The following is a 288,358-nucleotide window of genomic DNA, read 5'->3' on the forward strand; positions in this document are numbered from 1 at the left end:
AACTTCACCTCCCAGAAGTGTTTGCGACCGAGTCGGAAATGAAACCGGAAACGAATTGAACGCTCCATAATCAAATTTATCACAAAATATATTATTGTTTATTTAAAATCGTGTTTTTTAAAGTAAATTATTTAATTTTACTACTCACGCCAATAAAATGTGTTTTACTTGTATTTTAAGATGGTCCTTTCGCTAAATACCGGATGCGACACAAATTCCTATTTTATTTTGAAGGACAAATACACCCGGAACTCATCACAGTGGTTTTGATGTCCCTCCTGACTTCACGCCGGTAGAAGAAGCACGGAGCAATGGAAGCGGCCAAACACCGCTAATTTCGTGTTTGTTGTCCGATTATGCGGAACAACAACCGACTATGATAATAAATTACAAGAATTACAACAACAGTTAGCTAGCTAGCACGCTAACAGGAAGTGTTTGGGGTCAAAAGCCCAAACTAACGTTACGACACTAACGGTTAAACGGTCCGGTTAACTTCAGCTGACGCCAACAGGTTCGTTAGGTGAGTAGAAATAGCTGTTAAATAAATAAACCGGCCCGGTAACGAGTCAACAGAAACCGGAGCCGCTCAGACTAACGTTAGTCAAATGGCTAATTAGCTTGAGTTGTTAGCAGCTGTGTGAAGCGGGTTACCTGTCGCGATTAACGGTCGAATATTACAGCTAACATGACAGTGGAGGTGACTGTTTTTACGGTTTCATCAAAAACTCCTTTAACAAAACACTCAAACAAACAGATGTAGCATCAGTTTAAACTTTATCCACCTTGTGTACCAGCTAACGTGAGCCTGGCTTTGCATTTCTTGTCCCAAAACACCTTCAAACCACGAGAATGTATCATAATATTTGATGCAGTACCTACATGTTTTTGAAAGAGTTTCAAGGAGGCATGAGCAGCTAATGTTTAAAACAGATTAGGGGATTGACAGATTATTATTATGGGACCGATATTTTGCATTTTTAAGATTATCTGTGTAGGCGTTTTATTTTAATGATCGTAGATGAAAATAATTACTGAAAAAGTGTGCCTGTTACACTCAAACAACACCAGGGAAGGCAGTCTGCAACACATGCAAAGACCGTGTCATCATTTGATGAATATTTACTTTATAAAACCTCAGTGAGATATTTTTATTTATTTATTTTTTATTTAAATTTTCACTCGACTTTATAAACAAACAACTTGCTGTAATATCATGTTGAAAGTTTCAGTTTTGAGTTAACATTTGCTAAAAGCATTTAAACAAAGTTTTGTGTCGGAGTTTGTTATCTTCCAAATTCCAGATTTGGAAAGAAATATTTTATTTTTTATCGTAAATCTGTTTTAAATATTGTTTGTCATACTCATAAACTTCTAATGATCGGTATAGGTATGGGCCCTGAAAAACCAATATCAGTTGACCCTTAAACAGATGTTTTATTAAATGGCCTCAATATAAAGAATAACAAATATAATTTTTTTTGCAGCTTCTCGATACAGACATTTTTAAAACATTAACTGAAAATCAATCTCTACTTTACTATAACAATTATTTAGTCAGCAGTGAGCTCAATTAATTGTATTTCAAAATATTGCACTTTATATATCCAACAAATAATCTCTCTGAATCCTATGTATTTTGTAACACTGGCACAGAAACAATTTATCATTTTTTTCCTATGAATTCACATATTTTTAAATATCATGGATTGATGTTGAACATCATACGGAGCCAGGATTAATTTACAGAGAAATTATTTGATCAGAGATCAAATTTTTGTTTTGAATCTTTCATTTTATACTGAAAGTTTTTCCATGAATGCAAATGGTCTGAAAACCAGGAAACCCAATATCCACCACTTCAAACATGAACAGAAACTGTACTTTGGGACACTAAAGGGACTGACAAATCCAAAAGTCTCCAAGAATATTGGTATTTACAATGCCTTAAAAACCTCCTTTTCATTTTTATTTACATTTCATGTACTCCTTTTGTTCTTTGTTACTCTATCTACTATCCTTTTGCAATGTTTTATGAAAATTAAATTAAGGAACCCCATCAAACAACTGTAAATTTGGGTCACCTGTAGCATAGTCTGAACTAATTTGACTGTTTAAGACTGTGCAGGACACATGTAGGCTGTTAACATGACAAAATGTCATCTGCTTTTAAGATCAGTGTCAGGAAGTTTATCCTCACTTCAAGTCAATAATACATTAAGCAACAGCTGTTACCTGGCAACGACATCGACTGTCAGTGCACTCCCTTATGAATAAACACGCAAATGCTTTATACAACTTTAAGTTAATGTTTAGCCTTGGAATTGCAAAGAAATGCTTAATGTCTTTCATGCTGTTTGCTTTCTCTGTGTTGACACACAGTAAACAGCCAGTTTTACCTCTGTCACTGAAGTCCCTTGATTCTTTTCACTGCCTGGCTGCTTCCCTCTTATTCTCTCCAGACAGAGCAAAGCCATGTCAGCACTCTGCGTGGGGCCGGTGTTTTGTTGCACTCCCAGGAGAGAGGAGGCAATTCATTCACCTCTTTACTTTGTCTCTTTGTCGCAGAATTTGACATTTCCCCACTGCATGGCACAGTGAGGCCTGTCAGGGTCAGCTCAGTTGCAACAGATTATTTAAAAATGCCAAATCATTATTTCAGTGTACAGATTTCATAGTCTATTAATATCTCATTAAGTATTCCAGAGGAAAAAAAAATAGATTTGTTTGCCATGAGTGAAGAAAGGCCAAAATTTGCTGAATCCTTGAAATAATAAGGCCAAAAGCTGGAGCTAACAGTCAGGCTGCAGTCTGCTTAGTTTGCACTTTTGGCACTTAGTGTGCAGTTTTTCATGATTATTCTTTAGGCCTTTTACCACATGTTGTTCTTCCTGAGACATGTGATTTTAAGCTTTCTCGGGTCATAAAGTTTTTATTTAAGGAACTCGATTCATACGTGTTCGGGATGGGAATCATCAGAGGCCCCATGATGCAATACCACCACAATACGCAAGTCATGATACCACATTGTTGCCTTTTTAAACCTGTTATGATATGCAGAGAATTGTGATAAAATACATTCAAAGTTATTATTTTATCATTACTGTAAATTATGTCAACATCTGTTTTAGATGAATAGACAAAGTTTTCAGTCTGTTCATCTCACTATAATCAGCAGTGGACTAAAAGAGCTTCTACTTGTATTGTTGTAGTAGGCTACCCAAAGTTTGATTTCTATTTGCAATTTTAATATTTTTAGTAATAGAAGAATTTTAGAAATAGAAAATCGATACTTTGCTTCATTTAATTAAACAATTTTACCACACACAATATTGCATAAGATTAAAGATTAAACTTAATTTATCCCCTGGGCATTGCCGTGCAGCAGTCGCAATTCAAAGCTAGAATAGTGCAGATACAAAGTTTGCAATATACAAGGACTAGATTAACATAGTAGTAAAAGGAAATGTATAGTAAATATAAAATACAATATATATCAAATACAATCTAAATATAAACCAGATATTAGTAAGGCACCAAATATAAGAACAAACTATCTAACAGTGAGGTGCAAAATATAACAAAATAGGTCAAATTAAGGTGCAAACAGTATAGTAAAAAATTGTGCAGTACCATTATATACAATATATACTATGTCACAACTTAGTATGGTTGCTTATGAATATGTTGACTGATCTGAGGTGCTTTGTGTACATGCCACCTAATGTCTCCAGTTTGGGGAAAAAATAACCAAAACTGACATCTGAGTTCAGCTTCTAACAACAATAATTTGTGTGTTTCACATCAGGAGCTGTTCCCGTCATCTCTTCTGATCTGAAACGCCATCATCACATCTACCGAGCTCCCAGCATGGCTAACACAGACTCTGTCAATGTTCGGGTCCTCTCTCTGAACTGCTGGTCAGTGTCTGTAGTTTGTCGCGTTTCCTAACGCATTAGAATTTTGTTTTGACACATGTACACAAAAACACAGTGTCCTTACTGGCTCTGTTTCATTTTTCAGGGGAATCCGGTACCTCAGCAAACACTGTCTTCAGCGCTATGCCATGATTGGAGACATGTTGTGCAAGGAAGAGCACGATATTGTCTTACTGCAAGAGGTTGGTGGAAGTCATCTTGCAAAGTTATTGAGTTGTCAAAGTTATTAAGAGTCACTAATCTGATCTGTGCTCAGTGAATTTTTTTCTGCTATGAAGACCAACCTTGAGTCATAAATCTTCTTGTAAACTTGTATGAACAATATTAATAATGCAGAGATGGTTCTAATTTTAAAGTGACGTTATGATTTTTCTTTCAGGTGTGGAGTGAGAAAGATTACCTCTCATTGAAAAAGAAACTTGCCTGCAGTCATCCTCACTCTCATTACTTCAAAAGGTAACGTTTTCACTCTCACCCCAAGTTTGCTGAGCAATCTTTTCTGAACCTTTTACCTTCGGACGTCTTTCAGTCTGTGATTAATATTCATGAGTAAGTTGTCATATTTTCAAAAGGCTCCTGAAGTGCCCTTCTGTCTAAAAAATGTACTTGCATGGCATTGATCCAAAGACCCCTTAACTGAATCCTCAGCACCACCTAAAGGATTAACTTTTGCAGCTTAATTCTGTGTTGACCTCCATACCAAAGCATAAGACTGAGATTAATCAAAGGCCCTACCTTTCTAATCCCCACTGCAGCTCACAAAAATGTCAACTCTTGTAGATAAGTTCTCACATCTACTACAGATAATACATGCTTACTAAAGAATAATGTAGATCTACATTGAAACCAGGGGCGTGACTTCTTTTCTTCAGACAGTTGGGTACCGCTGAACGTTGTGTGAAGTGTGAAGTTTCTGCTCATGACTGTTTTTCTTCTCATTCTTCAGCGGAGTCATAGGCAGCGGACTGGCCCTTTTCTCCAAACACAGAATCCATGATACATTTCTTTTTCGCTACTCACTGAACGGTTATCCATACATGGTAAGTCTGGAGAGTCTGACACACAGAGAGTTTTGTACTGTGTTTTAAATATGACCTGAGGAAACTGAAGAACAGTAAACAGTAGGAGATAATCTCACTGTTTTTGTATACACAGCTTTATTCTGCACTTTTACACGAGTTACAGCTGCTTCACCAAAGACATAAAACCAAGAGTGGGATTGTCTAATAAAATGTAAATGAGATTAAAATAAAGAGCCATTGAACAGATACAACAAAGGCAGTAAAAGAAAGGAATGAAAACTTTTTTTTATAGGTCTGTACCAAATGTCAGTTCTTTTTCAACAGAAGCTCAAGGTCTTCAAATGAAGCTTCGAATGTGGTTTGTCATATTTTATGACATCATCCAAAAATAACAAACAAAGCCCTCAATTTGAATAGAGTGAATCATGTGATAGAATCATTTAATACTTCTCTTTTTATTAAACCAGCTTTCTTTCAGGAATAAATGTAATTTATGGTGCTGCTACATTGTTATACATTGTTATTGTTATATTCCAAATTCTAAATATTAACATTTTAATTTTTATTGTAAATGCATCACGGTTCCAAACTAGTAATAATCAATATCTGTATCAGCACTAAAAATACAATATCGGATGACCAATACTTCAAACTATTCAGTGAAGCCCTAGTTCTTCAAAGAGTTTTAAACAAATATTAAGAGCGAGTTAGCCCAATCTCCTCCAGCAGTTGGTTCTGGAGTCGTGAGGTAGTGACCACAAAGGCCAGATGTCCTCCTCAGGAAACCTCAGGCTGCGTTTAGGCTGTCATGGTGATAGTGAGTCAGTAATATAGTGAGGAGAAAGCACCACACGTCGTCCAGGCTAACGTTAATCTCAAAATGCAGATTCACCAACCAGTGTAAAGATGGACTGACAGTTAGACATCATCCCTTATATGCAATTCTTTAAGTGTTACAACCTTTCTCTGCAGAACGGCATTCCTCATTTCTGTCTTATTGTATTTTTCTTAATATTAAGGCTCACCATGGAGACTGGTTTGGAGGTAAAGCTGTCGGGATGGCCGTCTTAAACATTGGCAACTTGACTGCTAACGTCTACGTGACTCATGTAAGTTTTCCTAACACCACCTCTCAGCCCTTGTGCATATTATATTCAGGTATTGATCACTGTGCTGTTGTCTCTGTGTATTGATTTCAGCTGCATGCAGAGTACTGCAGAGACAAGGACTCTTATCTACCTCACAGAGTGGTTCAGGCCTGGGAGCTGACGCAGTTCATTCGGTATGGTGTCTTTGTTATTTCTGCACAGAGTGTGAGCCTCTGTGTGTTTACTCTGGTGTTTATTTGCATATTTATCACAGGTGAACCTCGCCTGTTTGTATTTGGAGTTGCTGAAGTGTCAAAGCAACACTACAGTGCCTGACAATATTCCTAATTAGTAGTTATTTTTTAATGAAGTTTCATTTTGTTACCTGACGTTGGTAATAATGTATTTTTCTGTGCCTGTTAGCCACACATCAGCTGGAGCAGATGTGGTGATCCTAGGTGGTGACCTCAACATGCACCCTCAGGACCTCGGCAACAGACTACTGAGGTCTTACACTGGACTCCAAGACTCTTATTTAGAGACCACTAAATTTGATGTAGGTAGTGACTAAGCTATCAGAATGACTTTGTTTGCTAAAATACAGCCAGGAAATTACTGTTTTTTTATCAGGGATTTTATCCCTGTAAATTTGGCCATAAGTCATATTTGTTAAGACAACTTTTTACATTAAAAATATATATATATATATTTTTATTTTTTTTATTTTATAAGGTCTGTGGTAAAATATGGGCAACACACTCTAACTCCCAATTTGTCAACTAGAGCAGCTTGCTCAGTGGTCCTATGCCTCAAACTATGATGCTCTAGCAACACCTCTAACATTAGTTCTGGACATATTAGTTTCTGTGTCAGTTTCACTCGTTACACACTACAGTGTCTTGAAAATAACCTTTAGTCTTTTCAGGAACTGTAGGTATTGCCACCAAAACTACTTTAGGTTTAGAAAAATGATCATGGGCTAAAATAAGTATGTTTCTCACAGTAACTTGACAAGTATGTGACTTGATGACCTTGTCACGTGATGATTTTGTCTTGTGTAACGTTGTTGAATTAACTCAAGTTGGTTTGACACAAACAGCAGTGAAAGTCCAAGTTTGACCCATCCAACACCCCTTCCTCACACACTACCCAGACTTTCACACTCTTTTTACTACGTTATTGACGCGGATAGTATTTAATTGGAGTTGAAAGCCCACTGCGTCTCATACATACATATTTTACCTAAAAACAGTCTGTCACAAACAACTTCTGTAAGTACACTTGTCCAGAAAACTGTAATTCAGCCGAGTCATTGTGGCCACTTATCTTAAGAAGTGAGCTCGTAAATAAAATGTCATCGTAATGGTTTGAAATAATGGTCAAAATTATGAAAACAAGAGCCTTGCTGTAGATATTTTTTAAAGGAATTTTCCTTTTCAATTGTTATATTATTTTATAAATGTTAGAAATTATTTTCCTGTTGCAGGGATGTGAGGATGGTATGACCCTCATAGCCGACAACCCTTTTATCAACAAAAAGGAGCTTTGTCCTTTTGACAAGGGAATTCGAATCGACTACATCCTGTTCAAGGTGTGTGGAAGCTTTGTATTGTCACACCTGCTGTATTTATATCCCCTCGTGCTGACAGCACGATGTCAGAGACTCACAAAGTGTACCAACACCCCCCCGTTTGTTTGTTTGTTTTTTAATTCCCAGGGTTCTTCCAAAACAGACATGTATTGTGATTTCATGTCCACCACCAAAGGCTCCGTCCCTGACCACCCATTCCCGTACTCCGACCACGAGGCTCTGACGGCTGGATTTAGGATGGAGACACACACTCCAACTGAGACAGGAAGTGACAGGCAACCAAAGAATCAGGACTGTGCTGCAGGTATGTTTACTGAACATGTTAGCTGGGCGACTCTGGGGATTCCAGTGTCAGCAGATTTTTGTTGGTCAATGGCGCAATTGCAGTGCGACAACACTGCGCCTGACCTAGAGCTTAGATTGGGCCCAAAAAATCTGTCACGACCTTATATGAACGACCCGAGCTCAACCCACGGTAGCAGTTTTAGGCCCAAGCCGGTTTTAAAACTCAAATTTGTATTGTAAAAATAGGCCTATCATATATTGCATTGCATTGCATTATAATTTTTTTTTATATGAAAACTTGTATAATGAGCTGAGGGCTGGCATGTTTCTTTGCACTACTACTAGTATGTAGTAAAACTCTTGCCAAATTGTCATTTAAGCACGAGACAGTTCACAACAGTTTCATAAAAATAAATACAGAAGTAAAAATTAATCTGGCGAGAACCCAACCCAATTCAAACCTGAGAAAATAGTGAGAAATTACAGTCCAGCCCTGCAAAAAAACTGCAAAAACTGCATCAGTTGGAATCTAGCAAAAACAGATGCACTGTGCTGTGCACCGCTGTGCGCTGGGTGTAAGACAGGGCTGTCGCATTGTCAGCTACAGGTAGGTGCTGTCATTCTCTTCTGTCTGGTCCAAGTGAATGTCCACGTCTCTCACAAACCACATCCATTAACTTTTTCACGGTTAAAATGCCGTCAAGAACTATGAGTTAAATTAACAAGGGATTCAGTGAAAATTTAATATTATTTTGTCATTTTAATCCCAGTTGATTGGAGCTGATAGCTGCTACTAGAGCCTCCCTTTTTCACACTTCACCACTCAACTTGTATTGAACGCACCCTTATTGCTCGTGTTTAAGTTAAACATTGATCAACTCTTGCAACATTATTGACTCTCTGTCTCATCGGTTTCACGGCATCAGGGAAGGTGGCCGAGTTGGTGGACATCGTGACGGAGGCTCGTACCGAAGTCAAAGTGGGCCTGCACTGTGCTGAGAGGATGCGCTACACGGCAACACGCACAGGAGTGATGGGGTTGGCTCTGCTGTTTCTGGAGCTGGCCATCGCCGCCGTGCCCTGGTTGGCTCTGGGAGCAGAGCAACCTTTCCCTCGTACCTCCTTCTACCTGCTGGCTGCATTGTGCTTCGCCATCCTGCTGACCACCGCCATGCTGTACATCTTCTACACCATGGAGCTGAAATCTCTTCAGGGGGCTGAAGACCAGATGAGGCTGGCTATCGGAAGTCTGCAGGAGAAGCTCAGGGGTTTTCCTTTGGCTCAGCCGCATAACGCCCAGCGGAGGCCCCCAGAGGGTCACGAGCCCAGCGCCTTTGACCCAGAGGAATAATGCCGGAGCCAACTGGGTGAAAGTGGGCTCACTGGAGAGAAGCCTGTGAAGCGAGCTTTAAGATGAATGTTTGAAGGAGACTTCCTCCTCTGAATGTGTTTTATGCTCTTGAGATTTAGTACTGCAGAATGACGGAGGACGTTTCTGAAAGTAGTGCAGGACACATGCTTTGACCTTTTTTTATACTTTTTATATACTCATCTTTTAGCCTTTTTTTACCCCTAGATTTCCCTCTATGGACCTCAGCAAACACACTTCCTCTTACACAGTCTGATACTTCTGTGCTGCTGCTGTTCTCAAACGTCTTAAACTTGACCGTTTTCTTAAACTTGACCGTGTTTCTTAAACGTAAAGCCCGACCTGCATTCCTTCCACCTATAGTTACAGCGGGACCAGTTTGTGTTTTAAATTTCATCACTCCCCCTTTTGTGATTTGGCGAGTCCACCAAATAATCAGAGACGACCCAGACACCTTATTGTTTTACCTAAAGTTCCAGTGTGTAGGATTTAGAGGGATATATTGGCAGAAATTGAATATAATAAGTATGTTTTCTGTATTCGATGATCACCTGAAAAGAAGGTGGTTGTGTTTTTGTCACCTTTAGAGTGAGGTGTTTATATCTACATAGGGAGCAGGTTGTCATCCACAGAGTCCACCATGTTGCAATGCCGTGTTTCTACAGTAGCCTAGAGTGGACAAACCAAGCACTTTTGAATCGGCCTCTGCTCCGCGACAAGCTGAACAGCATTGGAGAAACACTGATTTTTAACCCGAAACTGCTTTATTCAGTGTTTTTACTGGTTTAAATCAGCAGGTCCGATGTTTTGGAGAGAGGGAGACCTCTGTGGATAATTCAGCTCCCAGTAAAAAGCTCCGCAACATCTGCTTCTTAAGATATCAGAGAAAAAAGGTGAGCACATTATAGCAGGTGCTGTGTTAGCGGCCTGTCTTTGACGAGCCGAACTGCTTCTGAGAAACATTGATTTGTAACGTGACACTGCTGTATTCAGTGTTTTTATGGGTTTTAATCTCCTGGTCAATCTGAGTGTTTCCCGCAGAATTAGAATCTATGCGTGGCGGTCGCTGACTAAATCCTACACATTTCTCCTTTATAGAAAAAAAACACACTTATGTGTCCACTGCATGGAAGATACAGACACTCTGGATTTTGCAAGTTTACACTTTTGGTTCATAGCATTTTTTTCTCTGCAGGTCAGATTGTTTAAAGCTTTCAGAAGCACTTAAAACATTTTTTTAGAATACTGTAGAAAAGGGACAAACTTTATCCACGTGTCTCATGTTAACCATCTTTCACTGGAAATTTTTTTTTGTTAGAGGCAGTCAACACTCCTATTTCCCAAAGCGTAGCAATGATAATACACTGAAGATATTGTGTCATTTAAACGTATAACTTTGACCCGACTCTATCATATGAATCACTTTAAAATGAAACACCATGTACTGTAGAAACTTAAAAATCCTTAATATATACTTAGTGTGCAGTGCACTTAGTTCACTAACCAGATGAACCACTTTCTATTATGTAAGATAAGAAATTACCTAATGATCCATATCGCTGTGAAACAGTGTGATGACTCAGCAAACAATGACTGATTATTTTTACACTTCTTTCACTGTGATGGTAGAATACTTGTAAATTTTATGAAATAGGATTTAAATTTAAACCTGATGTTCATTTCAATAGAAAATTGTGATGGGCATGACTCTGAAAGCAATAATAAAGACTTTTTACTCACGCTTCCCTTTGGCTCGGGATAAATGTGACAATTCTCACTTGTTCACAACAAATCCACCTGTTCACCACTAGAGAGCAACATAAGTACGCATGTCAGACAAACTCTCAAGTGCCATCACTGAACACCAAAGTGGATCTTCACTAGCGACTATAAAACAAAGGTGACAGAGTGTGTAAGGGGAGGTGGCAGCCAAATTTCCCAGATCATACCTGCTAGATGACACAGGTACATGGGCGTGGTACTTTAAAAAATTTGATCTGTTCCCATGGCAAACACCAATGGGTTTAACTCACAGCAGGAACAATTTTTACCATTATATTTAGTGCCATTACCTGCAACAAAATCAACACCAGTAAGATGGTAGAGTTACAGACACAATGAATACGTATGCTGTATGTAAATCAGGCCACACTACACCAAATGCAAATAAGCCTAAAGCTATAAGTGGGGTTTTTTTTTCAGACACCAAAATCAAGCATTGAATTTTTACAAAAGATTAAGTGTTTTTGCTGGAAGGTGAGAATAATGAAATTGTGCAGTTTTACTAAACAGGACTGAATTGAGGACTTGTTTGGAGTGTCCCGGTGACATATTCGGTGGATGACCCAAGCAGCTCCTTCTGCACACCCCGCCCCTTCTTTGTGACAATATCAGTAAGTATGTCACTTTTCTGTCTACTTAGTAAGCTGCTTTTGAATTTTTCATTAAGCATTCTCAACAAAAGTCATGTATTCATTACTTACACAATATTTAAGTCAAGTTATAGTAGGTGTAATGAACTCGTCCTTGCAAATATTTTACCTGCATCCTGTCCTTTTATATGTTTCAGCGTTGTTACGAAATAATTGAATGAAGCTAATTGCCTTTTTTTTTCTTGCAGCATTAAGTGATGATGTCATTTTCCAGTTCTTGCACCACTGGCAGGTAAGCAGGTGAACATGCACAGTGAACAGGTCTGAACTCTGATCTAGTGGAGGGTATAACTCACTTTTACTTGTCACTTCACTGGTGTATTTGCAATCTATATTTCCACCTCTCGTGTTAGTTTTTTCCTTATTTGTCCCAAAATATTCTATTCTGTGTGTTGATTTTGCAACATTTTGTTTGATCAGTGGTAGTTAAAATCCTTAATGATGACAAAGCTGTCATAAATGACTTCAGTATCTCTACGTGACTTGAAAACATGATGAAATGGAGACCTCTCCTACACCGATCCTTTATCTTCCTCAAAGTCAAACAATATTGTGTTTTCATTTAAAACTAAAAGTTCTGCATTCAAGGGACGCCCCGTAGGTTCAGTGTGCACCACACGTACAAAAGGCTGAGTCCTCACCGCCGCGGCTCGGGTTAAATTCAGACTCATGATCCTTTGCTGCATGCTGTCCTCGCTCCTTCCTCCCTTTCCTACCTTTAATTGTCCTATCAAATAAAGGCAAGGAAACCAAAAAACATTTTCAAAAAAGGTTATGCATTCAAAATAATACAGTTTAGAACATAAAAAGCAGAAGTACTCAGTATGCAAATTCACACTCAGAGCTTAAGCACTGGTACTTATACTTACATTTTCAGCTGTTTTACTTGTACTCAACTATAAACCAGAGGATAATAATTCACTTTTTTACCGCACTACATTAATTTTACAGCTATATTTTACAGATTGAGCTTTTATATTAAATAACATTTGATAACCATGTAAATGCATTGTTTAAAAATTTAAGTGCAAGTCCCAACCTTCTTGGCTTGTGACACTTTACAAAATGAGGAAAGTGTTTAGTTGGGGCCTTGACATGTTTCTGGTGTCTATAAGCTGTTTTATTTCAATATTTGTTTAATGATGTTCAAGTACTGAAATGCTAAAATCATCCAATATATATTATATATAATATTTGATGTTATTTTAACAAAAAGAGGGACAAGTCTTTGATTTTTGGGGGGGATTTCTTTTTTTTTTTTTTTTTCAAAAACATGGAACAAAAGGCAAAAAGCAATTTAAGAAGGGATTAGCAAAAAAAAAAATCTTTTACTCTTTCCCTAGCTTTTTAAAAAAATATTTTCCAAATCTACAAGTTTCTTGCAATTTGCAGAGCAGCTGTTTATGTAGCTAAAGGAGCAAACTAGTCTATATAGGCTGCAGTTTAAATAATGCATTATGTTTTAGAAGGTCATCCTGGCTTTGGATAAATGTTTTTTTTATCTGATCTGTACCTTTTAGTGGGATAAAATAAAAACACTCAAGTAAAGTATGACAGAAACTTTTTATTACTTCCATGAACGTTTTGCCAGTGGGGAGTACTCTAACCAGTTGCACATGTCCACCAGCACATAATGGAGTGGTATTTGTCAAGACAAGTGAGTGCAGAGTGGTGCAGGTCCATTGTTGCTGTCTGGGCGCGGTCTCGTGTTGCAGGGCAGGGCAAGGTGCGCTTTTATTACCTCTGACAGCAGCGACGCTCCTCAGCTGACTCCCTTCTGTAGAGTCTGCTCTGGATGTTGTCGGGCCACCCGCACAGTTTCAGAAAAAATGACTCTGGATCCGCTCAAATCGGTCATTTCCATCGGGAATGTGGACGACACGTCGCTGGCGCTGCCGTCCGGTAACCAGAGCCGGTCCGCCCAGCAGCGCGTCCTGGAACAGGTGCAGATTCTCCGGAGGACCAAGTCGAGACAGTCCAGCAGCAGGAGCGGATCCGCGTCTTTATCTCCAACATGTAAGAGCACGCAACACACACCGGGGCCACACACGCGACGCAGCACTATGATAAGAGTTTTAGTCTACAGTTAAAACTTAAGTAATAACGCAGGTTTAATGTGGGCTGATCGTAGGGTTTTTCCAGGATTCAGCATTTCTCTCACAGAATACTTTACAGCTAGGAGAGAGGGTTATCAAACATTATTTAGGCCTTTTTTGTTGGAAACAAACACGAAAACTATTGATAATTTCCCCAGAAAATGTATTTATTTCTGTGTTTATTTTTTGAAGGAATGATCTAATGTAGTACTAATTACAGTAAATAGAAAATGGAAAGTTTTTGTTGCAGTTGTTGACTTTAAGATAGATTCCCTTTAACGTGCTGCTCAATTTAAATTTATAATCAGTAGAAAATATAACAGTATCTTGGAAGAGTCCAAATAAGTAGCAAAATTTGCCATGCTTAATTTTTTTTAAAAACTTCTGGTTTGGGATTGTGGGGATTACAACTCATTGATTCATTATATCTAAAACCCTGAAGGACACAGATATTGTCCATCAGTTGTATCTCTTTTATTTATGTTAATTGTTAACTTGGGTTTGTGTGTTTTAGCAGCTTGTAGAAAGTGTAACAGTGAGCTGAATATATAAAATGGAGCAAATTATTATAAAACATAATAATCAACAATTTCAGGGGTTTGGGGTCAGTTTTTTAACATAGCGAGGGGGTCATTTGGGGACATGAGGTCTCATTATTGCTTAAATTTTGGCTATAGCCCTGGCCTATACATCTTTAAATCTTTTTTTCACACCAATGCATATAGATCCAGAGTGATTTACAGAAAAAAATAAGCTTTTATCAAAGAAATAAAAATAAATGTATAGAAGATTCTCTTGAAGCATTAAATTTTCTGCTGTATCAAATACAGGATAAAACATTTTAAAATCAGAATAGAAAATATATTTTTTTTAATTAAAAAAGTGTTCCAAGTAAGTATACGCAGCTGATTGAGTAGAAATGTCAACAGAACAGGCCATGTCCTCCAGCTGTATCTGTTTGTTCATGTATCATTGTTAATTTACTTTGAGTGTTTTTACTTTGACATTAGAGGAGGTGCAACTAAACAGTGAGCTGTTCACTCCAAAATCAAATAAGAATTTATCAAAGAAAAAAAAAAAGACTCTCTCAAAACCTGAGATGTGTCTGCAAATGAAATTTTGGATGAAACATTTTAAGTATTAAAAAATACTTTTTAATTAAACAGGGTTCTATTGAAATATGTACAAGTGATTATTGCCAGAGCAGTTACAGCAGACGGTGCTGATTATCACAATAAGATTTGTGACCTGTAAAGGCTTTTTTAAGCAATAATCGCTACAGAATTTCAATTATTCAACTTAACATTATTGTGCCTGTGTTTTATGCTTTCTATCATTTTACAGTGTTGGCTAATTTCATGTTATACTGTTTTAGACCTGAGTTTTTGCTTTTAATATGCACACTAAAGTAATAAAAATATTATAAAGCAGAGATCAGACTTGCTGCTCACTAAGTAGGTAACAGATTTTTATTTTTCCTTAAACAAAGTTAATAAATGTATGAGACTGAGCTCATGTACTGTCCATATGATAACAGCTGATGAGGCTCCATATTTCTCCTCAGCTCCTTCGTATGAGCCCGTGTTCGCAGAAGTGTCAAAGTCACAGTCCAGCATATCTAATGGAGGAGTCTTCTTTGGGAATGGCTTGTCTAGAACTGTGAGTTATCCAAAACTCTTTATGTATATTGCACACACATTTACTGGCAAGAGACTCTTTTGGGGGTTTTATAATCACAGTGTTGTCACAGAGGAGATGATGTGATGTGAGGCAGGGCCGGAGCTGCCATTCGGGACTGTATTTTATTGTATGTTAGAGTTTCATTTTACAACTGCATAAACTATGCATGGTGTTTCGTAAGCATATTTTGGTCTTATTTATCATTTTTGAATCAGTGTTTTTTATAGTGCACATAATTATTTAAAACACCTCATCTTTTAGAATGACTACTTTTATATTATTGATTAATCTGCCACATATATTCCTAAGTAATTAATTAATTGTATTGTGAAAAATGGCCCTTATAGCATCCCAGAGGCATCTACAAATTTGCTATTTTTTTCTGGCTTACTCTCCAGAATCCAAATATATTTAATTTATTTTCATATAAGACTGTTGCAAATCCTTGCTTTTGAAAAACAGGAACCAGCTAGTATATAGCATTTTTGCTTTAAAAGGGCCTAAAAATAAATAAATAAAAAAGCAATAATAATAATAATAAATTTAAATATAATTTAACTAAAACTGAATAATCAATTAATTGTCTAATTTTTGAAAATTTAAATTACATAAATTAAATGTGACAAAAAATAAAATGATCTGAAAATACAGTAATATTTTTGGGTGGCTAGTCAAAAATTTCTTGCAGCAGTGAGTTGCATAGGGGGAGTTTTTACTCCAGACATCAGTATTTCTTAAACCGTGCCGTGGTCTGAAGTACTGAGAACTGACTCATAACTCACGGTTAATCCCAGTGAAAGTGTTGTATTTTTCCACCATTTGTTGCAATATTGTTGCAGAAATAACACAAGAAACATGATGATGGCACAGTTTGTTTTGCAGTTCAGCATATGACGTATTGTGGGGCCCTGATACCAATGATTAGCAACAGGTTTAAAGATTTGCTGTCCTCGGTTGACCTCTCTCTCATTCCTTCCCCAAAAACCCGTTTTCAAATCCTTCCAGAGCCGTTCTGTCTCCTCACACAAAGATCTGTTTACCAGCCTCTCCCCTACATGCTGTCAGCCTTTAATTTAACCAGCAGGGCTGCACACCAAAAAGTTTCACAATTTGATTTGGCATTGCCAGCTTCATGTCAGTCACTCTTTCTCTCCGATCTGACGATGATGATGTTTCATTACAAACACATGTATCCTTTGGCTCTGCAGATCAGCTTCGAGAAAAACAACCGAAACCTCGTCAACAGCTTTAAGGGAACCAGCATGAAGAGGAACACAGCAGCTTCTACCTATCACTATGAGAGGGGTTACGCCCCCCGCGGCTCCATGGCGGTCGGTCCAAACAACACCAGCCGCAGCGAGCCAGATATGGCCCGGCATCTCTCCATGATAAAACGCTCTGTTCCCCCGCAGAGATTCCTGTCCACCAGAAACACCTACAGGTCTACCAATCAGTTTATAGCAAGCCCGACATTGCAGCCTCAGTGTCCGCCGCAGTACATCATGAACGGCAATGTTCATACCGAAACAAACGGACCCGTCGTGTACAGCCAAGTTGGCGTAAGCAAACCACTCTCAAAGCCTGATGTTACTGACAGTGCAGCAAAGGGCACAGGAGACTCTACGTGAGTGGGACTGCCACATTTTTTGAATTTCAAATGATCAGTGTATGCTCTCGGTGTGTTTTTAATAGTGTTTATGTTGTATTTCTTTCTCTCTCTGGTCTAATGATACAGGGCCTTTGCTGTTCAAACCATGGAGGAGGCTGTGGAGTGTCTTTCTGTCGAGGATGAGTCATATCAGCACTGTGGCGCTTCCTACATACAGCACAACACCTTCATTGATGACAAGGCCAAAGAGGAGGTGGTTGGCCTGTCTTTCTATCACGCTGACAGACAGTTTATGATTTCCGTCTGAGTGTGGGAAAATCTTTAAAAATGGCAGTTGACCATGGTGGAGGAAATATATTAAATAAGTTGTTTAATCTCCCCATGTAAGTCAAAACGTACTGAAAGTGACTGAATATTTAGCAGTAACTTAATACAGCTTTGGTTTGGTGCAAAATGTGAGATTTCATGTGAGTCCCTCATGCTTGAATCTGTAATTTGAATCCTGTGCAGGAATGGCTGACCTAACCACTAACAGTTAAAATGACTATATTGACTGGATAAAATTACATTATAAGGGCCATCTTTATTTTCAACCTGGATCCTATTTTCCGATGGATCATCATTACAGATTTAGTTGACTGAATGAGTAAGAGAAATAAAAAAGAAGTAACCACCGTCACCGTCACCGTCACCACCGTTTATTTGGTTGAAATAAATCCTTAATTCACCCAGTTAGAGGCAAAAATATGCTGGATCTATACACAAGAGTCTGGTGGTTTCGGCGATTTCAGGGCTGATTCTAGTTGAATAAAAAGGATTTTACTCTTTAACTTTAAATAGGTCGACCCCTGTGGTGGTCTGTTCCATAATGTTGTCAGACACTTATAATAACAATCTGAGCCTGTCAGGGAAAAAACAAGCACTGTTAGTCGACATAAAATGACGGTGCACAAATGTCCCGAGTGATTACATTGCAGCCTGTTTTGCTGCCGCCGGCTGCAGTCCTCTCGCTCATTAACTTCAGAAACTCAGAAACCCACAGCAACCGCGGGTTCGATTCCAGCTTCGGCCCTTTGTTGCATGTAACCCCTCATCTCTCTCCCCCTTTCACGCTCACACTGTCCTGTCAAATAAAGGCAATAAAAACCGGAAAAAAATCTTAAAAAACACAAAATGTCATTCATATTGGTCACTTAGGCACAAAACAAAGGAGAATAAGGTCCAGGTTGAAAAACATCAAAAATGCCTTTTAAGGGCTATTGTCTGGGGGTCTTGGGCCACTTGGCAGCTGCTCCACTCCCAGTTTGTATTGCAGCCTTGCTGCTAACATTTTTTTTTTACCTGCCATTTCTCAAAGAGAAGTATTGTGTTGTGTATTGTTGTCTGTCATAGAAAATACAGGCTTCATATGGAGGAAATCTCTAGCATTTGGATGGTGGTAAAATTGATACTGTGCTAACTCCTAAAGGCCTTTTGTCTTGCAGGTGTTGAAGTTCAAAGGGATCCAGCCCTTAATTAGTCTGCTGCAAAGCCCCAATTCACAAGTGAGCCAGACAGCGTCGGCTGCCCTGCGTAACTTGTCCTTTAAAAACAACAGTAACAAGGTGGAGATACAGCGCTGTGGTGGCATCACGGAGGCTGTGGCTCTGCTCAAAGATACAGACTCTGAGGACACACAGAAACAGCTGACAGGTACCAGTTAGCTCTCAAATATGCAACACTATACATATGTGTACATACACACCTATGCAAACAAGTCAGACAGAGAGCCACTTGTGTGTAGTTTAACTTAATCTTCTTTACATCTTACTGTCAATCATTAAGCTATTCTTGAGTGCTGTGAAGCATAAAATCACCTCGCTGCTGTTCTGGTGATAAAGCTAAATGCTGATTCATATTGAAATGTGTTAAAAGGTTAAACTATGATTGCATCTGAACATTACAAACACCATAAACCTATATCATCAACATGATTATTTGATGTTTGCACTTCAGGCAGTGAATGAACATTTGATTGATGTGCTGCTTAAACATCTGCGGTTTTCATTTTCCTTCCAGGTCTTCTGTGGAATTTGTCCACTGCAGACAGCCTGAAGCCAGACCTGCTGAAGAGCGCCGTGCCTGTCTTAGTGGAGCGTGTGCTTCTGCCTTACACAACAGGTCCTGACCGGACCAGCAAAAACAGCCAAGACCCCGAGGTCTTCTTCAATGCCACGGGATGTTTAAGGTAAGACAGCTGTTTCTAGTATTTGATCTGCCTTCTGTGACATACATTATATTCTTTTTGTACATAGCTTGACTTTATTATCTTTCCTCACATTTCTTACAAGCCTACCTGCACCCATATTAATTGTAATTATTGTTCTGATTGTAATTTTTAAATGTAGATGTTAAAATTGCTTCTTTGCTGCAACATCTTTCCATAATTAGTCAAAATATTTACCTGCTGTTGTTATATTTCCACGATCAAAGTAGCAGCAATGATCACAAAACACATGTATGCATTTGCCAAGAATAATAACTCATACATCAGTGTGTCTGTATACTTTGACATATCAAAACATTGTTTAACATGTCATATCTCTTTTTCCACAGAAACCTCAGCAGTGCACAGCAAAACAACAGACAAGCGATGAGAAAAAATCGTGGTTTGATTGACTCTTTGGTCAGCTATGTTAAAGACTGTGTGGATGCAGGAAAACCAGATGATAAGGTAAGAGGAAGAAAACGTTTATTTATACTGTTCGTTAATCTGCACTCTGCCTCTCTGTCTGTTTCTCACTCTTTTGCTATTGTTTTCTCCTTCACTCACATGCCACACCTTCAAGAGCAACGTGAACAAAAGAACATTAATCACCATAGTGAGGAGCAGCAGTTTGAAGTTAACTAGAGTTTGTAGTTTGCAGAAAGCAGTTCTGCTGCAACAAAAGGCACAGATGAGTCATAATGTGCTCAGCTATTACCTGTTATTTTGCCCAGTTTGTGTAATTACCTATTTCTTGTGGCAAAAAATTGGATATTGACATTATTCAGTGCTCTGCAGAAAGTAAAATATTTTTTACAATTTAATTCTCAAATAAATTTAAAGTGACAGGTCAACCCCAAATTAAAAACATGTATTGTGTCTTTTAACTGTTCTATTTATCAGTCTAAATTGTTTTGGTTTGAGTTAGAGAGTGTTGGAGATATTGGCTGTAGAGATGTCTGCCTTTTTCCAGTATAATAAAGAATATATAGAACTACAATGGATTTATAATGGAACTAGATAAAAAAGGAAATGTGTAGCAACACATGGACAAGAGGCTGCTGCTCATTACAACACAAGATATAAACATTAATGGCATCCTTCTCGGCTGAGCTGTAACGTTAGCTAGCTCAGTGTGCTAGGTGGGCTAGCCGAAGATATGCACATTTTTCTGCACTGTGGTACGGTTGGCAAATGCAGTTCTGCAGATAGAAAAAAGTTCCTTTGTGAAACTGCTCACAACAAGATCTGTGGATTATCTTGAGTAACCGGTCATGATTTCCGGAAAAAGGCATCGCTGTTTAATTTTCCAAATGTTTTTTTTTTTTTGGTTCTTTGAGCATCACAAGCCGAGTGCCATGTAGTTTCATTACATTGGCTGGAAGGCAAACAACCAATATCTCCAACACTCAGCAACTCTAACAAAACAATCTGGACTGATAAACAACACCACAGGTAAAAGACAAAATATGTATTTTTTGATTTGGGGTTGAGCCGTCCCTTTAATATAACAAATTACTGTATTAAAGTGTGATTAATGGCTAAATATTATAATGTACAATACGCTGTGACCCTTTTAATTTTTACTCAGCAGTTGAACCACAGAGAGGGGACAACAGCAAAACCTGCACAATGCGTCACAGTGAACATGTTAAAGCAATGGCACAAGTGTTGCTATTTCTGTGTGTGAGTCTTAACTGTGCCCTGATGTTGTGCATTGTTCTACCTGTCTGAACAGTCTATAGAAAACTGTGTGTGCATCCTGCACAACCTGACGTTCCAGCTGGAGGCCGAGGCACCAGCTCTCTTCAGCAGGATTACAGCTTTGGCCAAGACTGTCAACAGGAACGACATCCAGGGTGACACCGGCCCCATCGGCTGCTTCAGTTCTCAGAGCAAACCATCAGAGCATAAGGTAATTCTGACAGCACATCAGAAACACTCGTTGTGTTTACCTACAAATGCCTGTCAGCTGTCTAGACTTCATCTGTCAGTGTGAGTCTCTCATTAATCCTGTTCCCTCAGTGTGAATTGTTCATTGAATGTACCAAGATTATGCAGGTTATCCCTGTAATTACATTCTAGCTCTTCAAAGTGACAGTGACAACTCCTGAGGTGTTAATTGTGTTAAAAAAATATACACAAGGTAAAACATGTCTGGCTTCAGTGTGATGTAAGTTTGCATCTTGCACCTTGACACCAGATTGTTTTAGATTTATCTTGTGTTTCCAAAAATATTACTGTGCATTTATTTAAAAGCAAATTCTCTTGTATGTTGATGATGATTTATCCTCTTTCTTGTCCAGCAACACTTTGACTTTCCAGTCGTTGAGGATCCACAAGCTACTGGTGCTGGTCACCTGATCCACTCCAAAACTCTGCAGAATTACCTGTCTTTGCTTGCCACTAGCCAGCAAGAAGAAACACAGGAAGCCTGTGTTGGAGCCCTGCAGAACCTCACTGCAAATGAAGGCATTGTAAGAAAAAAATATGTTGTGCTATTTCACATTGATCGCAACAAAAAAAAACTACATTTGATTTTTATATGTGCAGCTGTAGTCCATGGAGACTAGTGTACATGTAACGGTCCTGTGTGTAGGATTTGAGTAATTACTATGTAATTTAAGTAATTACTATGTTTTCATATATCTATAATTATCTGAGACTGAGAGTTGTTGTGGTTTTGTTACTCAAACATGAGTTGGTTATATCTGCATATGCTCTTCCCTGCAGTTCACCACACTGTTTTTACAGCAGCACAGAGTGGACAAACCCAACACTAGTTCTAGATACGGCCATTAGCATTTTTGATTCAGCTCCCATAGTCATTCTAAATGTTTGGCACATGGGAGAAGTTTCAATTTTGCAACCTCACTGCTAGATGTGATTAACTCTTACTAGATTTTTAAATTGTCATCTTTTTCTACTGGTAAATTTTTTTTTTTAATAACTACATTCACTCAACCTGGTATTTTCTGAGTTTATATGCTTTTTCTGTCTCCACAGGTCTCCGGTGTAATGAGTCAGACCATTGTGCAGAAATTGAATGGCATGCAAGTTATCAAATCTCTTTTAAGATCAAAGAAAGTGAACGTGCAGAGGAACGCTATGGCTTTGTTAGTAAATCTGACCAAGCACCCAAACCTACACAATGCCTTAGGTAAGACGCAGGTGCAAGACGAAACTCAGTATTTTCTTTTTCTCTTCATCTGCAAAAAAAAAAAAAAAACAACAGAAAAAACAGACTGCTTGTTTTAAACATACATATAATTTATCATATACATATTTGGATATATAAAATAAGGAAATCCATTTTAGAATGTGCTTAGAATCTAGTAATTTTTGCTTCGTCAGATTTGAGTCATGTCCTTGAGATGCATCATCTTAAACAATCATTTATGCTTTTACAAGTGTTTACTCATGTTAAACAACTTGCTTTTAACACAAGTTGCTTTTGTTTGCCTTGTTACTGAAGCTCGTAAAGCCCTCCCAGAGCTGCTGGGCATCCTCAGCGCAGGCACTCAGGAAGGCAACGAGTCTGATGACACATTGGCCATGGCCTGTCAGACCGCCAACCTCCTGCTCATGAACGGACCTGAGATGGGCCAACACCTGTTAAACAACAACCTGATTAACTCACTGAGTAATCTCAGTAAGAACGAGTAAGTTTGCGTGTGAGCAGAGAGAGAATGTGCCTGCTTGTGTGTTTAGATCTGAGTTTTAAAGATACTTAGATTACCTGTGACTCATTGGGGATAATAATTTGTGTGCATGTCAGATTTCCACAAGTCCAAACTGATCTTTAACAATTGTCTTCCCTCCATGAAGATATTTCCCCAAATCCAGCAAAGCTGCAGCAGTGCTCCTGCACAACTGTACAAAGATTTGCAAAGCTTCCTGAAAAAGGTGAGTTGAAGCTTAACCCCGTGTGCCAAGATCTGTCACAGGGTGGGCTGTGGTCTCTGTTTCCTACTATGATCTCAAGTGTCCACACCTCTCTCAGGTATTTGTGAGAAAGAGGGAGAGAAATGTTGAGGCGTTAGGCATCGTTATCAGGAAATGCACGGTAAATGTGAATGATACCTCAGTGATCCGACTGAGGAATCTAGCAGCTCAGGTTCAAGGGAACTTTGTTTCCACATGTACAGCAAATTAGCTCGATGCATTATAACTCATGTTTCAACACCAACTCATATCATAGAAAAATCAGTATGTCACCTACTGTAAGTTCACTGTGGTTACTGAGGTGGTGCACTGATTTATATTTCACTATTTGTCCCGCAGCAAAGGATGTGCAAGTCGAAACGCAGCAGATTAAATGGACGTCTGAGAATTATTTACCAGAGACTCAGCTGCACATCCACAGAGGCTGAGCAGCGTCCTTTCTCATTTCACCAAGACTTGCATATTGTTTTAAAACATGTTTCCATGTAATGTTTCCATCGACATAAAGTAGCCCTGATCATGCTGTAAGGTTTCCTTTGCAGGAAAAAAGGTGAAGGTTTAGATTTAACATGATGGCAACCAGGGTGTCATCGTTTGCTTTCAAATGTCTTTTACACTGACAGTTCACCCCAATATCAACAATACATATTGTTCGTCTTACCTGCAGTGCTACTTATCAATCTTCATTGTTTTGGTGTAAGCACAAAGTACAAGGTAGATTTATTAGTCATTTTTTAAACATAGTTTGGACTGAATACAGCAGACCACAAGCGAATCTCCACCCATGGCATATGTAGAGCAGCCAGTCAGACCAGTTTAAAAACTGAACATAGTTTAAAAAATTACATTAAAATTTGTCCTTGATCCTGCTACATGTTTGGAGTTGAAGGATGAGTTGATTAAAATCACCATCTATGAAAATTCCATCCAGTTGCTCAGGCATGTTGCTGCTGATGGCATCATACAATTTCTGCAGTCCATTTTTTGAATTTGCATCAGAGTTTTGTGTCCCATCCAGGGTGATAGCTTAATCTGGGATGTTAGGGGTTAACCATGTCTCTGTGAAGATGTGTGCAGAGCAGTCTCTGATTTCCCGTTGCTGAGTGAGCCTCAATTGCATCTCATCCACTTCATTCTCCTGTGACCAGACATTAGCCAGAAACAGGCTTGGTAGAGGAACAGTTCTTAGTCCAAGTCAGGTCAGCCTCGCCCTGATGCCAGCTCTCCTCCCTTTCTTCGCCCGAGTTTTCAGTTTTGTTTCTCCCCTCTGCATGTGCTGCATTCAGTCCAAATCCCACACAACTTTCCCTGATGTTTGCAAGTGCTTCTCTAGTGTAGAAAAGTCATCTTACAGCAGACAGGGCCATGGAGTCAAAAAAAAAGAAAAATATATCTTATCTTATCTTGAGCAAGCAGGTCATGATTTCTGGAAAGAGACATTGCTGTTGAGTTTTTCAAATGTAGTATTTTGTAACTTTGAAGAAGTTTCATCGAATTCCATTATATTGAAGAGAGGGCACACATTTCTATAGCTGATATCTACTACACTCAACAACTTACCAAAACAATCTATATTAATGAATAGTATGACAAGTAAGAGGAAAAATGTGTGTTTTTGATTTTGGGGTGAACTGTCCCATTAATGTAAAGTTTGTGTCTGTGCCTCAATCTACTCCCATCAGCTGACTTTAATAGGTAGTAACATAAGGGTTAAGATTTTTATTTTTGCAGTGAGATTGCTGTTTTGATATCATAACATTTTAAAAAAAATAATTTTGATGTTTTAAAATGAGCATAGAGAACAGAGAACATTTTCTGTTGGAGTTTGTGATTTTTATAGAAACAGTGACAGTCTTAAGCAGTGACACGTTTACATTTCGTAAACACAACTTTTGTTGGTTGGTGTATCCATCTTTTTTTTCAGATGTATGTGTGTGATTTTGAAATGTTTGTATTGTCCCAAAAAGTGTAATAAAAAAAAAAACATTTCAGAGATTTAAAGGTGACAAATTATTAAATCCCAAATCTGGGAATTTGAGATCATTACCAGCCATCTGTCATAAGTCACTGGTGCAGAAGAAAGTTTCGTTAAACCTCCCTCACGTTTTGTCACACCCTTCTAGGTTTTTGGCTGTGTAGTTTGAAATGCTTCTGGGCAAATTAAGAACTCGTCTTTCAAATGCTGTTTACTCCACCCTTATAATTTATTTTCCTAGGCTTAAGAGCGAGTTCTTAGAGCCAAACACTGCAGCTGTTGTGCTTGGTGCATTATGTAATTGTTGACCAGATTTGAACTTTGGTACTCTGCAGTTTAAACCACATTATCCAACCAGCAGTCGAGAGGGAATTTGGGGTTCATGCTTAGATTTACGACGCCTCGTAATTGTTTCATCTTACACTGGTAGACTTATGTGCTGATATGTCATTTATAGAAGGCTGGTAATACTGTGGGCACACACCAAGGCTGCCTGGATTTGTCAAAGACAGTTTGACCTTATTAAAGAAGGTGTGGCTTTTTCTGATTAAGTTGATGCTCGTCTTAAAGTTCCCACAAGCGAACGAACCAAGGTCTTAAAGGGATAGTTCAGACTTTTGAAGTGGAGTAGTATGGGGTTCTTATACGTGGACAGTGTATTACATGTAGTAGATGTCTCTCAGCACACTGCCTGTTTGGAGAAGCCTATTGCACTAGAGGAAAAATTCCACCCTAAAAAAAGAGCAATATATTTAGAATATACTTATTGTTCTACCTTGATGTTTCCAACAGGAAAATAACGCTTTTTTATTGCTCCCTGCAAGGCCAGACTCCATTGAGAAAAACACTTATTTAACACCTCTGAGTACAGGAGCTGCTCATCTACTGCTGCCTTGATCAGTTGTTTGTGTGTGTGTGTGTGTGTGTGTTATTGTGTGTGTTTGGCATTAAAAATGGGGTTATTTTGGATTCACCAAAGACCAGCAATAACAGAAATGTAGTAACTGATTGCAGCAGTGGTAGGCCATCAGACTCCATTGAGAAAAACAGTAATTTCAGCTCAGTGGAAATACGACCCGGCTTCAAAAAATCCAAACTATCCCTTTAAGAGAAAAAAATACATTATTTCTGGTTTGTTAAAAAGTTTTTTTTATTCAGTGCAACCACAAACTAGTACACACAAGAACCAGATAATTAGTCTCACCTGCACTTTTTAGTATTCTAGAAATGACAGGTTTAGTGGTAGGACATAAAACTGGGATCACATTTTAAATGTTTTATTCTTTTAAGTCACGTTTACTCACTGCCAAATCCCTGTGTAATGAACAAGCTGCAACACATCAGCCTACAACCACTATACTGCTACATGAACTCAGCATGCACTTTGTTCACAGATAAAATATTTAAGAGCATTTGTAATTTTGTTCTTGTGTGTTCAAGTATTTAGAAAACATCATTAGGCCACGTTTGTTTGTCAGTAAATGCCAGGTGTTGCCAGTTCCTTTCAGGTTGACTTCAGGTGTTACTTCCTCAGGCCACGCTTGCTTCTTCTACCCTTTGAACTAAGAATAAAATTAAAGTCAGCAGAGATCAGCCAGCACACAACCCACCTAACCTGTAATGCATACTTAACGTTATTTATTACCCTCCATAGAAAAGTTCTTTGTGTGTTAAAACCTGTCATTTGTGTGTCACTGATCTTTTGATTCCGATGATTTTCAGAAATTTAATTTGTTCTGCTGATGCAAATAAGGCACGCTCTGTAGCTGCATTTGAAATGTAAATGATTTCAGGGAAATTCTTGACACAGGAAGGAAATTTCAGACATCAGCTCGCCTTTCTATGAGAACACAAACAACCCTCCACTTAACAGTCTCAGTAACCTTTGGAAATCCTTTATTTGCAGAAATGTATTCTCATAGTTCAGAATTTGTCCATTAAATGTTTTGTTGCGCTTGATCAATTGCAGACGAGAATCTCTTTGATCAGGCACCCTGCAACTTTTTGGTTTTTTTACAATCTCATCAGGTCGGTGTAAAGTCTGGTCCCAATGCAGTTCGTGTCTCTACAGCAGTGGACCCACAAACAATATTTACTTGTTGTGACCCGTCATGACAAGCTGCATCTTAATGAGTTGTGCAAAATTCAACCAAATGTGATTTTCCTTTGACATTTTTCCTAGAAAATAGCAAAGATTTGAGAAAAATATGAATAATTTTGTGCTTTTTGTTTTTTTGTACCTCAGTAATCACCTAATGACTCCTTTCAGGCGTCCCGACCCCCAGGTTGGGAACCGCTGCTGCTGGCCTCAGATTTGTTCTGAGAGCTTTTCATAGCTGTCTGCTGTTGTAAGGGGATTTGCTACCAAATAGTCGACTGCTATCTTTATCTGTTGTTGCTACCGAGGTACTTGAGCCCTGCAGCTTCCCTATTAATAAACTTTGTCAATTGAAGGTGTGAAAAATTATAACAGTCTCATAGGAATAGAAAAAATGGACATGACCTCTTAACAATGCATCACTTGGTGGTGGGCATAAAATGTGTGATTGTGTCAATGCAAAATCTAAGGGCGGAGTGCATTTTGGTTACATGTAGGGAAAGAAAAATACTTAAGTTCAGCAAACAATAAAACTACTTGGTCAAGTTTAGGAAAAGATTGTGGTTTTGGTTAAAATAACTAAGTGTGGGACATAAGTGATGTAGACACTTAGAAAGTCACATACCTATGTTGACTTTTGCTTTCACATGACACACAAACAGGTCCCCAGGAAGTTTGCAAGGCCTTGAAACCAATTTTCAAAGTGGCCAAACCATGCAACTACAACCTCCGTTTCCGTCATGTGATGCTATAGGGCCCAAAAAGACTTTTTCTCATTGACTTACTTTGGGAAAGAGATCAGTGGATACATTTTTTGAGTGTCACAACACCTACGAAATAAGCCTTCCACTATTGGGTTTTGATCCATTTGGTCCAATAACATTTTGAAAGAAAAGCCACAGAAATAAATTATTTTAGTTAGCGGAGGGCTCAACCAAACAGTAGCTGCTCGGCTCATAAAAGTCTCTTTTGAGCGTCATCGATGGGCCTCACGATGCAGACGTTCCAGGTAATTTTATACCAGCAAAGTCAAACATTTTTGGATTCATACGCCAGTGAGTACCTTTCATAACAATAAACAGTGCCCCGCTTCAAACGCTGTATCCAGTTCTCTTTATAAATCCATGGACACAAACACAAGTCTCCTTGTTGAAAGTCCAAGTTTGTTTGAAACATTCAGCACCCCTCTCACACAGCCTGGGTGGACTTGCTCTTTATATGTAATTTCTTGTGTCCACCACGTTGAAAGACCCTTGTTGACTGTACACTGGCATTGTTTATGTGTTGCCAGCATGTAATTTGAAAGGTATTTTGTGCCCACCACTATGTATTTTATTGTCGAGACTTTGTGTCCATTTTATGTATTTCAATGAAACCGAGCTGCAAGTAATGTTTCTAAAAAAAGATATATTTATATGTATGTTTGACCGTTTCTGAAAAAAGTAACTGTTTTACCTTATAAATAAATAAATAAATAAATAAATGAAATATATATAATATATGCAATTTGGTCTCATATTCTGCAGAAAGCCAGGATCATAACTGTGTTAAAGCTTTATTTAAAGCCAGAGCCCTCATAGTATCACAGCCTCTGTGAGATCAGGAGGAAGCATCCACATGATTTGGATGGCAGCAGGACCTGGTCACTGTTTTATTATGAGCTACATTCACACAAACAATATCACATAGCAGATATAAGATCTCTCAGCTGTTGTACCTCCATTACAACACCATCTCTCCTTCGAGACTGAGAGTATATACAGTATTTTGTTTGATTGCCCCAGCTTGCCCTTTGTAGAAACACCCCTCGTGTGCTTGTCCATTCTTGTTTTGCCAGTCCTGTACTCAGGAAACTTTAGTCCTGCTGTTGGCCAGCTGGCACAAACTGCTGCAACTAACACCGCTTCAAACAAATGGAGATCAGTGTAGCGAGAGGAGCGTAGGGGAAGTTGAAATAGGAGGAGGTGGGAACTTGATGAGGTCACTAGGTGAACGTTTACATCAGGGCAGACTTACGAGTCTCAGCAGGGGATTATTGATTATAGCTTGCTTGAATGTTCCTTTCTGCCCTTTCGAACCTGCTTATTTAGTATTTTGTATTTCTGTCTTGATGAAACATTACCAAACACTGGTGTCAGATGACTGTTTGTAAAAGAGGCCATGGTAAAAGTACTGACATCTTTTACTTCAGTAAAAAAACACCACAGTGCAGAAATGCTCTGTTACATATGTAAGTCCTGCATATAAAATTTTCCCGAAGTAAAAGGACAAAAGTATTAGCATCAAAATATACTTAAGGCAGAACGGCCAATTTCAGAATAATGTTTACTGTATGACTGGATTGTAATTATTAATGCATGAATATATAGCAATTAATTTGCCAATTATATTTTGTACTAATCTAAATATGCAGTGAAACTAGAAGCCTAACTTAACTTGTTTGGTAAATAAAGTAGGCTAACATTTGTTTTTGAATTGTTGTGGTGTAGGCTACAAGTAGCCTACTTTAAAAAGAGGTCTTGAGTAAAGGGTAAATATTGTGCACAGAAGTGACATTTAGCGTATGTTACAGGCCTACACAATACAGGAAAAATGCATTACATTACTGCAGCACTTTGTCTTGCTTGCATGCAGTCCCTGTGTTAGGAGGCAGTGAATAAAATCGTAATGTGTGAACGTCCATGAGCAATACTTACACTTTCTGATGATCACTGACCCGGTTTCTCAATACGGTGACCTGTGAAAAAGATGTGCATTGACATCTACTGAAGCTTAAATACAGTAAATATTTGAAAACATTTTTTATTAGGCCTATGCCAGAAAAAGGTGTCTGAAATAACAGCAAGTAAAATCTGCAAACTGCTGTTACTGCACTCAGGTTTGGTTTTAAAGCTAGCTGGTGAGATAGCCACAGCTAGTGTTAGCTTAAGCTAAATATATCAACTTTTTTAAACCTGTTCCCTTTAATTAAAAAAAACTACTTTCATGATTTTACATGTCAGTAACTCATTTGACATCCAACATACTTGCTCAGTTTAATAGGTGAACCCCATCATGATGGAGGAAAATAGTCAGCTAACACTTTCTAAACTTGCTAGTCTTGGTAAAACTAGCCTAACGTCAGAGAGCAGTAAGCTAAGGGGAATCCCTGTGATTTGATGTGTTGCAAATCACATATTTAAATGTGTTAAATAAAAGATTAATTAATTAATTTGTTTATTAGTTCAAGGTAGAGTACAAATTGAAGTGTGCCAATAATTAATCTAGCTAATTAGCCTCAAAACATAGCTCTCTTTTGTCTTTAATGTGTATTGCTGCAAAAGTGTCCTCTTTTTTGATGTCACTTTGGTTGATAAATCATGATCATGAGTGCCCTCTAAGGTGGCCTTTAACTATAGAAACGTTATGCAGAGTCATAGAGGCTTTTTTCTGCGCTGGTGCTCTTTTTATTTATTTTCTCCTCTCAATCTGCCATTGCTGCTCTTTGCTTTTGTTAAATATGAATGTATTGATACTCTAATGCACGTTGTCCTCATTTATTTCCACATGATATTTGGCTGAGTTATGGTCTTGGTCTGTTTATAGTTTGGCTTGTTGCTCAGCGTCATTGGTGATGTTTACATGATTATGATGCTACCACAAGAATGTAGGTGCAGCTGTGGCTCAGGACGAAGAGGCTGGTTGTCTAGCAATCGGAAGATCAATTGTTCGGTGTGTGAGTTTGTGTTTATCTTATCACTGACACCAGTGTGAGAATGGGTGAATGTTGTTGTAAAGCACTTTGAGCGGTCACCAAAACCAGAAAAGAACAATAAATGTACCATGTCTTACCTCATACTTTTGCTTAGCGTGCTTATCCTGAAGGTCAAATTTCTCGGCCTCCAGCTGGCGAATCCACTCCCACAGTTCCTTGGCTTTTTCCCTGTATCGGCACAGACAGGAAAATGATTGATCATGAAACGTATTTGAAGTAAATCCAGAGAATTTTTTGTTTTTTATTTTTACCTGAGTTTGTCCTCTTTCATGTGTTCAATATTTAACTCTTTGCGTCGATCACTCAGGATCTTCTTCTTCTTTTCTCTTTCCGTTTGTTTCTTCTGGCCAGGTTGTGCCTGCTGGTCACGAGGAGGGAACATGGGACGATGTCTTTCAGTCAGTTACGCTTGTGTGCATCTAATCTAGTCTATGACATATTTTAAAGATTAAGGAAATCTTCACCTTGTACCCAGTAAAACTCAAGTTGGCCAGAATCAGCTTCTTCCTGGCATCTTCGTCTGCTTTCTTCTTCGCCTCTTCCTCTTCTTTTCGAGCTTTCTCTTCCTGTCATAGTACATTTAATCATTTAGTATTTTGATGAGTAACATTGTCTGATGTTGGTTTAATTGAATGTAAGAATGCTTTAAATGTTATTTTAAAGTCTTTGAAGGTCCAGTGGGGTTTAAGGGGATATACACCCTGCAGGGTTTAGGAAGCTTGTCTGTCTTGCAGTTATGGTTTTGGTGTACGTACAGCAATCTTGTTCTGGCGCTCTTTTTCTCTCTCTGCCCTGATTTTCATCTGCTCTGCTCTCTCTGACCTGCGTGTCTCCTGAAGTAGGAAAGAAAAGACATTTTAAAGACCAAAACGATATCCTGTAAACTAAATACTGTAAAAAAACAACACTGATATCCAGAATTAGAGACTAAAGGTGTTATATTGGAGTAGAAGAGTTAGATATGAACATACGATGCGATCTGTGAGGCTAAGAAGCTCCTCTTCCTCTTTCTTACGCTTCTCAAAGTGAGCGTCGATCAGAGTGTGGAGCTCGTTCAGGTCCTTCTCCATTCGTTTTCGATGAATATCCTAAAATCATAGCAAGAAATGTGAGCTTATCCAACAATCTGCCCCCCACCTCCAAAAAAAGAGACAGCTTGCAGGTATAACTTTGATCAGTGCTGAAATGAACTCACATCAAAGTCCACTTTTTCTCCATCTGGGATTTTGGGAGCTGTCAAGCCGGGCACGAAACCAGGCCTGAGGAGGAGGATGGAAAAATCGTTTTATCTAAATATCTGTCTCACAGAGACTTGTGTTTCAATTTGAGTTATAGGAATATATTTAACTTCTGTTCTTACTTTTTACGCTTTGCGTCCTCTGTGCATGAAAAAGGAGCAGAAAAGTAAAGTCTTTAGTTTGTGAGGCAACTTATTAAAAGAAAAGCGAAACACTTTCTGCATGAAAAATCCCACAGAGCAACATTTTCCCGCTGTTGAAAACACATAACCTTTGTATTGTCTACATAACCTTTCCATACCTCCTTCGTTTTCCCCTGCAGCATCTGCTGAAAGATGAGAGGGTCAGTGCAAAGTCAGCGTTGAGGAAAGATGAAGAGGTGCAGTTCAGACTGACGTGTGGTGACATATGACACAGTTGAATGGGGTGAAAGGTGACTTAGAAAGATATTTTAAAAAGTATAGTTGTAAGTAAGTACAGTTGTAAAAATGTGTTTTAAGTAGGATTTAAGTAATTATTGTTGGCCAATATCTTCTATTTATTACAGTTTTGATTCTATGTTGATATAAAAATAAGAAAAAAACACTTTCATTCCTAACTCTCTTAATTTTTCCGGAGCCTTTTCTGTTGAAGCAGGTCGTAACACAAGTAAATCAAGTGTCTTTGTTGACTGACACTCTCTGGCCTCCAGCTGGTCTGTAATTATGCAGGGATCGCTGTCAGTAACGATGGAGCTGGAATGACACAGCCATCGACTGAGGCAACTTAGCTGACCACTTCCTGTCAGTGCTGATGGAGTCAGTCAGAGAGGAATGCAGGTGTGTTTTCTCTCTGAGAGTTTAGAGGAGGCAGCTTTAGATTAGAAACACAGATAACTCGTATTGTCTCCACGAGTCCCTACCTGTCCAGTTACAAACAGGCAGAAACTTTCTCACTTCGTCGCATTTTTCTTTTAGTCATCAATTATGCGTGTATTGTTTAGCCAGTAGAGTAATAAATAACATTTCCTTATCTTTGTGATTTTTAGAGTTATATTCACTCTTCAAATACCGACACTTTGTCAGTGGCCTTCGGGGTCAGGTACCAAGGTACAGAAGCACTCTTTAGCAGTGGTATGAGATACACTGAGCAGAGCATTTTTTTATGCTTCAGGCAGCTACCTTAGCATAAAGAGCAAGAAAGTCAGCATAGGGTGGGTGATTGGTCAAACAAACCCTTGACTTTCACCCAGGACCCTGCTGTGTGTGTCCCTTGTGAAACCAAATGGCAATCAAGTTATGTTAATGCTAGTATGTGTAGCTTACTACTCTAGTAGCATGTGACGCAATGTATCTCCTGGTCATTTGGAGTGTGTGTATATGAAGCTAAAAAAACATCTAAAATTGGATCAAATGAAAAATGCATTAACATTAAGCTAAAAACAGGGCTCTTTTGGAGAAACATGTTTTTCCTTAAACAGTGACAATATATTGCACATGTAGGCTACATTAGTAGATTACATGGTTGCCAACAGTGTGTTAAGAACAGACATATCTATTAACAGTTAGCATGCAAACAGCATTAGCAGAAGTAATACTACCTTCTTCTACCTCCTCCTCCTCCTCTACTACCTCCTGCACCTCTTCCTGCTCTTCCACCTCCTCCTCCTCCTCCTCCTCCTCTGCTACCTCTTCCTCCTCCTCCTCCTCCTCCTCCTCTGTGCAAAGCAAGCATGTAGAGTTAGCAAGCAAACAATGTCAAAATCTCATACAGCATTTCGATCAACATTATTTCTATGTGTATTTTTGACAGTGCCTTCAAAACCAAGAAAATACTTTAACTGACAGACATTTAGAATTTTTTTATAGTCTTACTTTTCCTATTTAATTAGTCCTGTAGTCTACAAACTGCCAATTCCAGGATTCCTATTGGTCCTTGAAATCTTGAAAAAAAATAAAGGCAAAAAAAACAAAAAACAAAAAACAAATTGGGTCCTTGAATTTTAGGGAAGTGGCTCTATAGAGAAACCTTAAAAAGTCCTTAAAGTTGATGTAGGTGTGAGAACTTGTTATTAATTTTAACCCTTAATTAAAGGTATTTTTCAATTTCTGATTCCCTAAATATGCAGTAATTGGCAATGGAGGATGGGGGACACTTTTACATTTTAAATGTTTTTTTTTTTTTATAAAACTGTGGAGAAAGAGACTTTCTTGTTACCAACTTAAATTTTAAAGTTCAAAGTTTAAAGTTTAAAGCTATAAACAGGGAAATCATTTCTGCAATTTTGCCACCAGCGTAGTTGCATTCAGCTGTTGCAAAGTAACTTAAGTGCTGTGTTTTTGTTCCTAACATTTCTCTCCTCATCGAGCCTCTGTGGGAAAAAGTGACACCAGGCTTTTAGTCAGAGTCCCTTTAGCCACAGAGGGTAACTTAACCTCTCTCCACTGCAAAGCAGGTAAGCCAACCTGCATTTAGAGGACCTCTAACAGGCACAAAAATGAAAGTAGGTATTGTACTTGTGCCCCTATCTTTCCAAACGTCCTCTATTGAGAACGTAAGCTGACCTACATTGCTCTCTAACAGCGACACTACTCCACTTGGAGGGGGACAGGTGCTGCTTAGTTTCAGGGACAGCCGGGCTTGTACAGTGGCTCACATAGACAGCCTCACAAAGGAGACAGAAATAGAGGTACAAGCTTTTGTCTCTTTGATGGCGACCCATTGCCCCATTTGAACTGAAAGGACAGATCCGCTGGGATGTGTATACAAGGTGAACTGGCTTCAGCCTCAGACAGAGAGGACTGACTCAGAGGACAAAGGTCAATCTGGCCAGAGGAGCTCAAGGACAGCAGCTGCCTCTACAGTGGCACCAGCACGCCAAAAATACAGTATGCTGTATGGTGAAGCCAGCAGCTTAGCAAATGCAGTGTGTTAACTAAACATGAATGTGAGGCTCAAGTGTGTAAAGCAGGAAACAAAGTAGCAAAAAAAAATAACCAAACTGTAAAGAATGAAGCTTTTAGAAGCCAACATTGTTTTTTAAGAGATATTGTTTGTATGAAAGTGCATACCAAAACAGCCCAGCCACCAGAGGAAAATGTTGGCATTGTACATTTCTGCAAACCACAGATTTGTTACATTTGTAAGTTTTATATGTATCATATCAATGTTTCTACAGTGACATACTTCTGATAAACTGTATAAGAGCTTTGTCATCAGGAGGTTGAGGGGATGGCTGCCAAGCTGCAGACCACTATTTGAGACCAACATACAAAAATGAATTTTACCACGACATTGACAGCTTTTCCAGTCGGGATTGTGCCACTAAAACTGTTTGCGTTTTAGCTAGAGATTGACAGCATCTCCAGCAGGGATTGTGCCACCAATACAGTTAATTTTGGCGAGATACTGGCGGATTTCCAGCAGTGACTGTGCTACCAAAACTGGTTGTTTTTTGTCAGACATGGGCAGCATTGCCAGCAGCATTTTCTGATGACTATACAACCAACAACAGCAGGTGTTTTTCTGCAAGACAATGATGTATTTCCAGCAGTGACTGTGCCCCCAAAATCGTTTTTACCAAGATACAAGCAGATATGCAGTGGCTGCTGCGCTGCTAAAACTGTTTCTATTTTAGCAAGAGATTGACAACATTTCCAGCTGCAACTTTGCACCCAAATCCAGCTGTATTTTAGCGAGAGATCGACAACAGCAGCTGTGCCACCGAAACTGGTCGTTTTTTAAGCATTACATTGGCGGATTTCCAGCAGCGACTGTGCCACCAAAAGTAATGTTTTAAGCCAAAATCTGATCTTTTCACAACCATAAGCAAGTGACGTTTTGTCCATAAACATCACCACATGTTAAACATAGTGTTGTAGAAATTAATAGTTTCAACATATCGGCTACAAAAACGTACAAATGTTACATATGTGTGGTTTGCCAAAACCTATTTGCCAACATTTCATTGGACGAATGGGTTGACCAACAATATCCTCATCTCCTTCAAAGTGTACACACAGAGATGTTAAGAGCAGAAGTCAGCTTGGAAATCTACCTCACAATGATATAAAACATGGGCATGGTCATAAACATATTTCTGATGTTTACATGCAGCATAATCACAGTAGTCATGCGTTTTTTTTTCACGTGAAGCAGCTGTGTAGCATCCAGCCAGGCTGAATCATTTCTTACTGACAAGAAACAGCTGTCTGAATCTGCAGCCTATGAACTACACTTCAGCTGTGAAGACTTATCTCGAACTGCAAACTGTGACTTACGTTGCCCCCTGAAAGAAGAAACAACACCAAAAATATTTTGTCACAATTGATTCCATCTGTGCCTCCATCACTTTGTTATTCTCTATTTGTCAGAAAAAGTCAATTTACTCACTCGCATGTGGCATCTTCTGTGTCTGACATGTTTAGGATGCAGCACCTGCACAAGTCCAATTCAAAGTAGGATAGTGAGTGATTCTCTGCCGGCAACAGCCAGAGGTGATATACTTAAAAAACTTAACTCACGTCCCCAGTTACTGTTCAAAAGCACATGAGAACAACACTTACCCAGATAGTGCGATGTGCTCTTCAGACTGGGATCAATGGGGAATTGTATACTGTGCCCTTCTCTGCGGGCCATAAGCTTTTAAACCCAGTAGTGGATCACATGGCGGCAAGCTGCCCATGTCTACAATGGGTGGGCACATACCTGCAAACAGATGGCAGATGGCATTAACTAGAATGGGAAACACACATTCTCTATGGACTTGCGTTGTCTATTTTTACACGGCAAAACCTACATCGAACAGCATGGGATTATTGCTCTCAAAAGGTTTCAGTAACTCCAACCTGGCAGACAAGAGGAAGGATAGAAATAATCCTCCTCTTGTGTGCAGACAAATGTATACAGGGACAGCTCAAGCTCCTCTGATTTACAGCAAAGAAGCACTTTTTTTCTTTTTATAATTCTACAGACAATTGCCTTGACAAGCTAAGGTAAATATATATAATCTTACTTTATGTTTACCTTATATTTAATTGTTAATTTTATTTGAAATTTAGCTGTATTTATCTAATTTTGTGAAATTGGTGCAACTTAAAAATGACAAGTAGAATTACCTTGTTTTGTTTTAAGTTTTGGCAACATCAGTAAACCAAGTCAGTCTGACTTAACTTGATCATGACAAAGAGGATTTTGCCAATGATGAAATTAAAAGAGCTGCAATTTCTGTTTTCTTAACATGTTTAAGAATATACAAATATGACTGACTTCTTTGCAACCAGCAGAATATAGATATATGTGAAGGTGCTAAAACTGATTAAAGTCATTTTTAAGCTGCAACAACTTCACAAAATTAAGTAAATATGACCAAAATTTTAAATAAACTTAACAATTTGATATAAAGTAAACATAAATTAAGGCTAATAGTTATATTTACATGTATTTTCTAAGGCAATTGTTTCCTAGATTTTTTACATAAAATGAACTTTTCAGATTTTACAGTGCAATGACACATTAATCTTGCAACAGCGTCACAAAGCAGCAACAGTTTATTCTCGAAATTGGATGTGTTATATAATCGTATCATTGAGTATTATTCCCATAGCGGGTTGCCAAGGGGGTGAGTAAAACAAGATCCGCTCCCTTCAGTGGCTTCATCTCCCTGCACCTCGCCTTTAATCTTGAATCTCTGCCCTCACATGCAATAACATGCTATCAGAAACACCCTTCGTGACCATGCCAAGTCTTTTGATACTCCCAGTGTTTGCTTTTAATAATGGATCTGACCCCACCGTCAGGATTATGAGTCATCGGATGGTCGAGCCAGAGCCAAAATGTAACTCTGATTGAATGGAGGCCCCCCTCAACCTCATCCAGGGCTTTGTTTACAGATTGTTGGATGCTGTTTTGAAGTCTTCTGTGGTGAGTTCAAATGTCAAGTCAAATCTCAGATCTTGCTGAAGCATGCCGCAGGGTGTCTCAAGTGCTCAGGGGCTAATTAAAGTCAGGTCATGTCAGTAAAGTCATCAGAATCAAAAGGCAAGTCAAAGACAAGTGTTTCAGGTCTCTGAAGTATTTTCCATTGAAAACCATGCCATTAGTTTCTTTCCATTATTGAAACTAAGCCCATATAAAAGGCCTAATGCGTAAATTAACTATTTTAGATGTGTAGATATATTTTTCTATATTGGGGGATTTAATACCATTAAAGTAGACTGGTCTCAAGTATGAAATTATTAAATTCTTTCAAGTGTAGCCCTTAGAAATGTGCCGTTGATATTTTATCCATGTGCATGCATTATGATAGTCTTTAGTTTTGTTTATTAGGTGCAACAAGACATACTGTAAAAAAAAGAAACTAATTGCTTTAACTGAAAAAGCTTGTGCCCAGGCTGCCTTAAAATTACAAGTTGACTGAATGTATGAAGACATGTTGAGGTAATTCTGCAATAATTCAACCTGTTTCACCGAATTCAGTCAACCTAAAATTTTATTGCAGCACTGACACAAGGAAGCCAGCTGGAGTCCACATGATGGTACTGATCTGGCACCACTGTGCACTGTTGATGTGTGTTGCCAGCTCCTTCACAAAGGCTGTTTGAGTCTCTAATTGAGATTTGACAAGATGATTTGAGCGACAGAGAGAAGCTCCAGGAATTTTACAAGTTTGACATTTTTATTTGCTGATTATTATTATGAATTTCATTATTGTGAGCATGTGTGTGAATCTGTGTTTAGTCTGTTGAATGATTTAATGTTGATGTCATTACACAATAGGCTCAATGATGCAACTGAAGATCCTGGGTAAGTATCTGATTCACATGTTGTGCAATATGTTTGTAATTAGGACCTTTTATATGATGTAATTTCATGGATGGATGACTGAACGGGCCTACTGGGCACAGGTCTAGTGGCCCAAAGTATCGGGGGCCCATCAAACCTGCAAAATGTTACTCAAATAAACATGTACTGACCAGGGAGAGACAAAAAGAACACAAATAGAATAGAATAGAATAGAATAGAATAGAATAGAATAGAATAGAATAGAATAGAATAGAATAGAAATACTGTATAATCCCATGAGGGGAATTGTTTTGATACAGCAGCAAATAAGAGAGCAGCAACTGAATAAAATATTTGTTGAAGAGGCAAAATAACACAAAACAAAGGAAGGCACTTAACATAGAATAAAATAAAATAAAATGACAATAATTATAATGATAATAAAGATATGTACACTATGTACAGAGAACAAACAAACAAAATTAAAAAGAGCAATAAAAAAGAAAAAAAATTCAAATAAGTGTGCAAAAAGTGAAGATGGATGTGTGAATAGATGCAAAGGAACTGAAAATTGACACAAAATGAGTACAATGTAACACAAAGCAACCAAAAAAAAAAAAAAAATGAATTAATTCAAAGGGACACAAAATGACCTGAGAAAGACATAAAAGCACTTAAAAGTGACCCATAGGACTGTACAGAAAGACACAAAACAACCACAAGGAGATACAAAATAATATTATATAGATGAATATTACCTCAAAGAGACACAAAATGATCGGGTAATGGGGCTGTTAGCATGCCTGTGCCCAGGGGCCCACTATGCTATAATCCACCCATGGTAAGTCTGACCAAGGTGTGTCATTCGGGATAAATATTGTCTGAGCTAAACATAGCTTTATACATTGATATATGACTAAGCAATTCAAAAAAATTATATTAAAAAAATACTAAAGTTTCTCTTTCTTGTGAAAATACTATTTCTGTGTTGCCTTTGGGGGATTTTTTTACTCAAATATTTGAATTGTTGTTTTGTCCCGGGGATGTTAACCTGTAAGAGAAAACAGAAATATGTGTTTGCTTCATAAAGCCCTGGGTGTTTGAACAAAAGTAGTAAACTGACCTGTTTTCTTTGTGTTTCATCACGTTTCCATTGCATGTAAGACTGACCAAGTGACGTGTGTTTATAGCACAAAGCAGATCAAATCAAATCATTTGGCTCACAGCAAGAGGACATAAACATAAAAATACTCCACGGATAATCATTCAAAAGCAGGAAATCATCAATATGTGATGCAGAGATTCCTCTATGACTTGCATACATGCATATTTTGTGCTTATTTTGTTCAGTTTTTTATTTTTGCATATAACAAACCAAAAAAGAAATCATAAACAATTTATACAATTTTGTATTTTATAAAATAAAATCATACTATGTGATATATTTTTAATCCCTCGATAAAACACCTTCAAGAAAGAAGTTTGTGTGTGAATTTTGTGTTAGTGTGTGATTTAGTGTTACTTCACAAATATCCGTTGAGGGAAGTAAAAAAAGAAAAAAAGAAAAAAAGAAAAGCATTAGGAAGCCAAACAATCACAGCGTTGATCTCTAACTACTTTCCTTTTATTGAAACTTTCTCCTGCTGATTGTATTCCTGCAAACTCCACCCGTCTGGCACCTGAGTCACCTTAAACAAACAACCAACAGAAAGCACTTCAGGCTAATGCTGGTTAACCCTGACATGACACCAGTCCTGACAGGGATCTTCAGCTCAAACAAGCCTCACTACTGTTAAGATCTGTCATTATTAATTATAGCTACCCCTTTTAAAAAATGACACAAAGGTTACTTTTGCATTTTTTCATCTCTAGGTTCCTGAAACTTGCTGCCCGGAAAATCTGTCACTCAGTAAACTGACTGTGTGCTAATACTGACACCTTGTGGTGGAGATGAAAACTATCTGTGAACTATTTGCAGGCCTGTGTCAACTTTTATGATCCAAAATAGATTAGAAGTACTGAATATATTAGACTAAAAATCTCAGTCATGCATTACATGTTCTACCTTTGTTGTTGTTATTGTTGTTGTTTTGTCTTTCTCTTTTGTTTTTATTTCTGTTTGTCTGCTTGGTCTTTAGTCTGCTCCTCCCCGTTTTTGTCTTGTGCAGTGATATGTAAAGGCTACATATGTCCTTTTGTTGAGCACATAATGTATAGCACAACAAAACTATAAAGTAGATAGATAGATAGATAGATAGATAGAAAAAAAGTGTAAAAAAAAAAAACCCAACCCAAAATGATAAAATAAATAAATGATACAAATTAAAAAACAATAAATAAATATATACAGTAGACTTTTTTTTCAAAAAAGAAAAAAATATTGGGCACCCCCTGCCATGGATGTATTAATAAAACGTCTGCTCCAGAGCCCTTTAAAAGATTTTATGTTTTTATTGTTTATTCTAGTGCACTAGTCTGCTCTAAAGAATGGAACATGAAATCTCGCGGGAGTTTTCGAGAATATGTGGTTACCATTGCGACGCCACAGACTCCACTGGCTGCAGCGTAAATCAAACGCACCTCTCAGCACAGCGGGACATTTAAACTGCGTATGTCCTGTCAGCTGTTTAGCCACAGTCTCCGCCGGTCATTTAGCATTTAATGATGAAGCTAACAGGCCAGTCATGTTGTTCCAGGGCTTATTTTTGGAGATAATAACGTTATATCGGCTAGTCGGTGCTTCCTCTGAATCTGGAGTTCCTCGTCCTGCTGTTGTCGTTTGCAAACTCTTCCTAAAGGTTTTACTCCGCGTCGAAATGAAAGCTACATTTCTCCAAACTACAGCAGGTAAGTGCTGCTCGTGTTGGCTTTAGTGAAAGTGACTCTCCTGAAGGTCTGCTGGTTTGTGTGTTAGCTGCTTGTTGCTAATTTCTGTACATGTGCTGCTGTTGATCTGCTTTGCTGCGTTGGTTGTAACTGTGAAATTAATTGTTTGCACTGGCTGAGCTTGTGGTTTGGTACATGCATTTTGAGTTTTCGTGCTGTTTGGTGAATTGTGGCTTCAGTTGTTGCTGTTATTTTGTGTGTTTTTGTTAAAAGTCTCTCTGCATGTTATTCCACTGATTGCAGTTTTAACAGATTTTCAGTTGTCTGACTTAGATTTATTTTTACATTTTGAATGTACTGTAAAATTTCAGTCAATAGCCTGAGCTATTTTTTTTTAAATCACTGAACTCAACAGACTTATATTTGAGACAGACTTCTATATGGGACAAGATTTTAATTCCTTTCACAAAAAACTGCTCAGTTAAAGAAGGAAACACAGTCAAATTATTTATTTAACCATTTGAAACCTGGGTAAATTGACTGATTTTACTCAAAATCACTGAAAGAAGGTAATGCACAACAAAAGAAGAAATGACACAGAGGTACGAGATAACACAAAAGAGAGAAAGTAAAACAAAATATCCAATGCAAGAAATGACCTGAAAAAATGCTTAAAATGTATAGTAAATCTATAAAATAATTTTAAATATATAATTATGGACATTTTTTCCAAGCTTTCTTAAAAATAATCTCCTCCATCTCTACTGTTAATCTGTACTATTAATCATAATAAGGGCAAGTATTGCAGGAAATTTGTGTAAAATGTGCAAATCGGTACTTGTGAGCAGATTACACAGTTTTATTCAGTTTTGTTCACAGAATTTAATGACATGCTGATATATAAGCCTAATATGTAAAATTATTTGAAAAGTTTTCTTCCACCCCTTAAAATCAGGCAGGCCTGGTAATTCCTGTGAAGCTTTTATAACCCATTGTAGTACCTCAAGTTGATAAGATATAATCTCAAAACAAAATCTGTGTTTCTGCATCTTTACTTAAACTGTGTGTGTGTGTGTGTGTGTGTGTGTGTGTGTGTGTGTGTATGTGTGTTTGTGTGTGGTTGACAAGTAATCCATAAAACTACACATGCATGAAACCAATTAAAACCGATTTCCTCTGACATTTCATCACAGCAGCCGATTGATGAGTGTGAATGCAAAGCTTTCTTTGTTTTAAGTATTCAAAGAATTATGTACTGTACAACCAAAGAGACACACAAAGAGAGACTGCATATGCTGCGTTTATTTCAGTGAAAATGAAACAAATCACACAGAAAATGTCCTGATCATAAAATAGCAAAAGATTATCTGTGAACGTGTGATGTCCTCCAGAGCTGATGCATGTATATTTTGTGCTGTATTCTGATTTTTTTGGTTTAAAAGTGACAGTATTCGGTGTAAATTAAAAAGCCAGATGGGACTTTAGTAGCACCTCCTCACTGGTTTTGACCTTTAGCTGCATCAAACATCTTCTTGCGGCCCTCCATGCCCGACATGGCCTCCACATTCTTCCTCCAGTCACTCACCTCCACCGTCTTCTCCTGCACACAGACGACCACAGAGACGCACTTTTGTTAATTCTGTTGTGTTTGGCTGAAGTTGTGCACATGTAACGGTTTAAAATGATTCCATCAGGTGCTTGATGAAGCCTTTCTATTTAACAGAAACACTCGTGGGATAAAGGAAATCCTTGTTTAACATAATATGATATTTTCATCCATGCACCGGTGGTTTTAATTTTGTTTTGGCAAGCTGAGAGAGCTGATAAATCAGTTTCACACTCCGCTGATATGGACATCAGCCAAAGGCTTAAAGAGCAAATATGCTTCGTAATGGTCACCATGGGAAAACATCTCTGCCAAAGCTGCACATTGTGTGCTGTATGAATATATCAGGATTATGTCACTGACTTTTGGCCGAAAGCGTCTCTGAATCTTTGTATTTTTCCCAAACCCACCTTTTCTGTGTCCTCCTTCTTGACTGATTTAAGATTAGCTCGCAGATCCAAAGACACTTTGTGTTTGGAGCCCAGCAGGGAGCGCAGGATGGCATCAGCAGACACCCTCACCCTCCTCAGGCTGGGTCTCTTAAACTTCCCTCGCAGGTCCAGTACCTTGATGTTTAGGTCTTTGATCTGTGGAGAAAGTAGAGAGGAAGTTAATCTAGGTCACAGACATAGACAGATATTCAACTTTAAGACAGAGCGTCACAGTTGGTTGATTTAAAGCTAAACTTTCATGGTTTTTCATCATAAAGTGCTTGTTGGACAACTGTTTTTCAGCTTTGAGTGAGGTGTCTGTTTGTCCTTTTGTTCTTCATGTTGACATGATTAAAGGTGTTTATTGTAATCTTTATTTAAAAATTACTTTAAATCTCAAATGACCATTTGTATATCAGTTATTCATCCTGTGTTACGTTGAATACAGAAAGAAAACTTTTCCCAAAACTGAGAAGATTCTTGAAGTATGAAAGTGACTATATTTTAAAGCAAAACTATATCAAATTTTCTGTTCATAAACTCTCACACAACTCGTTCCGTCTAATCCAATTTTCATTCATCAGTCATACGCTTAGTGCTTCCCAAACAGACAGCTTTTGCCAACAGGGAGATGCACTGAAAGTGAAACTGATCTATCTCTATCTCCTTCAAAGCCAGACTACATTGACTGAAGCAGTAATTTTACCTCGCTGAACACAGTAGCTGCTGGTCTACTGCTGCCTCTATCTGTTAGTTTGTCTGTTATTATGTGACTTTGGTGCTTTTAAGGTTTACTTTGTATTCACCAAAGTCACACAGACAAACTGGCTTAGGCAGCCATAAGCCAGCAGCTCCCACGTTTAGCGAGGCAGAATGACTGTTTTTCCCAGAGGAGTCTGGTTTTGAAGAGAGCACAGATAAGTTTCACTTTTAATTAAGTTCCCTGCAGAAACAGCTGTCTGTTTGGGTACTGAACATATGACTGGATATTTTACTTGGATTATACTGCAAGAGTTGTGTGAGAGTTTGTAGGTTTTTGATGTAGTTTCGCTGATGTTAAACGTGGTTGCCTGTGACTTGAGTGGACCCTTCGCTAAGCCCTGGCCCCTCATGATGGTCTGTCAAGCTGTTGGAGCTAACATGGACCGCACACTGTTACTAACTGAAATAATCCTATCAAATTTCTGGCAAAAATGAACAAACAATTACAGAGAAGCACACAGAAGGGTCTACAATATGTGTTTGAGGGATATATTCAGGATGCCAACCTAATAAAATGAAGAAAACCTGAAGCGACTGCATGAAAGTCTAGTAAATCTGTGACGCTGTTGGGCCCTTGGAGCCTGCCGCTGCACACTATGATTGGCCAGTCTGCGTTCAGGGGCAGGACTTAGCAGATTCATTAAGAATTTTCTCAGTTTTTGGATTCTTCTTTCACAAGAGGCATGTGAGAAAAACATTTTTTTTCCCCCAAATTTCAGCGTAATGCAGGGTGAATAATTGATATACAAACGGTCTTTTGGGGCGAAGTGTTTCTTTGACTGGTGTTCAGTTACCTCTCTGGTGTTGTGCAAGACTTTGGCTTCAATATCGTACCGCTCCTCATCCACCACGTCTATTTTGGCATGCAGCTCTTCACATAAAGTCTTTAAAAGAAAATAAGAGAAAGCGAATGCTAAATATTTTCACCTCCTGAATGAAATAACAGATCTTTAGCAACATTATTTCAGAGTTTTAGTTTGTGGATATGAACAACTCTGCGGTGAATGTGAAATTCTACCTGTAGCTCTGCTAACGACATGCCAGCGGTGTGTATCGGAGGAGACTTTTCTTCAAGGTACTTTGCCTTCTGTTCCTCTTTTTCCTCCATCTCCTGCTCCAGCTCCTCCTTGGCCTTGGCGACCATCAAGCTCTTAAAAAACACACATAAAAGTAAATTTTACTGTCTGATTTAGTGTGAAGATGCAGATTGTGCAATTTGCAGAGGACTCACCTTCAGCATGAGCTTGCGAGAAGCTGAGATTTTAGATTTCCTCTGCAAAAAGAAAATAGATTTAAAATTAATGTGACATTATAGTATCCCAGCCTATTATATTATTAAATGTTTTTTTTAGTGAGTATCGTCTTGTGAAAGCTTACCTCCGGTCTGTTGGTTTGAAATAAAGAAAGGACACAGCACAGAAAAAATATAGATTTAGCATTCAGTTCGACATTGCAAAAACTTTTAAATATTTGTATCGGGGAGTTTCCATATTACACTCTATGATGTGTTTCTATAGATAAATCCCATTTGTCTGCAAAGGCTGTCTGATTTGGAAATGGAAACAATAACAGAAACACAATACACTTACGCTCTCTCTGGCATCTTGGCTATTTCAATTCCCCCTGGAAGACAAAAATAAAACCTTTTGCCTCTGAAGTGCTCATCAGTGAGGACCACTTGGGTCAAGTGCCCCAGTGGGTCTTAACCATGGATACCCTTTAGATCCACTATAGATACATTCCACTGCAGCCGAGCGTATAGTGTTACAAGAATTGGATAGATACAGTATATATGTGCTCTATATATAGCTCAATCTATCTCTATAATAGCTTTAAAGGCTGGTATGTATATTTTTTCTCCATTGGTTATATTATTCCTTAGCAGAGACAGGACGTGACTTTTCACACTGCCAGCCTTGTTGATTTTGTTTATCGGCCATTGTTATGTTTTACTCGTAGAAAGGCCTGCTGGACAGAATCATGCAGTCACCTCTCAGTGCTGATAGCACACTCATCTGCCAGGAAGCAAAGTGATGGCAGACGGAGAAGCATGCAAGGCCCCAACATGTCAGCTATTCCAGTTAGATAACATTTCCTGCATTCACCCCCTTTTTTTCCACTCGATAAAGACACAAATATAGACCGGGCCCCCACTTCTCAGAACAGAAGTGACCCAAAGTTTTTAAGAGCACCCAGCTGACTTTACCAAAGGTAGGGCTGGGCAACGTGGAGAAAATCAAATATCATGATATTTTTACCAAATACCTCGATATTAACATTGCAGTGATTTTGTAGGGTTAACTATTGGTGCTTTCACAAAATATTTATCCAATGAAATTTGTGATGACTAATCATCAGTAATGTGGATATAATGACTTAGTGGGTAAAGGCGAATAATAGACCAGCTAGAACAGAGAAATTACACAACTTTATTGTAAAGCAGACTTTAGGAAAACATTCCCGATATATATCATATCCAAAATCTAAGATGATATCTAGTCTCAAATCACAATATTGATATAATATTTTTAAATTGCACAGCCCCACCAATACAAGACCAATTAATAAATATTATATATATATATGATTAAAATATACAGAATAAAGAGAGAAAAAAAAAGGGATTTAAAAAAGTGCATTTTGGGTAATAAACACTTCAGGACTATATATATTTGAGATATCATCGGGCTGCAACTAACTCACTTTTATTATTGATTGATCATGTGATCCGTAAGAGATCAAATTGCATGTATTTTCTAACACATTTTAAAACCTGAAGATATTCCATGTACTACCATAAGACAATGAAAAGCAGCACAACCTCACAAATTAAAAGCTAGAATTAGGAAATATTTGACTTTTTACAAAAAAAAAAAACCCAAACTGTGGTACTCCATTGATTGTCCTTCTGTCCTGAACATGATCAGACATTTCTGTGTTGTTATTTTAGCTGTCAACATTTATTAATGTCTTTTGGAGATTTTGCAGTCATTGCAATATCAGCACTGCGAGATGATTTTATTCATAACCCCCCTTGTTGGAGTAAAATTAATTTGATGATCACATGATATTAAATCCAATTAACAGTGATTCAGAGAGAGTTTGTGTTGTAGTTGTTGCAATGTGATTTACATTTAAACCTTTTTTAATGTAGCCTAGTTGGAACTGAAATGAGTATTACGTTTGATAATTGACAGAATTTTTGAAGCAAATAGCCAAAAATAGAAGTCTCATTGCCTCATTGCCATTGTCACTTGAAAGAATATTGCTGTTTTTTTTCATTTTCTGTGATAGTAATCTACATATTTTTGGGAGTTTTGACTGTTGGTTTCACAAAACAAGACATTTTAAGACATCACTACTCTTTTTTTTTTTTTTACTATCAGTGACATTCTGTACACTCTTTAATACCACATTCATCCAAAATGAAAATAATTGTTAGTTGCAACCCTAAATTTAAGATTGGTCAGAAACTTCCTCAGATTATATTTTATATACTTTAATTCCTAATTGTCAAATCTTAATTGAATAAAGTAAAATTAAGATCTCAGATCAAATCACCACAATTAACTCTGACTGGAAGAAAAAGAAATAACTATCAGTTCAACTGATTTAGTGTGGCAGAGATTCATGGTCTTACCTGCCTGTGTTGATGCTGTGGATGCAGACAAAGTGATGGAGAGAAGAAAGACCCAGAATATTTATCTCCTGCTCCCCTTTGTCCCTCCTCTCGATCACAAGGAGACCTAAATAGAAACACACACACACACACACACACACACACACACACACACACACACACACACACACACACACACACACACACACACACACAGAGATACACCCCTGATGAGAGGGGGTGGTGTCAGGATAACAGTGATCATGATGCTCGTGTTGTGTTGACAGATCACTGCTCTCTGCTTCTTTATAATAATGTGTGTGAACTTTTCTGCGTGCCCAGACGGGATAAACGACTTTCACTTCAGCAGCTTTCAGTCAGTTGTTAATCTGTGTGTGTAAAGTGTTTAAAGCTCTAGGTGGGATCTTGTCTCTGCTCTTGTACCCCAGCTTTGTTCGTCCTAACAGACAGCTGCTGTGTAAAGTTCAAGTTACACTTTTTTTCTTCTTATATTGAAGCTAAGTTCAAGCAGCCGTAGCCAGTTTATCATGTCGCTGCTGATCATTGTCTGAGATTTTTTTGGCTACTGAGAGTGATGTTGGAGACATGCCGTGTCCCCTCCGGAGACCGCAAGGCCCCCTTGGTCTGATTAGGATAATAGCTGCAGACAATGCTAAGCCGAGGTTTTAAGGCAGGAATGCAGTTTCCAGTATACATTTGGCTAAGGCCGACAACTAAACATAGACAAATTGCAGCACCATGTGATGCTGCCACTCTTTGATTCTGGGTCCCTGCTTTCATACTGTATGTGTGTGTACGCTCTGTGTTTGTAGTTTGTGTGTGTGGAGCAAAATGTGAACACAGATGATTGTCTTGTCTGTGTGGACACACTTCTAAACGCTCAGTTCACTCAAGGACATTAAGTCTCTAAATTAATCCACAAAAGCACTTGTGTCTGGGTTGTGTTTGTGTTGGAAATTTAATTGTCTTCAGCTCAGACAGAGGTGAGTTTTTCCAGAGAGTACAGAGAACAGAGAGTTTGTTATATTCCGATATTTTCATTGTTATTGATATCGCATATAGATCACAAATATCTTGTATCGGTTGCATTAAGTACTAATAATTGGTGTGGAGAAGGCAGTTGAGAAAGAGTGTAGTGGTCTCATTAATAATTGGTCCATGCTTGCTTTTGGGATAAAAACAAAAAAAAAAGTTGGCAGTTAATTTGCCATCTTGCTACTTCTGATTACTTCCATTTTGAATTGGATGTCCTTCGTTAATGACATCTGTAATTTACAATGGGTCCACATAAAACTGGTGGAAACATGGACTGGTTCACTAGATGGCACCAAGGCTTCAAGTGTCCTGAATGGAATCAGTTCAACCATTGTGTATTTGGTAGAAAAGCAGTAACACAGGCTTGGCACAGAAGAAATTTCAGTTCTGCAATCTCACTGCTACTTACCACCAAATCCCACATAATGGACCTTTGAAAATTTTTTAAGGACATCTTTGCATTTTTGAACACATTAAAAAGTCCTAAGCTCTTTGCAAGTGAAGGCAGAACAGCTTAAAGGCTCCATGGTAAAGATTATTCTCTCTACTGTAGGGATAAACACCATTCTTCCAAAACATATCCGTTCATTTGGTGTTTCAGTGATGGTGTCCAAAATCTGTTAAAGAATTTGATTTACATCATTTTCATACTCATCAAAACAGCCGAAGAACAAAACAGATGCTTCGAAATGAGGTCAGTTTCTTCTTATTCAGGTTTTTCCTTTAACTAGAAGCCGCTCCACATATTGCTTGATAAATGACAGTATTATTAAAAACAGCATTTTAATCCTCTGCACTTGTGCTGAACACATGCTTTACATTTGTGGTAACGTGTGTGGCTGCTGCATTGTCTCCTGCTTACAGTGGAGCAGCAGGCGTTCAGTGGGATAACTGGCGAGCTGTCAGCCTCCTGAGGCCGCAGTGACTGTGACCTGCTGGGCCAACCGCCCTGCTATTTATTACAGTTTCATCATATGTTCAAGCTCACATCGAGAATCAGACACCATGGGAAATTCCTCCAGTCTCTTTAGTGGAATTAATCTGTGGATGAAGATAATTTCATTTGCAGTGTCTGTAACTGTATCCTCTCATATATATATTAATATTTTTTTGTGGAGTTTTTCTAATTTGCAGGACTGTTCTTTCGCTCTCGCTGAGTCAGGACTTTAAGTCCCTGATGCTGATTTGATTTATGACAGTGAGATCCAGGCTGTTGGCTCGTGGCAGCTGATTATAATTCCACAGTATATATGGCAGCAGGATTAACAAAGTGCTGTGTGTGTTTGCTGGACCGTCTCTAGGAAACTGAACACTGACTCATATATTCAGATGCCCAGTGGATTATATAGAAGTTTACAGTACAGTAGTTTTCACGTGTTGTAAAGTAGGCTCTGTTGTCTAAGTCTCTGTACAACAGAATTTATAATGGTCTCTGCAGCTGTGTCGTACAGGTGATATTAGGATAGGAATGAGGATATACAGTATGTGTGTATCACGTTATGTAAATGTGCAATATGAGCATTCATTTCTTATTCAAAACTTAGTATTGATGTAAAGTCTGATATGAAAGGAAATTTTTGTTTGCTAAGACTCGCCTAATTAGTTACTAGAGGTGGGAACCACAGGGTAACTCACGATATGATATTATCTCAATACTTGACCCACAATGTGCCGAGCGTTGTGTGTAGTCCCTCTGGTGGGTAACAGGCTAAAGGGAAATGGAATCAAATATTGAATCACATGATCATGGTGTTTCCATACTTACAGCAGGTGATTAGAGCAAAGGAATACCAATTTTAAGATGTCTGCAATGTCAAACAGTATATGTTTACAGGCACAGTTAAGTCGAGCTAAGGTTATAGCTCAATTAGGTCATTTAATTGGACTTCTGTTCTTGTTCTAGTAAACAAGCACTAACAGTTGACAAACTTGTATTTCAAAAGTCTAGTTTTTGTCTGACCAACACAATAATTCGACTCTAGATCGACTCTGATCTTTGTATGAATTTCAGAGTTAGTTTGGCTGTTTATGTGACTCACACATGTTGTAGTCAGAACCAAAACAAACAGCTGCCGCCCCCGCCGCCGCCGCCACTACAGCTGCCTGACACTCCGGTCAGTGTGCCAGCTCCTCGGCGCAGGCGGAGACGGGGCTGAGCACTACGACTCTGTTGTTCACCACAACAGCTGGCATTTTTCTCTGTTTGATGATGATCAGAAGGAATAACAAGCACACCCGAGACCACATCAATGAACACGCTGATTTCATCAGAGCAGAATCACAGAAAGAACAATGACAGTCGTGTAGGGCATGCCAGATTTTGCATCATGCAGAATAAGAAAAATAATCTCTTGTTTTGTGTGTTTTTTTTGATTGATATTTATTGTGTCAGCAACAAAGCATATCTTAAGACAGTATGTACAACATTTGACATGTAAGACAGAAAAAACTTAATCGTTAGTGCAACTTAAGCATGATGTGAGCTTCATTTTTTCTCAGCTGTCAGTCTTGAAACATGTTTTGTTCTCGCTCAGATGCCAAACTCAGTTTTTTTGTTACAGTGGAAGTGTTTCTTAGTGCATTTAATTTTTCTTTCTGTTAAAAAATCAGTTTGAACACACACAATGTGCACATCCAATCACAGTTCAAAATTAGTGTTTTAAATATTTAGCATGATATCTTTTTTTAAGCAGTCAAGAGTTGGGGCTTAAAATGTCACTGAGCAAAATCTACTGGTTGAACTTGTACAAAAAGCTGTGTGTCGAGTGCCTCTCTCACTTGTCTCCTTCAGCTGGAGTGAACAGGCAGAGTGAAATAGTCTGGATATCGACTGAAGGATCTTGAAAGCGGTGATATCAGAGCGCTCTATTCAGTCTAAGGTGGGCCGAAGCTTCAGGCTTTACTGGGAATGAGCCAGAGCTCCTGCACCCTGACCAAAGCCGAATCCTTTGGGACCGAAGTTCTTTGCATAGCAACCTGTGAATGAAATGACAAAGACTGAGCAACACAGACAAAAACCTACTGACGCTCAAATTACACAAACTGATGGTTTATTAAACCTCAGTTTGCAGAGCCACAGAATCAGAACCTCAGCTGGCTCCTTTACACTAAATATCAAACGTAAAGTCTCGTTCGAATATGAATAAAAATGTACTTGATGGCAAAAGATCAGAGGGTCTTCTGACCCGTTGGGCTTCTGTCGTAACAAATTTAGAGCAACTGCTTCTGTGCTGTAGGTTAAGGTTCAACCAGTTGTGGCTGTTGGTGGTTTAACTGGACCAGTAACATCTAAAGTAACTGTTATATGGTTTGAAATAAAAGGACTGCATCTACTCTAATGCCTGGAACACATTTCCTGCATGAGCACTGCCGAACCTGTTGTTTTTCGGGGGTTTTTGGTGCCTGTGTGAACAAGTCAGAGCAGCCACACTGCCTGTGTGAGCAGCGCCTAGAGAAACGGTGGTCCGCTGTTTTTTTTCTGCTTGCTGTTGTCAGCAGAAATACACAGTGAAAATGGCGTTTTAATAATAATATTGACTCAGTACCACCTTTTATTACATTTCGAATGTCTCCATCTTTCACAGATATGAGGAAATACAAACATATCTGTTTTACTCAAACTTTCCTGCTTCCTTTTCAAAATAAAAGTCCTTTGACAATGTGTCTGGCAACAAAATCCCATCAGTTGTTGACACAAGGCATTTTATTGTTAAACATTTGCAGGGCCATGTTGTTGACAATGCAGGAGCTTGCATGACTTCATAAATAAGTGGAATTTGTGCTTATAAAAGTGTAAATACTGAACTCATATCAGCAGGCAGCCCTGCAGAATCGTCACAGCAACAACACTGCCTGTGTGAACACCGTGAGCGTGCAATACGCTGCATTTTGTCGAGGATGCCGTCACATGCTGCTCATGCATGCAGTGTGTTCCAGGCGTAATGCAGTACTTGGCGTTTTTGGGGCAAACAGTCCTCAGGACTCCCTGTGTTGTACCACTTGTTGTTTATCTTTCAGATCCACTTTGGTTGTCCTGCTCTTTCATTTTCTTTTGTAATCCTGTGTCAGCGTCCTGGTTTTATACTTGCATTGCTTTGCTGTGTGGCAGATGCCTAAGTTAGCAAGTTCAGAGGAAATGCTATTCAATATTCTTATATTTTGTTTTGACAAGTCAGTCGCATTAAATTTCCCCCATTACATGCAGTATATGCTGAGTAAAGCCTTTTTTTGTTTCAAGTGGTTGTTTTCTGGTGGTTGCCAGTGCTGCAGATGGATGTGTTCAACCAATCACAGTGCACTTTGGTCGCTCAAGGTTCTTCCTGTGCTGAGAGGATCTACTCTGAAACAGAACCTAAAAAAAGCCCCTCAAAATGGCACTCGATGAACTACAATCTCTATTTTTGCAGTGTGGACATAATAAAAAAGGGGTGCTCAGAGCTATGAAAAAGTGCCTCCGGTACAAAAATGCCTGATTAATTCATGCAATATTTCTCCCAGTTTGCATTTGATTTATGAAGAAATTATTTTTCATGAATGGCATCTGTTTTGTGTAGTTTTGATGTGGGGAATGAAAGTGTAACGAGCTGACCAACAAACCAAAACCCAAAGATGTGCAATTTAATTTCACATATAAGAAAGAGTGGACCAAGAGAATGTTTGGTATTTTTGCTGGAAAAAATGAATAATTATCAGAATCTTAGCTATTTACTTTGCTGCCTTTTCTACCTGAATTAGTTGATACACACAGACCTTTACAGAAGATCTCCCCGTCTCGATCAGCGAGGGTCGTAGACTCGAGTCCTTTGCCACACTTGGCACAGCGAAAGCAGGTGCCTTTATGCCAAGACTGATGAGAAAGCAGAGCTGGTTAATTTAATAACATACAGAGAACTACCAAAACATCCACTTTTATTCTTAATTTAGAGCACAGATTTTTAAATTGTTTGTGTACTAATTAATTGTTATTCATGTCGATCTTTCTTACATTGCCTGCTCCGACAACCTTCTCAGCTGCGTACACTCGCTTTCCACATCGAGGACACACATCTGAGCCCTCGGCTTTCTGGGCAAACTTTGAGGCGTTGGGGTTGTTTGTAGGACGAAAAGGAGCTTGTCTGTCAGAGAAAACAGAGCTTTATTAAATATCTGATGTGCCTTGAATCCTTCTTATGTTGTTAATAGTAGTTTTGTTTGTGCACTTTTTATGCCTTCTCAAGCAATAATTATAGCTGGAGGCATTATGTTTTCGGGTTTTCCATCTGTCTGTCCCATTCTCATGAGCACGATATCACAAGATCACATAGGGGGATTTTCTTAAAATTTTGCACAAACATTCACTTGGACTCTATGGTGAACAGATCAGAATTTAGTGGTCAGAGGTCACTGTGACCTTGTGTTTTTGGCCATAACTCAAGATTTTTTATTCTAATCATGGCAAAATTTCACACAGATGTCTAATTGGGTATAATGATGAAGTGATGACATTTTATATCCAAAAGTTCAACTTAACTGTGACATCATAATGTCCTGCACAACACACTTTTCTGTCTATTATTCGACGGAATAACTCGAGAACAGAAGGGGAGACATTTGGTCGGATTTGAATTGGTGACACTAATTTTGGGTGCCCACCTTGAAACTCAGCTGATTGTATAGATGTTTTGAAAGACATGGATGTACTGTAAGTGCAACTTTACTAGTGCATGAAGGGAATACAACCGCAAGGTGGTAATTCTTGTCTTTTATATGAAATGCACTTTGTCCTTTTATGATCTGAATATACAATATATTGTTTCACACTACGGGTCAACAGACCTGGACAATTACTGGGGCTGATTTTTGGCATTTTGCCGATTATCTGTATCAATAGTAATTATAACGATCGCTGATAAAATTATATAAAAAGTGAAAAGAAATTGTTGGCATGGGAGGAACCTCCAGTTTGTAAAACCTGAGGGAGCTGTTTTCATTTCTTCTTTTTTTTTAAATTTACGTTTTCACTTGACTTTCTAAAATATTGCTGGGAACTTGCTGTGTATGATGAAAGTTTCAGTTTTGACTGAACATTTGGTAAAGGCATTTAAACAGTTTTGCATTTGAGTTTATTATATTCCAAATTCTACATATTGACAGAAAGATTTTCATTTTTATTGTAAATGCAAATTGGTTCCAAATATCAGTTATCGGTCTTATTAACTACTAATAATCGGTTTTGGTATTGGCCCTAAAAACCAATATCGGTCAAGCCCTGCTTTACACTGTTTTCAGTATGATAACAGGAAGAAATGCTGTTTGGCTCACACTTCAGGCTTGATTCCCAGTCCTTCTCCTGTGTCCATACTCAGAGTGCCGGCTCCACCTCCAAACCCGTAGCCTTTTGGCCCATATTTCTTGCCATAGCATGATTTGCAATAGATCTCATCCACATGGACGGCCACTGTTGTGCTGTCCAAGTTCTTCTTACAGACCACTTACAGCAAAGAAAAGGGGGAAATTCACAGATGTCTTGACATTTCCACAAACTATGCATGTCATTTTAAAAAGGAAATCCACTCTGTGCTTAGCTGGCTTTGATGAATACTGCTCTGTGCTGGAGGGGGAGCATGTGTACCTTCCTCTGCCATTTAAGGAAGACCAAACCTTTTGTCACATTTCCAGTGGATCCATATAAGGATCGAGATGCCTGAGCGAAAACCTGCAGATGCTCACTTTCACACCCTGATGCCAAATAGTCTGCGTTCCATCCTGGCACTTCTTGTGATTTCTGAGTCAGACGGAGAATAAAGCAGATTACCTTAAATACTTACTGCATAGAAAACAGGATTTATGCCAGCTCTTCCCCTCGCACTGCACTTCCTCAGCGAAGTAGACTGTTTTCTGGCAGCAGCCGCACTTGTTTCCTCCTCCGAAAGGCATTCTGTGAGGACGCAGGGAGATTGTGTTGTGTACATTTTTAATTCACTGTATATATAACATCTCTCCTCTGGAGTACAGATCAGTGTTGCTCTGCAGACGGAAGCCATCTGCAACACTTGAGGCTGGATGCAACAATACCTATAAAAGGAGAGGCAGCAGTGTGCTTTGACATGCTTCTCTCCCTTTTCCTCATCTTGTTTCAGTGTGCTGGCACAAGCATACAGTTTTGTAGGACTGTTCATACTTGGTCGTAAAATGCAAAATACCTGCTGACGTTGCTCAGATAGCCACAAAACCACCCCATGAAAGATGAAATGATGTCAGAATACACTGCATTAACACCACACCAGTGTTGGCTCTGAGTTTCAGAAGTTAATGTCTTTTTATGGCGATGACCTCGTGTAGTGAGGGTCGCCATCTACAGAGAAAAACCGCAATCTGCTAGATCTCTGTGTGTAAACAGGAAATTCCTCTAGCTACTTCTTTTGTAATCACACGTTTTGACCTCAAACAACCCAACAAACCGCAGATTTTATTACTCAAACCATGTTTTAGAAAATAATAATTAAAAAGCTATAAAAGAAGCTGGCTCAGTGAACATTTTTAAATGACAGCTGAAAACCTGATTATTTAATGTGGCTTTTAACTCATGTAATTCTAGCAATTGTTATTTTATATCCGTTCTTTCATTTTTACTACTACTACATTTTTTTTTTATCACTGTCTGTCCTTTGATTGCTAATATTGTCATCTTTTTGCTTTTGTGTTGCATTTTTTATTGTGTGGATCACTTTGATCACTTGCATCAGCTGCATCACTTGCATGAAAAGAGCTCAATATATAAAGTTTGTTATTATTATTAAAAAGAAAACACTGTTAAGGGATAATTTCATAGTAGTCTCTAGATACTAATGAAAGTTTTGCATATTTTTACAGCGGCACTGGCCTTTTTTCAAGGTTGTTTTTAATCTGATGGCTTTCCTGCTGATGCTCAGGACACATAAACCCAGTCTTATCTAAGATGTAAAGACGAAATTTTCAATTTTAAGGTTTCTTAGCTTTATGTAAACCATCCGCTTTATAGTTATTTGATGAAAAGTAACTTTGTCTTTAAATTGGAAATCTCATAATTTACAAAAAAAGGTGCTGTTATTACATGTCTTTCTCGACTTGACCATTTTGATCATGGTTTTAAAAAAAAAAGAAAAGTTTTACGTTGCTAAATTCTAACATCAAGAATTGAATTATTTCTGTATACTTTAAATTTATATCTTAAACTGACGTACCTGCAGTGAGGTGAAAGGTCGAAAGGTCCTCTCTGTGGTTGTTCGGTGATGTTAAGTGATGCCTGAGTAGAGGAGAGACACTGGTCTGATGAGAGGACGCAGAGGGAGGCTGTGAGGACACCAGGCTGAACTGAGGGAGGAGTCAGGACAAAGAGACAAGACGGAGGAAGAGAGATGTAGGGAGGAGAAGACGGAGGAAGAGAGTGAGAGTAGTTATTGATGGATTGGAGAGGATGGAAAACTAAAGGAGAGAGATGTCCATCATCTCCATGTATGAAAAACTGTCCTCAGGTGAAAGCGCACACTGTGCTCCCAGAAAACTTAAATTTTAGAAGAAACAGAAGGTAACTTGTTTATAAAGAAACCCTCACTGTCGAGGCTCACATTAATTCTGCACATTAGCGACCCCAAATGGAAGGAAGAAGTAACTGTTTTAAGGACTGGAAAACCCAAACGAAATGTAGAAAGATCTCCATAAATGTAAAGCTGATTAATGCAAATTTCTCTCTTCAAGTGAATTTTAAAAAAATTACTTTTTTATTAATTTACTTTTTGCTCTGAAAGCTCAGATCCTCACTAGCAGTGCATTTTGTAGTGTCGGTTTGCAGGTGACAGAGATATAATTTGTCTGTAATCACTCATCAGACATCATTAAGCACATTAGATTTAAAATGTATCATTATGTTAAAGTGCTGAGTTTCAGCTTATATTGTCTACATGAACAGAAACTAACTCTGCTAGCTTCTTTTTCACTTTCTGTATGATATTCCATCTGTTGTTCAATCTAAGGGAAAAATGTATCCCTGATAACTGCAATAACCTGTTAAAATTCACGGCCTCTATGTTCAACAGACTATTTGAAGTAGTTTGCCTGGTCCAGCAGAGGGCGTCCTTAAGACTCACTGTCAGTTTGAGATGTTGCTGCCAGACAAACTGAGTTAAATTAAAATGGAGAACAGTAGGGGGATGGGTGATGTTCAGATAAAGTCTAACAAATTACTTGTTTTCTAAAAACTAATTTAGACTTTCCTCTCTTAACTGTTTAAGTGACAGCCCTATTCTTTAACCTACTTGTGGCCTTTTGTGATGAACCCACAGAGAAATCTTATCCATCTCTGCAGTCCCTCTCAGCTCTATACAGTGTCTTATCAGGGTTGTTCGAGATGAACTGCGCCTCGACTTGAAAGGAGATGAAATCAGCAGCAGCACAAGGCTGTCTCAAAAAGCTGCTGTCAATCAGACAGTTTTCCTCAAAGATATTCGGTTTTTAGTAGTCTTAAAATAATGTACAGGAGTTCACAGAAATATTTACATCCTGCTAGATAGGCTACCTGTTTGCAGACTGTGTATTATATAATCAACCACAAAAGATGTTTATTAAAGCGATAAAACCTTCATTGCAAAACATGAAACTAATACCCTAAACTCTAGCATTAAGTATTACAGTTACACAGATAATGATGATTTCCTGGTTGATTTCCTGACGTCCATTTGCTGGTGGGCCATCACAATGAGAATATGCATGATATGATGTGAAGTTAGAGACTTAAGAGGGGAAAAAAGTTGATATGTTAATATCTGTATCAGTCAGATGGATTGTTATATATCTTCATACTGAATATCAAAAAATCCAATACCATGTATCCCTAATGTTCACTACCTTCCCAGTAGTGAGCAGTAGACAGACATAATTAGTGACCAGCTGTTGAACGTAGTGCAGCATTTAGTAGCTAAAAAGCCAGATATTTCCCTCAGGAGTTGGTGGAGACCCAAACAGAGCTAAACTGAGAGTGGATATTGGAATTACAGCCATCAGAAAGCCAGAAACGAATGCTTAATGCTTCTGTCGACCTGTGTCTATGTCTGCTCGATGTCTGCATTGGTTGCTTTCAAGGTCACCATATCAGTTTAAAGGTTGAAAGAATGCCAATGTTGTGTTTAAAGTTTGTTACTGCTGCTGCCAAGTGGCCATAAAATACTTCATTTGCAAGCAGCAGGCACCCCGGTGATGCTCTGCCAGTCCAGTACTGCGGCCGCTTCCCTTGCTTGTTTCAGGGATTTTTTCTTTTTCTTTTTTCCATCTGTCTGGTATTTAGCAAAAGAAACACATGATCTGTGGGATTGAGGTCAGATGTCTGATTTGGCAAAGCAAAAGCATTCCTCTGTTTGGCATTTAAAACCTCCTTGGTTGCTTTGTACATCAGTTCAGTATCATTGTCTCAAAATCAAGGAAGAAAGTAAAAAGTGTATAAAACAGTAATTGGATGTGAGAATACAGAAGATGAAGTAACGCGTTTTGTTAAGCTAGAAGGCAATCAACCTTTTATTTCGTGATAACAGCTGTATGTATTTGAAATTGTTGCTCTTAACAACATCTGACATTTTCCCATGTCAGCTCCTGCGGTGGATTTGACTGCAGGGTCATTCCTGTGTTGTCATGAAATACTCTGTGACTTGTGTGTTGGATGCGTGTACGTGCTGATGCCTTTTGTGTGTCTGACAAGCATTGATTAAGGTGAAAGCATGATGAGCAACAAAGATATCTCAAGTGGATGTCCCACAAATCTGTCAAATATAAGACGAAATACCTTACATGGTGTTTATGCTGAGAACAGGGGACGTCCCGTCTCGCTCAGTGGATTATTCAGTGGATTACTCACCGTCTCCAGAGACATGCTAGATGAGTTTAACCGAGCCGTGTGACTCAGGGAGGCAATAGGTCAGTCAGACGTTTCTCTCTAGCAATGTTAACTTGGCACATATTTTGCATGTGTCTGACCTAATAACACATATAAACACTCGCAGATAAAGTGAATTATCTTTTGTATATTTGAAATTAGCATTTTGTTGTCATTATCATAGATAGTTAGTCCAAACCTAAATTCAGAACATATTTGCTAATGTGTGAACATAATGTTTAGGTACACTACTATTAGCTCAGTTAATTATATTTCATATGGATGCGGAATCTCAAGGCAATGGGACAAGATTTCGATGGCGGTGTTGTTTCTATTTGTAGTTTGAGTAGTATTGAGCAATCAGGTTTAACCCTTTGTAACCATGGCAAACTTGCTTAATTTCCTCCAAAAACATTGGAAGAAGTCACTGTGCAATAAAATAGTAAAAAGTACCAAAACAATTACACGAAAATTAGCACAAAAAACACAACAAAAAACATTGACAGAAACCAAAAAATGGGCAAGTGAAAAAAAACAATAAAAGACCTAAAAACACTGCTCAATACTTGTGTACAAAAATTGTAAATGTAAAAATATGATAATTTTTTTTTTTAATTTTTTTAAATTTTTTTTTATCTACTAATTTCATGCAATTCTTTGCCAAGTTGCCTTTTGTCTAATGCTTTCGAAAGAAATCAAACCAATTTTCTCATCTGAATGCAACCAAGGAAAGTGATGTCAATCCAGGTTTTAAAGGGTTAAGTTAGCTTTGGTTGCACGCAGGTAAACAGTGTTGAGAGCAAAAGAGGCAGAAGGCATTGGCCAAAATGCAGTCTTTGAACCTATCGGCTATCAGCTGATGATGATTTAGCGTGAATAGAGATCAGCCAAAACTCCATTCTCACATCACAAGTTGCTAATGGGGCTGTGAACAGTGACAACCACATGAAGTCCTGGCCCGTATATCCGTGACCCGGATATCCGCTGGCTACTCCAGAACCCACAAAACATTAGCTGTTATCCAGAAGCTAAATCATCGTCTGATAGTCGATTGGTTCCCAGTTTGCATGAAACGTTAAACTTTTGTTGGGGTTTGGCTTTTGATTCGCACGACAACAGCGTTTTTGTGGGCCTCAAAATGCAAACTTTTGAAAGCAGGTTCCAGAGTGTAATCTTTTGAAAACGCCACTCCATATGCCACCGTGAAAACTGGCAACATGCAATCTTGATAGAACGGTGACATCACGGCCGCATTTCACACATGTGCATTGCTGCACCTTCACCTACTGGCATGGCATGCACACAACTGTGTTTTCGGTCGGTTTTGTGGATCCCTGTACACAAGGATCGTTCTTAAAAATATGTCTCTGAAGACATTTTAGGTGAGTAATAGGCAAGACAGTAACAGAATTTGGTTTTATATTTGATTTGCAGTGGATAGTTTTGTTGTTTATTCCAAGTTTGGTCCGCTTCTGTACTCTTTGTGTCTGCAGTGGTGGCCATACAAAAATGACAAAGAACAATCTTTAGTTCGTGCAACACTCCCAGAGCCAGCAAAAATCTTTCACTGGCAAATAAGCAGGGAGATCTCTGAGCGCTGGCAAGATGGAGGGAAATTTAACACCATTCATGCATTCATTCTACAATACAAAGCTGGATAGAAATCTGAGAAGTATCTATTTCTGTCTTCCACATTAATTTTTAAAAATGGCCAGTTATGGAGATTTTGAGTTGCATGGACATCAGTGGACAGCACCACTGCAACAGTATTTTGGCATTTTCTAAGTGCGTGTGGACTTGTGCATAACACAATAACAACAGCTACTACATCAAGAGGATCGTTGACATTTCACTGGTGATCTTTTACACTGTGACATTCAACCATTGTGCAGGAAGGGGTTCACTGTTTCTCAAACATTATTAGAGACATTCACACATGTGACCTTTACAGTGTGATAAATGGCTGTATGGTGATTTTAGCTTTTAAGTCATTCTGTACTCTGGAGCATACATTTCCTATTTTCGTTCATCATTCGGTAAAAACCCTCATGTATGTTGGCTCCTCCAGCACGGCTCGCATATCTCTCTTCAGAAGAGGAGAATCAGGAAGGTGAATCTGATAGGGAGACTGAAGTCGATAAACGGAGGGAAGTAAAAGCCAGAGGAGAGTGATGGTGCACGCTTGGTGTGCCCTCCTCCCTCTCTCTCCGAGCCCTCTAGGCTCTTCACCATCATAGGAAGAGACAATGATGAACTCAAGAAGCCTATTTATAGCCTCGCGATTGGCCAACACTAGCCCTCTGTTTCTGCTCCGTGGACATCCGCCCTGGCTTGTTGTGTAGTATGTGCACATGTGATTATGCTCATGACAGAGAGGGAAAAGAGAGGAGGAGAGAGTGACAGAGACTCAATGGATTTAATCCAGAGGAAGAGGAGAGGATAAGAGGCAGGGACGAGGCTGGGCTGTGGTCCATCAGAGTACAGAGGAGTGCTGATTTCTTATTGGACTCTCATGGAGGAATTCAGCATTTTTAGTTTTGCATTTTTTTTGCATTTGACCTGACGTGAAGCCAGGAATCTTCTCCTGGTAATGGTCTCTCTTTTGGCAGCATTTTTTTCACAGAGGCTTTGCCAAGTTGTCAGGTGAGGAGAAGGAGCTGGAGGAGGTGAGTTGACTTCATGCTAAGAATGTGTTTGCATGGCAACTAGCTGTCAGTGTGTAAGTGTATTTGGCTTTGTGCACGGCGGCATTAAGTGTTAAATCCACGGCGGCTGATTGACGGTCCCTGCTTTGAATCATGTGGTGTGTAATTCCTGCCAGAATAATCATGAAGCCGTATTTTGCCGTTTTATAGTGCATGTTTTTGCATATGTTTTAACTTTACTGCAGAGCTGAAACAATTAGTTGATAAATGGACTGTCAGAAGACTAATCAGCAAGTATTTTGATAATCTATTGAGATCATAAAAAGTTAAATATTTTCAGGCTCCAGCTTCTCGAATGTGAATATTTACAGCTCTTCTTGGTCTTCTGGGATATTTAAACACGTGTTGTAGTGTTTTAGACTCATGGTTAGGGCTGCAACTAGTGATTAACTGATTAATCATTTAGTCTATGAAATGTCAAAAAAGTATGAAAAAAGCTCATCACAGTTTCCCAGAGCCCCAAGTGATGTCCTCAAAATGCTTCTTTTGTCTTAAATCCAAAGACTCGTCTTTTACTATCACTATTTACTACCAAAAATTATTTAAAAATCAGCAAATTCTCAAATGTAAAATGCTAGAATCAGCTAATGTTTGACGTCATTGCTTGAGAAAGGACTGAAATGATCAACTAATTATCAAAATAGTTGGCTTTTTTTTTTTCGATCGAATAATCGTCGCAGCTCTAACCCATCAGACAAAATAAGACCTTTAAATATGGCAATTTTGATTTAAGAAGGTAAAACCACCAAATTTTTGATATATTTGCTGGAATAATGTCTAAAACAATTAATCCATTATAAAAATAAAGTTGGTGATTCATTTTTCTGAACTGATTAATCAACCAGTCGTTGCACTTCTACTCACGGTCGGACAGAACGAGACCTTTTAAATAAGTCAACTTGTGCTTTGAGCGATTGTAAAGGGTACTTTTTGTTGACCTTTTTCTGACCTTTTTGTGGCCCTATCGATAGGAGAAAATTATCAGCAAATAAATCAACAATGAAAACTGTTTGCTGGCAGTCCGACTTTGCTGGCTTATTATTTGAATATTGTATTATGTGGAAAACAATGACATTAATCACACTCATTAAACTAAATGCCCTTTCTCTCCGCAGTGTTCAGGGACGTCAGTAATCAAAGTCTCTAATCCGCCTAAATTTAACTTCAGAGCAATCAAGCTCTTGTTCTTTCTGGAGTCCGAGCTTGCGCAAGAAAACAAAAGCAAGCTGTTTAAACATAACAAATGGTTGTAGTGTTTTACATAATGTCATTTAAATGAATGAAGACATGAAAACATAACCCTTTTACTCATCTGATAAACACTGATCCATTTCAGGAGATGATTGTGTTTTGGGGGCAGAGGGAGTTTGAGCTTCACAGAGTCTAATGTGCTGACTCCTGCTCTGCGGCATGCACTGATGAGAGGTGAAGAGATGCAGTTTCATAAATTAGTCAGTAGAGGTCGCATCCAGGCAGAGATAATGTTTGAGAGATGTTGAGACACACCCTGGTTTTCTCTCTTTCTGGCTGTCGTCTGGCGTGTGCTTCTTGCTGTCAGCCGCACTGATGCTAAAGGTGACAAGGTTTATGAAGTGAAGCAGAACGTGCAGAACGCATCCAAGTGTGAAGTGCTGAATTAATAAGCTGTGAGACTCAGGTGAAGGACTTTGCTATCAGATCAATCCACTCGGGCTGTTTGTACCTGCCTGTGAACCCACTGATTCTTTATCTTGGCACCTTTAATTAAGCTGCGATTATGTTCAGCCCCGTGCAGGAGATGTAATAACACAGATAGCAATTTGTTTCTCTCAAGGTCAGATGGGGTGTGTGTACAGTATGTGTGTGCGTACAGATTAATTACACATTTCCGAGTATTTCTGTGTCCAGCCAGTGCACATCTTTGACTGTAATCCTCACTTATCTCCTGTCTGCGACTCAACGCAGCTCTAATTTCCAAACTGCCTCTAGTCTATAATCTCTCCTCATGAACTTTAGTCATCCTGCAGAGCGATTTAACTTCAAGCAGAGGCAATTTGCGAGGGGAGAGGGGAATGTAGCATGCATAACCCAGCATCACACCACCCGTTGCCTTGTATCTTCACACCAGCGTGCGTGTCGTTTCATTGCTCTGGGCACACGCTAAATTTGGTCATGTTCCACCACATGTCCTTGGCCTGCACATATTCCGCCTTGTAAATTGATTGTGTGTGTCATTTTTTGCAATATTTGGTCTCACAACACACACACGGGGATGTCTTAGTCACAGTTTGTAATCCCCGCTTGAGAGATTATGTGTGGAAAAAGTGTATTTGAGCCCATGCTGTCACCATATCATCACTCCTGTCATTCTTTTATTCCTGAGCTGACACCTCTGAGTCGGCTTCCTTTGGCCCAGATTCCCCAACTGAGGGAGCTTGTGCCCTGTAGGCGGCCGACTACAAACATGCAGTGACAATTCAAATCAGTCCAGTTCACTGGCTCTGGCTGTGACTCAGGACACTGAGCGCCAGGCGCAAAAGATGCATACGCAACCCGCCAAGCTGAACCGTGACGGATAGAAAGAGAGGAGAGAATCAGGTTTTTTTTAGGGGTGTTTCACCAGGTATATGGCCCAGTTTTAGCTCAGCACTTTTCTTCAGAGAGACTTGTGCTGGAACAGCGCCAGGTCCATTTGCAAGTCAGAGAGAGCGCCTGCCTGCCGGCTAAGTAGTCTGATCCACAAGCACCAACTGCAGCAGAGGATCTGTCTAGAGTATTGTTATGCAAGCAGGAAGGGAGCAGTCCCACTTTGATCCAGGCGTCGGACGGAGGATGGGATGCTTCGTACCTCGATGCTGTTTGAGCTGGAGGCTGCTGTTGGCCGTCCCGTCTGAGAATTAGCAGATCGGACAGTGCTGTGTCGGCACAGGGCTCAGAGAAACTGCTCTGCACTGTTAGATCAGAGGAGGGACAGATTGATGGACACCTGCTCATCACTCAGCTTCACCTGCACTTGTTCTCGCATCACAAAGTTTTGTCATTTTAGGTAAGTTTCTTGTTGAATGCTGAGGATGAATGACTTCTATGAGAGTGTATTAGACGAAAATGTGACTGTGAGAGGCATGCAGCTGCACAGTTTTAGTTAACCCTTTGAAACCTGCATCAGCATCAGTTTTCTTGTGCTGCAGTCCGAGTTCTTTGGCAAGTTATTGAACCCTCTGAAACCTGAGCAAATTCGTTTCCTTTCTTTTGAAAACATGGGGAAGAAAACAATACTTGGTCAGATGAGTTGTAATGAATTGATAAATTGTTAAAGGGGACAAGAAAATGACCTGAAAACTAGTTTTTAAAATGGGGGGGGGTTATTAGAAAAGTGTCCAAAAATATGTAGAAAAAATGTTCAAAAAACTATATTTAAAATTATTAAGAATTAAAAAGATTAAATGTTAAAGCTAGAATTATGCTGCAGTACAAAAAATCTGTCTGTTCAGAGATATAAATAAGAGATATATTTTTACTATTTGATTTTACTTTTCTTGTTTGTTTTTTTTTTCTGCTTATTTTTTTTCTTGTAACTTTTTACTCATTTTTGTTGTTAATTTTTGGGTAATACATTGTTTTGTTGCTCATTCCCTTTTCCACCATGTTTTTGAAAGTAAACAAACCCAAGGTTTCAAAGCATTAAAGCGAATTTAAAATCATTTTATTGATCTGAACTTCCCCTTAAATGACCTTGTTTTCCAAAACAGCTCAGACAAACAACACGGTGGTGTTGTATAGTTGGCAGTCCTACATCAATATAGTATCCTGCGGTTGAGATATTTCTGTCGTGTGTGACAGCAGGCAGAACAACACAGAGGCCTGCAGGAAATGGGACATAGTCAGGCTGCTGAACTAATTCCTGCAAAGACTATGCGGTCCCGTGCTGGACTTTTATCGTCCTGCTGGGGACGGGGAGTCATGTGCCCAGTAATTGTCTGGGATGTACTGCTGACTCATACCAGTGTGTGTGCTACAGGCTGCCACTGCGTCACACTTCACACTACTCCTCTCTCCTTAGTTTACAGGGAGATACAGTAGACAGCGATTATTCATGCGTCGCAGTTTGATCAAAGAGTGAATCAACACGAGCTGTTCTGTCAGTGCCAGAAGCAGTTTCTTTGAAATTCTGTATGAGGCTTAGTGATTTTTTTCAATGTTGGTTTAAAAAAGAAAAAGTAAACACACAGGCATTGTATAATATACAATAGTATGCATGCGCCACGGGTGTTGTTAGGTATTGTATTGAAAATTGTAGTAAAAATTTCCCAGTACTGTTACCAAAATAATACTTTTTTTTGCCCGACTTAAGGGAAAATAAACATGCATCTTTTGTATTTATCTGCCTGCACTATAAGCAATGTTTACATATAAAATATTGATCAGATGACTAAAAAATGTGTGTCACAGAGAATTATCACCTGAATCTGCAGCTCCTCTCAGCTCTATGGAGCATTTGAGTGTTTTTCAGCTAATTGTTTTGGTTTTCAAACATGCAACTGTTTTAGTTCACACTCAGGCAACTGTTTTCAAAGTAAAAGCTTCAACAACTGACTGCATTTGACGTGCAGAGCACCAGATGGCAGACAAACAAAGTTTGCTACTAGCTGTGGAAAATTGTGGAGTTTCTAGCAATTAAAGATCAAGACATGTTCTTTAAAAGTTGGTGGGGACAAGATCTTTAAGAAGTGTGAACATTGTATTTAATTTCAATGGGTGGCCAAAAACACTACTCCAAATAAATGCCCATTTTGCTGTAAAGCTGCAGTTGTTTATGTTTGCCATGGCGACTTTAAAGAGAAACAGTATGCTTACATGTTGTTTACAGCTTGTTCTTTCTGCTGCCCTCAGGTTGCCAAAAAATGAACTACTGCAGCTTTAACAAAAGATTACAGACTAATCCAATGTAAAATGTTGTGTTAACACAAGAAACCTACTGAAGAAAAAAAGTAAAAATCAGAAACTGTCTTTTTAAACAACAATAACACCTTTTTCAAACTGGATGGAATGCAAACAAAACTGATCTCATTGGTTCTATTTTTGAAACTTTTGTACCTAAATGAGCTTGTGGAGGTACAGAAGGAGTTTTAGAGGGATGCTCCACAAGATATCTACCATTATATAAGACATTTAATGAAGCATTTGATTTTTAGCTTTAGGTACATGGCAGTTTTCGATATCTTTGCTTCACTACGACGCATTCTGGTTAATACCAAAAAATGTTAAAGTTCCATACCCAGCCCGAGGATCCATCCACTAATGCACAGAATACAGACCATAAAGTAATTAAATTCTAGATATGGAGTCTATGCATGGCTCTGGGAATACCGCTAATGGCGGGTGATGTCATCGCCAATAAAGCAGATCTGTTGTGTGTGCAACTTCCTGCACTTTTGAACTTAACTAACTTCACTGTCACTCTGTATTATGGTATGACAACACAGAAATAGTGTCCTGTGGTGAGACAACAACTATTATGGCAGTAAGAATTGCTGCTTAGGGCATAATTTTCTCTCTTCTCAACAGCCTGCATCATGTCCAAGACACTTTGAGAAGCTCTGCACATATAAGTAAAGCAGATGCTGTGCAGCCTCCTTCTCATCAGAGGAGTACTGCTGCAAGCTTTGTGGTCGCTTCGGGCTACTGCGCAGAAAATCCACAACTGATTTCAAATTACACATATCATCAAAATAATTATGATGATTATAATAATATTATAGCACACGCATGCACAGTGATGTTATGATGGGATGTTTTCAGATGCCGGAGAGCATCATGTTCAAAGGACAATTTTTGTTCCCTCGTAAATGCCACGTCTCAGTGTGTCCTGTCCAACGGTCTCCCTGTGTGTGTGTGTGTGTGTGTGTGTGTGTGTGTGTGTGTGTGTGTGTGTGTGTGTGTGTGTGTGTGTGTGTGTGTGTGTGTGTGTGTGTGTGTGTGTGTGTGTGTGTGTGTGGTTTGTCTGGTTTGGAAAGTCTCGTTCGCAGACATGCTCCAGTGGCAGACATGTTCCACCTTGGCTAACCCAAAATGACGGCCTCGGAAAACCTGATACATATTTTATGCGTTCCATATAAAGCTGTTATTCAATATTTGAGTGTTAGGAACAGAGATTTGTCAAAGATGCGATATGACGTGAAGACGACTCCTTCGCTGTTGAGTAGAGGTGCGGCTCTAGCGTCACCTTCGTTTGGATGTTTAGAGTTTGTGATGGCTGCCGGAGGCGAGGATGTCACACATGAACAGTTTAGGGCTGAAAATGTTGGAGGTGATCTTTACGCTGCAGTTTATTTCTCAACTAGTTGTCTGTTGGTGGGAAAACAAATTTAAATATTAACATGTGTAAAATGTTTGTCTTGCTGTCTTTTATATAGATAATGTAATTGAATGTTTTGATTTTGTTAATATTAAGTCTGATTCATTTGCTTGATTTCAATGTAGCAAAAAAAGTGAAAAAAACAAACAACAAAAAAGGAATAAAAGCTAAATTAGTTAATAATAATGATCATAATTACTGTTAGAAAAGACATCTTCCCTGATTCCTATTATTATTATTGTTATTATTATTATTAATTATTTATTTTTTAACTTCCAATAATCTCTCCCTCCCTTTCTTTCAAAACTTTTTTCAGGTCGTTTTCTTTGCGCAATTTCTGGTGCATCTCTTGCCAAGTTGCTCGTTGCCTTTTTAGCCATGTTTTCAAAAGAAATCAAAGCAGTCTGCTCAGGTTTCAAAGGTTTAAATGCACATTCAAGGTGTCTGAATGCCGCACAATGTGTTGTTCCAGGTTTTAAAGGGCTGATAAATATACGGTGATACTTTCTTTTGCTTGAAGTGTAGTCAGATACAAACACATCATTTAGCTTGTACTTAAGAAACCTAATTAAGCGTAGTTCTTCAGTCTTCAGGTTACAGCTAATGTGACTGTAAACATCCTGACAGCTGTTGAGTAACACGTCGAAGGCACTGCGTCTTCCTGCAGAAGTGACATTTCAGTGCAGCTCTGCCCTCCAGGACTGAAGCTGGAGTTGAACCAGACATTGACGGAAGGACACATGAGGCTGATAACGCTGTTAAGATTAATTTCTAAGGGATATTTCCCTCAAGGACAGAGACTTTCCCTTCGGAAGTCTGTCCTCAAGCTGTGCAGCACCTGATTTGGCTGCATGCTGTTGGATGATGTACAGGGAACCTTGTACCACTGACCAGCTGTCGGTATTTGACGAGTTGGGGGTAAGAATGTTTTTTCCTTCTTTAGTCAGACAAGCAAAGCTGGTTGATATATGTTGATGTATGTATGTTGTTTGCCATATTGACAACTAAAGGGCTGGAAAGCATTTCTGCCATCATTCACTATTGCATTCACTATCTGTGCCTGACTGCATTTCAGGGTACAGTTTACTTTATTATTCTGGTTGGAAATGGGTTATTTGTCTTGTGTAGCAACATTTCTGTCCCCATGAATTACTTCTTTAACAGTGGCAAATCGAAGTGCTTTACAGATTTAATAGTATAAGAAAGAAAGGGCGAGAAACAAGACAATAAAAGTGTAGACAAAGTGAAATTACAGTGGCGAGGTTTTCAAGTTTAGATTGAAACGTTTCGGACACATGATCGGGGAGGTTGTCTATGTAGCAGATATAACATGTGGGGCTGTTTGTGATCCAGTTTCCTTTTAAGACGCTTTTTGTGTGCGTTTCACTTTAAAAAAAATTCCAACTTAAAACGGCTCAACTAGGATTCCTGTGCCTCCTAAAAGGCGGTGTGATGTAGAGAATACTGACAGATGGAGAGCGTCAGCATTTGGTCAGTATTGGTGGTTCTGCAGTGTTAAAGACCAAGCTCAGTGGTGCCACTGAGAGCCATATGTATGCAGGTTTTCACTCCAAACATTTAAACTGTTTCCTCTAATTAGTTCCTCCCCTTCTGGCTAAAGGTGTGTTAATAGTTCAGTGAATATGAGTGGAAACCTCCGCACATGTCTGCTCAGCATATTGTTGTACTAGAGCACCCTGGCATACGATACCATTTTCCACAATACCATTTTTCCATTTTGTGCCCCAAGTGCTAAATGTAAAAAGGAAAAGCTGTGTGTTGTTTCCTCGACTGGATCTTGAGATGAGCTGACAGCAGCGACAGCTTTCAGGAACGAGAGCAGCAGATGCTCAATAGGTCATAAAAACTGTGACTTTGACTGCAGAAACTGAAGGAAGGACTTTTGTCGTTCTGACTTTGACATGATAGAAAATGTGTGCATGTGTTCGCACATACAGTTGTAGTGTGATCATTTGGGTTATTAAGCATTACGGATGCATAATATATATCTGACCGTTAATTTATCAGCCGTTAATGGGAAATTTCTTTTATTTTGTCTTATTCCAATAGGCGGGTTTCCATTACAGATTTGCGCAAAACTGAAGTGATATTTTTGAAATGTTGATAAAACTCAATTACGGATGACTACATTTCCATTGAGTGATGATTATCGATTATTGTTATTGACTTCCCTATCAAGTATGTATCATCTGTGCTGTTGGGTGAAATACTGCCAAACATCAATTTCAATATGTTTTACTTTTAAATAGCGCATAGGGGAGTCCTGTTTTATGAAAATAAAAGAAAAAGAAAAACAGCGACTGAAAAGCATAGTGCTGATGCTAAAAATAACAATCTCCATGAAAGGATAGCATTTTTGGAGATATTAAGTGTAACATCACAGCCAAAAGTATGGCCTAAAAAGCAATAATAAAATATTTAAGTGGCACTTTAAAATAGGTGAATACTGGGAGTTTATATGTAGGTGTAAAGGCTTTATAAGGGCAACATTTCTGGACACAAATGACATAAATGTGTGGTATATTTTATTCGTTTGTAATTAATACACGTGCAGTTTTGGCCTCAACTTTAACATGTCTGATGTTGTTTTGAATATTTAAATATTAAAACAGTTTTTGTCAGGCCTTTGCTGATAAAAGCTGTACATTTGATATTAACTAATGATGATTCACCTGAAAATGTATAACTTTACGTTCAGGAATTAACTCCTTTTTCACACAGTGTTGAATTATTTCAGTGCACCTCGTATGTCACCATTCATATGTTTCCAACAGGATCGAGAGAGAAGCAGAAAGCTGCACACATTTTTACTTGCTGCAGTCTTTATTCAGAAGCCTCAAGGATGAAAGCGAAAAGTCGTGTTTTATTTGCTTATGCATGAACTGAATCACTTGTACTATTTTAGGTGCCGTTGCTGCAGAGTTTGGAGAGTTTTCAAATGTATTTCCAATGCTCTTCTCTTCGCCTACCTGTTCTAATGACCCAGTTCGCAAAGACTGATGGTCCACCACAGACAACTGCCCACACTTTGACTCATCACAGCGCTGCAGTATGCTGTGCAGACCGCCTTCCTGTTCCGACATGAGCTTCAGTTCACTTCAGAGAACTGTGTCAGTTGCATAACTGCAGCATAACTGCAGAGGCAGGTTGTTTCAGTGTGCAGAAGGGATTTCACAGTACAACATCCTGTGCTGCTTATGATCCCTTTTCTGATCCTTCTGGGGCAATGTCTACTTTTGTTTCAGGTTAAGAGAAATAATTTATGTCAGAGCAGCAACCTGGGATATATTACATATGGAAAGGCCTCATTGACCCTGCTCAGCTTTAAGGCTGCAGGCATTGCTAGTTTACAGTGACTTGTGATGAATTTAAATTGAAGTTTTGTCTTTTATGTGTGTTTTTTAAAATGAGAAATCCAGCTCCCCTAGGCTAGTGGGGTTTTTTTTTATTATTATTTTTAAGAAAACCAGGTCACTGCATGATTGAAACAGTATGTGCATTAGCTTGGAGCAAAATGACGGAAGTCCTCAAAACAACTATACCAAATAATGCAAATAGTCACACACAGTGGCTTGCTTATTGATTTAACATTGAGGGAACAGGTAGACAGTAGACAGCAGCAGGAACAGAGGTCTTGGTTTCCTCACTTTATATATCTCTTACTTATTCAGTCTCTCTTTCAAACTCTGTGCAGATGTATTTAGATCTGTGTTATACTGCCATTTTGGGAGAGTCGGGCGGTAATTAGTGATGCCGTGTCATTGCATCTTGCTGGTTAAGGAGCTGAAATAACCGCGTTCACCCGGGTGTTGTTTACTCATCAATGCTGATCTGAGCTGGAGGCGAAGAAAACTTGTGTCTACTGCAGAGTCATTTGACTGGTTGTGAATGCCGATAGTACACATTCTCATTGCATTAAATAGCCAGATGTTAGCAGGTGTTAGCATTGTTTTTTTGTGCAGTGGGAATGAGGCTCTGGACTCAACGATGAACTGATTAGATTTTGGTTGTCAAAAGACAAGGTCACTGCGACCTAGAATCCGTCCTAATCTTGTGAATGCATTATCTCGAGAACACCTCATTTTCACCAAATTTCTTCAAATTTGACACAAACATTCACCGGATCTTAACAAAAGAATGATCAAAAGTCCGTCTCATTCTCGTGAACACAATATCTCAAGATGGCCTCGAGAGACTTTTCCCAAATTCAGCACATAGGTCTACTTAGATTTAAGAATGAACTGATTAAAATTTTGTGGTCAAACGCAAAGTTCAAGGTCACTGTGACCTCTCAAAACATGATTTTGGTTATTACTCTGATTTATACAATGAGTTTGACCAAATTTCTAACAAAAGTCTTTTTGGATATACAGTGAACCCTCGTTTATCGCGGGAGTTGCGTTCCAAAAATAACCCGCGATAGGTGAAATCCGTGAAGTAGTCAGCTTTATCTTTTACTATTATTTTACAATGCAATACTGTACTGTAGAATGAAACCAAAAATCAAAACCTGTTTTCAGGCCCAAAATTTGTTTAAGAAATAAAAATATTAACGTTTTCTTACAAATAACTATGATAGTTTAAAGAACGGTATTGTAAAACAATAATTTGAATACAGTACAGTATAGTAATGAATACAAGGTTGGAAACATTGTCACTCACGCGTATTTCACAGTCCCTCCAGCTGTGCCTCTCCGTCCTCTATCCGCTGCGCTGTAGCGTGTGTTTCAACTGCAGGCTGCGCAGGAGTCTTTCTCCGAGAGAAGAACATTGTTATAAATGCACTGTAAAAAAAATCCGCGAAGTAGCGAAGCTGCGAAAGGTGAACCGCGTTATAGCGAGGGTTCACTGTAATGATGAAGTGATGGCATTTTAGGTCCCTGAGTTCGGCCTCACTGTGGCATCAGACTGTTCTGCAAAAACACTTTTCTGTCCATTACTCAAGGTCACATCTCAGAAACAGAGAGGAAGACATTTGGTCAGATACTGAACTGGGGACACTAATCTCGGCTGTCCACCTTTAAACTGTGCTGATTGTGTAGATCTTCTGTGCTGTCAGGGGAAGATGTGTGAAGCATCCATGTTTTCACAGACATGGATATAAACTGTAAGCGCAGCTTGATTGGTTCATGGAGGCAAGCAAATGCAATGCAGTAATTCTAGTTTTAAAACTTATTTTGTAGGGGACTGTTAATTACTTAGTCTACCTAAATTGCCCATTTTGCCTGTCTTTGTTTGCAAAAATGGAACGAAATATTTTCAGTTTCTGTTCAGGAAGTTTTAGTTTTCTTTTGTTATTGTCTTGTGTTCATTGAAAAAACCTGGGGGCCCTAAGCTAGTGTCTTTATTGCTATATGTTGGCTATGATGCACCCCATCAGTACCTCATGGAGTGCATTAAGACAAAAATCAAGATTGCAGTCTTGTTTCTCAGATAACTTAGTTCTTCGATCATGACTGGAGGACTGATCAGCTAATCTATATAAACTTATGTTTGATGACTCTGCTTTTATTTTGAAGAAAGTGAAAGCAAGAAAGTGGGAAACTAGCAGACATGGCCACCTGTTTTGCAGAGATAGGAAACCCAATTACTGTCACACTGCCATGGCTTATTATGACTCTTATATAAAACAGAAGCAGTATCTTTGTCAGTGATACCCGTAGTTACTCCAGTGATGAATAACTTGCTGTGCGTCACTAATTTGGATTTGGCCGGAAGTATTTAACCTAATCCAATAAGGACCTTTTCCCTTAAAGATGAAACGAGTTTGAGTGAATTTTGTTTTTAGTGTTTACAAACAGCTGCCTGAAGCTGAAGCATTATTCAGGGTGTCGATGATGTCATGGCATTACTGACCATGGTTAATCACTTAAAGTGACTTATAAAGGATAAATCCCTGTAATGGGCCAACAGATTAACTCGCCCGCCTAAATGCCCACTCTAATCTCTCGTGCCACAAAAAGTACAGTGGGCTTTAACAGAGGAGACAATATGTCAGTATTTAATGGTTTTATGGTAATCTTTGACTAACTGATGTTCAGTAAACATGACAACAAATATTTAGTGGCATATTTGTAGGTGAAGAAGAGACAGAAAAACATTGCTGAAGCACACTGCAGGGGAGTGATGCTGCAGTCTGCTCTAATGTTATTACAGCGTTTGACGGATGAGAAGGAAGACTGTGACTATTATTGATGTTGGAGAGACAATGTGATTATGAAAGAAAATGATTCTACATTCCAAGCGCTTCCTTAAAACATCTTGCATATTACATTATTGTCTGGCATGGCGTTGTTGCAAAAGGTCTGCTAGCTGTCTACTAGCATATATTTCTGGAAATTTTCTGATGGGAGTGAAACTCAGAAATTTGGGAATTTTTGCACTTTTTGGTCTCATGGCATGTTTTGGTTAATAGCATGCCCCTTAAATTGGATTGCAACTATACATCTTTATAAATTATGTTTTCACTTTAAACCCTAAGTTTCACACAGCCCACATTGTCGGCACCGATGTAGCTTTCAGTCGCCACGAACAATAGAAACACAAAATCTGGACTGGTGTCACCTAACAGAGTGCCTTCAGCCAAATGTAACAAGAGCCATACTTTACTTCTGTCCACTTGCATGTTCATCTGTGCATGTGAATGTGTCTTTTGTGTGCTTTTTGTGTCCACCTTTTTTTGATACATTATGAGCTGACCTCAGTTCATGTTTGCCCCCAACAGAATTCCTCTCCGACAAAGCTAGGACACAGAAGGAAGCAGAGAAAATCAGGAATCTGGGACTTGGTGCTATATATAAAAATTAGATTAGGTCTCTTGTAAAACTAGATAGTGCGACAGTCTTGAGAAAATTGAATTATGTAGATAATGATGCACTCGTTCAACTCTATTATCTATTGGTGCTCAGCTCGAATGGAGAGAAACTGGAGCACAAAGAGACTGAAACAGCAGGGCCAAAATCAGCTCCGAAGAGTATTTGCAAGTGAAAGGAAACAGTTACTGTTTTATAAGGTGACAATTCACAAGATCCGTCCCAATCGCCAACATAAATGTTGGCATTGTACAGTTCTGCAAACCAAAAATAAATTACATTTGTACTTTATTGGTAATAGATATGATTAACCTTTACAATCCAAATATGTTTTGGCTACTTTGTGGTTACATTTAGGCATAAAAACCACATGGTTATGGTTAGGAAAAGACAATTTGGCTTAAAATACCTGTTCTTGGGGGCACAATCCCACCAGAGGAAACAGTGATGTCTTTGTTTGAAACAACTGCTTTGCCACTGACGGGTCGTTCCAAAAACTCCCAGGTTTAGAGCCTTGAGGCCAGTGGAAACACACAGTTTGCTACAAAACACCCATGATTCGAGACTTAAAAGTTGATGGAAAAACACAGACGGGTTGCTCCCAAACACCCACAACTGGAGCCAAGATGTCAATGAAAACCCATCAACAGGTTGCTACACTGACAGTTCGCTACAAAACACCTGTGAATGACACCTAAAAAGCTTGAAAAGATTGAAAAACTCAGACAGGTTGTTACAGAACATCATTTTGTGCCTAAAAAGCCAATAGAAAAATACAGGAAGTTCACTAAAAACATCTACTAAGGGAGCCGACAGGTCACTATTAAACACAAGGGGTGGACAGATTATAAGCGATTATCAGGTTTGATATTTGGGATTTTGCAGATTATCTGTATCTGCATTTCATTTTAATGATTGCCGATACAATTGATAAATGAGAAGTGTGTTTATTACACTCAACCAACAACAGGGAAGGCAGTCTGCAATATATGCAAAAAAAAAAGTGTCAGCATGGGAGGAACTTTTACTTTGTAAAGTTTTGATGAAACATTTGCTAAAGGCATTTAAATAAAGTTTGTAATATCCCAAACTCTAAATTTTGACAGAAATATTTTCACATTTATTGTTAATCAGTTCCAAATATCAGTTAACAGTCTCATTAACTACCAATAATCGGTACAGGTATCGGCCCTGAAAACCAACATCGGGCGACCCCTACAAAACACCCACAACAAAGGTCTTAGGAGCAGATTGAAGACACAGGTTGCTCCTAAACACCAACGTTTGGAGCCTAAAAGTGGATGGAAACACAGAAATGGGTAGCTACAAAACACTTGCGAATGAAGCCTAAAAAATCGAAGGAAACCCACCAATGGGTTGCCACTAAACATGCACAACTGGAGCATAAAAAGCTGATTGAAAATCACAGATGGGCTGCCACAAAACATCCATGTTTGGTGCCTAAAAAGATGATGGAAACACAGCAGTGACTCACTAAAACACAACTGTTATTCTTGTTCGTTGGTCTCAAGCAGTGGTCTGCTAGTGTGCAGATTGGCAGCTGTTTTACCTATGTGGCACACCAACCAGCGTCTCCTGCATAATGACAATGTCAGCTCACATATTTACTGTAACAGAATCCGAATAAGAAATACTTTATTGATCCCCGGAGGTTCATTACAGTCACTCTGATGCCAGCAGAGAGAATTAAAGCTAGTAGAAATAAGTACCAGCACAAGTATATAAAAATAGAAAATAGGAATACCGTAATAGTAAACAATGAAAATGAAATAAAATAAAATATATATGTAAAGAATGAAAATAAAGTATTAATGTAAAGAAATACAGTAATAGACAATTAGCACTAGTATGTGGATATTTAAGTTATAATATGGATATTGTGCTGAGTGTATAAAGTGTATAAAAATATAAAACTGTGCTTTATGCTACAATTTAATGTATAAAACTAATATGCAAGTTAAAATATAAAAAAAAGTGCAATGCATACATATACACGAGTAATAATATGCAGAATATGCAAAATGTCATTAAGTTAAAATTTAGTATGAATTTTTAGTTGGAATAATTTTAATAACTGCACAGAGGACAGCTGTGACTGAAATACTGCAACAAATAGTGCAGTGAAGGCAGTTAGACACATTTATGATATAGCCTGTGTGAAACTTGCAAATGTAACGTATTCATGGTTAGCAGAAATGTACAATACCAACATTTTCCTCTAACGACTGGGCTGCAAGACGACATTTGACAAGACAGTAATTACAGAAAGCATCATGAGCCCTAAAACGATCCACTGAATGAGGATGATTTCCAGATTTGCTTAACCATATTTTAAGACAGTCATTTATTTTCGTCCAAAATGATTGATAGCATTTAGGAAATAGAATCTTCTGGTGTGTTATGAGTGCATTATCAGACCTTTTGGGACTGTAGTGAGGAATCTTCACCAGCGAAAAGTGATCCTGCGTCGACATGTTGTTGGTCTGTTGGAGTATCTTTAGTCTGGCCCTCGGGCTGATTATAGGTTTGGAGGTCTGGGGCAGTTTTAGCTCTTTGCTCTGCTGGTTTCACTGGATGCTTTGATTATACATGCTGAAAGACTGGCATTTCAAAAGGGAGCTCAATGTCACATTCAAACATGAGCCCCCGAGGGAGAAACAAAGCATGATGTCACCAGAGAAAGATCGAAATATGAGTCACTAATACATCTGTTCATAATGGTGAAATGTGTCTGTGTGTGTGTGTGTGTGTCTGTGTGTGTGTTTGAGAGTGACACTAGAGAAGAAAGTGTGGACGTGAAGACATGTAGTTTCCCTTCAGCTCTCGGGCTTATTGTCATCCACCATCGATTTGCCCACACTCATTTTAAGGCAGCACAGGGGTCTAAATTGTATTACTGTAAACTGCATCATACTGTTAAGTGTTGCTCGTCTCCGTGGAGAGCAAGTTCGTCTGCACCGCACCGTGCTGGTGTCTTCTTAGTGTGTCTGTGCTGAGGACTTATAAAGTTGGACAGGTATTTACTCAGATAAGATGAAACGTCCTGTCTCACTTAGCCCTGACAATTCAGATCCAAAGAACATGTATTTAAAAAAAGAAAAAAAAATACACATCATTTATATTGGAGGTTGTCATCAATGTATTATCATTTATCCACTATCAATAAAATTGCATCAAAATATTATTACTTATTATTACTTTTGTCGTTTTACAAAATTGTCTTAATAAATGATTCAAAGCAAACAATATTTAAAAGATAGCAGAGTGGGGTGTTAACATGAAATTGCAAGCATTTCTGTATCGCAATATAGTCTACCAAGAATTAGTGATCGACAGATTATCGGCCTGGCTGATTATCGGCTGATATTTTTGCTGATTATCTGTATTGGTTTTTTTTTTTTTTTTACAAAGATTGCCAATACAATTAATTACTGAAAAAGCGTGCATATTACACTGAAACACCACCAGGGAAGGCTGTCTGCAATACATGAAAGTATCAAGCAAGTATCAGCATAGGAGAAACTTTTACTTTGTAAAACGTCAGGGAGCTATTTTTATTTATTCATTTTTTAATGTAATTTTTCACACAACTTGAAAAAAGTTTCAGTTTTAATCAAATATTTGCTAAAGGCATTTAAACAATGTTTGTGATGGAGTTTGTGATAAATCAAATTCCAAATTTTGACAGAAATATTTCATTTTATTGTAAATGCATATTGGTTGCAAGTAGCAGTTATCTGTCTCATTAATTACATATAATCAATTAATTATTATTATTATTATATTAATGTCGTCACACAAGTTTCAGTCATATTGCCTTGAATAGAAAATGCCATTTCCTTCTCTGCTCCATGCACATGCTTGTGTTGTTTACATGTGTGCACCTATGACTCATTATTTGCACATCAGGTTGTTTCAAAGCTTCACTTCACTTTAAAAATAAGTTGTGAGGAGGCGAGATGTTTAAAAAAAAATGCAGAAGAGGAGGAATCCTCCCTCAGCAGTGACACATGAACAGAGTAAACAGAAATAGAAATAACATTTTTATCATGCTAAGGGCTTACATTATGATATTAATTTCAAGTATATGTTTTTGGTGATTCAGACAGTTTTTTTATAGACTATCTGCATGATAAGAATCCTTCACCATCTTTTCCATCTCCAGTTTTTTCGTTCTTATTGCATAACAGATCATAATTAGGTAATAACTTAATTTTAGTGCTCCTCAGAATGTGGGACAAGCTGTGCATTTTCTCTGTGTGTTTTTAACCTCATTCTGCTGTAGCCTTTCCATTAATCTATCTAATGTTATTTTTATTATTGATTCATCTGACAATAATTTTCCTGATTAATCGTTATTGGTCTCAAAGTGGTGGTCCAAAAGCCAGTGTTAATTACAAATACATAAAGCAGTGAAAATCAGCAAATATTCACACTTTTTGTAAACAGTATCATCAGTGACAGTTAAAGCCAACAATGGAGTCATTCTCATTCTCTATATCTGCAGTTTTTCAGCACAGTGTCTGTGTAGCTTCCTGTTGGATGTGTGCTGTTAAATGTCTGACTGCTCGCTACCTTTTTATAAAGCTCCATTTTCTGTTGCTTTGCACCAGAATGTCCCGAAATTACAAAAAATAATAATTAAATAATATAATTATAAAAATAACAAAATGCAGACAGATGGCAGATTTTCTGCAGAAAAATACACCGCTACACACTTCTCATGGTCCATAAGTGATGATTGAGAGGGATTAATTTTGTATATGTCTGTGGATTCTTTTTGGCAAATCCTGCATTGTATACATTTTAAGAGATCAGAACCAGAAACTCTTTTTTCCCTTTAAAATGACTCATATTAGGGGCGCCCAGAAGTTGGCAGAGCACACACCCCCATGCACAGAGGCCACATCCTCACTGCAGCGGCTGCGGGTTCGATTCTGGCCTCGGCCCTATGCTGTCATCCCCTCTCTTAAGCTGTCCTACTTGTAATTAAGCCAAAAAGCCCAAATAATAATACAAAAAGACTTGAATTAATAATCAGTTATCCAAAGATTGTAATTATTTCTTGATTGGTCAATCCACTAATCTTTCAGCTCGACGTGTTAACAAAAATGCTACAGTAGGTCAGACCAAGTAACATTTCTCTCATGACCAACACAAGACCAACATGTCAAACTTCCATCATAATTTTGTAGCAGTTTAGATATTTAAAAGGAAAGTGGCTATATTTATTGAATATTTTGAGTATTAAACTGAGGATTTAACACTAATTATGTAAAGAATGACAAAAGGATGGAGGAGTAAATCTTAATCCCTGGTAGATTTTTTTTTCCACAGAAAATCTCTTGCAAAATGGTAATTACACATTGAAGGAGAGGGTGGTATTTGTTGAGTAGTGACTAAGTTCTGATATTATTATGAATACTACAGTTTCTGGTCATCTTGAACTGTTATCAGTTATCAGCTGCAGGATGGGGGTGGACTGATGAAGCCCCCACCCCCTGTGTCTTTGGAGGAGAGGTGCAGTCTGCAGGGCTGTCCGTGGTGGGGACAGCCGGTGTTGGCACGGCCTGAAAGGAGCCGTTTTCCTGCTGCATGTGCCAAGTGGTGTCAGTCTGCCCCTTGCTTTCACAGCAGGCCTCACACTGGAGGTTGTGGACAGAGGACCAGGAATACATTAGGAAAAGCTGTTGAAACATATGGTGTCTTTTTTTTGGACGCAGCTGATGGCTTTGATTGATTTTCGGTGGCGTTTGGTTAATTTTAATCTTATTTTAAATACAACATTATTCAAATTTTGGTTTCTTTTTATTCTTAATTAACCTTTTGATTTGTTCTTTTTTCTTTTTGACTTAGATTAGCTGTTTGAGAGGGCAGCTAAACAGCGTTTGACTGTAGTTTCATTCACTTTCTCAGTGTTTCTCCCAGCTGAAGAATCTGACTCGTCTGGTTCTCAGACCTTTAGGCTACTTTGATGATGTAATTGATACATAATGCTATAATGGTCCTTCCCCTCAAACCATCCTCTCCTCTTTCTTCTTTCCCACTCGCTCAGAGTCACATTTGGTCAGTACCTCTGTGGTTAGAAACCTTCTCTCTGTGAAGCAGACGCCCTGGAATGCACAGCTGTTTTACAGTATTTTCTACAGTATAAATATTCAATGAAAGCTTGTTATCCATCATGCAGTACACAGCGAGGATCAAGGTTGACAGACTCCCACTGACAAGTGCTGCACACCACAATTCAGATTTAGGTTCAGATTCAGAAAACTTTGTCTGTTGTGACCAAAAATCGTCTTAGAAGAAGAAACATACAGCGCAAAACAAACTCTGACAATAAACATACAGCATGTGCTACTAAAAAAAAAAAACAAAAACCCAAAACAGAATAAATACCTAATACAATAAACATACATAAAAATCACAATATACTACAGTGTGCTTAGTGTTTAGGTAGATGTGTGGATCATGACCTTTTATTTAAGATGTTTATGGTGGTTGGAATGAAGGAGTTTAATCACACTTATTTAACTACTGAACATAAAGTAAACTGAAGCATTTTTGACTAAGAGATTAAGTTTAAAAGCTTTGTTATTTTTATAATCAGCCTGTTATTTTATGCAATTTGGGGAAATTTGATATTTTCAGTTGGCAATAGCTCAGACATCCACTTAAATTTAAGAGCTAACTTCAAACAATGATGCAGGGCTCAAAGGAAAGGTTTGACATTTTTGGAAGTAGACAGTCTTTTTCCTGCCAAAAATTAGATAAGAAGTTTGACACTGCTCTGATGTTTGAGAGTGAATCATCTCATCTAACTTTTGGCAAAAAATAAAAGAATAAGTCTATTAACAGAAATATCAAACTTTTCTTTTAGAGGGGCAGGTCACCCCCAAATTAGAAATACATATTTTTCCTCTTACCTGTTGTGCAGTTTATTAGTCTGCATTTTTTGTGAGCAGTTTCATGTTGGAACTAATTCTCTCTACTGAACTACACCCGCCAACCGTATCACTGCGCAGAAGGAAGCGTGCATCTGCACCTAGTACCACTAAACTAGCTAACGTTACGACTCAGCTGAGGAGGACGCTGTTAATGCTTACGTCTCACGCTGTCATGAGCTCGAGCCTCTACTCCAGCAGTAGATGCATGTTTCCTTACTTTGACATCAGAGTGAACAGTCTCTTTAACTTTAAAACCATCATTTGTAGATGATAGAGGATTTGCCGTTAGTGAAAAGAACCAAAGTTGAACCGTCTATGTTTCTTAAAAATAATCAAACTTTGTGGGTAGAGGACCAGGAATACATTTCCACTGAGTGATGTTATGTGACATTCCAAGAAGCATGACAATGCAAAGCAGGCGACGTAGGCGTGTTATGTGGTTGATAATGGAAAGTCCCTTATACGTGGGAGCGGCCACTTATGAGGGATTTCTGGGAGGTGAAAGTCTACTATTTCACAGAGGAATTGTGGAGTAAAAACCTCCAGATTATCCGCTCAACTTCTGAAGAGTTTTGTAGGTGCAATAACACCTCTTGTAGCGTCATCATGCACGAGGCAGCCAGTTACTACTGACAAGCGCATAGCCATAACATCATGTGACCTATGAAAAGCATTTTCAGCGCAGTTTTGTGAAACATGGCTTTTTCCAGTCGCCTGAAATACCATCTCACGCAAGCATAAAAACTGTTTGGCAATAAATGGGAGTTTTTTTGTCGTGTTGTGTTTTTTTTTTCTTGTTTCCATTATGCATGTTTTATATTTGCAATTTCCATTTTGCACAGTTTAAGGGTTAATGGAAACCAGCCTAGTGTTTGGTGTATTTTATAAATCTGGATGTTGCTTTTGAAAAAATTAGTCATTACTTATATTGCAGGTGTGGTTTTGTTCTGCTGCATTTACTTTTTAGGCTTCTACTCTGAATTATACAAGTAAAACTGCTGTGGTGCAATTTCTCTGATACTGCCTGCTGTTAAAATGATAAATCACATTTTCAGTTTAAGAAATGTGTACTCTTAAGATTTTGTTTTAAATTAGATTTCCTTTATTTCTCCTCCAGACCTGAGCTCAGTGACTGTCAGCATCCATGAGCGGCGGAGTGAATATCAAAGTCATATCTCAGAGTCAGAGCGACGCAGGTGTCAGCTCCACTCTGCCTTTACCTCGAAGCATGATGCCTCTCTCCAAGATGGATCCCAAACAGCAGTACAGCGGCCCCCCCAATCCCACGCTGCAGTATCAGCACGCAGCCAAACGGCGGCCTTCCTACTCTTCATCTTCAGTGTCCTCGGGTCCTGCGGAGCTGCTGAGAGGTGCAGCTTTAAAGAACCACCTGCTGCAGCAGAAAGCTGGCATGATTTCTCACAGAAGCCCGGCGGCTACAGAGCGGACTGATGGGACGTGCTCGGCGTACAGCAGCCCTCAGATACCAAAGAGGGAAGTCCGACGCTCGAAAGACACACTGGACCTCCGTGCCAGCACGATGACCCAGAAAGCTTTGCGAGACCTCCAGTTAAGACGAAGCACCAACAAGAACTGGACATTTGGGAAATATCGTCTGAGGAGTGTGGATAACGCAGATGAGGACTACATGAGCCGGCTCTCTGCTAACGTCCAGGTAGGCCAGGGAAGAGGACGTCTCCTTTACAATAAAGGTGCAAATGGGAATGAGATATCAGGGGTGTCCTCAGCTGGAATGGGAAACATTCAGAAAGAGACAAGGAGCATCCTAAACCAGCACGTGAGAGCTTCTGAAAGAGACGGCAACAAATCAAAGTCTTCTCCTCACACATACAACATGCCACGCAGAATGAGTGAGCCAGGGCGAGTCAACATGGCCGCTGTTGCACCCTTCAGGTTCAGGTGAGGGCAGTGTTTCACCTTTTTCAGACGGAGACAAAGATGAGCAACATTTGCACATGGCAGGTTATTTTTAGGACATGTAGAATATGATGTAATATGTAAGCACTTTTTTGTATGTTTCTTTTCTTTTCCTGCAGGTTTCAGGTCCACGAGGACACAGATCCAACCCTGGATGATCTTAGTGACTGTTCTTCGGACTCCATGGAGGTCTGCTGTGACGATCTCGGTGAGTGTTTTTGAATCTCCTCACACTGATCTTTTCTAACATGGAGTAAAGACACACCTGATGCTCTAAACCAGTGATTGCTTGCGTCCGGACTAATCAAAAGGGATCATAAGATCATTGAATAGACATGAAAGAAAAAAAAATTGACTTTTTAAGCATGAAATAGTGTGAATTTCTCTTCTTTGGGCCAACACAAAATTATACAAATGAATAAAAATCACAACAAAAAAAAAATTTGGTTAAAATATTTATAGCTTGGTGGCTTTAAGACTCAGACTCACCAAACCAATATCGAAGAACTATTGGTGACTAAAGCCGACTGTTCTCAGCCAAAACAATAACACCTGAACACACCGCAAAGACAGCAGCCAATGGCCAACTAGTGCATACACTCTGCACCTAAGTGGGAGGAAATAACTCCTCACAAGCACGCTACAGTTGTCTGTATGCATCATTTAAAAAGGGAAACACTAAGACCAACAGGACAGATTCAAGGGCTCATTTATGCTTACTGATAGATACATTTATGGAGACAGATGGAGTTTTCTGTCTGTATTCTGCATTAATTTTGTCGGTATTGTGCACGTTTTCTGAAAGCTGACTGATATGGGCTAAACAAAGCAGTCTGGAGGTCATGGGCACAGTGTAGCATTTTTCAAGTGAGATGCGACAGTAGGACACGACAAAGACATTGACAAAATGGCAGAACAGAACAAATCAGTGATGTCATACATGTTGTGATGTATTTAATGGCCTCACAGACCACCACAGGCCAGCACCGCCTCCAACAAAAGGTTCATTAATCTGTCCTCCTCCTGTCGCCTTGTTTGTTGTCCTCTGAAACTTTTGACTCTGACCTCTAGTGCCATCTATTGGTCTTGTTTCTACCATCATAAAGGATGGATAGAAGTTTGAGGGCAGTGACGTTTACAACGTTTGAAACAGACAAATCTTTAATTTGTTTCACTCGCATCAGAGGTAGTAATCTCAGTGTGACGTCCTACTTAAATAAAGGTTGTATATGTATATATATATATAAATATATGTACATAACAGGATTACAATAACACAACCCGCTGTTGACAGAAAAAAGGATATTTTCTGTGCCAAGCGAACAATAACAATTATGAACTGTTTCTGCTAAAGAGCTAAATGGCAAAAAAAACTTACCTCATGACACATTTATTTTGATCTCACGCCCTCTTGACTTTAGTTGTTTGTTTGCTTTCCTCACTTCCTTTTCTCTTTTTGTGCACTGAGCTGCTCCATCAGCTTTGATGAAGATTCAACAAGCTCAATTGATGGCTTGGTGTTTTGAGGCCCTTAAGAGTCACAGCGCAGATCATAGAAAACAATGTCCCCAGTTTTTCTTCCGCCGGGGATGTTTTTTGCACCAGATTCCCATTACTCTCCTCTTGTTTCCTGTCACGTCTTCACTGTCTGCGATCCATCCATGAAATCCCCCCAAAATACATATAAAAACAAAATGCCTGCAGCTTAGACATGTGCAGCCTGTGACAAGGCGTTGCAGAAGTATTCTAAGGCGTTACTAGCCAAAGAAGTTGGGAACCACTGCTGTAAAACTACCAATGAGCAGAAACTCTGATGCTCACTAATAAAACAGGGTGATATCTGATCTCAAAACAGCAAGCTGTCCTTAAAGTTTAATCACTTTATCGACTTACAATTGAATTCACCCTCTGTCCTTTATAAGTATTGGTCCTTCTGTTGTGTCAGAATGAGTTTTTAAACTTTTTTTCACACAGGTCACAGAGTTCATCCAGTTAGTTATGCAAAACCATTTCTTTCCAATTGTATTATATTGCATCCTGTAACACCCAAGCTCTAATACGGCTGAATGTTGACACTGGACTCTGTTCAGCGTGGCAGTTGTTCTCACCAGAGCTGCTGCCAACTCCCAACGAAAGCTTCATGCTGTATGTACCACCTGTTATGTGTATCAGGATTTCCTGAAGTGCCTTAATTCTTTCTTTATGTGCATGTGGGAAAACAAAAATTCTTGGCAGAAAAAGCTTCTCTCAAATCACACAGAGCTTCTAATGCGGCTCTGTATCCTCAGTGTTTCTCTGTCTCCGCTGCGCCATCGTGATTAGATCGTCATTTCTGTCAGAGCTGCGTTTGACATTAAAAGTGGAGGGTTGTTTGTTCCGTCCTGCTGCATCAACTCTGCAGCTCACAAATCATGTTGCTTAGAGACTCGCATACAAACATGACGACATGTGTACACAAGCACACACGCTGTACTTGCTCGGTCAATATTTCATTATTTTAAGAGACTGAATATCTTGCAGGGTGAAGGTAATTCACCATTAGCAGATTCAACCACAACAATGCAATCAATTAGTTCCAATTAGAGAGAGATTATATAATTAAAGATCTGCTGTAAATAAGTGATATTGATTTAAGTAAGTAAGCAGATACTATCGGCTCAGGGGTTTAACAGCTGTGACCACGAAACAGAATTAATACTTAAACATGTCTGTCGTGTGAGTTCACATTAATGGATTGGTAGATATTTTTTTCAGAAGCCTCATCATGTTAAAACTTGCTGTGACTCGCTGTTTGAGGAAAAACAAGTTATTTCCAGACCTCAGACCAAATAAGTGAAATGCACCTGTCAAACACCAGTTAATCAAGTCCACAGCAGGGGACCACAGCTATTGTTTTTTTTTGACAGCTCACCCAAAATTTAAGCACAATACTGGCTGGCAGCATGGCTAAAAAGATAATATAAAAAAGAAAGTATAGCGGGATATGAAGAGAAATATAGAAATTAACTGGCATTATTATCAACTGTTTTTTTAAACTGCAACTTGTCAGTACGTACTACAATGTACTGATAAGCAATTAGCATTTGTCATTTTAAATTTGGGAAATTATCTTCCAGTTCTCTTTTATCTTAGTAGTCAAACTAAATAAAGGGCAGCAGAGTGATGTACAAATCCTAAATTACCAGCCTGAGTTTCTTTACAGCAAGTTATTTTGGCTCACACGTCTGATATATTTGTTGCTCCCTATCAACCAACATACATAATCTTTAGGAAATGACCTCATATAAATGCTCTGGGCAATTATAAACCCCTCTAACTGTCTTTTTAATTAGCTTAATGACTTTGAGGGGTGAGAGCCTCCAGCCAGCCTCCTCTGGGAGAGACGAGAGACGGAGTGGTCCTCAGCTGAGTCTGGACAGATGCTGACTGAGAGATTGAGTGGTTTGATGGGAGGATCAGTTTTCACCTCCTGTCTGGGAGTTCCTCTCGTCCCAACTGGACAGACCTGAGGGACGCTTAAATTCTGTTTTTTTGACTGTAGAGCAGAGAGATGTGTCTTTGTAAGCTGTCATCCGGCCTCAGCTACAAGTTAGTTGGAAGATGAAAAATAGGGTTTGTTTTTAATGATGGTTCCATTCGGTAGGAAACATCTGCAGAAACTGGAGCTCGGTTTGGATCTCTGGTGAGAAATCTTACTTTAAAACAGCTAAAGTTTCACAGTAGGGAGAGCCACTGCTCCAGGATTCATACAAAACAGCAAATTAATCACTCAGTGTTTAAACAAGATGGTTTTACCTTTTCTGCCATCTACATCAGTTAATCATGAATTGACTGTTTGCTCGGCACATGAAGAAACACTCATAAGTGTTCGGGTCTGTCCTCATCCCTCAGGCTGCTGACATTCCAGCAAGCGCTGTCATTTTATTAGATCTTTTGTTTTTTGTACAGCAATAATTACCCCATGACATAACACCATGCACAACCTTTTAAATGTAATTTTAACACCATGCTTCAATCGTCATGTGACTCTGTGCGCATTTAAATTTATGTTCTCTGTGGTTTTCCCCTTTGAGCACATGTGGAGGTTCTTGAATCCATCGCATTATCCCAGCTGAGCAGCCCCAAAATGATTACACGTGCTATCCAGGGGAACATATACGTAATAGACAGCTGTGCAACTGTGCTGTCATACCATGCACACACATAAACACACACACAATTACTCAGATGGCCGGCTGCAGAGTGAGAATCGGACCCAGATGTGAAAGAGACCAACTGAAAGATGCAGCTCCGCCCTTCATCTCTCCTGAGAAGCGGTGGCGATTAAAGGTTTTTGTGTTTTATCAACAAAAGTTTGTCCGACAGTTGCCGGGACATTTCATCAAAACTCAGCTTCATAGTGATGATAGACAAAAACTAGTTACCGTCACTAGAGCAACTAAAATCTGGATATTTAAATATGAGCTTAAAGGGACAGTTCACCCCAAATCACCCACTTTTTGTAGAATTGAATAACTAACTTAAAACCTAACATCATAAAAACAAACACTTGAACAAACATATCTTCAGTGACAGAAACCATCTTTGGGAAAACAATTATTTGGGGTGTATTTTGAGTTTTTAATCTATATCCCATTCAATAGCATGGGGGGCGGGCTATATGACCTATATTGCAGGCAGACACCAGACCCAAAAGTTACACTTTTAGGAAACTGTCAAGTCATTTATCTTTAAATACATCTTATGGATACAGGGTGTTGGAGATATTGGCCCTAATGATATCTGCCTTCTCTCTAATATAATAGCTTAAGGTGGCACACGGCATGTTGTGCTCAGAGCATGAAAAAATACATATAAAAAACTCAGTTTCTTTCCAGAAATCATGACCCAGTTAATTAAAATCATCCACAAACCTTTGTTGTGAGCAGTTTCATGAAGGAACTGTTTTCTTTATGACGAACTTTATGAGGAGCTCATGCATCTGAAAGCAAAAGATGTAAACATTACTGTTATTCTCCTCGGCTAAACTGTAACATTAGCTAGCTCAGCAATGCTAGATGAGCTAGCAGGAGATGCACGCTTCCTTCTTTGTGGTGATACGATTTGTGTAATTCAGTAAATAGAAAATAGATCCTACATGAAACTGCTCACAACAAAGGTTATTTTGAGTAACCGGGTCACGATTTCTGGAAAGAAGCAATGCTGTTGAGCTTTCAATTTTTTTGGTGCTTTTGAGCACCTCAAGCCGAGCGCCAACTAGTTCCATTATATTGGAGAGAAGGCAGATATCTCTACAGCCGATATCTCCAACACTTGGCAACTAACAACAAAACAATCTAGATTGATAAATAACTCTGCAGGTAAGAGTTAAAATGTGCACTTTTGATTTGGGGGCTAACTATCCCTTTAAATGAATAGTTCACCTAAAAACACTTTAAATTGTTTGCAAAAATAAAGGCTTATCAGTGCAAACAGAGTTTGAGGTCTGAATGAAATATAGTAAATATAAATCATTAAACATATGAAAAAGTTGTGTACGAATTCCAGTTTGGGAGGTGCTTTGTTTAGGAATAGCTTAATAAAAATAGTTGGGGTTAGTGTCCGATTTCCATTAACCCATAAAGTTATACAAGAACACTTTGATAATGCTGCACAGGGATTTTCAGGAAGTTTTTTAACGTTTTATAACCTTTTAGGTGTCTAGGGAGGTGAGTACTATGTATAGATTATATTGTTTGGGGGTGAAATATTCCTTTAACTCCTCATAAAAGGTGTTGATTTTGTTTCTCTCTGATTTATGTCCCACGATAAACATCTAAGGCTTGGAGTAAATTTGGCACGTCATACTTTCCCATGATTCTTTAAAAAAATTCTCACTCCCCAAAAGAAATAAGCTATTCAATGCATCATGGGAGTGAAGTCACAGCCGGTGGTCTGGAGTCAGCAGGAACTCGTGATGAGGAGGAACAAGACGTGACATTGTTTCCAGAAACTAATTGCCAGATCAAAAGACCTCACTGGTCTGTGAGCCGCCCCAGGTGCCCTGAAAGCCAAATAAAAAAAGCAGCCAAGTGTGGTGCAAAGCCATTGTGAGAATTCGAGCGGTGTCCTCTGGGCTTTGTGGCTAACAGGTCAATCATATCCAGAGGATCAGCACCGTGTAGCATGCTTGTATTCAGAGCTGTGTTATGGAAAAGAGCAACTCGTTCACTTAATAAGAACAGAAATCACCAGCATCGGATTAGTTAAAGAAGAAATGTTGTTTGATGAGCTAATAACAACATGAGGGTTGCATCACAGCAGTTTATGGAAAAAGGTAAACGTTTCATTGGCAGCTGTTTGTGCAGAGGTCGGGTGCAGATGACATGCAGACGATAAGAGAGGCTGGTTTCCATGGAGCAGCGCTGTATGTGAGCCCTGCAGAGCCTCCTCAATCCTCCAGAGAGACGGCTGTGTGGAATATCTTAAAAAGATGATTACACTCATATGTTTGCAAAAAAAAAAAACCCTGAGTGAAAACAATGTGACTGGATTTTCAATTTAACATAATCGTGTGAGTGTGTGTGTACGTGTCTTACACTGACTTGTTCCACAGTGTGGTTTTGGGCGTGTTTCTTGCTTACACTGGCACATCTTGTCGCTCGCTCAGTCTGCTGAAGTGAAGTCATTTGGCCGATAGACTTTTTGGATTTCAAGCCAAGTTTTCTCTGTTGTTTTTTGTCAGGCTGTGGACAAAAACTGCCCGATCATTTTTTGTCAGTTCAACAGTTTGCATTAACATCCCACGATGCATATTAGTCTTTAAAGGGTAACTTGACCATATTCTCACATGTTTTTGCATTGAAGTGACAAATGGGAACAATATTTTTTAAATTGGTCCAGTACTGAGCGTGAGGGCAACCACCAGGGGCAATTGTGCATTGTCATTGTATATCCTCCAAAAGTGTTTTTTTTTTGCTTCTGACAGGATCACATTTTTATTACAAGTGTCTGACAACATTATTCAACTTATTATTATCAAATTATTCCTGCAGATAATGATCTTTTTAATAAAGATTAAAATCTTTTTTATCTAACCAGAAATAGCTTGGAAATCCCCATTGCCAACCATGCCAGACCCCATTTAAATAAACTCTAATTTTACACATATGCCCCCAGTGGTTACTTTGCAGCCTGTTTCAGGGATGAGGGCTGAGAAGCTTTCACTAATCACTGGACATATTTTAAATAAAAATGTTGTTTCCATTAGTCACATGCAAAAAAAAGTGGGAAAATGTGGTCCAGGTTGAAAAATAGGCTACCAGTTCTTCTTTTAAATTAATATTGTCATTGTTGATTTTTTACGACAAGAATCTATTTAAAGCAGGACACTCTGATTTTTAACATATGATTTATGCAGATGGTAATCTGGAATTGATATCGTAAGGAAGCTCAGACTGGATCAAGAGATAATCTGGATGCTCCAGTTGTTACATTGTGTGGGATTTTTACAGTGATGATAATTTATGCCATGCTCTGTAATTACATATGTAAATGTGCATTCATTCAAATTAATAACACGTCCACTAACACCACAAATCATGCATCATGTTGAGTGTATTGAGCAGGGACACTGGAGGTGAGGGAGGGGGAGGGGAAGAACAAAGGAATCAGAGGAGATGGTGGGAAAACATGTGTTACGAGGAGAATGATGCCCGGGTTTAAAAGCCACACATGATCGTTTCCCATCACTCTCTTCCATTTCACGTATTCAGCCAAGACTCGGCAAAGCATCTTTTTAAATGAAGGGAAAAAAGGTAGGAGGAGGAAGGATGGGAGGGGAGTCGGAGGCGAGGGAGAGGCAGCAGAAGGGGGAGGAGGGAGCGTTTTTTTGCGTCTGCTGCCGCTGTCATTCCGCTGCTGCGCGGTTCAGCGGCAGGAGGGTGTACTGAAGGGAGGAGTGTGGAAAAAAAATCGGAGGAAAGGAGGACGGGAGGGAAGGAAGGAGAGAAAGGGAGTGCCTGGGCAGCACTGCAACAGCTGCAACTGCAGCAGCCTGTCAGGAGGAAAGAGGGAGAGAAGGAGACGGAGGGAAGGAAGAGGAGGCTGCAGGACTGCCTTAGAGGAAGCATTTTTGATGTGTTTTGCACAAGAAAAAGGGACTGATACGGAAGCCGTTTTCTCCCTTTGCTGATGCTTTTCTATATGGTCTCATGCAGGAGGCATGCTTGGAAATAGTGTGAAAGGCAGAGAAGGAGATTTGAAGATGGAAAGGACGGATAGCACAAAGGCATACGGCCAAGCAGATGGCAAAGGAGTTGGTATGGCAGCTAAGAGAGCCAAGTCTGGAGTGCCCCAGAGCACACAGAGAGGGGAGCTGAAGGTGTACCGGGCGGGGAGCTCTGAGGGCAGGCTGCCTGTGCCCTCCAATCTCCGTAAGCAGAGATCTATGACAAACCTGGCTGTGCTCACTGACGCTGAGAAGAAGTTGCACCTTTATGAGCCCAAGTGGTGCGATGACATGGCCAAGCCCGGAGCTGGGCAGACCAAGACAGGCAAGCCAAAGACAGCAGGAGGTGGCAGCAGTGCCGGAGGGGGTGCCCCGCTTTCCCGAAACCTTTCCAAATCTGAACACTCGCTGTTCCAGGGCAAACCCAAGCCCTTCAGCCCTCTGGCTGCTCCATCTGCTCTGGGCAAGCAGAGCCGCATACCTCGTGCTCCTTTCGCTGAGGTGAAGCCCCTGAGCAAGGCGCCTGAGGATGGCAAGTCAGACGACGAGATCCTCTCCAGCAAGGCCAAGGCTAAGAAGCAGGGCGCCGGAGCCGGAGGGGAGTCCGGCTCCAAAGGGCAGGGGGAGGAAGGGGCAGACAAGCCCTTCCTGAAGGTGGACCCAGAGCTGGTGGTGACAGTGCTGGGCGACCTGGAGCAGCTGCTCTTCAGTCAGATGTTAGGTGAGTACAGTAGAGCAAGCTCGATGCCGCTACCACCCCAGGGCCCCTACAGTAGGTGTGGTGGCCATGTGCTACAAACGCCTCGCTTGTACGATCTCAGTACTACTCAGCAGCACGCCCCCTTAGATACAGTCACCACACGGCACCTGCTCGCTGCTGCAGACCCACATTCCCCCTCAGTGGATTTTATGCAGCTCATCGACTCAGAAAAAAAGAGACATCCTTGTTATGCTTGCAGGGCATGCTGCTCTTCCTATGATTTCATTGAATGCTGCATCAGTTTTCTTTTAACCTTTCAGCTACAGTGATGCTCTATTGTTCCTCCTCCTCCTCCTCCTCCTCCTCCTCCTCCTCCTCCTCCTCCAGCATGTTGCTCAGGTGTCTGAGGCTCGGTGCCATTGATTACGTGAAATATTCCTGCTTCCTATCATAGCATTGCCAGCTGATTGCATGAAAAAAGCCTGAGGGGTTGGGGATTATTACCAGCACACTGATCTCCTTTAAAAAGCTCTCGTTTGCTGCAACATGTGCCGATGCACTCGAGGGTCCATCCGCTGCTCCATGTACACGTACATAAGAAGAGGGATGGGGAAAAAAGGCATGCCATATTGAATTCATTTTAGGCACACAGACACATATTTAGCTTCCTCCCCGCTCCATTCATCTGTAGAGCTCTGACAGATGGTTTACACCCTGTTTACTATGGCGGTGCAAATGAGAAAATGGCTTTCTCTCCAGAAGTGTAGGTCAGGTTTATCAATAGGAATGGCTCGGTGAATAATAAGGGTGCTGATCATATGATGTTGGTTATGATTCTGGTGAATTCATCTTTTTTTCTTTGTTTAGTAATGCATGCCTCCCTGTTTAATTGCAGGTGTGTGTATCTAATTATGACCTGTATATCAGTCTCATGACAGCAGAACATGTGATTGTTTTTGGAGATTTTTTGATTCAGTTTTACATAAAACTTGGATGCATTACACTTCAAATCTAGTTTTTCCTTAAGGTTATTTGACATCTTAGATTTTAGTTATTTTACCATTTAAGCCTTGTATCTGTTATCGGCTATTATATTGGGTAGATAAACTGTTTTTCTGAGACTAAACATAAAACCCTTTAATCCATGAAACAAAGGGGTCACATTTTTTAATGTCAGTGTTTTGGTTTGTGATGACCCTTGATAGTTTCTCTCATTTAAAGAGAGAGAATTAGGGTTGTATGAGGTCATTGTATTACATATTGTACGGTAGATGACAGTCTTCCTACCCCCACTTTGGAGAAGCAAGCGGCAGCAGCAAAACATGTTTTAGCAACCTAGAAAAATCCCACTATAAAACATTAAAAACATTTTAAGTGTATGCTATGTTAAGAATATTGTCACCGCTTCACCTGTCTGCAGACAGCCCTTTTAGAGGGGGAGGCCGTTATTAGTTTCAGTTCCTCTTCTCTGCTCTTGTTGACGCCACCAGACTCCACTAACAAAAAATAGTCATTTTAGCTCGCTGAACATGGGAGCTGCTGGTCTACCACTGTTTCAATCAGTTAGTTTGTTTGCGTTATTGTGCGACTTTGGTGTATCTGAACTAATCCCAAAGCCAAACAATAACATTAACAAACTAACTGATGGAGGCAGCGGTCGACCAGCAGTTCCTGTATTCAACGATGTTAAATTAATGTTTTTCTCAGTGGAGTCTGGCCTTGAGGAGAGCGATATAATGGCATCAGTTCCCCATGGCAAAGTGAAGCGATTAAAATATTCCTCATATAACATACACTGATATTGATTGTTTCAGGTGGGACTTTTTTAGGTGAAAAATATGTTTTGTTACTGACTCTTGTCCACAGCAGTGCATTGCTTAGCTTGCGTGTCACACTCCAGCCTGCTTCTCCAAACTGGGGGCGTGACATCTACAATGAACAAGAACCTCTTACACCAACACTTTGAAAGAAGGAAAATTAGAGTGCACGTTTCTCATAAATTTACACTTTGCATTGATTCATAGTCTTACAATCTTGTTAATGTTCAAGCAAACCGTTAACAAAGAGCATTTTTACGCAGTATTCAACTATTTGTCACTCCATTGCTCCGATATCACCAGGAGAGCATGTTTTCTGTTGCCTCTTAATGAACACATCTGTGGTGATTTAATCTGTTATCCATGCTTCATTATATGGACATCTTTCACTCATCTCAGTCACACCACGGACTGTAAAGAATAACAAGGATATAACGGATAGCAGCGTGGCATAATTTGGATTTTTCTGTGTGAAACTATAATCACAATTTCTAAATGCGCCGCAGAATCCCTCACCACACCCACGTCTGCTTTATTAACCTAATTGCATAAAATTTGCAGCAGAACGCCTTGAGGTGAAGCATCTTTTCTCCTCAATATAACGCTTCAACCTCCGTGATGTTTCCAAATCAATCCAAAGTCATTATTCCTCAGAAAGGGCGTTTATTATCTTGATGAATTATTTATTATCATTTAAGATGATAATCCCTCGCGGGCCTTTGACACGAGTCAAGTGCTCTTGTGCCCTCGAAAGGAACAAGAGCTGCTAAAGTAGAAACAAAATATGGAGATGGAGAGGCGGGGAGCTATCAAAACACAGATTATTGATTTAAACTGATCAACAAGATGAAGAAAAATGTCTTTTATTTACAGTAATGTTTTGCATTCGTTATCTGGACTCTCATTTCTGCATAGACTGGAACTTTTCTCCTCGTGCCTTCAGTATGCCTGTAACAGTGGACACACTTGTTACTGTAAATAGGTCTTTTTATTCATAGTCTACTATACATTCATAGCCAACTTAATGCTTAATACTGTGCTCTGCTTCTGCAGCATATCTCATTATAAACTCGGTGAAAGCAGCTTTTATTTCTGTCCATAGAAGGAGTCTTTGTTTACTGTTTAAACCCATGTAAGTTTGTGCACCGTGGCTGAATACTTTTACTTCTGCCTCGTCACAAGACAAGACTGCAGATAATAAAACAAGATAAAGTGTCCATCCAGATCAAACATAATTTTGATGCTTTTATTTTGTAGTCTTATAACCTTACAATATACTTGCAACTTCTGTCTTTTTCCTCTTCACGCACAGCAATTTACTTCAAATCAATTGCTTGAAATATCTTCAAAATGATGAATGTACCATGACAGACAGATTCCAGGTCATTAGGACGATAGATATACCATGTCCACGATGAAAGCAGTAGATTAGAGTAGCGCAGACAGCAGGACTCCTGGAAAAAGGGGATGAGTAAACCTCATTTCATTGTAATTATATGTGATCTGTCATGCAAGATCTCAAACGTAGCGATGGCCTACAGCTATGAAGAATCATAGTGGATCAGTGAAGTAGGTGTATGGGTGAAGCAATGGTCACAGATTGAACAGTACTGGCACGCAAGGGTCACGAAATGTTGACTTTTAAAGGTACAGTACAGGTGAAGGTAAACATAAACACACTCAGGTCTGATGATGAACTATTTGAATAAAATGGAAGGCAGCCTCCCTTTAAAAAAAGTGCTTCTCCCTCTTTCACAAGTTTTAAACATTAAAAAAAAAAAACAATCCGGTCTAGCTCCCAATTCCTTATTCTAACATTTGGACAGTGGCCATCGAGGTCAGATACTAATGAAACACACAGGGCATTGGCATTTTTTAAGCTCCCAGCAACTGCTGTATTATATAGAGCCAGAATGTGTGATTGGGCAGCTGAGGGGAGATGTGGATGAGTCAAACAAACTCCTTCAACCAGGAGACGCTGATTTTATACCGCAGTGATGCTTAACAAGCTGCCTGCAGGCCAAATCTGTACCAGGTGGCCGCCAAACCACGTCCTAATTCACAATGCAAATAAGTAAATGCACAATGGGAATTTTATTTTTCACTTTTAGTGTAAATACGGTGCCAGGGTGCATAAAAAGCATCAAAATAGTGCCTGTTTTTCAAAAAAGTATCTCGAATATCCTCAAATCCAAGAAATGCTGTGCATACACCTGGCCTGTGCAGGGCTTTTGTGACCCCTGGCCACCTGTCGTTTAACAAAAGTGGCCCCCAGGCAAAGCAATTTGAGTATCCTTGGTTTACTGTGTGACACCAAAAGTCAGTTGAGTTTTAATAACGATGTAGTGTGTTAGCACTGTAGCATACTGCAGTAGTAATATATGTCAAGTGAGATTACAGTACGTTGGTAACAAATGTACTTATTCTAAGCCAAACCATGCTAATTTTTTCTAAACCTGACTATGTACTCTTGTTACCTAAACCTAAGGAAGTGAACTAAAAACAAGGCTTTTTTTAATGAGCAGAAACTGTACATTTCCTGTGAACATGGAGGTTTATTTTGAAAAGACACAATTAATGTAACCGGAATAAATTAACTGCTGTACCTGAATGTCAAGAAAGGACGCTGGAGGTGCACTTAGAGCATCAGTTTTGATGTGTACAGCCACTGACCAAGCAGCTGTATGTTTGATGCTTTAGGAGTGAGAATATGTTGGTACAAAGGGTGAATTGGGGGTAAGATGAAATGTCAAAGTTGCCTATCTTTGTTTAGGGTTTGTATTTGACAAAAATGTCTGCCAAAGCTGCGACATGACTGAGTTTTTCAGCTTGTAGAGAAAAATGCAGAGTGGATTTGTGACCCAGGAATCAAGATTTCATTTTGAAAGGAGAGTCTAACCTCTGAATGGAAGCCCTTCGCTATTTACAATTTGTGGCCCTCAAAAATAGATCGCCCACTTCTCCTTCTCTTTGAACACCGAGTGTGTTTCTTTTTATTGAAGAGCACAAGTTATCTTCCCATCAGTATTCACTCACTGTATCAGCTGCCGTTGTGAGAAACTCTGAAAAGCTCTTGGTCCATTTGAAGTAGAAGAAAAGCATCCTCTTCTGGTTGTGTGCCATAGAACAACCTCGCTTTTTTTCTGTCAAATACTCAGATTCACTGTGAAAACTGATTCAATGAAACAGGCTTTAAAAAGTACCGTAGAGGCCAAGAAACACTGTCGCTCCTCTCACTGACAGTCATGTTTGTTTATGGAAATTTTAATGGAAATCATACTAATGTCTCAATTAATTGGGGCAATGTGTAGGACCTTTAAATGTTTATTCAGTAGTGTTTGTAGGGTTAATAACTGAGGTCCTCCAACAGTATTTTTGAATTAATTTTGTCGTACTGTAATCTGCCTCATTCATGTCTTTCCCGTTTCACATCTGCTTCAGTATTCTGTCCGAGTTTTCCTCCTCTGTGTTGAAGGCATCACTGCAGTGCAGCGTGCCAGAGGACTGTCAGTCACTGCACACGAACACAGTGCATAATGCATACAGTTTATACTCAAAACAGCTGTGACTCACGTGTGCTCCGCGTCCAGGGTTCAGGTTTGACTATTTTCCCAGGAAGTCATCATAAATAAATTAGCAGTATCCCAGAATTAGAAAGCGGTTTGTGGGGTTTGTGGATGTGATGTGACTAAAAGATTTATTCCTAGACTCAAGGACTTTCAAGGACCACAGTGGAAATAAGTGTTGGCCTTCATGGTGTTAGCCTTGAAATAAGAAGATGTTATTTTATGTTTCCGTTCTTATAATGTGAAATTAACTCAACTAAAGTAAATACCTCTTTGGGATCACAGGAAGCTTCCTGGGAGAGAGTGGTGTAGACTCGCCCTCATTACCAAAAATGTTTTTAAGGTCTCAAGCAAGTCTTCCAACCCATACAACCACATATGTTGTTTGTTCCTGCCCTCTAATACAACCCACAGAAGTGTTTCCTAAATTAGCACTCCTACCAATTAGGCTAGGTTTAGGAAAATCATGGTGTGGCATGAGGTGATGTAATGACATGACGTTAAGCACTTATAACTTACCAGATCAAAGTCACAGTTTATGGTCAAAGTCCAGTGTTTATTGACCCATCCAAACAAAAATTCATATCGTGACAATGGCAATATTCTGACTTGTTGATGTAAGGATTTTGGATCAATACACACGGCAATAACAACAAACATGGCTGAAAGCTTATTGGTACTATATTAACATAATTTCAAGGAGACGGGGTTTCCCAGGGTGGTCTCTAGTCACTGTAAATAATTTAATCCTAAAATAACAGGAAAGAGCTAGCAGCGCACTCACCAGCAATATACCATAATTTTACAGTGTTCATACTGTGAAATGACTTTACAACCTGTTATGTAAAACAGAAATATGGTATATTTGTCTATTTATACAACATATAATAAAATACTGGCAGCACAGATGCCAACAGTATACTGTTATTTTACAGAATCCATACTGTTTAATATTTTAGCAATCTATTACAGTAAAAATTACATTCAGCATGTTTCTGTGTTAACCACAGGGCTAAATGTGGAAAATATTCCAGTAGGCTAACGCTCTATTTGACTGCCTCCTTCTACCGATGCTGGCCTATATATGTTTGCTTAACGTGTTAACGAGAATGTCGTTCCTCAGGCGCAGACCATTATAACAATGTTACCAAAATAAAAAAATACCCCTAAAAAGGCTAATTGTTTGAGCTATTCAAATCTCCTCCACAGTGATAACACATCAGAATGTGACACATTAGAAGTAAACTGATGAGCATCAGTTTGATATCCAACATTTTCAGCAATATGAACAAGATACGAGCAAAAAAGAAAAAGAAATGAATGATGTGTTGCACATTTCCTCCGAATTGTGCGTCCTCTTTGGGAAAAGCTGCTGCCCAAATGACAGTTTGTGAAGTCGGGAACTGATGGCAAATTATTTTGGTCTACTTTTCTAAAAAGAAAATTGACTGAGAAACAAAAAGCACTCGACTAATGTTAGAATTACAGGACTAACTTAAAATCAAACTTCTGACCGAGCTCCAAATTCTCCATGCAACATCCTGTTTCCAAACTACTGTCCTGTAATTTAAAACAGCAGCATACTGTGAAGGGCCTCCTTCCTGTTGCTTCAAGTGGATCAACCCACAATGCATTGCTAACTACAGTACCAAACCGTTTCACATGAATACAGTATTTTACTGTTGGAGATTGGCTGTAAATTAACAAATTAACATTTGCTTACAGCTCACTCTATAAACTACAAGATACTTATAAGAATTGTGAACAATTTGCAATAATAATGATCAAAAAATCCCAAAACACAAGCAGGATTTTTTTTGAAAACAAAACACAAAAGAAAAAATATAACAACAACACAAACAAATTGTTAGAAAAGAAGAAAATAAAAATACAACACAGAAGAAAAATTAAAAATCAGTGTTTGGGGACAAAATCAAAACAGTGCAGTGCAAGACTTAAGTAAGATTTCAGGTGCCATATATTAATAAATTAACTTTTAAAAAGGAGATTATAGGAATGCCTTTTGATAAAAATACATTTTTTTAAGTTATTTAAAAGAAAACAGTGACGTCTCCCCAAAGCCGAGGAGCCCTAACTGCAAATGCTCGGTGGCCTTTAGTCTTTAAGCGAGAGGGGGGAGCAGTCAACAGGTTTCTGCCTGAGGATCTCAGGTTGCGGGCTGGTTGGTTTCAGGGCAGCAGTTCAGATATATATTCAGGGGCAAGGCCATGAAGGGCTTTAAAAGTAATGAGTAGAATCTTAAAATCAGTCCTAAAAGAGACTCACCGAGTTAATCAGCTTAACTACACTTAATAGTTCACCAAGTTTACTTTATTTATCCTGCAAGGGGAAAATGTAACATTTTGCTTGTTGTAATATATTTTGGCACACACAGGCCCAAATACACACTTACACAAACAGGATCTATACACATGCATTATGCATGGACAGATGTCAGAGCGAGGGGGCTGCCTCACAGGGTGGCGCCCGGAGCTGTTGGGGGTTTGGTGTTCTGCCCAGGAAGTGAACTGGCATCTCTCCTGCTATCAATTCACAAACGTACTAATGTGCTGGTTCAAGTCTCCGCATAGACCAAGTCCCCACTGATTGAACTAACCCCAAGCCCCGCTCCAATATTCCCCCGTATTCAATCTCCACAATTTATTTGAGTCAAATTTCTGCTAACAATCCCATAATGCAGTACATCACAATTTATAGAGGACAAAATAACTGCATTTGAATCACTGTCATTTTGTGTCCAAAATTCTTACTCTAATGCTCACTATAAAGTCAACTAATAAGTGCGTATTATATGGTAAATATTTAATGAGAATGCAGCCATTGACTTCCATCTTTTTAATAGGTCAAAAAAAAACTGAGAAAAGCCTGCAGCTGTATGAGTCAAATTACATTATAGAATCTCCCCTTAAAAATATGATGTCTCAGCCCAGACAAGTTTCCAGCAACATAATATTACGGTAACTCAATATCTTATTTGGTTCTGCTCTCACAGACTCATAAATCATAAATTACAGTGTTTGTCAATATTTATACACTTATATTGGGTTATGCTGTGTTACAAATGTTTCCAGAAGACTATTTATTGGTTTTTCCATTGAGGCCATAAATTTGATGTATTTTAGAGTATGATACTAATGTATCAAACGTTCACTAAACAGAGTTATTGTGTTATGATTTTGTTATTATGTGTTTTTATTTCATGTTTAATTTTTTCTCAATTCTGTTTAGTTTCTTTTAGGTTTTAGTGTGGATTCGCTCATTTTAGTTTAGTTGTTTAAAAATGTTAAGTTTTAGTTGTTTTCTTTCTTCTATGGGGGTTATTTGTCAGGGGAAATAATAGGAACTTCAGAAGCAGTATTACAATAGAAATGCAACATTTTGTGAAGGCTATTGACTCACAGTCATGTAGACATCGCAGTCTTAATAAAAACAGATGTGTCATTGCTCATGCTTGTTGTTTAAATACATTTGGCCAAACTGACAAAGACAAAACTAAAGGCATTTCCTGTATGTTTTGTTAATAAGTTTTTAAAGTACACCATGTAGTTTCAGTTAGTTTTGGTGTCTGATTTTTTATTTATTTTTTCATTTTTTTAGTGAACAAAAATGTTTTGTAAAATGTTTTTTTTTTAAATGATTTATATATTATTTGAGTTTTCAGTTTCCATGTATAATAGCCATGTCAAATACAGTAAATGAGTGAAGAAAATACAGATAGTCTAGCTATGAAAGAACCACTCAGGTAAATACATTCAAAATAAAACTAGATTACTAAAAAGCTGAAAAGAAGATAACAGAAAATAAAACTTAATACAGAAGAAAAGGGAAAGACAACAAAAATTGGTGCACCCACAATGATTTTCTATCAGCTACAAGCTACTGGTTATAAAGTTCCCCCATAAGTGTTTCCACTCACCCTTGTCACATAATCCAGTTTCCCACTCAAAAACCAATTCTTAAGTTCTGGGCTAAAGATGAGTTTTTAGTTTAGTTTTAGATAACCATAATATTAACCTTGATAATAAGCAAGTTTAGTTGTAGATATCGGCGCCTCTATCTCCAGTTCTGGTTTGCAGAGAGGATGAATGTGTTTTGAATGTGTGAACTGTATGTAAATGTTTGTGTGTGATATTGATGCCCTCCGTGCACCCTGCTGAATTAGTTCAACATCCGCTTTATGAGAGCAGCACATTATCTGACGTGTGCTCCCCTGACATCCTCCAGCTCTTCCAGTAAATGCATTGAATGTTAATTTCTTTCGTCTCCGTGGGGCTTTAGCCTCCTCACGCTGCAGTGGAAAACCCCGTCTCTTTTTGTTTTTGAAACAGGGTGGTTTCTCTGATTTGTTACAGCTAACACAACAACGGTGGTAATTGTACTGTAATATTGATTTGACACGGTCATGACCCACTGACTGCACACTTTACATTGCACGCAGCTTTGTCCAAATAAGCTGACCTACAGTGAAAATCCACCTGGCTGCAGTTCAGCTTATTGTTAGCCTTAAAGCTTCGACTCAGTGACTCTGAGTTAAGGCTCAATAAAACAAAAACAGAAGCTCTGAAGAGAAAAACTCCTTGAAATAGATCCTGGTGGGGCATGAATGTCAGATACGTCCCCCTGGTGGGCAATCAAAGCTACAGGCAACCCTTCAGTGTTTTATTTTGAGGATGTACCATGTCAGTGCAGAGAGGGGGGTAGAGCGGAGGTTACCATGGTGAGGGAGCCCATGGAGTGAAATTTATCTGCTTAATGATGTGAACATACGTTGGCTGCGTGCTTACAAGGAAGACACCTGTCACATCCGTCCAGACACAAATAATGCAGGCGAGAACATGTGCATGTGGAGGCAGACGTGTGTGTGTGTGTGTGTGTGTGTGTGTGTGTGTGTGTGTGTGTGTGTGTGTGTGTGTGTGTGTGTGTGTGTGTGTGTGTGTGTGTGTGTGTGTGTGTGTGTGTGTGTGTGTGTGTGTGTGCGTGCATGCCCATAACAAAACTGCAGCTTGTGTCTTGTGTTTTATTTTGACACTAAATGTTTTATAACCTTTCGTTCTGCATGACTGACCCACAGACCCTGAGTCTCAGAGGAAGCGGACGGTGCAGAACGTCCTTGACCTTCGCCAGAATTTGGAGGATACAATGTCCAGTCTGCGCGGCTCCCAGCTTAGCCATAGGTAAGTGCACTTTATCTGAATTTTGGATTTTTTCATAATAGGGCCTCCTAACACACAGGTGCACCACCAGGAGAGGCTAACTTGGCAAATTTTGGGGCACTCCAAAGAACAGGAAAAAAGGGGCTCCAGACAGCTATTTTAGCACTTTTAATATCGAGATCACACTTTAGGGCCGCTTCTAAGTCCGTTTTTTTGGCATCGTGCCACTCAAGTGTGTGATTCTCGACGGCATCACAGAATCAAAAGAGGCGTGACAGCATGACATTTAACACTACAGAGTCAGTCTCTAGTGGGACATGTAACATATTTGTCAGCAGCACTTTCTAGACAATAATAAAAGCATAACACACATAATACGTCATAAAAACGTCACACCCATCCGGCTCATGATTGTTGTCAGCTGTGTCCTTTGCACAGAGCTTGATTCAGTTCTGTTTCTACCTCCATTGCTGGCCCAAAAGCAAAGCAACTCTGTCCGCCCATTTCATGGACGTACTTTTTTATACAGAACTGCAAGGCTGCATAAGTGCACAGTATACCTGCTTTGAACAGGCAGTGGAAAACGCACAATTTCAATGTCAAGTATAAACTCCTTTAAACCATAAAGGCACAATACAGTGCACCATCGCTGCCCCAAAACCCTTTAAGTGGGGGACTTCATATCAAGCATACTTTAAACTGAAAAGAGTTAACATATTATTAAATTTTCAGATCAAATTTGGAATTTAAACAGCTGTTGTTTACCATCATTTTGTGCTGTCAAAATGTGTCGTTATGAGGGCGTAAGGGGTTCCATGGGCTCATTTCCCGGGGGGGCCCATCAGAATCCAGGATCGCCGCTGCTCCTACACCACCAGCTAATGTCACACAAAAACCAAAGTGTATGTTATGAAATCATAAAACCCTGAGCCACACTGTCTCTGGTTAAAACTCAAAAGCAATTCTCATGTGAATGAGCAACAGAAAGCTCGTTGTATCGATACGTAACACAATCATGTGTAAACAGTTGTGCTGTGGCCGCCTGGAGAGTTGCCACCTGGTGCACATCTGGCTTCCATCCTTCTTAAATCACCCGTCTCTGTTTCATGCTCATGACCTCACTCGAGGAATCTCTCTTTTTGGCTTTCAAAGGCAAAAAGCCTGAGCATAAATTTGTTGCAACAACCACAACATAACAAGACACTGATGAAGGACAGGCCTTTTCATTTTTATTCGGACATTAAAGTGGGGATGGAATATCCTGTGTTGCATGAATAAAAGCAGGGACACCATTCTGCTCATATCGCTTTAAACTCGAAGTATTGTTATTTGAAGAGGGGATACATTTTCTTAATTTGGGAACGTCAATCACAGAAATCTTAAAAGAGATTACAACCCGAATCTGCAGCTCTATAAAGCTCCTTTGACCTCTTAGAGCTCATTGTTGTACAGGTGAGTCTAAGCTGCTTTCATTAACCCTTGTGACATGTGTCCTGCCAAAAAATACTGCTGATAAAACAATTATAACATTGCCCCTTTGGATCCTTAACAAGTCTTAAAAGGTATTGAATTAATTCATCTTGAAAAAGGCTTAAATGATATTAAATTGACTTAAATTAATCTTTCAAAAGTCCTAAAAATGTCCAGACATGGAAAGTAAGATTTTTTAATCGTTTGGTTACTGACACATTCACAACAACAACTTTATAAGAGAGCATATTTTCTTACAACAAAAGCGTCAGTCCTTAAATATTTTATATTTTCTTTATGATTTAGGTATACTATTCAAAACTGTCAGTTATGGTTTGTAAACACACTCGCCAGTGAAAGTCAAGGATGAGAGAATTTTGAAAAACAGGTTTATCACAAAAAAGTTTATATGTTCGCATGAGGTGGGATTTCAGGCAAATTAAAAAAGCCATATTTCGCAAAACTGCAATACAAACACAAGTTTCCCCCAAACCCCCAAAGTCACTCTATTATGCCGCGCTCTATTTGTGTTTTTTCGGCTTTGTGTCTCTTGGATGCCTGCTTATGGTCTGGCACTTGGTCAGTTCCTTTTTTAAAGCCCTGAGCACTGTGGACACACACACACACATACACACCTATAAACGTACCGGAACACAGAAAATAAGAAAATACAGTCAGAGGGCAGAGTTTCTGCAGAAAAATACACCGCCACACAGCTTTGGTGGGTCATACGTGATAACTGAAAGGGAAATCTTTCACAAGAAATTGCAATAAACAAATGTCAAAGACGTGAGGTCACCATCCTTCAACTGTAAAATACCTTGGTCACTATAACCAAATGTTACATGTCATACATTAATATAGATATTAAAACATATTGTATATGCCTACATAGACTCTATGAAAAAAATTGTTTGTTTTAATTGTTTTCTGGAGAAGTTTGATCAACTATTATACTATACGCATGGAGACTGTATGTGATTCAACAGTTTCCTCAGGCTGCTGTCAAATGGACTTAAAAACATTTCATCCCGAGTGATAAATTATATAAATTAGATATCAATGACGGACTAAACAAACATTCCTCAAATGAAAACATACATTTTGACTAACTATAAATTCTCATTCAACCCCATCCATTATCTTGTCTCTGAAAATCTTGTACTTGTGTACTTGGCATTGGTCCGATCTTGTCAGTGGCTGCTTCAGAAAACATTTTTGTGAGTTGTCTTAAATCATTCAGATATCTTTTAAACAAGTGCTCAGTGAAGTATTTCTATAGACCACAAGTTTTCCTGGAGTTTCTTTAGAGAAATACTCATTGACAAAAGTAAAAATTCTCACTCAGTGAGTTTCTGCTCTGGAGTGGAACCACTAACTGATGAATTATCCATCAACAATGGATAAAAATACTCCCATGGTCGTAGCCATTGCAATATTTATTTGGGTGAGCTGGTACATGTAGTTATGTAATCGGCAGACACAGAAGATGCTCACAGCCATTTGGAGGACATTTCCAAACCTGACCCACTTCCCATAGGTGAATTGGAAAACTTTTATATGCTCTATTCAGAATAGTGAAAAGAGGTAAACTGCAGTTACAACAGCATGTTTTGCAGAGTTCCTGTGGATGGATAGTCGGATTGGATTCATTTATCTAAAAGAAAGGCCTAGGGCATGGCGCAGCATTGTTAAATCTCCAAACAATTGGTAATTTTTCTTTTTAATATTAGTTTTTTTTCAATATTAATTAAAACAATCATGATTTAACATTTTGCCCATAATCACGCAGCCCTAGTTTTATCAATTAACATTTGGGCAAAACCTTCCCAAACCACTGTCATTGATGTCTGTTTATGTGTGTTTTTTCTCCAATTTGGTTACTGTTAAATTAACATTAAATTTAGGACTGCCAAGTTCACTTTATTATTGGTTATACCCTTTTTCCTACGTTTCATAAGGTATCAGATCAATTTGCTCAGGATTAGATACTTGTGAAGGTGGACTTTAATGGCATCGGGACTATATGCTGAAACTTTTAAAAAAGTCTTAGAGTCTAAGTTGTCTGAAGCTGTAGAAACTTTGTTTTGGGTATGGTCATGCAAAGCAAAGTCCTCGGTGTATATGAATGTTTTGTTAAAGAGCCTGAGAGAGATACTGTTTTCTATGTTAACACAAAGATATTTGGTCATATTTCTCTTTGTCTTTGGATTCTGAGGGGCCACATTTCTGGCTTTAGTCCCTGAAGACGATACGACCCAAACTGCTGGTCAACAGCAGCTCAGTGCCACTGTCTGTTTCACTGGGTGCTCTGGTCTCATACTTTTGTTCATGTGCTGATTTTGTGTGTTGTTCTGGACGACACTGTCAGCTAAATGCCTCATGCATATGAATATATAACCCACGCTGACCCTCCGCCCCTGTGTGTCTCTCTAGCTGCATTGACAGCAGCAACGTGGGCTACGACAGTGATGAGACCAACGCTCGCAGCATATCCAGCCTGTCAAACCGCTCATCGCCTCTCTCCTGGCGCCACGGCCAGTCCAGCCCTCGTCTTCAAGCTGGCGATGCCCCGTCCTCCACAGGCGGAGGGTACCAGGGGAGTAAGAGCAGCTCCCAGTACACGGCCCACACGATGCCGGCTCGCTGCTCCAGCCGCCTCAGCAGCACGTCTCGCATCGAGCTCATCGAAGGGCTGGACGATCCCGACCTCAAGTCCGGTTACCTGAGTGACAGCGACCTTCAAGGAAAGAGCCTGCCGGATGACGACGACGACAACCTGGCTAACGGGTAAGATAACCAAAGATGAGCATGTGCTGTTACCATGACAACGTGAGCCAATCAATGGCTGCATGCTGGTTTGACCTTTAGGCCTCCACCCTCTGACTTTGAAAAGGTCAGATAGAAGTTGCTGTCACATTACATTTTAGTTGCAGCAGGCAATAAGCTGATTGGTGTCCTGCTTCAGCTGCTGGTCATTCTCCCATGATGCATTTCACTATTTAATTAGGATGCACACAAAATATGTGCATTTTAACATTCAACTGTGGTGCAAAAAATCTTTCACGGGGGAAACTTTTAATGCTGACATCTTGGCTTTCCGCTTTGTGTTGGAATGTGATGTTTTGCACTCAGCAGGTCGATCAAACAGCTTTCATCAGCACTCTCTGCCGATACTCGTCTTTTTCTTTAAGGATTTCTCAAAGTGCCCATGACTTTGCCAGAGGCTGCTTCTGCTGACTGTGAAAAACTTCTGAAAGCCTTCTCTCACTGAGAAGAGAATTTGAAAGCTCATCAGGTGTCGACTCGGTTACACAATAAACGCTCCCTCACCCCCGACTGCTATAAACTGTGCAGCGTCTTGTGAAGAGAACAACAAGTAGAGAAGCAACAAATCGTTTAGATCAGACGATACTTTCTTTTTCTGACGGGAATGCTGCATCTGACAGTTCTTATTTGTGTTCTACTTGTTGTTCCTCCCCGTCTTCTTCTTCGTGCTCTTCTTGGTGTCGCTCTTTTTCTTCTTCTCCTTCTTTTCCTTCCTTACCTTCTTTTTCTTCTGTTCTTCTTCCTCGCCTTTCTCCTCTTCACACCCTTCTTGCTGCTCTTTTTCACATTCTTTGCCAACTTCAACTTCAACTTCTTCTTCAACTTTCCCTTCTTCAATCTCTTTGTGTTGGTTCTGTTTTTCTTCATCTTCTTCACGCTCGTCTTCTTTTTCTTCTTCTTTGCCTTTCTCTTCTTTGTCTTGTCTTTCTTTGCCTTCTTCACCTTTCCTACACTCTCTTCTTCCTTACCTTCCTCTTCGTTCTTTTCACGCTCCTCTTGTTCTCCTTTGTATTCTTTGTTTATCTTCATGCTCTTCTTCTTTTTCTTTTTTCTTCTTGTTCTTCTTTACCTTTCTCCTTTCTTCATCTACTTCACACTTTTCTTGTTGTTGCTCTTTTTCTTCTTCACCTTCTTTTTCTTCAGCCTCTTCTTCCTCACCTTCTTCATCTTCATGTACTTCATCTTCTTCTGCTTCTTTGCCTTCTTCACCTTTTCTCCACCCTTCTTTCCTTTGTCTTCTTCACACCCTTGGTCTTTTTCTTCATCATCATCCTCATCTTTTTCCTGACATTTGTCTTTTTGTTCTTTTCTTTATTTGTCTTCTTCAGTCTCTGTGCGTGCTTCACCTTTTTCCTCACCCTCTTCACCCCCTTTTTCTTGTTCTTGTTCTTCACTCTCTTCTTCTTGTTCTGTTTCTCATTCCTCTTCACCTTCTTCCTCATGTTCATCTTTTTTTCAAGTCCCTCTTCTTCTTGTTCTTTTTCTTATTCTTCTTTACCTTCCTGTTCTTCTTCACGCTCCTCTTGTTATTCCTCTTGGTCTCCTTCTGCCTTTTCTTCTTCTTCACCTTCTTTTTCTTCACCCTTCTTCTTCACCTTCACCCTTGAGTCCCCCCTCTCACATCCTTTGTGTGTCTTTATCTAATTTCCTCTCCCAAGTTGACGGCTGACAGTGAGAGTCAGGGAGAGGAATAGAAAGAATCCAGGGCAGTTCTCTGGTGTGGTTTAGCAGCTTTATCGCTGTAGCACATGCAGTGGGATTTAAGCTCAGCCCCTGGAGCGCTCGCTGGGCCCTGCTAGCCAGGTCACGTTCTTACTACAGAGTGCAGGAAAAAGAGATGAGACACATTTAGATGAGTGAAAATTAGAGCAAGGAGGAAAAAGTGTGAAATGGAAACAGGTCATTTTTATAAAGTTTAGAGCTGTGGTGAATCAGAGCAGCATACGACTGCTGCTAAGAATGATAGAAAAGGAAGCATTGTTGAGTGTTGTATTGAATAAAATGGGTGACTAGCTCATTGTGTAAAGGTTTAGCGTGTTGTTAGGAAGTAGGTGGAAAAAGCTCAGACAGCAGAACCCTGATAAAGTTAGGATTAAACACGGATTATGTCATATGGGTCCATTCCTCACAGTAACATCCATGCACTCGAAATCCATTTAAATCTGCCCTGTATTTCGTCCCCTTCGCTGCATCAGCTCTGCTGCGGTGGTTCAAATTTCCGTGAGAGGTGAGCGTGGGGACTCGCCTCTGCTTTGCAACACCACAGGCACCAAAGATGCTAATCACTTTATGTAACCATAGAAAATGCCTCATCATGCTCGGTGTTAGGCCACTGGCACCAGCAGTCCCTAAACATGCTTTCAAGGTGACGGCGACTCGGCTAGGCATCCTGATGAGTGCAACTGGCCCCCTGCAGTAGATCATCACCATTATAGGATTATGGATGTATTTGGATACATGCATGGAAATGTCACAAGAGTAATTATAGGCTATTGTGGCTGCCAAAGATATGAAAATACTGGATGCTGTTTTCTCTCTGACCTTGCATGCTTTTATTTGGACGATACAACGCTGGAAACTCCTCTAATTTGTATGCTCTGCTGGTCTCTTTTCGCACTGGTGTTTCACTGGAAAGTATCCTGCAGGAATACTGGAATGCTGGTGCTGATGTTGAATTAATCCCGCCTCGTAAATATACCAACAACCTTTGGTGTAGATAACAAGTTAATCCGGTTTTTGAAACAGCACATGCTCCAATTTTCATCTTACAGTATCCTCTCGCAAATTCTGTGTCACATTTGCATTTCTACTGTACGTCCCCTGTCACACACTAACAGCTCAGCTCATTGAGAACCATTAGCCACCAGCTCTTAGAAATAGATCGGGCTCCTCCTGCGTTACCATGGAGACCAGCTGGTAATCGGCTGTATGGTGAGGTGCGATTTCTGCTCCCTTTCACTGGAGCCCCAGTTTTGCACGCTCATACACTTCAATGATCCCAAATTAGCTCTAAACATATATTGCATACAGCAACACTGTTGTATTTTTAAATGTTTTGTGTGATGTATAAGACCCATGTTTAACGCTTAAAATAATCTCTACTGGTAAATTAATGGGACACAATGCTGGTTGTTTGTCAGCAGATGGAACTGCAGCACATGTCTAATGGATATTGATTAACCCACAGCAGACAGCACTGTCTATCTGAGGCTAAATGTGTGCACACTGACAGAAATCATTGCTGCTGTGTGTCTGCTTCATCAATAATCTGATGCCACATACATCCCAGTCTTCTCAAGAGCTCCATCTTTCCGTCAAAGAGGAATAGCCAATTCTCTGCAGCAACACACAGCTTACTAATGATCTGGTTTGTCCAAGTTAGAGAAAAAAAGTATTTAAGGAGCCAATTTTATTATTTAACCCTCTGAATCCTGGATCGACATCAGTTTTCTTGTGCTGCGTTCAGACGCCTTTTACAAGCTATATGATTTTGGAAAACAGAGATGAGTGGTTTGATTTCTCTCTCACACAAGGAAAAAAGGCAATGGCCAATTTGCTGAGAAATGTCCCAACAATTCGAAAAAGATTGCCTAAAAAATGCTTTAAAAGAAGACGGGAGGATTATTAAAAAAATAGTCCAGAAAAATAGGGAAAAATGTCCAGATTATAATTATAATAATTTTATATTTAAAATTACATCACTGAAAAATTGAAATATTATTATATATATATTATATATATTAATATGATAAAATTCTTGATATAATGGCATACATATTTTTTCAGCACTTTTTCTAAGTAATTTTATTGTTTGTTTTTGGCTTTTTCAATCATTTTCTGGTAATTTTCTTGTTTTTTTAACTTTTTTTTTGCTAGTTTTTGGGCCATTTTTTGTTAAGTAGCTTCTTGCCCTCCCCCTATGTTTTTGAAAGAAATCAAAACAATTTTCACAGGTTTTAAAAGGTTAATAATGTTTATTCCTAGAAAAATGGGACTATTAATCTGTGACCGGTTGCTATCATTAAAAGTATTACTTGTGTCACCCACAAAGTACAGGTCTACAATAAAATAAAACCTTACTTAAAGCTGCATTGTCACTTTTGCACACTAGAGGGCAAAATAACTCAAACATATGCAAACTATAACCGTTATTAAAATAATGAACGTAGTCACTGTGACTTTACTGATTGGTTTGTGGACTCTTGTTTTGAAGCCTTGAATATGGTGTTTTGGTGGACGCCATTACCAATTGGACTGTTAGCTAAAGTTAGAGAAGCATTAGCTCATAAACTGTATTAATATTAGCCTCAATTTACCATTTTCTTTAAACTTCAAATGTTGAATGAATTCGGAAGTTTTTACATCTCCCTCTCTAGTTTTTGACCCATGTGTTTTGCATAACATGTTTTACTCTTTGGGTCTGGATAAAGGTATCAAGTATTTTCAGATCAAACGGCTCAAGTCCAAGTTGTTGGAAGTCATTGGTGTTAAAATCCAAGTTGAATAACAACTATCCCATTATTTTGTCAAGACAAGTCTAAAGTCATCAAATTTGTGACTTGGGTCTGCCTCAATTCCAAATCATGTGACTCAAGTCCACAACAGTCTGGTGAGTCTGTGGCTCAGGAGGTAATCTTGCTATAGAGCTTTAGTTTGTTTACTGGTGGTTGGATACCAGCTTCTCTAGTCCACGTGTCAAAGTGTCCTTGGGCAATATATACCAATATATATTTTTTGTGTGTGTGTCCCGTTTGACGTCACTGACAGGCTGTACAACAGGTAAACAGTGGACAGCAGCATGGACGGCGGTCTGTGAAAACTTTATGGTGGTTATGTTTCTTTATTTATCTCTTACTTATTCAGTCTCTATTTCAAACTTGATACAAACTAATTTGGATTGATGTTTTGGCACTGCTTAGGAGGAAACCGGAGGTGATTAGTGGGGGCGTGGCTTGCATTTCCCCAGTTCACCCACGTGCTGTGTTTCCATGAATGCTAGTCTGAGCTGGTGGCGATAAATTCCAGTCCTCACTGCAGAATCATTTGACCCGGGTATGAATGCAGACTGTAACTGTTCCCATTTCATTAAAAAGACAGATGTTAGTGGCTGTTAATAGGTTGTTTGTGCAGTGGAAATGAGGCTATACCCCAAACTGTTCTTGATGGCTCTTCCTTCAGTGTGTGAGTGTGTGTGAATGAGTAGCAGGTGGCATCGTGTATGGTAGCCTCTGTCACAAGTGTGTGAATGGGTCAATGTGACAAATAGTGCACTTTAAGTGGTCCCAAGACTAGAAAAGAACCATAGAAGTGCACATCCATTTACATTTTACCTCTAGATTGATTAAAACAGCTCCTGTAGGCCATAAACAAGGATTGACTGTTACTGCAGAAATATAGTATCATGCTGGTTAGAGATTTTTGAAGCATTATTTAAGCTGTTTTTTCATTCTTATATAGAGTGCAATATTAGAATTATACATAATTTCCCATCTTGCCTTCGGTAGACACCACATCTGCTTAAAATGTTGGCTTACATTTAATGTTACTAAAGTTTCACGCATGTCACTAAACTTAATGAGACTGAGCACCACTTCTTTACTGACTGACGGTTTCCCGTCTCATGAGTGTTGTTGAGGTGGCTTCTTATTTAGCTCTGACCACGTCTGACCACGTCAAGAATCATAACTGCTTCCTGTGGTTACATTCTTCACACCATACTGGCAAAGCTTCAGCATCACTCATATGATATCATCCCGTTGCAAGCCATATTTAAAGCGCTGGTTTTATGAGTAGAGCAGTAATCACATTATATTGCCGGTGTATGGTTGATTTTTCCATATCTGGTGTATAAATTATGACTGCTTTTCAGCATCCAGTGTCGTTTTAGTGGTGTTGGGTCAATTATGGTTGATGTTTTACAGGCGCTGCGCTGTAGTGTATGTAAGCACAGGTTAGTTTTTCATGTCTAATACAGATGTTCATCGGGGAAATGACTTTGTTTTTTCCATAATGTCATTTAGTGGATGGGATGAATGCGAAGCTAATGTTTGTAGCAGAACATGTAAATTTCACAGGAGGCCCATCTGCCTCAATATGATTATTGTATCTGACAGATTTACATTTTATCTTGGCAGATTAACAGTTTGAAAACCTTAAAATTGGAGGATCTCGTTGAGAAAAGGGAGAATATCTTGCACTGTTTGGATTGGCTCCAAACTCTTTGGCTGACCGAGGAGAGAAGCAGCGAAAGGCACTTAGCTGCAATAAAGAGCTATTGATGACTGCAATGCCTCATAGAGAGCTGAACTCACTTTTGGGCCAGTTTTTGTTCCACTACATTTTTTCATCAGCCTCTCTTAAAACCTGAAACACTAGAATACCAAGAACCTGTAATAAATAAACATAATAATGCATCGCGTGTCAGATTTTCATAAACCCTGAAATGAAATTGGCCAAAATTCATCTCCTAGATTTAGAAAACTGCTGACTTTTCTACTTTTTACATAGCTTCAGTGCTTATCATGGTCCATGCAGTGACCAAGCTTAGACTTACTGCTGCTGTTAATCTACAACAAGCTGCAAACAAACAGTGTTATCTCTTCATTAAGTTAATTTGTTGAATGCGTAGAAACAGAATGAGAGCAGAAAGGACATTGAACTGCTTGCTGTGGTTATTTGACTAGCACAAAATAAAATGGTAATTGTTAGTTGTTATGGCGACAACACACATTAGTGGGGCTGTAAAGTTTGTCACACCCACTAGTTTAAGATTTTTCATGTATTTTCCCTATTAAACAGAGAAATACAACCCTACACCAATTCCAAGTTTCCCTCTTTAATTGGGCTAAGACTAACATGAACTTATTGCTTTGTTGACTCATTATAAGACACACTTTTATTCAAACTCAAAAGAAACAAATTAAAACTCAGCAAAACCATCTTCATTAATCTTGGTAGTTATCTAGATATTTGACCACGGTTCCAACAATCACCAAGTTTGATTTAGTCCAAATAAACACTAAATTCAGGAAAGATGTGGGAATATGCTGATCTGCATGTTTACCCATGCTGCTGTGTTTCTGGCCACCAGACAAAAACAAGTCGAATGTTACAGCTGTGTTTTGATCTACAACAACTCCTGAGGGAAATATTTGGCTCTTTAGCAGCTAAATGCTTCACTATGTTCACCAGCTAGTCCAAAGTTTGTCTGTCTGACGTTTGGTGCAAGGCCAGTGGGGTAAGGTTTGTTCATTAAACCTTTTTTGTTGAATTGTGGACTGCAAATACGAACCAGTAAACTTAAAGATGCTAAAATGAACTGAAGAGCTGATGGCTCAGACATGGGCGAATTATGAGACTGTGTGGTGGTTTTGCCTCTTGCTGCTGTTGTTGTTATTTTGTGTCTTTTTTTGGTCATTTTATGTCTTTGAAGTTGATTTTTGGTCTTTTTTGTCTCTTTAAGGTAATGTTGTGTCTCTTTGTAGTTACTTTGTGTCTTTTTTGGTCATTTTGTATGTCTTTAAAGTTGTATTGTATCTTTTTCTGTTTTTTGTGTCTCTGTAGTATTAAGCATCTTTCTTGTTCGTTTTGTGTCTCTTTGCAGTTCTTTGACACATGCTCGTGGTCTTTTTGTGTCTCCTGATGGTCATTTTGAGACTCTTACTGATCTGTGTGTTAATTTAGCGACACTTTGCATGTAATTCTCAATGAGGTCTTCTCTTTGAAGGACCCCTTTCACATTACACATAGTCATTTGATATATTGTAAATATAAAATACTAATTAGAACTGTTTTATTGATATTCCAAAAGCAAAAGGTCTCCAAGTGTAGATAACAGGAATTTGAAGTATATATTGATATAACTCTATACCGGTATAGAATGTATAATCATAGAAACAGAATAATCTTCTGTGTATAATTATATACACTTAATATTGATTATAGTATGCATATGATATAAAGTATATAGAGACCCAAATTTTTTTGACAGCACAGATGAATTCATTAGACAAATTGTGTTATTCATGTGTTAAATTAATTCGATTTCCTGACAGCACCAAGTGCTGTTCATGCCCTCACACACACGACACAGAGCATGTCACACTTTCATCATAGCTGACGCATATAGATACATACTGTAGAAAAAAAGACATGGTGCAGGTGAAACAAAAAGCTTGTCCTGTCCTCTGCAAGGTGACAGAGGGTTTAGGGGCCAGTTTGTGGACATCTGGGGATCTGGACCGTACCATTTTTCTGTTTCTATACAGCAGCACGCAGGCAGTAAAGCAGAGCAGAGAAAGGGGGCTGGTTCAGCAGCATCACACCTCTGATCATGCGGCAACATGGCTCGGGATGTGCTACCATGGCAACCATCTTCCACTGACCCACTGATGGGCTGCCTTGTGTGTCAGTGTGATAGCTGCTGAACGAATGTATGTGTGGAGGATGTGTGTGTTTGTGTGTGTGCATTGACTGCTGGTTAGTCATTTTCTGCATCTGTGTTTCTCTCTCCTTCTTTCTTTGTCTTCATCTCACACATTGAGTGACAGAGACAGACAGACAGAGGGAGACGGGTGTGAAGACAGCATGCTAACCACTTGATTAGATTGCCTCGTAATTAGCATTGTGGAGGAGAGCAGTCTGCCGACTATATAGATCTATTGTTTGTGTTTCCATTTGCATCCTCGATTCACAGTAGCACTGGTTGTGGAAATGTGTGTCATTTCAACCATTTTTTCCAGAAATCATATATGGAATAATGTATGACTGACATACATTTCCTTTAAATGGATTATTTGCCAATTTTCACAAATCTCATGGAGAAACTCAGCTGGCTGAAGAGAATTAATGCTAAACGCATAATTTAGTGGAGTTTCGTCCTCGAACTACAGGCATTTCCATGTTGCCTGCCACCAATGCAACCACCATAGACACAAACGCGGACTGAAATCTGATCCAACGGTAAAACTAGGCAATGCTGATTGAGAATAAATAAAGATTATGTTACTGCACTGCCTATTTCTTGCATAAATGTTTTCAAAAATATATTTTAGTGCCCATTTTAGCTATAATAGTGAAAATTTGTAAGCAGGAAATGGGCACCATATTGCTTCCTACACAGTGAAAATGAGGCCGAAATAACTGTGATCACGCGGTAAAACTTAGCAGCGATGATCAAATATAAACCAAAATTCTGTTACTGAGTTGCATATTTCTCACCTCAGAAACATGTTTTTGGTTGACATTTAAGTGTAATGCATGACATAAAGTATGAGCCATAAAGTATGTGTAGATATCCACATTACATCACCCACCAGCAGGAGCATTGATTGGTCTAGTGCAGTGCAGTGCTGTGCATTCTGGTAGTTGAAGGTTTGCCACCTCTTAAACAAAAGCATCCTTTTCCTCTCTTTTCTTTGGTATTAGCACCAATTTTAAAAAGTATTTGCATCTTGTACCGATTTTAAAAAGTATTTGCATCTTTCTAATATATAGACCACGTAGTTTTAATAAAAGGTCATCTTTCCAGCAGTGAAATACTTCTTTAATTAGCTTGTCTTTTAATTGGGATTGTAGAAGAGAGCACTCTGCCTTGTTTGTGTTTCCATTGGTTTTCTGGATCTACAGTCACACCGGTTGTGGAAATGTATGTCATTCAAGCCATTTTCCCAGAAACCTGATATGGAATAATGTATGACTGAGCCAAAAAGAAGAAACCTATTTAATTCCTTTAATAGCAAAAGCACACAGTGGCATATTGAAGACAAAATTGACGCATTTTTACTTCTCAGAAGCACTGAATGTGTTCCACCGCTATCTTTGCCTCCATTACTGTATATTGTAGATAAGCCCTTGGCTCTGTCTGCTCCTCTGGCAATGTCGTTTCCATGGTAACCATAATAAAGCTTTGGCCGTGCTAGAAAGCGGATCTGTTCAAAGCTTTGCACGTACAGTATGAAAGTGAGTGTTTGTAGTTTCCTAAATATTGGAATACTTTACGGCCTCACTTATGGAAACTATCGACAGACACATTCTGTAATGCACAAAGGGTTTGCAGTCTGCAGTCATCTGATCCTGGATCTGTGCCTCCAGCAGTCTGCATTCAATTTCCCTTTCCTGCTCGAGCTGCTATAGTCAGTGAGTGCTTCCCTGACTGCTGAAGCCTTGCACGTTTTCTGACCCACTTAAACCCATCTGCACAAAAATTGAGTTTTGGCCTCTTTGCTTTGGGTCTCTGTGGGTGCTGCTGGGATTACAGTTTAGTGAGGCCATCACTTGGGGTCAGTCCTTCAAGGGCTATTACTCTGAGAGGAGGGATGTTGTTTTCTTGCCTTTGAAGACACACACACTTAGGCACACACACACTCTACTCTACTCACTTTTTTATGAATTCCTACTTTATGTTGCCTTTATATTTTGACACAGAACCAAACAACAGCGGCATCATGTGTGTGATTTTACACAGCATGCCGGCATCGCACAATCAAAAGAGATGTGACAGGCGTAACATGTAACACAACACTGTCTGTGACGGATAATATAAGTGTCCACAGTGCTTTCTAAACAATAACAATGGCAATAACAATAATTTACCATCCCTGTTATATGGCGGCCAGCCTTGTCCTCTGCTCGGTGGGTAAGAAGCTCTTCAATTCTCATAATTTTCCCATTTTTTGGAGATTATCGACCGCTGTGTTTCGTCGTTGAGTTAGCTGCTAACTGCTACTTTTAAAGTCTCCCACGGTGGGTCAGTCACATAATGCTCGGGCCACACTGCCTGCATGAGCAGTATGTGTGAATCGTGGAACCTGCTGTTTTCTATTTTGTGAACCGGTTAGAACATCCACGCCGCTTGTATGAGCAGCTGCGCAGGTGCAGCTTTGCTCAGCTTCGGCACATCTGGAGAAACGGTGTCTGCTTATTTTTTCCATGTAATGTTATGTTTTTTAGCCAAAATACACAGAAAATATTCCCTCGATTAATTCGATTTTACTACAGTGTTAATGTATTTTTCTGTCACAGACATAAGGAGATATGAATGTATCTTTATACTCATCCTATCCTGTTTGTTTTTCAAAATAAAAGCCCTCTGACAACGTTTCTGTAAACAGAGTTTCTAATTTGAATATGTTTCAAAATGGCTGAAAGAAGAGCTGTAATGAAAAGCACCCACTGCTTCAGACCCTGCTATGTGTTACAGTTACCCAGACATACAGCACACACACACACACACACACACACTCCCACGGACTCCCACAGTCAGCAGCTCAAACACATCTGGGGTCAATATGGAGCTCTCCTTCCCTAGCAAGGGTCAGTGAAATACTGGATCCAGAAGGCTTCTCCCCCAACACCAAACCGGCCTTCACCAGTATCGTCAGCCACGTGAATAATGAACCTTTACAGCAGCACCCCAGGGAGTATGAATCATCCCTGTATCATGTCTGTGTGTGGTCGTCTGGGTGTACAGTTTGGATCCCACCAGTGCATAATACTCGCCCCCAGGTGGAAAATACAATACTGTTTTGGCTCACAGTATCCTATTTTCAAAAAACGTGAATCCCGTGTCACCTGTTAATCTGTCACTCCCCATTCATCACTCTGTTTGTTTGAAGTTGAAATTAAGAAATGTCAGTTTATCTGTTAATGAAGTCGGTTTGGTTCAGATTAGTTTGTAATATACTGCAGCTCTCTGTTGGATTTGGCTCCGCTTCAACTATCTATGTTTCTGTAGACGGCAAGCAGAGTCAGTTCAAGTTCAGTGTTTAAGTGCCATATCAATCATGTTGATGTTAATTTTTTGGCAGATGCTATTTGCACCCAGGTGTCTGTAGCCAACAATACTGTTTACACCCGAGGTTTAAATAGACAATGTGTATACTTACATCCGGGTGTTTATTCTTAGGTATTTGAGCAATGTTGAGATATGGTGTGAAAAGGTCTACTCAGCTAACTCTGCGACACTTTTTTTGCACAGTGCACGTTCAGCAGCGTTACACATCGTAAAACTGGAAATAATGAGTCAACTAAGTCTACAAGGGCTCACACCCCAGTGTGAAAGTCCTGTGCTTGACCCATTTATCCACCACATCATACTACCTATATGTGGACTGTGTCACTCTTTATATTTCGTCACCTGACTTTCTGGCAGTACATTTGTGATAGCCGTGGCCGGACGCGTTATGTTTTCAGGTTGTCCCTCCGTACGTCTGTCTTTCATACGTCTCGTTGTTAACGTGGTATCTTAAGAATACCTGGGAGGGAATTTCTTCTAATTTGGCCACATTTTACTCTGACTAAATGATGAACTGATAAGATTTTGGTGATCAAAGATTAAAGGTCAAGGTCACTGTGACCTTGCGTCTGTCACATGAAGGTTTTGAGGGAATTTGCTCAAATTTGGCAAAAACACCACGTGAACTCTATGTTGAAATGATTAGATTTGGGTGATCACTGTGACCTCACAAAACATGTTTTTGGCCACAACTCAAAAATGCATACATTAATTTTGACAAAATTTCACACAAATGTCAGATTAGGATTAAATGATGAGATGATGGCATTTTATATCTATAAGGTCAAAGGTCAACTTCACTGTGACATCATAATGTTCAGCAAAAACACATTTCTGGTCATTACTCAAAATCATAACTCAGGAACAGGAGCAGAGACACTTTTTTCCTAATATTTTATTAATTTTACATTAACAAACAAAAAGCAGACAGCACAGATCTTGCCAAATTACAAAAGAATAATAATGTAGATTTAACAGTCTTTGATTTACTCGTGAGGACAAAGTGCAGGGGTCCTTTCTGTAATTAGGAGACATTTGGTGAGATACTTAATTGGTGACACTAATCTTGAGTTTCCACCCAGAAACTGTGCCGATTGTGTAGATCTTCTGTGCTGCAGGGTAGAAGATGAAGCATTCATCTTTTAGAATATGTAGCTACTTTGCAGCAGCACTCATATACAAAGCATTTTTTGCTGTCGTGGCCTGATGTGAGTCTGGAGGGACATGGATGTTAACTGTAAGTGCGGCTTGGCTGGTTAACAGAGGCATACAACTGCAAGGTGGTAATTCTAGTTTCTCATAAATATACCACGTAAATCTCAGACATCATCCAACATTGACTAGAACGATTCCTAACCAGCACCTCTTTGTCCTAATCCAAACCATTTCTGCCTATTACAGCATGCAGTGGGATCCATGATAACGTAGCTAAATTGCTACAGTGTGACTACTTTCACCCGGCTGCAAATAGACACTGTAATTTGTCTTAGTGCAGCTGAAATAAAAACAGAGCACAAGGACAAACACCATGAAACAATACAACATCATAATACCCAGCAGACTACTCCAGGCTAAATGTGGCATCACCTGAGACTTTGGGTCTCAGGATGAAGTGTGCATCATTTGTTCTGTGGCTGCGTCTGTTGGGGGACGTTCTTCCTGTCTGAGGCTGATGGAGACTGTACATTCATTTTCCAGTCCAATAATCAGACGACGAGTCCATTTTCTGGGGCTCTGTGGAGATGGAGTGGGCCGGCTACAGTCGCTGATGCATCTCAGACCCATTTACTACACTGATGTGCCACTGCTGTGTGATGAGGCCCGATCCTGTTTGCCCAGCTATAGTCAAGCTCAATACAGATCAAAATTAGTCACCAGGAGGATCAGAGATGAAGAAAAGCTCCACTGGCTTTTTCATCTGTGGTCCACTTTGAGTGAATGATATTTAAACAGACATAAATCACTGAACACAGTGATTTCCTGTGATGGCGTCTCTCTGAAATAATAATTCTCCACATTGTAAAACTGAATCAAATCCACTGAGCAGAGGAATGCCTGCTCTTTCTCTGCATCAAAGGCTCCAAAATCCTGTGAAGTACCATGTTTTCTTTTTCTTCTAAATGCCAAGTGGAGCCTCCTTTAATACTCAGCCACAGAGCGCATACTGTAGGAGGCACAACTTTACCTTATTGTGCCTCCTGCTGGAAATCTAATGTCATGACGCCACATGCAGGCACACAGATAAGCAGCAACACAATTCAAATTCTTAGAGGTTTACTGTATTATTTTATGGTCTCCTGTAGCTGATTATGTAGTTGGATATAGTTTTACCTGCTCAAAATACGTGTTTTTAAAAAATATTTTTTATGGAGAAGTGCCATCTTAAAAATAACATATCTATTGAGGCTGTTAGATTCATTATGTATCTCCTCTTTCCACTCACTACACTTTACGGCCTTGGGCTGTTTTTCATACTTTTGGTTTGGCCCCTTAGTTCCAGTTAAGGGAAATCTTAATGATACATTTTAGATGATGTTGAGTGTGCTGACAGTTTGGTAAAGTCCCTTTCCTTTTTCAGTGCCCCTGCAAAAAAATCCTTCAAGATTTTTCAAAATTTTGTTAAGATTTTGTTCAAAGTTTGTTACTGAAGTTGTTCGTTGCCTTTTTCTTCTCATGTTTGCAAAAGAAATCACTCCAATTTTCTCAAAGTTCAAAGATTTGAATTCTTATGAAAGGCGGCTGAAAGCAGCACGAGAAAACTGGTGTTTAGGTTTCAAAGGCTATGAAATGACAATACCCATGGTTGTCAATGAGATTTACAACAATCAAACATTGGTATCGTGGTTCAAAATATCCACATTTTTGGCTTGTTGCTTATGTAGCAAAAGTAGACACTTGTTACATCCCATTAATAATATTTTAACTGTAATTCAAGTCACCAAGTAGCTGCCTTTAGAGAATTTGAGATTTCATTATTTTTGTGATTGATTCCCTCTGATGTCTTTAAGAACACATTTCTAAACTCTCATATTGCAGCACAGTTTACAGCATCAGAGGCGGTCAGCGCTGATAGATCAAAAGCCAAAGCAGTAAAGGTCAGATCATGAAAATAGGTTTTTGCCTGGTAACCTCAGTGAAGGTCCTTGGGATGTCTCGACCTCCCACAGGTGGGTTAAATCTCTATTTTAACAGTTTGTAAATAACCCAACAAGCAACGAGCAAACATGCAAAGGGTGTTTCGGACACAAGCCATTTGGTTATCGGTGTGGGACAGCTGTTAGTCGACAATGCAAACACGACTTCAAGGCTTTTCAGATGACAGCTTGTTTAGCAGCTCTGTGGCCTGGCTGAGATAAACAGGAGACGAGAGCGACGCAGCTCTGTAAACAATTTATCATTCATCATCCCGGGCAAAGACATGAGCATCTGAGATATTGTTTTGCTTTTAGAAAATACAGTTTCAAAGTAACCAACAGGTAGACGAATAAAAAAGTCCCGTGGATTTCTGTGAGCAAAACAAAAAGAGCAACATAGGATAGGCAGAGGAGCCCTTTTCGGATAACAATCAGACTTATGATATCAAAAGATCGAGGCAGACACAACATTTTTTTCTTTTTTTTTTTATCAAACTTGCATCTTATTTTGGGAAAGATGTTTTGAGGAATGCCTGTATGTCTGGTAAACACACTGACAGCAAAACAGTTGTTTAATTTCAATAAAAGGTCAAACCACAGTTAAATTCCATTTAAGCTGACTCTGTATTTATATTACAAAATGTGGCCAGATGTGGAAAAACAGAACGAGAGCCTTGAAGCTGCAATAAATCCTAAAGGTTACCAATTCTTGTGTTTGAAATATTAACTTTTCATGATCCTTTTGTACTTTTCTCATTTCCTGCATCTTTGCTTTATCCTCTTTATTATGGATCTCCTGCAGGATAGATTCGTCGTTTGGTCTTGTGTAATCTTTTGTAACAACATTTTCGACCAAAATTAGTCCAGTTTGACTGAAGCGATTCTGCCCTGTGATGTTGACAGGGTGTGGGCCCTCCTCGGCCCACAGTGCCTTCACCTCCTGCAGTGGTTTACAAAGCTGAGATCATCCCTGTGAGGCTGTTCCACTGCTAATGAGGGGGGGAGGTTTTCCAGGGCTACTCATGCCTGCCTGGAGGTCCTTGTGTCATCTGAGGGTTTGCGGTTTGCGCTCGCAGTGATTCAGGCCTTACCTTGGGCTGAGTTTTTCCAGCGAGGCCCCAGAGTGTAATGAATGAAGATGGAACATGTTTTATTTTTAAGGACACTCATGGCGGTAATCTCTTTAATGTGAGAGAAAATCAGATTCTACAAAGGTCTATTTGTGTGAACTTTTATTGGGCTTTTAAATTTATAGACCTGTTCAGGCCCGCCCACAGATAGAGCTGGGCCCCTGAAAAGGTCTAGTCAATGCCCCCTTAACACCCAAATCTGCTTTACTCATATCGATACATGCACGTGCTCTCTCTGTCCTAGTTTAGATCAGTGCATTGTGTCATCATTGCTTATAGTTGGGACCAGAACAACTATTGCTGGCCTCCATTTTTTTAAGTTTCTCTATCGTGTGGTAAAGTTACACAAGAGTCCAGCTCGCTAACATCACTTTCACACCAACCTCCCAGTGACAGGCAGCTTACTGCAGAGAGAATTGACAACAGTAAGACTACACCACTCAGTGGCTCCATGTGGTAGTAAAATGCAAAACATTAGGTAGTTAATGTTGTAAAATACATCATCTGGCTGAAATGAGTTGTGCAGTTATTAAGTATTCCACTTCCATAAAATGTAGGTGACTCACGAGAGGTTATGAGGAGAAATGCTCAATGTGGAAGAGAGATCCGGATTTTTAGTCTCCTATTATGGGTCACGGTCAGGAAACGCTGGATCCTATATTTCCCGGCATGTAACTCAATAGCATGCATCCCAAATTCCTGCTTCATTACCCAACATCTTCAATTTGTAATGCAGACTTTCTGTTTACAATTTTGAGTGTCAGAACCAAGCTGAGTTAAACCTGATGACTTAATCCAGGTCATTTTTAAACACGAAAGCTCCCCCATACTGAAGCCCTGAGAGGCAAGGTAATTTTTTTTTTTTTCTCCTGGCAGTTTTGGTCAAAAGCTACATTTATCTCCTATGTTAATAGCTCTGTTTATCTCTTATCTAATATCTCCATAGATTATAATAATACCTAGATACTGATGCAAAGATGGCACCTAGGCCTCTTCATTCCAGTGAAGTTGCTGGTCTGAAACATATTCCAAAAAAAGTGTCCCCCTGAAAATGCGCAGTAGTGTTTCTCCCTCTGGCTCTGCCTGCCAGTTCCCTCTCAGCACATAGACTTTACATTTTAAAGACGTCACAGATTTTTAAACCGCTTTTCTCAATTTGAAGAATTTTTTTCAAATCTAAAATAAAAAGTCATAGCTGAAAGGTCCATAAATGGCCGTGTTTTTAGTCTGTGGTGACCTTTCAACAGTTTTATAGTTGTGTCTTTTACAACATGGCATATGCTGAAAATGCTGTCTGGGCCGCAGGGGATGTTTTTGCACTAATACCACAAATGACAACTCGGAAAAAATGGCTGAGCAGCTTTCCTGGGGGCATGAGTATCTCCCATGTAGGAGATAAACTTTGGCCAACATTGCTGCATAGGGTTCCCACAGATCCTTCAAAAGTCTTAAAAGGCATAGAACTAATTATTCTAAAAATGAGACCTTTATTACTTTTAAAATGTCTTAAATCAATCTTTTAAAAGTCTTAAATGTTTAGCACATGCAAAGTAGGATGTTTCAGATTTTTTTTGACATTGCACCATAAAAGCTCAAAATAATGGGTCAGTTTATACAATATTAATAATAATAATAATGATAAATACATATCACCTTGCCTCTCAGGGCTTCCATGCCCCCTAGAGCCACAGAAAACATTTTTTCCCCAACTGACTGAGTAGCTTGTTTGGCCAAAGTCAATGTGTATCTCAAAGTATTTGATAAGAAAAGCAGTTCACATGAACATAAAAAAATAAATAAACATATTTATTTACTTACCATAAAACTTCAATTAAACACCCAGTCCCTTTTAGTAATTGGTAGTGGCTACCTGGTGGAAACAACGTTACTTAGATTACATATACTATGTGTGTGTGTGTGTGTGTTTAAACATTTGTCAATATGGAGGTAATACACACATCATTAACCTGAGATTCTCTACAATTCAGTTACTTTTACTGACACCATGAGCACCAAAGACAATGGTATTATCAGCATAATCAAGAAAGACACAAAAAGAGATTAGTAGATGTATAAGACCGTTTTTTTAAACGCAAGGGAACAATGTCCAGTGAACTATATTCAGAATTATCATATTTATATTTTTAAAATAATTTTACAGAATTATTATAATTTTAAAGCATTTTTTCCAAGTTCATTTCTTGCTTTGTATTGTTTTGCTTTACTCACTGTCTTTTTTTTTTGTGTTTGTTCGAAATTTTTGGGGCCAATTTTCAGGTTATTTTCTTGTACTTAGCAATTTTGTGTTAAAGGAATTAAAAGCCTATATGGACGCCTGTTACAAATATAAGCATGTTGAGTTCAGTGATTCAAGCACGTAATTGGCCTATTAATTGAAGTTTTGCGGTATTAAGGAGTATCCAGGTAACTAGGAAGCGGTCAGTAGCGTTTTACAGGAGGTTACCATGGTGACCACTCGTCAGCCGCTGGCCACCATCTCTCAGAGGTACATCGGGGTCTCTGCTCTCGTCATCCCTGCTTCTCCCTTTTCCCTTTTTTTGTTTTGGGAGGGGGTGTAGCCTGTCCAGTCAGCAGTCAGCAGCTCCTCTCTGCTCGCTGAATGGGAGAAAAAAGGGTCTTTACTAACGGAGGATATGAATTTGAATCGCAGCAGCAGCTCACGGATACTTCAAGGTTGTTGTGTTCGCCGAAAGGTGTAAAACGGTCACAAATGAGCGGTCGTGTTTTGGTCGGGAAAGTGCCTCCTTTGCAGTCGGCGCCGAGAGCTAAAAGGAGTTTACTTTTTACGCCAAGGTAAAGATATTTCATTACGGTTTAGCGTTGGTCACACTGAAGATTTTGAAGTTATAAATGTTCTGTTTTGCCCTCTGATTATGTGATTTGTAACCGTGAGTGGCTGTTTCTGTCATAGGGAGTGTGGGTTAATTGAATTAATTGGTTTTAAATCATTTTAACAGGACCTGGCTTTGCGCAAACGGTACAGCACAGTAGCCGAACATTAGCCGAATCAATGCTCACCATTGGAGGATGAACTCGGCTGGTTTCATTACATTTTTTGTACTTAAATAATGAAATTATACTTAAATCACGTCATGATAAAATGGAGTTCAGTATATAAGGCTGTTGAGAGTTATATGCGTGTTGACATTAAGTTGAAAATACTAACATAAAGCACTTATGTTGACAATGACTTGGCACTAGAAACCAGTAGAAACACATTTTTTTCTTGGAGGACACTGCGGTGCTTCCACCACAGCTATCTCTATAATAGAGGATGTCTTCACCACTCTCAGCCATAGGCATGCACCGCAGGAGCTTTTGTCTTTGCTGTCCTTTATGCAGAAAATAGACACAGTGCCAGACATAAACTGCAAGATGCCTTATTTTCATGTTTTTTCGTGTGTGTGGTTTTTATAGCTACAGTAGTTGAAGTACTAACTAAATCTCACTTTATTTATTTGTAAAACGTGTGCTTGTTTTTTCATCTATTTTTGCAGGGTGCACCAATACTGCAAGCTTTGCCATAACCAGCACTTACATGTCTGTATAACTAAGTACATTTACTGTAGTACTGCATTTAAGTACAAATTTGAGGTATTTGTACTTTACTTGAGTTTTTTTTTTTCATGCTGCCATATATTTTTACTCCATTCCATTTTAGGGGGAATTATTGCACTGTAATGTCACTACATTTATCTGACAGCTCTACAAATCTAAGATTTTTACATAAAAATATGCATATAAATCAGATTTTTTGTTGTTTGTTATGAATTAAACTACCAAACAGTTTATGCAAGTACAGCTTAAAGTATTAGTTGAATAATCAGTTAGACCATTGACAGAAAATTGGCAGATATTTTGAGAAACATTTCTTTTTTAAAAGTAATTTTGAGTTATTATTATTATTTTTTATTTTTTCTGCATTGGGTATAGGTTTGAGTATTTTTTTTCTTTTTTAAAATAGATTTTTTGTATACTTTTACTTGTTATACTGTAAGTACATTTCCCCAATTGTACTTACTTTTACTTAAGTAACATTTTCAATGCAGGACTTTTACCTGTAACAAAGTGTTTTCACACTCTGGTATTAGCACTTGAAGTAGCTGCATACTTCTTCCACCATTGGTTTTTAATGATACTGTCTGATCCAGGTCCAAGTCTGGACAGCGATTGTCACAACCCCACCCTGCTCCGCCGCACCAATCATTCCTCAGTCGTCTTAAATCAAAACATTTTCACAGCAACCCATCTCAAATAAAAGCAAGCAGCGGACACACAAATCAGAGAGACTCTGGAGTTGTGCCACAGAAAACAAAAAGTTAATTGCCACCCTATGTATGAAGTATGCACTTTGCTGGCATACTCCCACTCTCTGTCTAGATTACACCTCTGAGAGCAGACACTTTTGGCTTGTAGTAACAACAGCCCACAAGCCCTCCTGCCTCCTCGGAGGCTGACATCCCTGTGGGGTTATTCACGGCCCCTCTGTCACCCCTGACAGAGGCGGTATTGTTCAAAACACACCACGAACATCTGGCCTTAATGTAACTCAAAATCATTCTCAGTATTGATGGTATGTGAAAACATTTTTAAATTCTCAAATCAAACATGAATCAGCATTTTCTTCCCTGCTCGTGTCAAAGTCACTGCTGAGGTCATGTATCTGTAGCCACAAATCACTTCGATAAAATGCTGCTTTTGTGCATCAAGATGCTTCAAACCAGCAGAAAGTTTCAGGGTAAGCTTCTTCTCTGTTTTACAACTGCGACTACAGCCATGTGATTAAATCCAATTCTGAACGTGTACGGGCCGTTTTTGTCCCCCTGTATTTTTCTATGCAATTCCATGTTCCATGCCTCTGCTAATTGCAGACTGCAGAGCCACAAAGAGCATTTTCAGCTTGTTGGGGAAAGCAAAAGAAAGGGAAAAGAACAGCTCAAGCAGTGACTCAGCTTTAAAGGGCCTTATTAATTTACCTTTTCCACTGTGCCACGTTTTTGAGCGCCAACATAAATTTGATTACCACCTGTGGCTGCCAGTAGTAATGATGGGGAACGTAATTATACAAATCTGAGTTGGACTCGCGTTTAGCTCCCTGGAGATACAGTTTTTGGATTCAGCAAGGAATTATTGCCTTTCTAAAGCACATAAAAATGTTTCTCTCTTCAATTTTAAACTCCCACTCTCATTCTGAAATGTTTTGTCCCCCTGCGATGTTTTGGTTGACTGAGAGGACACACATCTCGTTGAACTCCACACACAGGGTTTCTGTGGATCCTTAAAAGGTTTTAAAAGGCAATATTTAGGTGGCACGGTGGTATAGTGATCAGAGCTGTCGCCTCACAGTGAGAGGCTCCTTCATTCAAACCCGAGGTGACACTGGGTTCTCCAGGTTCTCCGGCTTCCTCCCACAGTCCAAAGACGTGCAGGTCAGGTTCATCGGTGGCTCTAAATTGGCCGTAGGTGTGTGAGTGAGTGTGAATGGTCGTCTGTCTCTATGTGTCAGCCCTGCGATAATCTGGCGACCTGTTCAGGGTGTACCCCGCCTTTCGCCTGATGTCAGCCAGGATAGGCTCCAGCCCCCTCACACCCCCCACCCCTGGGCCTTTAGAGGATAACAGTTACGGCTAATTAATGAATGAATAATTGGTATTAAAATGTCTTAAATCAATCTTTCAAAAGTCATAAAAATGCTCAAACATGGGAAGTAGGATTATATGAATTTTGTTTTTTCTTGATCTTGCATTTAACATCTCAAAATAATTGGTAAAATCTTTTTTTAAAATTAATTTCTACAAAAAGTACACAAAAGCGTGCGCACCCAGATGATAAAACAAAAAAAAAGCTGCTGGACAAGAGATAATAAAAGAGAAGAAAATACCGTTAGCTTGTTTGATGAAGAGCATGTAGCTCGAAACGTCAACTCGTTGCACTGGTTATTGAATGAAATATTTATGGCAGCATAGTCAAATATATATATATTTTCCAAATGCCCTTTGCAGTGACAGTACTAAAGAAAGTTTTAAGTTCCATTAAAAATGTAGGAAAAATTGTTCCTAAACTCAAGTCATTAGTCTTGGTTCATGTTTCCTTTTTTTGTGTGATTATAGTAAAATTTGTATTTAATTTAATTCCAAGTGTCATTAAAAAGTGTTAAATCTCATTTGCCTTAAGCTTTAGGAACCCTGCACACAGTGATCTGCATTTTAAATATATTCAAATATCATGTATCTAGAGACATGATGCGCAGTGAGCAGTTTCTCGTCCTGTCGCTGCCTTCCTCTCATGAGAGGCCAGTCTGGCAGCATCTGTTTCGGGGCGACACAGGGCTTCACTGTGGGGTGGAGGGAAGGGTCAGAGAGGGGTTAGAAGCCTGTCACTCTGATTTCCCCTCATCCTGCTTCTTAGAGCATACCAGACTGCTTCCTTAAACCCTGAGCTGTCAGTGGCCATACTTTTTATTCAGCATGATTTATCAGCATATCCTGTAAAGTTTCCCTTGAAGCTACAGTGTGTTGGCCTCTGTTTAAAAAATGCAGTGTTTGCTGTCATGGTGATTTATTAAGGCATATTTTTAAAGCTTTTCTTTAGGCTAAAATTAACCATCCAAACTGACCATTTTATTATGACTGCTAGTTGTGAGTTTCCCAAATAAGCTCTAGTGGTTTGCCAAGAGCTTGATTCACCTTTGTAAAGTTTGTGAACAGTGGGTTATATTGAGTGAGGAACAATCCAAACAAAAACACAGATTTTATGGAGCTGAATGAATTGCAGCCTTTGGCACCATAATCTTTCTATAATAGGTCTCACCACACAGTTCCCACAGATTCCTAAAAAGTCTTACGAGGCATTGAGTTCATTGATCTAAGAATAAGGTCATCATTGGTATTAAAGTGCCTGAAATCAACCTTTGAAAGACCTTAAAATGCTAAAAACTGGGAAGTAATTGGACCATTTTTTCCCCTGATTTTTCTGCATTGTAAAATCTCAAAATAATTGGTAACCTCTATCTACATCTATCTAAACTTCCCATTTTTTAAAAAAATCTTGCATATGTCCCATTTTTAATCATTCCATGTCCTCTCTCTAAATTCAGACATTTTTGCAAGTTTTTGACCACAGCGTAAGCAAAACCGTTCTTTTTTCCTCAGCAGCAGTCCAAGGAGTTTAAGCAGGGTGGATAATCGCTGTGTTGATCCAGTCAGAGCTGATCAGATCGATGTGTGAGAGGAGCAGCTGCTGCAGACGGAGTGAAAGCAAACTTTTAGACCCAGTGAATGTTTTCATTGCGCCTAGCGCTCTGCTGCTCCGTCTGCGCCTAGAGTACGCTCTGTGCTCTGAAAGAGTCGTGCAGCGAGTGACCAAATGATATTCCAGTGGTGCTCCCAATGAACGGTCCAGCTCCAAAAATATAAAATCAATACGTGGTGGCAGATGTTTTAATCATGCCGGGACGCCACAATTCCCTGCTGTGGAATATGCAGTGTGAGAAACACAAAATTACTAGTAAAACCTTCCATCAAATGCCACATATTTCCCAGTATTCCTCTACCCTCATCTCCACAATGTGACAAAAAAATCTTGTTTAATGTCACAGTAAACATTTGGGCAAAATTGTCCCTGAGCTTCTGATGTCAGTCTGTGTTTTTTCCTTCAGTTTTGGTTATTAAAAAAATGTTTTTTATTTCTATTTCGAGTAGCATTAAAAAAAAGTCTGAAATCTAACTTGTCCGAAGATGTAGGAACCCTTTTCAATAAGCCAAGTAGCAGTTATACATCTTATTTGAAGTGAAAGCTATTTGTTATACAAATGCCAAAGTGTTTTGGAAAGAGTACGTGGCAGAGGCATTGAGATCAGTGAAAAACTCACACTTTATTTCATTCAAACTAAAAGATCCACTCATGAAGCTTTCGTCACCATATGGTCTGGAGCTCTGGTTCATTAGTTGAATCAAAGCAGCTGCAGCCATGTTGGAATTACCTGCTTGTTTGAGCATGTGACCACCTCCGGAGACAGCTTACAGCAGACAGATGGACGGACCACTGTTGCTGCCAGCCTTTTCTCCCCTTAAACTCTGATCTGTGCTTCTTTACCTTCTGTACATTCACATCACACTTCTGTGATGTCACATTTTTGCTAAGTGATCATCCTGTCTTTTTTCAGTTGGGATGAGAGCAGCTCCATCAGCAGTGGGCTCAGCGACGGTGACGGCGATGGCTCGGAGAACCTCAGCTCAGAGGAGTTCAACGTCAGCTCCTCCCTTAACTCCCTCCCGAGCACACCCCTGGGATCCAGACGCAACTCCTCTGCTATGGTGAGCTGAAATACTGCACCTAACACCACGTGACAACCTTTGGCTTTCCTTTAATCTGGCTTCTTTGTGTGAAAGCAGTGCTAAAGATTGCATCCGAAGCCTGTACTTGAAGCATTTTCAATACTTGACTCTGTGATTAACTTTGTATTGTGTGTTAGATGCTAAGTCTTTGTTTTGACAAGGCCACAAAAAGGCACCACAGACCTCACCTCTGTCATTACAATGAAACTAAAGAGAATCTCGTCCCAGTGCAAGAATCCCTGTTCGCTGTTTTGAGAAAATTACATGGTAACTTCCTATAGTTACAATAAGCCTTAAAGCCCCTTTTCACACAAAAATGTTTTCTGCTTGTTGTTCAGTCATTTGGATGTTTGACCTGCACTGTGCTCAATAATGCAGACGAGTTTCTTAGCAGAAGGTTGTTAGAAGGAAGTTTCTCTCTGCCCACCCTTACGTTTAAGGCATGCATAAGACTATGGTTTTGTGACATTTCTTCTGAATTTTTCAATGTCATTTTGGGAAAATTTTACAAGATAAAGGAAATTTGTTGTGGAAAACCATATCAGACACAAATTATGTCTTAAAACACATCAGCAAAGAATCTAAAGAATGTTTTTGTTTCATTTTCAGCGTACATAAGTGGTGGTGGTTTTAAATTTATTTATTTTTTTTTTTTTACAGGTAAAGATTTTGTCCTTTTGCTTCCGTACAGAATGCTCACCAGGGAGAAACGAACATTAGTGCAACTCAATGAGCCATCTGTCTCTCTGTATCACCTTAATAGGGTGCCAAAAAGCAGCATGCCCAATTTTGTCCTCAGTGCCACCTCCTCAAAGCACCACATGATAGTTTTCTATTAGAGTGTAGCTGTCTTTTTTTGTAAGAGATTACAAAAAATAAAGGCTCAAGCTCCCCACTATTTTAAAATTGCTCTTATTTATTCTTTAAATGGTTTAGTACAGCTGCAACAATTAATCGCTGAGTTGTCAACTGATAAATTAATCTCCAACTAATTTGATAGTTGATTAATTGATTTGTGTATTTTTTTGTAAAGCTTCCATACTATGCTAATTTTAGGTTCATACTTGTATTAAGGGTTTTTTGCAAGGACATGTTTACATGCTTTAACATGCTTTAATGATCAAAAACACTTTATTTTCCTCATACTGTCTTCCTGAATATTTCTGTCTTCACACTTTGTCTGGAACGCTCCTTTATAGCATCTGTCTCTTAAGCCCCTGTCCCAAAAAATCCTAGTCTGCTCTGATTGGTTAGTGTCTACGGGTTGTCCACATCTGCGCTTTTGGCATCTCTGCACCATCATTGTAGCTGAGACATGACTGTAACAGCACTGTAGCGGAGGTTTCTACGTTTATAACGTATAGTTGTGACATCAGTACTTCATGGAAGTACTGACGGCTTGCTTACTGAGTGCGTATTGCGTGCATTTCTCTGTGTATGAGTGTTTTGATACTTTCATGTGGTGTATATAGCACTGACACTTGCTAGAAAACGGACTTTTAATAATATGGGACCTTACAAAAAAAAGTCAATGTTCTTGGATTCCAGCCTCTTAATTGTGAATACTATTTCATGTTTGCTTTACTCTCCTTTGAGAGTAAACTGAATATTTTTGTGGACTAAAAGAGGCATTTGAGGACATTATCTTGGACTTTGGGGAACACTGATTGACATTTTTTAATCATTTTCTGACATTTCATAGACTAAACAACTAATCAAATTGAGAAAATAATCAGCAAATTAATCAAGAATGAAATTAATTGTTAGCTGCAGCCCTAGTATTGATTTATCTCTGAAAGTGTTAAATCCATAAATAGCTTTTTTTTTTCTACTGTTTTGCTTCCTTTGTCCTCCACTGTGCTTTTCTTTAATCCGCTCTGGGCATATCAGTATCTCCCTCGGCTTCCCACTGGAATGCAGCTGAGATGAAACAAAGATTACAGAGAACAGTCAATTCCATAGATAACACAGATGTTTGATGGTTACCCGCACTGTGCCTCTTCCCCTCCTCTCTCCCCGCAGCTCCGCACTGATGCAGAGAAGCGCTCCCTGGTGGAAAGTGGCCTCTCTTGGTACAGCGAGGACAGCAAAGCTGGACACAAGCTCGACAGTTGCAGCTACGACACGGGGAGCCTAAAGACAGAAGCCCCGAGCAAGTGGAGGAAGAAGCCGCCGAGCCTGAGTGAAGACTCAGGGTGTAAAAGTGAACTGAAGAAGCCGCAGAGCTTAGGTCAACCCGGAAGTTTCAAGAAGGGTCGTAATCCTCCTGTAGGTGTGACCTCACCCATCACCCATACATCTCAGAGCGCGCTGAAAGTTGCAGGTGAGATCAGTATGTTCGCCTAAATGTGTCATTTTCTCTGTTTTTCCTCTCACAGATTAATTTGGTTCATCTCTTTCATTGTAAACTTGTTTTAACTACAAAATCTGTGTCATCCATTATCTCTTTGTACGTCGGATCTAAATGTGAAACAGCCCGTTAGTGAGCAGCCAAGGCGGATATCTGCTCAGTGTTGAGATGAATACAGAAGTGCACCCCTTAGCGAAAGCCAGGTTTTGATTTGTAGCACAGCACAGTAAACCGAAGGAAAAATGCACCATGAAATCCATTTCATTGACTAAAACCAAAAAAAAAAAATCAGAGCTTAAAGCCCAGCGCCATGTTTCTGCTATTATCTGAGAGAAAAGCTGGTTACTGTTCATGTCTGTCGAGACGCTGTGTCTGCCATCTGCAGCAACTAAATTTATTTAATCCCCAACAAAACATGCCGTGATGAAATGATAGGTTCAAATTGAGTTCCAATACCAACATTTTGTGGCCTTTTATTTTAATTTCCTCATCTTAATTTCAGGTTTAAACAAAAGTGATTAAAATTAGATCTGATTGTATAAACGCTGGCTGCAGTTTTGCAGGAAACAAAAGGTATGTATTGTTTTAGCACTTTGAGCACCGCAAGCCGAGTTCCATCTAGTTCCATTGCATTGAGAGAAAAGGCAGACATCTCTACGGCCGATACCTCCGACTCTCAGTAACTCACACCAAAACAATCTAGTCTGACTGATAGCACTACAGATAAAAAAATATGTGTTTTTTAATTTTAGGATGGCACTCCCTTTAAGTCCAAGTAAAATAAGATCTAATTTGTCTTTTTACCCATATCCTTTCGTGATCCATACAGATCTGATTTTGATTAAAATCATCACATGGATATGTCTCATGGGTTTAAAAAAGTTAAAGTTTGCATTAGGCTCTTTTAAGTCAGAGTCAGCTGGTGAGTCACATTCAGCATCATGGGCACATAAAAGCTCTCTAAGTAAATACAGATGTTTCTTGCTTATATTCTGTCTCAGCCTAAATGACAGCACATTTACTTTAGTACATTATGTGAAGGTAACTAGTAAGACGAATTATGTATGACAATTGTGATTATCCTTTTTAGTTTAGGCAGGGTTGTTGTCAGTTTTGTTAGCCCAAGTTTACTGTCTATTTATCATCTGTTTTTGAGTTGTCTATTCTTGTCAGGGCAAACACCCCAAACTCATTGTTGCTAATCATCATCATAATCATCATTTAATACATGTAATTTTTATTAAGGTAAAATATGGTATACTTAAATGTCCCACAGGGAAATTTGTTTTGGACTCTGAGCTGCTGCATCATACAGCAAAGACCCACATATATAGTCATATGTACAAAAACTTCACTCAATGTGCCTGAATATATTTACTCAATAATAAAAGTAACTAAAACAATAGTTCCACTTAATAAAACCACATAAAATCAGGGTAGTTAAAATTAGTTAAACCATACCACAACCACATTAAATTGGCCAGTTTCAAATGGCAACTAAACAGTCAAATAACAGTATTCTGGTCCCGGACTCATAGTGATTTATTGCTGTTTAGTATCTTGATGAAAGATGGAATGAATGATTTTTTTATACCAGTTTAATCTACAGTTCGGCTGAACCATCAGCCTGAAGGCAAAAGCTGAAATGCAGGTTTCTGGATGTGTGTTGGGACGTTCACTATATTTTGTGCCTCCCCAAGCACAGATTCCTTAAATAGAGGCTGAAGATAATAATGTTCCTTTTTCCTGACAATTTTCACAGTTGTTTGTGAAAGACTTTCCATTTAGTCTTCAGCTGTGCTGACAGGTTGCCTTGCCATACCTGAATGTCATCAGCTCACACTTTTCTAGGATTGTTTAGGTTAAAATAAAAACATGATTTCACTGTTGACACCATAAAGTCAAAGCCTTCTCAGAAAGAATGTCTTCCAATAATATTTACATAATGATGTTATTAACCTATACAATGTTATTTTTTTCTTTTCTCTTTTTTATGTAGCACCTAAAAGTGAGAAGCCACTGGATAAATCCAAGATTTCCCTCAGAACTGCTGGTCTGCAGCGTTCTCGTTCGGATGCCGGCAGGGATCATCACGGCGAGCACCGTAAGCCCCCGTCAGGATTGATTAAACCCACAGCTGGAGCCTCCTTTGGCTACAAGAAACCACCAACAGCCACCGGTACCGCCACAGTTATGACAGCAGGGGGCGCCACCATCTCCAGTGGCTCTGCTACTGTGGGGAAAACCCCCAAGTCATCCGGCATCCCTGTGAAGCCTGTGGGAGGAGGAGTGCCCACAGGTCGAAAGAACAGTTTCGATGCCAGCAGCGAGCAGAGCTTCTTGGGGCCAAACGCCCGAAACAGCATTCAGTACCGCAGCCTGCCTCGACCGGCCAAGTCGAGCACGCTCAGCGTGATCGGCCGCCCTGCTCCTCGACCTGTCAGCGGCACCATTGACCCCAGTCTGTTGAGCTTGAAACCTGTGCCCATCGCCACCACAGGCCCCAGGATTAAAGAGCCTGGGAGCTGTGGCAGTAAGATGTCCACTCGAACGAGCACGGGCCCCGTGAACATGACGGACAGAGAGAAGGAGAAGGAGAGAGCCAAGGCCAAGGCTGTGGGCGCTGACATAGATTGTGGTTCTCTGAAGGGAGAGGAGAGTCAGTCCACAGGAGAGTCCACTGTGAAGCTGCACGGCCTGAGACGGACCAGCAGCAGCAAATACCCTGAACTGTCATCACCCACCACACCCAGGTGTCTCTTTAAATATCACTTTCAAGGGTTACTTCACCCAAATTACAAACACAAAACTAGAATCTCTCTGACTTCATGGCATTTAGAGCTGATAACTGTTCCCTCAGTTTTATTTAGTTTATTCTCTGCAGGTGCAGTGACTTTGGTTTTGTATGCTCAGAATTCCTGTGAATAACATTTCAATTGTAGATTGAAAAATTACATTTTAAAAACATTCAACAGCAATGTTTCCATCCACAAACAGTGTCCCAGTTAGTCTAAAAAAAAATCCATGGAGTCGCTATGAACAGTTTAGAGCAGGGGTACTGAAGGGGGACATTTTTGCAGGGCGACAGGAAGCCAGGGGCCAGTTAACAAACACACACAGCAATGCAGTTCAAGTCACCACAAACCTGCACAGGCTGCGTGTACGCAGCAGCGTATCTCGGATTTGAGGACATTCAGGGCTTAGCCCAGACCCTGGCTGCGGTAGATTCATCCTTTTTGGTTAAGAAGGTTCCTAACTTTGTAAAATGGCCTGAAGTATTTTCGTGGCTGCCATGATAAGAGCTTTTTTCTCTTGATATCAAAGAAAAGTGCTTCTTTTTTTAATCTCCTTTAGCTTAGAATACACTGGACCATTCTTTATCAAAGGAAAGGACATAATTCTGTCCCACAAGTCCATGTGACAATAAAGTGATGCAGACACATCATCTGGCTGTTTTTTAGGGAATCAGCTGTTTCTGACATTTCACATCCACAGCCTGCATGAGCCGAAACAACCCTCAAACACAATCATGTCAACATGACGGTGTTTACTGAGCTGTGTGCTGGCTCTCGCAGAGGATTATGATCAGATCTCTGCCCTGAATGTATAATTTAAGAAAAACAAAAGAAAACATATTTTTATTGATGATGTACTATGTATATTATATTATATACTTTTAGTTGTCCATCTTTGATATACTGAAGTTTCATCACAACAATAACAATAACATTACACATTATCATAAGATAACATACATATTATACATAATTACAGAGCCTGTTGTCATCGTGGTCGGATTCTCTAACCACCACGGTTGTATTTATTAAGTCGTTATGTATCCTCCTTCACATCTTTCCATGACTTCATGAAGTTTTCCTTCAAGGTCAATGAAAAGTGGATAGGAAAGGAGATTATTTTGACTGTTTGACCGTAGCCCCTGAATCCTCCCCTTTTTTTATATATATACAAGCTCTATTTTGCAGCCTTTTTTCATGCACTGTGGCACCTCATTTACATTCAAAGTACAAAAAATATTCCCCAGTGTGGGTAAATTTGTTTTAATTGTGGTTGTCAGGTCACCCTGTGCCTTATCATGGGCCAGATTTGGCCCACAGGTAGTGAGCTGGGTACCACAAGTTTAGAGTAATGGAGGAGTAATTATTTTGTTGTATTTATCCCTTTGCTAAAAATTAAAAGGCAAAGATCATAGAGCCAGATGCATCATAATCTTGGCAAACACAGCCACAGCTATCTGCCTGGCCATGTATGGCGAGAGGAAGAGAAGTTGGAAAATAAATAAACATGCACTTAGTTTCTATATTTAACATCTTTTTTTCATGTCTGATCTCTAGAATGTTGAACACTAAGTCCCTGGGCCGTCCACCCAGCTTGGCTCACCTGGACAAGGTCAACTCCAACAGCCTCGACTCCTGTGTGACCATCCACGACCTCCCGCCCAAAGTCCCTCCATATTCCAAGCTGCAGGACCTGGCTGGTTCACACACCTCCTCCCGCCTCACCCCCAGCCCGGCGCCTGTGCTCCACATTGATTCCCCCGGCTCTTACACCAGTGAAAGCCTGAGTCTGAGCGGGTCCCCGCTGCTCTACCCCAAGCTGTCTGGCATGCACCGCAGCATGGAGTCGCTGCCCCTCCAGATGAGCGTGCCCTCCAGTGCCAGGTTTGTCAGAACTGAAGTGCACGACAAGGAAGAGAGGGGCGCGGGAACCTGGGGAGCCGGAAGCAGGACATCCCTCAACCTCACAGATAGGCAAGTCTCATCCAGCGTGTCTGCAGGTCCTTAAAAAGACTTTAAATGTCTTAAATTCAATTTTATAGATAGTAGTCCTTTGGAGTCATCAAATAGTCTGAAATTTGTGATGTCTTAATTGCCACAAACATTTAATCTAATTTCATCAATCCATCTTTTAATTTCTCCACATTTACAAATCTTTAAACCTACCTCTGAATCTCATATTGTATTTTTTTACTTTATACTTTTATTATACCCGGCAAAACATAAATGAAGTCACTCTAAGAATCATATTCCTACATAAAACCTACGTCTGCACAGGACTAACCCTTATACTTTTGCATGAATAAAGAAAACTAAAAATGTCTTCAGAGTGTTTGATCTTATAGATTAAATTCTGCTCAATTTTGACTTGAATTTATTTATTTTTTTTTGCTTTTAACCAGTCAACTAGTCTAAGATTAAACATCAGGGAAAATAGTTGTTAGAACATCACTTATCAAAGGTATCAGCAGAACAATTAAAAAAAACTATTTTGAGTAAAAAGCATTCAAAGGCCAGTTTACCATTTTCCTATGAATCAATAAAAGACGTATCTGTATTTATCCCTGCAGCTGATTATATGTGAGTAAGCAGTTACAGTTTCAGTGTGAAGACACTCAACATTGGGCTATAAGTTGTTTGGATGCAGACGTACCAGCTGTCCATATTTTGTGTCTTTTCCGGGAACAGAAACTCGTTTAGAAGATGGAGGCTGGAATCCTCGGAAAATTTCTGTCTGTCAAGGTGGACGTGGTCCGAAAAATTTCCTGCCAAAAAAATGTACTTTTAAGCAATCCCACACTGTGTGTAAGAGAGTGCCCAGTGTGCCATATGGGCAAGATGTACAAAAAGGATTAGAAGATAAACCCATGAGACGTTTTAGCCGGGTGGTGTTCAGGTCCTTTGACAAAACTTATAATGACTAAATTAATGATGGTGTCTGTGTAAGGCTCTGAGGAACATGCCATTTTATAAGAATTTTTCATTACTGTTTATTCTCTAATAATAGTGTTTTATTCTTTTCTTTCCAGCTTGCAGACTGACAGAAATACTTTGCCGAAGAAAGGCTTGGAGTATGTCAGAATAATTATCTTCCAGACATCTATTTGAAATCTCTCACTGTGATGTATCTTCATTGTTTTGGTGTTAATGTGACCTTTCTTCTCTCAGACGCTACGGCTCAAGCCTGTCAGAGAGCGACGGCAAACCGGGAAGGCGCCACTCCCACACCATAGTCAGCATGACAGAGAGCGATAGCCCCCCTCAGCTGCCTTCTCCCACCCGCCCTCTCCTCCCCTCCTCCGGCAAGGCTCCTCTCACCAATGTGGGTGAGTCCACTCGCTCTATTTGGCTGCCAAGTTCTAAAAACGCTCCCTGTTTGAGCTCCGACACTAATGAGACTTGAGTTCTCTGATAAGCCGTCCATCTTATCGTTGATTATTATTGAGGACGGGGATATTAAGTTCTCAATGAGAGGAAAGTCCCGCATGGTTTTTACAGTTAAAAAACAAGTTGTCAATAATAAATCAAGTCATGTCTGAACATTTAAGTGATGTCAAATCATCAAGGCATCAAATTTGACTATGTGAGTTTTACAGATTCATATCTGCACCCGTTTAGCTTTGAGTTAAAGTCTGAAATATGCTGGAGATGGAGGCAGCAGAGGGTCATGTCAGGCTATATTTATCTCTTTGACTGTTGTGGAACCGTAGTGTTGCCTTTCACTGAGTCATCAGAATAAGGGTGCTATACCTAGATGTACTGTGAGTGTGAGTGTCAGAGTGTGTTGGTCCACAGCACTGCATCCTACAGTTTTCTCTGTGCCACTCACTGTCTTTCCAAACATCTCTCTTTTATGATAGTTGCCCCAATTTCCAGTGGCACCCCGAGGATATCGCGCTCCAACAGCATCGGCCCCCCCAGTGAGTCAGCCAGCGATCTCTATGGATCCTCCCCCCTGGGCAGCAGTATGTCCCTGTCTGAGCGGCCAAAGAGCATGATGCGGTGCGGGTCTTTCCGTGAACCAGGGGGTGATGATGGTGAGCCTGCACAGCCGGCCCCCTTCCCTGCAGGGGAGTCGCCCAACATGGCCTCAAATGACACAGAGCCGTCTGCTCATACAACATGCAATCTGTTAAGCAGAGTGTCAGAAGACATTTGTTTTCATGTACAAGAAAAGCGCAGAGGAGTCGTTGTGGCTTCATTTCAGATTGGAAGTGAGTTATGAGGACTTTAGGCACTATCTGCGGTCCAAATGTAAACAAAACCGGAGACCCTCCACCAATAATTTAAACCTGCTTTCACTCTCAGATCATTAATTCACATTCTTCCACTACCTCCAAGTTCTTAATGTGTTTCAATGTGATAGCAAAGGTTTGTTTACATCAAACTCTTAAATCATGTCTGTAAATGTGCCCATTATTAATATGTTGGGAAGTAGCTGAGTGAGATATTCCTTTGCCTTGGGAGTTGTCAGGAGTAAAAAGAATTAAATTTATGCTCCACTATAGTCATTTATTAATGACAGTGGATAGCAGAGATCACTTTAATTTTTAGAAGGGGAACACCATCTAAATAAGGATTTAATTATGTTATTTCCATGGTCTGGGAAAGTCCAATCAGTGTTTGTAATCACGTTTTTCAAAGGCAGAAACCAGAGAAATAACTGTCAAACGTGTGATGTCATGGGTATAAAGTCTGGAGCTGCTCCATAGACGCTGAATGGGAGCCTGATTTTATTTGACCCACAGAATGTTTGTTTTATTTTTTATACCCACATGAGCTTTCTACCATTGTAGTGTTCGCAGTCAGAATATACCCATATATGTCTTTCCCAGTTCATTCTCTGTTGAGCAGCTCCACACTTTATACCCTATGACATCACAAATTTGACTTTTAGCTCTCTAGTTTTTGGATTTGGGAGAGAGTTGTTCAGGGTTACTTATATTTTTGGACTGTCCTTGGCTGTAGGAATAACAAATACAAATTTTGAAAACAGCCGTAGTTCCCCTTAAGTACCTGATTGGCCTCATAAATTGTCTTAAAGGGGACCTGTTATGCCCTTTTTTTAGGTTCATACTTGTACTTGGAGTTTCTACCTGTTGTGCGTTTACACGCTTTAATGTTTTTTTCTTTCATACTGTCTGCTCTGGAACACCTGTAGTTGCTCCCTGTCTCTGTTTTAGCGCCAGTTTCCTAAAGTCCCAGTCTGCCTTTGATTGATCAGTGTTTCCAGGTCTTTTGTATGTCGGCCCCATTTCAGCGTAATTCTAGCTGGAAAATTAGTGTACCAGAGAATATCGGCACTTTCTACTGTGAGAAATCATCAATAATAGCTTTTAAACACTGCCGGACATGTTCCAGCAGGAATATGATCCAAAATCTGGGAGAAATTAACAACATCAGCAACCAAGATTACATGTTTCCCTGATGTTAGCACGTAGCTTCATGTAGCAGTGTAGGCCATGTTTTCATAACACATACAGTAGCATGCCTGGAGCAGATGACCAATTTAAGAAATGCATCACAAGCTGATGTCAGCTTGTCTCAAAAGTAGGAAAAAAATGTGAAAACACTATTGACAACAGTCTGATGCCTGAGGTTTTTCCTCACAGGGATTACTTTTGCATAGGATTTACTCATTATTTGAAACTTTGGCCACATTTAATAAGAACAGCCAACATTGTAACACTGTATGTATGACAGAAAATAAGAAAAAGCACCATAGGTCTCCTTTAAATGAAAATCTGTTCCATAATATTAAGTCAAATCTCTACCTTGCTTGTTTCAGTGCATGGCTCTGTGCTCTCATTGGCGTCCAACGCTTCATCCAACTATTCCTCGGTGAGTAGATACGGTCATATTTTCTACAGTATAATCCTACTTTTGCTGGAGTCCTTTGTGACTTAAGTTTGCACACTGTCCTGTCTTCAATAAACAAAGTAATCATTTAAGAAAGCTTTTACAGCATAGAAAAATGTTCTACAATACAGCCAAGACGGGCAAATTGCCTTCATCATAATGATTCATGGACTTTTGGTCTCTTTTTTAAACATGTAGCAGAGCATTGCATGCAATATGTTAAGTGACCTTGAAGCCTCTGTAGTTGGTTACAAACCTCTTAGTGAGCTGGTACTGCATTCTGTGATTAGACAACTAATACATAAGTATTCCAGATATATTTCACCATTATAAACCTTTAATGAAGTAGTTTTCCTAACTGCCCCTAAGGTTATTTCTCTACCTTATCCGACTTTATTGTTATTTGCTTTCACCATGCCTTCTTTAGAATGAGGAAAGGATACAAGGGGAGGTAAGGCCAACGTGCCGTGACTGTTGAACTCACATTGTGCCTTTTTTGTCTGTATCATCTGTCGGTCATTTCCTGTTGAAACGGGTCCAATCATCAGATGACATCAGTAACATTGGATCTCATAACTCAGTTCATTTTGTTTTATCTCTAATATCTTTATCTTTAGCATCACCTGCTAACATTTAATAAAGACATTCTCAGATCTCATAAAATTCAGACTGCATGAGAAAAGTGGTAAGAATCAGGTCATCATCCCTTGATTCAACTTTTTCTGTTGGTTTAGAGTGTATTTACCCACTGGTGTCTTTTGTATGTTGTTGTTTTCCAGTTAACCAAACAAGCCAACATTTCCACACATTCAGTTGTTGAATATTCATTTAGGTTTATTCATGACTTCAACACTCATATTTTTTGCCTGGCACTGTATACTACATATCCCGTACTGCTGGGCCTTACTTTTCCATTTGTCCACAGCAAATCCGCAAGTTAAGGCGAGAGTTGGAGTCTTCCCAGGAAAAGGTTGCAGACTTGACCATGCAGCTTAGTGCCAATGTATGTATGACTTTCTTTTCTCTAAGAATCCCTTTCGGCCCTTTTTTGTTGTGTCTGTATTAGAGGCGTGCCAGATCTTTAATTAAAATGTGATCAGTCCCAAATGTGGACTTCATCTCCTCTAAACCATTGAGGTTTGTACTCCATGATCAACTGGGATACAGAAACCCTATTTAACAGCTGTATCTAATATCTGCCCTGCATTTTTCTGAAGGTGCGATGTCGGGAGGATATGGTGCGAATCCTTGCTCGCTTAAGAAAATGAGTATCACTTTAAGATGACTCTGGATGCCAAGGCATAACTCTGGCTTCGGTCCCACTTGCAGGAAGCCATGAGGACAACCAGTCATAATATGTAGAATCTAAATATACAAACAATTACATATAAACAAATTCAACGTCCAAAAAAATCTTCAGTGAGATAAAATAAATTAAATTTAAAAAGTGCAATAGATGATAAAAAAACACAATTATTAAAAACCATTTAAAATAATAATAAATAAATAAGTATATAAGTAAAAAAAAAGTAGTAAGAAAAACCTACCAAAAGTAGATAAATAAATACATGAAAAAATATATTTAAATACGTACACTACATATAACATGGTTTCTGTATAACAGGACTGCAATGTCAGTGGTGTCATTTTTTCTGGATAGATTAAAAAAGGTTGCAATATAGCATAACATGTCTGAGCACAGTAACTAAGATGTACATCTTGTATAGCTGCTCCAAATTCTGCAGTAGTTGAATTATATTTTTGAGCATTTTTCATTTCATTTTTAATTGTTTTTATTTATAAGGACAACACACATTAATTAACATTTCTGTAAATATGCCGGTGTTAGCCATTGGGCTAATTTTCAACTGTAGTCCTTTGGCAAAATGTTTTGAAACCTGTAAAATGATCAAATTCACATAACAACAGCAGCAGGACACCATAAAGACAAGCAACAATTGCAGCAAACAGGAACTTCTAAAACAGAACACAAGCCATGAAACAGCAGAACAACAGTACAAAACAATAGCACAGCAACGACATACAGCGCTTTAGCACAACAAAGCCATGCACGCAACATGATTCAACAACATGTAGCTATTTTGCACAAATAGTCACACACGCAGCAGGAAGCAGTTACACACACTAAGCATAACGTGCAGACATGCAGAGCAACAATAGCAACAAGTAATAACAATAGACAATACAAGTGTCACAACTGAAAAATTTAAAAGATGCAGTTATGGGTCAAAAATACGTTTGTGTGCACTAAAACACAGACAGGCCATGCAACACAAAGGTAGGCAGGTTGTCAATAAAATAGATATTTCATACATATCCATTAAAAGCCTTTATCTGATAGATGGCAGTTGGATGATGACAGGAAACAAAGGGCAAATGCAGAGAATGCACATAAAGGTTCCCAGCTGCGGTTCACCGTCAGCTTCTTAACCACGAGGCCACTTTGGTCTGAGAGCAGACATGCCATATTTCCAGTTCTCTAAATGCCACTCACATCTTTCGGACGCTATAATCCTTTAGCTCTGCCATCTTGATAGACGCCCTTTTTAACCCTCAGCTTGCTTTTAACTGATTGAACCAGCTGAAACATGTACGGCTTCCTCTTAGAGTCTCACCCTGCAGCTTCCAGAGGAATTAGTCTGGCTGTTTCCATCACGCTAATTTTTACTTTCACACCCACTAACCTCTGATCCTGATATAATAAACAGCCATTATGATCCACAGCCTCCTACTGCACACTTAACCCATTGCTGCAGCTAAACTATTAACTAACCTGTTTGTTTGTGTGTTTCTTTCTGGATTTGTTTTTGCGGTATAAGAAGTTTGGTCCCCTGCCTAACGCCACTGTCCCTCTCTTTTACGTTCTTGGGTTTATTGACTGCTGGACTCGCTGTTGCCCCCTGCCTGCCTCCCACTGACCCGCACCTTTGGATGCTGGGTGTAGCAGCTAGGCCAGGTTTGTTGAAGTGTTGCTGTCAGAACGCTCTCTGTCGCTTCTGCATGATTCTGAGTGGACATTTGACAAGTTGCTGTCATCTGAGATCTCTATGGGGTTTGCTGTGTGACACCTGCGTGGAACCTACCTGGAAGCATGTTGACAAGGGCTGCAACTAATTAGTATTTTTATTATCTGTTAATCTGGTGACTCTTACTTTGTGAAGGATGAATACAAACACACCTGAGTCTATCGAGCCATTACAACTGTTATGACCCATCTGAAAATCTTGTTCTCATGAGCAAGAACATAATTCAAACAGTAGCAGAGTATGTATTATTCAGTAAATGTGACCCCAGAGAAATACCTTAGCAAGCTACCACCAAAAGGAAATAAAGGGGGGAATGACAGGCCGTCCATATTTAACAAAAGGAAGAGAACACACCTTAAACCAAGAAGCCGATAGTTATCGGAGCAGAGAACTGTCAAACCTAAAAGAAGAAAGTTAACCAAACAAAAAAAAAGGACTCTCCAACCCATCATTTCAACAAACCGTCATACAGAATTTGTCACAATTTCTTAAAAGATTGATTGTGATGGTGTCAGATGAGGATTTTAGATTTCTAATCTTTCAGCAGAAATAGTGCCAGAAATCTGAGCCCGAGGGTCAAACATGCTACATGAGGTTGGCGAGGTTTGTGCCACGCCGCTGCCCTCCCTCGCCACCATTATCCTAACGTCTTCTTTCATCTCTGACATCACCCACAGCTGTCCACTACTCCCTCCCTCCCTCCCTCCTGTCCCAGCAGATTGAGAAAGCCATTTTGCTTGATGTGCTGTGAGCGCGTGAGGCTGCAGACTGATTCGATGCAGCCGGTGACTCATACCTGTCTGCTGTTTCAACCCCTCCCTCTTCTCTCTGTCTGTCTCTCTGCCTCTCTGTCTTCCTCTAAAGGCTAATCTGGTGGCAGCGTTTGAGCAGAGTTTGGCGCTGATGACGGCACGCCTGCAGACCCTGTCGGTCTCCTCGGAGCAAAAGGTATCCTGGTGATATCATGATATAAATTAATGTTATACCACATGAGACATGTGTGGCAGTTTGCATATATAAGAAAAAGTCTATGAAAAAAGCCTTAAACAAACAGAAAGGCACAGCTGAATGTAGTTCTAAAGAAATAATTGTTATTGCATACTCAGCAAATACATGATATTGTATTAGATCCTATCAGTGAATGAGAAACTACCATGTGACATCGTTGCCCACTATTTTCCGTGTTGTCATTAGCCACTCAGCACAACCCGTCATCCTTGTTGACAGCACACAGACATCCCACAATCCTCAGTTCAGAAGAATCTGGGTTCAGTTGCCAGCCTGTAAGCTAACACATTGATATTTTCCCTCTTCAGGACTCTGAGCTCACAGAGCTGAAGGATACCATCGAGGCTCTGAGAGCCAAAAACACAGAGGCCCAAGAAATCATTCACGGGGCTCTCAGTAATCAAGACATCGCACCTAAAGGTACAGAATGTGATGGGGATGTACAAAAATAAAACACACAAAATAGAGATGGGAATTTCAAACGCTTCTGTCCCCAAATTCAATGTGCCCTCTTTTCTCTTGTTATTTAGAAATGGTGATCAATCGGCAGAACTCCTCAGAAAGCATCTCCAGTCTGGCCAGCACAACCAGCCACTCCAGTCTGGGCAGTCTCAAAGAGCAGGAGGCCAAGAAGAAGAAGAAGAAGAGCTGGGTGAGAACGCACAGAATATAGAGATCACACTGATTAGAAGTAATTTGGTGTATCAGAGTTTTGTCAGTCACTGACAAATAAGTTTTAAAGTCATTAGAGCTTCAGAAGATTGAGGTTTGTAACATCAGGAGCTCAACATACTCCCCAGTTAAATTCAAATTATTATGTTGCAACAGAATCAGATGTTTTTTTTTCTTCAGATTATTAGAGAAAGTAAATGAAGCAATCAGACAGTTTTTGGTATTAATTTGAACAGTTCAGCTGGTCTGGGTTTGTAATTGGCCTTGTATCTCATTAAAGTCAAATTCATCAAACTTTAAGCAGATATAGTGACAGTCTTGATTAGCCACAGATGATCAGATTTCAAAGGGCTTTTTGTCACATGCTCACACCGTACAATAAGCACAGTGAAATGCAGAGTTGTGTATTTGTGAGTCTGTGCTTAAAAGGTTTGTTTGAAATAGATAATTATAATGAAAACAAGAAAAAGAAATTACAAAAGACAGAAAATTATAAATCTATGTAATAAAAACAGAAATATTTTGTCTATATTGGTCCAGTGGGTGGGTGAGCTCAGGATTATTATCCATTGTTATTATGTTGTATTTGATCTGAAAAAAATTGAAGTCGCTGCTCTCGTTTGTTCTCCTGCATGTGCTTGTGTGTGTGTGTGTGTGTCATACTTTTCCTATCTTGTTCCATATCTGTTATAAAGTATGACTCTGGTCTCTCCCTCATGCTGCCCTGCTTTTTATTTTAGGTCTTTGAGGTGAGTGATGTTGTTACAGTAAATAAACCCTGAACCCTCCCCTTCTCCAGCCTGCATGCTCTGTATGAGTCACACTTGTGAAACATTTGGAAACTTTCTATAGCCTGTGTCTCTCTTTATCTGATTCACAGAATCACTTTGTACAATGTTTAGATCATATTAAACTGTTAAATTAAGTTACATAAACATGTTTTTATGTACTGATGTAATCTGTGTGGCAGTTAACTGTTCTGCAATACATTACGGACAGTTCAAACAGTTCAATTTAGACAAATATTTCTGTAGAAAATTTGGATGGAGGTGGTTTTTCAAAACTGTATTTTGTGGTTACTCTCCTTTAACATATTTTTGCTATGAGCATTGTTTATTCATGTGTTTTATTTCTGATTTTATCTATTTTAATTTCTTTAAACATCACAATAAGTGGACATATATGCCTTCCCACTGTTGCCTCGACATTTTGTAGATATATTAAACTAGGTGGCTACATACTTTAGGAATAAAGAAATACACAATACAATAGAAGGCTCACAGGAAACAAGTGTGGATGACAACTCTCAGTGGCATTATGGCTTATCTGACAGAAATAACTCGACACAAATGCTTTTCGGAAAAGCTTGTTGATTGTATTCTACTGTGACTGTGTTTTAGCCGTTTCATTTATTTAAACTCATGTTTCTTTCTCTCTTCAGCTGCGCAGCTCCTTCAACAAGGCCTTTAGCAAGAAGGGCTCCAAGCCCTCTGGTCCGTATGCTGACATTGAGGAAATTTCCACCCCAGAATCCTCTGCACCTTCATCCCCCAAAGTCCACCATGTTGGAGGCAGCGCTCCATCGTCCATGAAATCCTCGCTCTCTGCATCATCATCAGGGTAAACCTCTCCATGCAATTGTCTCTTAAACAGTTAATCATAACTGCAAATATTTTGAAATGCGTTATAATATAAAAATAAATTCGATTTAATTGTTAAACGTTGATGTGAATATACAGCAGATTACTACAGAACATTTTCAGAACTTTATAAGAAAATAACGCTGGGTTCACACTGCATGTGGAACGGTTGCAAAGTACGCCAATTTAACATGGACCGCCAGCCGCTTGCTTTCGGCACCAGTGTTGAACCATCAGACCGTTCACACACTGGACGTGTCATGACCCACGACAGGCTGATGAACTGCAATGATAGTTTAGCCGTTTGGTCTATTTTGTGAGCCACGTGTGAATCTGGAATCTGTAAAACACTCTAAATACTCCATTATGGATTATATAAATGCAATATTAGATATGATTTGAATGATTTGATCATGATAAATGATAAAATATGCATCCAGTGATTCCACAGTGCTTGTCCGTTGTGTCTACAGAGAGGGACAGAGACAAGCAGACATACAGAAACAGACAGGCACACAGAGATGCACACACAAACTCAGACACACAAGCAAGCAGGGACAGAGAGACGGGGACAGAGCTCTCCATGTGAGTAGAAATGAGAAGGAAGAGAAGAAGAATCAGAAATGTGCTCATGGTATAAACAGCCAGGTGACTGCTGACAGGCGGCTGCACAACAGTTAACACATCGGGGCGCTTCTGCCCCCAGTGTGAATCCGACATAAGACATCTGATGTAATATAGCTGTGTCTGTAGTGCTCCTTAATTTCCCATTTGAAAATGAGGTTTCCTGCTGTCTGTCTGATGATCCCTGCCACCTTCACATGTCTTCAGTGTTGTCTTATCTGATCTGAATATCTCCAGGCTCTGTGAAGGAGGTGAGGAGGGAGACGATAAGGTTGTAACAGAGCTGCGTACAGAGCTGTGGGAGAAGGAGCGCAAACTGACAGACATCCGCCTGGAGGCTCTCAGCTCTGCCCACCAGCTGGAGCAGCTGCAGGAGGCCATGATCAACATGCAGGTATGTGTCATATGTTGCTTTGATATTTGACGTTATTTTGTAATTCCAAAATATGTCCTTGCCGTACACCTGGTTTTGGGGTTTCTGCAGTTGACCTGTGGAGTTGGTTAAGGTGCCAAACTTTTAATCCTCCACACTGGGTGCAAATATTTTGTCAAGGTCAGGGACAATGTTAGGTGACTGTGTGTATGTACAATATGTTGTAATCTGTTAAACCTAACTGTCCTCTTTTATTTTTATTGTTTAAAAACTATTCTTGTGGTAGTGTTTCAACTTAAATTCAAATTAAATAAAAAAGAAATCCCTTTAGTGTGAGACATCTTTTAGCATGCACTCAGAAACAAAATCCCCGTTGCAGTCATGTTATAATAGCGGCACTGTGATTGATAAAAAATGATTGTAACACTTGTTGTCTGTAGTCGACAGTGGAGAACCTGAAGGCTGAGAATGACCAACTGAAGACAAGCGGTCTGTCCCCCTGTCCATCTCCTGGACCATCCAGCTCCGTCTCCCAGTCCTCAGGTCTCACCGCTCTGGGGAGTTCATCACCTCGACAGTCCGTAGCCATGCACATGCCCAAAAGCTACAGCAGAGGGCTGAGTGACGGGGGCAGCTCAGGTAGAGTTCACTCTCTGACATGTTGACAATGCAGAGTTGGAATGGTGTCACCGCTGCGGGAGACATGTCGGCATAGCACTTAGATTAAATGGTTTTTACACATGTGATGAAATAAATCAATTGTAAATATAATCTGCCATGAATGAAAAATAATAGTATAGCTAAAATGATTGGAGTGCCTTTGTAAACAGACATTGACTTATTGACTGTATTATACTTGATGTGCAAATGTGTATAATGTAGATATTTATAGTTTAAGCTTGTGATGCAGTATAGATCTGAGTAAAGTAGAAGCACATCCTGGCCTGTAAATCCCTTTATCTATTAAAAGTACATAAGCACCATCTACAAGCAAAAAAGGAGGCATATGAGAATTTTACTTTATATTACATGTTTGTTTTTTTTCACTATTTATCAGTACCAAATATTAATCAGTGCTTTCATTTAGGGTATAAGGTACAATCTACTACAAACATAATGTTAAAAAACGTTACTAGCGTTTATTTTGAAGGTCAAATGCCCAAATAAAATCTTGACTTCCTGACTCCAAATGATCACTTTTCTTTTTCTGTTTTTTTCCTTCTTTATTGTGTGTATTTCCTCCTTTTGCAGACATCCACTCTGCAGATTCTCTCAGTCTTTCCTCACAGAGAGATGATCATCGTGTCAGGGTGGTGATTTGTGTTGCAGATTTACATGTCTTCAAAGATGTAAGTATCTTTTTACTGTCATCTGTCCTTTTTCAGACCAGTAGACATGATTTTAAATCTCTGGATCACCTGTTTTTTGCGCTCTGTATCAACAGGAGGTTAAACAGCAGGATTTCTTCATCGGCACCGTCAGGGTGAATGGCAGGATGGACTGGCCCATGCTGGACTCAGCTGTGAGCCAGGCTTTCAAGGTGAGTCCCCTCCTTTGTTCAGTGTGACCTGTTCAAGGACTGAATGTACAGTCCTTGGACACATTAGCGTGTGTGCGTTTGTGATTCAGCTGTCACATTAAATTTAGCATGTTGTTACTTCAAAGATTTCCACTGCTGCCCAACAGTGGCAACTTAGATGCAAATATAGCGGTGTAACGGTACACTAAATCCACAGTTCGGTATGTGCCTCAGTTTGGGTTCACAATGCGGAGCAGAGAATACATCTTCATTTATTTTAAAAAATTCAAACATTCAGCAGTGTCTAATTTGCCAGTTTTCTTGCTATAACAGTTAAGACACTTAAATAAGAGCTCCCAAGTTCAACACTAGTCCAGTCTAGAAAAAAAAAAAAAAAGTCCAGAGCCCCGCCCAAATCATCTGTGTCTGTGGGCCCATTGAGTTTACACTTGCTTGCAGACCTCTGGCTCAAATACTGGCATATTGTCAATCAGAAAAATATAAATAACAAAAATAAATAATACAAATTACAGTGATTCTCCTTCATAACATTTTGACCTGTTCACTCCCGAACTGCAGCTTGCGCTCGTTTAAACAGGGCAGGCGCAGACTGACTAAAATGCACATGTAAATGGAAGTTGTAGTGGAGCTCAAGCCTTTTTTGACAACACAGTATTCTCCATGACCAATTACAATCGCATGTGCCCAGCGATAAACACTCCATAGCAGTTATTACTTTGGCACGGCACCGGGGCGCTACCTGAAAGCTATTGGGAAAAGGTCTCCACCTCTTTCGACTCCTTCCACTAATAATCTCTTGGACTGTGACACAGAAGACAGAATTGCAACGTAAAGCCAAGAATGTTTGTATTGTAGTTTTGATCTTCTTGATTTATGCAAAAACACAAACATAGTAAAAGAGGTATTTGAATTAACTAAAATTGTTTAGGTCTTTCCTCGGACAGTTACTGAGTTAGTTAGTTCCTTCTGACACACCACAAGGGGCACTATCTGTTTGCACACACTCAGTCCTATTTAGACAGATTTAATCAGTTCTTCTCTGTTCTTTTCTTCCCAGGTGTACATAGCCAAGGTGGACCCCACTTCCAGTCTGGGCCTGTCTACAGACTCCATCTACAGTTACAGCATGGGTCACATTAGGAGAGTGCTGGGAGGAGAAGCTCCGGAGACGCAGCCCTCTCGCTGCATGTCCCGAGGCCCCACTGGCATCACAGTGGCCCTGAAAGGTCTGTGGAAAAATGCGACGTACAAGATCATATATGGGTTTAGACCGGGGTTAATCACTGCAGGCGTGCATTAGTATCATGTAAATTAGATACAGTTTTGTAAACGCAAATGTAAATTCAGCATTGTCACATATTGTTAATTCAGAAAACCAATTTACATTGTCATAAAGCATTTATTTAGTGCTCACTATATTGCAGCCTCAAAAGCATTATTTTGTAAAATGTAAAGCAGTAAAGGCTTCTCTTTTAACATTTAGTTTATCAGAATTTAGGCTGATAAAGTTCCTTGTTATTTTTCTTTAATACACTGTAGCCTTTTGAAGTTAGTCCAGCTTCCTATTTCAAATATCCATCTCTTCATTTCAGAAACCACAAATCTTTCAATTGAAAGCTGTGTCCACATATTTATATTTAGGTATGCATAATCAGGTTACTTGTGTCAGTCGTATCGTTTATATTAGCTATGTTGTTGTTGATGATGAAGTGTTTATCTGGGGAGTTTAAAAGTCTGATCCAAGTGTTGACTGAGTGCAAATCCTCCTGTCCGTCTGTTTATCAGACTAAATTTGGACCTGTCCGTCTTGAATGCCGTTTGACTCAGTGCTGGTTGTTTTGTTTTACAACTCTTCTTTACGTCAAGTGTGCATTCAGTTACGTTGAGCTGTCCTAACCCTAACCCTAACCCATCGACCAAAACATAAACTCAACTGACCCTGTGGCAGCTGATAAACTCATCAGTTCAAAATTATGCTTTGCTTCCCTGGAAACAGCCACAGTTTTAGATTTATTTGTTCAAATTATGAATACAAACTCAACATTGTCACTTCCAGGGATGGGCAGGACATCGATATTATATCAGTATCGTTATATGAGACTATAGTATTTGGTTTTGGACATTGTAATAATGAACGTTGTCTTCATCACGGTAAAGTGATGTAATTTTCTGAACTCACCAGATTGTTTTAGCTGCTCTATTGGCTGAATCACCAAATACCATCAACCAATATTAACCAGTAACCAATAATTCACAGTAGATATCTGGCAAAAAATTTGAATTGCAGAAATATGTAAAATCGGCAAACTTATTTCTGTTTTCATTTTCATCCATAACTGTAGCATTTAAAGATATATACTTAAACACTTTGTCTGACTTTTCTGACAATTCGGCCCTGCTTTTTTCATGTGCTGTACCTCAACAGTGACTCAGCAACTGTAGATCGCCGAGCTTGACTGTTTTGTAACTTTGTTTCTTGTGGTGTGAAAATTTTATTTTATTTTTAAACCACAGACACATATTGTAAGTTCATGGTGTCTCTTATTTTGACTGACATTAATGTGAACATAGGATTTAGGAAAATATGCGGGTGGAAATTGAATATGATATGTTTTTATTTGGGTACAATCATCTGAAATTAAGTATTGTTGTTTTTGTTACCTTAAATTGAGCCGTTTATATCTACATACGGAGTTGGTCCTCCTCCTCGGGATCAGGGCCGTTCATTCGTTCGTCTTGACCACCATAGTTCTCCTATGGGAGAAGTTTCAGTTCTGCAACCTCACTGCTAAATGCCACTGATCCATTCACACTGGACGTTAAATCAATGAAATGACTGAAAGCTTACTTGTCACAAAAGGCTTCCCACAAATTTGGTCATGAAGACCAGGCTGCTAGATTTCTCCAACTTACTGTAAGGCCTCGTCTTTTTCACTGACACATGCCGTTGGTTCATCAGAGATCTCTGCCCTTTTCATACACTGAGTTCTGAGCTTTCTTTGAGCATTTTTGCTATTTACAGATGGAAATCTGAAAAACCTGAGACCTTATTTACTCTTTATTGTTATTCAGCACCCCCAAACACAGCAAGACTTCACCATTTTCTCCTAATATCTCTGCTGTTCCTGCCCTGGTTTGCTCAGCACCCTTAAGTTGTATGTACGTGATGCAGACTTTTTTTTACCCAGAAGTTATTGTAAACAAACACTGATTTGTTCTATAATTTGTCTCTACCCGCTCAGCCATTATTCCACTATTTCAATATAACTGATTATTATTCAGTATTTTGTGAAAGCACCAATATTCCACCCTACAATATTGTCACAATATCAATTTCAAGGTCAAAAATATCATCCTGATTTTGTCCTCATTGCTTCGCTCCAGGCAGTGCTAGCACAGATTCATGTAACTTACGTGCATTATTTTTCTATAACAGCAGTGTTTTGGTTTGCAAATAGCACATATGGGAAACCCATCAGTGATACTAAACCAGAGCTGTAATTCGTGAGTAGAGTCGAGGTTCTGGTTTGATAGTCGACCTCTCCGCACCTTTAGCATGCAGGAATTCAAGGAGCGAAGTGCTAGGAGAGCTGGGAAAGCAGCGGCAGCCCAGACAGGGCCGTGGGTAACACGATCCCAGTGCAGCCAGGCCCAGCTGGTCGACCAGCCTCAGACACATGGGCCCCATAGAAGTTTAGGCGGAACATTAGACTCCTGCAGGATGGTGGGGGGAGCAAAGACTCCCTACACTTGATGCAAAGTTATTTTCAGAACAAAATGCTTGAACTCTATGTTGCTTATGAAGGACAAGCGAGGTGATACAAATTGTTTTTACATATTCTCAACCAAGCTCGTCCTGTTAGTGTATTCTTTTTGGTTAAGATACTGAAGGGATAGTTTACTCAAAAGTCAAAAATACATATTTTTCCTCTTAGCTGTAGTGCTATTTATCAATGTAGATTGTTTTGCTATAAGTTGCTGAGTGTTGGAGATATCAGCTGTGGAGATTACTGCCTTCTGTTAAAAAATTTGGAACTAGATTCAGTGTTTAGTGTTGCTCAGGATAATCCACAGACCTTGTTGTGTTTTACTGAACTTCACCTGCCAAACGTATCACTGCAGGAAGAAGCTTGCATCTAATGCTAGCTCACATAGCACGACTGAGTTAACTAATGTTACAGCTCAGCCAACGAGGACGCCATTAATGTTTTCATCTGTCGCAAGCCTCTCGTCCATAAGTAGATACACGCTTCCTTCTACGCAGTGATACAGCAGTTGTAATTCAATAGAGAGGAATAGTTCCTACATGAAAATGTTCATAACAAGGTCTGTGGATTATCCTGAGTAACCGGGACATGATTTCTGGAAAGAGACATTGCTGTTGAGTTTTTAAATTTTTTTTGTTTTGTTTTGTTTTGGCACGTTCAGCACCACAAGCCAAATGCGATCTTATTTCATTATATTGGGGAGAAGACAGACATCTCTACAGCCGATATCTCCAACACTCAGTAACTCACACCAAAACAATCTAGATCAATAAACAGCACTACAGGCAAGAGGAAAAAATGTGTAATTTTAATTTTGAACTGTCTCTTTAAAATTTTAAGTATCCAACTTAACTTCACCAGTTCTTATTTCTGCTGAGTCATTTGCAGATCGTTATCAGCTTCATTGTTTATGACATCACAGTCTGTTCTCACTTTCTTCACTATGTTCAGGTTTGAAGGAGAAGTGTGTCGACAGCCTGGTATTCGAAACCCTCATTCCCAAACCCATGATGCAGCACTACATCAGTCTGCTGCTCAAACACCGCCGTCTCATCCTGTCTGGACCGAGCGGGACGGGTAAGAGCTACCTCGCTTCCCGGCTTGCTGAGTATCTGGTTGACCGCAGCGCCCGCGAAGTCACCAACGGCATCGTGGTGACTTTCAACATGCACCGCCAGTCATGCAAGGTGAGGGAACGTGACGTCCCGTATAAATCTGTTCATCAGAGGATTATTTGGTGTGTCAAATTGTCAGCTTCCTTTCCTCACCTCGTCGCTCTCTTTCTTTCTCCTTTCTCTCCTCAGGATCTGCAGCTTTATCTGTCCAACTTGGCCAATCAAATCGATCGGGAAACCAGCACGTCAGAGATACCGCTGGTCGTTATTCTCGATGATATTCATGACCCTGTGTCCATCAGTGAGCTGGTCAACGGTGCTCTCACCTGCAAATATCACAAATGGTACGATATGGTATTATTCAATATAACGCTGCTGTCGGGCGCAAACCTCAAATCTATGTCCAAAATAGCTATTTTTCAGGAATTAGAAAAAATGCTGTGTTTTTAAAATTATTAAACACTGCATCATCAAAGTTTATATTGTGTCTTTATATGGTGAGATACTTGCATGAATCACGTTGGTATTTATTTCACTTCAGTCAAGCTCTAATGGATGTAGAAGGATTTGGATCAGCGAATGCAGACATGTACGAGGTTTAATGGCCTCATCTAGGGGAATGTGTGCACCGCAATACGTTATTATCTACTTACCTTTTTTTTCATACATTTGGCCAAAATCTCATGTTATAAAGATAAATAAATGGTAAACCCCATGATAGAATTAATTTACAAAATAAAAAAGTGGAGTGAAATGTAGAGATATGACGATTGCACCCGACAATGATGATATATATATATATTTGTTATATATTTACTTCCTGCTTTGTATTGAAACTGTTGCACAGCAATTTCCTTTGGGATTAATACAGTCTTATCTCATGTAACTCAAACTAATAATGTTCCTGTTCCTCAGTCCTTATATTATTGGAACCAGCAATCAGCCGGTGAAGATGATAGCGAACCACGGCCTCCATCTCAGCTTCAGGTTGGTTAAAGAACGGTTGTGGGTGTATTTTCTTTTCTTGTGTCATTTTTGTTGAAGCTCACTGTTGAGCATTAAAATGACCTAGTTCAGCTGTTTTCAACATTGCAGCCAGGTCATAAACTTTCTCATTTTACAGCTAAACAGTACACCAAAATATTTTTTCTGAATCTATTTGATCCTCAAAAAAGGCAATGCAGTAACAAAATCTTCAAATCTAAACAGCGCTGCCTAGTTTACCAGTCTGATCGCAGTTCCTAAGCAGGGATTTACAGGATTCACAGTTGCTTTGGAGACTCCACAACTCTGATGTGTGTTGTGTTTGTTCACATGCAGTTAGGCCAATAGTAATGCTTCAAGGCAATAAAGTAGACAGAGGGGTATGATTTTTGTTACAGATTATCTTTATCATATGACACTGTTTGAATATAGTGTAAGAAAATACAACAAAGTCATTATTTTAAATAAAAGTTGCCACTATAGCTTTAATTGGGTGTCAGTGTCATTTGTAGAGCTGCATGCAGTTGCCAACCAGTTCATCCCTGTGGGTCTAATATAAACTGTTAAATCAAGGAGCTAAAGTTGATGTGCATAACAGGGAAAATAACATAGCTAATCCCATATATGGCTAACAAACTAGCCCAATTATCAGTCTGCGTTTTAAGATTTGCATGTGTTTTCATAATTTTAGGATGGTGACCTTCTCCAACAATGTGGAGCCAGCCAACGGTTTCTTGGTGCGCTACCTGCACAGGAAGCTGATGGAGTCGGAGGATGAGAGAAGCTTGACCAACGAGGACCTGATCAGGGTGTTAGACTGGTTGCCCAAACTGTGGTATCATCTGCACGCCTTCCTGGAAAAACACAGCACGTCAGACTTCCTCATCGGTATGAAGCACACTCTCAAGGAGACAGGGCGTGAACAAGGCTGTGTTTTTATTCTGTGATGAATATTTAGAACTTTATATGTATGAATTATGTAATTTTTATCTCAGTGTGTGACCTTCTTCTGTCTCCCTCTGTGTCTCCTCAGGCCCGTGCTTTTTCCTGTCCTGTCCAGTCACGGTGGATGAGTTTCGGTCGTGGTTCATTGACCTGTGGAACCACTCTATTATTCCTTATCTGCAAGAGGGGGCCAAGGACGGCATCAAGGTGAGAAACCACTGCCAACAAATGCAAAAAATCAACTCCAGCTAGCGTTAGATTCTTCCACGTGAAGTACTGGGGGCTTCTCTTACACAGGAAATGTTGCACTCTAATTTTATCTGGTAAATAGAAAGGCACTTGGAGATCGCAGACATCTACTGATTTATAGGCGTCTCTCTCAGAACTTAGGTCAATGGCAAAAAGTCTTATTGGGCTCCATGACATCGGATAGTGTAGTTTCACTTTTTGCCACAATGTAAAAGTGGCTTCAAAGCTCAGCACTGTTCCTGCGGGCTTGATTACTGGTACCTGTGAATGCGAATTGTGATATGGAGTCATTGCATTTCTGCAATTGGTTGTGTTTGTCACTATTGAACTTTAAAACGAGGGGTCGGCAGATTATTGGCCTTGTTGATTATCGGGGCTGATATCTGGCATTTTGCTGATTCTCTGTGTCTGCGTTTTATTTTAATTTAATTAATCAAAAAGTGCAAAGAAAGTGTCAGCATGAGAGGAACTTTTAGTGTGTAAAAGTTTTTATTTGAATTTGCTGAAAGTCTCACTTTTGATTAAACATTTGCTAAATGCATTTAAACAAAGTTTTGTGTGGTAGTTTTGTTATATTCCAAATTCTAAATATTGACAGAAAGGTTTTCACTTTTTATTGTAAATGCATCGGTTATCGGTCTCATGCGGTATCGGTCCTGAAAAACCAATGTCGGTCGACCCCTATTTAAAACCATTTACTAGATCTTAAGATGTTTGGCATGTGTTCCCCTGAGCCCAAATGCCCTGTCTTGCACAAAAGTGAAAAACAGTGATTTGGATTCCCTTTGAAATTTAATAGGATCTTCCTCGGCCCACGCTTCACCCTTCCACCAAGTTTAATGAGAAATTGGTATGTTGTGACACCTCAGGTCCACGGCCAGAAGGCGGTCTGGGAGGACCCTGTGGAGTGGGTGAGGGGCACCCTGCCTTGGCCGTCTGCCCAGCAGGACCAGGCAAAACTGTTCCACCTGCCTCCCCCCAGCATCGGCTCCAGCAGCCCCGGTCAGGCCTGCGAGGAGCGTCCTCACAAGGAGACTCCGCCCAGCTCCATGGAATCTGATCCACTGGTAAGAAAAAGAGAAAGAGAGAGTGTTTTCTGTCACAATTATCAGCTTTTATTGATACTTAAAGGTCCAGTGTTTAGGATTTAGGGGGATCTATAATATTGTTATCCTTAGCATATAATCACCCGAAAATAAGAATCATGTTTTGATTACCTTAGAATGAGTTTATATCTACATAGGCAGCAGGTCCTTGACCATGGACATCACCATGTTTGACCACCATTTTTTCTACAGTAGCCCAGAATGGACAAACCAAACACTGGCTCTAGATAAGGCGTTTCATGTCAGCCACCTTATTTGTAGCAGCCCTTCTGTGACAACAGTTTTGGAAAACACAGATTTTTTTTTCCTTTTTTTTACGTGAAATTTCTTTATTCTGTGTTTTTAACGACAGTTGGGTTTTTTCCCGGTAAAAACCTCTTATATGCCTGGATCTTAAGTTTCATTGAAAAACGTTGCTGGACTAGTGGCCCGTCTCTGACATGCCAAACAGCATTGGAGAAACATGAATTTGCAGCATGAAACTGCTAAATTTAGTGTGTTTACCAGTTTAAATCTTCGGGCCCGTTTGTTTTGGAGAGGAAGAGACCTCAGTGGATAATTCGGCTCCCGGTAAAAACCTCCTGAACAATGAGCACTGAAAGATTTGTAAGCGGGAAGAAGTTTTAGCCTGTCGCAATCTGCACTCCTCACCACTGGTTGCCAGTAAATCCCCCAAAATCTTACACACTGTTCCTGTAAAACTGAAAATGTTTCCTTTAGGATTGCTAATTTCTTACCTCTCTCTTCTTTGTTATAGATGGCAATGCTTTTGAAACTTCAAGAGGCTGCCAATTACATTGAATCCCCAGACAAAGAAGATCCTAGCCTGCCCAAACTTTGAACACAGAACTTACACTCAACACTTAGCACTTCAAATTTTACGTTTTTACGTCGGCTGTAATGACACAGTGCACATTCAGGAACTCATGAACCCTCGGATATGGTTGATTTCATTCCCGCAGTAGGTTAAAAAATATAACAAGGTAATTACAAATCATTTTATTACATACAGTATTTTAAAAAGACTGTTGACCAGTATTAAATGAAAAGCTATATTCTGTTACGTTGACTGGACGACTATCACGTCGGTTCAGATCCCTTTACCACCACGTTAGCCCTCAGTAACATTGGTGCTAAGAGATCACTATGAAACTCATCATCTCAGCACTTAGACTTCAGGTGATTTCTGCAACAGCGCACTTAGTCCTTCCTGTGTTGTGCCCCAGTGCATCATGGGATGCAGAGTGCTCATCAACAGGAGCCATTCTCAATTTTGGTGACTCGTTTTGGAAAAGAGTATGACAGCATGAAAGATGCTACTTTTTTACTGCAAAGTTCTTCGGTACATATCTACTGTATAAGTCTTTGAAGGCCAATCTTATACATATGCAATCCTGAACTTTACAACCTGAGCAGGTGAAACGATTAAAATGCCTTAAGGACAAAGACGTCATCGTCACTTCGACTTCAGCAGAGTTCACTGGTGCTTTCATCGATATCATCCAGGAATCAGTTTCTCCTTCAACTCTTCACGTCATTTATTTCAATTCATGTTTGGTTTTTTTCAATATCAAATTATAAAATATTACCAGATCATTTATCAGCATAAACTTCCACATATTTTTACATTTTCTTAATAATTTTTTTGTGTTTAAAATCTTGCTGTCATACTCTTTTGCATTAAACAAACCCTATTTATCAGTGATGTGAGTTCATCACTTTACTGCTGCACAGTATTTTCCAATTTAGTTTTATGAACTGCTTTATGTACGAGTGTCACCAATGTTGCCATATATATCAGGTATTAGACACTTCTATTACACAGGGATAATATAACATAACAAACACCCTCCAATTAAACAGAAATGCTATTTAAATTTAAATTTTTTTAATAACATTTATTTAGGAAAGAATACATTTGTTTCAAATCTTTCCCCCCATACTCAGAGTAGTTACTGTGTATAATATGTATATACAATCAGGCTACATCACATATTATTTTATCTATATTAGTTGGTGCAAATATAAAATATAATGAACCAAATACTGTACTTAATCATGCATATTGACTGTCATGCTAGTGGTTTAAGTTCAGCTATGAATGTATATAAAAAACCAACCATTACACAGTGTCAGTCATCTTGTAGGTGCTTTTGAAGGAAGCCTTATCAAAAAGCTCCACTACAAAACACTGATAACAATGTCTGAGTAAAGTGACTTTAAAGCTACCTAAGCCCATTTTCATTTGCAGCAGTTCATGCGCTTCACAAGGAAAATTTTAATAAAATCTTCATTTTCATGCTTATTATGATCATTTAGGTGCGTACGGTGCTCTTTAACGATGTCCAGAGCTGTTTTAGTGTTGAATAAAGATCACGTAGACGTTCGGGGTAGGTTAGCAAAAAAGTTTTGTGTCATAAAAGTCAAAAAGTAAATTAAAATAGATCTGGAAGATAATTTCTGATATTTTTAGGACGTGTTGTTGAAGACGTGAAGACATTAGACAGTGAAGTCATGTGACACATGTTGGTGTCGTGCGTTATTTGAGAACACTTTGGGGTACGCGACACGGTAACAAAGTGGTTATGGAGAGTAGTTGTTTCAAGGTAAAAAAAATTTTTTTTTAAATGTAGATTTTTTTTGTAAAGAAGTAAACGGAGTAAACGGCAGACAAAGTGGTTGTGCTAGTGTCGTCAAAACAACTCATCTGTTCATCCCAAGCTGTGTCATAGTTTAGGTGCTCAGACTAAACTTCACCTGTACATAAATCCTGTAAATGAATGTCGGACCACTTTTATGACAGCTCGATAAGTAACATTTAAATTGTATCTGAGCTGCTTTATTGCTTTATTATTGCACTGCATTAGGCTGATTCAACTTTGAGCTAATCTGCAGCTCTTATTGGTCTCTTGTAAAGTAAAAAAATAACAAATTAAAGACATAGAAAGAGCAAAAAAAGATGCCAAATTGAGAATAATGTCAGTTAGTTGTAAATATTTCAGGTATTTAGCAGTATTACCAACCAACTGTGGTCTGTCTCTGCAGGTTAACAAAAGCCATCAGCGCGAGCTTCTCATCTCATTCACTGGTCGTTGTGCCTGTTGCTCTGTAGTAGCTGTGATTTGTGTTTGCTTACTATTGTATCCGGACTATGCAGCAACTTCTACTGGTGTTGGCAATCGGCGAATGTGTGATCGGGTGGTGTGTTTTCATCTGGTCTGTCTTTGAGTTCTTAATTTGGATCAAATTGAACCACAGGACAAAAAGTGGAAGCTTGAGCCTTAAAGAGAGGAGGTGTTTGCGGTGAGAACAGGGTTCATAGACGTAGTTGGAGAAATTTATAGGTTTGGAAGCTTTTTCATGTGTTTTGTCCTGAATGAATGGCAACAAAAGTTTCATAAATGGACTTGTGAATGGTCAAATGACGATAAATAAACAGAAAAAATGTTCTAAAAAATCTAGTTGTGAGCCTGAAAAGTTGGCAAGAATCAGCACTTCACTGTTTGCATGTTAATTTGATGTAGATTTGAACCAGATAAAGAGATTAATCTGATCTCTTTGGCCAATACAGGTTGCTGAATAGTCATATTTTTGCAAAGCTTTGTTGTGGACTAAACTAAGACTTAAAAACAAAATGTTATGCGGTATCTAATGTCACTGACGTGCAAATGTTAAGGGTTTCTAAGTGTTCTAAATGCATGTAAACTTGCTGTGTGATGAGACAAAAAAAACAATGTATTGTTGAGGAAAATCATTCTAGATAATGTTTTCCTTTTTAATACTCAAATATTTGATATTTCTTTTTTTTTTCTAAAGAATCCTTTGTAAAACCTAATTTCTCTATTTTGTACAGGACATCTATGTAAAGACTGTAAATAGTTCAGCATCCTGGATGCAGCAACAATCATTAAGGAGGGGAAACAAAAAAAAACAAATCATCTTTGAGAGAAAGGTTTATTTCTTCAGAGTTGGGTCCGATATGATTAAGGCATGTTTCTGAAGGTTTTCATCCACCTATCACTGGTTGTTGGAATCAATAAAATACATGTTATATTTATTCTTGCTTACTGTGTTTCGGTGTCACAGTGTTGACATGTTATCAAGACCTACAGAATAATACAGCAGTGCATTTGCTTTAAGTAATTATGAAGGCCATTTATTAATGTTATAGGATGAGTCCTAAAATGTGGAAATTAATTACCATTTTGGCTCTCCCGGTTTCCTCGTCTCGTTGTCAGTGGGTTTTTGGTTAGATGTCTGAAATGATGTAGAAACTTTAGAGACGTTAACGTTTTTCGACGTCATATGATGCGTCAGTAAAAACCCCACTTGTACATTTTGGAGACTTGGTGTGTCTTAAAAAAAGGGCGGTTGATAACAATTGGTTAAATGAGACTACAGAAGTTCATCACACCGAACCTCAGTGTACACGGCTTTACAGCCTTGTTGTAGTGGGGACGTTGAAGTCATGTGACCGTGGTGTAGTTCCTTTATAGTGTAGCCTTTGGTTTTTATGCCTCCATGCTGGAGATAGCTGTGTCTGGAAGCATTATGTTTTCGGTTTGTCTATCCGTCCATCTATCCCATTCTCTCGAATGCAATATCTCTCAAACACCCTGAGGGTTTTTTTTTTTTTTTTTTTTTTACAAATTTGGCACAAATGTCCACTTGTTGAATTGATTTGAATTTAGTACTCAAAGGTCACCGTGACCTTGAAAAACATTTTTTTTTTTTTTTGTCCATAACTCGGGAATTCATATCTTAATTATGACAAAATTTCACCTAAATGCCTATTAAAATATAATAGTAAAATTTAATTAATGTCTGTGGAACCAGGTCAGTGTTTACCATCATCCCTAAAGTACTGGTTTGTGAACCATAAACAAGATGTTACACCACATAAATCGATCAAAATTATCACCAAGTAGCTCAGTTAAATTCAATATCTTGTGTTAGTATTTTCCTTATTTTTCAAAATTTGTTTACGTGTTTCTGTTTAACAAGGCTGTAGTTTATGTATCAGTGACGCACAGTGGGCATTAATGAGTGAGATAAACAGACATGGAGGTCTGACTCAGACATGGTCCTCAGTATCTATTACATGGAGTTCATTAGGGGGCGGTGCTTCAGCCTGCTGGTCTGTATATAAGGCTGCCGACCCCGCAGAATAGGCGGCATTGGATTCAGTTTTAAGGACTTAACCGAGTTGGGAATTAGCTGACACCGCAAACATGCCGACCAAGCCTGCCCCCATCAAGAAGGCGGCTAAGAAAGAACCAGCCAAGAAGGAGGAGAAGGCTCCAGAGCCGGCTCCAGAGCCCGCACCCGCTGAGGCTGCCCCGGCTGAAGCCGCCCCTGCTGAGGCTGCACCTGCTGAGGCGGCCCCTGCCGAGGGAGAGGCCCCTGCTGCCCCGCCAGCTGAGGAGGCCAAACCCCCCACCCCACCTCCACCCGCAGATGGTAATGCACACGAGCGCAGCTTCACGTGAGCCACAAATTACCGATTTTACAGCTTAAAGTCAACCTTTTATTTAATTTCTCAGTGGATAAACCTCGGGTTAGTTGTTTATCCTTTTCAATTAAAGTAGGTCCACCTCATGGTAAGCACGCGGTAACTTTTACGCACGCGCGCACTCGGCGTAAAGGTGCCGTTGGTAAAGAAATGTAGTCGTCGACATAAAGCATGTTAACTGCATAAATCGCCTGCTTTGGACTCTTGTAACTTCTGACCAGCTCTTTTCTGCAACTTACTGAAAGTCAGACTCATTCTGCGCTTCAGATGCGCATCGCCTTCCTTCTGCAAAACTGTCATGTTAACTTGTAAAGGCTGTAATGTGCGCTTTTATACCTCAGTGAAAGCTCCATCTTGACGCCTAAAAAAGCTAAATCTGGATGTTTAAAAAAAAAAAAAAAAAAAAGCCCGGTGGTGGCACTGGTTTACTGTGCTCACTTTCCATGACTGATGTATAACGCATGTTAACAGCTGTTGTATTGATACATTTCTTGACTATTTTTAATTAACATCTAATATCTACTTCAGCTGCTCCCACTGATGAGGCTGCTGCTGCAGTTGCTGCAGATCAGCCAGCCCACAGTGTGACACCTGAGAGGATTATTTCAGTTACAACCCAATTTACCCATATCTGCACATTTGAACTTGTCCTCTTTTTGTTTTAACAGATTTTTATTTTTTATTTATTATTATTTTTTAAAACTTTTTTTTTAACCCTTTTCATAACATTCTGAAAATTCCATGTGATATTTTCAAAATGTTATGTATCCATTGATATCCTCTAACCTCTAATATCAGCTCCTGCGCCTGCTCCAGAAGAAGCCGCTGCACCTGAGGCCCCCGCCGATGGTAAAACAAACTATCAGTGTATTAACAGACAACTTTTATTAGTATTATTAAAACTTGAATCGTTCAGCTCCTACTGCAAAACACAACCTCACTAATATCTAATGCTAATGTCCTCTAACCTGTAATATCAGCTGCTACGCCTGCTGCAGAGGAAACACCAGCCGCTGCAGCTGAGGCTCGTGCTGATGGTTAAAATCATTGTATTAACAGAAAATGTATTTAAGTATTAATAAAACTTAAACTCCCTACTCCTACTAAATATAGCTCTAAATATGGCGTTACTAATGCTAACATGTTCTAACCTCCAATATCAGCTGCTGCGCCTGCTGCAGAGGAAACGCCAGCCGCTGCAGCTGAGGCTCCTGCTGATGGTAAAAATCAGTGTATTAACAGAAACTGTACATGAGTATTACTACATCTTGAATCGTCCATACTGAAGATAACTAATATCTAATGCCAATATGCTCTAACCTCTACTATCAGCTGCTGCACCTGCTGCAGAAGAAACACCTGCGCCTGCAGCTGAGGCTCCTGCTGATGGTAAAACTATAGTGTATTACTAAAACTTGAACCTCCTACCCACAGTAAAAATAACTTCACTAATATTTCATTCAGAAAGTATTATTACATCTTTAACTTTTCGCCTCAAATATAACTTAACTACTATTGAATGCTAACATGCTCTAACCTCTGTCAGCTGCTGCACCTGCTGCAGAAGAAACACCTGCGCCTGCAGCTGAGGCTCCTGCTGATGGTAAAACTATAGTGTATTGCTAAAACTTGAACCTCCTACCCACAGTAAAAATAACTTCACTAATATGTCATTCAGAAAGTATTATTACATCTTTAACTTTTCGCCTCAAATATAACTTAACTACTATTGAATGCTAACATGCTCTAACCTCTGTCAGCTGCTGCACCTGCTGCAGAAGAAACACCTGCGCCTGCAGCTGAGGCTCCTGCTGATGGTAAAACTATAGTGTATTACTAAAACTTGAACCTCCTACCCACAGTAAAAATAACTTCACCAATATCTCATTCAGAAAGTATTATTAATTCTTTAACTTTTTGCCTCAAATATAACTTCACTACTATCGAATGCTAACATGCTCTAACCTCTGTCAGCTGCTGCGCCTGCTGCAGAAGAAACGCCTGCGCCTGCAGCTGAGGCTCCTGCTGATGGTAAAGAACACAGTGGAATAACAGACGTCTTATATAAGTTTAATTATATCCTGAACCTCCAACATTACAGCTGACGGCACTAATATTTAACCCTAATATCTCCTAACCTCTAATATCAGCTGCTGCTCCCGCTGCAGAGGAAACACCAGCTGCCCCCGAGGCCCCCGCTGATGGTAAAGAAATCACAACAGCAACTACAGATTTCTTACATTATTGAATTATGAATCTCGAACCTCGTACGTTAAGGCTAACAGCACTAACTGTCTCCCTTCATGACACTTTGATCTGCAGTCTCAACATGCACATTATCATCTGTCAGAACATATACCATCTGCTTAGAGCGCTAATTATTAATATCTAACATTTAATAATAGCTGCTGCCGCTCCAGCCGCAGAGGAAGGCGCTCCTGCTGCTGATGCCGAGGCGCCCGCTGATGGTAAAACGCATCATGTTCCTGTTTATTTTCCTCTGTCACATAGCTGAGAATAAGTTTGATTTCTTTAAGCTGAGAGCTATGAGGTACATTCATTTGATGCTGTGGCATCGCTCTGCTCATCACACGCTGCTGATAATAATGCAAATGCCTATTTAACACCAGCTGAAGCTGCTGAAGCGCCCGCGCCAGAGGAGCCTAAAGCACCTACACCTCCACCACCTCCACCCAAAGGTAACCCTCCATCAGAGAGGAAAGCTTCTCCGAGTGATTCTGCTTTAATCACTTCTTCCTTTTTTATTTCAGTATTAAAGTAAAGAATCACCTCTTACAAACATCTGCTTTGAGTCCACTTCTGCCATTTGCGAGTTTATTAATTTAATGTTATTCTGCTTTAATCACTTTCTCCTTTATTGCAGTGTTAAAGTAAAGAATCACCTCTCGTAAGACTTGGCTTTGAGTCGGTTTCTGCTGCTTGCAAATGTATTAATTTAATGTTATTGTGAAATCTGCAGAGCCCACAAGTGCTCCCCTGGACCTGTTTGTTGAGGACAAGAACGACACCTCAGTTACTATCATCTGGAGCCAGCCAGAGGTCGTCGGACATTCTGGCCTCGATGGATACGTCATTGAAGTCTGCAAGGATGGAAGTAAGTCCTGCTCTGCTTCCCACCAGGTGCACTGAACACTGCCATGTGCAGGAAAGAGGTTAGATTATTAATACACCGGGTCAGAAATGTCAGCTGACCCTTTAAATTACGTTGAAAGCTTTTTTTTTGGCGGCTTATTTTAGTTTTTTTACAGGATCATCATCCTTCTAATATCTCTAATTATATCTGCACTGTGTAAATGCTTTTCAAATGCTACATGCAGGAACATGTTAAATTGCTGTTTTAATGTGGGTCAGCCGTATCGGTTGCAGCTGTCCCAGAAGTGTCAGCCGCAGAGTTATATCATGAGCTACCTAACTTCTCCCTACAAGGAAAGAGGCATTTCAGGAGCTGCGGTGGTGGTCTTGCTGGAGGTCCTGCTTTTAGACTCACAGCACTAAGCTAATATCAGCAGCAGCTCCATGCGGGCTTGATATAGCAGACGAGGGCTGTTTACACAAAGCAGCAATTTCACGTCTAATACTGTTGTAATTTGTGTCAAACATTATCACTCTAAAGCTGCACAACAAGCAGCGCTTACTGTCGTCATTAAATAATTCTGAATGAGTTAGATCTGTTTCCCTCAGTCCGCCTGCAGTTTTCACAGACAACACACTTTACGCTCGCAGTTTTGATCCCATAATACTGAGATAAACAACAGCTCTGTCATTTGTGCTCTGTGTCTTCACATTGTGTTGTCTTCTCATTCAGCTGAGGACTGGAAGGTAGTCAATGAGGATCTGCAGAAGTCCTGCCGTTACATCATCAAGAACCAGACCACCGGAGACCGTCTGAAGATCCGCGTCGTGGCCATGAACGCTGGCGGCCGCAGCCCCCCTGTCGCCCTCCCCGAGGCCGTCCTGGTGAAGGAGGTCGCTGGTAAGAAGCGCACAAGATTCAGCACATAACACAACATATAGTTGGAATTATAACAGAGTTTACATTTTCAGCAGGAGAAATGAAATACTTAGTGCTGTAACCAGCACATTTGGTGTCTTAGACGAGCCTCCCCAACAAAAAACATTGTTTTTATTCCTTTATATTTATTGTATTTTTTAAAGGACAAGAGGTAATGAGAAATCAGCACTGACAATGAAGCTAATAAACAATACTTATATATATTATTTTTTAAAATTAAATCAGATAAGATAAGATAGACTTTATCGTCCCAGTGGGAAATTTGCCTTTGACTTCAGTGTCTGCGGTATAAAAAACCCCAATAAAAACAACAATACACACACAGTAAAAATACAACAATTAAAAAATAACAAATAAATTAAATTATCAACTGCACATGCCCATCATAAAAAAATGCACGTTAGAACAATACTTTGCTGAACAGCAGGAAAGAAATACAGTCATACATATTCAAGCCTTGGTGGTGTTTAGGGTTTTAATGGAGAACGGCGCAAAGTTTGAACCTGTTGTGTCTGCGTAGGAATTTAGAGAATATGGTATGTGCAAATGTGCAAATTTAATCTTCTTTTGTACTTTTTGAGGGCTTTTGTCTTTTCATCTTCACTGTAATCTTTGTACACACACATCCTTGTGATTTTTTTTGCAACTTTGGACACAAACACTGTCCTTCTTGCAAAATAAATATGTTTATTGTGACATTCGTTAACAAGACTTTCATCAGGCAAACTTTATCACAAACAATTGTCATATAAGATTATTGATCCCAAATTAATGTAAACTGAAGAGTGAAATCTGTTAAATAAGCTCAAGGACAGAGGAACCATATAAACAGGTTAAATAAAATAAATAAATATAGAATATTAAATACAACATAAACATCGGGAATCCAGGAAACATTTCCCCAATGGGCCCTGATCATATATACACATAAAAAAAGTTAAATGTGTGACAAAACATATATACCAAATACGTGCACAAATACATCATCATCTATATAATAAAATCTAACAAAAAAATAAAAGCTTCTAAATACTTTACACACCATACGTATGTACAGAGTAACTACAAAGCGTACTGAGCCACAATAAGCACAAATAAGTAACAAATTGGGCTGTAAAAGTCATCATTTCACCTTTTTCTCCATTAAAAAAAGATATCACCATGAAACTCTCTCAGTTGATTACTTAAATTAAGACTTTTATTTTTATGTTACAACTAGTGTTGCAGCGGTATACTGGTTTCAAAGTATACAAATAAAATGAATTGTCATCGTTTGCTTATCTATGGAATTGAAAAAAAATGAACCAGCTGGAGAATTTCACCTTTGTTTAATATTTTTTTTAAAAAATTAAGTTGTTTTTTTTTTACACATACCTCTATTTTTTTATAATTGTTTCACCTTTCAGTGTAGTAATACAGCATTTTTTCAACCAAAAACCCATTTTCGTTGCCTTTAAATGTCACTGTAACTGTAATAATCATAGCTATTGTGTGACACCCCGTACCGTGAAATTGTGATATTTTCCAAATGTGTTATCGTATCGTGAAAATTTCATATCTTTGCAACCCTAATAACAAGGTTTCTGAAATTTTACATATAAATATGCAAATACAACATATTTTAATGAAATATGAACTTTTTGTCTGCATTGCCGGAACAGAAATCTGAACTAAAATAAAAACATAAATGTGTTAAAAGTTTTCTTTCCACTACACCGAAAGAAGACATGGAAGCAAAATAGCCCTAAATCTCAAAATCGACCTTAAATCTTTTAAATCTGCTTCTCGACCTCAGGCATAATATGGATCTGGAACTTCACTCGCCCATGACAGAAAATTAGAGACAAACGCGAACAGGTCTAATTTTAAAAGACAAATTTATTGTGTATATACAGTATATCAACTTATAATAACTTATAAAATTTTAATGGATTCATAGTATTACAATGCACAATGAGTTTCTGAGTATAATTATGACTTTACACTTTCTCCTGCATGCTGCACGATTAGCTTAATCCATCTGTAAAGTAAAACAATTATAGGTCAAAGTATTTGGAACTGGTTTAAACTTTGTGGAGCATTTGTTAGGGGAAAGGGGAGCTGTAAAGTGTCGGAGTCAAACTGAAGCAGCTCAGCAGTGTTTTCCTCTCAGCTGTCCGTTGGCACGTACCTGCCGTGTTAATGGTATAAAACTGTGGCCTTCTCGCTGGTTTCCACAGTGTGACAAACCACACACTTGTTAAGTACACGGGTTTCAGCGGTGCCGCACACCTTCCAGTGTTAATCACAGACAGTATAAAGTGATTTGCGGTAAAATGATGATTGCACCCCGAGGGCTCTAAAAGGAGGAGCTGCGTTACTCGGGCTCACTCACAAATCATCGTTATGCGTAATGGAGATCCGGACAGGGAGGGACGGCAACATGATACCGGCCGCACTGGCAATGTTTCAATAGTCCGTGTTCCCCGGACACCATAGCAGGCGACCACATATAGAAACAACTCATAAATGGTTTCCGTAAAAATGACCACAAAAGCTTTGGAAAAATAGTTGGGATGTCCCCGCTATTAACACAGATTTTTTTTGTGCGGAGGGGTTTGCATTGTGATCCCTGCCAGGATTCATGCTGAGAGGAGTGTCAGGCTGTGCTCGGCAAGATCGATGGTGACAAGTGATCTGACTGCGAGCAGGTGGGGGCTGTGGGGGAGGAGAGGGGGAGGATGGTAAATTCCAGTGTGTGGGGGTCGGGGGTGCTGAGTTATGAAGCTGAGTTCTCAGGTAACATCCAAATCTCATGACACTTCCAGAGATTCACTGTTTATTTTGAAACATGCCACGGACTTTACAGGGAGAATCTTCATTAAGCTTAATCCTCCTGAATGAAGTGACAAGACACTTAACATGCGGCATGTTTGTTCTACCACACACGTGCATTTTTACCTCACCTCACTTTCATTTCCTTTTATAATACCTTCCACGTTTATGTTTACAAACCCGTTTCTTTCCTGCTTCATTTATCTACGATTTGAATGCATTCTGACGTCGGTGGGACGACTGAAGCTCCCAAACATGCGTCATGAGGAGAGGTGATATACTGTGGTACGCTGTCTTTATTTAGAGTCCTGACAAATGTGTCTCTGCTGGACTCAGCAGGTGGTGCTTCTCACCAAATCACTCCTACAAATGAGCCTCAGCAAGACACTTTTGAGGCTTAAGTGACATTTCAAACATCTCAGTGGCTAACTGTCCATATGTTTTTGTTTTTGCAATGATTTATTGGGCTTTTTTTTTTTTACAAGCCGATGTACAGCAGGAGGGTGACAGGGACGCTTAGTTGAGCTACCGGGGCGCCTCTCACCTGTGATGTTCTCGTATTTTTTTTATATTTAGTGATTTAAATTTCCTTCCTGCAGGTCTCTCATTTCCAATCTGCTGTTATTTCAACTTAATTTGTTCCAAGAAGGCTCGTTTACGTGTCAGCTGTCACAAAATCACGGAGGTAACACAGTTAAGAGTTGTATTGTAAGTTTGAGTGAATATTAAATAAACAAATATGTAAAACTGCAATTACGAGGGAAAAAAACTCCTTAAAAGGTAATGAAATGTCTTAAAATGACTTTCATAAATATTAGGCCTTATAAGTGATTATACAGTAAAGTATATATTGTTTGAGATAAAAATCTTATTCAAATTAAAAATCTCTTTTCAAGAGTGACCTGGCTGAGGGGCTGTATATACAACAAATGTTACAACAAAAACACAAGTAGACAAGTGTAACTGGCATACACCACAAATTGGTTAGCACAACATCACCAACATTTTACTTAAAAAAAAATTATTCATCATAATTATCCATCTTTTCATTTATTTGTGTTAAAAGGAGTTAAACTCTTTTGTGTGAAAGTCCACATTTCTGATTTTACAAATCTTTTAATCTACCCGCTGAACCTCATTCTGTCTTTTTATTTTATTCTTGCACTTAAATGTTGGCAAAATGTACATTTACATAACTTTTTTCAGTTACCATATTCTTACATAAAAACTACCTCTACACGGGACAACATAACACTATGCTTAACCCTTTATATACTTACCTGCTGTGCTTGAATGAGAAAAAGATGAGGTGTTCCAAAATCCGTCTTAAATTAGGTTAAAAAAATATTTTGAAAAGGTCTTTAAAATAATTTAAATTCAAGTTTTTGATACCTGTAGACACACCATGTATTTTAATGATCTTTGCAGTGTAAATAATTACAAAAATATGGCAAGCACCGCAAAAATCTATTCTATGTAGCCAAAAAAAGAACACATATGCATTCACATAAACGTAAACATGCATTGCCTGTACCTGCAAACCCAAATACTAACTCTCCTGCTTCCCATGCATTCCTGTCCTGCAGTTTTATATGCAGCTTCTCATTTTTTTTTACCTCCTTAAAAATGTCTGCAAAGGCGTTCGTGTTCCAAAAAGTCATGTCATTCAACTAAAGGTTTGCACATCAGAGTGACAGATCCATCGCAGAGGGGATAAAGGGTTTAAAATGAGAGTTACGTTTACAACCAGTTACAGCGCAGACAAACTTAGGGCACCAGTGAAAAATCCCCGGCTCAAGTGGGCTTAGATCAGCTCAGCAGGTTTATCGATTTCTTAAAGATTTGTTGGTCACAAAAGGAGATTTAAACCTTTTGTTTCAGTCCAAAAAAGGAGTTCCTAAAGATCACTTTTCAGGCTGCTGATCCTCTGCTGACGCTGTAATGATCACTGGTTGTTTTTCTCTCTAGATCGTCCCAAGGTCCGCCTGCCGCGTTTCCTCAGGCAGAGATACGTTGCTCAAGTTGGAGCCAAGATCAATCTAACCATCCCTTTCACAGTAAGTAGGACATGTAACGTTCTGTAAATGCACGATTAATTATATGACAGAATTGCTCAAAATTCACTGCTGTTTTTTTTTTTCCCAGGGCAAACCTAAACCAGTGGTCACCTGGACAAAGGACGGACAACCCCTTGACACAAAGAAGGTGAACATCCGCAGCACTGACAGAGACAGCATCCTGTTCATCCGTGCGGCCGAGAGAGAGGACTCTGGAGTGTATGAGATGTGTGTGAAGGTGGATGACTTCGAGGACAAGGCTCCACTCACCCTGCAAATCGTCGGTGAGCAAAATGTAGCATCAGAGAGAAAAAATACAATCAGTGTTTCCTATAGGATTAAAATCAATGGACATAGCCACGGTGATGACACCTGTTTGTTTGTGAACTCCCGTTTGGAGGCCTTGAGTTTGGCATTTTGGCCGTCACCGCCTTTGTGAAGCCAGAAGTGAACGTATTTGGACAACAGGGTGAAACTTACCTGAATGCTAGCTGCGAGCTTGGTTAGCATCACAATCTAGTGTTAACTATTTGAAATCTAAACAAATTTGCTTAATTTCTCTTTAAAACATTGGGAAAAGGCAATGAGGAATGGAAAATGAAATGACCCAAAACTTAGCAAGAAAATAAATTAAATACAACAACAACAACATGGGAATGAACTGGAAAAAGTGCATTAAAAATTACCATAACTTTGTAAGATAACCGTACACATTAAATTATAACACAATTATAGTTTTTTCCAATATTTTTTTCACTAGACATTTTTTGCGTAGTTTTTTATCATCAGGGTAGTCATTGCCTTTTCCCCATGTTTTTGAAAGAAATCGCACAAATTTTCTCAGGGTTCAAAGGTTTAATTATTGTGAAAGGTATCTGAGAGCAGAGATAGGAAAGCAATGTCGATCCAGGTCTCAAAGGGTTAAGTGTGATAATGCAAATGCTACTTTTCACTAGCAAAAAAATCAGCAAAAATTATTAACACAAAACAGAGTATCTAATGCACCCGAGCAAGAACAGTCACACTGCAGCTATTCGGCTATCTACACCCAAACCTACAATGTGTTTGGGTTAGGATTAGTGAATTGGCTTTATTTCTTTCAAAAACACGGGAAGACGGCAATAAGCAACTTAAGAAGAAATGACCCCAAAATAACCAAGATATAGATAAGAAGAAAAAAAACATAAAGAGAAGTAAAGAGAAATACCTGTAAAAAAGCAACAAAAAAAAAACAAAAAAACAAGGAAATGACCGGAAAAGAAATCATAATTATGCTACACAATTTTAAATACATTTTTATGCAACTTTTTTTTCTAATATAATTTTCTAAATCTACCAATTTCTTGCAATTTGCGGGACATTTCTTGCCAATCCCCCCCCCAAAAAAAAGGCTTGTGAAAGGCATCTGACCACAGAAGGAAAAGATCTCAAAGGGTTAAAATGGGGGTCGATGGGATTTAACTCACTTTTGGTGCCAGCATCTAGTGGCCATTAGATGAACTGCCGTTTTGCCACTTCTGCTTTGGCTTTTTAGCCCTGGAGGTTTCCTTTTGGTGTTTCCAGGATGCAGCAGAGAATAATGCAGGCGATTATTTTTACTTGCGTGTTTTTAAATGAAAAAAATGTGTTTGTTGTTTTCAGAGCTGCCAGGGCCTCCTGCCAGTATGAAGATTGTGGACACCTGGGGCTTCAACGTTGCTCTTGAGTGGACCGCACCCAAAGACAACGGAAACACAGAAATCACAGGTTATACAGTCCAGAAGGCCGACAAAAAGACCGGAGTAAGTTTTCAGTATCAAAGAGTGTCTGTCTCATGAATAATGCACAATGATATTAACAGAGGGCTCCCCCTGATATATGACACATCCTGCTGTGTCTGCAGGAGTGGTTCACTGTGTTGGATCATTACCACAGACTGAATGCAACCATCTCCGACCTCATCATGGGCAACACCTACAAGTTCAGAGCGTTTTCTGAAAACAAGGTTGGAGTCAGTGAGAGTGCTGCTGTTACAAAGGAGGAGGCCAAGATCCTGAAGACAGGTAATTTTCTCTTTTATAGTTTCCTTGACCAACAGGGAAACAGACACCACATGAGTTTCCATTACAGTTTCGCGCAAAACGTAAGCAATATTTTTGAAATGCTGAGAAAACACAACTGTGAGATGACTGCGTTTTCATTGAGTGATGTTATATGCCTTCTCCTCTCGCAGTATCATCTCAAGAGGCATGGCGATGGATGTTCAAAACATTAGCAGGTTTATTTCTATTGCAGCCGCCACACTAACCGTCATTATTTCCAATCGAAGGCGACATAGGTGTGTTACGCAAGCGATGATGGAAAGGCCGACCCCTTATACGTGGGAGGTGATAGTCCACAATTTCACAGACTTTTGAAGAGTTATGCAGTGCAGTAACACCTCTTGTAGCGCCTGCTGTGTCGTGTCCGAGGAAGCCAGTTCAACATGGTCATAGCATCATGTTACCTATAAAATCGAAAAATTGTTTCCATTGCAGTTTTGTGAAATATTTCTTTTTTGAATTGCCTGAAATACCACCTCATGAACATAAAAACTTTTTGCAGTATTTAGAGTTTTTCTCGAAATCAGCACGTTTCCATTGGGTGTATTTTATGTTTGTGATTTCAGTTTACGCAATTTGAGGGTTATTGGAAACCTTTTTTAGGCAGGAATCAATTCAGTAGTTTATGTATTCAGTAGCAATGGAAGAAAATCATATCTTCAATTTGTCCAGTTTCCTCTGAAACCGTAGGATTTCACTCAGCTAAATTCAGTTTGAAAGTTTGTTCACGATGTTTGCTCCATTTCTTCTCCTCCAGGTATCGACTACAAGCCTCCTGAGTACAAGGAGCACGATTTCACCGAGGCGCCCAAGTTCACCACCTCCCTGACTGACAGAGCCACCACCGTCGGCTACAGCACCAAGCTGCTGTGCTCCGTCAGGGGATCCCCAAAAGTACGGCAGCTTCTTTCTTCTTCGTGTTTTTTTAAAGTTCAATCAGTCAGATCATGGCGTGCCTCTGTGTAAACAGCTGCAGCAGGAAATCAGCACCAAAAAGTACTCAGACTCTATTGGTCGGCTTCATTCAAGTGCAGTTATTTTCTAGAAACTACCTGGTCGAGATTCTACTTAAAAAAAAAAAAAACACCTCTGCTGGCACGTAGTTTCCTGACAACATAGCTCATGGATTCAGTGTGTTTCAGATACCAAATTTTGGATGTTAGCGAGTGTCGCTGAACACACTGCCAAGATAGAATTCAGATAGAAAGTAGACCTGATTACTGCTGACACAACAATAATGCAACAGATTTGTGAAAACAGCCCAAACCATTTATCATAATATATGTGATTTTATATCGCAATAATGGTATACATCCTAATACAGTAATAGTTCAATAAGGAAATTTTAGTAGTGGTAATTTATTTTATCAATTTTCCAAGAGGAATGCAGATAATAAAGAATAAATGCAATGTAGGCCGAAACTTTAGCTTATTGTACTGTTTTACTTAGCGTACTCTCATGAATAACTAATTTAGTAAAGAAATGGTGATTTGATGATTTAATGATGATTTTATTTATTTAAAAATATACTTTATTTGTTTAAAAATAATTGTATTAATTTAAAAATAATTGTAATGTTTTACACATGATTTTGATTATTTAAAAAAGATTTTATTGTTTTACGCAAGTTTGATAATTTTAAAAATAATTTCATTGATTTGAAAATGATTTTTACAAGTTTTTATGGGTTTGAAATTTATTTTATTGATTTAAATATATTGCATTGCTTCTGCCAAGTGTCGACAATCAGAGCTGCGTCCAAAACAACAGTCTGCTTTTCAAAGTCACAGTTCACTATTCAGAAACGACACTGAATGCCATAAATGATCAGAATTGATTATTCAACAAAGCCGCGTACTAAACTGTCATATCGCTCAACCCCACATCAGGCTTGCTGTGATAAATTAACTAAGGAAAAGTTTATATCCATACATTTTATTGTGAAATTCCATAGAAATAACCCTTTAATGTTTGTTTTAAGGAAATGGTGAACAGTTATCTAACAAACTGTCATCAAACAGCTGAACAACTGTACACTCAGTGTTTGCCAGATCGTGGGGTCACACCGGTGGCACCACTGCTCAGACTACTTGTCAGCAGCTTAATAATCGCATTGAGGTGGTGAGTGAACACACCGAGAATTTTGAACAAACACCTCTCCTCCTTCGCTCATCCATCGCTGTCAGTGTGTTGGCTCCGAGCTAAGAATGGGTAAGATCTCCGCTTGGCCTTGTTAGCCTGCTGACTGAGCCTCTCACCTCCTGTTTGGGCTCATAATTCCCAGCGGGTCTAACGGGACGGCAGGGTCGCTGGTCTTTATGAGACGGATAGTATTGGTATTCTTTGCTTTTGATGCATGAGAGGAAGAGGAGAGGCTGTGAGGGTGACAGGTCAGCGGGCATGCAGGGTCACATGCGTAACATTCCCCATGGGCCCCAGGGATCCTCACTGAGTGTGTGCTGTGTGTCCACTTCAATCAAAAAGGGTTTTTTCTTGCCGTGAAGCACAAACAGAAATAGAAACAACACTGCTGCTTGTTTATTTGTGGGCTGTGAGATGGAAGAAAGCATGCACGTAGCACATATTTATTCCTCTAAATTTTGTTCTGCAGCCCAAGGTTATATGGATGAAGAACCAGATGATCATCGGAGACGACCCCAAGTACAGGCAGATCTGCGTCCAGGGTATCTGCTCTCTGGAGATCCGTAAGCCTGGTAACTTTGACGGAGGTGTGTACTCCTGCAAGGCCAAGAACGATCACGGAGAGGCAACTGTTAGCTGCAAGCTGGAGGTCAAACGTAAGTCAAGACCTTAAAAATATACTGTTTTTGATCCATTTATGGCTGTAAGATTTGTACTTTAACGGTTCAGTGTGTAGGATTTAGGGGGATATATTGGCAGAAATGGAATGTATTATGTATGTTTAGGGTTAAATCACCAAAAAGTAAAACTTGTCGTGTTTTCAGTTCTTAAGAATGAGCTGTTGATATCTACGTAGCGAGCAGAATCCATCATGTTGCACTGCCATGTTTGTACAGTAGCTCAGGGCGGACAAACCGAACACTGACTCTTGACAGGACCAAAGTTAGCAGCCCCTCCATGGTGGGGAGCATTACTGTGAAACTGTTTTATTTACTGTTTTTTACAGTTTCAATCAACTTGTCTTTTTGTTATGGAGAGGAAAAGACCTCTGTGGATAATTACACTGCCAGTAAAAAATAACCTGAACAATGAACGATTAATAAATTACAACCAGGAGAGGTTCAGCTGGTTGCAATCTGAAAACCTGAGCAAATTCACTTAATTTTTTTCAAAAACATGGGAAGAAAGCATTGTCAACTTGAGAAAAAAATACCTAAAAATCTGCAAGAAATTAGTACAAATAAAAAGAAAATTGCCTGAAAATTAGCAGAAAAATATTAATGAAAGGAAAGGTAAAAATCAAAAACAAACAAGGAAATTACTTGGAAAAAGCATATAATTATGATCATTATAAATATAGTTTAATGGGCATTTTTGCCTAGCTTATTTTGAATAATTTTCAAATTTTACTAATTTCTTGCGTTTTGTGGGACACTTCTCTCCAGGTTACTCGTAGCCTTTTCCCCCCATGTTTTCCAAAGAAATCAAAACAATTCGCTCGGGGTTTGAACCTTTTAATAATTAAATACTTGTGAAAGGTGAAAAATGATCTTGATCCATGTCTCAAAGGGTTAAATCCCCCTAATTCTTACACACTGTTACATTAAGTTGTGGCACTCTCTTTACCAGTGTTTGCTAATGACTTGTTTTTGTGTTAAACAGAGGCGGCAGTTGCAGATGCAGACAAGAAATAAGTCAACATTCACATTCTCACAGGTCAGAAATTATCAGGAAAAAGCCAACCAACCTTTAAGATAATGTGCATGATAATATAAATTATTTTTCTAACAAGTTATGACTTGTATTTCAGTTGCACAGCATGGATATTTGTGCAATAAGTGCAAAGAAAATGTGATAATTACACTTCTTGTATTGGGGGGGGTTGATCTATATGAGTCCTGAGGTGACATTTGGCTCCTCCGTGACTTACTCTCCATACATGGAGGGCACTAAACTTGGAAAAGGTGGCCTCTAGCAGCCATAAATTAAATCTGTAATGGCTCCTCATGCACTCGGTTAGGTGTCTTAATCACATTTCCTTGACTCAGCAGCAGCAGCAGCCTCCTTTAGGACGCTGAGATACAGCATTTTATTTGCAGGTTACTCCCACAACACTCATAGTTTAAACATTTTGGAGCATTTTTTTCTCTTAAATGTTGTGTTTTTTATGTTATACTAGATAAATATTGCTGGATAAAACTTATTTTTAACACATATATTTTAAAAACACATTTTTTTTAACAGAATGCCTTAATTTCTTTGATTCTGTGTGTGACTGAGAATCGCTGCCGTCTCCACGTCGGCAGTCCCAACTCCTTTTTAACACCTGTTGTTGTTATTTATTCATCTGTTGCAATCCCAAATTAGGAGCAGAAGGAATGAGGCCTTTGCAGCATAAGGTGCGTGACACTTTTAGCCTTTCTAAAACGGTCCTTCACAATGACGAGGAAATATTTTAAGTAATTTCTTTGTCGTTCACAGGAAAGTGCTGGATTCCTGGAAGAACATGTATATATGGCTGGTGACCCCACTACCGAAAGGGTTGTTGCCTGCAACCTCTTGCCGAGTGTTACCCTGTGTTATGATGAACAATTGTCGTCGCTTTATGCCTTTATCGTTCACTACAAGTCCACATCCATGTCCACAATCAGCTTTTTCCCGCTCAACGATACTAAATTGTCATCGTGTCGGTCACACTTGGTGTACACCAACATTTCTGCAACATGAATTTACTCCTCCTCATGGGAAAACTACATGTAACATCTACGTGTTTATATCAATAAATAATTTAATTTCTGGTTTTGTTTTTTCAATACAGTGTTTTCTTTAAAATGAATCTCCATCAGAAGTATTGTAAACAATACTATTGTGTACTAAAGGCTAAAAAGACAACTTAATACTGTGCTTAACATATTGAGCATTACTCTAAATAACTCCATCTGTGCGTAGTCTCAATGAGAAATTAAAATGCAATGAAGCAGTGACAGTCGGGTTTGTAGTAAATGTAGATTTTGCATTTCATAGTTTTTGTTTATGCTGGTTTTACATATGTTAATGAGCAGTAAGGGTGTTACAATGTGGATCAATATATTGATTCAATGTGAGTGCGCATCTTTCTAAACTTTCAAACAGTGCTCGTGGCCTAGCACCAGGCAAATCGTGCCTAACAGCCAAGAAAAAGACAATGAGGATATTAACTGATTGTCTCATATTGATAGCAGGACCCTGAATTAAATAAAACTGTAATCATTTCGTGTCAGATTTTGTGATATCAGCAATTATTGTATCTTTGTCCACAGAATTGATAAAATATTGTATCATGATGAAAGTTGTGATTTACACCCCTACTGAGAAGGTGAAAATTTAAGAACAAGCTAATGCTATATTATAGGTTTGTAATTTCTGATATATTTCCTAATAATTACCAATAAGTTTCCTAGGAAAAAAAAATTGGCTCTAATTTAGGAAAAAGACACGTGCAGTGAAAGTAAAAAGATGTCCATAGACAAGCACACAATACAACAAACATGTCGCAAATAAAACCTCCAATTATAAGTGAATGATAAATTTCTTTATATTTATATAATATTTATTTAAAGCGAACCTTTCTTAAATAAAGGAGCAGTGTGTTTGATTAAGGGACTTTGTCATTTATAGAGGTGAGTGCATGTCAAATTTTTTAGGCATCGGGGAGGAACTTGTATTTTTTATTCTGGTGTATGGGAGGGGTGTACAAATATAATTGTTGGATTTTGTATTTAGTTTACTGCCCTTTGCTTTCTTCTTTCTTACAAGCTGAGGCGCTGGCCACCTCCTGCCTAAATAAAAAAAAAAAAAAACAAGTCCTGCTTTTCTTTGAAAATTGCCAAAATTTAATCATTCATAGGCAGAAGCTGTAGCTGTAAAAACACAAATTATTGGATTTTAAAATTTCCGAATGTAACAAAATCTGAGCATAAAAATAGTGATATTTCATCAAAGTCACTTTATTCAACGTCATTTAAAATGTGGCCATACATAAACAGTTTGCACTAACTAACCAGCTTGCATGAAAAGAGTGAAAGAAAAGGTTCAGATTTTTACTTTCAAATGTAAAAATCACCCCCCTCTGATAAATAAAGAACAGTCCCTTGGTGACATCACAACTGAAACTTCTCGCGCGTGCCAGCAGGGGAGCCAGGCGTCAACTTCCGGTTAGGATGTCTTGTGTTCATTGTTTAGGAGGTTTTTAAGAGGACTTCCTTATAATACATCCATGGTTTTCACAGGGAAGTGAATTACAGAAGGGGCCTTTTTCTCTCCAAAACCTTTGCGCTCTGTGATTTAAACCGATAAAACACCGAATAAAAGTCTTTTCACCCTAAAAATCGGTGTTTTCTCGACGCCGCTTGCTTCATAACAGCTGCTAACTGCTAACGTCCATGCTAATGCAGAAACAACATGGCGGACTCCGTGGACCTGCTCCATCGACTTCAGTGACACAAACGGCTCATTTAAGGTAACAAAAACACAGTGATTCTTATTTTCAAATGATTAGACACTAAATAAATACCATATTAAAAGCCATTTCTGCCAATATATTCCCCTACATCCTACACAGCCTAAAAGCCTAAAGCCTATTTTTATCAACACCAAATTAAGAAGATATAATCTTAATAAAGTGTTAGCAATCATTTAAAATAAAATGCAAAACACTTGTCACCAGATTTTGGTGACGGAATAATGCTATCAAGTATTACTGTGCTTATATAGTAAGAGTGTGCTGCATAATAATGATTTTTTGACAGGCTAGGTAAAAGCAGAAAGCTGCTGTATCCCCAAATTGAATTAATTACTTTCTACCGACAGTTTCACTCAATTTGAAGCTGTTTTGGCAGCAGACCAGTGAGAATCTGGAGACAGCAGCACTATTCATTTGGCTCCCACGTCCTAAAAGCACATCCCAGTATGCCAGGACCTCCATAATAATAATACCAGTCTATAATACTGATCTTGTAGCTATTTAGACTTTGAAGTTAGTGGCATAGTGATACAGGGCAGGATGCCAGAGATATCCAGGTTACACAGACACATGGGTTCACACACAGAGCCTGGCAAAATTAGCCTCAGTGCTCCATCTCGTTTAGGTTATTTTGGGAACAAGTGGCTCAGCTGGCAAAATGTGCTTTTAGTTTAAGCTGCTGTAGAAAACCGAGAGAGTAAAGTGGAAATCACAGATGAAAAATAAGAATAAGCAATAGAAAAGGCGACTATCCTCATTATCTGTGCTTCAAAGAATATAAAATGCAAGTGCTTTTCTCACAGGATTATTTTTAGATTGTTTGAACCGTATTTTGGGGACAGAATAATGTTATTTAGGATTATTGTGCGGACATAGTAAGAAAGTGTGCTGCATAATAAGTAATTCAGCCCTATTAGTGCACTAGTATAAACATCTCTTAAAGGGCTCTGAGTCCTATAGTTACAGTAAAAAACAAAAAGGAACAGAATCCGACTCTTTGATTGTGGCGTCCTCTTGTGTTAAAACTGAGAAATAACATCTGCAGGCCTTCTGAGCTGTTTTATATGAGTGCATTCATAAATTTCTACTTCCAAAAAATATGAAAAAGATCAACACTTTTAACTGCGCATTTGATGTGCAAATATTTGAATGCATTTCTCTGCCGTTTTGTGTCGTCAGCTTGCAGAATTTGCGCCGTGCCGCTTTAACCTGTGGGCTCGGAGCCATAATGGGTCTCAGGCCTACTTCTGCTGGGTCCCTGGATGCTGACATGCTGCAATAGGGTCATGGAGCAAGAGACTTTGTCTAATTTAGGTCCTACACTGAGAAAGACTCAAATGAAAGACTCAAATCCAATCAAAGCCATCATTAAATCACTGATGTATAATGCAGGTAAGTGCATATATTAAAGTAATCATTCTTATGTTTGAAGCATAAAATTCAGTATTGTGTTAAATGACAAGTGATGTGATGTCGGTAAATTGCACACATTGTAATCATGTTTAGTCATATAGGTGAAAGAGGCATTAAAACTTGGGTAGGCAGTTTCATTTTTGCATTATTGAGCAAAAATCCCATAATGAACTTTGAATATTTTGTAGTTCAAGTGGGAGTTTAAGGAAGCAAGACGTCTTCAACTCCTCTTGGTTCTGTTTTCAGGCTTTGGAAAATCTAGCCTATGATGGGAGACTTTGGTAAATTACAGGCCATTTCAGAGAGAGGGCGCTCAGCTGTTTTACTGATACTGGTGCAAGTCACTTTTTTTAGAAATGGATTCAATGGTGGAGAATCCTGCAGAGAGAGTTGGTACTCCAGCTGTGGGAAAAAAGGGGAAAATTATCTTATCAAATAGAGCGTCTAAAAGTAGCAATTAGTGCAATTATTGGGGCAGATATTTGGCATTTTACCAATTATCTGTATTACAAATTATTTACACGATCACCAATAAAATTAATTAAAAAGTGCAACCAAAGTGTCAGCATCAGAGTGGAGCAGTGTCAGCCTCAGGGAGCTATTTTTATTTATTCACTTTTTATTTAAATTTCCACTTGACTTAATAAAAAAAGTTGCTGGGAACGTTCTGTATTTGGTGTTATAAGTTTCACTTTTAATTAAACATGTGCTAAAGGCATTTAAACAAAGGTTTCTGTTGGGATTTGGTATATTCCAAATTCCAAAAATTGACAGTCTGATTTTCATTTTTATTGTAGATGAATATTGCTTCTAAATATCAGTTATCGGTCTCATTAATTACTAAGAATCTGTGTCGGTATGGGCCCTGAAAAACCAGTATTGCTTGACTCCTATCTAAAAGAGTGTGACAAAAAAATGAATCAAAGAAATGGGTCAATATTAGTGTAGTGTTTCAGAAATGGAGAGAAAATGTTGCTTATAGTTTAGCCTTCTGCTTGCCAAAACCAAGGCTCACAGCTGTGGCTTCACGTTTATGTCACGAATGGTAGCTAGAGCCTTGAACCGCAGTGTGTCCTGCACCTCACTCTCCGCTGCTACAGACCACATCGCAGGCAGGAGAGCAGGAAGCAACTGCAGAGCCAGACCCCAAGTCAGCGGCTGCAGCAATACAAATTCAGTCAGCACAGATCCCCAACAGATCAGCAAACTTTATTTTTCTGCCATTACACCTGCCTGCTGTGACACCAGGCGCTGGGGGGTTTGCACTGGCCAAATTGAAGCCACTGCACCTGCCAACTGGAGGTCTGTCTCCTGAGCTGCTCCCTGCTCTCCTACCAGGGAGTCCACAGCGGCGTGGAGCGTGGCGAAGGGTCTGTGGGATGGCTGACTAGTTAATCCTAATAATGAAGCGTATACACGAGCCTATGGTTGTCTGGTGGGAGGGGCTTAGGACAGAGCCGCAGGAGGGGGGTGTATTTTCAAATTCTGCCTATTTTTTTTTCCTTTTCAAAATTTCTGCCTACCCGAGCTTTAACTTTTAACATCAGTGAGTCATTTTCTGTTTACCTGTGGTTAGGTGAGATGTTTGTGCTTTTCTAATTCTGTATGTCTGTGTGGGTAGAGTTACATTTGAGCAAATGTGTCAATTATACAAGGTTTAATTTGAAGAAAATTAGCCACCTTGCAGCTCTGTCGCTGTCAGTCTCTGATGATGGCAATGATAGTCTGGCAGTGATCCACCACTTTGGTTTAAACTGAAATATCTCAACAGCTATTGGATGAATGGCCATGAAATCCTGTACAGACATTCATGATCTCCAGACTGTGTGTGCCACTGACTCTGGTGATCCAGTGACCTTTGCTTTTGGCACTACAGTGAGGTTCATATTTGTAGTTTTAAAGGAAAAGTCTCATCAACTAGTGAAAGAAATGCCCTTAAATCTAAAAAACAGTATTTATGTTCACGTCAGGATGAACTTTGGTGATTCTCTGACTTTCAGTTCAGTGCCATCGTCAGAGTAAATGTGTCCAATACTTTGGTGTATAACTAATAAGTAATGATATTCCCATCATCGTCTGCAGAACTTTGTGTTAATGGCTAATTAGCTAGTGTTAGCATGCCAGCACACCAAAGTAAGATTTTACATTACACCTGCTAGCACTAGCATGTTAGCATCCCTCACAGAGCAGCTAGCGTGGATTTATTCTTGCAGTTAGTCTTGTCTCGCTTTTCCATTTTCATTTTGTATTTGAGGCTCATTAGACTTCCTGGTTGACCTTTACAAAACGAGACCTGCACGGCTGCTTCAGGCACACCTCTAATCTCTGTGCTGAATTATCTCTGCGTATCTGTCTCATCTGTTATGATTTATTGCTATGAGGTCCAGCAGCACGGAGCAATCACAAAATATCCTCTGGCTGAGTAATCAGATCCCATCAAAACTTTCTCTCACCTCCTCGAGTGGGCAGCAGATCGGCACAGCTGAATGGAAAGTTCATAAAAAGTCACAGCGCTATAGTGATGCAGCATCTCTGAGTCATGTTCTGGTCTAATCATTGGTAATGCACCGAGCGCTGCCTGCCTGGCCGCTGTTGTGTCAAGGGTAGCGCCAAAGGCAATGAAATGGTGTGTCCTCCTTGAAGGGAGCCCGGCTGCTGTTTGCTGCGGGGTTTTTGGCTGCGTTCCCAGAGGGTTTAATAAGACTAATGGTGAAACTGGCACTCACACAGCTGTCCTGTCAATGCTTTTCATTAACAAATGTTGCGCTGCTAAATCAGCTGGATAGAACGTCTGAGAACACTTTACATTCGCCAAAGATTTAGGAAGTTAAAGGTGGTCAGAGTATGGGCTGATTATGAGACACACAGATAGGCACAGATATGTAAAAGGCCCCACCACCTCACCTACATAGGAGCAAGAGACACAGACTTTGTGATGGATATGTTTCTTTTTTCTTTACTGCTTTTCCTTTTTCTTTGTTTTTTGTATTTATTTTGTGTGTCTCTAAAGTGATTTTTGTCTCTTTGAAGTGATTTGTTTCTCTTTGCAGTCATGTTGTATCATTTTGTGTCTTCTTGTTATGTGTCTTTTTTGGCCTATTTGTGTATCTTTGTAGTCATTTTGTGTCTTTTTGTGGTTGCTATGCCCATTTTCGTTATATTCTGTCTCTTTGCAGTTTCTTTGCATGTCTGTGGTAATTTTGAGTTTCTTCTCGGTGATAATGTGCCTTTTTGGTTATTTTTTGACTCTGTGGTAACGTTTGTCTCTCTGAAGTCATTTTGTATCTCTTTGTAGTCAGATTGTTGTCATGTATCTTTTGAAAACATTTTATGTCTTCTTATGTGTTTTTTTTTTAATCTATTTGTCTATCTTTGTAGTCTCTTTGTGGTAGTTATGCCTGTTTTTGTTGCTATTTTGTGTCTCTTTGCTGTTTCTTTGTGTCTCTTTGTGGTCATTTTGAGTCTCTTCCTGATCATAATTTGCTTTTTGGGTTATTTTTTGTGTCTCTGTAGTAATTTTTTGTCTCTTTATAGTCATTTTGTATCTTCTTCTTTTGTGTTTTTTGGTTGTTTTGTGTCTCTGCAGTCATTTTATGTATTCTTGTAGCTGTTTTGTCTTTTTGGTTATTTCATGTCTCTTTGTAGTCCTTTTGTGTGTTTTTATAGTCAGTTTGTGTCTCTCTAAAGTCATTTTGTGTCTCTTTGTAGTCATTTTGTATCTCCTTGTGGTTGTTTTTAGTATATTTTGATTACTTTATGACTGTAGTCAATCTGTGTTTTCCTGATGTGTTTTATCTTTTGTTGTCATGTTGTGTCTTTTTGCTTATTTTGTGACAGTCTGTTGTTATTTTGTATCTCTTTGAAGTCATTTTGTGTCTCTTTGTGGCCATTTTGAGTCTCTTCTTGGTCAGAATGTATTCATTTGTGTGACATTTTTCAGGTGAAGGCCAGGGGGCCCTGGATCCGGTAGGCGTGTTCAGGAATCCATCCATGGATACCATAAGGTAAAACTCTCATGTATAGTTTAAGGCATTTAATCAAGACCATTTTGGCCAAAGTATGTCCCTGAGAGCTCTTACTCACCTTTCTTCACAGTGGCAATACTTGTAACATATATATAGTATATTCATGCTGTTTCACAGCAGATTATACCGATTCCCACAAACCAGCCACGTATTGCGTGGATTTCCCCAGAGAAACCTGCAGTGTGATGCAGCTGTCCAGTGTAGGGAGTCAGGTAGTCTATTGATTTCAGATGGCAGAATGAGACTTCATTAAGCCAGTTTAATTAAATTGAGGCACTGAGTTGTTGAGTGGGGAAGAGAATCAGAAACAAGAGGGAAAAATGTCACAACATGTGTGTTTAACTAGATCTTTTTGTCTGATATATCACCTGACATGAAAGAGATGCCCATTAAAAACGTCAGATGTCAAGTTGTTGAGCTGAATGTTTTGTCTGCAGGCAGCATCAACAGAGTTTGACTCCTGCTTGACTTTTAGACTTTTTGTTTAATTAGACAACTCTGTAATCTCTGTCTCCCTAATGAGGCAGAGGTAGTGATCTGTGTCAGTCCTGCAGCTCATCCCACCTTCTGCTCTTTTAAATTATTCACTGGTTACATGATAGATGTCTGTAAACAAGGACAGGAGGAAAAAAAGTAGCCTTTTTATGCTGCTGCTGCTGCGGGAGCTTCACATCAACTGCTGCTGGGGAAAAAAAACAGAAAAAAACAACTTCCCATCTGTGTTCTGGCTGCCTCTATACTGCAGCAAAACCAGCCCGAGCAGACCGGTAACACCCCCTCACCCATCCTCCCCTCTCCTTCTCCTCCTCCTCCTCCTCCTCCTCCTCCTCCTCCTCCTTCTTCTCCTCCTCCTCCTCCTCCGTCTATCCTTTCTGGTCCTCACACCTCACTGCACTCAGGTTCCTGCAGAGCTCCTGCTGCAGAGAACAGCACCTAAAATCAAACTCTGTTCGAGCCACTGCAGACTGCTGGTTGCCATCTTCACCTCTCCATTCACCACTCATCGACCCCCCCCCCTGCTTTCGCACTTTCCTCCCTCTCCTCCTGCGTCTAATTCTCAAAGCTCAGCACTCCCTGGCTGCCTGTACTGAAGGGAAAAAAGTGATAGAGCAAGAAAGAAAAGAGGAGGAGCGTGGTTGTTAGTGCGCCACAGAAAATCTCACCCCTCCCCTCCGCACCCAATTGATGACAAGGAGGGTTTTTATTGAGTAGCTCCTCAGCCAATGAGCGAACAGTACCGGGAAATACAGCAGTGGAACTGCACCGGCTCTAATGCTTGTGCTGATTTCAGTGTGTTAGAACAATGTTAATCTGTGTGAGTGTTTCATCTCCTCCCTGCCTGGTCTGAGTGCACGTCAGCAGCACCTTGAGCAAAGAAAAGTCTTGTCTGAGAGTGTCTGCCTCTTGGACACACTGGTGAAACTGGGACCTTGCAGCTCTGGGGGGGTTTTGAGATGTCTTTTGAGAGTGGGATGAACCAAAGTGCAGATTGTTAAGATTTTTTCTTCCTGCATATCTGACCCTGTTTTCTGCTTCCACTCCTTCTTTAGGAGGCAGCATATCTCTCGTCCAAGGTAAGCAGCATTGTTGTTTTTTTTTTATCTTCCTTCCTCCTTAGCATCATCAGTTACTGGGGCTTTGCTGCGTGCCAGGTTGTCACAGAGGCACCTAGCCTCATTACACACATCCTGTCTGAATGTGGAGAAGGAAGAAAAAAAGCTCTGCAGAGAGAGAAAGGGAGAATAAATGGCTCAGGGGTAATTAGAGCAGACAGTGTTAGCGTTTTGCCAGTCGCCTCTCGTTTTAATGTGTTGAGGTAATATCAAATCAGCCAGAGTGGAACTTTCGCAGCGTGCTGGTGAGTCCTCATGCGTGGTGCGTAGCGTCATGTAGTGCTGCTGCAGTATAATGTTACATATTAGAAACAAACGTGAGTGAGGACGGAACCTGAGATGGGGATTTCTCGGACAGCCACAACACTTTTTATTGGCTGCCTTTCATAATAACTGAGAGACATGTCATTTTTAATACACAGGGATAGACATTTTCCTGATTCATTTGGAGGAAAAGAAGTTGCTTTAATTTAACATGTATTTTAATTTGTTTTCATTTGCATTTCTTTACTGGGGCATTTTTTTCAGCGTGTCAGTCTTTAGATGCAGCAGTACAGTAAAAGCTCTGCTGAGGGAATGTGTGCAAAGTCAAATCTGCTGAGCCAGCTGAAGCGAAGGGCCCACGTAACAGTCTGCAGAGCTCACTGTGTTCAAACCAGTGAAATTATGCTGAGTCCATTACAATCTTTCCCTTGAAATGCATTTAAGTCGAAATATTCCCATCACTGACTGTAGTGGAAGTTGGTTGAGGATATAGCTCTCATTAACATGCTTTTAAATTATACGCATTACAGCCTCTGATGCACACTGATTATACTGAAGCTTGAGAGACGGTTCATTTTCTTAATTTAGACAGCACAGTCTTGTTTTTTTTTGCCGTATAGACATCTCCCATATGAATATACCTCTGTTTTTCTTATCAATTATCTTATCTAATGTTTTATTTCCAGCCATAGATTTTAATTGTTGTAATGTATCTTCTTTCTGGGCTGATAATGATGCAGTGTGGTGAGAGCAGATCAGGTGGTGCAGTGCTTTCTTTATTTCCCGGGGGTGTTATGAGTACATGACTGGGACACTCCTGAGTGTGTGAGCCAAATGAGGACTTCCTTTTGGCATCAGCAGAGGTAGATCAGGGGGTGTGTAGCTGCAGTATGTCTGCACACACACACACACACACACACACACACACACATACAGACACACGCACATACAGACACACGCAGCATTCCTCTTCCACAATGCATGTCCTTGCTTTTGGTGCATTTAGTGCTGCATTAGATGTTTAACAGGGTCAAAGTGACACATCTCCATAAAGCAGTGAATATATGACCTGATGATGCAGTAAGAGAGCAAGTCAATATGTTGATGTTTCCCCTCTATTACCGCTTTTATTCACTGTTAAAGACGGTCATGATTAAGCTGCTAATGTGGCTAATTAAAAAGGGTTAGAGAGAGCACAGGATTAATTGCAAGAGTACGAAGCAGTATATCAGCATGTTTTTAACATTTCTAACTCTGTAGGTATGTTGGACTATGTGGAAATGTCTGTCTGGGGAGAAAATGTCATTTTGCATCTGAACTTGTGTTTTCTTGCTGAAGTTGCATTTAGCGGTGTGCTGAGAGAGGATTAAACACTGCACAGTTTTGCAGCCTGTGCTCAGTGTCTAGTGATGAAGTCAGCGTTACATCTCGTAGATGAAATTGTGTTATAGGGCGTCCCTTTATAGGAATTGCTCAGCACTTACAGTTGTTTCTATGATGAACATATGAAAGTAAGAGCACTTCTTTTTCAGCCATGCTCAAAATGATGTGCAGACATTTATGGTTCAGTGAGGATTAATCTTGCTGACTTTTAGTCTTGAATGATATTTGTGCTTTTGAGTTATCTGTCCCGACAACATTTGGATGGATTTTTCAGACAGTCATGTCCCCTTTAGGATGAATTTAGGAACTTTGGTGATCCATGCTTTTTTTCATCTAGCACCACCATCAGGTCAAAGTCTACATTTCTGAAGTATTTTGGTTTGTAGCTAAATACCTGCAAAATAGCATTGTCATGTGTTTACTGCTTACTAGCAAATGTTAGCATGCTAACACTCTAAACTGGAGGATGCAAATCATTATTGCTAAACATTAGCATATTATTCCAGCGTGTTCTGCAACATCTTTTTAACTGGTGGGAGTTCCAACTTTTTCTATTATTTTAAGATAACTTATTTTCGTGGCAGATTGAGGGAATGACATGCAGCAAAGGGCCCTGGCCTGAGAACTTGGCCTCAATAGTATGCGCCTCGAGTTACTGGGGTGCCCCAAGAGTTTACTGCCCTTTAAAGATAGCCTGGTATGGATCAGTTTCTTTCTCAAAATTGCCCATTTTTCTTTTTTTTTCTTTTTTTTTTTTAGTAGGGTGGGGTTAGTTGGCTTATCTGCAAACTAATCATTGGGTAGGATTTTGAGCAGATTCAAACTCAGACATACCACTAGTATAATGTCTTATCGCGTGTGTGGACAAGGTTTAGCAGCATCAAGTTACTTATAACATAATTTCTTCATTGCTTTTCTTGTTGTTTGTACAAAAAGTTCTGAGCCTACTGATCAGCTTCCACATTGTGTAAATTACTTAAAGACCGAACAGTTCTGGGGACTCCTGCTGGGAAGCTCCCCTGAGAACTACAGACTTTCAAGGCCTTTTATTCTGTTTTTGCTCTAAATGCCAATAGGAACGCTGAAGTGATGTACCCAAGGGGTTGGTATAGCGTTGTCACTTTTATTTTAATGGGTCAAAATTGTGTTGTTTTTCCCTGGTTGCTTACATGCTTCATGAAGCTTGGACTTCACTATCAGTTATCTGTCTGTGTTTTCTTCCATTTTTTTGTTATGAGCTTTTGTGTGTTTTGTTTGTCTGTTTTTCACATGGCAAATGTTTTTGTTTTTTTTTTTGGTTGTTTTTTTTCAGTTGCCATTTGTGTGTTTGACCAGTCACCACGTTCATAATGTCACTCATTGTTCCTGTTGAGCTGGGTGAGTGCCTACTCTTGAAAAAGTCCCTCAAAGCAGCTCTCTAAGAACTGCAACAAAAAGAAAGCTTCTTAAAACAATGAAAAGTTCCTCCACTGTGAAAATGCTTTATTTTAATGGTTAATATCAGGCTCCTGAACCTACCAGTAGGTTTAGCAGGCCCCTCCCACAGGTCCATATGTGGCTTTATAACAGTGTTATCAGTTGACAGTTTGATGACTGTCGGGAAAGTGAATATCAGTGATGTTTTGTTCCAGGTTGTGGATTGTTCTTGCAGTTAGCGAGGAGACCTCATTTGAGCTCCTTTAAGTTTCCACATTACTGCTCCTCCTGAGGAGAGGTGTTCATGCCCGGAGGACTTCTGCTGCTTGATGGTTCATGAAATGGGATTCTGTACTGCAGCCTATAATCCTGTCCTCTCCAAACTGAGATCCTCTTTCACAGCCTGTCAGGTGCATCAATGTACATGAAGCACACAGTTGATATTTCTCATTAACACTCTCCACAGTGCTGTGTGTGGAGAGTAGGGCTGGATCGTTGTATAGCAGGTACTCACAGTGATACAAGTTAACAGAATGACATGTGATGTGTTGAGAGATGTTTTGAACCTCTGGTAGACAGTCATGTCAGCAGAGATGTTTTGTAGACTTGCCTGTGAAAGTTGCTGAACTGATGTCTTTGCTGCTGCTGCAGTGCGTTTTCTGTCTGTTGGATGCTATCAGCACAACTCTTCTCTGCCTGAGGATACAACAGAATGGATTTGTTTTAAGGTTCAACCTGCCTAGAAAAGGAGCTGGGGATCATTACTCAGCTCAGGTATTGAACCTCTGGCCTTTTTTGAATTCAGACTGTGAGCAAACACAACAAGCCATCAAACGTTGACCAAGTGTATGTTTTTTTAGTGAGTTAGAGTATCGAAAAAGAGAAAGGATGTCGATGCTTAACCCATGTAGGCCCAACCAAAACATGCAGCGAGTCAAGTCCACAATACAGACTGGAGTAACAACAGCGGGGAAAAGGGGCAACGATTGCAACAGAAGTCATGCAGGTTTAGAAAGGGAAAGTATAGCAGTCAAACCAGATATTCCTCAGAACTAGAGAGATAACCTGAATAGTCGATCAGTAGAAAATGAATGGAAAACTATTATAAATAAATATAATATACTGATCAATCAATTAAGTAGAAATTATAGCCATTCTTTACTTGAAGCTTCTTCAATGGGATTATTTTTCACTTTTCTCTGTCTTATGAAATTACGTGTCTCGTGTTGTCATACAACACAAGACATTTGGAAATGTCACCTGGCAAATGTGGAAACCGTGAGTGGTTTTTTTTGTTTGTTTGTTTCTTTGTTTTTAGAGCTACTTTTTAGTGGTTTTGACTCGAGTCAGACTCAAGTCTCAGATTTGATGACTTTAGAATTGACTTGATAAAATCAATACAAGACAGTTTGACTTGGAGTTTAACACCAATGACTCGATTTCATCTGGAAAAGAAAGTTGTAGACATTTTTCCAATATGAGATGAGTTAAATACAACAAGACTGGCAGAAGAAAGACGGAAACATAGAATATTCATTTTGTTGTGGTTGCGGTTAATAATGCTGAAGTAAAGAGTTACTTTTAAATAATTAAGTTCAGTCACACTTGTTTTAACAAATAAATGCAAATTTCAAAAGGCAGTCATGATTTAAATGTCACATATTACTCTTGTTGAAATGACAATATATTTGGTGGAGTGAATTATGACTTGTTTAAAAAAAAAACAAAAAACATTATATTATTTACTACCTTCATACATTGGTCTGCAGCTTGCTTTATTTACTTACCTCAGTTAAAACTACAGTTTGCAGACTGTAGTGACTCAGTTTCAGTTCAACCACTGCAGTCTCATACAGAGGAGGATCAATACCTTTCAGCAGATCATTTTGGAGTGCTTCATGGCTGAATTAATATATTTAAATACCAGACTGAAGCAGAGACAAACAGTAGGTTAGTTTGTGTGCTGTTTTGTGTATCACAGAGTGACAGTCTGCATGTTGTAGTACTGTAAGGGGGCGGTCACACGTGAGCAAATACAGGCCAGTGGTAACCATTGCTGACCGTTATTTCTGCTCAATGTGGAGCACCGGATGTGGCGCCCACAGAAAGCTAGCTTGCCAGTGAACAAATTAATGTTAGCTACCCTGCTAATAAATGAACTATGAAATATTAAGTAATTAGCATGTTTTCTATTGGGAATGTTTTATTTGTCCCTCCGCTTGCATTGAATGAAAGCAAACGGGAGGCTAATATTTGCTTGCTGAGTTTCAGCTCATTGTTTAGTTGTCTGGCCCACAATGTTACTGTTTTGGTTCACTCTCAATGCTTTCAGTGTTGTTTTTTTTTTCCATTTTATTATTATTTTATTGCAAAAAAGCACTAAAATCCTGCTTTATTCTGCCTGCTCAGCAGTAAACAGCAGACCATCACAGTTAGCGAGTGCTTGGTGAACAAAGCGGACCATGTAGCAGCTGAACAGGTATTCATGTTTCCTTCAGGAGAAGGGAGAGACCAAAAACAGAGCTCAGCATGAATGGTAATGCTGCTCTGTAACTTTTGGATGTGTAAATAAGCAACTCTCCCTCAAGGTGGCCAAAGATATCAGTTATTGCAACTTTAAGTTGACAATGTGAAAGTACTCTGCTAGGAGTGATGATTAAAAAAAATATACAAGTATTACCAAAAAAGTAAAAAAGTAAAAGTATTCATAACACAGTGAGTTATGTATTACTGTATATGAATTTTCTAGATGTTTTAGTGAGCATCAGTTCTGCTGCCAAAAAGGCTCACAATATAACTCTGAGGGGTGACTATTGTCCCATGAAAGAAAAGCAAATAAAGTTCTGCTACACAAATGTATATACCTGTTTTAAATATTTTTCTCATCTTTGTTTTTTGTGAAATTATGGATTATTTTACCTTTTTAGACCTTAAAGTTTAGAGGGGAAATATTTCTGAGCTGGACCTGCCTGCAGCCTATAGACATCTGACACATGCAAGTTGCTCCAGCTGAAAGACTTTTTTTGTAGGAAGTCACAAGTGACCATAGCTGTCAGATAAATGTAGTAATGGAGTAAAAAGTACAATATTTCCCTCTGAAATCTAGTGGTTAAGAAGTAGCATAAAATGGAAAAAAAAAATTGTGCTTAAGTACACTCTACCTCTAAATTACATTTAAAAGCATGGTGTGAAAGGTAGATTTATTTGTCATTCATTTGTCACTTTTCAAACATAGTTTTAAAAAATGAAATTTAAATTAGTCCTGTAATCCTGCTACATCTTTTGTCATCAGAGGGGGAGTTTATGAGTCTCACAGCCTGGGAAATCAAGCTGCTCTGTAGTCTGGTGGTTCTGCAGCAGATACTTCTGTATCTTTTCCCAGATAACGGCAGGGTTAACAGGCTGTGGCTGGGGTGGCTGCTGTCTTTCAGTATCCTTTGTGCTCTGTGCAGACACCTCACTTCACCGAGGTCACTGATGCTCTGTAGATGGGAACCAGTGATGTTCTGGGCAGTTTTAATCACCCACAGTAGAGCCTTCCTGTCCTGGGCTGTGCACGAACCATGCCAGTTCGTGATGTTTCCTGTCAGTATGTTTTCTATTGCTCCTCTGTAGAAGTTAACCAGGATCTTGCTCCACCTCCACCTTGCTCCAAAAATTAGCTCCTTGGTTTTGCTGACGTTGAGCAATTGGTTGTTCTCTATAAGGGTATACAATGCAGTTATTGTCAGCTAGTGTTTGTGAATAGTCAGGGTTCCCGTAAATCCTTTAAAAAGTCTTAAAAGGCATTACATTTCTTAATCTGAAAATAAGGCCTTAATTGGAATTAAAATGTCTAAATCAGTCTTTTAAAAGTCATAAAGACATTGAAAGAGGGATTTTAATAATCTTTTTTTCTGACATTGCATGATATCTCAAAATTATTGGTAATATCTTTTTTTTAAAAATAATTTTCCGAATGAATTTCAGGCAGATCAGGATAGAGGAACCAACAACATTCAGATAGATTTACCACATCCAATTTAATGAATAATGAACAAACTTTTTTCAAGGCAAACCAAATGGATACTTTAATAACATAATATGTTCATTGCTGTCCACATGTTTCTTTCTAGAAAGTTTTAATTTTTTTCAGCATTTGAAGTTTATCATCTAACAGTTTTAACTTAACCAAAAGAAAATAGTGTTTTATGTTGAAGTGAACATTTGGGCTAAATTGTCCCTATTTAGTCCCTATTTTATTGGTTCTGATTTTTCCCTCAGTTTTAGTTAATGGAAAATGGGTCCAAAATTTTATCTCAAAAAGTCTTAAATCTAACTTACCTTAAGCTGTAGTGACCCTGATAGTATTGCCTGCAAAAGTGAAAATCTTCTGCTTAACGTTTTGCATCGTTATTTATTTATTTTTTGTTTGTTTTTTTGCCTTTTTTTTTTTTTAGTGCTGTGTCTGAGATTTTGGTAGCTTCATCTGGAATGTGTGCTTCCTTGCTGCACCTGTTTGCTACCTTTATATAAAATCCCAACTTGACTGCGTGTTGTGCCCCAAAACATCCCCAACACAGCAGTCTCTGCAGAAATCCCTCCTTCATAAGTGATACAGTAAGTGTGCAGTTTTCATAGCCACTATTTAGTCCCTATTTTATTGGTTCTGATTTTTCCCTCAGTTTTAGTTAATGGAAAATGGGTCCAAAATTTTATCTCAAAAAGTCTTAAATCTAACTTACCTTAAGCTGTAGTGACCCTGATAGTATTGCCTGCAAAAGTGAAAATCTTCTGCTTAACGTTTTGCATCGTTATTTATTTATTTTTTGTTTGTTTTTTTGCCTTTTTTTTTTTTTTAGTGCTGTGTCTGAGATTTTGGTAGCTTCATCTGGAATGTGTGCTTCCTTGCTACACCTGTTTGCTACCTTTATATAAAATCCCAACTTGACTGCGTGTTGTGCCCCAAAACATCCCCAACACAGCAGTCTCTGCAGAAATCCCTCCTTCATAAGTGATACAGTAAGTGTGCAGTTTTCATAGCCACTGGGGAGCCTTAAATGGATACACGGTATGGATGACTTTCTGTCATACATGCTTAAATGTGCATGAAGTCTCATTTGAGTTTGCAGAGCCATTTGACTGATAATGTAACCCCTGCCAGATAAAGCTGTATATATAGCGCCCTCAGCTGGTCACTCTGAGTCCTACACTGTTAGCTGACTGGATGCAGAAGCTGGAAAACCAGGAATAACAACAACATTAAATAAATGTTATTACTGTTTCTGATCCAAATATAATAAATCACATGAATTATTGTAATTAATGGATTATAATAACAGAACAAAAATGATCTTTCTTCCTTTTTCTTGGCTGATGCAGAAAACAGATCTGTTTTTGAGGATTTGCTGATGAAGAGCTTTCTTAATGACACCAATTTGTCTTCTCCTCTTGCGGCACGAAACCCATGACAGATTTAGAAATTTGCTGGAGCGGAAAATGGAAGATGCCACAACTGACACATCTGGATCTTGTATATGTTGCCTCGCCTCTAGAGACTTGAACGCAGCCTGAAGAAGTTTTCCTGCCTCCAAATGCATCCACATCACTGTGGATCACCAGGCACTGTGTTTAAATAAGACACAGAAGGTGGTTGGAAAATGACAGCTTGCTGTTTAATTAGTGAGCAGTTTGAATCAAATGTGAAATGGTTTCGAGGCCAGAGGAAAGGGAAAGGAGATGTAGGAGGTCGGTGCAGAATGATCAGATAATTACTCACTGTACTCGTGTCCCTTCTGGTTTGTCTTTGCTCGGTAATACTCCGCCATGTTGCCCCAGTTCTGTGCAAATGGGCAACACATCCTTCACTGGTGGGGATATGTATTCCCTCCCTCTCTTTTTCCTTTCCTCTCTGTCTCTAAATGTCGCTCTCCCCCTCCCTTCTGCTCCCTAAATGCACCAATATCCAGCACTATACAGTCAGGCTATTTTCAGCACTGAGAGGAAGAGGAAGAGTGTGTAGAGTGTGTTTAGATGTTCATTTTTGTGTGATTGTTTGTTGGTTGCAGTACTGATGACGTAAACAGTTGGGCATTTGACTTATTTTTGTTTATGGATGTGGAAAGAGGGCAGGAGGAAAGGAACAAGACAAAAAGTCTCCATGACTGAAAAGACATAAAAACCAGTGCACATCAACTGCAGAGAGCCAAATTTGCCATTTTTGCGCACTGAGAGACATTTACGACTGACAAATATTCATATAATTTGCAGTATGATATATTACCTAAGCCACAAGGAAATTAGCTTGTCTTTTATACGTCAGGCTTTCAGGTCCACTTTCTGATGATGTTACGATTACATTTTTCATTACCACAGGGAAAGTGTTTGTGGGCGTTAGAGTTGCCTTTGAGCAAACATATGTGAACAAACTCACAGGGGAAATTAAGTAGAAAGGAATTACGCAGTTAATTACTTTTGGTAGTTTCCCCCTCGTGATTAGAATTGTTTTTTGCTCTTTTCATGATGTAAGTAGATGGTAATATACCGTGGCGTAAAAGTGTTTACTGCTTCCCTGTGGACAAGCTGGCAGACATTTTGTTTGGGTGATGGTATGATTGTTTGAAAGAGATTTGCATTTTCTAAATGGGTTTCTTAAGAATTACATTTGTATTCATGTTCTCATGAATTATTTTAAAACTATACTCTAGAGTGACCTCCCCTCTCAGCTTATGTATCTCACCTGGTCTGCCGTGGCCTTCGACCAGCCATTAATCAGGACTGTTGGCTCATTTTAGAGCTTCACTTCTTTTTTGACTTTATTTAGCACCACCACAGCAAATATATTTCACACATCCATGCATTACTGACATTGATGATTTACACACCCTTTTGTTAGGGGTAAGTTTAGTTTAAGCAAGTTACTTTTAGTATTTAGAAAGAGAAAACGTTGTTATCCCCCTCTGCCTCAACAATAAAACGTGAACAAACAAACAAGTATTTCCACTTAAACCTTAATATTTAAAACTGAACTGAAAGTGAACGAAGGCAGACTCATATTAAGTTTTTTTTTTTCTTTCAAAAATGTTTGGGAAGTACAGAGCAGAGAACTGGATAAATTAGACTTTGCTGATTGTACTAGAGTTTGTAAGCAGATGTGATAATACAGTTTCATAAATAAATCTATTAGCCATTTTTTGTGAAGACAAGACAAACAAAGTCTTCTTCACAAATTAAGATAACATAGCATGACTAATGGATTTAAAAATACTGTTTTTAGGGGGTGAAGTAGCCCATTCTTTTAAAGCAAATAGTGTAAGATTTTCTGCCTTCTGACTTTAGGACGAGTTGTACTTTGTCAGCAGAGGCTACAAGGGTCCTGGGTGACATTTCAGAAGATATTTTCAGATGGGATCGAGGCAATATTTAGAGCATTAATATAGCAGAAAACCAGCACTTGCTGTATTAAGATATAGTGGAGTAACTCTCCTGTAAAGAGAGTGAAGTTACGCTACCTCTGTGTGTGCTGTAATCCGAGCTTCTGTGTTGTCTGTTGTGGTAGATGGTCTAACCATGTGTTCATGTTTCAGCATGTGCACATCCTGCTGGCTTCCTCATTACTGCTGCTTTGTGCTGATATGGCAATTACGGCTGATGACAGTGCAAAAGTGCAGCACTTGGCCTCCGGTTTTCCCCTGGTTAACACCTTTAGCTCTGTCACCACTGTTGCCATTGTTAGCACTTTTAATGGAGTTAGCCCCGTTAGCTGCCAGCTCAGCCATCTCCATGTTTAGGACCATATGCAGACAATTAATTTGCACTGAATATTTTTAGGAACACTTTTACATCACATAGCAAAGCACAGGTTTGTATAATAAAATATTGACATTGGCTCAATTTTATTTATCTGCTTCAGATTCAGGATCCTATTGTTGTGCATGCTGACTCACTGTCACTGATTTACTGGGACACTTGTATAGAGTCGTTAATGTTATTAGTAATACTATAATAAATTGAGTATGTAGTGCATTCTCACTGTAGATTCTGTGTACCTGAGAAATGCCTGGATGTGCACTACATTAGCATGAATTTATCACTTTGAGCCTTAAGCTTACTGAACATATTCAACTCTCACAAAATGCGTTACGTCTTTTCAAACTGCACAGTGGAGACTGTGAGCCAGGGACAAAAGCTCTTAATATGTCACTTTACTGAGTTTTGATCATTTTCAGGTAACTATTTGGATTCCCAATAGGTGGTCAGTATCCAAATAAGGCCTGCTTGGAAATTTGCTGTGAGGTTCCAGAGTTGCTTGCACACCAGGTCAGACTGGCCGCCAGTGACGTGATTCAGTCATGCAATGCAGTCACATGACTGTCTTGCTTGAGTAGACTTCAGTGTGAACAGGCTGTTGGTAATGGCATACTTAATCGCTAATTTATTACGCAGTATACAGTCCATACAGATTGAATATTTTGTAGGCAGTAGTTATTCAGAACACAGCCAATGTCTCCATTCATACCATCAGTGAGGGGCAGCTAACCCAGTATCTTCAAATCCTACATGTACTGGCTTTAATGGACCATTTTGATGAGAGATATTTTGACACTACATAACAGGAAAACACTGATGAGGACTGCATCCTATTTAGTTTAGCTGACTCCAGGGCCCTGGACAAGTGCACGCTGGCTCACTGGTATGGGCTCACTCCTGTTGCCTGAGTAGAATAGATTAGAATAGAATAGATTTCTTCTTTGAATTGTGCTAGTTTGTACAAACAGAGCTTGATTTAAATGCTTAAATCTTGTGTTGTCCTTTTTGTTGAAACTGGTAATGCATTACAAATAAAACCTTCTACCCAACAGGGGCATTTTTCAGCTTTTAAGTCACCAAAGGTGGGTGCTTTTTAGTGACCCGAGACTTAACTGTGTTTCTTGCTTGTAAAGTGCCAAAAAAGGGTATTTATTTTATTTAGTTTTTACAATAGGGTTGATAAAGGAATATATTTATGACAAAAAAATACACATAAATTATTTAACATACGACTTAAAGGAGTTCCCAGTTTGAGTCCAGCTCAGTCAAAAATGGATGTTGCTGATGTTCAAAAACATTCAGCTTTAAAAATAAATGTATATTTTTTACAGTCTGATTAATTGTTTAGCTTTTAGACAAAAGTATCTCCCTTTCATCCCCCTAAATCATCTTTTTTTTCAACCTCAGGATGTTAGGGCTTTTATTGGCCTTGATAAATAACATAATTTGCTTTTTGATTAACTATTTTTCAGAGCCAATCCTGTAATTTACATCAGTTGTTATGAAGTATGGCTTTACTCACATGATCATGTTGACACTGACAGACCACAGCTCTCCTATCCTTCATTTCGGAGAATGACACTGTGTAGTATCATCATGCCAGTAACTCAGTAAGAGTGAAAGGCTGCTGTCAGAGCACGAGTTTTTTCTTCGTCAGCCGTCCACCCACTCAACACACTCCATAAAAAATTCACCCGCTGTTTGCGCACACACACACACACACACACACACACACACACATACAGAGGCAAACACAGACGCACTCTCACCTTGTTGACCAACTGCTACTTCCAAGACACCCAAACACTGCAGCTGATGTACAGAGCCAAATACGACCATATGGTGCTTTTTGTTTACTGTTGTCTTCGCTGCAGTAATGACGGGCCAGAGCATGACCAGTGTGTGTTTGTGTGTGTGTGTGTGAGAGAGATGCAGAGAGAGAGTGGGGAGGCAGAAAGGGTTGTAATGACAGAAGTAAAAGATGAAAGCAACGAGGAGAGGAAGAAGCGAGGCATAGCAGGAAATGGAGGAAGAGTGTGAGCAGCTGACTGTTGGACAAACTGCCTTCCAGCTCTGTGTTTCTCTGTTACACCCCTGCATTGCAGCACTCCCTGCAGGAGCGGAGAGGGTGCAGTCTTTTCCACATCCTCTCTGCTGCCTCACAGGAGACGAGTCATCTCGACCGAAATGTCCCGGCACAACTCGGCGCCGGCACACATTAGCGGCAGCTGTCCTTTGCATATGTTCGTTATCTGGGGCTTTGATAGTGGTTGTTTTGCTCTTATTGACGTCCTGAGGCCTGACTCAGCATTTGTGGAGAGGACGACTAGTAAAGAGAGAGAGAGAGAGGGAGCTTTACTCATTCATAGATGCTCTGAGAAAATAATCGAGCTGGGGTATCCCACAAGGCACTGGGAGTCCAAGTGAAGCACTCCTACTGTACTACCACTGCTTCAGTGAAAAAATGCAGCTGCATTGTGACCTTGCATTAAACTCTGCCAGGCACCAAAACTGCTGAGTCAAGACGCAGAAGTGATTTCTCAAATGTGGTTGAGAGCATTAGCTGATTACATCTGATGCAAACATCCAGATGAATGAAAAACTGTAACATTACTTTAAAGGTCCAGGGTGTAGGATTTAGAGGCATCTAGCGGTGAGGTTGCTGAACTGAAACTTCTCCTGTGTGCCAAATATGTAGGAAATACATGTCCAAAGTCCAGGCTGGGATCTATTTCAAACGGCCTGCAGCTTGTGTAGACCATAAAAACAACCCCCCAAAAAAGACAAAAACAATGCACACGAGACAATAAAATTATGAAAATATAATCAAATTTATTTGAAAGCCATAATAAGAACAATAGTCATAAAACAAAGTGAAATAAAAACTGGATTATAAAACTAGATATAACAGATTAAAAAAACAATTCAAAATATCAGAATAGATTTAAAAGCAATAATAATAATAATTATAATGATTATAATAATTATTAATATTATTGTTATACGATTGTTAAATAAAAGCTAGACTAAAAACTAGGTAAGATAGAATAAAAAATAGCCAAAACAAGCAAATAAATATGAAAATATATAATAAAAACAACAACAATAAAATAACAGATAAGATCAAATAAAATACAATTTTACGTTTAACCTAAATAAAATAAAGTAAGTGAATAAAATAATGATTTTCATCCCTTCTTTGTCCAAAGTCTGAAGAAAAGCAACTGAATATTACTTCATTAAAAAAAACACTTAAACATTGAAGGAGCTGTAGAGAATTTTCACCACAATTGATGGGAAAACGCCTTTCCTGATTAAATGTTGTTGCTTTTTATTTAGTGTTAAGTTTTTAGAAGACCCAGTGAGACTTACAAGAAGTTGTTAATCTGTCACGCCTTCTGCTCTCCATCTTAAAATACTTTTAAAATACTGAAGATAAATTGACTGAAATCTCTGGATTTAATTTGGTAAAAAATGTCATTCAGAGACTTTGTGAATCAGTCATAATGCAGCCTTACACGATTTTCTACAAAGGAAAATAAAATCTGATTTCACTTTGAATAATGTGGCTATTAGTCTTATATCAGATATGTATTGACTCTCTTTCTGTGGAAAAGTGCTCTGGGTTTGGCTCTCTGCCATTTACATTTTATCCCTTTTTGCTGTTTGCAATTTATTTCATAATGAAGTCTGGGTTTACTGTGTCCTAAATCTGCTTTTGAGTGAATTAAGTAATTGTTGTTGCCAAGTTTCCTCTTCTCTCGATGCAGATCGACAGTGAGTGCTGCCATCCTTAGCATTAAATGCTATTGTATAATTACTGACTGTAGGAACTTTCCATTGAGACAGCTCGATGGATCAGTGAGCTGTGTGTCCTTTCAAATGCTCACTCTACTTTTTGGCTGCTCAGTCTAACCTTTAAAGGGGGTACTAAAGCTGTGTGTAACAGCCTGAGTTTGAATCTGTTCTTCCACTTCAACCACATTGATCCTTATCATATTTCCCAGTCTCCCTGTCATAAAAACAACTAGAAGAGCTGTACGAAAGAGAATCTGAGAAAACTCCTGACTGTCTTTACAGGTAACACAATCCACCTATCAGTACCTCTTAATTTCATTTAACACAATTAACAGGAGTTTTTTTCTTTCGGATCTCACTGCAGCCAAAAAATAGCCTTACACATAATCTTTTGTAAAACCACATTGTTTCGGTTTTACCCTACAGTTTTTGTAACAAACTAGATATTACCATAGACTATATAAAAGCAATGGATGACGCTACTGTGACATCACTCATTGGTGTGTGACTGTCGTTTTGAAGCCTTGAATTTGGCATTTTGGCCGTCGGCATCTTGAATTTTTTGAGGGGTAGATCTGACTTATGGTGACGCCTCTCAGACGGCCTGTGACTCAAAGCTGCCCCCCTAAATACACACAACTTTAAGCCCTAAAGGGACCCCAAGATCGAACATATTTATCGTCTTACTTTTAGTTATTTATAAATCTAGATTGTTTTAGTGTGAGTTGCCAAGTGTTGGAGATATCAGCCGTAGAGATGTCTGCCCTCAAATATAGTGGAACTAGATGATGTTCAGGTTGTGGTGCCAAAAAATAGTTTGGAAATCTCATAAGCAATGTCTCTTTACAGAAATCATGACACATTTACTCGAGAAAATCTACAGACCTTGTGAGAAGTTTCATGTAGGAACTATTTTCTTTCTACCAAACACCGTATCACTGCGCAGAAGGAAATGTGCAACTACTGCTAGCTCACCTAGCACCACTGAGCTATTTAACATTACAGCTCAGAGAAGGAGGACCCCATTAATGTTTACAGTTGATAGATGTAGTTTGGTAGTAAAAAAAATAGTTCGTACATGAACGTGCTCACAACAAGGTCTGTGGATTATCTAAAGTAACTGGGTATTTTTGATTTTGAGGTGAACTATTCCCTTAATAAAGACCAAGACCGTTTTTTTGTACCAGGCTGCAAACATGTTTATTCCTCCATTTTGGAATCAGCCTCAAGTGGTCATTAAAGGAACTGCAGGTTTTGAAACTTCAGCATTGGCTTCATTTTTAAACCTCGTTGATGCCACTTGGATATTACATTACAAATTAATTACGAGTTTTAGCTGTGCTTTTAGAGGAATTTTGTTACCTCCAGACAGCTGTTTACCCCTGTTTCCAGTCTTGCTGCTAAGCAAAACTAAACCACCTTGAGATTCCAGTTGTATCTATCAGTTCAGTACGAATATCAGAATCGTATCGATTTTCTCATCTCCATCCATCTGATTGCACTTCAAAACACAAAAATAATGAAGCTCGCCAATGTCCACTCAGTTTTAGAGAAGTTCTGGGAATTATCTCTTATTCAGGAATAACTGTGTTTTTGTTTTCTTGTTTATATAACTGCAGGGCAACTTATCTCTAATATAAGCAGCAGAGAAGGAGTGATGCTGCTATTCTGTAGTGAGTTCAAGGACAGTGACAGAGGCTACTGCCAATGAAGCGTGTGATCAGAAGCTGTATAATGTCCCACATGGACCACTCTTGTTAGCCTGTTTACCAGCTCCACAGTTTACGTTTACAACCTTATGTCCTGTCACAGCTGCTTTAACCACATCATACAAGTACTGTGTTGCCAGGTGAAATCTGCTCTGTATTTAACTCTCGGCTAGAAAGCCAATAGCATATTTTCCAAAATGCAGCACAAATCCGTAAGATTTTAGATGTAGTTGATGTTTGCTTTTATAGTTTTGATCTGACAACTCCATCTCTCTGGCTTTTTTAACCTTTAAGTAAACCACAAACCAGCAACATTAAACTCCTAACTTCACCTTGCTGCTTTAGCTTTCTACAGCCTTTTTACTCCTGTGACGTCCGCTCACACCCACCTCAGCCTACCAAATTCACTCATTTCTAATCTGAGTTATGCAGCTTGCAAGTTGATGGCAAGGTCACCCAACTCACTCCTAAACTGAAAAGGTTTAGAGAGCCTGATGAAAGGGGAAACTTGCAGAAAATTTATATCTGAAAGCAAGTGAGATATCCAGCCTTCATAAAGCAAAGGACCTTGGTGATCTTGAGCAGTTTTGCAGCCTAACATTTCATTTAAAGAGTATGTGTCCCTTTTACTTTTACTAGCAGAAAAAAACTGATTGGGGAAAGTTGTGGAAGACAAATATCTCGGGGCATAACTTTGCAGTATAGAATGAAAAAAAGAAAAAAATTGCTCTGTGATGCAGCACTTTTGTGTGAGATCCCTGCCCCCCTCTGGCAGATGGAGCTCATTGCACTGTAAACCGAAGTGAGAGCAGGCACCTCACACGGGCTCCTGACAGCTGCTAGCTGAACATGAGCACACAGAGAGGTATTTCCCCAAGGAGAGCGAGGAGGGGAAAAGGGTTTGAGGAGAGAGCTGGGGAGAAAGATTGAATGCTAGAAATGAAAAGATCTCAAATATGTACAGAAGTAACCACAGGAGGGGTGTTTTAGATGCATTTGAAGCCTGTTTATCATTCAGAATGAATATATGAGGACTTGAAGGATTTTTATAATAATCTCTCTCTATATACATGCATATATTGTGTGTCACACATCAGTTGTTTTCATGATGTAATGGTTTTAAGTCGACACTGCGGATGGATTGCATTTTTTGTTTGTAACTGCAGAAGATGCTGCTAGCTTCCAATCATCACTGACGAGTCTCCTGAGGGATTAGTGAGAGGCAGACAAGTTGGCCTAATCATTCCTGGCGTCAGTCGTTCATTCTGAATGGGTTTGACGAGGAATGGTTTCTCCAGAGGCTTACATCGCACTTCTGAGATCAATTGCAGGGATCCAATTAATTGCATGAGCTCAGTGTGATACTGTTTGGAGCGGATGTGGTAAAGTCAGCACACCCTTAAGAGTTTGTCCGCTGTCCTACCTTTGCTTGTTCTCCATGTCTGATCAACGCATATACAAACAAGCCCCCCCCTTCCACCCCAAAGCTTATGCATATTGATCTTTTACAACTGCCCTCCGATGCTAGACCAAAGAGTGGCATGCTGCAATCAGCTGTGTGAGCTGCATCACAAATGAGGTTGGGGAGAGTGAGAGAAAGGGAGAAAGAGGTAAAGAGGCTGCGTGCATGAGTACATTGAGGGAGAGACAGAGAGGGAGTAGGGAGGTGTGTGATGGGAGGGTGGAAAATGGGGGAGATGGTGTGCTTTGGAGGAGGAGGAGGAGGAGGTGGAGGAGGAGGAGGAGGAGGAGGAGGAGGAGGGGTGTAGTGCTGCAGTGGAGAGAAGTGAGAGGAGACTGCAGTCTCTGCTTATGGGAGAGATCAGACTATGTTACCACAGCTCTGAGGGACTGTGAGCTAGCTGTAGCCATTGATATTGGATGGGCCACCTCACGAAGGGGGAAACCACATCTGACTGGTGAGTTTGTTTTAGGGATCTTTCTTTAAATTAGTGACGTGAACAATCAAAATGTCTTAGAGGAGCTTCTCTGCATTTTCTAAGTGAGTCATGATAAAGTATTTCACTGCGCCTGTACGTGAATATGCTTGTGAATCAGTTTGTGTCAGACCCCTTTTTTATGTGTGTGTGTGTGCGTGCGTGCGTGTGTGTAGCTGAGTGATGCCGGCCAGTGGTGAGCTGCAGAAATCAAAGGCAGATAAGGACTGAGTGGTGATGGCACAGAGGTAAACACCAGGCTACAATGAGAAGGGGGGCCCGTGGATGTGTTTGGGTGTATTTTACATTCAGCCGTCACTGATAAAGCATTTGTCTAAGTTACGGAAGTTAGAGTTATTGCTGATCTCTGAATTTTGTGTTTATTGCATGTGCTATTAGAGGTGATTCGAGGTGATGACTTCATGTGGCTATTTTTTTGGAGGGACCCCTGTTGCAGCTGAAACTTTAATCATCATAAATCAGAGCCGAGCAGAGCAGTCGGCGCTCGCATCACGCCCGCCGCTCAGGCAGTGACTGACTTGACGCTGGCTTTGAGCCAATTGGTTATTTGATTGAGCTGGTCACCTCGGCTATAGGCAGGTTGTGGACAATTCTGGATGGCTGATAGACACTATCAGGATTGCTTAGCAATAATAATCTGCTGGCCCGCAGCACACGGAAAGGCCTCTGCTGTGCTGTGTGTGTGTGTGTGAACGCCACGGATTTGACCACAAAGCTTATCTTATGATGGACGAGAGTAGTCCAGAAAAAATAAAAGCACACATTGGAATGCAATACGTATTGATCTGCGGCCCACGAGTCAATGAAGATGAGGTTGCATCATGATTGTGTTTGCAAGACATGTTTTGACCCAGAAATTTTCACATCCACTGTGAGGTTATCTTGATAAAATACAGCTAAAGACTCACTGTTTATCATTCCAATTTGACACAAATCTTGCACGTGTGCGTGCATGCGTGCGTGCGTGCGTGCGTGCGTGCGTGTGAAACCTTGCACTCTGCTGTTGTCCTCATTCATTTTGAACAGTAGATTGAAACTGCCTGTCTTTTAAACTGAGACAGACCATTTTCTCACAGTGCTTTTATACACACATAAAACTGAAGTCTTCTGAACATTTGAGAGCTGTGATTACACACACACACACATGCATGCACACACAGACACACACACAAATGCACAAACACAGGCAAATAATGCCAAATGTTTCGTTCCTTTTTATTTGGTTTCATTTTCTGTTTCTGCCTCCTTGTAGGACTTGCTTAACAGTTGTAGCAGTGATATTAAGCTACTAAGCACTCAAAAAGAGTGAATTACATACTCCTCTCTCTCCTTGTATGCTTGAATATGTATTAATTTCATGACCTTTTGTGTCAAAACACTTTTCTCCTCTAAATTCTTCACCCTGAAGCAAAAACAAACATGGAGACGAGGAGCCGCAGAACAAGTAAACCGTTGTCAAGTTGCCAATTATTCTTAAGCATTATGTTGAGCTGATGGGGGGGCATGAAGGCATGAAGGCAGCGTCCAAATCAGTGAAAATAATACCAGTCTGTTCGTCACACTAGTAGCTCCCAGAAATGTATCATACTGCAGTAAAAATATTCCTGCTGGTAGAATCTAAACCACCAAACTGTTTCTACTCCCAGTGTCATTATTAGTGCAACATTACTGCCTGCTTCAAGTGATCTAACGAATAACCACTGTCTTTTTCTCAGCACTAAATTATAACGCACTGATTCTAATTTAATCCAAACTAAATTGATGCTACAATTCTGAAATGTTTTCAGTTATGTGCAGCATATGTTTTTCTTTGTGTTGTGAATAAACAGCGGCCAGAGCATCAACACCTTCATAAATGCTAATAGCGTACTGGTGTCACTTTTAGTTATGCAAAAAGAAAACAGAGAATAAATTATATGTTGCTCACTTGACGCTGGGAGGTAAATACGTTTTGTCAGCTGTTGTGTGATGGATTGAATTTTCAGAGAATTAAAAAAAGGTGAAACATGGTGAGGAGACACTTAATTCTGGGATTGTGGTGACAGTGATTTGAACGGCAGACTCATTATTTGCTTTTAGCATTACAGTTTAGTTTATTCCCCTTCAGGGCTCCAACTGATCATTAATCTATGACTAACCGTTTCATTGTTTTGTCATTGAAATGTTAGAAAATTGTGATAGATTGTGGCCAAGATGATGTCATTAGATGTTTCTATTTTGTCAAAGCAAATATTTAATTCACAATCAGAAACGCTGCAAGTTCTCGTAACTAAGGAGCTGAAACCAATTTGAAGGTTTAAAGTTTTTGCTTGAAAAGTAAAAAGGTCTAATTAATTATCTGGCAACTGATCAGTCAGCCCATTATTTCAGTTCTGTTTGTTTTATTGAACTATATTTAGTACTGAAATATTCAGTTTTTTAAAATTCAATACTTGTAGCGATTAAAGGTATGCTCTTCAGGAATTTTTGGCAACTGTTTGAAAGCACAATATTCAAACCTGGCTTCTCTTCCCACACTGCTGGTAGCCTGTGTGACGAAACACTGCAGCTACTTCTGTAGGGACGTTACATTTTTGATAAAGAAAAAGCTGCTACTTTAGCGAGCAAACTGAGCTAACTGCTGTAACCTACCTCTGTAACAGAAAACAGGCCAGCTCTCAGTCCCTCTTCATCCCACTCCTCTTGGTCAGTTCTCACTAGCGAAACTGAAAGCCAACTTCAGATTCACACTATTTTGGAAAGGGCTTTATCTGCTTTGACTTTCACTTCCCATATTTGCATTTTCTCTGCGCTTTGTCCACAAGTTATGTCACTTTATTTTTGGATGTGTGCTGCTACCACCTGGTCACCCCCTTTTATAAAGTTCCAACCTCACTTGAGTGTTGTTATTGGCTGCAGGCTACATACCACTGCCCAGACGCTGCAGCCCATAAACATCAAGAACCCAGCAAAATAATACAGTCAAAGGGAGAGTCTCTGCAGATAAATACACAGCCACACAATTCTTGTGTGTCATAACTGATGATTTAGAGTGATTACTTTTGTATGAGTCTCTACATTGTTTAAATATCAAATCCAAAAAAGTGATGTTTCGTGCATGAGTAATATCTATGTTTCATTTACAGACTCCACAGCAGTTTGTTCTTATTTGTGTTCACACAGTCATAAACATTTAACAGGCAAAAAACAGTTTCTAATCCACGTAAAATATAAGAGCATGTTAACTACACACAGAAAGGGACAGTAAAACAAAAAGAGGGTGTTCCTGCTGTGCGCTAACAGTGGTGAAGGAATAGTTTGACATTTTGGGAAACACATTTTCTTTTTTGCAGAGTCAGATTAAGAGGATCAAACATCATTCTCATGTCTGTATGGTAAATGTGAAGCTAGCTTAATTTAGCGCAGAGACTGTAAACAGTTACGCTGGCTACATCCAAGTTCACAAGATCCACCTACCAGCACCTCTAGAGCTTTTATTAAAGTATAATAATTAAAAAGGTTGCAGTTTTAGAGCCAACTGAATTTTGTTAGCTCTGGATAGGGCCAGTCCAGCAGTCTTCTGTCTCCTAGAAAATCCCAGGGATGAGTCCTAAAACTCGGAGATCCGTTAGCATTTTACCACCTCTGGTTCCCTCGTCTTAAAGTCAGTGAGTCTTTTGAATGGGTTTTTGGTCAGAAGCTGAAGAGACACAAGCTGAAGAGACTTTTGCGTCTTGTTCTGCAACATAAAATACGTCAGTTAATACTCCACTTGCAAACGTTGAAGCTTTTGTGTGTCCTAGAAAACACGACTTTACAGCCTCATAGTGGTGGCAACGCACTGCAGTTTGTTTTTGAATAGCATTAATTTTTTACTTTTGGCAATTGCATTTAGGCTTCAAAAAATGGTCTTTATTTGTGATGATTATCTGGCTGAAGAAAACATGCAAGTATCATAAATGTTTGCTTACCACAGAGTTCATTTTCTGTAATAATCCAAAAAAAAAATCCCATAGGCTTTTTGATGAGGGAACCAGGGCGAAGCTAGCTTCCTGGTCGGCCTTTGGAAAAACATCACCCTTGGGGCACTCTATGATACTTTAGAGACCTGTAGAGATCTTCCTGCCTTCCTGTTTCTGGCTCTCCCAGATTTCTGTCGGATCACTGTGTTCAGAGATACAATCTTCTCAGTTTCTGCTCATTCTTCTCACAGACAGTAAATTGTCACATCATCAGCGTAATGTGTGTGTTTAGCCTCAGCTTTCGTGGCTTTAATATCCTGTGAGAGTTCTCAGTTGAAGATTTGTGCTCATTAACGTAACTGCCTTATGTTTAATCCCTCACTGACGATGAACGTTGTTGATTGTGATGACTCCCGGACTGTCTGTTCAAACATCTCTCCATCTCTCACAGAGCTGAGTGGCTTCATTGCAGCTCTTGATCTCATCATCTCTCAAACAGATGGGATCATCATCAGCCATTAGTCACTTTCTGAAGGAGCAACAATATATTAGGAATGAACATGAAAAGCTTTTAAGCTGCGACTGAAACAAAACATCTTTTTTATTCAATTTGACATTTCTGCTTGATGGAGTAGTTTAGTAAAATTTTGGGAAATATGCTTTTTTGTTTCTTTGCTCTAACTGTAGAGCTGGAGTCGGAGTGCAGTCAGCTTAGCATTAAGACTATAGACAAGAAAACAGCTAGCCTGACACTCTCAAACACCTTTAAAGTAATGTTCGGACCTGGCCATAGACTGTAAATAAAGATGGACGACACACCCCCACTAACCCCTGCTATGCTTAAGTGAGGTTAAAATATCCCGGATACGAGCGTTGCCATCCTGTGAGGGTGATGTCATTGGGAGCCCTGTATCTGCACAGTAACGATATCCACAGTGGGGGAGTTTCCGCACCTGTCCAACCAATAGTGACCAGCTCCATTGAATGTGAGGATTGGCTGTCACAGCTGTCAATCAAAAGCCCCCTTTTGTATAATTTAATAACTCATTAAAACCGAACTTAGCATGAAAACAAACACTTGAATAAACATCAGGGTGATGAGAACTACCTTCAGTGACAGAAACCATATTTGGGAAAAATTTATTTGGCATGTACTTTGACTTTTTAGTTCAGCCTATAACCATTCACTAACATGGAGGGGCGGGTCTTAGAACCTGTACTGCAGTCAGACACCAGGGGGCGATCGAGATCGAATAACCTCACTTTTGGGGAGCTGTCATGTCGTCCATCTTTATATACAGTCTCGACCTGGCCTACAGAAACACAATATTTCCACTGGTAACTTGTGGTATTGCAGTGAAAATAATTTCCTGTGCTTCAAAAAGCATTTTCCACATAGACCATCATTATAGAAAAAACATCCAAATAGTTTCAAACTATCAGCGTAGCCCATTCTACCTTAGGCTGTTTGCCCACATTTGACAGCTCGCAACCTTTGGCAGATCCAATGTGTCAACTTTGCAGAAATTAGATTCTAGCTAGCCAACAACGGACGCAACAATTGTGTGTGTTTGTGTGTACGTGTGTTCAGCTTCGACACTGACTCCAAAACTACCAGTTATTTCCCACCAGTTCCTCTCGCCTTTACTTCAGTCTTGTATACTCATGAAGTAGTTTTATAACGCCCTGGTGTTTCTAGTATTTTGTGCTCAAGTTAAAACGGTTTCAACTTGGGATGATGCATCTTCGCCTCAGTTTCCTGTGGCAAATCTCACCCACTCGCTTCTCTGTATGCAGTTGTGCTGCCTCTAAAATTTCCCTGTATTCTGTCTGAACTCACCTTAAGGCTCGAAAAAAAAAAAACGAATTCAGTGTCTTCCTGGATTTTTGCACTTTCCTTGGACTCTTGTCACTGTGAGGTTGCCAGGCAACCAGGACTACAGCCTATAGACCATAGAAATAGAGTGTAGGACGGACATTGAAATGGTTTGGTTCCATATCTCATCACTGTGGTCGCAACAGTACAGTCTTCTTGGTGTGTCTCATTATCCTTTTCTGTCTGATCTGTGTGCCTCAGGGACGCTGCGCCTAGTCTTTGACAATGAAGTTCAACTTGTTCAGAAAGCCACAGGCCATGGCGGCCGCCGAACCCACCGGCGTCACCACCGCCACCATGGCTCCCACCCAGGCTTTCATCTCCACCTCGGTGCCAGAGACCTCTGGCTCCAACAACACAGAAATCAGCAAGAACGACATGTTTGAGGAGATCAAGAGCAAATTTTTGAATGAAATTGATAAAATTCCATGTAAGTAGAACTGCATTACATCCTCACTTCCTGCTGAAATTTAAAATGTTTATTTAACGGTTCAGTGTGTAAGATTTAGGCATATTAGTGGCATTTTGCAGTGAGGATTGCAGATTGTAACCAGCTGAAACCTCTGGTTCGAGTTCCTTTAGTGTTCACTGTTGAGGATGGATGTTTTTACTGGGAGCTGAATCGTCTGCAGAGGACTGTTGCTCTCCAAAACAAACCTAAACTATGATTTTAACCACTTAAATATCATATATTTCAATGCTGTTTGGCTTGTAGCAGAATGGCTGCTAACTATAGCTCCTTTTACGCAAAGGTTGCCCTGTACGGCTGGTACAAAGTCCCTTCTTCATGCCTACTTTGCATTATTACACATAACCAAACAGCAGCAGCATCATGCCACTCCAGTGTGTGATTATAGACTGCATTGCGGCATCCCCCAATCAAAAGAGGTGTGTCAAGTGTTACATGTACCATAACAGCGTCAGCCTCTAATGTGACATATAGCATACGCGTTGGCAGTGCTTTATAAACAATACCAAAGGCAGTAACGTGACAATAACAATCACTTACTGTCTCTGTTATATTGCTGCTGATCTCGTCCTCTGTTCGCAGGGGGAGGAGCTCCAGAATCTCGTTGGTTTCCTAATATGTGGACATTTACGGCCGCTTCCTCTTTGAGTTAGCTGCTAACTGCTCCTAGCTGCTTTTTAAATTTTCTGCCATGGTTCGTGTGCCTAACACGCCGTCAAAACGTCACACTCGTGCCACCCATGATCTCGTCCTTTCAGCTGTCATGTCTATACACACACTGTCACTACCTCCTGCTAAGGCTTAAAAAGCAAGACCACTCTGTCCCCCAATCCGCAGCCGCACCTTATACACAGAACACAGAGGTTGCATAACGGCGCGATATTCCTACTTTGAACAGGGAGTGTAGGAGCTTTGGGTGGTCAAAAAATTAACTCGAAAATGCAAATGGCCCTGTCTGAAACCTGTGTTTGGTTTGTCCGTTCTGGGCTACTGTAGAAACATGTTGGTGCAACATGGCAGTGTCCTGCTCCCTATGTAGATATAAACAACTCATTCTAAGGTAAAAAAAAACGCAAAACAAACAGGAATTCTTATTTCCAGGTGATTAAACACAGAAGAAAACATACTTTTTATATTTTATTGAATTTCTGCCAGTATATCCCCCTAAATCCCACACACTGGACCTTTAAAATTTCTTGGTGAAAAACACTGTCTTTATAAGTCAATAAATACTGCTCTGCTTTTTTTAAACTCACAGTGCCTCCGTGGGCTCTGATCGCCATCGCTGTGGTAGCCGCGTTGCTCATGCTCACCTGCTGCTTCTGCATAATCAAAAAATGCTGCTGCAAGAAGAAGAAGAACAAGAAAGGGAAGAAGGGCAAGGACGGCTTCAACATGAAGAACATGCAGGGTGGCGAGGTATGATGCCGTGTGCTTCCTGAAAAATTCAGAGTGACACGATGTTTTGGGTGACGTTCGCCTCTTCTTTCCTACAACAATTTATCGTTTTTATTCTTGTTTATGACATTTATTGCTGAGTTTTTGTTGAATTCATTGATGTATGTCTCTAGCTAACCAAATTTGATCTTTCACCAGCAGCTTTTGTAGCCCAGGCTGTAGAGGACATAAGGAGAGCGCTCTTCCCCTCCATTTATTCGATGTTGTTGTTGTGGTCGTTCAAATGTGTGACGTATTCCGTTGTGGCCCCATGGTGAAAAATGACGCACTTTATTGTTACGGGGTGGCAAAGAATAATGAAGTGGAAAGTTTCTTCAGACAAGTCGCACAAAAAGCTGCATTTTTATAATTAAACATGACGGATGGAGGCTTGAGTCTCTGCAGAAATATTGGGAGATTTTGGAGGTTCGGTAAATCAGAGGGTAAATGTACGAAAAGCCAGTGGTTCATTTGAAGCCTAATCAAGTAACATCACCACAGATTGCCCTGCGCTCCAGTGACAGTTAATTAAAGCAATCAATTACTTGTGTCGACGATGTGAATTTATCGTCCCCAGCCGAAAACAAGCGTGTCATTTCTCATCATAACTGTGGTGGTGGTGGTGGTGGTGGTGTTGACTGCCTCTCTTTTTGTAGTGTGTTTGGTGTCTTGTGAGTTGAATCTCTTCCTCTCTCTGCTCTCCTCCTTTTTTCCCCCCGGCTTTGTGTCTGTCTTTGTGTGTGCCTCGTGTTTCTTGACTGTGGTGGACTCCCGCTCTACGGTAGGTGGATAGCTCACGTTGACGCTCTCTGGCCCCCCGGGGCAGAGGGGGGTTTCATGGAATGAAAGTCGTAGCTTCCTTTGCAATTTTTTTTCTTTAAATTTTTTTGTTATGACAGCTTGAGAATGTAACAATGGAAAGCTATGATGTGCTCCATAAACCCCAGAGAGGAGAGTCTAACCATCTAACGCATTGTTCCTGGGACAATGTGACTGTAACACCAATATGGAAAGTATTGGACTGAGAGATGATATGCAAGACACTTTTAACACTATTAATCTGTGCATGTGATAAAGGGCATGGTTGGTTGTTTGGGAGACATGGAAACGGTGATGATAAAACTGCATGATGAGCCAAATTCTTGCAAATCTGTCCTTTTGATCGCAGAGAGAAGGTAGGATGTGAACACAGTGAATGGCCTGAAAAAAGAAGTAAAACATTTCAAAGTCATGGTCACTTCTGCAATGAGTCTTCAACAATAACTGCAGCAGTAAGACATAATTCAAATAGCTGGCTGTGCCCTTTAATCCTGAACCTTTTATTGTAATAAGAGAAGAGAGACTTCTTATTTTCTGATGCCCAATAAATTTTAAGGTGAGACGAGGCATGCAGGTTTAAAATAAAGTTTTGGATTTTATAGTGAAATATGAAAGTAAGGTTTAAAAAGGTTATTTGAAAGCCAGCTCCTTGCTGCCTGGTGAGATCATCCTGATAACCTGAGCTCAATATTCTGTTTCGCTCTCTGTGTCAGTCTGTGTGCGCTGCCTCCTCAAACACTTTCAGTGACGTACTCTCCTTGACAGACAGACATTTGCCAATCCTGATGTCAGCGCTGGCCTCGACTACACAAATACGTTGTCAGTTTGACACTGGACAACGGTCTAAAAAAAAAACAAAACAAAAAAACATTTTATGTATATTTACCATTTGTATGTGACGTACGCCTCGACAGCAATAATCCCCATTAAGGATTTTGCGATACACTTGTGTTGCCAGCATATTTCGCCATTTTCATTCAGCAGCCAGCTGTCTCTCGACTGCCAAATATTAGCTGACGGCGTCCTTGTATGTGTGAAGCGTTGTGAACACCGATTCTCAGCTTTGACGCCTCTCGTATCTGCTCCTCCATCAGCACAATCAGTGATGAAACAATGAACATCTTCTTCTGATCTTCTTTAACGCCAACAGAGCGAGTTGATGAATCAAGTTTTTGCCAGATTCAGTTTGTAAAATGTCTTTTCCTCCAACAAACTCCGCCGTTGCATATTCTCGGTCTTGTTTAACCCTTTGAAACCTAGAGCAACAAGATGTTGCTGCTTTAAAATGCTTTTCATGGGTATTTAAACCTTTAAATCAAATTGGTACGATTTCATTTAATTTTCGGGTAATTTTCTTGTACTTTTTACTGTTTTTGCAAAATTTTTGGGTCTTTCGTTGCTCATTGCCTTCCCTTTTTTTTTTTTTAAAGAAATCAATCCAATTTGCTCAGGTTTTAAATAATTGTTGTTATTGACTCTATTTCTGCAATAACTTAATTTATGTTAGTGTTAGCGTTTGTCTGCGTTTACTCCATTGATCTGCAAGCCTGCGTTTGACATTACCATCTATGACGCAATACCCAATTGGCTGCTTACGTTGTCAACTATGGTAAGGATCTCCTATTGGCCCTGATTGGATTTTAATTTCTTGAGGGTGTTTTGGCCGTCAGCGAGTCCAGACTGATCGGCAGAGCCAAACAAAATGTCAAACTCACGTCATCAGGGTGGTCTCTCCAGGCTAAGCTCCTTGCACTAAATATTTGCCTTTTATCATTTTTAGTATGCATTGGCACTCGCTGTTGTGAGCTAGTTCCTTGGGGGGTTTTTATATCAACATTTATCTCCCCGCTCATTCGGTGAAGTCAAAGCCCTTTGACAAATAAGCGAGCTATGCTAACATCTGATTTCATTGCAAAATTGTTGCATTTATCAGCCCTCTTAGTGGAACTAGCATGCAAAGCCTCCACTGACTCTGGCTGTATTCTGCACAAGCATGACGAAGGAATTGCCCAATAATTAAAAAACAGGGAGGACAAAGTGTGCAGGAGTATAAACATGTATTTATGTGTTACCAATCGAGATTTCTCACCTTGTGAATGATAAACCTCCTGGTTATTATCATCAGGTGCTCTGCAGGTAAGCAGTAACCAAAAACATGTATCTCCCACGTAAAAACTCCTGGAGCTCCAGTGTCTGTGGCATGCTGGCTGTCGTGGGGAGCCCTGTGGTCTGATCGCTGACCCCCCTGACCTTTGACGCCCTGTTCTGTCTTGTTACCTTCACACCACAGATACACCAGGACGACGAGGACGACGATGAGGGAGAGACCGGACTGACAGAGGAGGAGAAGGAGGAAGAGGAGAAAGAGCAAGAGAAGCTGGGGAAGCTGCAATACTCTATAGATTATGACTTTGAAAATGGAAAGGTCAGTGGTTCTTACTTCTATATTATATTTTATAAATGCTGTCGAGCTTTTAAGTAAATTTGAATATCTTTTTAAGCATTGTGACACATTTTAGATGTGTAAGATCCGATTTTTTTGAAGGGTATTGCACATTCTATATTTTATATCCTACCTACACTGGATTTTCAAGTTTTCAATGAAATAGTTCAAGGCTTTGAAGATAAACTGATAAGATTTCTAGTCGAGAGAAAAAAAGATTTATACCATTATTACGTCTGTAGGCAGAATATAAAAGTTCAGCTCGCAGCCCGTTACCTAAGCTTAGCATAAAGCAACATAGTTGCCAGAAAAAATGTTGGCATTGTACGCTTATGTAAACCACAGATATGTTACATTTGTACATTTTATTTATGGTTGTGTTGAAACTTAAAGTTTCATTGTTAAATTCTGTTTTGTGACAACACTTTGGTTAATATGTCGTTAAGTTTAGGCAAAAAAAACCATTAGGTTAGAGTTAGGAAAGCATCATGTTTTGGCCAGAAATACCTAGTTTGATCGTCACAAACACAGCTGGACAAGTTGCAAAGTAGCAATTGAAAAATATGCGCTTTTTTTGCTACGAACACAGCCAGACATGTCTTGAACCTTTGTTAAAAAATACCTACTTTTTTCACTTTAAACACAACTGTAAATGTCCCGAATTTAGTTAAAAACACCCTTGTTTGTCTCTAGGCATAGCTTAAAAAAATCACAAACTCTTGTGAAAAATACCTACTTTTTAGATACAAACATGGCTAGAAGTGTCTTGAACTCTCTCTAAAGACCACCGGCTTTGGTTGCTACATACATCGCTGGAAACGTCCCAGATTTAGTTAAAAACAACAGCTTCTAAACCGCTTTTAAACATGGCTAGAAATGTCTCATGCTCTTATTAAAAATACCTGCTTTTGTCACTCAAACATGCCTGGAAAAGCCTTTAATTTTTGTTCTAGACAGTTTTTTTTGTGAAACCTCAGCAAAGAGGCATAATGATCATATGTAATATGTATTATATACTTTTACAGTAATTATCAGTCAGAGAAAAGGGAGCAGATTTGTCAAACATTCAGTAACATTATCATTACTGTGATGCTCTCAGCAGCATATGGACACAGTGGTAATATGTGACGTATATTAATGAGACTTTGAGCAGTGAATCAAAGAGGAAATTTCTTGAATTTAACTCAACATAAAAACAATAGAAACTCAACATCAAATCAATAACTAGCTCAAACACACACACACATACACCTATATATATATATGTGTGTGTGTGTGTGTATACATACATACACATACATACATTATGGTGCAGAAAAATCACAATGCAACAGTTTTGAAGAAATTGAAGAAAACCCTCTGACATTCAAAATGTCTCCAGTCGAGCACAAACTTTGTGGAGATTGATTGTGGGGCTTAAGTTGTCAGATGATGTTATATAACCAGCCTCTGCAGCAGTGACCCTGACACAAATGACATTTTCTTTTTGCATGATGAAATTCTTTTTCCCGTCCCTCTCTGTCTGCCCACCACCACCTCCTCTGCACACAGCTCACAGTCGGCATCCTTCAAGCTGCGGACCTCATATCCATGGACTCAGGCGGAACCTCCGATCCTTACGTTAAAGTCCTGCTCCTACCTGATAAGAAGAAGAAGTTTGACACCAAAGTCCACAAGAAAACACTGAACCCTGTCTTCAATGAGACATTTATATTCAAGGTAAGTCTTGTCAGAACGTGCAGTCATAAAATACATCCATGTATCCAAAGAATTTGGTGCAGAAAAGGTGTGCATCCTTTTATCCAGTCTGCACTGTTTTAATTTGGATCGGTGCAGCTGTAAACAGAAAAAAAGACATATATCAAACATTTATGGATAACAGTGAGGAGGCTTGTGTTTTTACATAAAATGAGCTACACAAATAGTCCTATAACCAGCTGCCAGATTCTCCCCTACAGCGTGTCTCTCAGATGTGTGTTCTCGCTGGTCTGTGCAGCTGACAGTACATGCTGCTCTTTCCTGTCCCGGCTAATAAACCCCGCAGAGACTTTACAAGTGGCTCTGGGTCTTACTGAAAGCTCTGCCTGCCTGCAAATTTGCAGCAGCCAAAAAAACATCTTATTTCCTCTCCCGAACAGAGCTGAAGAGGGGCTCACTGCCAAATTCAGTGTTTCACTGAGAAGTTAAATTTAAGTTACTCCTTTTTCAACTTGAAAGGTGTTCATTAGACCAGATGGTGTCAGCAAAAGATGGAAACATACAATTATCTTACGCTTCATTTAAGATTGTTTCAGTCAGCTGAAGCATGTCATCCCTGCTAATTTTTTTCTTATTTTTTTAAACCAGATGATATCATGTAATTTAATTTATCTAAATTAGATTTTTTCAGATAATTGTGTTCTTTTTAGTTCCAGTTTTGATTTGTCTTGTCAGCTTTTCAGATTTCATCCATGAACATGGATTAACAACGCACTTAAACGCCCCCAGAACTCCAGAATGTGTTTTTCTTATGTGTATTTCCCCTTAAATGTCTGACCTTGACGATCTAGGCACAATTTGCCGCTAGAGAGGCGTTATCACATTCCTCTACTGAAGGGGGGCGATGTCTGTGCACTTCAGTGAAATGAGATTCAAATGCACCCCGGGTAAGCTCGATTAGGGAGGTTACCGTAGCCAGTCGCTGATGAGGGAACAGACTTGGACACATTTTCATACACACTGCACTTTTACCAGTCAAACTAGAGCGAGCAGCGAGCGAAACCTAATGCAGTCAGCGGTGGTGGGCAGGGAAAGGACAGATTCAGATTTTATTATTCTTAATGTTGCTTTTTTGTACTTTTTATGTGATAAAACAGAGTTAAACAAAATATTAATCATAGCAGAGCATTATTACAACTTTTTTTAAATCACCCTCAAACCCCATTTAGACCTACTTTTATTTGATGTCGACTCTTTATTTCTCTGTTATTTATTTATATTTATTTTGCCTTTTCAATTTATGTTTTACCTATTTTATTTTAGTTCTGGTTTGATTACTTTTAGTCTGTCTTTTGTTGTTTTTGGTCTTTTTCTTTGAGTTGTTTTATATTGACATGTCCTGCATCTTGAATTATTTGTCCTCTGGTTTTAATTTGATTCTAACTCGGCCCGAGTTTCTTCTCACTTAAGTTCAAACGGACTGTTTGGCCTTATTTTGTTGTATTGCCGCCCATGTATCACATTTCTGCTTTGCTTTGTTTGTCAAGGCACTTTTTAAATTCTGTTCTCAAAGGTGCTATACAAATAAAGTTATTATTATTATTATTATTATTATATTTTTTTATTTTTGTAGTATTTTTTTTATTATTATCATTATTTAAAATGTCCAGGGGGAACTTTGCCTGTTGGTACAAAGCTGGAGCAGCCAGAAAATTCATGTGAACATATGAAATAACCATTTAGAGTCAACTTTCTAAAACATATTCCCTCAACTGTACCTTTTACTTTGACTCATTGTTTGAGGATTTAATTTGCTTTTATAGTCGTTTTAACACAAATGAAAAAACATCTGACATCGAGGTATAAAATAATATAACGTGTGTGTCCATCAGGTGCCCTACGAGGAGCTCGGTGGGAAGACTCTGTGTATGTCCGTTTATGACTACGACCGATTTTCCAAACATGACGTCATTGGAGAAGTGAAGATCCCCATGAACACCATCGACCTCGGACGGCCGATCGAAGAGTGGCGGGATCTGGAGAGCGCCGATCAAGAGGAGGTGCTGTTAAGAATCAATCTTTTAAAAAAAAAATTAGCTTTAGAAGACCTTTATTAAAAGAGATGTTGTGTAAAAGTGCACAATCATCAAAATTTCATACAGTAATAATCATTTTTATGAGATTCTGTCATGATAATTGTGCATGACATACCTTTTTTTTTTTCTTTGAATCACCATCTCAGTCACTGATAAAAAAAATCTTTAACTGTTCTAAATCTATTTTTAATTTCAACCCAAAAGATAAAGTGCATGACGCAGCCGACAGTCGCTAAAAGCATTTTGCATTCGCTCATCATCATGTTCATCTGAAACAAGCACTTCTGCTGGTTTTGGCTGATGAGCGTGTGCCATTTCTGTCTCTTCTCTCTGTGCTGACTGTTCAGCCTGAGAAACTCGGAGACATCTGCATCTCCCTCCGTTACGTCCCCACTGCCGGGAAACTCACCGTCTGCATCTTGGAGGCAAAGAACCTGAAAAAGATGGACGCCTGCGGATTATCTGGTAAATAAACGTTACAATATTGTTGAAAGAATATAGATTACCACAAACATTTTACAAGATCATAGTTCTAAAGTGCAAGATGTTATAATACATGATTTTCTTAAGATCAAAAGTATTAAATAATAAAGACTTTTGACCCAAAGTCATAATAGTTACATTTTTTCATTAGTTTTTAATTTTATTTAAAATTTTTATTTTTAATTCAGTTAGTTATCAGAGTGTGTTTGCAGGTTTTAGTTTAGTTTTTATTGTGTATAAATGTTTAGTTTTAGTTGAGTTTTTAATACGTTTCAGTATTATTTTTATTGTGGGTTTTTTTTTAGTATATGGGGTATTTGTCAGTGGAAACGTTTAAAAAGTCCAGAATAAGTATTATAATGAACTCATCATTTTGTGAAGGCAATTTACTCACAATGATAGTGACATCCCAGTGACAAATGTGACCAAACTGACAAAAACTAAACATATTTCAGCCTGGTCACATTCCCAACTGGCACTCGGCATCAGATACTGACGCACAGAGGCACCCTTTAGTGGCAATATGAGACGCATAGGGCAGTGGCATTTTTTGACACTCTGGGTAACTACCATTGTATACAGAATTATTTTAACAACATAGTGTGCTAGTATGTGTAGCATATTATATTGGTCATGTATGTCACATTACATTAGTAAAAAAGATGCCAACTTAAAGCCAAACTACGATGTTTTATTCTTAACCTAACCTCTTGCTTTTGTTTCTTAAACCTGAGAAAGCAAAGCTAAAAAAGTTGCTTTTTGTTTTTCTTAACCGATCTACTAAGTTAATTTTAAGAAGACTGTATGCATTTTACAATTAGAAACTGTACATTTCCTGAATATAACAAGCTAACAGTGCAGGAGGGGAACCTAGAGCGTCATAGTTTGACATGTTGGGCCAATGACCAAGCGTCAGAATCTGACGAGTTGGAAGTGAGAATGCGTTGCCATATATATTGTGTGTATATATGTATTTATATGTATTTTTTGATTTTAGTTAGTTTTTGTTGTCTTTTTTGACACATTATCTATAAGTTAATTGTTGTTTCTTTCTTAAGTTTATTTTTTGTTTTTATTTCAGTTAACTAAAATGTTTTTTTCACAACTAGTATAAGTTTTTAATTTTAGTTTAGGTCCCTAGTTTCTAAAACAAATGACTTTTAATGACTGTGTTTTGTCATGCCAGAACTCTTGTGAACTGCAGTAGTTGTAATTCAGCAGGGTCAGATATATGTGTGTGTATATATATGAATATATTTATAGGACATATATTACAGCAAGTGAGGATAAATCAATACAGAGAGTAATCAGGAAATCAGAATGATGGAAATGCATATCACAAGTGTTTAACGGGACATATAGCTTTCCTCTGTGGTCTCTGCTGCTGCTGATCGTATTGATGCTGTTTGCAGATCCTTATGTAAAGATCCAGCTGCTGCAGGGGGGCAAGCGTCTGAAGAAAAAGAAGACAACAGTGAAGAAGAACACCCTAAACCCTTATTATAATGAATCTTTCAGCTTTGAAATTCCCCTGGAACAGATGCAGGTACGCTGCACGTCAAACAAAATATTTATTTCTTACCAGTAGGTTAAATGAATGTAAAGCAATGGTTGTTTCTTCACTTTGAAAGTAATTTACCTGCATATTTCGACAGAATCAGTGACTTCTTAAAATCCCATTTTTCTAGACTTTTTTTTTATGGGATGTCATCTATTTTAATTCCTCTACTTTAGTTTGTCTTTTAATATGTTACTTTATTCTGTCTTGAACGCGTTTAAATCATTATTACTTCTATTTCTGTGTTTACTGCTCATTTTCTTTGAATTATAGTTAATCTTATTGGTAGAGGTTGTTATTGTTTTTTTGTTTTCTGAATGTTTCTATCTCTGTTTCTCATTATCAACAGTCTTCCTTCCGATATGTTTTTGCCTCAGATCTTTTTTAATATTCTACTTTAAATATTGTCTGACTGTCATTCAGCGTTGTGGTTTGGCTCTCATAGTTATGTTTCCTCTGCAAGAATCCCCTCTTGCTTCTGCTTTGCCTTTTTTGTCAAAGCACCTTATAAACTCTATTTTCAAAGATTTTATATAAATGAAGTTATTATTTTATTGTTAGAACTATTATTATAAATGTGAAATGAGACTTCTCTCTCGTTGCCTTTTTAGAAAATCTTGGTGGCGGTCACAGTGTTTGATTACGACAAGATCGGTAAGAATGACGCCATCGGAAAGATTTTCGTGGGCAGTAAGGCGACTGGCCTCGGTCTGAAGCACTGGTCCGACATGCTGGCTAATCCGCGCCGCCCCATCGCCCAGTGGCATCCATTGCAGCCAGAGGAGGATATCGATGGTCAGCTGGCATCCTTGAATGCAAAGAAGTAACGTGCTCCACCAACCAGCTAATGCACTAACTCAGAAATCCAACCCCCCGCCCCCTCCCCGTACTTTGCATGAACCCCACGACTTAACACGTGACGAATCGTCATGAAAACCTGCTCAGCAAAAAAGAGACATCTTAGAATATCCGCTCATTCATGGTTAAGTCGAGAAAAACTGTTTTTAAGCATCACATTTCACACATTAGTGAATGCTGAGAGGAGTGGCGTTGAGTTTTCGGGTGACTGGTTCGTGAATGATCGACTGTTGGTCTTTCTTTCATTTGGAGAAACTTAGAAACTGATTCTTAGGGTGCTGACACTGAACGAAAGACGATGCTGGAAAATAAAAGCTTTAGTTTAGTTTATAGAGCATGCTTTACTTACCTCCCCACTGCTCTGCATACACCACGCCCAGTATTGTATCCTGCTAATAAGTGTGCTATAACTTGCAGTAGAAAGTACTGTAGTATCAGGCTATTTCCTGCATAGAGTCTGTTTAAGTCTATTAATGCAAAATTATTCAACTGAGAATGAATGAGGTCACCGAATCCATGTTGCAATATATTTTCAAGAGAAGTCTGCATAATTGATTGTCTTCATTTTATCGTCCCACACTTGAGAAGGAGATACAGCAAAGTAGTAAACAGTTTGGAACAGCTGCTTATTTTATGTTGCCATGAAGGCACGTCTATGCATTTAGGTTCAACACGCGTTTCTGTGTCTTCAGACGGATCTGACGTAGGACAGAAATACAAGGGTGCCTTTCCTGACGTGACACTTTTAGAATTACAGTACGCTTCATGGTTTTAATGTGAAGGGAAACTTTTGAAAATCACTCAGAAGTAGTCAGGGATACTGTGAATGTGCCATCTTGAATCTGTCTTGAGCTGTGTTGACCACTTGGATGTAAAACCTCACTTATCTGTGGACAAAGTGAGGATACGAGAAGGCTCATCAATGATGTTTAAAACCAATTTTAACAGTGCTTCTTTTAAATTCTGCTCCTTATTCCCTAAAAAACTGCCATCCGACTCATTTTTTCTTGATTGATATCAATGGAACAGATAATCTTTCTTTGACAATTGTTGTAGTTTACCAAATATACCGCACACCTATAATAGTTTCTGGTGAAACAATACAAGGATGTCTCTCAAAGACGATGTTTTTTTTAAAAGAGAATCAAATTTGAAATGTAAGATATAGCCGCCCTTTTTAAGAGAGCGCAAATTTAAGTGCAAAAACGCAGGTTTGTAAAATCTCCACAGGGCAAATGTTACATGAAAACATAATATTCTGCGAAAAACATATCTCGGACCATTTTGCTTGAAGCAAATAGAGCTGCAGAATCTAGCATGTATCATGCCGCGCAGTATTTCATGTTGTTTGGATCGCTAACTCATCGGCCACAAGCTTTGAAAACCTGGAGCCAACATGGCGGTGTTTCGACTTCACCCCAGACAAACAAACATACTGTGTAAGACTGATGAGCAGAAGTACGGCCGTAAAGAAAGGCCAAAAGGATCTGAATATTATAGCCACTTAATTGTAAAGTTTCATTATTCTAAAATTCTTGATGCTGATGTTTCAAGACCTCTGAATTTATAGCATTGACACAAATATGCACTTAAAGAACCATTTATCTGAATTCATGTGGTTTGAATTCTCCACTTTGAAATTTTAATGACTGAATGATTTTCAGTCTTTTGTTTCCAAAAATCATTTTAAAAAAATGGAAAAAATATTCAAGTTTCTCAGATTCAGTTTATTTCAACACCAAAATTCAGAATGAATAAGTCAAAAATTTGGTGACCTTGAGACAAAATGAACTGTTTCAATCATGGGTGTAGATTTGTGGCGGGGAGGGTACTGAGAACGCATCTTTTATTAAAATATTTAGAACATGTGTAATTACACTATTTTTGTCAGTCTTATAAACAACAATAGAAGTTCAGATGAGAGTCTGGACGCTTAGCAAACACATTTTCAATCAGAATTTGTGAAAATTAAAGAAGAAAAAATCCAAAATGACCTGCTGGAAAAGAGGGGAATTTAATCCTGATGAATTCAAAAAGAAGTTTTTCAAAAATGAGTATCGTATTTCTACATTTCCAGCGGTATTTAATTGTCAACATCAAGTACTGAATAATGGTTAAACTTCAGAATAAGGCGTATAAAACTCAAATCATCACAGCCTTTCTTTGCTTCTGTAAGAGGCCATATTGTCACCAGAAGTAATAAAAATAATCCTGCAGCAGGGCGAACAGCAGCACACTGATTGGTCAATTTACAGTACGACTTCTTCCTGTTGTTACCATTATGCATCGCTCCAATCTGTTAATAGGCTACAGCATGTATTCACAGGATGATGTAAATAGCAGCATGTTTTAAAGAGGAACCATAATTATATTGTGTATGTGTGTTTGTGTTCTGTGTCATTTTTTGATAATAAAACAGAGTAAAAATGAGAATGCAATGACTGAAAAGTGTATGTATTTTTGCTGAATGGGACTGAATGTATGTCTGAATAATCTGTGTTTAGGGTTTGCGGGCTCCTTTAACGCCCCGGGATTGAAGCAGGGTTGCTTTGTGTATCATATGTAAAAAAACAAACAAAAAAAAAAAAGAAGTCCACGTAGTTTGCCATAATGCTGCATGTTCGTCTGGTTTTCTGTCATCGTTTGTTTGTGTCCTCTGTGCTTTTACTCAGCGTTACGATATGCTCGGGCTACAAGTCATGTAATTATTGTTCATTTTTGCTTGCACTTGTTATACAGTATGTAAACTATATATATTTCAAAAAGGGAGAATATTTGCCGGCTCCTTGATTTTCTATCTCACTGTACCGTAAGTGTTTCCTTCATTTACTCCTGCCAGATGGGTGTCAAGTCTTAGTTTATTAAATGTAGATACTTAATTGACTTGTAGCCCCTTTTCTCTTCTTCTTCATTAAACTGTACCTTCTCATCTTATTGCGATTCAAATAAGCCTGCACTCATATGTCAAATGATACTTTTTGCTTAACAAATGACTCAGTAATTTACATATAAACTAAACTTTTTAATTTCACGATACAGTATTTTTTTTATTGTGATTTCCTTGCCGGATTCGTTCTGTGAGATATTATTACTGCACATTATTGATGCAGTCCTCTTAAGGAGCTCCAGTCATGTAACTGAGCAATCAATAATCTTTTCATTTTAAATGTCACTTCATGAATGAACACGGTTTGACTAATGGTTGCAATGGGATGAGCCGGTGTTGTGTCACTTGTGCATGCTCTGAGATATCGATGCTGTGTCTGCCATGACATTTCTGATGTGGGGATTTGTTTACGCTGTGTGCTTTGAGTCACTGTCGTTTACTGTTTGAAAAAAATAATCTTTATTTACAACTTACAGTGCACGAGGATGAACATAATCTTTATGGCGGGCCATGTTTGAGAATATAATGTAGCTGTTTTTCTGTGTTTGAGGAACTGAGAGGAGTATGAACAACACACATTTACAGTGTTTTATTATTTTATTCTGGAGATTTCCAAATTGGCCCTTATCCACCAACACGGGTGGGGTTTCGCTCCGGGTTCCTGCACCTGATTTAGAGCCATGTGGAGCATTTCGACAAAAAATAAATTGATACAGATTCTGAAAAGTTGGCTTCCAGCTGTAACCAAAAATAGCTGTTTCTTTTTTTTTTTTTAACCCGAAGTGCAAAACCGTGAAGACATTAGTGGGTTTGTCGTATTTTACATGTTGGGAAGAAAGCATAGAGAAGCTATTAATCAGGAGCGTAGCACCAAATTCTGGTTCCCATGGTTAAGCAGTCTCTGTGCCCCCCCCTTTCTTGAGTCATGTTTCTCTCCCACACCTTTTATTTTTTTGATTTTGTGTATTTATTTTTTCACAAAGTAGATTTCCTATCCTTTTGCTTAGAGACAAATCCTATTGCAGGAGCAGTCTAAACCATTTTGCACTTTTTAAAGCAACATTATGCAACTTTTAGTTGTTGAGTCACACCGAAGCACCAGCCCAAAATGTTGGTATTTGACATCTTAGAAATGAGACTCAACAACTAAAAATTGTTGTACTGTTGTAATGTTGCATAATGTTTCAGCCGATTATTTTATTTTATGTTTAAAAAATCACAAACAAATCCAGACTTTCCATTCTAGGTTTTTCGAGGACCGCTCTCCCACTGTAACACCCCTGGCAATAATAGAGCCTTTAGAAACCATCAAGAAAAAATATTCAGCGTGCGGTAGTATTACTAATTGTTGTTCCATGCTTGTTTTAGGATTTAAAAAGAAATCGTTATAAATAGATCAGCATTTCGCAGATAATGAATGAAATTCATCACCTTGCTACTGCTTTTTACTTCATGTGTGCATTGTGCAAAGCCCTCAGTTTGTGACGCATCCTTGATTACAGTGACTCTGACCAAAATTGGTGGAAAAGTGGGCAGGTTCACTAAATAGCACCATGGTTCTCTTATCCCTTTACCACCAAATCAGCTCTGGCTCTTCAGCTGGTTCCATTCAGGACTCTTTGTACCTTGATGCGACCTAGTGCACCAGCTTGTGTTTCCACCAGTTTTGAAAATTTTAATGAAGGAAGTATCAAGAGAAGGCGTTTCATCACACACGACAGAAAAAGGCAGCAGAAGCAAAATTGTGGATAACATTGTTTACCTGCAAACTTTTTTTATTTCCTCAACATTTGTTCTGTTTTTAAAGATCGTTTTATTTTCACCCGAAAAACAAGCATAGACCAACTATTTTTGAGACCACTGCACGCTTTTTGTTTTCTGACAATTTCTCACTTGATTTCTCGGTTGTTGCCTTCTCCGTCCTCTCGTTCCATCCTGTAGAAAATGATGCGCCCACTGATGTCGTCACAGTGCGCTCTTCAGGTCAAGGAAAACCTGTTAATATTTGGTTCCAGCTGAAAACCAACTTTTCGTGTTCTGAACCAAATTATTTGGGTTGAAATGCTCGGGAAGCAGAACAGAAATGGTTGCATGCTGGTAAAAACAGGGTATAAAATCCTAAACGCACCTGATGCGAGAATCAGAGCAGATTTGGTGGAGAAGGGGTAAATGTGGCGTCAAATTTAAATTCAGATCTTACTGTGGAGGAGCGCCACGTTAGATGCTTTTCTGCAAAGTGTGTCAGTTCATCATCTCTTGGGGTCATTTAATATACTCACTCTCATGTACGTTTATATGAGCTGCCATCGGACTCCTGTTTTTGTGGATTTGCAATAGGACCAATAGAGCCTGTATTGTTTATTGTTGTTTTGTTAATAGACTTTATGAGTCTGTCACTTTTTCTGCAATGCAGGCAACAAAATCCCCGTCTTCCTGGGTCTCACAAGCTATAAACAGTGCAGAACAACTTTCGCAATGCAATACTGCCAACCTGCTGCTTCAGTAGTGTTTCCTCCTTACGTGAACATAGCCATGATACAGAACATCCAAAGACCTGATCACCATCCGACCCGCCCCATCGGGCATTCACTTTCCAAGCAACAGAGACAAGGGAAATGCTTGAACGTCTTTCTTGTTTTTGTCTTGTTGTAGAGGTGTGTCAGTAGTTGTGCCTTTTTGTGATCTGCATGTTTTATTTCCGTACAAAATCCATGTTTTCCAGCCAAAAAAAAGGGGAACAAAAAGACCACAGAACTTGTGCTCATATATCACTCTATGTTAGTTACTCAAGGGAACCAAAATATGGGATGTGGTCAGGACATATCTGTGTGTTGTCAAAATGTAATCATAGGAAATAAAGGCATTTTAAGTAGCCTCGTCCAGTGTGGTGTGTATATGAAGTCAGAGGATGCTATTCCACTTTCTGTCAGTGGGTGGCGTCATGTACAGCATGAGGAAATTACTAGAAAACAGTGGTGAGCAGATCATGTTGTAGTCAACTCTGATGTAATATAAATGCAACAAAATACATCTGAAAAACCAAACAAAGATGCAACATGTGCAGACCAAGGATGCTGCACTGAAGTTTGTGTTAGTCTGAGTTTGGGTGGGTAATGTGAGTTATTTGAGGGCTCTTCTTCAAATGAGTCAGAATATATAATGATCGAAATTAAATATGAAGAGGGTTGAAATTATATCTCAGTCTGGCAGGGATTCTGTGAATGTAAAATTACAAATGAAACTCGTTTAAATCTTCTGACTGGGAAACAGAAGATTAATTATAGCCAGTGTGGGGCTTCTAAAGCTGAATCAGCAGCACGAATGTAACAGATTTTTGGGATGATCAGGAGAGTAAAGTGAAATTCACATGCTATATGTGAATAATTTTGGGATGTTTTTAACGGTAGCTTCAAAGTTCCTTTTTTATATTTAAAACTGCAGTTAGAATCTCACTTCATTGTCCATTATGTAGCTGTTCTGCAGCGTTAGGTCATTTTAGCAGCTGGAGTTTGTCATGAGACTGTAGATACTCACATTTTCTTGTTTGTGCAACTTAAAGATTGTGTTTGTGACATCCAGAATGATAATATAGCAATAATAAAGATACAGTGTAATGGCATCCTGAACAGAGACTGAAGTCACGCTCCCTCTGAGTGTGCTGTAATCTGAGCTTTTCTGTTTGTTGTTGTGGTTGACGGTTTGGATACATGTGCATGTGGGCGTGTGAGTCCCTGCGTGCATCCGTCTGTCTGCAGATAGCTGCGACAGCGTCTTCATGAAGCTGTGACTTTACCATAGACTTACATTTGCAAAAAGAAGTCTGTAAATCAGTATAGACATTTTTTATAGTCATGTGAAGTAACTCTAACTTTTCAGATTTTATCCATTTGATTAGATAACATTTGGAAAGTAGAAGAGCCACACAATTGTTTTTTTTTTTTTTAAGTTTTATTGTTTGTTGGTTTTTTATGTTTTCCAAATTTTACGAAATTTGTACAATTTGGGAGAGACACAGCGCACATGCAGAGGTTATAATTAGATAATTTTATCCCCATTCGAATTAGCAGAGGGCAAAACCGGAAGTTAGCCATGAAGTCAAACCTTTTTTGGTTTCATGCGTCACTGACCAACTTAACTAGGAATAAACAGGGCCCTGCTTCCTTCACTGTATCCACTTCTCTTTATACATCAGTTATGAAGTGCATTAATCCAAAAGAGTTCAACGTCTGTGTGTGAAATTAAATGGATCTCCTATTCTGCTTTTGCATCACTTGGGCCCATAATGCAGTGCAGGAGACACTTTCGCCAAACGGCCAGATAACTGCCAGTTTAGTTCTCCGCTAACTTGGATGGGGACAAAATGATTTAATAATGCAACTCTCTTCTACACTTTTTAAAACGCTATCCAATCAATCTGCCACCTCCAGCTGAGAGCCGTGTGCAGACGATCGAGGCTCAGACTGAGTAAATGACATGCTATAAATGTCCCATACAGCTCCTTAAAGAGCTTCTTGTTCATGTTGATTGTAAATTGGGAGCTCATCTTCAAATTTGAAACAGTCACTGGCAAAACAATCTCACTTTCACCATCTTTATTGTATCATCTTTATGTGACTGAAAACTCCAGATCAGTGTTTTTAATGGACCTCAAGGTGAGATTATTTTGTCAATTATCATCACTTAATTTTCTACATGCAGGCCTGACTTTGCTTTAGTGTTGACAGTTTTTTTTTTTTACTCTTTGAGCACCGTTTATGCGTTTCATTGTTTTTATATTGCAGGTAAAGAGGAAAAAAATTATACTGCAAAGTGAAGCTCTTAAATCAGAGATATCGCTCCCACGTTTCTGAGAATGTAGCTCATCCATCATCTGCTGTCCCTAATAAACGATTTACAAGGACTGCATACGCAATGGAAAAAAAACACTGCAGTTTCCATGGTGATACCTCCGTGGAAATACCTGTAATACTTTGTCCATATATGTGCAGTATGCAGGACATTCTTGACATGATGAGGCAGTTTTAAGAAATGTTTTACTCCTGGACAATTGTTTAAAGAAAAAAAAAAACATGTAGTCGTGTTTGCATTTTATTGAGAAATATTATGAATATACAAAATTTATTTTAATTTAATGCATTTTCTGTCTGGAAATGTGCTTCTACTTTAGATACAGTACAGTGACATGAAGCTTTCACAGCTGTGTTTTTATCCCTGCAAATGTTAGTTACTCAACAGACGCAAGTTTCCAACATTACCAGAGAACTACGTACATACATTCTGTCTGAGGGTTTATGGTGGAAGAACGCAAGTAAAGATTTCACTTCTGGTATCCGTCCCTCTTCTTCTCATCCTTCCTGCTTTCTGTCTCACTTGGACAGTTTAGTGATGACTCGGATTAAAGCTCCGTTCTCGTCCTTCAGTCTCTGGTTCTCCGTCTTCAGCTCTGCTTTAACCTAAAGAAAGAGCACGAGACAACAAAAGTGGGCACAAACTTAAAATGACACGTTGCCCACAACCTGGAGGACTCATTGTCTTGTGTAGGACATGTCTTATCATAGGGGTCAATATAAGAAATTCAAACATCACAGGTCTAGCTCACATGCTGTACGTTAATTTTTGCCATGTGAAAACTGTTCGGCTGTTCATATTGTTAATTATCTCTTGTTTTTAGATTTGTGAATTCATTTGTTGGCTTATTTTCATATGTCACAAACCTAGTTTTAGTTCCTGACAATTCCAGCAACATTACATTGACACCAAAAAAATGATGGCCAATATATAAAAAAATAATAATTACTCTACTGTTCAGCTGAAGCTAACAGGGGGCTTCATTGGTCCCAGGAAGAATTTTTTTCCCCGAATTTACTGTGTTTAAGGCATATTTCATTGAAATTTATTTTAATTTTAATTGTACTTTTTTAATTATTATTATTTCTGAGCTGCATCTGAAAGACTGTAATAAAAAAGAGGACATTTTGCACTAAAAATACAGTTACTGTATAAAATATCACTTTATTTGTTTGACTCAGACTGAAGCTCCAGATTGGCTTTAGTGGAACCTCAGGATACATTTTTAGACCACAAGTGTCACACATTTGTGTTATGAGGGGACCTCTCCGTGGCTCGTATGGACAAAAATAATTCCAATTTACAACTACCGCAGTCAAAACATGGCATTGTTTAAAGACAGACTTGGAAAAAATGTGAATCTATCCATGAAAACTGAGCTGTAAGATTTTTTTTTTTAAAAAGACAGAAATATATATTTGTTTGTTATTTTCCTCTGTTTCCAGCCAGCAAAGTGTGAAGTTTGTTACTTTCATGTTCTGGTCTTTGAATTTTAGTATTTCACTACTGTAAATACGGTCTTTTCATAAAACTAAACTATCTTTGCTGCCGAGATGACAGTACTTTTGGAAATAGTGCTACATGAGCAGAGAATACAGAGAAAAGAGGCTGTGGCATTTGGTTTTGGCCAAGTGGTCCTACAACGACCAGAATACACTGCGCCGCACGGACCAATGAATAATCCCACTGGTGGGTGACATAATTCGAGCTCGGCCACAGGATATGAGAAATAGGTGACTCAGTAACATAATCTGAGTTCATCTTTTTTCAGCATTTCTTAGTTTTAGTAATCTTGTTTTATTCAGCTTCTGTTTTTACAATACAGGAAACAGTATGGTGCCCACTTCCTATTTACAAATCCTTGTACTACAGACAAACAGTTAACTAAAATATATTTCTGATGACATTTTGAGTAGAAATAGGCTACACAGTAACTGAATCATGGTTTATATTTGATCTGTGCTGATTAGTTTTACAGTTTGATCTGAGTTTGAGAGAGAGAGAAAGAGAGGGGTGTCTCTCTCTCAGTCTGCATTCATAGTCTTTGTGTCCGTGGTGGCGATGGTGACCTCACCGAGGGTCATTGTCTCTACAGGGTCTCTGCAGCAGGAAGCTAAAGGCTGTGGTCCAAAGTGAGCTTTTTTTTTTTTTTTACATTTTTCACTTCTGTTCCAGCTGCTAACTAATCAAGAAATGAAACTAGCCTCACACATAAGAGTATTCTGACCTGATAAGTCTGGGCTTTATTACTATAACATGAAACAAATACAGTAACAAAGGCACGTAATCCTGTACACTTGCATTCAGCGACACACTGACACAATCGGACCAGACGCGCTCATTTATATACACACAACAACAGTGCTTCTCTGTTGTGAATATCTGTTTTCAAACCAGCATCTCATGTTTGCTTAGACCAAAACAAGGGTGTTTTTTGTTTGCATCCTCTTGAGCACAACACAGCAGACATTTGTGAACGTTAGACTATAGATGAATACTGATGGCTCGCTCGCTGCAGTGTCAAAGTGCTCACACACATCCCACAGTCAGCCAAGCATAATGGTGACAAATGATGTCAGCTAAAACACAGCGGCTCCGAGTCCCACAGACACTTTACTCTGTTTGGGTTTGATTGTTCATTGTTTGCCTCGTGTCAAGTGAGCTCAACTTTCTCCTGGTAACAGATCCTGCCATGTTGTTCAATGTTAATGTTTATAAAAAAAAAAAAAGAAAGAAAGAAAATATTAAGGAAAATAACAAAGGTTAAAGGGATACCTTACCAATTTGAAGCTTTTTTTTCTTCTCTTGTATTATCTCTTGTCCAGCACCACGTTTTTGTGTGTGCTTTTTGTTATTCTTCACAAATCTTCGCAGTTTTATATGAAAATAATGTGGGTAGTAAGTTTAGATTAACAGTGGTAAACATCCTTCAGCCAATATCCCTCTTTCACGTCATCTAAACTTTTGATGGCTTTTTGGCTGTTGCTGGAAATACAAGATGCACTTCAGCATTTTGGTATTGCACGACGAAATGCCGCCACCACAATACTTTTTCATTCCAAGGTCTCACGTATTGCCACTTTGTAGTGGACTTGCATGTCTACATATGACGCTCTAGGTATCCTTCTGCGTCTGCTTTGACATTCTGGGATGCCGCCATCGTGATGTCAACACAAGCACGCTGCACTTGGTTATGTTTAGACAAGACAAGCACACAGCAGCCAATGCTGGAACGTCAACAAACGCACACGCTGGCACAGATGGTCAGGATTAGGCTAAAGATTCACACAGTTGGGTGTAGAAAATAAACATAACATTCAGACTGGAAACGAACGCCAGACTCTCACATGACAGTCCAGGGTTTGTTGGTTCCATCCATTGTGCCTCTCACTGCCTTCATGCTACTTATATTACATCATAACCAGCAGCGTTTCAACCTGATGCCTTTCAGCAGTGTTTGATGCGGACACGACTGGTTCCATGCGGCCACATATCAGGCTGACACGGCAGGTGCCGTGCTGTTGTCGTTTTTCTGGCTGTCCAGTGGCATTCTCAGCTGATTTCATATGGATGCTAAATGTGGCTTTTGGCATCAACATCTTACGCCAAAAGCACTGCAAAGGCAGCAGTATTTGACAAATTCAGACAGAGAATGGACTGAACAAAAACACTATAGAGCTGATGAAGAGACAGACCCACCCCTCCTTCTCTCTCAATCTCTGACCAAAATCTAATCAAACTGCAAAACTAAGCAGTGCTGACTGAATATAACATGATTATGTTACTGCACTGCTTAGTTCTCTCCTAAAATGTTTTCAGAAACATATTTAAACGCCCTGTTTAGCTGTTATTGTGAGAGTTTGTAAACAGGAAGTGGACGGCATGCTGCTTCCTTCAAAAACTTCAATCAACCAGTAAAACTAAGCAATGCTGATCAAATATAAACCAAAATTCTGTTACTGAGTTGCATATTTAACTGTAATACCAGAAAGCTGGGCAACATTGTGTCAAACGGTTGAGGTCACATTACTTCAGCAGGAGCATTTATTGGTCTGGTACAGCGCAGTGCATTCTGGTAGTTGTAGTGTTTCTACTTATAGAGCAAAAGCCAATGACATAGTCCTTTTTTTCTCTTTTTTCTCTGGTCATGTAGCACCAGTTTCATTAGTATTGAGTCTTTCTTCTGTGTAGCCGGCCCAGTTTTATGTGAAGACCCTCTTCATATTGATGAAATACTTCTTTAAAGATTCATTTAGAGAAAGTCTGAATTACCTTCAACTGCTCTTCCATATCTGATATCCTGTTTTTTAGACTCCAACTTTCCTAGGAAAAAAAACATTAAATATTAAAACATTAAATAAAAAAAAGAAATGAAGATAAGCAGATGAATTAAAGACGTTTGTAAGTATTACATAAGTAATGCTGAATTTTTACCTTTTTTTCTGTCTCAAGCTCATTGGAGCCACAATCTCCCACTTTTCCCCTCTGCATTAATGAAAGATTATTACAAAAAAGATTATAGTACAAAGCTTCGAAACTGTAAAATTATGGGTGCTACATTTTCATAATAGTGAGCTCAAATGCCTGATGGAAAATATCCAATATACCCACAGAAACTCTGAAGCGGCTAACCATTTCAGAGTTTTTCAGACCTGCACCCTGACAGTAATTACATTGCAGTTTCCTTGTATAACTGCTATTTTTCATGTCACATTTCTCTCACATTACAGTATTGCCTGATGTCGTCATGAGAATATATGGGAGACATTTCTGTGTATCCTGACAAAAGACACACGGAAATGAAAATTCTGACTTGCAGAAACTTTTAAATACTTTTTCAGTCACCTCTTCAGTGACCAGTTCCTCTCGTTCTTTCAAACTCATGAATCTGGATTAATGTAATTAACTGTGTGTACTGTACCTGCGCTCTCTGCAGCTGGTCCTGAATCACAGCCAGTTCCTGTTTACTGGTCTCCAGCCTGGACTTGAGCCTTTGATTGGTGGCCAGAGCCTTTTCATACATCTGCAAATTAAAATGTGCACTCGTTGGAATTTCCAAATGGCGTTTGATTGCTTTCACAGCACACAGACGAACAAACGCTGACATCAACAGCCACAGCGATGGTTTGTGTGTTAACAGTATGAAATGAAACTTATAATTATTTTAATTATTGACTGTGCTGGCCGCACCTGCTCCCATACAGCTTATTTAAATATGGGTAAGTCTCACTCACACCCCTTAGTTTTACACTGTAAAGCTAAAATGTGCATATAAACAAACAGATTATTGGGGGTATTTGTTATTAAGAGATTTTTTAATAGTTTGAGTGTATTTCTCTAGACTGTGTTAATTTATTGGTGGTCAGAAATAAAATATCTCAGCATGGATTGGCTGAAAGGTTAGTACAGAGAGCCAATTGTGCAATTTACAATGATATAAAACAAAACATTCATTTAAAACAATAGAATCTATCTAGAATCTTTGCTAGATGAATGACTTAAACAATTAATTAAAAGTGATACCAGTTTACTTTCTATGGACCAACTGATTAAGTGACTAGTTGTTTCTGCTCTGCTCTTTGTGTAACATTTTTTGTGTTCTTTTATTTTGAAATGTCTGTGTTGGTGGTGCAGCACCCTCTAGGGGCTGAATGACTCTGTGTCCAATTTCTCATTGGCTAGTTGACACAGGGTCAGCCATCTTGTGATGTTTAAACCTGGAGTCCTTGGGCCAGTCTGTAAAGCACCATGATGGAGGTGTCCCTGTGCTGGAAAAGTTTGGTAAACTCAAATGTAAAGTAACTTAACTCATTATCAAGTGATCACACTTGGTTTAATTTGTTAGTTAAGCTCAGAACTACAGTTGATTAAAGTACCAACAAAGATTTGTCTCCTGGATCCCCCAAGAAATCTACATTTATGTGCTTATCAAGTAAAATATCCCAACATGGACTGGCTGAAAGGTTAGTACACAGAGCCATCATTCCCATCAAAGGTTCACATTTGTACAATTTATCAACAACTATTGGATGGACTGCTGTAGAAAGTTTCACTTGATATATATATATATATATATATATATATATATATATATATATATATCCGGTATACTGTACTCTCCCCTCTCTTAAGGAGGATTACTTCAGTTTTCTGTAGCGCAATCTTAAGTTTAAACTTTTAATTTGTTGGTGACTTAAGACCAAATTTTTGCAAACTAGTCCACTAAAGAAGTGAGTCCAAGTGTATAAGAGTCGTAGGAGTGACTATTGTGATCACAAGTTTCACTTCCTCCACAGATATCTCCTGTTTCCTTTTCTGTTTTAATTTGTTTTTATTTTCTTATTTATTTTAATATTTAATGTTTAATTTCCTGTACACTAAGAGCAAAGCTAATTGAAGTCAAATCCCTTGTTTGTGTTGGCAGACTTGGCCAATAAAGCTGATTCTGATTCTGATCCTGATCTAACAACCAAAATCTTTTCATTAGGCGGTCCCTGGGGCAAAATCTGGGGTCTGTGACCTAATGTGACTCAAATTAAATTCCTTGGCTAGAAAAAGGCTGAGAATCACTAGTTTTGGAAAATAATGGAAAATGCAGATCACATTTTCCAAGAATCCAAGATGATGCCTTTAAACAGATCATTTTGGTCGGCCAGTAGTCAGAAAACTCAAAGATATTGAATTTACAGTGATATAAAAACAAAACATTCATTAAAAAAAGAATTTATCAAGAATCTTTGCTTATTAAACTACTTTAACAATTTATTAAAAGTAATCCCAATTTATTTTTCAACTGATAAAGTGTTGTTTCTGCTCTGCTCTTTGTGTAACGTTTTTTGTGTTCTTTTATTTTGAAATGTCTGTGTTGGTGGTGCAGCACCCTCTAGGGGCTGGATGACTCTGTGTCCAATTTCTCATTGGCTAGTTGACACAGGGTCAGCCATCTTGTGATGTTTAAACCTGGAGTCCTTGGGCCAGTCTGTAAAGCACCATGATGGAGGTGGCCCTGTGCTGGAAAAGTTTGGTAAACTCAAATGCAGGCGGTTTAAACAGCTTAAATCATTGTCAAGTGATCACATTTGGTTCATTTTTTAGTTAAGCAGCGAACTACAATTGATTAAAGTACCAACAGTCAAAATACTATCCACATGCAAACTGCATCACCTGCCTTTTTATAGTCATTGTTTGCTGTCTCTTCTTCTGCCTTTTTCCTTGCAGAAAGTCTGTTTTCCCGCCGTTGGAAGTAAGACTCAGCATGGTTTGATGTGCTGTTGGAGACGTCGGAGGATCCAGACGAGTTCAGTCTGAAAACACAAAACAGGTATTTCACACAGAGGTTTAGCTCAGTTACTGTCAGAGTTTAATATCACTGTTTGATTTGTGTCTTTTTTTTTCTGTCTCAGGCGATGATTTAATGTCTTGTTTGTGTTTTAATGGTGTGAATTAGATTTGCTTACCTGGACAGTCTCTCGTGCTGAAATAGAAGAGAAATGTTTTAGAACTGGCTCTCTGACCAAAATGAAAAATGCAACAACCAAGCTAATGTGTTTTTTGTGAGGACATTTAGAGGTTTCAGTTGTACATGGTCCCAATTTAAACTTTACATTGGTATAAACAAGTCATTTAACCCCATCATTACCAGTCCTTTATTTCAGTGGATGCTCATTACTGCACAAATAACGGCATCAAACAGCATGACTCCATCATTTTGTTTGACAGGCAGTTTGGTCGTAATACGAGATTTATGAAGTACTTCGTGGAGTCAAATCCACAAACATGGTTGTGTTTTGTACTATGTTGACCGTTTCCCCTGCATTATATGGTAAACATGCAGTTACTGTGGACACAGGACATGTTTTATTACTTGTACAATGTCAGCAAGTACATTCATTATCAGCAGATCTCCATGCAGGAAAAGCTCAGTGATTCTTTGAAGTGACATTACCAGGAATTCCTCATGAAAGACTTTTTTTTTCCAGTTTTCCAAGAAAAGGTTTACGGCAGTATGAAATACCGAGCCGAGTTAAAGAAGGGAGAGGAAGTGATCCCTTAAATAAACTGACAAGCAGAGATACTCACTAAACACATCCAAAAAAGGTAATAGTTCTGGCAGCAGCTTTCACATTGTGTTCATTATTGCCATCTGAAGTTGGAGAGGTTGTACAGTTTCCTTTGTGGGATATTTTCTAGCGGACGAGCAGAACTAAAGCTCCCACTTGTTAAAAAAAAAAGAAAAATGACAGCCTTATACAACACTGCATTATTGACTATGGGGGCAAACATTTTATTGGAGTAATATGAATGCCAATGTGAAATACAGATTCTGAGAGGTGACAAATTAAAGGAACATAAGAAAGGTGTTGAGCCACCACGAGCTGCCAGAACAGCTACACTGCTTCTTGGCATAGATCGAACACTTTTCTTCCAAAATATGTTCCCTTATTTAGTGCTTTTGATGATGATGGCAGAGAGCGCTGTCTGACAAATTGGCCCGCAATATCCCAAATGTGTTAAGTATATGATTACATGCATAAATTTCACACTCAACACTATTCTGTGACCCCTTGCCTTTAAAGATGGAGTGAGGAATTTTTGTGTCCTCCTTTGCCAATAAGAGTAATTACATAAACACGCTTAAACATAACTTATGAAATATGCCTATTGGTGTGCTTGCTGCACAGGAGCATTTTATTCAGGTTTTTTAAAAAACGTTTATCCTTCATGTGTGCGCACAGTTTCTTTTTCGTGTGGAGCGTCCACTCAAGAAACTTTTCCACCGTACTTTTAACTGCTGCTCCGTTGCTATAGTCTCTCCCCACTTACTTTTTTAAGTCTTTATTTCAAACTTTCCACATGCATTATTTTGGGAGAAAACATCAGAATTGCACACATATATGGCAGTGATTGGCTTAATCAGCATTGTATGACCTCGAGCTTTAATAACAATAGCTTTAATATTTCTGCCATCTGTGCATAAAGACAATATTTACATAAACTTATATGTGTTTATTTATCATATATTCTTATTATCTTGGATTACATTACAGTCATTTGGTGTTTCTGTCCATAATCTTACAATAGCATGTGAAGTCTGATGTTAATATATTCAGTGCTATCCTCTAATTGACTATAGGTGTTTAGGTTGTATTATTTATGTATTTATTTTGGATTGGCTCTGTAGGAGTGCTGGTTTGTCGGTTGGTCAACTGGTTTTCTCTAGACTGAAAATTTCAACTATTTGATGCATTACCACTTAATTGTACATATATTCATGGTCTCCAGTTGGTGAATGCTAATAACTTTAGTGACTTTTCCTCTCTTGTCACCAGTAATATCACATTTGTGGTTTTAAGTGAAATATCTCAAAACCTATTGGATGTTTTTCCATGAAATTAGATACAGACCTTCCTGTTCCCTCTCAGGATGAATTGGAATAACTTTGCTGATCTCATGACTGTTTATCTAATGCCATCTTTTTGTCCAGTACTTTGATTAATATTCAAATACCTGCAAAATTAATGACTTTCCTATCTTTGTGCTTTGTACCTAATAAGCATCTGAATGTCAGCATTGTCATTGTGAGCATATTAGCATGTTGATGTTAGAAATGACATCAGCTGTGCCAAAGTGAAGCCTCACAGAGCCGCTCCCACTGCAGACTCTAACTTTTCTCACTTCTGTGGCACTTTTCAACACCAACAGTTCAAAGTGCTTTAAGATACATTTGACACAAGATATACAGTAAAACAGCACACAGTGGACAGAAATCACACTTTTCATAAATCCTGTACTGAACCTGCTGAACGCTCATCATCTGTCAGTGCTCTTTCATCATACCATAAATCATAAAATCTTAAACCACAAATAATAAAATCAAGATAGTGCAGCAGTATGAAGTGAAAAAAGAGAGTTTCAGAAAGTCGGAGCTACTTAACCCTTTAAAAACTGAGCAAAGTGTCTTAATTTGGTTCACAAACATGGGGAGAAGTCAGTGAGCAATTTACATGGCCTGAAAACGGCAAGAAATCAGTAAAAAGATAAAATAAAATAATCTGAAAATAAGCACAAAAAAAACAATAAATTGAGAAATAAAAAACAGGCAAACAATTACCCAAAAATAGAAAACTTAAAAAATAAATGTAGAATTTTTTGTCTTGTAAGATAATATGTATATATATATATATATGTGTGTATATATATATATGATTAAAATAACTATAATTTTTTATTAAAATAAATTCTGGCCATTTAATGCTAGTTTTTGCTAATTTTCTAATACCTCCCTTTTTTTAAAAAACTAATTTTCATGTCATTTTTGCCTTAATCTTTTACTAATTTCTTGCAGTTTTTTGGACTTTTTACCATGTTGTTCATTGCCTTTTCCCTGTGTCTTTGAAAGAATCAAAACCAAAGGGTTAAATAGCTTTTGATAGATGTCGCAGCGCAAGAAAACTGACGTCCATCCAGGTTTTAAAGGGATAAGTGACGGATACGTTTTTAGCTTTCTTTTGAAAATATTTAGCGAGCTGGCTTCTCTGATATCTATGGGCAGTGTGTTCATAGTGTATGACAGGCAGACTTTTTGTGACAGTCACATAAACTAAAGCAAAAAGCAGACTGACGCTTCTGACTACATCATGGAGAGTACAAGTGGATTCCTATAAAGCAGAAACGGGGCTTTAAGTTACAGACAGTGTGTGTAAACACAGCGATACGCCTCTGCTCAGACATTTACAAGATCTCTGGATCTTCCCCAGACTCTGATGTCAGCTCCTTAAACGCTCTCTCTGGACACTTGGATTTGCTCTGTAAATGCTCATTAATGATATACAGTACGCAGACTTGGAAAAAGCTCTGGTTTAGATTAAGCCACATAAACAGATGCTGATGGAAAGATTGGCTTTTGTGTCCCACGTTTGTGAGCGACTCTGTCACTGAGCTGTCCTCCAGATTTTTAGAGACCCTGTGAGGAACTTGCTGCCTGCTGACCAGCTATTCCCAAATGGAAAATGTGAGCTTCCCGTAGGACTAGCAGAGAGATAAACATCCATAAATACTGCGTCTGAGTTCCCACAGGCCGGTACGAGGCCCTCTATCCCTCCTTCTCTCTGTTCCCTGTCATCTTGTCTTTCACCCCCCGCTCTCACTCTCTCTCTTCCTGTGTCCCCCTCTCTCCGTCTCTCCATTAATCTTTCCCAAGTGGATTCTTAGTTTACATAAAAGGATAAGATTAACTGCTTGTTACAACTTTTCCTTAGTTTCACTTACAGGTTTTGCTCCTCCATGCAAATCAACGTGCAAGTTTATTTCACAGTTAATTTGAGTTATTATGAACCATTAGATAGGGATCGACCGATATTGGTTCTTAGGGCTGATACTGATTATTAGTGGTTAATGAGACCGATATTTGGAACCAATATGCATTTACAATAAAAATGACAATTTTTCTGTCACTATTTAGAATATATGAAACTCCAACACAAAACTCTGTTTAAATGCATTTAGCAAATGTTAATCAAAAGTGAATCTTTCATTATCATATTCAGCAAGTTCCCAGCAACTGTTTAAAAAATGTAAAGTAAGTTAAATTTTTGATTAAAAAAATTAATAAATAAAAGAAATTCCCTTAGGTTTTGCAAAGTAAAAGGTTCCCCCATGCTGACACTTTTTTGCACTTTTTAATTAATTAATTTTATTGGCTATCATTACAATAAAATGCAGATACAGATAATCGGCAAAATGCCAAATATCAGCCCCAATAATCATCCAGGCTGATAATCTGTCGACCCCTACCATTAGAGGCATTTTATTAGAGATTAAAAAATGATTATTTGGGGTAGTGTAAGGGTCCAAGATGTGTACCATGTAACCACCATGTCCCTGTTATACTATGAGGAATAACAGCTTCCCAAAAAATGACCTAAAGGCAGTGTGTAGGATTTAGCAGGATATATTGGCAAAAATGGAATATCATGTATTATGCATGTTTTCTTTAATGTGTATTCTCCTGAAAATAAGAGTTGTTGTGTTTTCTGTCCCCTAGAATGAGCTGTTCAAATCTACATAGGGGGCGTCGTCAGTTGTTTGTCTATAACTTGTGTTTCTGTTTCTGTCTTGGCCAAGACATTTTCAATCTAAAAACTTTTTACTGGTTAAATGTATCATAACTTAAAAAGTTGATGCAATAGCTGAGAAAAGGAGGAAACAACTATTGACTCTAGACACGGCAGTTTGGATGTTCTTGTTTTTGTGTTGGCCACCGTTAGAAGCTCTGTGATGAAAGCTTTGGAAAAATAATTGTTTTTTGGGTTTTTTTCCAGCGTAAAACTACACAATTCAGTCTTTTTACTGGTTTTAATTACCAGGACCATTTGTTTTAGAGTGGAAAAGACTTCTACAAATAAGTTGACTCCTGATAAAACCTCCTGAACAAAGAAAAATGAAGGAAATATCGGCAAAATTTTTAGCTGGTTATAATATGCAGTCCTCACCGCTTGATGCCACTAAAATCCCTCTAAATCTTACACACTCTACCTTTAAAAACCATTAAAAATCAACTTCTAGCAATAAAAAAGAGAGATCAGATAAAATCAGGATATGCTTTCCAATAAAAGTAATCTTTTTAGGAGCGACTCAAACAAAGAATCTGAGGCAGGTCATTTTAGAGCCTCGGGGGCCTGATTTCCAAACTCTGTCTCATTTAGTGGTCAGTTTGGACCAGAATGACATCATAGTTTTACAGGAACACTTGAGGAGACACGGAGTACCATCTCTTGAGAAATTATGCTTTTAATAGGCATGTTTTACTTGATTGCAGAATGATTTAAAGGAAAATATTGCATTAGTGACATAGTCCCACAGACAACATAAAGTGGGAAAAAAAATTAAAAAAAAAATCTTTAGTCGCATTCCAACAGCTGTCATGTGTAAACAGCGTTTTCCAAAAAAGGACTCCCTTCAAATGAAGCAGTAAGAGGTCATTTACAGCTACACAGAATTTTCCATTGATTGTGTTGTAAACTGAGATTCTGTGGCAAAGTACAGAAACACACAGGAATACCTCAGTGGCTTGTTAGAGACGTTTGTTTGACAAGGACTGACCTTTGATGTCAGTGTTAGTGCATTATGTCAGCTGTGGCATTTCCTCTCGCTAAACAGACAAAATTAAAGACAATGAGGCGTCTTACCCTCAGGCTCTTGGTGGTGGCAGCGGATGAAGCTGGCAAGGAGTCAGAGAGCGTCTTTCTGATGCGGGGCTGATCTTTGTTGTGAGAAAGTAGAGATGACATCGCTGCCGAGCTGCTTGCCTCCGCATGCAGCTGTAATGTGGTCCAAAGTTCCCCCAAAAGTTTTTTCTTCTGTTTTAAAGCAGCAGGGAGTTTGTACAGCGCAGATATCTATTTATAGTCCACTGGTTTAAAATTCTGTGGCTGTTTTTTTAAGTTAAAGTGAACAAGTGTGATCTTCATGTGATGGTGAGACCTTGAATTATGTGATGAGCGTGAAAGAGCTGCACAAATGTGAGAGCTGTGGAGGAAGTGGTGGGGTCGGGGAGGAGGCGGGCTGTAGAGTGTATGTGCGGACACAAGGATCTGACAGCAGCATTGTTCACAGGGAGACTTTGCGTCTTTCAGCCAAAAAAGGAAACAGCAAAGCATCATCGGTGTTAGTGTTCAGTTTCTGTAGCTGTAAATGTGAAAAATTGTTTACATGATGTGTGTGTTTAATGTTCATTTTATTTTGGTACTGTATGTAATGCACAGGGAAGTGTGCTGGTTGTTTTAAGTGTACTTCCCTTTGCATTAAAAATAAGTGTGATGTATTATACTATTTTGGGAATTTTTTTGTACAAAGAGGAAACAACTAGTGCAGGGTTTCTTCAGCTTAAGGCGAGTGCAATATGAGTCTTTTTAAGACCTTTTCAGTGCCATTTGTAGTTAAATTTAAGAGCAATTTTACATTAGCCAATATTAAAGGAAAAAAAACATGTATTGACATCAGTTACTAAAGGTTACTGAATTTTATTTTATTTTTCAAATACCTATTGTTTCATAAAACACGACTCTTTAGTGATGTTAATGTCAGAGGAATTTGGTAAATTGTTAATTATTTTGAGCTTTTGCAATGTAAAGTCAGAAAAAGAGATTAATTATGAACCCAACTTTAATTTGCAAGCATTTTAGGACTTTTATTTATTTATTTTCTTTATTTAAAACATTTTAATGCCAGCTAAGGTCTTATGTTTAGATTAATGGATTTGATGCCTTTAAAGGCTTTTTAAGGATCTGTGGGAACCCTGCTAGTGGTAAAGGAAGATCTCAGATATTTTACTTAAGTAATAATAGCTATAACTACCAGAGTGTAAAAATACTTAATTCTCACTTACAATAACTAGTCCTGCATTCAAAATATTAGGAAAAGTACAAACTTATATACACCAGATATACTTGAAGGAACAACAGTAAAAACTCTCATTATGCAGACTCGCCAGTGTCAGAGTTGTATATAATATTTTTGGATTAAAAATTGTGATGCATTCATTTGTAAGCATCACCTCAGTGTTGCAGCTAAGGTGGGGCTTATTTAAACTACAAATAGGACTGTATTTTACAGTCTACTGAAAAAAAACGTTTGGTCACAAAATTGTTGGAATCAGTGTTAGAGAGCATTCTTCTTTTTTTTTTAAGATTTTTAAGAAAATCCATCCACTTAACAAGTGTTGCATATCAAGATTCTGATTAAATTTGCGAGAAATATTTCTATTAGTTGCATGAAAAAAAGTCTTAGACCTTAAACATAAACCTGTAAAATGTGAGAAAAAAACAAAAGTGCTGCATTTAAATTTTAATATATATAATACATCATAATGTTTTAGTTGGTTATATTTTGTTTTAATACCCTGAATCTGCAAAGTAACTGGTAACTAATATTGTCAAATAAATGTATTAAAGTAAAAATGACATTTCCCTCTGTAACGAAATGAAGTGTAAATCTACTGAAGCACTGTAATTGAGTGAATATTCATGATTACATTCCCACAGCGGAACAAACAAAGTTAAAAAATGGTAACTCTCCAATCAACACAAATGAAGTAAAATGTTAAATACGTGCAGTAGATGTACAAGCGCACGCGGTCTTGTGTTAGAGTCAGATAGAAGAACAACAGGTTAGTTAGATGCACCAGTATCCTGTGCTTCGTCTAAGATCTGTTGTGTTAATTTAATCAAGCTGTAGGCTGCATGTGTTGACAGTTAAGACGAGCTTACATACCATTGTGAGTATGTGCCGTCACACAGTTGCATTCATTATGAGAGCGCAAGTCAGTTGTTTGCAATTTATTCTCCAAAAAAGGGAATCTGAAGGGGCGTCGCGTGTGTTACTCGTGTAGTTAAGGCTTATGTAAATGCTAAATGGAATGTGACATACATATTTCATGGCAAATAACACTAAAATGTTTTTAACAAAATATCCAGCAAGGAATAAAAAACAAGAAACAATTGGAATGATGGAAAGTTAACAAGTGTTGGTGGTCTCAGGTGGTGATTCACACCACATCCATAATTTAATGTCTCAGTTTGCGTCTAAATAATTCCAGCCTGAGTCAGAGTTTGCTGTCAGAGTACGCCTCGCCTGCACCTGCTGTAATCCAACCACAGAATTAAACAAACAGTCTCACAAACTGACGTTCTTACACTGATGACTGCGTGTGGTTTTCCACACACTTTATTATTTGGTAGAAGTTTTATTTTAAAAAACAAACATGGACAAACATGATGCTGTTTATTTTCTAACCCATATTTTCAGCTAAACATGTAGCTCCTGTATGTTCAAGTAAAATTTAAGCATGTTATCATTTTAAAGATAGTTTTGAGATTAAATGTATACTATGCAGGAATTGTCAGTTATAAGTATAAGTGAAAGACAGCAAGCTTTGTCCACTTGGCATTTTGGCGTTTTGTCTCGCTTTAATCCACAATTTTCATATCTTCCTCTTGGATGCCTGCTGCTGACAGTCTGACACCTGGTCAGACCTCATCTGAGTGTCGGTCCTCCAAAAGGTGGCAAAATAAGAAGGAAATAAGAAACTAAAGGCAGAGGACAGATAATTGTTGAGAGGGATTACTTCTATATAAGTCTATACGTTGTCTTTTTTCTTTTTTTTTTGAAAACCCTGCATATCATATATTTAACATTTAACAGTTAAACATCCCAAGAGCTTTTGCCTCATGACGCCTGAAAACTTTTCAGCATTAAACATGCGTGTCAGCTCGTTTTCATTCGGCCTTCATGCTCCCCTTCTATTGCGCAGAGAAACTAATGTAATTAATCACCGCAAGAATTTATTTGAAAAAAGAAATCACCACCAACAAGTCAGCTGGTCTCCGGGCAGAGCTGCCATACTTGAGTGTTTATTCACAAAATGCAACCTTCACCCTTTGAAACCTGAGCAACTTGGCTTGATTTCTTTCAAAAACAAGGAAGGCAATAAGCACCTTAAGAAGAAAAAAAAGTACAAAGTTAGTATTTTAAAATAATAATAAAAAAAGAAAAGAAAATTGCCTGAAAACTGAAAAAAAATAAGATGAGGTTAAAAAAAAGGCAAAAAAAACTTTCTAAAAATTTAGACAAAAATTAAAGTTAATATAGAAAAAAGCCAAATAAATGACCAGTAAATAAATGACCAGTGAAAGATGCTTAAGAAACAATAATATTTCTGTAACATAATTTTAAATACATAATTGTGAATACAGTTGGATTGTGATTTTCCCCTAGCTTTTTTTTCAAAACAGTATTTTCTAAATCTAATTATTTCCAGCAGTTTGCAGGACATTTCTTGTCATATTTCTATATGCCTTTTTCCTCATGTTTTTAAAAGAAATCAAACCAATTTGTTCACACATTATAAAAGGCATCTGAACCCAACACAAGAAAATTAATATCCAGCTTTCAAAGGGTTAACATGTGGTCACTGTTGCCTCTCAGTCAGTGAGAGATCAGACAGGATGTCACAGAGAGGTAACTGCAGTCTACACAACACCAGCAGGCTAATGCATGGAGCCACATATAGAATTCCCCTTTTATTTGTCTTATAACCAAGATAAAAATCAAGAGCCACTCACAGATTTACTCCTTTAGGACATGAAAGTTTTTTGTGCCTCTCACATTTGTTGATTATTCTTCATCATTGTGTTAGTTATCAGGCACCACCTGCTGGCAGAAAATAACACTTTAACCTTTTCACAAAGAGCTTCGTGACAAGAGAACAGCATGTACCAGTGAAATCGTATGAACCCCCATGTGCAGCATGTGCACTTGTACCATAAATAACTTCACGGAGGGAGGCAGCACATGTGTACTTGTGTTAAATTACAAGCTAGAAGAACACTCACATTTATGTTCTCATTCACATTATAAAAAACAATTGGCATTTATACACTCATACTTCAATCTCATTGTATGTAAATGAGAAAAATGCAGTGGATTTCATTTTAAAAAGTTTTTGAAAATGTTTTTTTTGTTACTCAATTCTACAACAGAGTGATGGTAAATTTGTTGGAATTATTTGGTATAAATCATGTCATTTCCAAAAACACTTAACTCTCATTAACCTGCTGCTTTAACAGATATTGTACAGATATTTTGAAGTCTGACCAAGGATCCATTTTTTTGTGTGAATTTCCTTTTTTTCTTCCAGTTCTTCCCAAGTTTATGTTTCATTTGACTAAGAACAAGACTTAAATTTATAACATTTAAGTAATGTTCTAATGAGAACATGTATGTCGAGGAGAAGTAAAACCCTAAAAAAAAGTCACTGAAATTAGGTATTTATCAAATTTCTATAAAATTCTTTATATTTTTCAGTGATGGACGGCTCACCTGACATAATCTGTGAATCAGGCAACCACACCCAAGTAGAATAAAACAAATATAACAAATAATTTAGCGTGTAAAAATGGTTCCCATTCATCTCAATAAGACTTAAAAATCACAGTCTTGTGAACTAATGATTTACAAGTGTTCAACCTTCTGGAGCATTTCAAGTAAAACTACCCGTCGTCCTCACTTTCGTCCATGATGACCTCACTGTCCAATTCAGCTGACTCTGCCTCCACAGTCTCCTCCCTTTCCACAACTTCTTCAGAGTCCTCCTCGTCCCTCTCCTCTTCTACACTCTCCTCTGTATCCTCCTCCTCTGCAGCAGCCTCCTGCTCCTCACTCGGGTCTGTCATTTCCTCGTCTTCTTGCTCTTCTTCTTCTTCCTCTTCTGTAGTTTCTTCTTCATCCTGCTCTTCTGTAATGACCCTTTCTACTTCATGTTCCAGTGGCTGTTTTTCCTCCTCCTCCTCCTCCTCCTCCTCCTCTTCCTCCTCCTCGTCCTCCTCCTCTTCCTCCTCCTCTTCCTCGTCCTCGTCCTCTTCCTCGTCCTCTTCCGCCTCGTTGTTCTCCTCCTCCTCTCCTGCTTCATCTTCTGCATCCTGTTGCTCATCTTCTTCGTCAGTGTCGTCTAGCTCCTGCTGCACCTCAGCAGCATCCTGTGCTGTAGCAGAAATTAACTCTTCTGCTGCTGAACCCTCCTCATTTGACTGTTTCACTGTCCGAAGAAGAGAATTCGCCAACTAGGACAGATACAGACGGATAAACAGATTTATTATTCATCTTCTTAGAATTCAACAGTTGCAACATGAAAAACTAGAATTACCGTGTCGCCCTCGTATGCTCCCGTGCACCAGTCAAGTGCGTGGCGGCATACAAAGGCTGTTTGTGCCAAGTTTGATTTTCTTTAGATTTCTGATCTCCTTGTTCCTTACTCTACTTCTCGACCACTCTGATCCTCAAATCTTGGTCTCTTATCCAACCCCGGCTCCGACTCCAAAACAAAAGGTGATCGTGTATTTGCTGTTTTAGCCCCGACCCTCTGGAACAATCTTCCCCAGTCCATCAGATTTGCTGAGTCTTTGGACCATTTTAAACATCTGCTAAAAACCCAGCTTTGTAGGCAACTCTATGTTTGATGTTTTTTATTGTTCGTTTTGGTTTTGTTTGTCTCTCATTGTACTGAGTTCCAGATTGTAATTTGTTGAAACCTGATGAATTCATTAATTCACTCATTTATTTTAAGTGTGTGTTCATGTGTTTGTGAAGCACTTTGTAAATGCATGTTTTAAAAAGTGCTATATAGATAAAGCTTTACTTACTTAATTACTTCTTGAGATATATTGATCTAAAGAATAAGAAAGATGAGGTCACAGTGACCTTGACCCTTGGACCACCAAAATCTAATCACTTCATACTTCAGTCCAAGTGGACGTTTGTGCCAAATTTGAAGTAATTCCCTCAAAGCATGCTCGTGTTTACAAGAATGGAAAAACAGACAACCTGAAAACATAATGCTACAGCCATGGCTATTGGTGGTGCGAAGACATAAAAACCTCAAATTGATCAGGTATTAGACAGAAAAGTCAAAGTATAAGTAGCAGGGTTTCACCTGGGTGTGAAAAGTCTGCAGCTGAGCCATGACGCTGCTGCGGAGGGTCTGTGAGGTGGAAAACTGCTCATCCAGAGTCGTCTGCACTGAGCTGAGCATATCCTCTAGCGCCTGTGCATGCATGGCCTGCTTAGCTTCATAAAGCTCCCTGAAACACAAACACACAGACAGATATTAAAATGTCTCTGGAAGTCAGCAAAACATTGTTTGACCATGCAGATAAACTGTGAAGTGAAAGTGAGCTCACCTTATTGCAGCCATCTCCTGGTCGGTTGTAAGAAGTGCAACATCATGAAGATTCATTGACTCTTTCAGATCATTCAGCTCCAAGGTTTGTCCTGCTAACTGTGCTTTAAGAGCCTCCAGTGATGCAACCTGCTCATCAATTTTGGAGTGTCCACTGGTCACGGCAGTGGTCAGCCGAGCCACGTTTTCGACCAGGGCTGAGCTGGAGCTCAGAGCAGCCACTACGCTCTCCTTCAGGGCTGCGAAGTCTTCACTTTGGCTCTTGAACAAAGCCTGGAGAGTTTTGACGGACGGGACGACCTGCCTTATCTCATTCAACCTGGTGTCCATCTCATCATGGAGGGCCTGCAGCTGCGAGTAGTGGCCATAGTTTTTTAACTTCTCTGACGTGGCCAGGGCGACCTCTGCTTTTTCCTGAGCCTGTTTCTGGGCCTCCTCCAGGGCAATGAGCCTCTCCTCCACACCCAAACCTGTGTCAATCTAAAGAGCGAGAGAAAAGTATATCTGTGTGATTTGACTTCAGCTCAAACATCTGAAATCTGTTCTTGTTATTGATGTTTGTCAGATGTAGTTAATTCTTCTGTATCCGGTAGGGTTGTGCGATCTGAAAATCTATTGGCTATATTGGCCTCCATTAATTTGTCAGTGATTTTTAATAACCTATTCATACTATTTATACTGTGGTAACAATACTTTTCATATCTCTGGGAGTATAAGGCCAGTGTTTCCTCTTTTGCAGCATTTAAAAAAAAAAACTGCATCTATGCGCACATTTTGGTGGAAACATTTTTTTGTCCAGAGACCCTTTGAAACTCCCTCCAGGTCCACTGGGGATCCTGCTCTTTGTGAACTATTGTATTAAGCCAAATCACTGCAGCATACTGGATTTTTAAAAATGCATTTTGCAGTGTTTTACATCAGTTTGATGGGGTGCCTTTATGTGTCTGATGTTTCATTTCCTAGATTGGCAAAACAGATATATCAACTGGTTTTCAGTTGATTCTTGTCGATTTTATATATATATATAATATATATATATATATATATATATATATATATATATATATATATATATATATTTTTTTTTTTTGTTGATATCATGATATCGCTAATTTGATGCAAAATGTTGTCCCATTATAGAGAAACTGGTAGTTACTGCTGATAATGATGAAGAATAAGGAGCAGTAGGGACTGTGGATGTCACTGAAACGTGACCACGCGGCTGATCTGAGCAGAGTCTTGCTAAAAATAACAACAGGTGCTGCTGTCAGTGTCAAGCCCGCCATGCTAAAATGCCTTAAAGCTGTAGCTTTTCAAAATAATGTTACTGACCACCACTTTCTGTCATATTACGAATAGCACTCCAAGTAGGACTCCAACCCCAAATAACTGAAAGAGTACTTACTATGTACATTCTCATTTGTGTATTCAATTGATCAGATATACGTCCATAGTTCATGAACGAGAAATTCAATCATTTTATTTTGAAGGCATATCACCAACTTCCGGTACTTTAGGCGCGCTTAAGCTAGTTCAGCAGCTGTTGCCAGATTGAAGTTGGCGGATTGCTGTCCACTCTAAAACGCCAAAATTGCATCAAAGTAAACAGGTTTTCGATTTCACGCTGGTACAAGATAAAACAAAATGAATCAGAAATGTTTGTATCACACATAAAGTGACTCGCCAAGCAGAGAAACACGGTTGAGAAAGTTAGCTAACTCACCTGTGCGTCCCTCGTCACCATCACCTGCTGGAGGTTTGTGATTCTCTTCTGCATTGTTGTAAAAGACTCTGACAGTTCGTCGAGGCTGTACTGCTGTTGCACACAAAACCACCCCATTAAAGACGCCCCCACTGCGAAGATTATGATGAATAACAAGGCTAGAGTAACGTTTGGGTGGGAGTTTATCCTCTTTTTGGACTGTGATACTGTTGACTCCAATAAAATGGACGTGTCCTCTTCTTGGGGCTTCTTTGACTTGCGTTTTGCCATTGCTGCAGGAGAGGAGGACTGGACGGGCTTCAGGAGCTGTGTGTCTGCAGGGAAACGGATCCAGCAAAGTGTGGCTCCTCGTCCGGATTTGCAAAGGTATCACGTTGTCTATTCTGTTAGACCCTTTGACCTAGTCATTCATTGGACCCCCATAATACTCACAGCAACTGCAGGGTGGGGGGCGGGACAGCATGTTATGTAACAGCAGGGGTGGGAGAGGAGCTCAGATCTACTACTTAAGTATAATAACACAGTGTAAAAACACTTCCAGAGATGCAAAACTACTGCATTCATAACTTCAATTATGTAAAAGTTGAATAACCCTCATGCAACTATTGGTACTTTTTTGGGATCATTATGGCTGTGTCAATGCATATTGCATACATCTTGGCAAAGGTATTTATTTTGTTTTTCTCCTTTAGATTTCAGCCTCAGTTCGTAAATTATGTCTATAATACGCTGTAGAAATGGAAAACTCCCTCATAGCACTATTGGTACATTTTTTTGTACCATTAAAACTACTTTTTTAATCCTACTGTCATTTCAGTATAAAGCATGCATCCCATAATATCAGTCTTTCACTCTGAATTTTTGTAAATTTTACTATTTTTTACCAGATTGGGCTATTGACCTGCATTTTTTAAAATCTTTAAAATGAATGCATATTTGGTAGTTATTATCAGGACTGATGTTGGTTGATAAATGTAATGCAGTGAAAGTTGGAAAAAAATATTGATGTGTAGTATTTTATTGCACTTTTTTGACAGGGTACAATTTTGAGTTCCAGACATGTTAAGAGTGAAGTCTTTTCTTAAAACTGACATAACAAAAAAAATATTAATGCAAAAAATCTGTATTGTCACTAATCAGTGACCTATCTGAGACTGTGATAATCATCAACAACAAAAAATATTATTAAGTATATGGAAAATAGCCATTTTTTAGTATTTTTTAATTAAAAAAAACAGTGGCATCATGTAAACATTTGGTATTTAAGGGGTTAAAATCTTGAAAATGAATAAGTATTTGGTAGTTATTATCAGGACTGATGTTGGTTGACAAATGTAATGCAGTGCAAGTTCAAATATTTATATGTAGTATTTTTATGGCACTTTTTAACAGGGTTCATTTTTTTGTACCAAATGTGTAATTAGTCAGAAAATTGAAACAGTGCATGAGGGTTAATATTAGCAACAAAGTTAAATAAATTATTTCTGACTGTCCAAATGTAAAGTCAATATTACCATATCTAGCTGTTCCTGTTGTGGCCAAGTTTAACTATAATAATAAGAATAATTATAATAATAAGAAGAAAAGCAATAATAACAGAAAGTACTTACATAGTGCTTTTCTAGGTACTCAAAGATGCTTTACATGAAATGCAAAAAAAAAAACAAATACAAATTTAAAATAGAGAATACAAAATGCAGTATAGTATGTGCGGATGTGCTGTTTAGTTGAGTTAATGCATCATATTTCACTTTTATTCCACTCATGGAAACAGACAGTTTATACGTTATTTTCTACATTATATTCCATGATTGAAAATTGGTAGGGAGAAGAAAATCTTATTTTTACCAGCCCCTTTCTCAAAAATAAATCAACAAATAAAAATAGATGTACTGTCCGCCAGTTAGTTAGCAGTCAGTACTTATAGAAAAATAAGAGAAAAACAAAGAATCTAAAGCCATACCCCCCAGAAAAAGCATCACCTGACAACTTCATATTGTCTGATTATTTTCTCAGGATTATAGGTCCGTATTTTTGAACTCACAGATAGTTATATTTGATGAGCTTATAGGTTTATGCATGAAATGAACAGTATGGTGCAAAGTCTTAGGTTGCCTTAAACTTTGTTAATTTAGCAAATTTATAATCATCGATCATAGTTATTTCTCAGTAGTCTCTTATCTGATCAGAACGTACAGGAAATATGTACAGTATAAAAAACACAAATTTATCAGAATAAAAGTACATCAGCAAGTTGCAAGTACTTGGTGTGACCTCCCTTCCCACTTAGCAAGTACCTCAAAATTGTACTCGTGTTAAACATTTGGGTTTGTTCGTTAACTTACCCCTCACTTCTCGTGCCACTTCTTCTTCATTGAGCAAGACTTCCCACAATTTTTTAGCAGTTGCTTTCAAACCAGTTCAGCTGATGGAAAAGCGTGAAACTGTCGTCAGGTGTATCGTGTTCATGTGCACTGGGTCTGACTGTAGTGCAGACGGCGAGTCAGATCATTTCACAGTACTTTCCTTTAATGCAGCGTGTTTGCTGTCAGTATTCACCCTTCAAAGCTCAAGTCTGCCTTTTTTTAATGGTGAAATGTGACGCAGCTTAAGTGTGATTTTAACATAGATAGTGGAGAACAAAACATACAGACATCAGTCAGGCAGCAGTGCAGCCTCTTTGATTAAATCAGACTTTACAGAAATATGCAGCCCTGCTCTTAATCTAGTGTAACACAGTGTTTGTGTGTTACATGCATGTGTGGATGCATGATACAAACAAAACAGCTGATAAAAAATAATCCCGTAGTGCTACCAGTGGTCACTTAATTCGACAGGCTTTCCTCTATGTATAGAGTTTACTGTTGAAAATCATTGGATAGCAGAAAAAAAACTAAAAAAACAGAAAACATCTTCAGTAAACAGAAACAGTGGTGAAATATCTTCAAAGTTTAATAGTACAGAATGTAATATTACTGCGCATGTTTTTTGGAGATTTCTAAAATAAAGTACATCACTCTAGCAGGATATGGAATAACCTCAAATGAATATGAATTGTCACTAAATTTAGTGTAATTTGTTTTGAAACACATTAGTCGGTTCAGCTTCGGTCTGCAGCGCTTCTTCACTCTGTAAAGGAACATTTTGTTACACTCAGTTTTACTTTGATACTGTGCACTCAGCTTCTTCATGTGAAAATGTACTATCCCTCACTTGTGTGTATAAGTGTTAATACCTCTGACATTCAGCGTCATAGACGACTCGGCTGTCCCCAGTTTGTTCTCGGAGACGACTTTGTACTCGCCGTTGTCTCTGGGTCCGACTCTCAGGATGAGCAAGGAGCAGACTCCACATACGTTGGTGATGTGGTAGTTGGTGTTTGTGTTCAGGCTGATATTGTTGCGGTACCATGTCACACGTGGAGCTGGATCGCCTTTAACTGCGCAGCTCATGTTGCACTCGTAACCCTGCGGCGCTGTGCGCATCTTGAGGGGAACGATGAACGATGGAGGTGACTGGAAGTTGAGGGATTTTGCCTCTGGCATGTTTACCTTGAACTTTCCTGAAACACATACATGCGTAAAGTTTAGCGTTTTACAGCATCGTGAGAGTTGAGTTTGCACGAGTGGCCTTGTAAGATTTTCCGATGTTATTTTAGAAAATGTATTATTCTGTTGAGAGTCAAAGTCCTGACATCACGTCCAGGCCAGCCGCTCTCTTCTTTAGTGTTTCTTTTTGGTCCCTTTGAGGGGGATTATCAAGAGAAATGAATATCTATCACAACGCCTGCTATAATAATTTGAACCATTTTTGATTTATGAAAAGTGTAATAAATAATTTATGTAATGGCACTCAAACCACCACAGGTCACTAAAGTAAAAGCGCGAGTACTGTGCGTCAGCTTTTTCTCCTTTATCAATCATATCCGTCTGTGCTTCAGGGTGTTAACACACGTTTCATCGTGTTTTCTTGCTCGCCGTTGTCTGCCTGGTGCTGCACTGCTAGCTCTGAATGTTTAGGAGGGAAATGGAGACACAGAAGTGCCGTGGGAATTTCCAAATTAGGCGTGTCTTAAAGATGGCAATATGTATCAGTGTTTTCTCTGTGTAACTGATCATTTTAGACTGTTGATCACTGAATTGACATATTGATCTAGATTGATTTATGGTTACTCCCCATGTCAGCTTTCCAACTTATTAGTCTCTATCGCCTAAAAAGCGTCAGTTCAATCCTCCCTGTTCTGTCTCTTTGCCTGCGTCCCAAAGTTTAGTCAATCATCAGGGATGACATTTCACCCGGTTTTTGGGAAATGGTGTTTGTTTAAGGATTCCAAAAACAGTTTTAAATATATCTTACTTAAGTTAAGTCGGACGCACAGTTTATTTTTGGGGTTGACTGATATTTGTTTCTAAGGGCTGATACAGATTAAAATTACTGGTACTTAATGACACCAATATTTGAAACTGATATGCATTTACAATAAAAATAAAAATATTTATGTCCAAATTTAGAATTTAGATTATAACAAACTCCAACACAAAACTTTGTTTAAATGCTTTTAGCAAATATTTAATCAAAACTGAAACTTTCAGCATCATATACAGCAAATTCCCTGCAACTTTTTAATGAAGTCATATGACTTTTTATGGTCATATTACTATTTTTTTATAAAGTTCTGTGAAAATTTGAACAAAAAAATGAACAAATAAAAATAGCTCCCATGGGTTTTACAAAGTAAAAGTTCCTCACTTGGTTTGCATGTATTGTAGACTGCTTTCTCTGGTGTTGGTTGAATGTAATACACACACGCCATTAATAAATCTTATCAGTGTTGGTTAAAATAAAACGCAGATACAGATAATGTTCTGCCAAATATCGTCCCTGATAATCGGCCACACCCATAATCTGTTGACCCCTAGTTTACTGAAATTGCTCAGTTTGTGAAAACTGCTGTTTAATATTGTCTGTGTCTCTGCAGGGAAATGCAGGATACAACATGGCTCATTGTAGAGACTGAAATTTGCACCCAGAATATCTCTGCCTCTGCTGCTTCAATTTAGACTATTTCTTTTTTTGATTCTTTTGTCCGTCAGCCAACTTAGTGAAATACTGTTGCCGTTGTAACCTTTTAACAGTTGGACCAACCTTGTCAAGATATACAGAGCGAACTGCACAACATACCTTAAGTGGTGAGCACGATTTTGTTTTAGGGTATAATTTTAGTAACATTGAAAATGTCGGTGTAGCTCTGAATGAGACCTTATTACTCCTGGAAGAGAGCCCAGAAGCACAGCAATTCTGTTCTAAATGGTGGTTAAATTCACAAAGAAGTTAAAAGTTTGTATTCGAACAGAGTCGGAGGAGACATTCAAGTTTTAAAATCCTCTGAAAATCCCTCCGTTTATAGGGTGGGGGTCTTACAGTATTTAAACGAGGAGTCCTGACATCTGGTTTAGTGAGAGGTGGTTTTAAATCTGAGAATAGATGTAGAATACTGAGGCAGCTTTTGCATGAAAATAAATCTGTACTTCAGCACTTACCACAACTGAGTGAAGTGTACAGGAAAATGTAATAGTTTATAGCGTAGTTTTTATAGTTGACAATAGTTTTGAGTTGTGATTGAAGTGGAGGCACAAACCTTTTTCCTTTGTGGTTCCAAAAACAGGCGATTCAGAAGGTGCTGAAGGGCCCATGTCATTTTTAGCAAACACCCTGAAGTTATATTCACGTCCAGGCAAAATATTCACAACTGTGAACTTGTTGTTGAAGAGGTTGTCTGCCACTGTCCTCCAAGTGCGTTTGAAGGAGTCCCGCTTGGATACCATGTAGTGTAGTCTGTCGTCCCTCTTCTCATCTGGAGAGGGCGTCCAGGACAGAGTCACTGTTCCCGGGGTGTTCTGATCCAGCTCCACTGGACCCGGAGGCCTGGGATCATCTACAACCAGATATAGAGGCACAGAGATACGGAGATCTGAAAGTGTATCTTTCTATGTCACAAACAGCACTCTCCATTGACAGTATCCGGGTCCGTCTCTCAGTTCATGGCGATTCACACTTGGATTCACCTGTAACTCTGATTTCAACATTGAAGCTGTCCTGGCCGACAATGTTCTTGACAGTAATGGTGTAGATGCCGCTGTCAGACCGCTCAGATGTCGGGATCAACAGCTGAGAGCCTTTATCAGAGTTGGTAATAGTTACATGTTTGGCCAGTGGAGTAGCATCTTTTAGCCAAATGATCTCTGGCATGGGCGACGCCTGTGAGCAATAACAAAGATGTCACATTAGTTTGTGAATTAAATAAAAAACATTTTCAGATGAACCGATTAGGAGGAAAGCTCCTGGCCCAGTACCTCAAAGTTGATGTTCAGACGGACTGTGTTTCCAGATTTCACCACCACAAAGGTCTTCATGTTGCGATCTTTAAACTTTGGCTTAACTGTGAGGGTAAAATATATCACAAAAATGTTTAGATTCTTGTATTTATACAATTCAGCAAGTTACCTGGTAATTTTTTATTCTCCTTGAAATTATTATTTTTTTGTTTTACAACACTGTCTAGTATATTATGTAGTATGGATATTGATTATTTTCATTATTTATGATTAATCAATTAATCTTTTAGTCTATAAAATGGAAAACAAATTGTAAAAGATGCTTATTACAATTTTCCAGAATCTTAAAGAATTTCCAGTTCACTTCTTTTGTCCAATCAACAGCCCAAAACTCCAAAAATGCTTCATTTACTTATATAAATGACCAAGAAAAGCAGCAGATTCTCACATATAAGAAGCTGCAAGCACCAAATGTTTGACATTTTTACTTTAAAATGATTGAAACATTTATCCATTATCAAAATGATCATTTTTCTTTCGATCCACGAACCAGTGTATCTACTAATCATTTTAGCTCTATTGATTAGATGAAATGAGAAATCAAAACCTTTGTGAAAATATCTGCCGTGTTTTCTGTTCCTGTAGACATAATTAGAAATGTCTCAGAGTTATATGGAATAAAAACATTTTTAAAAATTGATCACCATCTGCATAAATTCAGGTCCATTTCGGATCCTTTGTTTACTGTAAACTGTTGTTCCACTGTGCTGGGAACACCAGCTGTAAAAAAAAAACAACAAAAAAACAAATACAGCACTGCAATCTGTTACTGGAGCCTGTTTCTATCCCCGAATGTTACAAATGATTGAATCATAAGGTGGCACAGCGAGATAAACAAATACACAGAATCATATCACATATCCACACAGACGGCCGCTATCAGAGAAAGTGTAAAACAGCGCTTCATCTCTGTTACAGAGGAGTTTTGATTTTGTTCCATGCCTGACAATTGCTATGGTTTGTTTAAAGCTTGATTTTGAACTTTAGTATTTTGTTCACGCCGGGCTGTCCAAAATTGTGCTACGACACTTTTCTGTCTTAACAATTCCACACTTCAACTCCAGTATCCATGGATGTGACACAAAATGTCGTGAGACACCGTAAAATCATCATATAAGAAAAACAGAACAGCTGTTCTGCTGGCTGTATTTTCTTGGTTTAGAGCAATGCAGTAATTTTGACAGCTGTAGGGCTATTTTTAGGCAAAGGAGGCTGTGCAGATTTGTGATGGAAAAAAACAAGATATTTGTAGTGACGTCATGCTGGTACTGAATATAACCTGATCAGGACATTTTTATAAATAATGTAGAAGAGTATAAAAACTGTTCTTAATTTGAATTTAAAATGTTCTTACCAGGAGGGGGCATGGCGATGATGTAACTGTCAAAGCCTTGAGGTTCTCCGTCACCGCCATAATTGGTGGCAATCACTCTCACCCAGTAGGACGCCATTGCCTTCAAACCGAGCACGGTGTAGGAAGTCAGAGTAATTGGCATGGCATTACAACGCGTCCATTCAAGGATTTCTATTGGTCTGATCTCCACGTAGTAGCCTTGAGCTTCATCCTCTACCCCTTTAATTTCTTTAGGTTTAGTCCAAGCCAGTGAAAATGTGGTATAATTTGAGGATGTTAACTTGAGGTCTGTGACTTTGCCTGGGGGCTCTGGAATTACAATAACGTGAGGTTATTGGTTCTCATTGCCGTACTTTTATATTAACCAAAGACCTACAGACAGCATTATGTTAAACAGCGTGTTAGTTCACCATGAAGCATGAATTTTCAGAGCAGTGGAAGATAATAATTCAGCATGACGGGCTTACTCATTGGATCTCTTGCGATTACTGTGTCGCATGGAATACTAGGATCTCCAGCACCAGACAGGTTGATAGCAGACACCCTGAATTCATATGCTGCTCCCTCAAAAACATCTTTCACTGCATACTTTGTATCTGTGGAAAAAGGAAGAAATTGTTTTCATACCACTAGCAGTGTGTTATTGATGTTGGTGGATGCGTGACACACACATTCCTACAACTTGTTGTGCGAGTTGTGTACCTGTAATGGGCCCTCCTTGGTTCACAAGGCTCCAGTAATTGGTGCCTTTCTTGTTCTTTTCCAAATTGTATCCCACTATTTTGGTTCCTCCTGTGTCACATGGAGGACACCATGCCAGATTGATGCAGTCTTTTAAGGCACTGACCACTTTAGGTGCTGCTGGTGATCCTGGATAACCTGTGGGTGGAAATATGACATTTTTACTATTCGGTATTATTATGTTATGTTGCTCTGTTTCTTTTTAGTGCCTCCAAAATTAAAACATATGGCACAACTGCAGCACACCGTGATTTATTCACCAAATAAAATTTGATGGATAGCTGAAAGCAGCAAGAGAGCTGAAAAATGTTTGCTGAATAAAGCATGATGTCCTGAGAGAGAGTATTTTAGTTTCAATGAACACACAATGGCCTGCAAAAGGCTGTGTGTTTTCTCGAAGTCAGAGATCAATATTTTATTACATTCACCAGTCAGTGAATGACATTATATTTTCCTGTTATTAATGGCGAAATATTTCTGTGATAAACTGTGAAAAAGTTGGTTGTCAGGCCAGGTAGAAGTGATTAAAACCCCAAAGTGTATGATTTAAACTTTATTATTTCTGGCAACTCCTATGCTGGCCCCACACCACAGTCGTGTTTGATCACAGGTTTTGATGAGATCTCAGGTCCCTTGAATCACCACTCTGTGTAGTATAAATAGCAATTTTGTGATCCTGCATTTTGACTGAACCATCTTTTGTGTCCATTATTGGGATTAAAATATTAAAAAGCAGGTGAATCTGTCATTATGTCTTTTAAAAATGATGTTTTTTTTAAAATCAATTAGGACTTGAAAATCCTCTAATGTGCACCAGACTGTGGTATTATCATAAATTGCAATCTACTATAATAATCCTCCTCTTTTGAACATTTAATGGCCATATACCAGTGTTTTAGTATGATTACGAAAGGATGAAATATTAAATGATCTTAAAATAAATGAAAAGAAATATAATTATTTGCTAGTTTAATCTTATGGTTATTCTCCCTGCTTCACAAGAAGTTCAGAGGTTTTCATCAAAAATAGCTCGCAAAGCCTAAATTAGGCTCCAACGACTGACTTACGTAATACACCAGCTGGTATGTCCTCAGTCTGCAGGTAATCACTGATGCCTTCTGCGTTTTTGGCTCTGATCCGGTAGCAGTATCTCCTTCCAGGGTCCACATCTGAATCTTTGTAACTTGGGTTGTCGCCAGGGATTTCACCCAGATTTGACCATTTATTGCGCCCCACTTGTTGGCGGTCTACGATATAGTGTGTGATTGGGCATCCACCACTGTCTTTCGGGGGCTTCCATTTGAACTCAACAGATGTTACAGCACTTTCCATAATGTCCGCAGGTCCTTGTGGCGGTGTGGGTTTGTCTGTCGAGGAGATGAAAGTAGCTCATCCTAACAGCAGAGAGCATTTATCTCTTACATACACCGTAGTGTGTAACACATGGCAAACTCTGCGTGGCTTATTGTCAACTCACCCAGTACGATCAGTTTTGAAATTGCCTCAATTGTCCCAAATTCATTTTTGATTTTGATTTTGACCTCTCCACTGTCTTTCCTTTGACACTTTAAAAGGCGTAGTTTGCTCTCTGCAGCTGACGTGTCAATCCTGACATTTGCAGCAGGCAAAAGCTCGTCATCGTCCTTGTACCACTGTATAGTCATCGGTTCCCCACCCGAGAACGGCAGCTTCCATTCAGCGTTTTCCCCTGCTTTTATGATGACTGGCTTTGAAAAATTCCCCAGTGCGTCAGTGTCAATTTTTGGTGGATCTTCAGTGTCAGAGAAAAAAAAAAAAAGTTAATCAAAAACCTAAACCATTGTATGCCAAATTATCGTTCGACCTCATTTGATCTTTTATTCTGACCTTGAATATTCAGCGTTGCTTCTGATTTACGGCCTTCAGCTTCAAAGCGGTACTCGGCTGCATCGTCTTTTGTGCAGCAGTCAATTATCAACCTGTGACAGGCTCCGTCTTTGATAATTTTCACCCCATCCCCATCAGTTAGCTTGTCAGATAAAAAGATTCAATGTTCATTAAATAAACATTTAGTTGAATCAAGATATGCAATGCACTGCAATATTTTTGACCAAGGAAAAGGAAGAAACAGTGATGTGCTTGGCAGTAGTCTTATATACTGGTAATTCTTCTTAAATAGTTGACTTACCAGCTTCCCATTTTTATACCAACGTCCCTTCGAGGTCTCATTGCTTAGTTTGCAGCACAGCTCTGCCCGTTCACCAACATTAGCAAGAGTATCTGACAGCCCACTGACGAACTGAACACCACGATCTGCAACGGAGAGAGCAAAGTAAACATAAATTATCAGAATGACGGATGTAACTTCTGGTTAATGTAAGTCTGTATAAGAATGTACCATTTCTCCATGTAAATAAATAGAAGGCTATAGAGTAAACAGAGCAAACAAAGGCAGAGATAATGCAGAAAGCACATGATCATGCAGTTTTATATTTCTCAGCAAAAGCAAATCAGGGGCAGTGAAGCCCAGAACATGCCTGCTCTGAGGAGCTGTCACACTGTCGCTTTACTTGTTGACAGTGTGTCTCTCTCTAGTGGTCGACATACAGCACTGCAGTAGAGGTTACATAATAATAATAATAATAATAATAATAATAATAATAATAATAATAATGATAAAAATACTAATAACAACTACAATAATAATTCAGTTAAACAGTTTATAAATAATCATTTTACGAAGACCTTAAAAACTGTACCTAATTGTCTACTGAATTTTACTGTAATTGCAAATTTGTTGTTTGACAGTTAATGGTTTGTGTGATGACCCGTAATGGGTCATTTTCTGCCACTGATTTCTTCTTACAGTTACGTGTTATTGGAAAACCCATTAGTGCGGAAACTATTTTGATTATAACCTAGAATTTAAATGTCACGTTAGACTACCGATTTCCAAAGTTCAGCCAGAATGGTCAGACCTAGAATTTGAAGCACATTTATTTAACTGTTACACTTTCCAAATCCATAGATCCGACCTTTGCCGTCTCCACAAAGAACAATCTAAAGAAGATTTTCTTAATTTATTGTCCGAAATTATCTTACACTCGGATTGGCCCACACTTTAATTTATTTCTTCCTTTATCTTCCTTACAACTGTACGTTTATCTCCTATGATACTCTAGATACTGTCAAGAGTCTGAGACACTTGACAATTTGGACCCAGATAGCAAAACTGACAACACACAGTGTGCAGTAGCAGAAACACATCACTATAACTACAATTTAAAGTATGATTTTATAAAAATCTCTGCAGTGCAATAACAAATTATTAACACTTCACACAATGCAAAGATTTTACCTATAACCGTATCAGGAACCAAAGGGCCATCGCGTACTCGCTTCTTTTTCTTATCTGCATTATCGTCATCTTTATTTCCATCATCTCCATCCATCAGGAGGTTCTTATTCTTGCCGTCTCCATCACCTTTGTCTCCATCACCTTTGTCTCCATCACCTTTGTCTCCGTCACCTTTGACTCCATCACCTTTGTCTCCATCACCTTTGTCTCCATCACCTTTGTCTCCATCAGTCTTACCACCAGAACCATCTCCTCCACCCCCCAGTGCAGCGTCCTTCTCAGCCTGTGCTCGTCTGGCTGCGTCCAAATTGTCTTTCTCTTTTTGTAGCTTGGCCTGCTGTTCCAACGCTAGTTTGATCAGGTCATCTTGATCCCCACTTTGAGTGCCCCTGCGGCCTTTACCGTTCGGATCAGCTGAATTTCAGTGAACACATACAAGCAGGGAGAATATACAATTAATTTGTGTTGAAACATGTTTTTATACATGCAAGAAATTGCTTATTTAAATGAATGAATGAGTGAGTGAGAAGTGAGAAAAAGAGATCCCACCTTCCACTTTGAGAGAAGCACTGCTGGAAGTTATTCCAGCAATGGCATAATATGCTCCATTATCTGCCATTTTACAGTCTTTAACTTTCAGTGTGTGAATTAGTTTGTCCTCTGAGACAGTGATCTCATATTTGTCCCCATGGTCAAGTGATGAGTCCTGTTTGCACCAGTTAATTCTGTTCAGGGGTTTTGACAAGACGCACTGAAAGACGGCGTCCTCACTTTCAAAGGCTTTCACATCCCTAATCTTGGCTATGAAGTCCACAGCGGGCACTGGGGAGGAGGAAGGGTGGGTTTGGATGAACTGCTGGATTAATTCACTGATGTCTCATTCCTAAATGTGCCTTGAATTGTCAATACAGTTATTGTGGTTTTTTAACAGTTGCAGTGGTTTCACCTTACCTTTAAAGTCAGTTGAAAGGACGTTTGCATCTTCAACGTCAACTTGGTAAAATCCAGCGTCTTCCGGCTGAGGATCTTTAATGCTGAAGATATAATTTGTCCCTGTTTTCTTCAGGCTATGTTTTGAATTTTCGTCGTCGTCGTACGGAACCATTGTCCCATCCTTTTGCGAGACAAACAGATTATTTAGGGTTCATTTTCATCGAAGCAGTCTTGGAATGCATATTAAATAACTCACCTTGTAAAGGTTAATTGCACTATTTGGATCGTGTAGTTTCATGTCGAAGCCAAATTCAGCTCTCCCATTGGGTTTTACTTCTATCTGTTTCACATTTCCCACTTGCTCCACAACCTACAGATAAAAGAGACAAAATGTACAGATGTTGCTCTGAATTTCACTTCCGAAGACATGAAACGTTAACGTTAAGGCCTTGAGCAGAGTCTGGATGTTTACTTTTCACGACGCACTCGGCTAGTTTTACCTGAGGCGAAAAGTCATTAAAATTCCTTTTCTTTTCGTGAGAAATACTATTAGAGAGTAATTTAACACCCCCTGAAAATGCTGTTTTTCAGACCTCCAGCGGTGTCACTTCTCACCTTGCTGCTGTGAGGTACAAGTGTACTGTGCTGTACTCTTTGACATCACTTCTGCGTGTCATTACAGCCGCAAAGAAGCACACTTCTGACCACACAGAGATGAAGCAGACTTAAAACTTTCAACCACAGAGGGCAGTGAAACAATAGTCTACAGACTGGTGTTGAGTTACTCTTTAAATCAGCCCAAAAACAATTAAACTTAAAGTCAGTGTAAAGTGAATTCACAGATTTGTTTCAAAACAAATAAATGTTGGAAACTGATTGTTGAAAACATGTTACAGACACTTTACTTATAGTACTGAATTGTGAAGATAGTTGACTGTTTTTTCACCATTTCCCTGTTTTAAGATTTTTTGGGCGGGCCTAAAACCATAGCTCGATGATGCACTGGAGCTATACTCAGCATAACCCCGCCCCTGACAAAGTCGCAGTATAAAAACAAGAAGCATCTTGGCATAGTCCCGCAGTTGGGCGTGGCCTCGGCGCCTCGAGCAGGCACGCCCCCGGTGTTTCAGATCAGAGAACACTGTGCATTTTTTCATGATTTTTTTTGGTTATTCAAATTTGGTCAGGTGTTTAATTACACATCTTTCTGTGATGTGACAAACTCAGAACACATTTTAATTATCACTTTACACTGACTTTAAACTATTTTTTTATCCCAGTAAAAACATTTACATCACATGTTTTAAACTTTAACAGCTTAAAATGCATGTTGGGTTAATAATGATTGTGCCGAGATGCAGGTTTATAATACATGATCCCGAATTAATGTGCAGTTGTTCCATACTGCACACGGTACAGTACCTTTGCCTGCTCATCTTCTCTTTCCTTTTTCATCTGGTTGAGTCTCTTCAGCATCCAGCGAAAGTCAGTAACACCAAACTCAAAACAGATTCTTTCATAGTCCGTCTTTGGTGCGCTGATGAGCAGTTCCCAGAGTTTAGGATCAATTTCTCCCTCTTTTTGTGGTGGGAGTTGTTTTTTTCTGGTGACAACAACACTGAAAAGAGAGGAACAGAGTAAAATGTATTTGGAAATCTACAGCAGTTAAAAACAAATAAACAAAAAACACAACATTTTACTTTCACCTAACTCACGTTTTCTTAAGCATTTTTCTGAAATCCTGTCCATTTGCTGAAAGAGAATGAGAAATGATTTTTTTTTAATGGCAAATAGTTCCAATATCATATTTTTTCACTCTCTATACATGCTTCTCTCTAACCATTAAAATGCTAAAAAAAAACCCACATTGGATTAAATGAATTTGTACATATTTAAATCCATAGGGTCTTGCTCTGCAATTGCGGTGACTCTGAATACAGTATGCACGAATCTGGTGAAAGACAAGTTTCCATTACTGCAGTGACATCTCCCTCCTGCACGCATTTGAATGCAAACTGTACTGAGAATTGTACAATTTTCTACTTCTACCTTTACTTTCTGTGCAATGTGTCTTTTGAAAACAATGTCTAGGAGTTTGGGAAGAACCTGTGCAGTTCTCAGCTGCTCCAATAGTATTGGCAAAGTTCAACTTTAAAAAAAACTGGATGCAAAATACACACGTCTTTACTTTAAAGAGTGCCCCCGTCTGAGACCAAACCGTCTACAGATCCTCTAAGTTGGCATTTTGTTGCCCATCAGATGCCAGGTGATTGATGAAATAATCTTAAATACCTATAAAATGTCATGAATTTGTATTTTTTTTTATTTTCACTAATGTATCTGGTCTGTAATGATCTGATGTAAGTCCTTATTGATTGTGCTAGGCAACGTTAGCTAGTACAGCAACGCTACATTACAGCACTTTATCAGTTTATTTTATGTAATATGTAAATTTGAATAACATTAAGATCACCATTCATATAAAGTGCCTTCATTAGTAACTGGGGGCTTAACATTGTATCTGCACCTGTCGCTGTCAGCAGGCCGCAGTCAGTTGCCGCCGCAGTAATGGCGGCGCCGCTGGATGTCGGAGCACACAAATTTGGTTGCCGGATTCATCTATAGGTCTGAGTGTTTTATCGCCATGTTCAACACACATTGGTTTTATCGCTGCTGAGATCCAAATCCAAATAGGAGAGGAAGACGAACACAATCACAGAGTATCTGATCCTTAAAAAGAAAAGTATGGATCGATTGATGTTAGAGAGAGAAAACTTAATCTCAGTTTCGTACCTTCCGGGGCCTTCTTCTTTACGCCAACTGGAAAAAACATGAAAACAATAGCAAAACAAGAAATCTTAGTCAAAAGCACAACATATTATACTTAAAGCTTACAAGAAACAGATATCCGTGTTTCAGCTGTCTTCAAGCGGCGGTGAGGACGGTGTAGCATTGATGGATGGTGTCAAGAGATTTGCAGGCGTTCTTTAATAAATTTACGTCTTAGTTACGTTAAAAAATGTTGTCTGAGGTTCGCTGGTTTTCAGTGTCACCTCCACCTTCTGTTGATGGTGTTTCCTCTTTAAAGGAACTTAAATGAAGTGCCTCATGTTACAACTGAAGAAAATAATGTGTGGTCTTTGAAAAATAAACAACTATAGGAAAGGTAAACAACCTTTTTTGGAAATAAATCTACAACATTTAGAAACACAATACGTGCACGATGATAGACGGACATTATTTCAACCTTAAATGCCAAGTTTATTTCTTAATATCAATAAAGTCATTTTTAAGTAAAAATCGAAATAATTGTTGGTCAGGTGGGTTGGGGGTTTGAATTACTGGGCACCCCCCTATATAATGGTAGGGGAGTCACTGATATTGTATAGTGCTGATCTGTCTTTTACCTTGACGAATGGTGAGAGTTGCTGTGGCGACAGCCTGTCCGTACTCGTTGGTCGCAAAGCATTTGTAGGTGTCAGCGTCGTCCGGTTTTACATTGAGTATCTGATGAAGGAATTTTATCATTGTTAGAGTTCATCTTTAGTGCTGGATATTAGTTTCTGAGCTTTTTTTAATTAATTGAGCACTATGAAGTATTTTGATTAAAAACACATCAAAGTACTTTAGTACCTGCACCTTTAGTGCATTTAAGAGTTTTTTATTGAAATACAGTACATTCTGAATGCAGATTAGGAGGTGTGGAGTACTGGGGAGTGGATTTTCTCCATTTATTTATATTGGTTTTCTCACCTCAAGAATGTGCTCTTGAGCTCTTGCTTCATATCTGGTGATGTACTTTTTGGGGTCATCGACCTCGCCCTTATTACACCCCCATGTTACAGTTGGTGCGGGATCTCCACTAACCATAGCTTTGAAAAGTCCTTTTTTCCCTGTAAAATTAAAATACATAGAGCCATATAACAGTGATACAGTTATCGATAGTGTTCGGTAATCAAAGTTTTACTTTGCTGGTTTTGTTATTTACCTTCTTGAACGGTCGTAGCCATTGGCTTCCGGGTGAAGTCAGGTATGGACTTTCCCAACGGCAGTTGCTCGACATACTGAGTGATAATAACTCCGGGAACTCTGGACCTTTTCTTGATAGCCACTGTTAAGACCAGAAAATATCAGTAAAAGTCGTGATTGAGGTTGTGAAAACAAATGAAGGCAAAAGATAAGGAATATTATTCATGTTTTGTTCAATAGCTCATGAGCTGTATTTATTATTCACACATGCTGACATAAAAACCAAGGGATTGAATATGGTTAAAAATATTTGTTGAGCTGCAGATATTATCTTCACATTTCTCAGAAGTGACAGTCATTGTCTATGGAGCAGCTCCAGACGTTATACCCTATAACATCACAAATTTGAGTTTTAGCGCTTTAGTTTTTGAATCTGGATAGTCAGTTTCTTTTTTTAAATTCTTTTAGAGCATAGGAATAAAGGAATAAATTGTGTGAATTTTGAAAGTAGGAGAAGTTCCTCTTTAAAAGTAGTAATATTATCTTGAAGATCTATTATAGCCAAGATTTGTGCAAAAAAAAAGCACTACATTAAAAAGTCATTGTCACTTAATGATAATAATAATTATAACTTTATTTGTATAGCACCTTTAAAAACAGTTTGACAGACAAAGCAAAGGCTGGAACTCAGGGAATAATTACATAAAAATCAGCAAACAGAGAACAGAGAAAGGTCTAGAACAGTCAAAGAAAAAGGCAAGAACAAAATGTGTACACAAAGGTCAACAAGAATAAAGAAAATAAGAGGAATAAAAGTGATAAAACAGGCGGCTCTCAAACGGCAGTTTAAGTACTACATGAATAAAGTTTTACAAAATATAAGAATAGATGCAATAAATTATGATGAAAATAATATAAGAAATAATATAAGGAGATGACAGAAGACTTAAAAGGGGCATTTTACACGTTACTAGTGCTTTTACTTTTGGATGCAGTTACGCTAGAATTTCACAAGAGGTCAGTCTCTCCTTTCTCTTTGTCAGCCATCACAGCGGCCATGTCATGGCAGGGCCTGCAATGTCATAAAATGTACCGATGAAATCTATTTTGGAAAAAAAACAACATTTTTTCTCTAAAGGCAAACGTATACATCGCAAAAACACTTAAACCCAGTTAAATTGGTGCTATTTCTTCACTGATATATTCTAATATAAATACCTATGAACTAATATTTTTCTATTAAAAAATAAATCACATTTTGTTCATGACAAATGACATGCATGATGACAAAGTGGAGGTGCCTCAATGTCAACAGTTGTAACACCCTAGGAGCCATTGATGGTTCCCCCCTGCGGTGGTGGGGACAGCAAAAGTGATAGGTGACGCATTTTGTAAGCCTTATTCCTCTCTAGGATTTCAAATGAGGGATGAGTCAGCAGACAACCGTAAGTTCATCCAACAGCTGTTGAAATCAAAAACTCCAACCGGCAGCCTGTAACTCCTTTTTCTGCACCAGTATCGCACCTCGTAATGACTCAGAGCTGCTTCATTCACCCTGGGGCTTGAACCTTTAGCATACTTTACTGCTGCATAGTACAGATAGGCCAAATGGGTAATTACTGTGTGCAGAATCAAATATGTCTCCGAATTATTGTAGTGAAATCAGGTTTTAAGCCATTTGGAGCCATTGCCTTTCAGTAGGATTCATTAAATTTCCCTCAACTGTGCCAGAGTGAACTATATAGATACCAAAACTTAAATCAAATTTACTTTTAGTTAATAAGAAAACAGTGGCTACACATTTCAAAAGGATATTGCAGGATCTGGTGAGTTGCTGGTCAATAAATGACGATTTTTAGAGAGAAAAAAAAGAAAGAAAGAGATATTTGGACCAAAAACCATCAGTTACACAATTTAAACAACTTAATATTACATTTAATTTGTGTTCAGTTTGAAATGTGACATCTACATTATGATGAAGTAGTTCTGCCTTTGTGTCAAGGTCTTTATTAAGTTTCTGCTATTAGTCCTTGTAACAGTTAAAAATGCATTCAGTCACTAATTTTCAAATGTAGATATACCAGTTACCTGCACAACTTGTTTGATTTCCTACATTAAGAAGCTGTTAAAGGCATAGTTTGGATCTTTTGAAGTGGTTTTGTATGAAGTACTTATCCATAGTCAGTGTATTGCGTATAGTAGATGCAGGTCTGGTGAGGCAGACAGGAGTTCCTGACAAGGACGCTAAGCAATGATCGCTGTGGAGGGATGAGCATATTTTAGCTTTACATCGAAGAAAGCCGACCTTTAAAAAAAGAGTATGCTAAATTCTGGAATATTTCCACCATCACCTTGATGACAACAATATCCGACCGGGAACTGAAGCCGTTAAATTGCCTCCTCAAAGCTACCAGACTCCATTGGGAAACACAAACAGTAATTGAGCATTACTAAACACAGGAGCTGCTGGTCTACCGCTGCGTCCATCACTTAGTTTGTGTTATTGTGCGACTTCTGCTTTTTAAACGGTTAGTTTGAATTCTCACAGTAATACAAACAAACCGATTAAGGCAGCCGTAGACCAGCAGCTCTTGTGTTTAGAGAGCTTAAATTACTGTTTTTGTTAATGGAGTCGAGTGGCTTTGATTAGAGTGTAGATGGAGAACCAAAGCCACTTAAACACCAGAACGTATTAGCGGACATCCCATGTAGAGCTGACCCGAAATCTTCAATCAGATTGAGAAAAAATGTGCATGTAAACACAGCTATAGTTGCACAAAATCACATGGAAACACGTGAGAAGGCGGGTAATAATGCTTACAAAACAATGAGATACGGAAAAAGAAAACAGAAAACATAATGAAAGAACAACAGATTAATCTGATCTCTTAAATAGCGTATCATGAATTAAATTACTTTGAAAATGTCAGATTGCAGCCACAGAGTGAACTTAAAAGTGAAACCAGATCCTCGTCTCTCTAAAGTAGATCATTCGCGTTGACTTATTATGTCCCTACTTCCAATGTGAGTCACTTTTTGGTTACCCTTTCTTCATCACTTTTCCACAGCAGCCCCTCTCCAGTTAGAGGGCATGTATTGAATATTCATCAAACTGTATGTGTCATCTCTCAAGGGATTGGTTTACGCTCTTACAGTATATCATCTGAATGCAGGCAGGATTCTTGCTCCTCAAGCATTGATTCACACATAATCCAAGTCTGGTAGGACAGCAGTCAGTCGTTTGCCTCTGCATACCAATCACTCCTGGAGGAAACTGTGAGATTTGGACACCACCAGACTTCAGGACACTTTCAGTAAAAATTTGCTGGCTGTATAAAGCTGATATCCCTTTCATAAACCACTTTGAGCCACCAACACTAGGCTTCTAGTATGACTGCGAATGGAATAGTGTTTCTTGCAGGTATAAAATGAAATTGGTGCACTTCTTGTCCTTCATATATCCATGATAGACTTTCCTTTTCAAGAGCTAAAGTAGTGCTGTTTCTGGCATCAAATTAAGTTCAAATGCAAGTGTAGCTATTAAAGTGCACTCAGTTAAGTGCATATCTCCGCTGAGAAACGAGTCATTTAGAGGGGGTTGTGGTGCTGGAAAAAAAATGTATCTACTGATTTACAGATATGTATTTCACAGTGTAAATCCTTGGGATGAAGTGTTTTTGGGCACTATGGTGTCACAATGGATAGACTTAGAAGTTTTAATTCCATAGTTTGGCCCCTATGTCCTGTTGGCTTCCTGCAGACGAACCTCGGTACGCAGTACAGCTGTGCCCGATGTAATTTTCTCTGTTTGCTCCCCTAAAATCAAGATAGTGGCAGTGATAACAGAAAAAGAGGCTGATTCATTTCGTCATTAGGCTGTACAGTTAATCTGGATATTTAATTGGAGTGTACATTTTTTTGATGTAGGTAAAATTTGTCATTTTGTCATGTAGTATTGTATGTAGTATTTTGGTGCTACAGAGAAGCCCAACCTACAAATCATATACTAGATTAGGGTTGGAAATGAACTTTTTGTCCATCGGACTCCAAAATCCAACAGCCACTCAATAGCTAATCGTTGGGTTTTTTGGCTTGTTAGTGCAGCAAATCAAGCAGCCACTTGCACATTTTACCCGCATTTGGCTGGCGGCTAGTGCTTTTTCCCAAATCTGTTCCAAATATAAGGGAACATGTTTGTTTAGTACAGACGCTGGTTAAAATTATCATCATTTATTATTTTTGTAGTAAAAATAAAAATGACCATTGCCACTAAATTTGTGTCTGTAAAACAAAAATCCTGAAGTCCTTTCTCATGCCCAACTTTAGTAAACCTTAATGTATTATCAGGTATGGGAATAATATACAGATGCTCTGGTTCAAAATGACACCAAACTTTTATGTGGATGTCATTTTTTGAGCCATGACAAAGGTCTAAATGTGGAAACACATGGCCTGCGTGAGCGTCCCCGAACCAGTTTTCTTTTTTTTCAGCGCCCTCGTTAAAAACTCAGTGCAGCCCCACTGCCTGCGTGGGCAGCGCTACTCAGCCGCGGCACATCTAGAGAAACGGTGGCTCGCCAATTTTTTCTGCGTGCTCTGCGCGGTTGTCAGCAAAAATACGGAGTGAAAATTATAATTTGATAATTATATTGACTGTACTGCTTTCATTTCAAAATTAAAGTACTCTGACAAAGGCTCTGTTGACAGAATCCCATCAGTTGTTGACACCAGGCATTTTATTGTGAAACATTTGCAGGAACATGTTTAAAATGCAGGAGCTTGCAAGACAAATGAGTGGAATTTGTGCTTATAAATGTGGAAATACAGAACTATTCTGCAGCCCTGCAGAAGAGTCACAGAAACAATGCTGCCAGTGTGAACACCGCGAGCGTGCAACACGCTGCAGTTTGGCGAGGATGCCGTCACGCAGCTGCTCGTGCATGCAGTGTGTTTCTGGCTTTACAGCCTCTACCAGGTGGTTAAGAAGTGCGAGAGGTCAGCATTTAATGACAGTTTATAGCAGTCAATAAAACAGGTTTTTCAACAATTATAAACCAAAGCAAGAACAATCGGTCATTGAACATACAGTCAGTCATAAATGTGCACACAAATATTGGGCTGATTGATCCGGTACTATTGAAGATAAGCTGCACACAGACAGATAGACACACTCACACAGGCCCACACACACACACACGACCAAATGCATAGTCCAGAGATTAGATTAAACAAACTGGATTGCTGAAGATAATTACTTAGTTTCTACTCTCCTTGTTTTTTGTTCTCTCCTTCTCTTCTGCATTTATTTATTTATTTTTTACCCACTTTCACAAGTACTTTTTGTTGATGGATATGAATGTTAAAAAAGCATTCGAGGAAAAAGAGGTCATTTTTATCCAGATGGATCAGAATTTGAATGTTTGTGTTAAGGTTTATGCTAATTTTTTGGAAGCTATAAGTTTATGATATAACATAGTAGTCAATAACAATCATTGGACATTTCCATGGACATCAAACCAAACACAGAAACAAAAGTCCCTCACATTTGTTAACATACCTGAAGCATTTGGATCCTGGTTTGAAGTCATTGCAGCGATGTTACTGTTTGTCAACTCAGAGTTTTGATCACTTTGTGGCTGTTTAAAAAGAAAAAGAAAAACTCAAAATTGGATTCAGCTCCATCAGAATTATAATAATAATCAGAATACAAATGAGAATTTTCTCAGTTCATCAATCAATTATTAGGTTTGTCAGAAAATAGCAAATAGAGACATTTAGTTTACAATTATAGGAGACTGAAAAACATGGCAAATATTTATTTTAGAAACTTGAGTTATGAATTTTATGCAATTTTGCTAAAAAAAAATACTGAAATCATTAATTGACTCTGAAAGTGCTGATACATTTTCTATTGATGAGCTTATCAATTAATAATTTCAGCTCTGTAGCTATATAGTTATTTTTTAAAAACATTTATTTAGAGCCCCCTCCACAGTCTCAAGTATACCCAAAGTCACATGACTCAACTTGACCACTCTGTAACTGCTTAGGTCATGAAAATGGGACACTTAAAAATGGGGTCGTGGGCCAGAAAAGGTTAAGAGTCCCTGCCTTGGAGGTTCTCCTCATGTGTCATCTGTGTTACCATATGACATCAGTCTGTCAAAGTGAGGATGCCTTGACTCCTGCGTGACTCGTGCAGACACTTGGAGACATGCTGGGACACAGTAAATGGGGAATGTGAAATCCCACCTATTGGCTGACTCTGCCTAACTGCCTGTGGAGTCAAGTGGCTGTGCCAGCAATTTAACTGCTCAGGATCCAAACATAGACAGGAGCGAAGGCTCTTCGCATCAAACTGTTAAGCCAAGACACATATCTGTAAATCTCTCACATACCACCAACTCTTAAAAATTATGTTTTGCACAGCGAGGTGCCTAGTTGTTTACTGCTATCAAAAGACTGAAAGTAAACGTAAAGTTAAACCGCTTGAGCGGTCGTGTGAATTTGCTTTGTATGAAAGGTGAAAAAGCACCAGCTTTGCACTTGATTTATTTTTTTAACACAACATCCCCAAAGAGTTAATATCGGAAACAGAATTTATTTTAACCAGGTCCTCGGCTTAGTGGGAGTAAACTGGAGACGACTTCAACCTACTTTGACTGTCGACCACGAAACCTGTAGGTCAGGCACCAGTGGGTGGTAATGACCTGAAAAGTGTAGGGTGATTTTAATCTTAAAGTTAGTTAAGTAATTCTTTCAATATCTTCATTGCCGAGAGCAATTTAATTAGAACTAAATGAAGTGTGTATCAAGATAATGGCCATAAGGCTTTTTTAAATGGCCCTTTAATTTTAAGGACCATAACAGGAAGACTGAGAAATGTGAAAAAGGATATCTGACCTTGAACATCTACAAGCCAGCAAAAAAAAGGTAATATAAAGGCTTTGATGTGTCACACATCCTGTAGTGCAAAAGCGATCACAGTCTCCTGCTCGGTCCTTTGTTAGTCATGGGACGACAGTTGGGAAGGTCACATTCGTGACTGAAATATGGCACCCAGTTGAGCTCTTTAACATCAGTTTTACAGGAGGATCTCAGGAGGTCCCTTCATTTTTTTCTCTTTTCACAGGGTATGAAAATTCGTCAGACTTCACTTCATTAATTCTTGAAATATGGCACAAAAAGTCAAATTTTTGGGGTCTAATCCTGTAGATACCACTCCTGTGCCTGTGGCAGGACAAAAAGAAAATGATGGTGGTTCTTGTTTGGACCAGGTCAGTGAGGCCATGTCAACTTACCGACCAACATTTTTAACATGTATTTACAGAAGCACCGCATCTGCAGGTCATTAAATGTTAAAAGAAGAAGCTCAGGTTTAGGTTTTTATTCAACATTGTGAGGATCACATGGGAAACATGTTTTTTTTTGGGGGGGGCAGCTAGCAACATTTGAACGTCTAACACTTGATTTCCTGCAAATTATTGCAGCAATTTGTGCTTTTTCTGCACAAAGTTATCGAGTAAATATTCTACTATGTCAAATAAAATAGTCCTCTGCTACTTTAATGTTTTTTATTGATGGGGACAAAGTCACTTGTTCTAAATATTTATATCTGAAATCTATACCTACGATAAAAAGTATTCAAAAATTGTCATCTGATCTTTTCTTTTTTGTCAGACTTATTACTTTGAACTTAAATTTCCTTTCAAACTTCGACAGCCTTTGGACTCAACCTAATGCTTATTTCCATCAAACAAATCCCTGCATTTGTCTTTATGAAATAATGTACAAAACATGATTGCATTTCTAAACCTGCTCCGTCACTGTAGGGAGACGAGACTGGAGCTAGGCTGTACGGTTTCTCAGTCCTAATATTGACCTCAATAAATTCTGCCTTTTTGTCCTTCATATTTAAATGATCACACAGTTGTGCTGATTTGTTCCTCTTGTTGCCTGGAACAGTACTGCATGTCAGTTTCAATCACTGCAAATATAATGTTGCTTTAGATCAGTCGTTTAATCCGACAACAATTATTGACATGGGAAATTTGCCGTTAAAAAAGCAGAAAAAATCGGACTTACTTTTAAGTTCTTCGGCGTCTACATTCAGCTATCCGTCTTCAGCTTGAACTCTTGGTACTGTCCGATATTTCAACAGTGACACCCCTTTTTGTTCGGCGATAAAACCCATACATGGCTGAAATGTAGTTGCTTAAAACCCATATTACCGCAGTGGTAAAGGGTGGAGGTTCCTCTTACTCATCCCTATGAAAGCGATCACTTTGCAGTTGGTTCTGGAAATACATTATGACTGTTCATTCAATCTGGTATTGGTCATATCCAGTCAACAGTTTGCCACTGTTACCGTTGACAATATAAAAACAACAGGTGCATTATATACCAATATCAAGATTCACATTCTGTCAGATTTTAAATAAAACAAATTAGTAATGGATATTTCTGAACTTGATCGTTGGCTCTATGATTTATGGATCCACAATAGCCATGCAAGAGTCCAAGTATCTAACCCAAAGCTTTAGACTGGCAGCTTCACAAGGTCTGTAGTAATAGGATCACTGACCTATAGACTTTATTGGCCAATAAACATTAACGCGAGACATTTTATTTGGTAAAATAATCTCTGGTTGATGTGAATGAATTGGCCGTTCCAATTAGCCTCCGAAGTATCATCGGAGATTCTTACAGCATGCCTGTGGTTTTCGATGAGTCACACAGGGCCTGTGGTAGCATTATAAAAAGACGGTTGTTCATGCCGTGGCAGTGTGATGGACTCTTTGCACAGATCAGGTTTTTGGGTTCACATTGTTAGAGGTTAAACAAGCACGACTCATCCAGACAGTTAAAATAGTCACCTCGACCTCATTAAAGATGCACATCTAAAAGAGAAGCCTGATGACATGCGTGAAGAATAAACACAAATATCACCTCTGACCCTAAATATTATAGGAAGTAGGGATGCACCAATTGTGAAATACTGGGCTGAAATCAGTGTTGATGTTAAAAATGACTATTTGGCAGATACCTGATACCAGTGGTTTTTATGTGGTTTTTAATGTTGCTTGTTTTGGGTTGGTGAAGATTCTCAGTCATCCAGGTCATGCTAATTCTACGTGCGATATCGTAGGCAACTGGACTTGCTTGAGTTTCTTAAAGAAGTTTAAGAAATGATTGAATTGCTCATCCCCTGTGCCATTGGATTGACGGCAATAAAGCCCGTTTCATACAGCACACGTCAGGAACGCGTGACCAGCGCCGAGCGTGTTGCTTTATTTTGGCGCCCATGTTATCAAGTTAGAGCATTTACACTGCAGTGCTTGTCAGGAGCGTCTCAGCTGCAGCACATCTAGAGAAACGGTGGCTCGGCAATTTTTTTCCGCATTTCTGCACGCATATCCAATTACTCAATTAATTGCAAGAATAATAGATAGATTACTCGATTACTAACATAATCGATATTTGCAGCCCCACAGTCATCAAGGTGAATATCTGCTGATATCGATGTGCAGCTGATAAATAGGTGCATCATTGAGTAATGCTATCAGATAAAATAGGCTGTAAATGATGACGCAAAAGGTTATTTTCAGCAGCGATCCTGATGGTTTAAAGATGGCACATTATGTGCAGTATGGACTGGATTTGTGTTGGCCTTGTCAGAATGTCCTTGTAAAATATAGTATGTAAGGAGACTGTATGTATGAGTGCTTCTCTCAGATATGCAGGGAGCAGTTAAACAAAGTTGTCTCCCTGAAAGCACTATCCTCAATTGTTGTTTTACTGTAGATATAAATAAGGACTAATTTTAGGTTTGCAGCTGAGAATCTTGTTAAGGCAATTCACTGGGGAGCTCAGGCAGAGATATATATTTGCAAATGTTATAAAAATGTGCACTTAGTTCATAAGTGCTTAATGTGGTTCTGTGATGTGCATGAATTCGGGGGCTCAGATAATGGAGACATGAGCCACCGAAAACATCTGTTGCTTAACAACAGCCATTGACTTTGTCTCTGTCAGTGAAGTTAGTGAAGAATATTTGCAAAGTTATTGATAAACGCATCAATCAAGACAACACCAAGAAGAACATCGCACACAGTTGTCAGTTTGTTGATTTATTGCAATTTCTACAAGAGAAAATCTGACAGATGTCTTTGTACTACGGTTTGTCACTCCACTCGTGTTAAACTGTTATTATTTCTGATGACAATTGTAAATCAGTTCAAATAAATAAATAAATTAGTCTTTAAACCATTTTAGATGGTTTTACCAGCATTTAACATAACAATATCACACACCCTCAATGCAGTTGATGCAGTAAAACAAAACTTTCCAACTTTCTTATTTTCCAGAAACAATCAGCAATTCAAATAAATTAAAGAAATTAGTATTCAGACCATTTCAGATGGTTTTACCAGCACTTTACATAACAATATCTCACGCTCTCAGTGCAGTCAAAGAAAACATTCCACTTTCTTTTTTCCAGAACAGCTCAGTAAGAGGAAACGTGTCTGTAAAACCTCCATGCCATTTTAATCTGTGGGGAAAAAGCAGAGAGAGACAATAGTTATCAGTAAAAAAATAATCAAAACGAGTAATACTGAAACTATTCAAACTCTCAAACGTTACCTCTCACAACCAGTTTCGTAGAACACTCTGCCTTTCCAAGAGGGTTGACTGCAACAACTTTATATTCACCGCTGTCTTTTGATCGCACTCGAAGAATGTACATGGAGCACACACCAAATGAGTTGGTGATGTAGTAGTTCTTGTCTGAGTTGATGCAGACGTCGTTCAGGAACCAGGACACGGTGGGTGTGGGGCATCCTCGGACAGCACACGTCATGTAGAGTTGGTAACCTTTAGGTGGTGTGTGGACTTTCAGAGGGACCAGGATGGATGGGGGTCTCTCAAAGCAGACCTCTCTTGAAATAACTCCGTTTGTAGTTATTGGAACTTGATGGGGAAAATCAAAGAAGGAAAAGATTAGATTATTATTAAGGTTAAATTATATTTTTATTGACAAAGATCCAGAAACAAACATTCACTGCTGCATTTAATCTTTTTTTTGGCTTTGAGAAAAGTTTCACTACAGCACAGATCTCCTTTCCCATCTTTATATCAACCGCTCACACACTTTTTTGCTCCACCACTCACACCGCACACTAACACATAAGCCTCATTCCCACCGCACAAAAAAGCGTCTGAGTTTTTAATGCAATTTTCGATTGGCATTCACACCCAGATCAGTTGACTCTGCAATAGACACAGGTTTTTATTGATGTCGCACGAACGCCAAAAACCTGCTGTAGCTGTGATAGTGATTCATCACTGATGTCAGCTATTGTGTAATGGAATCATGCTTATGCCATTTTAAACAGATTAGCTCTAAACAACAATATAATGTAGATGGATATGATGATATATATTTTTTGTTTTTAGTGCAGAGTATAAGAGTCCAACCACAATGAACTGCTTTGCTTAACTGTAATGGCACAATCAAACATAGCTGAACTGGAACAACTATAAAAACCCACCTCTGTTGCTGTTGGCGCCCCATGTTGGTGACTGAGATGGATCTGAGAGACCCACATCATTCTTGGCGTAGATCCGGAAGTGGTACTGTACCCCAGGAAGGATGTTGTTGGCTGTGTATGTGTTCGCAAACAGGCGGTCTGCTACAGTCTTCCACACTCTGTTGTTCGAGTCGTGTTGAGACACCACGTAGTACAGGCGGTCGTCGAGCTCCTGGTCCGGAGAAGGAGCCCATGATACCAGTAACTTGCCGTGGACTGTTTGCTCCAGCTCCACTGGCCCCGGGATCTTGGGTTCATCTAGAGACAAATACGATAAGATGCAGATTACATTAGTAAGAGAGGAAATAAATCTTTTGCTAAATATTGCTTTCTTTTGGAACAAGTCTCATTAATTTCTTAGTAATGAGGCAGCTTTGAAACCTTATTTTACCGCACCGGAGAGTCATATTACTCCTCTATGGTTTTTTGACAGAACTGCATTTGCATTTGACAGCTGTTATAAATTAATCAAATCCTACTGCATGTTACACAGTAGGAATTATGTCTCTTGTTCCATTTAGAAGTTGTTCACTGTTAATTAGGGTTTCACACTGGGTTGCCAATACATCGGTGTGCCATTGGCATTTAATTGGCTAGATATTACCTAATTAACGTTGTCCGGTGTTGATATAATTGGTGTTCGCCTTTAGCCAGAGGAACACAATGCGAGCAATTAAGTTAATTTCTCATTTCGAACAAATTAATTCCTAATTTAAAGACTTAAGGATTTTGAAACTAACACACAGTTCTTATCAGCACAAAATAATTGCCCCAAGTAGTTTCAGCACAAAAATATCACACTGTTTCCACAACTTTTTTTGCACTTACCATTATTTTTCCTTACCTGTGACTCTGACCTCAACGTCAAATGAAGCCTCCCCCACAGAGTTTTTGGCTATGATTGTGTAAATGGCCGAATCTGAGCGCTTTGATGAGGGAATAACAAGCTGAGACATTCCCTCTGTATTGATGATATTAATCCACGGGGATATTGGCTCATCATCCTTCAGCCAAGTGATCTGAGGTGGAGGTTCAGCCTGCAGATATCAATATTAGATAAATGAGATCATATGCAGCCATGTCACAGCGAAGTAAACTCATCACTCAAGAATACGTCATGCTGCATTGGGGCAATAAAATACGAAATGTAATGACTCGAAAAGATAGATTTAGGATTCACTCCATGGAAGAAGGGCTCAGTATATGTACAAGGTTTTAGGCTTCTTCATACCTCATAGCAAATTTTAACACGTGCAGAATTTCCTGCTCTGACAACAATGAAGTCCTCTGGGTCCTTAAAACAAGGTCTCACTGGAAGAAAACACATAAAACATGAAATGCAGACAGGGAACAAACATTGCTCTGGATAGCAAAGTTTAATAATTAATACGCACAGCGGAGGAAGTTTACTACTTACTGTTGGGATTCTTTGCACACACCATTGCGGAGGGGGGGCTCAGGTCTCCTGCTCCTGACTCATTGATTGCTGAAACCCTGAACTCATATTCTGCGCCCTCCGTGACATCTTTAACTGCATAGTTCACATCTGAAATGGAAATTAATAGTATTGCAGGATGGAAGAAGAACTGCATTTCCTTCAATCAAAACATGATAGTGCGTTTTTTTTGGTCTCACTCCCAACTTTTCAAATACCGATGCTTGGTCAGTGGTCCTCATCGTCAAACAGACACACCGAGGTACCCGTCAGTGGGAGTATGAGATGCACCAGATGGCGGCATTTGTTTTTGATGCTACTGGAGACTACTGTGGCAAAAAGACTGAGAAACTCTGCATAGAGTGTATTTGTAGTGGCGTCAAAAAACTCTGGACTTTCAGCCATGACACCGCTGTTCGTGTCCCATTTTAATAACATAGTGTGCTAGTATGTGTAGCAGGGGTGGGGAAAAAAATTCATACAGTGTAGTAAAGCAATATTTTGTGTGGCAATATTGATTAGTTACAGGGATGCCAGTGACACTTTTTTCTCATCTAAATTATAAATATCACAAATGTAGATTAAATTTTTTGGAGACTAGTGGAATAATTTAATCAGCTGTTTTTTTTAGTCCACTAGAGTTGTTATGCTTCAGTAAAAATGATTGAAATGAGTTGAACAGAATTAAAACTTTATCTTATCAGATAAAAACAGATGTTGTCAAAGTTTTCCTCTGGGGCATCCTTTCCAGTTGGAAAAAGGGAATCAATAGCAATATATTTTATTGCAATACTTAGCATATTGCGAAGTTCAAAATGGTAATAATATGCAGCGATGCAATATCGTATTGTCGGGCCTTTGAGGATTCCCACCTTTAATGTGTAGCGTGCTGTGCTTGTGAGTTATGTCACATGACTTACATCACATGACATTCAATTATGTTAAAAACAAATGTACTTAATTTAAGCCAAACCATGATGTGTTTTGAAACCTAACCACATGACTTTGTTGCCCTAACATAAGGAAGTAAACCTAAAAACCTGTTTTAAAAAACAAACTAGTGTAGTTTACTGTAATTTATTTTGAGAAAGAGACTGTGTGCATTTAACGTGCAGAAACTGTACATTTACTGTGAAAATGGAAGTTCATTTTGAAAAGACACGACGCAGGTACAGAGCGAGAATTGACATCCCTGAGCATCCAAAACTGACGTTAGAGCAGTGTACAGTGCGTCATATTTTGAGGTGTAGGGTTACTGACCAAGCGTCTGTATTTGACAAAGTGGGAGTGAGAATTTGTTGGTTTCTGACTGACCTTCAATAGGTTCATTAAGTGCATTCAGGGCAATCCACTGGTTTGTGTCCTTCTTTCGTTTCTCTAATTGGTAACCAATGATCGGTACTCCTCTGTCGTCTTCCGGAGGGGTCCAGGTCAAGGTGATGCAGGTCTTAGAGGCACTCACCACTTTGGGGGCACCAGGTGGACCGGAGAGTACTAAAGAATGACAAGTAGTCGAATTAATCTAGTGAGCTCATTATTAATAATTAAGAAGTAATTAAAGGCGTGAAATATATTCAGGACATCCACATGTTATCCCTGCAGGTTATTAAATACTATTCCTCTTGGAGGAAGAGCAACTATTACAGCAATGATAAAAGGTGAGCTTTCTACAGTGACTAAATAGTGCCGGTGACAAACGATTTGAAGCAAAACTATCCAGAGGCATTTTCATTTATTACAACCTGAGGGAGATTAACATGGGATTTGCAGAGGAATGCTAAATGAGACTTCTTTTTTTCCGCGCTCACTCATTATGCCAGCCATAATGCTATCAGCTGTCTCCAGGGCGTCGCTGAGGCCCTCTGGGTTCTCTGCGTATATGCGGTAGCTGT

The 288,358-nt window shown here is 39.0% G+C and overlaps 13 protein-coding genes and 1 long non-coding RNA gene across 29 annotated transcripts in view; 7 read left to right on the forward strand and 7 right to left on the reverse strand.

Moving 5' to 3' along the window:
* The first annotated feature begins 248 nt into the window (after nucleotides 1-248).
* Nucleotides 249-11,033, forward strand: smpd2b (sphingomyelin phosphodiesterase 2b). 2 transcript variants are annotated; one of them, XM_088091105.1, is made up of 11 exons: nucleotides 249-523; nucleotides 3,809-3,920; nucleotides 4,024-4,120; nucleotides 4,318-4,394; nucleotides 4,885-4,978; nucleotides 5,980-6,069; nucleotides 6,160-6,242; nucleotides 6,472-6,604; nucleotides 7,535-7,639; nucleotides 7,766-7,943; nucleotides 8,851-11,033. In XM_088091105.1, the coding sequence occupies exons 2-11, from the start codon at nucleotides 3,871-3,873 to the stop codon at nucleotides 9,273-9,275; spliced, it is 1,332 nt and encodes a 443-aa protein (XP_087947231.1). In that variant the 5' UTR covers nucleotides 249-523; nucleotides 3,809-3,870; the 3' UTR covers nucleotides 9,276-11,033. The 2 variants fall into 2 exon arrangements, with proteins under 2 accessions (XP_087947231.1, XP_087947235.1); XM_088091109.1 differs by having other exon boundaries at nucleotides 249-514.
* A 138-nt stretch (nucleotides 11,034-11,171) lies between these two features.
* On the forward strand, nucleotides 11,172-23,270 carry pkp1b (plakophilin 1b). Its single transcript, XM_088091099.1, is given in 14 exon segments — nucleotides 11,172-11,686; nucleotides 11,914-13,741; nucleotides 15,386-15,480; nucleotides 16,710-17,125; nucleotides 17,237-17,363; nucleotides 18,595-18,802; nucleotides 19,169-19,337; nucleotides 19,706-19,823; nucleotides 21,094-21,270; nucleotides 21,662-21,832; nucleotides 22,362-22,515; nucleotides 22,831-23,017; nucleotides 23,184-23,230; nucleotides 23,233-23,270. Coding segments are annotated over 13 exon segments (2,094 nt in total). The 5' UTR covers nucleotides 11,172-11,686; nucleotides 11,914-13,554.
* A 3,127-nt stretch (nucleotides 23,271-26,397) lies between these two features.
* On the reverse strand, nucleotides 26,398-33,391 carry tnnt2b (troponin T type 2b (cardiac)). Of its 2 annotated transcripts, none has more exons than XM_088091119.1 (10): nucleotides 32,667-33,391; nucleotides 32,488-32,506; nucleotides 32,323-32,386; nucleotides 32,099-32,215; nucleotides 31,883-31,960; nucleotides 31,592-31,693; nucleotides 31,379-31,485; nucleotides 31,205-31,295; nucleotides 30,070-30,110; nucleotides 26,398-26,837 (listed from the first exon to the last, which is right to left on the reverse strand). In XM_088091119.1, exons 4-10 carry the CDS (start codon nucleotides 32,195-32,197, stop codon nucleotides 26,798-26,800), a joined length of 558 nt encoding a protein of 185 aa, XP_087947245.1. In that variant the 5' UTR covers nucleotides 32,198-32,215; nucleotides 32,323-32,386; nucleotides 32,488-32,506; nucleotides 32,667-33,391; the 3' UTR covers nucleotides 26,398-26,797. The 2 variants fall into 2 exon arrangements, with proteins under 2 accessions (XP_087947245.1, XP_042364661.2); XM_042508727.2 differs by having other exon boundaries at nucleotides 31,379-31,488; nucleotides 32,667-32,936.
* Nucleotides 33,392-41,616: 8,225 nt separating this feature from the next.
* LOC121959459 (neuron navigator 1) lies at nucleotides 41,617-165,392 on the forward strand. 7 transcript variants are annotated; one of them, XM_088091169.1, is made up of 32 exons: nucleotides 65,490-66,036; nucleotides 84,261-85,063; nucleotides 85,201-85,289; nucleotides 93,280-94,011; nucleotides 104,466-104,568; nucleotides 108,454-108,807; nucleotides 133,090-133,240; nucleotides 135,284-135,584; nucleotides 137,611-138,364; nucleotides 139,964-140,380; nucleotides 141,436-141,477; nucleotides 141,575-141,732; nucleotides 142,267-142,443; nucleotides 144,195-144,247; nucleotides 144,693-144,716; nucleotides 145,191-145,268; nucleotides 148,177-148,260; nucleotides 148,629-148,740; nucleotides 148,851-148,972; nucleotides 150,434-150,612; nucleotides 151,494-151,650; nucleotides 152,070-152,268; nucleotides 152,881-152,978; nucleotides 153,074-153,169; nucleotides 154,227-154,395; nucleotides 157,888-158,123; nucleotides 158,241-158,395; nucleotides 158,967-159,038; nucleotides 159,727-159,923; nucleotides 160,069-160,187; nucleotides 161,099-161,296; nucleotides 162,093-165,392. In XM_088091169.1, the coding sequence occupies exons 2-32, from the start codon at nucleotides 84,288-84,290 to the stop codon at nucleotides 162,174-162,176; spliced, it is 6,486 nt and encodes a 2,161-aa protein (XP_087947295.1). In that variant the 5' UTR covers nucleotides 65,490-66,036; nucleotides 84,261-84,287; the 3' UTR covers nucleotides 162,177-165,392. The 7 variants fall into 7 exon arrangements, with proteins under 7 accessions (XP_087947273.1, XP_087947276.1, XP_087947295.1 ...); XM_088091147.1 differs by lacking the exons at nucleotides 65,490-66,036; nucleotides 93,280-94,011 and adding an exon at nucleotides 41,617-41,974; XM_088091150.1 differs by lacking the exons at nucleotides 65,490-66,036; nucleotides 93,280-94,011 and adding an exon at nucleotides 62,617-62,972.
* Nucleotides 43,236-46,137, reverse strand: tnni1b (troponin I type 1b (skeletal, slow)). Its single transcript, XM_088091124.1, has 5 exons — nucleotides 45,984-46,137; nucleotides 45,771-45,902; nucleotides 45,547-45,636; nucleotides 43,970-44,146; nucleotides 43,236-43,553 (listed from the first exon to the last, which is right to left on the reverse strand). The coding sequence occupies exons 1-5, from the start codon at nucleotides 45,990-45,992 to the stop codon at nucleotides 43,449-43,451; spliced, it is 513 nt and encodes a 170-aa protein (XP_087947250.1). The 5' UTR covers nucleotides 45,993-46,137; the 3' UTR covers nucleotides 43,236-43,448.
* On the reverse strand, nucleotides 52,119-57,786 carry csrp1b (cysteine and glycine-rich protein 1b). The gene is made up of 6 exons (XM_042508768.2): nucleotides 57,629-57,786; nucleotides 56,234-56,343; nucleotides 55,728-55,896; nucleotides 54,412-54,541; nucleotides 54,177-54,273; nucleotides 52,119-52,403 (listed from the first exon to the last, which is right to left on the reverse strand). Exons 2-6 carry the CDS (start codon nucleotides 56,340-56,342, stop codon nucleotides 52,327-52,329), a joined length of 582 nt encoding a protein of 193 aa, XP_042364702.1. The 5' UTR covers nucleotide 56,343; nucleotides 57,629-57,786; the 3' UTR covers nucleotides 52,119-52,326.
* A 1,103-nt stretch (nucleotides 165,393-166,495) lies between the features above and the next one.
* On the forward strand, nucleotides 166,496-182,774 carry mybphb (myosin binding protein Hb). Its single transcript, XM_042493980.2, has 12 exons — nucleotides 166,496-166,795; nucleotides 169,828-169,962; nucleotides 170,674-170,841; nucleotides 175,663-175,751; nucleotides 175,840-176,035; nucleotides 177,393-177,532; nucleotides 177,634-177,793; nucleotides 178,590-178,726; nucleotides 180,445-180,631; nucleotides 181,638-181,691; nucleotides 182,343-182,374; nucleotides 182,457-182,774. The coding sequence occupies exons 1-10, from the start codon at nucleotides 166,567-166,569 to the stop codon at nucleotides 181,667-181,669; spliced, it is 1,473 nt and encodes a 490-aa protein (XP_042349914.1). The 5' UTR covers nucleotides 166,496-166,566; the 3' UTR covers nucleotides 181,670-181,691; nucleotides 182,343-182,374; nucleotides 182,457-182,774.
* Nucleotides 166,804-169,884, forward strand: LOC148190248 (uncharacterized). Of its 4 annotated transcripts, none has more exons than XM_088091214.1 (7): nucleotides 166,804-167,696; nucleotides 168,011-168,067; nucleotides 168,180-168,664; nucleotides 168,822-168,878; nucleotides 168,998-169,051; nucleotides 169,253-169,315; nucleotides 169,478-169,884. In XM_088091214.1, the coding sequence occupies exons 3-7, from the start codon at nucleotides 168,581-168,583 to the stop codon at nucleotides 169,592-169,594; spliced, it is 375 nt and encodes a 124-aa protein (XP_087947340.1). In that variant the 5' UTR covers nucleotides 166,804-167,696; nucleotides 168,011-168,067; nucleotides 168,180-168,580; the 3' UTR covers nucleotides 169,595-169,884. The 4 variants fall into 4 exon arrangements, with proteins under 4 accessions (XP_087947340.1, XP_087947333.1, XP_087947322.1 ...); XM_088091207.1 differs by having other exon boundaries at nucleotides 168,394-168,450; XM_088091196.1 differs by lacking the exon at nucleotides 166,804-167,696 and having other exon boundaries at nucleotides 167,703-168,067; nucleotides 168,394-168,450.
* A 7,064-nt stretch (nucleotides 182,775-189,838) lies between the features above and the next one.
* LOC121961178 (synaptotagmin-2-like) lies at nucleotides 189,839-233,280 on the forward strand. 5 transcript variants are annotated; one of them, XM_088091186.1, is made up of 10 exons: nucleotides 189,839-189,893; nucleotides 191,465-191,488; nucleotides 215,862-216,090; nucleotides 217,388-217,548; nucleotides 220,676-220,810; nucleotides 222,380-222,547; nucleotides 224,419-224,586; nucleotides 224,970-225,087; nucleotides 226,518-226,651; nucleotides 227,275-233,280. In XM_088091186.1, exons 3-10 carry the CDS (start codon nucleotides 215,886-215,888, stop codon nucleotides 227,488-227,490), a joined length of 1,305 nt encoding a protein of 434 aa, XP_087947312.1. In that variant the 5' UTR covers nucleotides 189,839-189,893; nucleotides 191,465-191,488; nucleotides 215,862-215,885; the 3' UTR covers nucleotides 227,491-233,280. The 5 variants fall into 5 exon arrangements, with proteins under 5 accessions (XP_087947312.1, XP_042367013.1, XP_087947316.1 ...); XM_042511079.2 differs by having other exon boundaries at nucleotides 189,843-189,893; nucleotides 220,685-220,810; XM_088091190.1 differs by lacking the exon at nucleotides 189,839-189,893 and adding an exon at nucleotides 191,131-191,229.
* A 2,203-nt stretch (nucleotides 233,281-235,483) lies between these two features.
* Nucleotides 235,484-248,816, reverse strand: LOC121949147 (protein phosphatase 1 regulatory subunit 12B-like). The gene is made up of 7 exons (XM_042494766.2): nucleotides 248,444-248,816; nucleotides 242,714-242,730; nucleotides 242,425-242,560; nucleotides 240,178-240,279; nucleotides 239,691-239,741; nucleotides 239,529-239,579; nucleotides 235,484-235,861 (listed from the first exon to the last, which is right to left on the reverse strand). Exons 1-7 carry the CDS (start codon nucleotides 248,543-248,545, stop codon nucleotides 235,775-235,777), a joined length of 546 nt encoding a protein of 181 aa, XP_042350700.1. The 5' UTR covers nucleotides 248,546-248,816; the 3' UTR covers nucleotides 235,484-235,774.
* A 3,505-nt stretch (nucleotides 248,817-252,321) lies between these two features.
* Nucleotides 252,322-257,008, reverse strand: LOC121948644 (uncharacterized). The gene is made up of 4 exons (XM_088091279.1): nucleotides 256,712-257,008; nucleotides 254,990-255,468; nucleotides 254,743-254,890; nucleotides 252,322-253,873 (listed from the first exon to the last, which is right to left on the reverse strand). Exons 1-4 carry the CDS (start codon nucleotides 256,979-256,981, stop codon nucleotides 253,304-253,306), a joined length of 1,467 nt encoding a protein of 488 aa, XP_087947405.1. The 5' UTR covers nucleotides 256,982-257,008; the 3' UTR covers nucleotides 252,322-253,303.
* The window catches only part of LOC148190249 (uncharacterized), a 32,338-nt gene continuing 501 nt past the window's right edge, over nucleotides 256,522-288,358 (forward strand). The window contains exons 1-2 of the long non-coding RNA XR_015779675.1: nucleotides 256,522-256,744; nucleotides 256,990-257,077. This is a non-coding gene — a long non-coding RNA (uncharacterized LOC148190249). The remainder of the gene's footprint in view (nucleotides 256,745-256,989; nucleotides 257,078-288,358) is intronic.
* LOC121948655 (immunoglobulin-like and fibronectin type III domain-containing protein 1) lies at nucleotides 259,646-273,586 on the reverse strand (the record flags this gene model as incomplete). The annotated part of the gene is made up of 23 exons (XM_088071928.1): nucleotides 259,646-259,840; nucleotides 259,947-260,273; nucleotides 262,350-262,646; nucleotides 262,777-262,969; nucleotides 263,065-263,150; nucleotides 264,461-264,769; nucleotides 264,928-265,056; nucleotides 265,163-265,339; nucleotides 266,269-266,568; nucleotides 266,679-266,972; nucleotides 267,068-267,209; nucleotides 267,369-267,493; nucleotides 268,539-268,724; nucleotides 268,797-268,952; nucleotides 269,088-269,360; nucleotides 269,490-269,652; nucleotides 269,728-269,841; nucleotides 270,894-271,089; nucleotides 271,187-271,223; nucleotides 272,265-272,291; nucleotides 272,879-272,978; nucleotides 273,225-273,364; nucleotides 273,460-273,586. Coding segments are annotated over 23 exons (3,903 nt in total), but the record flags the coding sequence as incomplete, so codon positions are not given.
* The window catches only part of igfn1.4 (immunoglobulin like and fibronectin type III domain containing 1, tandem duplicate 4), a 17,649-nt gene continuing 13,050 nt past the window's right edge, over nucleotides 283,760-288,358 (reverse strand). Inside the window, exons 16-23 of the mRNA XM_088091257.1 lie at nucleotides 288,275-288,358; nucleotides 287,781-287,960; nucleotides 286,449-286,577; nucleotides 286,263-286,342; nucleotides 285,876-286,068; nucleotides 284,993-285,289; nucleotides 284,085-284,411; nucleotides 283,760-283,992 (exon numbers count right to left, since the gene is read on the reverse strand). The exon at nucleotides 288,275-288,358 is cut by the window's right edge and continues 219 nt beyond it. Coding sequence (XP_087947383.1) covers nucleotides 283,988-283,992; nucleotides 284,085-284,411; nucleotides 284,993-285,289; nucleotides 285,876-286,068; nucleotides 286,263-286,342; nucleotides 286,449-286,577; nucleotides 287,781-287,960; nucleotides 288,275-288,358 — 1,295 coding nt within the window. The 3' untranslated portion in view covers nucleotides 283,760-283,987. The remainder of the gene's footprint in view (nucleotides 283,993-284,084; nucleotides 284,412-284,992; nucleotides 285,290-285,875; nucleotides 286,069-286,262; nucleotides 286,343-286,448; nucleotides 286,578-287,780; nucleotides 287,961-288,274) is intronic.

This window comes from Plectropomus leopardus, chromosome 2 (genome assembly GCF_026936395.1).
Source record: "Plectropomus leopardus strain MGB_pleo_1.0 chromosome 2, ASM2693639v1, whole genome shotgun sequence".
Classification (NCBI taxonomy): domain Eukaryota; kingdom Metazoa; phylum Chordata; class Actinopteri; order Perciformes; family Serranidae; genus Plectropomus; species Plectropomus leopardus.

Coding starts and splice junctions, on each gene's coding strand:
- smpd2b (XM_088091105.1), top strand. CDS start 3,871: ATGGCTAACACAGACTCTGTCAATGTTCGGGTCCTCTCTCTGAACTGC. Junction 4,395..4,884: donor CACTCTCATTACTTCAAAAG/GTAACGTTTTCA, acceptor CTCATTCTTCAG/CGGAGTCATAGGCAGCGGAC. Junction 7,944..8,850: donor GAATCAGGACTGTGCTGCAG/GTATGTTTACTG, acceptor TCACGGCATCAG/GGAAGGTGGCCGAGTTGGTG.
- tnnt2b (XM_042508727.2), bottom strand. CDS start 32,197: ATGGAGAAGGACCTGAACGAGCTCCACACTCTGATCGACGCTCACTTT. Junction 31,961..32,098: donor TTAGCCTCACAGATCGCATC/GTATGTTCATAT, acceptor TTCCTACTTCAG/GAGACACGCAGGTCAGAGAG. Junction 31,489..31,591: donor TGAGTTTTACTGGGTACAAG/GTGAAGATTTCC, acceptor CCTCGTGACCAG/CAGGCACAACCTGGCCAGAA.
- tnni1b (XM_088091124.1), bottom strand. Junction 44,147..45,546: donor TCTTGCACAACACCAGAGAG/GTAACTGAACAC, acceptor CTTTCTCCACAG/ATCAAAGACCTAAACATCAA. Junction 43,554..43,969: donor AGAAGGAGGACACAGAAAAG/GTGGGTTTGGGA, acceptor GTCTGTGTGCAG/GAGAAGACGGTGGAGGTGAG.
- csrp1b (XM_042508768.2), bottom strand. CDS start 56,342: ATGCCTTTCGGAGGAGGAAACAAGTGCGGCTGCTGCCAGAAAACAGTC. Junction 55,897..56,233: donor TAAATCCTGTTTTCTATGCA/GTAAGTATTTAA, acceptor CTTTGCTGTAAG/TGGTCTGTAAGAAGAACTTG. Junction 52,404..54,176: donor CGGGGAGATCTTCTGTAAAG/GTCTGTGTGTAT, acceptor TTTCATTCACAG/GTTGCTATGCAAAGAACTTC.
- LOC121959459 (XM_088091169.1), top strand. CDS start 84,288: ATGAGCGGCGGAGTGAATATCAAAGTCATATCTCAGAGTCAGAGCGAC. Junction 148,973..150,433: donor AGAAGAAGAAGAAGAGCTGG/GTGAGAACGCAC, acceptor TTCTCTCTTCAG/CTGCGCAGCTCCTTCAACAA. Junction 152,979..153,073: donor ATTTACATGTCTTCAAAGAT/GTAAGTATCTTT, acceptor CTGTATCAACAG/GAGGTTAAACAGCAGGATTT.
- mybphb (XM_042493980.2), top strand. CDS start 166,567: ATGCCGACCAAGCCTGCCCCCATCAAGAAGGCGGCTAAGAAAGAACCA. Junction 170,842..175,662: donor CCTGGTGAAGGAGGTCGCTG/GTAAGAAGCGCA, acceptor TTTTCTCTCTAG/ATCGTCCCAAGGTCCGCCTG. Junction 177,794..178,589: donor GGCCAAGATCCTGAAGACAG/GTAATTTTCTCT, acceptor CTTCTCCTCCAG/GTATCGACTACAAGCCTCCT.
- LOC148190248 (XM_088091196.1), top strand. CDS start 167,969: ATGGCGTTACTAATGCTAACATGTTCTAACCTCCAATATCAGCTGCTG. Junction 168,879..168,997: donor AGCTGAGGCTCCTGCTGATG/GTAAAGAACACA, acceptor CTCTAATATCAG/CTGCTGCTCCCGCTGCAGAG. Junction 169,316..169,477: donor TGCCGAGGCGCCCGCTGATG/GTAAAACGCATC, acceptor ATTTAACACCAG/CTGAAGCTGCTGAAGCGCCC.
- LOC121961178 (XM_088091186.1), top strand. CDS start 215,886: ATGAAGTTCAACTTGTTCAGAAAGCCACAGGCCATGGCGGCCGCCGAA. Junction 225,088..226,517: donor GGACGCCTGCGGATTATCTG/GTAAATAAACGT, acceptor TGCTGTTTGCAG/ATCCTTATGTAAAGATCCAG. Junction 226,652..227,274: donor TTCCCCTGGAACAGATGCAG/GTACGCTGCACG, acceptor TTGCCTTTTTAG/AAAATCTTGGTGGCGGTCAC.
- LOC121949147 (XM_042494766.2), bottom strand. CDS start 248,545: ATGTCATCTCTACTTTCTCACAACAAAGATCAGCCCCGCATCAGAAAG. Junction 239,742..240,177: donor ACCAGCTGCAGAGAGCGCAG/GTACAGTACACA, acceptor TCATTAATGCAG/AGGGGAAAAGTGGGAGATTG. Junction 239,580..239,690: donor AGCTTGAGACAGAAAAAAAG/GTAAAAATTCAG, acceptor TTTTTTTCCTAG/GAAAGTTGGAGTCTAAAAAA.
- LOC121948644 (XM_088091279.1), bottom strand. CDS start 256,981: ATGGCAAAACGCAAGTCAAAGAAGCCCCAAGAAGAGGACACGTCCATT. Junction 255,469..256,711: donor TGGTGACGAGGGACGCACAG/GTGAGTTAGCTA, acceptor CTCGCTCTTTAG/ATTGACACAGGTTTGGGTGT. Junction 253,874..254,742: donor TGCAGACTTTTCACACCCAG/GTGAAACCCTGC, acceptor TATCTGTCCTAG/TTGGCGAATTCTCTTCTTCG.